The sequence below is a fragment of the Asterias amurensis genome, chromosome 8, assembly GCF_032118995.1.
Source record: "Asterias amurensis chromosome 8, ASM3211899v1".
NCBI classification, from domain to species: domain Eukaryota; kingdom Metazoa; phylum Echinodermata; class Asteroidea; order Forcipulatida; family Asteriidae; genus Asterias; species Asterias amurensis.
In genome coordinates this window covers 23,494,106-23,708,021 of record NC_092655.1, presented here as the reverse complement: position 1 = coordinate 23,708,021, position 213,916 = coordinate 23,494,106, and the positions used below count along the sequence as shown (strand labels likewise).

General features: G+C 38.2%; 6 protein-coding genes and 2 long non-coding RNA genes across 11 annotated transcripts; 4 read left to right on the top strand and 4 right to left on the bottom strand.

Moving 5' to 3' along the window:
• Window positions 1-263: 263 nt before the first annotated feature.
• LOC139940728 (phosphatidylinositide phosphatase SAC2-like) lies at window positions 264-47,769 on the bottom strand. The gene is made up of 19 exons (XM_071937095.1): window positions 47,251-47,769; window positions 44,976-45,056; window positions 27,207-27,343; window positions 22,907-23,029; window positions 21,369-21,441; window positions 18,699-18,832; window positions 16,019-16,196; window positions 15,599-15,778; window positions 14,891-15,024; window positions 14,144-14,202; window positions 11,687-11,764; window positions 10,819-10,939; window positions 10,036-10,282; window positions 9,073-9,280; window positions 8,163-8,237; window positions 7,926-7,999; window positions 7,091-7,219; window positions 6,533-6,620; window positions 264-6,315 (listed from the first exon to the last, which is right to left on the bottom strand). The coding sequence occupies exons 1-19, from the start codon at window positions 47,348-47,350 to the stop codon at window positions 4,905-4,907; spliced, it is 3,630 nt and encodes a 1,209-aa protein (XP_071793196.1). The 5' UTR covers window positions 47,351-47,769; the 3' UTR covers window positions 264-4,904.
• Window positions 47,770-47,976: 207 nt separating this feature from the next.
• On the top strand, window positions 47,977-54,536 carry LOC139940924 (uncharacterized). The gene is made up of 3 exons (XM_071937324.1): window positions 47,977-48,393; window positions 49,473-49,561; window positions 50,411-54,536. The coding sequence occupies exons 1-3, from the start codon at window positions 48,207-48,209 to the stop codon at window positions 50,465-50,467; spliced, it is 333 nt and encodes a 110-aa protein (XP_071793425.1). The 5' UTR covers window positions 47,977-48,206; the 3' UTR covers window positions 50,468-54,536.
• A 1,848-nt stretch (window positions 54,537-56,384) lies between these two features.
• Window positions 56,385-60,211, top strand: LOC139940775 (uncharacterized). 2 transcript variants are annotated; one of them, XM_071937156.1, is made up of 2 exons: window positions 56,385-56,955; window positions 57,630-60,211. In XM_071937156.1, the coding sequence occupies exons 1-2, from the start codon at window positions 56,617-56,619 to the stop codon at window positions 57,846-57,848; spliced, it is 558 nt and encodes a 185-aa protein (XP_071793257.1). In that variant the 5' UTR covers window positions 56,385-56,616; the 3' UTR covers window positions 57,849-60,211. The 2 variants fall into 2 exon arrangements, with proteins under 2 accessions (XP_071793257.1, XP_071793256.1); XM_071937155.1 differs by having other exon boundaries at window positions 57,627-60,211.
• Window positions 60,212-60,339: 128 nt separating this feature from the next.
• LOC139940774 (MSL complex subunit 3-like) lies at window positions 60,340-71,172 on the bottom strand. Its single transcript, XM_071937154.1, has 11 exons — window positions 71,044-71,172; window positions 68,977-69,062; window positions 68,721-68,816; window positions 67,808-67,878; window positions 66,702-66,757; window positions 66,236-66,340; window positions 65,398-65,561; window positions 64,769-64,918; window positions 63,693-64,339; window positions 63,174-63,258; window positions 60,340-62,664 (listed from the first exon to the last, which is right to left on the bottom strand). The coding sequence occupies exons 1-11, from the start codon at window positions 71,158-71,160 to the stop codon at window positions 62,571-62,573; spliced, it is 1,671 nt and encodes a 556-aa protein (XP_071793255.1). The 5' UTR covers window positions 71,161-71,172; the 3' UTR covers window positions 60,340-62,570.
• A 170-nt stretch (window positions 71,173-71,342) lies between these two features.
• LOC139940604 (RNA-binding protein 41-like) lies at window positions 71,343-126,559 on the top strand. 3 transcript variants are annotated; one of them, XM_071936941.1, is made up of 8 exons: window positions 71,343-71,361; window positions 75,352-75,502; window positions 76,226-76,433; window positions 78,027-78,261; window positions 81,029-81,675; window positions 84,082-84,229; window positions 85,134-85,275; window positions 95,970-98,132. In XM_071936941.1, exons 2-7 carry the CDS (start codon window positions 75,360-75,362, stop codon window positions 85,223-85,225), a joined length of 1,473 nt encoding a protein of 490 aa, XP_071793042.1. In that variant the 5' UTR covers window positions 71,343-71,361; window positions 75,352-75,359; the 3' UTR covers window positions 85,226-85,275; window positions 95,970-98,132. The 3 variants fall into 3 exon arrangements, with proteins under 3 accessions (XP_071793042.1, XP_071793044.1, XP_071793041.1); XM_071936943.1 differs by lacking the exon at window positions 95,970-98,132 and adding an exon at window positions 126,529-126,559 and having other exon boundaries at window positions 71,348-71,386; XM_071936940.1 differs by having other exon boundaries at window positions 71,348-71,386.
• A 17,120-nt stretch (window positions 126,560-143,679) lies between these two features.
• Window positions 143,680-144,990, bottom strand: LOC139940761 (histamine H2 receptor-like). Its single transcript, XM_071937138.1, has one exon. The coding sequence runs from the start codon at window positions 144,988-144,990 to the stop codon at window positions 143,731-143,733; it is 1,260 nt and encodes a 419-aa protein (XP_071793239.1). The 3' UTR covers window positions 143,680-143,730.
• Window positions 144,991-175,522: 30,532 nt separating this feature from the next.
• LOC139941167 (uncharacterized) lies at window positions 175,523-178,612 on the bottom strand. The gene is made up of 3 exons (XR_011786548.1): window positions 177,971-178,612; window positions 177,140-177,252; window positions 175,523-176,683 (listed from the first exon to the last, which is right to left on the bottom strand). It is a non-coding gene; the product is annotated as an uncharacterized lncRNA (long non-coding RNA).
• A 6,417-nt stretch (window positions 178,613-185,029) lies between these two features.
• Window positions 185,030-187,516, top strand: LOC139940707 (uncharacterized). The gene is made up of 3 exons (XR_011786494.1): window positions 185,030-185,171; window positions 185,917-186,002; window positions 186,375-187,516. It is a non-coding gene; the product is annotated as an uncharacterized lncRNA (long non-coding RNA).
• The last annotated feature ends 26,400 nt before the right edge of the window (window positions 187,517-213,916 follow it).

Below are 213,916 nucleotides of genomic sequence, written 5' to 3'. Positions count from 1 at the left end.
ATCATAATGCTGATGGTTAGAATCCCACCCAGCTTACCGCTGATTTCACAATGTCTAGCTAAACTGAAACACAACTTCTTGATTTGTACATTCCGTAATCATAGACCTTAAACCAATGTTTGTATGAGAGAGATTGACTGTTGCCAGCTTGGTGTTATATCCACTTGTGGGAGTTTGTCAAGTTCCCTTGATGGGAAGATCATCTAAACAAACAAACAGACAAACAAAAACACAGACTAAAATCTTCAATGCAAAATAAACAATGTGATTACAGTAGTATTTATTGATATGTTACAAGTAAAGATGCACTTTACATACATGTGTACACAAATAGACTTTAATATACAAACTGACCTACTGGTGAACTGCCACTATTGGAGATGAGGATATTATAAAAGCCTAAAATTGGCCAGTACATGTAAATTGCATCTACTCATTGTACTCCAAATATTGATGTATGATAAATTCAATACAAGATTCAGATTTCAGAACCTTTGGTTGCAGTAATTTCTTCTCTCAGTTCGTTCCCCCCCCCCTTCCACTCTCCCAATCAAAATGGGAAAGAGTATGAATACAATAAAATAAAAACCGAATTGTTTGATATATATTCATACTTCTTGAATGTTCTTCCTAAAACAGACTCAACCACCTTCCTTGTTCAAATCCAGTGCATGAAGTTTTTCACCGCTTGTAATAAGTGTTCAGAATACTGATGCCAGATTGTAAAGGGCACACAGGGACTTAAGAATTAAGAGCATGTTCCAGATGGGCAAAGATAAGAATAGATGGGTCGGTTTAAGCAACATTATTCTGTGCCTAGCGAGGTTTTATTTGCTTACACGCTCTATGAATTTGGGCCCCGTTCAGTTGCATTTTGTGTAGGCAGAGACAGATAGGTTCATGTTGAGGACATAAATGAACAGTCTCATAAAATCCAATCAATTATCCCTTATTGAAACAGGTAAAACCTGTGTACAACCAATAAAGCAAAGACAAAAGTTGGAAGTAGATCAGACTAACTTCTACCTTTGGGGTGAAATAGTGCTGCGATTGTAACACAGTACACAGGGAGCATTATGATTAAGTTATTGTTATAAGCTGAAAATTAAGTTTCTCTAAAAATAACATTTTTGATCAAGTGTATTTACAACAATAAAAAGACATCCCATTAAGTTGTGGAGGTATAATGGTAAGACACAGTATACAGTTATCACACACTCAAAATAATAGAATATATAATTTGTATAAGTTACAAAAAATGCCTCTATAACAAAAAGCATATGAAGTACACAGACCTGAGAGAACTTCCATAAAGTATCATAATGTGCTTTGTAATTGTATATCCGCTGTCAACTTAAGTTATTTCTCCTTACCCAACAATGAAAGAAAATTGTGGACTATGTACTCAATTTCAGTTTCCAATAAGTTGGATTACCAAGATCATCAGTTTTGACACAATTTCATAGCGCAGCTTCACGGTAAGCACATTTTTGACAAAATAATTGCTTAAATTCCTTCGACCATTGAAACAGATAGGTACTCTACTGTCATATGAATAAAGACAAGCCATTGCATGTTACGTAAGAGTAGATTGCCAACACCCATACACAATTTTAAATGAATGGTACTAAGGTTTGCTCATTTTAAGGCTGCTATACAAAAGCTTGCCCCTAAACTATTTGACAAAGCAACTGTCTCTACAGTCGTAGGAATTCGAGGAGTAACTTGTGACTATAAAGCAAGTCACTGTACTAGACTTTATTCAAATCTAACTTGTTAACGGTTTACCGTTGAGATAAAAACAATGAACTCCCAGAAAATAAAGGATACAAATATAGAGAACCTTCAAGGATTAAAGTAAAATGTAAATAATATAAACTAGTTTACTTTGCAATAGTATAACAACATAAAAAGCAAACCTGAAGATAAATCTTGTCTAAACCTTATAAGTTGCATAACAATATTAGTATATTATTTTGACTTGTGGGCGTGTATGTGAACCTTCCCTGCGAACAGTTTAAAACACAAACCTTTCAAGAACTTATAACTTAAAGTACATAAATTATTTTACCTTTGTATATACCAATCTACTTTAAGATAAGACTTGAGGATGCATGGTGGAAAATAGTAATCTTGATCTTGATGGAATAATTGAACAGCTCCTTTCGATAATAGAGAATATTAATTTTGGTTTTACCCATACACCGATGTGTGTTAGCACTGTATACTCAGTACTTTCCCGAGTCCTGTGAAAAAATATCACAGGCATATTACTCGGGTGGCAATTCTTGAGCGGTTTCTTACCAACTAGACTACCGAGGTTGCCCGGTAGCTAGAGGCAGTTTGAATCCTATGTTTTGGCAGCGGGTATCGCAACGATATAATAGATGTTAAATTTGCATCAGGGATAAAGAATATTAATTTTGTTTTTTACCCATTTCTAGGAACAACACTCAATGAAGTATAAGTAAGGTTTGCGGTGACACCATGTAAAATCTCTTTGCGAGTCTCTGGAAGAGTTATGTACGAGGGCTTTCCAGCATTACTGGGATGCCCTCAGCTATGGACATACAAGGCGCAGACTTTTTAATCGCATCATGCCGGTGTTATGTAAACTTGCGTTAATATCATCGGTCAGTGATACCCGTGTTGCTTGGCATATTTGCATCCCAGTAATGGCAGGAAACATTCATACAGGACATGGTCCAACGGATTGGTCTTTACTGAAAAGTATTGGCTACAGCATCTAAGGTCATGAAGGTTAACAGGTATGTAGACATCTCTGACATTTAAAACACAGTCTTCCATAACAGTTAATAAATATGTAGTAATGTTGAAGTAATACTCTAGCATATTACATCAGAATAAATTATGGCTGCTAGGTTTGGCGTAAATATTAAAAACAATTACTCCTATTCTTTTAAGTATAACTAATACCGGTACTCGAGTTACAAAAACAAACTGAAGGAAACATGAAGAATCTATGAGTGAACTAATGCCAGATTCTTTATGTAATAAATAATAATAATAACGGGTTCTAATATATAGCGCACATATCCTAGTAGCTAGAGTAAGATGCTTTAAAACATTATCATTCCTGGTTATCAGGCATATTAGTGTTCATAGGTTTTAAAACATTACTTTATTTAATTGTTTGGGGGGGGGGTGGAGGAAGAGAATAACCAACATGATTGTGCATTTTAACAAACACTATTTAAGTTACATATCTCCAAGTACATGTAAATATAAATGTGTTAAATATCACATTATCATAAAGAATATTGTTTCAATAGCTAATTTTTTAAGTGGTGGCAAGTTGATACACAAGACGGACAAATTGTGAACCAATTCAGGTGTAGCAGGAAAACGTTTTTAAGATGTGTGGGCAGTTGGACCTACGATCTTCTGCAAACTGGTAAACCAAGCAGTGTTTGCCATTAAATGTTTTATTTACTAGCCAGCAGGGCTGGTTAGTTTGTCTTGTCACTAGTCCGCCTCATTTTTCATCAATCCACATTTGTATGTTAAATAGTGATCTGTGAATTAGAAGGCTGGACCACTTGGAGAAAATTCAACTCGACTGTTCCTCAGGTGTTTAGGAAGCATTTGGCCAGAATGGAGAACGATGGGCAGTACCATATTAAATGCACATGCAAAAATGTCAACATGTTTCCCCCATGTGTTGGGACTGCTGCCATTCTGAGATTGAACTGAAACTAGCACACAACTTTTGCACTTACCCTCTTGTAAGCAGAATGTGACCATAAAAAAAAAAAATTGCCAGAGTTAGCAACGCTCGCTCATGGTCTAGAACTCGTTTTAGCTTTGGGTTGGGCTCTGTTGGCCTGTTTGATGCCCTGTGATGAAAGTGTCAACTTTCTAAATAACTACTGGAGCCTAAACCCAACCTCAAGCTCAAACCCAAGCTGTGGTTTCGATAACGGCCAACAATTCACATCCGAGCCACCTCAACACTCACTCCCTGCTCAAATCAGATCATGCTGAATACATATTTATTTAAAACTACACAAAGTGAATGGTGAAACTACCATCATTTGATGAGGTACGTGGATATGCTAGGCAGTAATACAAACTTTGCACTTTGTGAGATTTTGAATACAGACTCTGAAATTTCATACTTAAATGTTGTATTGTTTTAAATGTGGTGTCTTCACTCCAAAATACCATCCTTAATAAAGATATTGCACTGTAATCTAAAACAAGATTTAGTTTTGGTCTCAGACTAGGGATTCCAAACACTCCCAATCAACATGCAGATGTGAAGTGTTAATAATTCACAAAGATTTGTTTTAAAAAAAGTCCCTTTCTAGTGTGAAAAGGATTTATCTGCTTGGCGGATAAAAAGATTAAGAATTGATTTTGTTTAAGACACAATTTCTCTAAGATGCTAAAATACGTTAGAATTTGTCTCTGTAGAATGAAGTAAAGGGATTCACAAAAATCGAAGACCGCTATTTTTCAAAAGGCATCACTGCCATAAAAATAAATTAATTTGTTATAAATATAAAAACTCTACACAGAATATTACATAATTCACTGAGTGGAGACTTAAGGACTTGCCTGTCTCTAATGAACTAAACTTGATCAGTAAGTATACCTTATAATCAGCTGACTGTAGTAACCGGTTTCATCTAGTCTGCCACAAAAATTGTGTAAATATTCCAAATAGTGCCCAACCGGACTGGACTAGTTCAGTCCGTTGGGAACTTGTGACTGCTTTAGTATACCTTATAACAGCTGACTGTAACCGGTTTCATCTAGTTTGCCCAACCGGACTGGATCTTGTGATCGCTTGTGTGCTGGAAAAATACACACAACAACACTGCATTTAAACTGGTTTGATCCAGTTTAGAAAGATAAGTACTCCTAGCTAAGTGAAGTTTTTACAATTGGATAAACCTGCTTTGGCATTTCTGAGATCGCAACTGCATCTCGAGCATCATCTTGGCTTTACGTTGGCTCGCCCTCATGTTGTTCCCTCTTGAGAAGTTGAAATTTCTGAACGGGTTTTTGAACTTGCGGTTGTTCTGCTCCTCGTCCTTGGCTAGGGTTGTGCTATCGCCTTCCTCTATTTTTTCTTCCTCGACCGCCTTGCCAGCGAGTAGATCGGCAAGAGAGTTCTCACTGTGAGATTTCTGAGGGGATTTGAGGATTAGAGACCTGGGTCCTGTCTTAAGCTCCTTTTTGCCCACTGGGATGGTCTCAGGGATTGGGTTTACCGTAACCAAAACATCATCATCGTTAGTGAGATCTGAGATATGGAACTCAGGTTTGTTAGGATCAGATCTTGTCTCTGGATTGGTATCCTCAGACTTTTTTGTTTCATTGTCATTAAGATCTTCAGCTGGACTTTGAAAGTTGACTGGTACACCATTGGGCTCAGTGTCCGTTGGATTTGTATCAAGACCCTCTGGCAGTGTCTGCTTATCCAGTTTGAGATGGTCGCCAGAATCATCATGGGTCTCAAGTTCAAGTTCTTCAACACCACTCAAAGAGTCAGTGTCAAGCTCGCGATCTTTCGGTTGTGATAAAGTATCTCCATGATTTGCGACTATGTCATTTAATGCACATTGATTGTTGAGCTGTTCATCATTAAGTAGTGGCAAGATATCATCCTTGTCTGTCACTGCCTTGTTCTCCTTGGACTGCACACAAGGAGCAGCGATGCGATCATCATAAGCTCCATGACTCTTGGAGTGTTTACGGCGAGGTGTAATGTGCCGTCTAGAGAAGCTACGTTGATTCCTTTTGGGATCCGTGGCCAGCTCCCCGCAAGTGGGCAGTACAATATCTCCATCATTCAGCATGATAGGGTCATCAGGACTCTCTTGTGGGTAGTTGGGTAAATTGCCACTCAATATCTCTAAGCAGTCGCCGATGCTGAGAGCATCATAGGAGGTATCAGTCGAAGATGAGAAAGAGCTGTCATCAAACATATCGTCAGTGTCTTCATTCTCGACATCCTTATCGAAGCTGATCCGTACGCTGCTCGTCTCCTCCTCCTCGTCACTATTGCCCATGCTCTTCTGGTAGACCAGGGTAGTAGGGACGTTACTGGCATTATTCTTCTTGTTCCGTGCCTTCTGAATGAGATTGAGATTAGTCATCTTGTTGCCAACATTCTGCAGGTAGCGGCTGACGACTTGGGTGCGTGCGGGACGTCGTGTCTGATTGTTACGGGGCTCACTGTGCTTCTTGATGACCATCTCCGGGACAAACTTGTCTTGAAGCCACATTGTGAGACGCTTCTGAGATGTAAGTTTAATCAACTCCTGTGGGGCCTTCCGGGTTTTCCTTTAATAAAGAAGATAATAAAGATCATTAGTTTATCTTATTCCTGACAGAAGTTGGCTGCACTCCCAACAAACCTCACACTACCAAGGTACTTCTTCTTTTATTTATACATGTAAAAAGCATTTGGACTCAATTTAAGTGTTGATCTTCCTTAATATGTTAAAGCAAAGAACATGAAACCTGAAGGTTTACAGCAAATTGGTTTGTAATAACTCACCTGTCCATTTTATCTTCAAGTACTTTCAGACCAAGACTGTTTGAGGATCTGGCACTGGCAAATGCCTCAATGACATTGTGTAAAATACCTGCAAAAGTAACCAAAATAAAACACAGGAGTAATTTTCAAGTATGCGACTGGCTCATTTCCTGTTCGATTCTGTCATGAAGTATTTAAATAGCAACAATAGCTTTTTAACAAAATGTGCAAAAATTCTGTTAGAAAAACTTTCTGCCACCCTAAACCTTAAAAAACTCAAAACATTAAATCAATATGTGACTTCAAATTAGAATGCCATTATTTGTTTTTAAAAAAAGAGAGAGAAAACTGATATACACACACACACACTCATCATTTTAACAAATATACAGGTCTTCTCTATTCTCTCGTTTCTAGGTAATGAATACAGTATTACCATAATCAAATTATGTATAAGTGCTTGTAAACATTGTGTCATTTCTTAAAACAAAAATACAACTTAGGTTGGGCAAGAAAGCATCAGGAAAGATCTCCCCAGTGATAAACAACAACAAGAATTAGAGAAAAACAATAACTTACTATCAGACTCATTTTTATCTCGTCCTGGCAGTACTTTGAGAGTATGGAAATAATCATTCTCTCCACAGAACGTATGATAAACACGGATACATTTCTCTTTGGTGTTACTGAAAAATGCTGCAGCCGAACCTGTTGGGTTTCGAACCAAGAACAACATATTAGAAACTTTCACTTTCCTACTGGGTCCGCTTCCATAACACTTAGTCCCCTTAATGCATTAACCCCATATGCCAATAAGTATTGATAACTTAACAGTAGGCCTAACAATAATAAAAACACAAAATTTGTAAGCACCATCAATCTAAGACCAAAAGATACTAAGATTACCAAAGCATGCAGGGATGTAATTTAAGGTACATTTGAGGGATTTGAACACAAACAAAATCAAGTGAGTAAACACCATATATTAGAGTCAGTATAAGAAATGCAGAAAAAATGTGTTTTAAGCATGCTTTTGAATACGTCCAGAGATCAAAGTCTTACATAAAGTAAAGTAAAACAAGTATCGGCCAATTTGACTGCTGTGTTGTGTCTTTTGTTTGTGGTAAGAGGCACAGCAAATGGGAATGTCCGTATGCAAATAATAAAATGTCAGGTAATAACCACAAGGGAAACTGAAAGTAGTAGACCTCTGCCATCGCTGAAGTCAAACAATGAAAACATGTACGCATGTACACAAGTGACACCCACAACTCTCATCCAATTATATGCAGTCTCCATATTGAAATCTGACACACCAACCTAGTTAATCTGTACCGTCATCGGTGCTACAGTAGTTTATTTTGAGATAAAATAAATTGAAATCAAGGAGGGAAGGGGGGGGGGGGTGCCTTACCGATTCCAATGGCCTGCATATCCTCTATATTTACTCTCTCATACTGAGTTATCTTTTCAGCCTCGTCATCATAACTGGATAATAATGAAATAAATTATAGAGTCCAAGTATGAATACTGATCAATTCATTTTTTTTTTCGTGAAGTAATTAGCAACGAGTTAGATACGAGTTGGTATCCTGCTCATTTCTGCTTAGAATACAATTGTTAAGCAATATTTTTCAAGCTATTTCTTTACCTTGCAATGTAATAAGCCTTTTCTGTTATAAGTAAGATGACATCCCGATCATCGTCATCCAAATCCTCTGAATCCCTGGAAAGAAATATAAATCAGAATAATAATAATGAGGAAAAAGTTCAGTGTTGTAAACTGCTTGCCAATCAAAAGGTCATTATTATTATATTTTTCTCCACATGTTCAATACAATTACACCCATAAGAGAAAAGATAAGTAGAAGGAAAGACTAAGGAGGAACATGTAAATTGTCCTATAACCTAAAGGTTCAGTCTGCCGATAAACCCATTTCTAAAGGGTACAGATAAGCAAAATACATTTTCACACAGGGGAGAAGGGATACAAAATTACAAATATATACACAGTTAAAAACTTTGAGTTGTCTGGGTAGAATCAAGGAGGAACCTGTTGACATTCATGAACGGAAAATTAGGAGAAAATAGTTAATGGCATGATGTTTTGACCCTAGCAGAGTCTTTCTCTTCAGCCTTTGAGGAAGATTTTTGGAAGGGGATAAGCAAAAAGCAAAAAATAATCACAACAGGAAGTACAACAGGAACAAATACATCATAACAATTTGGAAAATTACACAGAAAACACCAATTACATTTGAAACAAATTAATAATAAATTCATTAAAATTTCATGGTTATGACGATACAGAAATGAATTGTCTCCAATTAGAGCAGAGAAGAGAAGATGATAAAGAAATTTCAGTTTTAGATGTTGGAGGAAAACCCCAGAGAATTATTCCAGGGAAAACCCACACAGTCAGGTAGGGACTGAAAACCCAATCTACAAAGTGAAACCTGGCGGGATTCGAACCGGAGTCCCAGAGGTGGAAGGTGAGGCAAGACACCACTACACCAACCTGAGCGGAAGGAAGGGGATGGATAGTCAATAAACAATCTTACATTGGATCACAGTTGATGAGCACCCATCCTCCAATGTAGTGTTTAACCTCATGTTTAGGTACGAGTAGTTTAAGACAATGCTGAGTGAGTTGAGCGATATTCTCCTCCTTGACGTTACTCCAGACCTCCTCAGCTGCCTCCTCATTCCCATCAGTCTCTGTGATGACAGAGAGGTCCTCAAGGACTGCCTCGTTACCAAGCATCACATCTAAGAAAGTCAAACCAGAAGGAGATTATGGCGGCAACTCTTATGTACAATACAATTCAAATATTAGAACATTTATTTCCACAGGTGTACATGGAGTCAATATCCTAACAGCCGAGGCTTGTGATGATGTGCCTGTTAAAACAATACAAGACAAAATATGATAAACAGCACCAAATTGTAGAACAAAGAAATAATAACTGTTGCGGTAAATAAGTATACAAAAGTCAAACAGAGTAGACGTTACAAACAATATAATTTAGAGATGACAATTAGGTACATGTGTCAGGTTAATAAAAGCAGGAAACCATTTAACAGAAAAGTAATGGTTAAACCAACTAACAAAATAAATACAAAACAGCTCATTGTTTAAAACATCTGACCATCAGTGAAATAATGTTGTGAGTCACCTCTTTATAATAATAAAGAAACTGATAAAGTTCAGTATGGTCAAGAATAATAATAATATAACAATAATTTAATTTATAATGCACCAATTCCAGACAACGCTGTTCAAAGGTGTATGAAAAAAATTGTATTACACATTAGAACAAAAAATACAGTACAAGGATTTTTTACTGAAGCTATGAAGTAGCACTAGAAATGTACATTTCAATGTTATATAATTCTGAGAACAACCAAGAAAATTAGAAATAGAGATTAAGAGCTCTAAAAAGTGAGGCAGGCAACATGTACATGAATTTAAACATTAAAAGAAAAGCTATTAGTTAAAAGGGTACATGTACACAAACTCTCACCTATTGTGACCTGTTTGTACGCATCCTTAAACTGATTCTGTAAGTACCGGTTGGCTGAATGGTAACCATCCTTCATCATTCCGCTAAACTTCCTCTCTCCAGTGCGGGTAAAATCTCCCTTTAATGCTGCCGTACCAGCGTACTGTCGGCTGATGATATCACCATTACTGGCCCATGTCTCCTGGTATATGATGCGTATACTTGGTGGTAGGTGCTGATCCGGTAATAGAATACCTAGCTTACGAAGCTGTCAGATAGAAACAAAGACCAGCATTGATATCTCATGGTTTTGGTTACCGTGGAATGTTGTGCTTAAGCAGCTTTATGAAAGTGGGCCCTGTATGCCACTTCCCAGGGCTGAGTTTCATAGAGCTGCTGAAACACACAGCTAAGCACAACAAAATGTGTGCTTTCCAGAACAAGATTACCAGCCAAACAACCATGTCACATGTATAATTTTGAGATTGGTATCCTGCTCATTTCTGCTAAGCAGATAATTGTTAAGCAATATTTTCTGTTGAAGCAGCTCTACGAAATTGGGCCTAAGTTGTATCAGAAACTTGGGTGTTATGGCAATTTCAAATGTGTCAAATTATTTTTGACTGGTGACCCCTAACATGATACTGACCGTTAAATAGGAAGTCACCACCATCGTATGTAGATAAAATCAGTTAGTAGAGCACTGGCATATTAATCTGGAGGTCACAGGTTCAAATCTATTCATTGTGTCTTTATTCACCGCTAAATTCAATTGTTTTGAATGGTCTTCTCCTTATTCCATACCTGCATGCTTAAGACAGCTCTAGCTAAAGCCGTTTGAACGACGTTTGTTCTGTCTAGGCAGTCCATGCAGTTAACTCTGAAGACACTGCGCTGTTCAAGTATCACTCCTTCTCGATCAATCCTAAAGTACAAATAAGAAAGGAGACATATTTACATGCCAAGCTTTCAATTATCAGTGAAAGCTGCTCACGAACCACATCTTAAGAGAAAGAACTCACTTAACGGCAAAAAAAATGGTGTTTAAAAACAGATGCTGCACTTTTACAAGAAGAGTGACCTTGTATTTCTATTTTTATAAATTCTTTTATAGCGTATTTCACAATAACTGTATCAATGCGCTTTACATTAGTGCCCTGGTCATTGGGCCAATAACATTCCTTTAATCTTTCTCAGCTCCCTGGGAAGTATACAGCCCAGAGCTGCCGTGGCGCTCTGAAGGCTTTTTCATACACAATATCAACCTCTATACCCTCGCAGGTACATGTACCCACTTATACCCCTTGGTAAAGAGAAGCAATTATACATGTAGTAATGTATCTTGCTCAAGGACACAAGTGTCATGACCGGGATTCAAATCCACACTCCGGTGACTTAGCCACCAGAACTTGAATTTGATGCTCATAACCACTGATTCCGCCATGACACTCTACCATGTTAGTACTCAATGAAAACCTGTTAGCAACTTAACAAGGATTAAGGTATGGATAATGGTGACTTAAACAGTGGACACTTGTGCATGGTGCTAGTTTATATTCAATTCAATTCAATTCAATAATACGTTTATTCCATACTCTTGTTGAAAAATGTTGTACGTTGTATTGATATGATTTTCAGAAAATAAACAACCACAAAAGTGTTGATATCTTACCAGCAGAACCGCATATCTTTAATTACATCACGTATGCTATCGACGAGGACCGACACATTCTCAAACTTCAAGCCCCGACTGTATGGAAAATCAATATCATTCAACGAGTTAGACATTAATGCGTCACACAATTATCACAATATCATTAATCCAGGGACCATGATCGAAATTGATTGTTTTATACAAATACATGAAGGGGAAACAAGAACCTAATGGCACGTAAAGACTACTTCACACAAGGAATTTACAGGTAACCAGTTCCAGGCAATCTCTGGAAGAAGGAAAACAAAGTTCTCAAATTCAGTTTTTCACATAATTCCTGTTGGGGTAAGCAATACACCATTAGGTAGGTATCTCTCTTGCCACTGAAGTGTTCTATTTGTTTACAGTGCAGGTGGTTGCCTCTAGGCTGCCGGTAATAAACTGCCTACATGTGTACAAGGCCCTGATTAAATATAGACCTTTCAAACCCCGCTGTTGGCATGCACAGCAAAATGTTAGCAAAACATTTTGTGACCTGATTCAACATTTCTGAAATTTTCAATTGTATATATTATATAATAATTTGGGGAGCTAATCCTCCTTCCTCGCAGCTACAAAATGTAAGAGCTGAATTGCGAAGGACACGGCTAAACGTGTTCGAGAAGCAGGCATGCAAGGGCGCCTTTGGCTGGCAGCCACATCCACCCATTAAGACCACAGCAAAATATCGAAAGTGTTTGAATTTTTCGAGGGAGGAAAACCGGATTGTCTGGAAAACCCTTGTGGCACAGCAGAGAAACAACGCGCATTCAACTCACATATGGCCCTGGCCGGGTATCAAACCGGGGTCACCTTGGTGATAGGCGAGTGCTTTATGCACAAGCCAACCATGCCACCAATTAGAAAGAACCAACAAATCAGAAAGAACCCAACATCCCCTGATTGGTTGCATTGTATCCAACAAATTCAGCATGAATTTGTAATATTTATGTAACATTTTCACAAACTTTATTTATCTGTTTTTGTTTCGCATTTAAGGCTTCTCATATAGTTTTCAAAACTAGGTCGGCAAAACCTTGGGCTCTGACAATGTAATAGAAACGTCTATATAAGGATACTTGAAATGGGTTTCACTGCTCCTCAAATGACCAAGTGTAAATACAAATGACTTGAGTCGTGTTTACTCATGTGGAACACTCTCCTGCATCAACATATGTCATAAAAACTCTTGCGGCAATAACTTAACAATGATCCTGGTGATAAAATGATAAAACTACTTCTTTCTATGACTTTGTTTAGATCACTTTACGAGAAATGAACCCACAGGACAGAAAGGAGAATAATTTTAATCATAATTTGCAGACAAATGATAAGAACGGCTACAATATTTGCTATGCAAATATAAGACTGTGTATCTCGCTGTAAATTAAAAACCCAAGTTACAGTTGGTTGATAAAAAAAAAAATCTGAAATGAACCAAATGATACAATGTCGTATGCTTTTTTGAACAAGAGGAAATCCATTCAAATCTTCCAGTTGTATTGCCAATATTTTAGGAGTGGCTACCTAAAATATACCTTCCCTTTAAGCTGTTTGTGAATGGGAAAAGCTCCAACAGCCCAGTTCTAATGGTTTAGTTAAGTTTTAAACCACCAACATGACCAACCCTATCACACAGCATGCAACAAATGTTTTGTTACACCATGGTCATAAATTGCAGGAGGGGAAAACAAACAGTGTAGGGTGAAATAAAGTGTAAAATGGTTTTATATTTCGTATACATAATGCTCAAAATGGTTAAACAGCTATTAAATATCCCTGTCCATAAACATGGATAGGGAGCCTGGTTCCCACTGCTCTATTACATGGGTCATATTTCAGAGCGGGATACCATTCAACAACGGCTCTTCCAATCTGATTCGCATATCTGTATTGAATGTACACACATGTAATAGTGCACTTTTATTGTTATGGTTGTAGTGCAACGGTTGGATGGAGATTTATCCTAGCTAGGGTTGGGAGGAGAGGGGTCCGGAGGTGGGGGAGGTGAGGGGAGGAGGAGGTGAGGGGGGGAAGTGTCTCTCATATAGAGATTCATTTTAGTTTTGTGGGAATGCATGCAATGTATGCCCCTTCCCACTAGAACTGCCCCTGGATCCACCTCTCTGCAAATATGTTTGGCTCAAATCATGGACAGAACAGAGAGTTCAGATTTATCCCTGGACAATTTAGAATTATACATTTTGAAGGTTTGTGGGTTTTTTTCTTTCTCCCTTCACAAAAAACTGGATTGTTTGCATAAATATTTTTGAATCAACCATTACACATGTGATTTTAAACATTGTAAGAAATGATGTACCTGTAAAACCCATCATTAGAGCCATGCACAAAATATGTAGAACCACATGTACATGTAGATGAACAAACTAACTTGTGCCTAAATATGGATGAAATGTTATAAATTAAACCACTCACCAGTAATCGTGAAAATCAAATGTGACATATGTGATCAATGGGTTGTCCAGCAGTAACACCTACCAATCAATGAGAAATCACCAAATTACCAAATTACAATAGAAAGAAAAACAAGAAATGGTGGAAAGTGTGAATCATGCTTAACTAAGGATGCAAATGCTGGGAACTCCAACCCTTCGTTCCATTCTCAGTTTGTTCAGTTTTGCAGATGTGCAAAAAAAGAGGAAATGGCCAACACACCAAACTTTGTAGTACTTTTCAGTTTCATATGGCACTATTATCAAAGAAAAAGCAGACATAAGTTCACTTAAGGCAGGGTATACCTTTGGAAAGTTTTCCAAATTTAATGACCATAAAAAACTTCCTAAGAGCATGTTGAAACTACAAAAACAATGTTAGAAATGACCCCCCTTTAAAATCAAGACGTTTTAAAGGGGAAAGAGGTAGTTTTTCACCCCAAAATTTTAATCTGAGACCCGAAGCCTTTCTCAGGTACATGTATCTGGAAACACAATCTACAACAAGGGTGATTTATTGCTCTTTCATTATTTTCTTGGAATTCCAATGACCGTTTGAGCCCAAAATGTTCACAGGCTTGTTATTTTATGCAAACATGTATGGGTAAGGGTAACATGTGAGGGTAACATGTCTTTGACAATTACCTAAAGTATGCACTGCCTTAAATGAAAAGCTGCATTTTCACAGGTTTGAATTATTTTATGCATACAAACAAGTTTTCAAACTGACCTGCTTCATGAAGGCTTGACCTATAATGTCTTCTCGTCCCACTTGTTCCACTAGATTGAGGATTACAACCCGTCTATAGAGAGTAGTCTGCTCATCAAAGTGGGCCTCACATGAGGGTCGGGTTTCCTCCTCTCCTGCAATTAATAAATAACAAGGAAAGAGAAGAATAAGATGTTGTGATATCACACAGGGTAACAAGAGAAAAGGGTGGAGAGATGAGCTGAGACAATATTGGGCGACAGTCAATTGGTATCAACAAGCACAAAATAGAGACATTTGGATACATCATGCCGAGGCCTTCTTCCTGCAGTGGATCGAAAAGGTCTAACAAATAAAACACAAAAATCAGTACACAGTGAAAATAGTCTCACAGTTTTTTATGAAATTGAGTCAGTGTGATTGTTGGTCGTTGTTCGAATTGAGTAATTGACCACATACGAGTATCATACACATACGAGTAGTTATATAACTAAGCATGATATTTGGTCTGGGAAAAAAAGTAGAACAATTTTATTGAGAATGAGAGCTGAACTAATTGTAATCATGGAGAAGATTGTACTGACTATTAAGTAAAAGAGTCTGCTGATATATCTGAAGGTATATACAATATCAGAAAACAGATCGAAGTAGGAAAAATATCATTTTTAGTTCTTTGTGAAACCGAGCCCCTTAAACCGAGATTAAAAGTTGAAAATAAAGGAGTATTACCCTTCTCAAGTCTCGGTGGAGGTTTATATTTGATACCCGGCTGCGTGAAGAAGACTGGCATTGAGCCTCGCACCTGGACAAATGAGACGGTGTGTTCCGATGTCTGGATAATCTGCTCGGTCTCGACATAATTAGCACAGGCTCCTGTTTCATCAATACCTCGACGTCTATAACGGGTCCCTAGGTGCCAAGAAACAAGTTAAAAAAAAAATTGAATGGTACATTCAATAAAGATGCTTTAAAAATGTGAATATTTCATGAAGTGAGGCAGTCATGTTCTTGACATAATTAGCACAGGCTCCAGTTTCAGCAGCTCTTCTATGAAACTCAGCTGAGAAAAGATTGCCACAGATTATGATGTACACGTACATGTCTGAAAAACCAAAAATTAAATTGAAATTCCCGCCCTTGATGACCTACCTGCTCGGTGCTTGCTTCTTCTTGAGATTACAATTAACTTGAACTCTGAGAGTTCATCCGGGGTCCAGCTAGAGTTTACTCCATTCTCCTCATCCTCCTCGCTGATCATTTTACAATCCTGGATGTTGACGTACCCTTGAATTATTGGCACTGCCCAGTAATTGGATAGCTCCTTGTCCTACAGTCAGGAAAAAATCAGACAGAATTCTTCATTCCAATTATAATTCCAAGAACAAAATGATAAGACAACTCCCACAAAAAGCAATTACTTTTAATAAGCTCCTTCTTCTGTCAAAAAGAAGCCTAACATTATTATAACACAAAGTAGTAAATGCAAGGCCATGTAGAACTAATAAACTTGTTCATGTTCCATAAAAGACTACTAAGTAAGCCAAATATTACTGAAATGAAATGAGTGCTTAGTAAGTTCTGACAGGCTTATGACATTGGCAAGACCCAATTTTAAGGAGCTGCTTAAAGGAACACATTGCCTTGGATCGGTCGAGTTGGTCTTTGAAAAGCGTTTGTAACTGTTTGTTATAAAATGCATTTGGGTAGAAAGATGTTGTAAAAGTAGAATACAATGATCCACACAAACATGCCTCGAAATTGCACGGGTTTCCTTTTACCTCGTCGACTAACACGGTCGGCCATTTATGGGAGTCAAATTTTTGACTCCCATAAATGGCCGATCGTGTTTGTCGACGAGGTAAAAGGAAAACCACAAAATTTCGAGTGATACTTGTGTGGATCATTATATTATACTTTTAAAATATCTTTCTAATCATATGCATTTTATAACAAATTCAAAGACCAACTCGACCGATCCAAGACAACTTGTTCCTTTAAGCAGACAATACTGCTTTACAATTTCCTGCTTGGGAGAAATTAATTAGATAGCAGTAACAAATCATACACGTGAAGATGACTAGAGCAAGCTAGTTGAAACGTTGAGACCAAGTCAAGAACTGACTGCAGTTATTTACGATCCTATAAGCTAAAGTAGTAGTGCCAGCCAATTTTCTGTACCCTCTACCCGAGTAGTAGTAGTTAAAAAGCAGGACAGTTCTTTTCAGAACTGAGAAGTCTCCCGAACAATCTGATAAATCTACTCCACGGTAGTAGAATAAAGAAAGACAGTTCTCTAAGAACAAACTCTGGCAAGTAGATACACACATGGTGTTACCGCCAACCAAATATTTATTGATATCTCACCATACAATGCCTCAAATCATACATCAATCATGACAGAGTATTTTAGCTGTTAACCTTATTCTGGTAAACATTTGTTGTGCTTAACTACTTTTGTGCTTAAGCAGGTCACAATACGCACAATGAAACAGTAAGGACACAGCTGATATGTATTCAAAAAATTCACATTCAATTCTGGTCACATCACCAGAAGTTATTTATTTATACACCAATGCAAATAATGTGCCGGCAAAAATTATGGATCGCTAACGATGAGTAAATTTGTCAGGGCAAATCTTCTGACAGTGTTTAGTCGCAGAGACAGAATTCTGAGTTAGCTAAATGGCTAGAAATTTGACATTTGTTGAACTCCAGGAAAACAGTACTCCTACAGTCACCAATTTAACCGAGCAAAACAAATGTCAAGATTCCCCCATCTAGAAAAAAATCTATACAATTTGAAATTTGTTGATTTCTAGGAAAACAAAACTCGTAGAGTGGTCAATTCAACCAGACATAAGAAATGCAAGATTCCCCAATCAGGAAAATAATCTATTCAATTTGATTTTTGTTGAGTGCATGAACCAGCTGACTCTCGGAAGTAAAATCCTTCATTCTAAAAGCCATCGCCCTTTGCAAAGGTCAAAATTTCAATCTGATTTAAAGGTCCATGTGATGCGCTATTTGCATCACAGATTGGTCATTACTACTGAGGTAGCTTTGTGCGTATGTAAAACTAGTCTCTTGCTAACCTTTAATCCAATTTCCAAGTAACTTGGTCGACGAGATGAGTGAGATGTTACTTATTAGGGAAAGGGGGGGGGGCAGCAATTTTGATCATGGAGGTAGAAATGAAGTAAATGTAGGTCACATCTTTCATTCATGTACATGCATGGCTAAGGGTGATGAAGGAATTTAAAGAGATGCAGAGTTGAATGATACTGGCTACAAAATCTACTCATGTTATGAGCATGCCTAAGTTACATAATGTTAACATCACCTTGCTGATTTTATACTTGGTGTTTACTGCATTTTTGTTTTTTTCTCAAAGTAAATGATGAATTTTGGCTGAGCTTTGCATTTCTCTTAAAAGGTGAAAATCACAGAGCAATGTTTTCAGGAGAAACGCTAAAATAATTTTTGTCTCACTAAGACTAAAATTGTTTTGTGAAATTTACTTACTAATTTCTCAAAACTAAAGCACCTCGACAAGTAATATTTTAAGGGAAGCTTTCTAACATCGTTATCTTTAAACCGTGTAAGTTTAATGTAAATCTGTGGACGCTTGTGTTTTGTGTCAGACAAAGTACGCAAACCCTTTAAAGTAAATCCAGAGGAAAGTTTTCTGCTCGACGCACAAAAACAAGGGTCTTAGAATGGGACTTATCCGTCTCAGTCTCAATTACACATAGCATTGATTTGAAGAGAAAAAAAAACAAGAGGTGACTGCACCATGAGAAGGTCTCTATAACCTTAATCACTTTCTTACCTTGCATGAAAAGATGTCTTGAAGCATGTACTGATTCCAAAAGAATCTCTCATCCCAGTCATGTCCCCCGTCTCCTGCATTCTGCCGCTGTAGGGTATTAGTTAAGTCCCCTGTTCGGGTGTAATAGAACCAATCTACAAAAGAGAGATAACAAGAATAAAGAAGAAAATCACTTTAAAGGCCATTGATGGTTTTTGTTATACTGCAAATGGGCACGCTTTGAATATCTGATGGGTAAGTAAAAGTAAAGAAGGCTATGTTTTTCCATGATCGGGTCACAATTTCTAAAAAAACTTGTTAGTTTTGTTAACAGTAATTGCTGAAAAGGGCAGACTTACAAATGTAACTATTAGTTTTGTCTTTTCTTTGTAATGCATAATGTACAGTACTGGTGTACTGGCCAAATAATTGGTTTGTTAAATGAAGCAGTTCTTTTAAATTAAAATGGCAAACCTATGAGAAAAATTTAAAATTTCATCAGAAGACAGGGGGAATGGCCAGGGTCACCGAAGCGATTGCCTCCAGGTCCAATGAAGCTGTGTGGTACCAGGCCTACATGCTCTGTATGAGGTAAAGCAATATTACTCAATCAATATTTTGCTTTGTAGCGATAACATCTCACCATCACCCAGCATTTCCCTAGAGGTTGACATAGTCCTGGAAGGGAAAAGGTGTTTTTCTTGCTTGATTAATTATCGCCTCCTTAAACAACCTCGTCAGCTTCCTAACGTTTCCTTTTGTACAGTCAACTCCGCAGGGGACGCTGTGATTTCTATTTTCCTAACATGGTTTATTGCAGTGCTAAACTGCACTATGTATACATCTACATGTAGGGTGATATTAAATGTGTGAACATATTTAAGGAACTTGAACTTTACATCTATGGTTAGTAAGCAATTAGCAGTAGACGCTCCTGTACAGCTTTGTGTAGAGCTTAATTGAGCGAGTCTCTTTGGAAACAAGGTGTGTCATTTAAAGATTTAGACAATTACAAACCCCTTAATAAACTATGGTAAAACTCTTTTTTTTTTATTTTTCAATTTGATGTCAAGGCCGAAATGAATTTCTCATCGGGGATAATAAAGTGAACTGAATTGAATTGAATTAAACAGCAAGAAAGCTTTAGAAGATACCTTAATCTTATCAGAGTTTTCTACTATAGTTGGCTAGAGCATTTATGACCCTGTTTTGCTTCTCAATCATTTCCTTATTTTATGAGAAAGAAAAAAACTTTTTGAAATATGTAGAAATTGCCTCCTGAATTGTACTCTTTCAAAAAAGGTGTAATCTTAGAGAAATTGAAACAATATTGTTCAAAAGAGAGCTCTAGAACAATTTGACTTTCATAACTGAAAGTGGCAAAGCTTCAGAAGAATTTACTTTGCTTTTGCAATTTGTATGAACCAGAGGCCAATTTCATAGAGCTAAGCACGAAAATAGCTTGCTTATTTTACACATGTTACTCGCCAATTTCATGCCATTAACATGTACATTGCTTGTGGCTGGTATTTAGCTGTTGTGTACTTAGCATAACAATTGAGTGGAGTCTTGGCCGGTAATCTGATTTTACTAAGCAAGGAATTTTTTGCTTAAGTAAAATTTTGTGCTTAAGCAGCTCTATGAAATTGGGCCCTGGCTTTAGAAATTTAACAACAGATGGGTTACACAAACAGATAGATTCACAAGCAGAGACACATTTTGTGTTTATACAATGTACAAGATAACAGGGAACAAAATCGGCACTAGAGTAGCCGACAAAATCAAGCTTTTCACAGGAAAGCAAGGAAATTGTGTTTAAGTGCATGTACGCATTTTACCTGTTACTAATCATTGTTCGCTCATGCAGACAGTACAGAAATTTTGCGCTTAACGGAGAATGAAGACTGTAAGCACAGAATTCCTCAGTAAGCCGTACTGTAAAATTGGCCCTTAAAGGCAGTGGACACAATTGGTAATTACTCAAAATAATTATTAGCATAAAACCTTACTTGGTAACAAGTAATGGGGAGAGGTTGGTAGTATAAAACATTGTGAGAAACGGCTCCCTTTGAAATGGAGTAGTTTTCGAGAAAGAAGTAATTTTCCACGAATTTGATTTTGAGACCTCAAGTTTAGAATTTGAGGTCTCAAAATCAAGCATCTGAAAGCACACAACTTCGTGTGACAAGGGTGTTTTTTTCTTTCATAGTTATCTCGCAACTCCAACGACCAATCAAGCTCAAATTTTCACAGGTTTGTTATTTTATGCATGTTGAGATACAGCAAGTGAGGAGACTGGTCTTTGACAATTACCAATAGTGCCCACTGGCTTTAATGCCAGATTACTGGCACTGGAATCAAACATTTCAAGTTCTAAACCAACACTGCTTAATTTTCCTGTTCAATACTTGATTCATTATGTATTCATACAGTCAATTTCCTTTCTGGTTTCCAATAACCAAATCCAAGACTGATTGATAAACACACACTAGATCTTGCCACTCGTCTTAACACTTGCGAATTATTAATGACTCTTTAATCATCTTCAAGCACTGTTATTCCAACAGCTTTCAATTTGAGCAAAAAAGCGCATACACTTTCATTTATATCATATGCTGCACGTATACCATTCTTTTTTTATCTCTGAAAAATGAGTATGACAAATAGCCGGGAGCAAGAAACCAGACCCACCTGAATCAGTGAACATCTTCCGTAGCTCCTCCATGATTCGCTTCTCATGTTTTTCTCTTTCTTTCACCTCCTTCTGTGAGACGAGAAGAAAAAGGGAAGAAGCTCAGTAAGACATTTTGCACACAGGGGAGGTTGCGATGGTTGCCTCATCTCAATGTTGTATTGTAAGAGCAAGATCGGTAATTATTTTATTAAGTAAAGATTGACTGAATAATTACCAATGACGGATCTTTGACAAGGTTGACATGGCATAATTGTGATGGATCAAGCAAAGAGAGTGGTTCATCGACCTAGGTCATTTTAAATTTGTTTAAAAAAAAAAAGCATTATCTATGTTTAAATACTGTAAAACCCTGTTGATATCGCCTTTGGTTAATAAGTAGAAAAACAAAGAGATGAGAGAGAATAAAACTGAGAAAAAAAGGGTTTAAAGTCAAGTTGTTTATTGAACATACATCGGCAGTACGGCACATTTTCTTTCATCATAATTTTAACCTCTTGTTAATGTTATTTATCAGGAAGGAAGTTGCCAACAAAAAAGGGAAAATAAATATATTTTAGCATTTTACTGAAAATTTCACCCTTATTAAACTGTTTTGTCTCGTTTTAACTTTTTCTCATTTTCTCTGAGTGGTATCTTTCACTACAACTTTCACTTCTGTGGACCCTACTTTGGACCAGGGTATTATTTACTGCTCGGCCATGACACGCCGCAATATAATAATAAGTAATAAATAAATAAACAACACCAATCCATATGTGACCCTTTTCACCATGGCAGCTCGTTAGTTTAGTAGTTTTTGAACCTGTCCTAGAATTGAAGAAATGATGGAGGAAGGTCATTGGTTCTAATCCTGCCTAAGGTGATAATTATAGACAGGTTTTTTTTTCTGTAGGACTCGGAAAGTAATTGACAACACTGTGCTTATATAATACAATGGTTTAAGGAAACACACAATCATACCAAACTTCATGTATTAATGTATTTCATTACACACCCAATAGGGCAAAAACAAGTTCTCAAATATGCAACCATATGGAGACATCTTTTGTTCTTGGACACGTTGTCCCTGTTTATAAGACTTTCCCAATTCCTTGTGGAGCACCCTGGGCCCAATTTCATGGCTCTGCTTACTGCCGAATTCTGCGCTTACGATCACGATTCCCCGCTTACGTGCAAGCGCCGAATTTCTGCGCTAGCCTTGTAAGCGTAGAATGCCTAGTAACGTGAAGTACGCACGCGCAGAAGCCAAAATTCGCTGCTAACCCATGAAATACGCTTGCCGTAAGCACAGAATTCCCTGCTTCTGTAAGCGCCGATTCTGTGCTTACGGTAAGCAGAGCCATGAAATTGGGCCCAGGTCTTTAGAATTTCCCTATGGAGTCCTTTTATTTTCCCTTTTTTGTTTTGTCCTTGGTCTCCAGAAACATGAGCACAGCATTCCCCAGAAGATGGTCAGAGCACACTCTTGAGCAGAACAACCACTACCCACAAAAGATGATTTTTCATGGTGTCACCTCAAACCTTACTGACTTACCTTCCTGACTTGTGTGACTGCCTTGATACTGTTCCATGTCTTGGTGAGGGCTTTCTGTTGAGCTGAAGCTGGCTTCATTATCATCTTGGTCTTCTTCATACCAAAGTGATGTTTAGCACATCTCTGTAGCCAATAAGGAAAGAGAGTACATTATAACAAGCCGTCCAATTTAGAGCATAAAGATCTACATCTTGAACATTTGAAAACTTTTACATTGATGGGCGGAACCACTTCACATTGGATGAGGTCATTTTCAGCCAAACTTTTTTCAAAATGAATTAAGGTTAATGTTGTGAATGCTCAGCCCCCGATTTCACGAAACTCATCGCAAGTAGCGACGCATCGTAGGGTTTGCGAACTCGTCGCCAGACCTATAAGACACGTTACGGCTGCGACGAGTTCGCAACTTACGACGTGTAATCGGTCGCAACTTGCACTTGCAACGCGACGCAGCGCTTCGTGAAATCGGGGGCAGATCAAGTTTAGAATGTCCTTTATTGGTTGGGGCCACATACTGGACTGGGTGATGAATAATAACCATCCTTATGTAGCGTGCACAGGCAGGCAGGCTCCAACAGTGCTACTACAATGTAAGTGCGATTCACTTCCCATATAGAAAGAGGGACAAAGGGTACTGGAATCCATGCTATGAACCTCCCTTTTTCTGAAGGTAATTGTGTAAAACCATCCTCCGTGGTAAAACCTGACTTTTACAATTTTGTTGTACAAGGATTATGCGAGATCCAAAGTTTTCACTGAACATTTAAGAATCTCCAGTTTATTTCCACATTTCTTGACAAAAAAACTTTATCAAGTTTAACTGCTCTTTAATACTGTAGGTTGAACTACAAGAAATGTATGCAAAAATTAAATTAAAATAAAAAGTTCAATCCCAAAGCACGCCCTGCAGCCAGCTAAAAACGGGTTGCAATTTGCATTCGTTTGGTATGCTGTCCTCACACACACATTAATCCTCATCACACACAAATTACGAGTGTACCATTTTATACTAGAGGGAGCCTAGTCAGGACTCAACGAGTTCAACGCATGCAGCATGAGTGGTTCATTTTCCAGCGTTTAATGTGCAACACCACAGGCAGGGTCACCTGAGTAAGAGCGCATTATATGTCCCTTGGGGTCCAGCTTCAAACCATCAAACCGAATCTTATTGCATTTAACATGGATTTAAGACTGTACTTTCCTCATCTCATGCTACACTACACTCTTTTTTTTTTAGGGTTTGGCTCCGGGCTTGGACTCGGCCGAGGGCTATAGGCTCCATCTGCCTGTTCGAAGCCCAGTACTGAAATCACACAATAACATACAGATCCTAAGCCAGGACTACAATTTAAAAAAAAAATCATTATTTATAATCTTGGAAATGTTTTTTAAATGGGCCCCTACAATCATCCCTGCTGCCATTCCTTGGCAGGCACACACTGTACGTATACATGTACTCCACTACACCAAGCATTGTATGTGAAGTATCACAAGCATCTTCAAGTTTCGACTGACTGACGCAACTACATTTATATAGCACCAGTGTGACGTGAGATGTAACATAAGACTACATAGGGTCTACTACATTCACATGGTACTATTTATTTCAATTCTGAACCAACAGGGCCCAATTTCATAGAGCTGCTAAAGCACAAAAGTTTGCTTAGTATGAAAATTTTACCTTGATAAAAACAGGATTACCAACCATAGCCTATTTCCATGTGATTTTCAGGATTTTTAAAGCAAACAACAGCTGAATACCAGTAACAAGCAATATGCAACAAATGGACATTTGGATGGTAATCCTATTTTTATCAAAAACAAATTTCATGCTAAGCAAATTTTTGTAAGTAACAGCTCTATGAAATTGGGCCCAGCACTATTTCATCATGTATGCAAATTATGTGATATGTACATACAATGTACAAGCATCAAATGAACATAAATAATTACTCAAATGTATAGAGGCAGGGGGCATATATGTACAGTGGTATGTGAAACTGTAAATTCATCTGATTTGTTAATTTTGACTGAAAACAACTGATACGAAAACAATTAACCAAAATAAACAAGAATCTTGAACTAAATTCCACCACACACAAATTGTGTTGAATTCCCTTCAATGTGCCTCCCTACAATCAACATGTTTATGTACTGTGTAGCTCGCTAACCTTGAACACTAAACAAGGTAAGACAATATGGAGACAATTTCTATACTTTCAACACCCCATGAAATGACCTTCTGTGTAGTCTGGTTTGCTCTACTAATGGGTCCACAAATCACTCTATCCTCTTTAACGAGAGACAGTTTAATCATCGGCAGATTTCTACATGATCGGGCTATTCCTGGGTTTCCTCTAGAGTGACGCCACAGTGTGAACTCAGAGACAGTTGAGCAATATGCAAATCTGGCTCACTGGCTTCGATAGTGACTGCTTCTTTTCTCTTTCACTTGGTTATTTAGCTGTAAATAATCTTCAATGTGCAGGAATAACCACATAGACCTTTTCGCAAATACCGGGGCGCGCGCGTAAAGCTTGGAATTAGGTGCATTGTGGTCTTGCTGGTATCCAAATTTGATCCATATATATCCCACAATGCACCTCATTCAACAGTCTGCGCTTGCGCATTGGTATTTGCGATAAGGTCTATGGCCATCATGCATGAATTCATTAAAGCATGGAGAAAGTATGGTTGAACAGACACGACATGCAGGATGTCACATCATTGTAAACAATAATAAACAACGCCATTTAAAAACATACAGCTTGTACGCAACTGAAAAACTCAATAACAACTATTTAATAATGGCATTCAGAGAAGAAAGTATTCTAAAAAATAACACAAATTGGGGATCTGCAAAAATGTGTTCAATGAAAGATTCTAATAGCAATACTATAGACGATGTGACCTGCGACATCACATGTTTACAAAAGAGCCACAGAACCTGGACTTCCTACAGGCACGATTTGTACACAGCATAACGGAAGAAATCATAAAATCTTATATTTTATGGAGATTGCACTGTCTCATTCCTATCACCTTTTGATAAGATGAAAGGGGGCGCGTCCCATAACTTGTCCAGCTTTTACTTTCATAACTCTTGGATTTATGTGGAAATTATGACACAAAATGTCAAGTTTCCCATATGACCAGTGTAGTATCTTGCCTGCCAGAATACGTGTACTTAAAGGTAAACAAAGTTCACATGGTCTATATGAACAGTTATCTCACAAAATGATCTAGATCAATTTTAGGGGTGTGGCCACTCCTGGGGTTTCTGGATTAAGGTCATAGCCTACAGCAGCTGCTTGATTGAAGAGAAATGTCTTGGGTTTGGCTACATGTAAGGCTCTGGCTCGCTCTATAAAGCAGATAAGCTGAAAGGTGGGTGACAACATTGATTGACCCACATTATGAATGCAGCATAAACGCAACAACATCTGCTGCACAATTTTTGTCTGCACTTTTTAGTGTAACATTAAAATAATTTTGTTCAACTATGTTTGACCATGATATGACCGATGTGGCACACAACTTCATCTGCACAATCCACACAATTGTCAGTATCAATAGTCTTTTAACCACAACAAACAAACGCACAAATGCACAATCACTTTGCAGCAATATGCAGTATTTCACGGCTCAGTGAATTCATACAAGCGCACCCTAAAGGCAGCAGTTCTCTGATATTATTGGAATACGCAGATGGGCCGACGATCCTTAACACCCAGGATTGAATCTTGGTGGATTTAATCTCTCAGAAGGCCAAGAGTTTGAGTGTGGCGTGTACACCAGGCACGATACCTTATCTGCATCTATGCCCCTAATCATTGCCTTGGTGCCCCTAGAGCATGATGATTTGCTGGAGTAACTCATTTAAATTTCTCTTTATTTTGTAGAGAAGCTGTTTACCAAGGAAAAACAACTGTCTTGCCTTACAAGAATGATCGTATCAGGCCTGTAACCTTGCTTACGTATAACATACTTTGTTAACCATCTTATGTGGATGACAGAAAAACAAACAATGTTTAAGATGGTCATTTCTAAGTCTACTCCTTTGTGCCTTTTCTCCTCATCTTTTTTTTTTTTTATTTTTAGCTTGAGCTCCAATTAGAACTTTGTGCTGAAACATTAGAGGTCCGACACAAGTTTACAGAGTTAAAATTATTCCATTATTATTCGCCTTCACCTTCTATTCAAGTGAGATATTATTCTTGAAGGAATTGATAAAAGTTACCTCTTGAGTAAAAGGTGGATTGCCCTTTCAAAAGGCGAAAGAAAAACATTTAAACATTACCTCAATATCGATGTCTGGATGTCCACTGTCGGACAAGGGCAGGATAGCAATCTTTGTAATGCAATATACATTATGGCCTCCTGGTAATGTGCCGACTAAACGCTGACCACTGATCAGTAAAAGTTGCCAACTGGAATCTAGACAGATAAAAACACAAAATTTACAACAAATGAAAAGTTCATCACAAAAAGATTTCACATTATTAGTAAAAACAAAATCAAATAGTGCAAAACAAACAGGGTACTTCATAATCCATACTCTTAACTGCTAATAGACCATAAGGATGCTGCCACTACATATATCTCAGCCATGTTTCCTGTATCTTTAAAAAAATAAAGAATTCTAATATTCATTGTACAAAAAGGAATCAGCCTATTTCTCCTTCCAGCCTCAGTATGGCTACATTAATTTGAATGGGAGAAAATCAAAATGGCCGCATCATAATAAAGGTCTACTGGGAATCGGGGAAAGTAATTGCACAATTAGCAAAAATATACAGATTTTTTGTTATAATCTACATTACTCCCTTATACACATTCACACCGGACCCTTTGGATGAGCTACCCATGAATTGTCTTCCATTTTGAGCTACCCATGATTTGTCTTCCATTTAACTCTCTGATTTCTGTTTGGATGCCTTCAGTCACATCCTTGTGTTTATATTCCACAGCCTCCAGCTGCGGTCACTGCTCAAGCCATGTTTATTTGCATCCTACTGCTGTGATTGCTTTCACAGTCATTAAGCTCCGGCCTCGTTTCAGCATCAGTTTGTCCTCAACCGTCATTTATCAGGATGTAATTCATTTATCGAATGGCCCGATGCACTAATATTACGCAGAGGTTTTCTGTGAGTGTGAGCAACTCCTGTAGCTGTTTTTCCTGCTCTTCATATGTATGTTTTATATCCTGACCAAGGGTCCTTCGCTTTACATGTTCCACATTGGATTTAAGGTTATGCCTTATCGCATATCTCATAGAATTAAAGCGAGACAATTGTTTTAAAAAGTTCGATTGCGTTTGGGATTTGGCTTTACACAAATTTAAATTCCTGAAAATGTTTTTCATTATCCTCTTGGTCAAAAGATTAAAAAGTCCCTGCATGTCAGGGGTGTTGTAGAGATGTATTTATACACCCATTATAAAAAACTTAAAACAAGAGATTTGGAAACAAGATATTGTCACAGATATTGAAGCCAAAAGAAGACCTCTAAAAAGAAAATTAAAAAAGTAATCAAGTAAAATTCTGACAGGCAGCCCTTTTCAATATATCACATAATGAGTGGTCACCTGCCCGATGCAATGTTTTGGTTACTTGTTCTACCCGGGGAGCTTCTTTACTATGGGAGTAAAGCACTGTATGCTCTGTATTTTCCCCAAGTTGTGGGTTCAAACCCCACACAAGTATAGGCCTAATGCCTGTGGATTTTGTTTTACAGGATTTGGGAAAGTACTGAGCCTAGTATACAGTGTACACACATCGGTCTTCGACGCCCTTGCTCCATGGTTTACTACATCCATGGTTTAACTACAAAATATTCCTCAACACTGCTGTGAGATCTGAGAGGAGTGAGAGTGTACATACCCTTTGACGGTCTGTAATCTGCACTCGTACATGCAGAATACAAAAGGGCTTTATAATCTGATCACTGTCAACTCTGGATGTATTTATTGATTCTCGTGGCCCGTCATAATACCATTTGAGTCTCAGAAAGGTGACGATCATACTGCATCTGCACGTACTCCCCGGCTGATGCTTAGAACATATTTAATCACTCGACTCCCAGAGTGTGCTTCAATCAATGGAACATCAATACATCGTACCTTACCGGTTTTAAAGAGAAGGTTCACCATTGATGAATACTATGCTTTACATTTGGCTTAACATGCCTTAATTAGAAGATTAAAAAGCACGGACAAATAATAGACAAGACATCTAATTAGCCGTTATTGGCTTGGAGTGTACGTAATATCTTTGAAGGCAGTGTCAGTAAACGATCTTCCTTGTATAGCATAGTAATGCTTACACAAAATTTATCATTTGCTACTCAAATTTCACCATTTGCTACTCAATATTAGCATTCTGTGGCAACACAAATTTCATTCTAAATATTTTGCTATGCAAAAATTGTGGTGAAATATTTCCCTAGGTGTATTGAGAAGTTGCAGTTCTGGTGTATGGTATCGTCTCTTAAAAACTAAGCATAAGAAAATTGAATTATGCGCTTTAAACAGAATGAAAAGTGAAGGGAGAAGAATAAATGATGGACATCCCTTTTAAGTCTGTCTGCTGGTTATGCCATAAAACGCCAAGCTGTACGCCTCAAATCACACAGACTAGACAAGATTTGAATATATTTAATGAAAAATCCCTTTGGATGGAATGATCTGTCCGGATTCTAACACCTACGATTATTATTTGACATCCAGCTTTCAGATGGGGAGTAAATTCATCTTTGATTTTTTTTTTTTTTTCAATGCTTGAAATAAATTTAGTCTGTCTACTTGTTATGATATGAAACGTCAAGCTGTACAACTGAAAACGCAGAGCCCTGAGAGTTTAAGACAGTAACAATGAAAGCTTGAGATTTGCAGGCCTGTATGCTTCGTTTCCGAAAGGGCAAGGGCACCAAGGCATTTTCTCCCTGGTAATGGGCACCCTATAAGGAAATTGTAAATTTACACTGGAGCATTTCAAGGGCACCAAGACAATGACCTGGGGGCATGGAGGCAATTGTTTTTTACACTAGAGCATTTTCAGGGCACCAAGGCACCTAGGAAGGGGCATGGAGGCAGTCGCATGCACCTTTGTTGCCTCCGTAAATTATCAGGCCTGGATTTGAAGAATGTGGAAATTCTCTAACTTGGGGCCACCCTGGGTTCCTGCCTTATTCTGAACCCAGAACCTACCCATGTAACACTTCAGGTTTACAAACTCTGCGTATTACCAGAATACAAAATTACAAGTTTTGACATGTGGACTGTATCTTTCTCCCTTTGGAGACTACTTTACTTCTTTAAGACATTTTTATAGCTCAGGGAGGTATTGACTTTGAGAAAAATTCTGAAATCAGGAAAACTCCCAATCCAAGATGTCCTTGATGGTTTCATCGAAACATGACATTGTGGTCAGGTGACAAATGTCTGCCAAAGGTTGTTGGTTCAAACCCCGCTCTGGTCACTTTATCTTTGTATCTTTGTTTTACCCTAAATCATTTAAACAAATTAAGTGGTTTATTAATTAATATCTAAAATATAAAAGTTGTATCCCCTTAAGGTGATCCCCTGCCGCTAACCAGGTTGTATTGTAAACTTGGGTGTGGCGTATGGCTTCTGACTGGTACCTCAAACAAAGATTTTGACAAACAGGGAGACCACCAACGAAGGGCTAGCTCTTTTGATAGAGCACCGGGTACGCTAATCTGGAGGTCGTTGGTTCAAATTCCGCTCCACTCAAATTTTCTTTGTTCAGAATTCCAAATAATTAGAACTTACATACATGTAATACATACATTTACTTTTACAATATAGGCCTACATCCATGTTGTCTCAATCCCACCCTAGGTGCATTCATTACTTGTCAATGGGTGATCCATAAATCAATTCACAAGCAGATGGACTTTGCTATTTTTGGAACTTTTCTTAGAATAAGTTGTACTCTTAAACAAAAAGTCAAAGGTAAGACATACAGTTACCATTATGCAAGGTAATGAGCGAGATTAGAAATTAAATAAAATATAATTCTTGCAAAGGGCACAGAACAGTAATTGTTTCAAGTTGTTTTATTCTTTCAAAATTGTGAACATTTTTTGCACTACTCTCAGTTCGTTTTATTGCAGAAATAACATTGTTTTATAGGAAAATAATTTTCAACATAAATGCTTTTTTAGAGGTAAAGCTGGAGTTTGCCTTTTATTTGTCACTATTTTCATAAAGAGTTAGGCATGTCAGATGTTGTGTTTTATGAGGGTTTGCAAAAATTGCACAACAAAGTTACACTATTGCACACTCCTTTGTCAGTGTGAAATTGCGCACACTTTAAAATGTGAATATCTCAGAACACTGTCAGCTCCCTTTGTTACATCAGGCCTAGAATGCCCCTGGTGCCGATCCCGTGTATTTGCCTTGGTGCCCTTAAAAAGGTCCCTATTGACTTTAAGATTTTCCATTGGAAGTGCCCTTTGCAAAACTAAAATGGCTGTACCCTGTAAAAAATAAAAGTCTCTCCACCCCCCCCCCCCCCCCCCTCTGTGACATGCCCATCTCCCTATGAAACCAGTGATGAATGCATCGTGTCTCCAGTCTCTATGTTTTCATGTTACATCATAGACTAGTGGCTCTGTACCCACCCTAACCCATCTGTATCGTGTTCAGATATTGACACATTGAGTTCCATTGTGCATTTGGAGCATGAACGAGCCCGTCCGACCATGAATGACTGAACGTGCGTAGTTCTTAATATATACAGCTAGCTTAATCTAATCAAAGGAGAGTTTAAACGAAGTGCAAGGTTAGCCAGTACCAGGAAGACCCAATGCAGTCACATCACACTACAGTTTAAGGCTGTGCCGGCAAATAATATCCAATGTCAATACGTGTTTATGAAGAGAATGCCCATATCAGAAATGAGCAGAATAAAAAATAGTAACAAAAATATAATTGTGCATTTAAGAAAAGTTGAGAATAAAACTTACAGCAAATACCTCCAAGTAAAAATTGACCCAGATCTATTGCTCCATGGTATGACACAACATTAACCACAACATCAGAGTTAGTTTTTAAAGGTAGGCCTACTGTATGTCATGTTCAAATCCTGGAATTACTGCAAGACCGCCACAGAGGTCATGACCTCTGTTGCCCTGGTCTTGGCCATGGTGCCCCTTCAAATATTTATCCAGGCCTGGAGCTGCCTGAACCACTCAACATGCTCTCCAGTTGGTCCAGCTGGCTATAGTTTACTTTTGAAAAGCATAAGCCTACCCGTTTAATATGACACTGGCTAGTCACCTTTTATTACATATAGGACCCCCAGTAATACAGGCATGTAAGGCAGGTATGTTGTTTCATATCGAATAACGAAAAACACCTGAAAAACTTTGATGTGCTTTACACAAGATAATAAATTGAATAATGTCTGCATTTTTCTGAAAAATTGGGTTTCTTGGTGCTTTATAAATGAGTACTTCCTGTGTCGGTTTTGCTTTACTTGGTTTGACCTACCAACCCATCTGTAATTTTTTTAAATTGAATGGCTTCCATAATCAAATCTAAACACTGAAAAAAAAAGTAATGCCTCAATTGAAGCTGATATTTTAGATCATTTATAAGGTCCCCAACATCAGTAGTGTTAAATGGCTTTACCTGGCTTGAAAACAAGCAACTAGTAGTGTAACCAGAAACAAAATTGCTGCTCTTGGCCATTTTCTTCTTCTTTTTTTAATTTGTTAATGTGTTATTTATACATTATTTATGAATTTTGATTTTCAGTGATTTTTTTTAACCAACCAAACCACCCACAATTTTGAAAGCGCCATCCACACAACATCCCCTGATCGCCAGGGTTAAATTTCATCACTTCCTTGGGGAACTCAGGTAAAATAGAAAATCCTGCAGCAAACATAAAACCTTGGAGCAGGTTTTAAAGCCAGTTTTATCTGATAGGGAACTTCTTTAGAGTGAGCTTAAATGTCCTTCATTATGCTGGAACACACTCCAGCGTCTTTTACTGCCAAATGTGACAGAAATGTAGTGTTAAATTTAGACTGCGCACTTGTGCAGTTCCGGTTCAAGGCTTGTGGCAGCATCAGTGAAGATTTTAAAAGAGTAAAATTTCTTCATGTCAAGTTTTTAGTACAACTTGAGAGTATAATAATATGATTTGAGAGTAAGAGTAACCCTTTATTAAGGGGTTATAAAACAATCTTAAGCTCACCTCTGCATGTAAACAGGTAAGCCTAGACTTGTGGACACGTCGTTAATGGTCCCACGCGGTGAGATAGTCAAGTTGTGGCGGTGCTCTCGTGAGATCAATGCTCCCGCGCAAACTGCTGGTTGACTTCTAATTGGACCATAGTCGTGGGAGCGATAGTCTCGCGGGTACAGCAGTCTCTCGAGAATACCGCGGGAATCGCGGGGAGAGTCGGAACGCTTTCACCGCGACAGGTATTTAACGACTTGTCCACAAGTCTAAGGTAAGCCATATATTTACTTTGGCAAATCATAAAGGATTAGGATTGGATTGGGATTAGAGTTTCATTTCTGCGTATTCAGCCACTTCCTCGAAAGAATAACACTATAGAAAACATTTCTGATAAAGACCCAAGGCTACGGCAACCAAGAACAAGGACTTTGAAGTATCCTTCTCTACCTAAAATGTACTTGATACCTACTGCAGGAAGTCCACTGAGTTTCCGATTCATTTCAAAAATGCCTACATGAACGAACAACACTCAAGCCCATTGTAAATTTTGACGTCATCACCTTTTGTCAGTAAGCTTTTTAAAAGTCAAGCTGTCAAGATTTCCATGGCAACGTATTGAAGTCTATTTTTGCATGTAACGCATCCTACATCTTTCATAATGATCCTTAAAGTGGAAGACGTATATAGTTCAGTAGTTTTAAAGCCATTATGAACTTTCGGAACAGAAAAAAAATGAAAGTTCACAGATTTATCAATAACTTACAGGGTTTACAGAAGGTAATGGTAAAAGACTTCTCTTGAAATGTTATTCCATGAAATGCTTTCCTTTTTTGAGAAAACATTAAAACAATTATAAATTCTCGATAACGAGAATTACGGATTTAGTTTAAACACATGTCATGACACAGCGAAACGTGCGGAAACAAGGTATGGGTTTTCCTGTTATTTTCTCCCGACTCCGATGACCGATTGAGCCTAAATTTTCACAGGTTTGTTATTTTATATAAGTTGTGATACACGAAGTGTGGGCCTCTGGACAATACTGTTTACCAAAAGTGTCCAATGGCTTTAAGGAGCAAGAAGAAACAGGAGTTTTTTGCATAAAATAAGTTTACCATCAAACTAAAATCAGGCTGTACTAACATGAAGAGACAAGTATGGCGAGAGAGCATTTGGGAATCAGTAGGTTGCACTCAGCTACATGTACATTGTCTACAAAATTATAGCAACAAACATGTCCGCCTAATTTTATAACTATAAGGAATAAGAAACTAAACAGTTTTACTTGAGATTGTGTGTCAACCGGTCAACAGGATTTTCAGAAAACAGAGAAAATCTACTGTTTAGATATTTCCAAATGTGTATGAAAAAAACACCCCAAAAAAACCCATTATGAATTCAAGTCTTGACTAATTTCCAATGCTACATACGGCGCACTTTACATTTTCTTGCCTGATCTCCTTCTCTGTGTGAGCACATACATTTCGCGAATTATGAAAAACCCTTGAAAACATCCCGTCTTCTGGGAGCCGGTATGCAGTCCCTGGCTGGTATCCATGGCAACGAATGTTTGCACAGACACATTTTCTGTTCCTAGCTATCTTCAGTTTTGGGTCAACATGATTAGCAAACCACGCCATCTGTCAAACAGCAAAAGTGGCAACGCTGAATATTGTTTTCATGGAGGCTGGCTGAGCGTCTTCCCAATTATTTACATCTGTATACAAATGTTTTGCTCTGAGCCAAAAGGCCAATATTCCAATAAATATTTATTTTTTATTAATATTAAATACATTTGTGGTAATCAAACCAATATATTAAACTTGCTCAACCTTATGGTTGGGGAGCGCCATTCTTTGATCTATGACGTGCATCCTTCCATAACACTATCAGTCAATCACAAATAAAAGGGATTTTATTTAACAGCCTGTCCGACCGTTTCAAATCCCATGGTTGTAATGCGTACTTCTAGTGTACATGTACGTGTCACGCATAACTGCTATTACACGACTGTACTTTACCTATGGTACAAGTTATAAAAGCATGGCATGTTATTCTACATACATCCCACTCTAGTCATTTCTTTGTTCAACCCTATTACACGACTGTACTTTACCTATGGTACAAGTTATAAAAGCATGGCATGTTATTCTACATACATCCCACTCTAGTCATTACTTTGTTCAACCCCAAAACTCATTTAAAAATTTACCCAGTCAGTTTACCTTGTGGTTTATAATGATATAATATAAAAAAACATAATTATACATTTTACCAAACTCCCACAAAAAAAACTAAAAGCCCTGCCAGTTTTTCTACAAAAGCCAGTTTTAAAAATTAATGTCTTATTGTTTTGTTTGTTTGTTATTTTTAAATGATTGGAGCAAAGGTTTACTCTACACTAGTACATTGTAGAGGCTTTTTTTAAAAGCCCAGCCAGTTTTTTTACAAAAGTAAAAAAGTAAAGCCCAGTTTTATATAAAAATGTGTCGGGCGGCCATTTTGGAGGAAAAAAATTAATAAAAACAGGACGCTAAACATGTTTTTTTATTTGTTTGGCCTAAAAGCAGCATTTCAATTCCATTTTTGTTAATTCCAGACACCTGTGTTACATGTATGACAACAGGTGCGCACTGAATGGTATCAAACAAGCTCTCATTGTGAAGTGTGTCTGGGAATTTTATGTCGACACATTTTAATGTAAAAAGGTCACACCCTTCAATAAAACAAAACAAAAGAGTAAACAGGGTGTTTGGAGTGTCTCTGTTTGGGTGTGTCTCTGATCTCAACGCAAGGGTGTACTTGGGTTTCACGTTTCACCACATACAAATGTAGATGTTCACCGTAAGAACTTGAGAATCCTCCTTACCAATTACCAATAAAACTAAAATAGTATGATTGTGTTGTTTAAGCACAAGCAATGTTACTCCATTTTTTATTATTGTACTACAAGTAAACAATGATCTGCTTAAATTGTTACTCATTTTCACAAGTTGGTTGATGGACGGTGTGTTAGGTTTATTGAAAGCTAGAGAATGTGACAGAATTCCCTTTCCAATTTTCACAAGTTGGTTGATGGTGTGTTTATTGAAAGCTGGAGAATGTGACAGGATTTTCTTTCCTGGAAATAAAACCCTTGAACTATTGGCTGATTTGAACTTGGCTTAAAAGAACACGTTGCCTTGGAACGGACGAGTTGGTCAAAACAAAAGCGTTTGTAACCGTTTTTTATATAATGCATATGGTTGGAAAGATGTTTTAAAAGTAGAATACAATGATCCACACAAGTTTGCCTCGAAATTGCGTGGTTTTTCTTCTACTGTGCAAACTAACACGGTCAGCCATTTATGGGAGTCAAAATTTTGACCCCCATAAATGGCCGACGTGTTAGTCGTCGAGGTAAAAAGAAAACCACGCAATTTCGAGGCATGTTTGTGTGGATCATTGTATTCTGCTTTTACAACATCTTTCTACCCATATGCATTTTATAAAAAACAGTTACAAACGCTTTTCAAAGACCAACTCGACCGATCCAAGGCAATGTGTCCCTTTAAAACCAATACAGTTTTTTTTAAACAACACTAACAAGCAGACATTTTCAGGAAGCTATCACACAATACATTGATCAGAACAATGCAAGTCAATTGAACAATTGTATCATGACCTCAACTTCAGAACAGGACGCTGACTATTCATCATACCTTATAGACAAATTGGGCACTTCCAATGAACGTCATCAAACAATGTGATCATTTGATAACATGAACGTCGGATCACATCATCAGCAGGGTTATGCCCCATACACAAGCTAACACATCGGGCTGATACATTTATGCACTATTTTCTTGCTAAAATGCGCAAATTTTGGCCGACACGCACAACTTAGAAAATATACAGCTAAAGTAATTTTGTAAAAACTTCAGGAGAAAATCATAGAATGCTCCAGGGCTTTTAAAACCAGGATAAACACCAAGAAGAAAACATTCAGAAGACTTTGGCTCCAGAGTGCCCCCACATTTTGGAGAAAAAACCTTGCGAAAACCCTGCTGATCAGGTACACGTATTCTACATGTATCTGGTTTACTTCATGATTCTGCTCTGTGATACCCTGGTCTAGCCGCTTCCCAGATAGTATCATAAGCTTGGGTGTGATCCAGGGCTATATTGCTGATACAGGTAGAATGGCACCCCCACACAAAGATGTTGACAAAATAGGGAGACCAGCACGTAAATAGGGCTACAAAGCTCAGGTTTTAGAGTGCCGATGTTTATCCGGATAATGATGGTTCAGATCTTGCTCAAGTAAATTTTTCATAGTTTAGGCCGAACCCCAAATTATTTAAAAACTAACTGTATCCTGATGTCATTTTCCCGTGTGGTTCGTTACTTGATTCAAACACCCTTCAATACTTCATGCAGCCAATTTCCTCTTGGGGAAAAACAACCTTGTCCTTAGAACTTGTTTAGTTTTAAACGATACTCCAACTTCGAAACTAACATGTGACTTATAGGCAGTGCAAACATTGAACAATCGATTTGCACAAACCATCCATGAACAATGATTAATTGTTCAATTTTTGAGTCAACAGAAAAACTTCCAGCACACAAGAGCAGCTAAACGGGGTTCACTGAACTCGTCCCGAGTGTTCAACTCCTCATTGTCAAGTCTCAACTTATCCCCAGACAGGTGTGCACAAAAGCTCAAAAATGTTTCTTGTTATAATCAAATCATTATTTTGCAATGCTGTCAATATTAGTCATTGAGGATTATTGAATGCTTACATTCAACTATAAACATTGACCTAAAGGTAGGGTCATCGTTTGTCAATGTAATGCTGACTTTGCTTATTGGCAAATTGGTTCAGGAAAAAATACAATAGAAGTCACCTGTGAAAGTATCAGCTGAATACAGTGTCCACTTGTTGAGAAAACAGCCAAAAAGGCTGGTACAGTACGTCACACCAACAAAGAATCAATCCTTGTTTTAAATGGTGACAGTTACCAAACGCCTCTAGCTGCAGCATTGCAAACGGACACCAGCTCTAACAAAAATCTGAGATTGAATTGCTTCTCAGATTCAAATGTTTTTATCGATATCTAATAAACGGAAGCATTTTCGTTGAAGTACTTTCGCAGGATGCTTTCTATGATCACCATAGACCAACGAGTGTTTTCCAATCGCCTCATGACAAAACAAAAATCCTGTTTAAGCCCTTTGCTTACAACTCAATACCGCAGCGGCTGTCCAAAGGACTTCACCAGTCGGCCCTTTCACACTTGGATCTCCTCAACCTCTGATTTTCCCCAGCAAATGGGCATACCCCGGGGAATTCGCAGTGCGAACATCTTCAATCACTTGAAGGCTACACTTACATGTATAAGGAAGAAGAATAGCAACGCACCCCTGCTCTGGAGAATGCGCAAGCGGTAAAACCCTCATAGTATTCTTGAAACATGCTTTCAGAACCCTGTGGAATACAAAACTACACAGGAGCAGTGTAAAAAAGCGCCGGGGTAACATCTCATGGGCCTTCCAAGGGCTTTATTTCACAGGGATAAGAGAGAACACAGTGTGAAAAGGGCTCAAAGACACTGGAAACTATTGGTAATTGTCAAAGACCAGTCTTCTCACTTGGTGTATCTCAACATATGCATAAAATAACAAAGCTGTGGAAATTTGAGCTCAATTGGTCAATCAAGTTTGGAGATAACTATGAAATAAAAAACACCCTTGTCACACGAAGTTGTGTGCTTTCAGATGGGTTTTCAGATGCTTGATTTCGAGACCTCAAATTCATGGAAAATTACTTCTTTCTCCAAAACTACATCACTTCAGAGGGAGCCGTTTCTCACAGTGTTTATACTATCAACCCCTCCCTATTACTCGTTACCAAGTAAGGTTTTATGCTAATAATTGTATTGAGTAATTACCAATAGGGTCCACTGCCTTTAATACATGAAACACCACAATACACTTCTTATTACATGCTGGTACACCACGTCAATATCAGGAGACATTATGACGTGTAACGTACTTGTCAGGTAAGATCCAATTATCTTTCCACAGGAACAAGAATCAATAAATATAAATAAAGTTTGACCTTGCCTTCACTGGCAGCTTGTCTGCTAGGCTTTTCTAAGGTGATAATCTCAACCACTTAAAAATATTTTTAGTCAGGTTGGATAGAGACTGGAATTAAAAGAGTTATTAAAATAAAGTTTTACCAATAACAATTGTATTATTATTTGTGATACTTTTGCTATGTTTTGCATTTATAACTTTGCATTTGTGTGCCTGTACTTTTGAAGAATACTCTTGATATTCTTATAGTTGGTATAGAGAGACTCACTATTATAATTACACTTATTAAAGGCAGTGGACACTATTGGTAATTACTCAAAATAATTATTACCATAAAACCTTACTTGGTAACCAGTAAACGAGTAATGGGGAGAGGTTGATATAGTATAAAACATTGTGAAAAACGACTCCCTCTCAAATAATGTAATTCTCGAGAAAGAAGTAATTTTCCACGAATTTGATATCAAGAACTCAGATTTAGAATTTGTCTCAAAATCAACCATCTAAACGCACACAACTTTGTGTGACAAGGGTGTACTCGCAATTTCGACAACCGATTGAGCTCAAATTTTCACAGGTTTGTTATTTTATGCATTTGTTGAGATTCACCAACTGTGAAGGCTAGTCTTTGACAATTACCAATAGTGTCCAGTGTCTTTAACTGACATTACGCATTGTGAATTCATTCACATGTAAGAAAACAATATTTTGTTCTGGACTGAAAACAATCTTTAGTAACCTAAGACTATAAGAGTAAACCATTAATACTAATGTGGAACAGGAGATCACCCACCGACTGACCATGGAGTGAGGAGCTGAAGAAATAAAGTATTGATCATCACCTTTGTGTTCATCTGTCCCATTATAACTTGAATACGTATCTCTGGCTCAACTGATAACCTACTTTCTCTTTGCAAGAAGTATTGTCTACCACTGGCATGATAAAGCCATCTTTACTAATACAATCACTACAAATTGCACAAATTGTAAAGTGTAAATTGAAGTTGACATTTTGTGACATTTAGATATGGTGACTGCTTTTGTAATCAAAGTCTTTTCAAAGAAAGATCACAAAAACTAATCAGGGGAAGGATAAATAATAGAGGAGTTTATAGATAGGAAAGTGAAAAGGAAATTCGAGTGGAAAAAAATACAATTATTTTAAAGTAAAATGATAGCAATACACATTTTCATAAAGTTTTTTTTCAGAATGATGATTATTTCAAATCATTCCTCAAAGACTTTTACAAAACATTCAAAACTTCATTTTCTCTTAGGTTTTAAATATCTAACTTGTTTTTTATGGATTTTTTTTTTTAAGCCATTGGACCCTTTCGGTACAGGAAAAAAAAAGGTTCACAGATTTACAAATAACTTACAGGGTTTACAGAAGGTAGTGGTGAAAGACTTCTCTTGAAATATTATTATATAAAATACTTCCCTTTTTGAGAAAACAGTAAAACAATATCAATTCTCGATATCGAGAATTACGGATTTATTTTAAACACATGTCATGACACGGTGAAACATGCGGAAACAAGAGTGGGTTTTCCCATTATTTTCTCCCAACTACGATGACTGATTGAGCCTAAATTTTCACAGGTTTGTTATTTTATATAGAAGTTGTGATACACGAAGTGTGGGACTTGGACAATACTGTTTACCGAAAGGGTCCAATGGCTTTAAAGCAGGACCATGTTTCACGGATGGACGTTTATTTATATTATTAATACAAGTGCATATAATGTTGTAGAACAAACATTACTGAAACATTATAACGTCACAATGTTTTTTTGAAAAGCACTCCAAACTCTACCCCTGACATTTACTACACTACGCGTTAATGGCCAGCTTTTAAAATAAAAACTGCCAATTGCTGTAGAGTCAGCTGGCACTAGCAGACAGAGAACTGTCATACATGTACTTTATATTTATTTGTCTTGTGACTGCAAGGTCACAATGAATTCAGACAGCCATGTCGACAGCTTTCCATTTTGCTAAACAATGTATCAGTCATTCATTCATCCATGGTTGAAAAATGTGCGGTTATTATAATCTTGAGCAATTCATTACAGATGAGGCTTGCAATAAGTCCGACCATGAGGTCCTTCGTTTCATGGTCGGATCCTTTCTCATGGTCTGATGAAACACATGTCTGAGTGAAGAACATTTGTCAAGGGTGTCAATATATGAATAATTGTCTAGGATCGAGATTAGCATTTGTGTAAAAGGAAATGTTCTATTTTTGCCAAAACTTCACCGTTAAATCTTTCCAAGCCTAACCAAGCTAACAACTCGGTTACGGTTTGGTCAAAACAGCTGCTTCACCGCAGTTGAACCGAACGTGCGAAAACACTTAACCATGTTTTAAACCAATGACCAAAGCTCAAATGTGTTTCTGGATGAGGCTGCCGAAACGTCCCCGATGACATCTGATTCTCAAAATATGAAAAACCTAGAATGACTTTCTTAAAAATCCTAAATTCAATTTCAGACTATGCTATATAAATATTGACTGCTTTGAGTGCTCTGGTTAAAACCTCAAATCCCAAGGTGATCACCAGAGCGTGATTCATCTTTCCTTGGCTTTGCCTCGGGAGGATGGAAAGATTCATCCAGGATCAACGAGGGAGTTTTAGCTTCAACCATAGCACCAATAAAAAGCAGTTTTATAACACCCCATGATGGGTATACCGAGAAGCTGCCGTTGCTTTAGTTTGTCGTGTTCTCAAAGATTTCTAGTAAGAATATCATGTGACAAACTCTAAACAGCAATCGCAGGAACAGAATCTATGCATAAGGGGTGATATATTAAAGTCACCTGGAATTAGAATTGTGTTTCTTCAAACATTAGAGTATATGTTTCTGAACAATAAAATAATTTTTTGAGTAATTGTTTTTAACGATTTATATGTAAAAAAAATAATAATAATTGTGTGGGGGGTGACTCCGCCTACCCATTTTGTGACGTCAATCGAGGCAGACTTTGCCTCGATCGAACACACGCACGTGCAAGTATATTCAAGTCCTAGGCGTGAGTATGTGCTTTCCGAAAAAGTTTTTTCCTTGCATTTTTCCGGCAATGTCGACCAGGTGTATTGCTGCTGGATGCAGCAAAACAACTAAATACGGCGTCAGTTTGCAAGTCTTTTCCAGCGCTGTGCAGCAAAAACTTTGAGCCGTCATGCTTCGAAAATCCGGAATACACTACACATTTTGACATGAAGAGAAAAGTTCTTTTCTAAAACATGACGCCATCCCAACAGTTTTTCCAGCTAGTGGGCAAGTCGAAGAAGGTACCTGAAAGACGTAACCAACCTAAAGGAGCATTTGCCTCTAACATGAAACAAATCAAGTATTGTTTCAACTTTGAGGGCATGTTTTTAGCTTGCGCCAAGCGTCACTATCTTGTGTTGGCACTGCATGCGTCTGATGGTGGTGGGGGGGTGGGGGGATACCAAGAAGCTGCTGGCGCTAACAAGTACAGTTTATGGCAACTACTCAGCTTTCAAAGAATGAGACATTCATGTAAACGAAAGTCTCTGTATTGTATGGGGTGATACTCTATAAAAAAATGTCTGTAGTGCATAATATTTGTGAACACTGTTGAGCTATGTGGTATCACCGTTGTGTAAAGTACTCTAGGCAGCCATCTGTGCTACATGTACCGATCCTTTACAGTTACATGTAAGGTTCACATTATAAATTTTAATAATATTTATAACAATTCTAGGGGTGTATCAAAGCGATCAGTATTTTTTTCCTGCAAGGTACGTGGGGCTAAGTTTTGAAGTATGACCTATTCCTTTAAAGCACCATGTTAATGATACAAGGTTTGGCTGTGCAAAATGCTGCCTATCAGACCATGAACAAATTTTAAAAAGTGCACAATTTGGTTCTTTTACACGCGTTTGGATTGCTGTATATTTTCCTGTTGTAAAATGTTATATTTTTATAATTATTTTGTTATGCGCTTGTGTACATTTTATGGAATGGGCGCAATATAAATGAATAAATTATTATTATTTATTATTACTCAACACATCACCTGCTTAATGTCTGATCCAAAGGATGAAGTGTCTTGCTTTAGGACACAAGTGTGATGACCGGGATTCAAACTCTCAACCCGCTCAGAAACACCAGAGCTTGAGTCCGGTGCTTTTATCTGCTCGGCCATGACATAGGTAGTAACCTGGCTAAGTAAGGGTAACGTAAGTCTGCAGATAATGTTTGGTGTTTACATTTTAAAGACTGAAATATTAGGGTTAATCACGATGCCATCCTCCCACTATCTAATTGTTCCAACATGACCTGTGACTGATTTGACTGATTTGTCTGATTTGAAAAGCATACTTCACGCAATAGCAGGCATGTGTTCATCAAAGACAAATTTTAACAAACTCTGTATATTTTCACCATTACTCACGAAGATTTCATATTACAAACAAAGAAAGTACAACAAAGTATTCTTCATACATATTGTTGTACTTTCATTGTGGCGTATCAGCCAAGTCGTCTTGTTCACTGCACCCAAGCTCTGGTGTAGTCATCAGCAGAGTGTGGGTTCGAATCCCGGTCATAATACTTGTGCCTTTGAGTGAGGCACTTCACCATAAGAGGGACCCATTACTTACAAGCTGTGCTTTTTTATGGGTTCCTCTACAGTTTCACTCCCTGTTTACATAATACTGTATAGTATTTGACTGTTATACTTGTGAATACTGTGAAAATAAATGAACTGAACTGAACTGAAAGAGATTCGATATTCTTTGTACAGTCTTACTTCTCAAGAGATCTGAACGCTCTTTCAACACATACATTCATTTTTTATCTTTCCTCTTTTCCATTTTTTGTTCACCATCAGTTTTAAAGATTTGTTCTTTCTGTTTCCAACAATAATTAAGCTTGGCTAGTGAGGTTCAATATTGCCAACCCTACATCATTTGTGATCAAGCTTGAGTGCTTTTCGTGTCATCTTAGATGACTAAAGTCGCCTATGGTAAGGGAGAGGGGGGGGGGGGTACGAGTGCAGTTGACTGAAGTCCCCTGTAGGAAAGGGATAATTAATTGGCTTTTCCTGTGGCAGCGAATAAAGACGACCGTGGATTTTTTTTACTCCCATTGCATTTGTTCTGTTCACTTGGTACGTCAGTTCCGATATATTTGCAAACCAAAAGATTTCTTTTAATGATAACAGTGGACAAACTGATGAAATGAACACTGAATAGTGAGTAATGATATAAATGTGTTCCTAGAATAAACTGGACAGTCACTAGGACAATCATGACAATGAATTAACAACCACAAGTTTGATATCAGGAACAATATAATACGACAGTTGCTAAACATTTCAATCTGCATGGCCATTCCCTGCAATGACCTCAAGGTAGCCATTGTTCAGCAGAGACCATAGTGAACAATAGATCATTAAGAACCTGAACTGTATTGATCACAGACCGACCTTTTGTTACTGGGTTCATTCACCTGTTTCTTGAAAGACTCTGCTAGTTATTCAAATATCAGGCCATTTATTATTTTGTGCATGCATATGGTACATATCCATCCGTTTGAGTGTAAGCAATTTGCAACTAACTCTATTTTCTTACTTTCTTGTTTAGTATTTGGATTGTCCCCTTCATACATCTGACAAAGTTGTTGTTGCTACGAAAGCTGCATTATTATTTTGTAATTAGTTAGTCTTTTAAAGTGAGCAGTTCTACCAGTGCTACCTGTTTACTACCTTCCTTGGTAATGCATACGTACAACTCACCAGAATGAACCTTGATCTTGCCAATAACTCCCTCTATAGTTCCGAGACAGACAGGGTTCCAAGCCGTCGCAAGTGCAGACCCTACATAGAAATAGTTGGTGCAAAAAAAAGAGTCAGTTCAATGCTTGCGTTTTTTACCATGTAATAGAGTTTTAGGAACGAAATGCAAAAAATTAATAATAAAGCTTGTTGGCCTACCTGTCAGAAAATTCAATATAATTATTAGGTATTTTTTATTATATGTTATTGGTTATCTAAATTTGTTAGGCCTATGTCTTACACAGAAAGGCACTGATCTTCATCAAAGCAAATTCCCTTGGATTGTAATGTTCCTGTGAACAAGGGGACATTAAGAACTTTTACACTTCAACTTTTTTTTTTAACAATCTCCATTGCCCAGGGCCCAATTTTATGGAGCTGCTTCTACGAGCAAAAACAGTTAGCCAACTAAACAAAATCTTGCTTACCAGATTAAGGTTACCAGCCAAAATACCTTTTAAGTACTAATCTGTAACTGGTACCCTGCTTATTTTCGCTTTGCTTAGCAGAAAACTGTTACGCCATAATTTCTACTGTTTATTTAAGCAGTGACATTTGGCCCAGGTCAGAGTTCAGATAGCCAGCTTGCAGAGGGAGCTGCATGGGGGAAGTGGTTTTAAAATTAAATAACTGAACATTCATTTACATATTCAACGCTATCCAGGTACTAGGGTCTACACAATGGTCCGCCAGCCAAACGCCAGTAAACTTGGGAGGTTTCACTCCTGGTCAAGCTTGCAAGTTTAATGTTGAAATGAAAAGCCTATTTAATAAGAAATATGGACCAGTGAAAAAACTGGTGAAATACATGTAGTGAAATGCGGCTAGGTCCTGCGGCTAGTTACTAAAAAAAATTAAAGGCAAACCCTACTACTTGACCTTTTTTCTAGTAATGGCAACGGAAGGTTTGATTATCACAATAATCACAGTCAGAACTGTGCTGTTTTTACATACCGGTAATACCATTCATAGACAATTCCCATGGTTTGTTATCAATGAGTTAGGTTGTTGAGTCATGACCTTGATCCAAAGATTATCACGATAATCGATAGCTGGAACTATATATTTTAAAACAGATTTTACACTCAGAGTTTGACCTTTAATTAAAGAGTGGGCTCTAAAGGTCAAACTCAGTCTTGTGCCACACTCCTTGTCCAATACGAAAATAAGTATTTAATTCAAGCCTGTGTGTTTCGTCTTTGAAAGGGCAAGGGCACCAAGGCATTTAAAGATGTAAATTTCTACTTGAGCATTTTAAGGGCACCAAGGGGTATGGAAGCAATTGCCTTTGTTGCCCTCGTGAAGGAGCACGCCTGTAATTACAGCATGCACTATATTTTCACACTCAACTCAGAGTAAACTACAGCACAATCAGCTGAAAAAGTTGTGCGAAGAGATCAAATCAAACACTGTGATCTCTAAAATCATGTGTCTGAATAAGCTAAGCTGTGTGCACTTGATGTGCCTGCAAATGTGGCTCTGGGGTACTGGTGACTGGCCAGTGTGTAAACACACATCAACTATTATTATTAATAAACCTGTCAAAGTCAAAAGCCCCTGCCTGTATTAATTCAATCCATCATCCATGAAGAGTCCAACAACCTGGGACCAATTTCAAATCACGGAGCTGCTAAAGGCGGAAAGCGCAAAAAGTAGCTAACCCCAATAAAATAATGCTTACCAGAAAAAGGTTCTCGCAACTATTATCGCAACTTTTATTTTTTTATTTTACTATTGTTGGTATCATCATGGCACAAAAAGGAAATAGCTCCATGGTATCATCTATGAGTAAAAACCGATGTTGAAAAGAAAGCCATCATCATCATACACAGCCTTAGCTTTAACAAGGTGGGCTAAGTTTTTTTTTAAGAAGCTCTACTAAGATGAATTACAGCTAAGCTTTAAGTACAGCAAGTCCATGCATTTAAAATAATAAGTAACTGAGAAAACACGCAACAACAAATACACTGACTGTGGTCGCACAATCTGTAACTGACACCAAGCTGCTAATTTGCTTTAGTATAGTAGTACTAGTATGTAGAAACATAGAGCAAGTAGAAACTTGTACTACTACAACCTAGATGATGTTGTTAATGTTACTGTTGTTTAGTTAGATCATGGAGGAATGGTTTAGATAGCATTTCATGATTTAACAGTTAACTCTCTGCTTTAAAAACAATTGGGTCAATCACAATATTAATGCAATGCAGTGATCACTCATTGATACCGTGCTTACCATGCTGAGGGATGAGTTTTCCGTCGGCCGATCTACTGCACCAAAGACTATGCTGTCCATCCTGAACGATGTAATGATCATCGGTTTGAAAAAGCTCCATTTTCCCCCATACAAAACTCACAAACTCGTACAGTTAATACACGGTACTCACAACCCATGCACTACACCGGGGTGCATGCAGTGGCGCTGGCACAGTGACAGTAGTACAGACAGACGGTCGTTTCACTCCATCGATGATAGGCTGTGAGGCCAGACAGAGACAGAAAATGGGCTCACATTAATCTGTAATTCCCTTGTCACCATTTAGATATGGCTGTGTAGGCACAGGACAGACAGGTGAACTTTGCTTTGATGCCTTTTGTTTTAATCCTACCACAACAAACTGGTCAGATAGCCGGTCGGTACACCACGTCCGTAAATCAACAAGCGCGCGGTTGTGTACTGTTTTTGCCTGTAACGTGTAGTGTGTGCACGGGCCACAACATCAACACATTACATGCATTGAGATGGCACCATCACACAAACCACACACGGTGTACAGAAAAAAACCTTCGAGAGGTGGCTTTGATCACGCCCTCTATTGACATTGGTATATATTTTTAAATACTACGATTGAGCAGGACCTATATGGTATAGCTTTTGCGTGTACGTAGTACCTAAAACAGCGTAGTAAGTCAAAAAAAATAGTTACAAACCATTTCCGGGAAAATCAATGCGTCATCATTCATTTACTCTAGATCGTTGGAATCCCACGGCCAGAAGTTCTGTGGGTGGCGAGAAAAGTTTGCCGAGTCGTTGTTTCTTTAGTTTCCTTCGGTTGGCAGTCTGTAAGGTCCTCAAAAGTTGAAGGGGTAAAGTTCAACGTGTTTTGTTTTCTCTGTGGATTTATTCAGCAACTGGTGTAATTTCTGTCGACATCCCTCCTCAAGATTGGAATACTTTTTGATTGATCAACAATGATTGAGACAAGAGCAAGACAAAGTAAGAAGAACTTCGGTTCAACCACCCATGAACTTGGCCGTATGTTACGGGTGGGTTTCTTTGTGATGGCCGCTGTTTGTTTGGTGGCAGTATGGTGTGTACACACAACAGAGGCAGTAAGTGCCGATTCTGAAACAGAAACACCTGTAAATCAACAGGCAGGTAAGTTGTCAAAACTATTCATCTGTGAAATAATTTACAGGCTTGTCATAATGTGTTTATTTATTGGATTTGGAATGATAAACATCATACATTAATGTGTCAACTCGAAAAGACGAAAGACATTTTATTGTTTCTATGACTTGCCGGGTGGGTGTCGGGGGGGGGGGGGGGCGGGGTTGAAAATTGTATTATTTATTTATACAAATTTTGTTCTCCTTTATTCTTTATTTGATATTTTGTTTATTTATTGTTATTATTTGTTGTTCTTTCTTTTTTTTTCCCTTTTTTTTGGGGGGGGGGGGGACACTTGCTCTGTAAAATCATAATCTTTGACAACTGCTTGTAATAATATGCCAAAAAACAAGTTGAATGGGAAATGTGGAAGTGGGAAAATGTTGTTTTCTGCACTCTCTAAATTATACACTTTAACCACAATCTGACGATGGAGATAACAAACTAGTCTAATTAAACCATCGTTGACCCTCTAAAAAAAGAAAACAAATTAAAAAGAAGTTCAAGTAAGAAGTTCAAGTCTTTGTATTTCGACTGATAGTGATACTATCATTTGAAGTGTTTCACTATGACTATGTGATAGTGAAACACTTCAAAATGGTACATTTGAATCATGTTTGAAATGTTTGGGAAAAATATCACATAATGTCATTGTGGGAAGATCCACAGTTTTATTCCACATCAGGGACCAATTTCATGAGCATAGATTACTGCTTGACAAACTTGTTTGCTATTAAGCAAACATTTATCGAGGGACCAGTCACAGCAATGCAAACTTGTTTGATAGCTAGTTTACCCTCGGTATTACATTGTTGTAGCTGGTAAACCTGTTTCTGTTTAGCAAACTAGGTTGTGCTTAGCAAGATATAGAAAAGTTGAAAATTACAAATAAATAGAGAACAAAATCAGAGTTGACATTAAGGGCACTATAATTTGCCAATGTTTGTATTTTGTGATCAGTTGAAATACTCATCATTCTGACTTAAACATTCTGTGATTTTTTGGTATTTGAAACAATCACAAGTTCATAATTTTTATTTAAATGTCATTTGTTTTGTTTTCTGCAGTTCCACCTTGTGTAACATGTGACAAACATGAACAACTTGTGAATAAACTGAACAATTTAAAGGAGTCAGCAAGAGGTTTAAACCACAGAGTAAGTTCAGTTGCCTCAAGTTTGAACATTTGAGAATGTTTATGAAGGTTGTTTATTATTGGTCTTCAAAAGAGTGTTCAATCAACGGTATTAGTGTACAATAAAAACCTTTCAAACTTAATTTACTTTAGTTTTATGGGTACAGAGGCAATAGGGTTTTTTGGTGCAGCTTCTTACATCTTTTAATAAATAAATGCTTTTTAATACATGTTTGTGGGACATAGTTTTCCTTTCAAAATGATAAATTTCATAGAACCAAGTAAAAAAACCTGTTGATTTCCATTAGCTTACTAGTGTACAAGCACTGGTCAATCCACCCATGAAGGTAGAACTACCTCCATGATCCACCTAAGTTGATGACACATCGGAATTTGCTGTCAAAAGTCGAGAAAATAGAAATGGAGACTCCTCGAAAAAGCTGCTTACATTGTATTTCGATAAAATAAAGCGGATATAATACCAAAACAATTTCTCTCCTTTTTGGCCAAAAAGTTACCATGGAATTTGAAGAAACTTTCACTGATTAGTTTGATCGTGGAGGTAGTTCTACCTCCTTGGTTTGATGTTGTGCTATTAAAAATAAACTAGATAGATGATTGAAAAAGGGGAATTTTAAGTTAATATAAATTAATGTATAAAACTATTAAAATAGTTTTATACATTAATTTATGTTAATTCCCATGTACATTTTACTGTAGGCTGTAAGTACAGAATTGACATAATATTTTCTCAACAGCTTTTCCATTTATTTGCATGAAGAAAGTAGTGTCTGTGTCTTGTTATGCTTGAACTTTCCTTTCCCAACTTTCCTTTCCCAACTTTCCTCTCCCTTTTCTTTTTTGGGATCAGGTGGAAAAAGTTGGAAGTAAACTGGACAACCTTGAGGATTGTAGCTGCACACAATAATGAATACCATCTGGACTGGGCCAGCAAGAAGTACATTATAGGACTGCTAGCATTAAAGGGGCTCACAACTAATGCCCTGATCCAACCCGCTTCTTCACTCCAAGACCACACAGTATTCCTATTTCAATCTACGCTGCTAAAATTTGTGTTTGCACTCACAAATAGACGATGTGACCTATGTTTACATTCAAACCTCCCCTCTGTTGACAAAACACTATACGTCATGTTTTGCCGGGCAAAAAAGACGCGTAGTCATGGTAAGATTTCATAAACTGGCTGCCGAAATACAAAGGTTTTACCCGGCGGTATGTGCGCGAATCATGTTATGGTTTTCGAGTGACGTCAGAGGTCACATCGTCTGTAGACCTGCCAGTCAAACAGACATTCTACATTGCCAATGTTTCTCGTTAGTAGGGAAATATAATTGGTCTTTAGTGTGAGTATTTAACAGTAGATTTGAATGAATGTACATGTACGATACTCATCCAAAACCCATTGATGCCTAGCTGTGTTCTCCACACAAGCAACCTTTAAGCATAAAGCATGGAGGAAGAATCGGTCCTTAGTGTGAGATGGTGTGAGTATTTAACAGTAGATTTGAATGAATATAAGATACTCATCCAAAACCCATTGATGCCTCTGTGTTCTACCTAGAAGCAACCTTCAAGCATAAAGCAAGGACTTGTTCCAAGCATGTTCCAAGCTGCTATGCAGTTATTTATACATGGATAGCTCCATGTTTATACAGGTACAGAGGGTATCCTAACCCCAATGTTCCTACTTCGTTGCTGTACGCTTGGTCTTTTCTCTTGGCCGATTTCCCTCCTGAACAGAAGTACCCCCCCCCCCCCTCTACAATACTCTAAAGAATTCAAGCATACAATGTAGACACAACAGGGGGTACCACCTGCCCCCCATATCCAGAATGAAACCCAATTGTGAGGTAGTTATTTGCTAGATGGATGGCCACTTTAATAACCCTGACCTGACAACCACAGTGCTCTGTGTGGTCACAATGGCTGGCAATAATTACATTTCCAGACCAGCAGGAAAGATGGATTGTTGGTAACCCATGGTAACCTGGGACTCCACACCACTAAACTATACCTCAAAATGCTCAAGCAAGGTCTAGTTCATACTTTGTTTGTTGGTTCTGCATTTTGCTTTAAGTGTCTGTACTTCAGGTTGTTTTCAGGATAGGATGCTTGCAATGATTCATCAGTTATTTTTGTCATCTTGTTTTTGTTGTACCACAAAAAGCTGTCTTTCCTTTACTCTGCCCACCTCCATGCTCTGCCAGACTACATACAATTATTTTGACCTTTGCACAAAGACAACATTCTCCTGTCAATCCCTATCAGGCCTGCAACTTTGTTGCCCTAGTTTTGGCCTTTGTGCCTCTTTAGAAGTTTCCCACAGAGCTTAAGGTTTTCAAAAAGATTTATGCTCTTAAATGAAAATGGCCTTTTCCTACCAAAAATGCAATTCCATGCCTGTAGGCCCTTACAAATAAAGGTTGTCATATTTTTTAGAAATTGTTGAGTTGAATGTCACACACCCATCTCCTCTTGTTTTTATTGATTTTCAAATTATCCTGTCTACCCAACGACAGACGCCAAATAAGATGTACACGTACAAGGTATTGGATGGACCTCACATTACAACTTTATTTACATCATTTCTGACATTCTCAGCGTTTGTTTTTCTTACTGAAGTTTATATACTTTATTTCTAAACCAACTTTTTTTTAGGCCTATCCTTTAACAAATGTTTTTTTGTTTTTGTTTTCCGTATTTTTACTTAATACTTACTTGGATTCTGAAGGTAAAATAATTTTTTAAACTAACTGTTTCTTGAAACTTCCTTAGAAATGCTGCGAAGAAAGGTGCTAGGACAGCTTAAGTCCACTTGTTGTAAACTAAAAGACTTATTATTTTACTTTGTCAGAATTGTTAGTGGTTATTTTATAGCTTACACAGACACTATTGTTCGGCAAACATCTCAGAGTTGTGCAGGAGGCAGACACGCAAATGCATAGGTCATGCCCATCCATTGATCTCCTTTAATACTGATCACATCATCAGCCCCATTCAAAAATGTGTGGCACCAACCCGTAGTTTTAAACTTTAAACGGAAGCGCACACAATGTGTAAGTTAAATATTTCAATTGAGGAGTGTGTTCATGCAGTGATTTCTGACCTTTCGTCTGCAAGATTCAGACAAAGCTCACAGAATACCACAATATTTTATGTCAAAGCCAGAGGGCCAAACACAAATTAAGAAGCAAAGTGTAATCTGCCATTTTATTGATTGTGAATACTATTTGAGTGTTTGATTTTGTATTTTTTTGCTCTATGCTGAAATAAAAACAGGATGCCCAATATTATCATATGTTTTTATGAGTCTAGCCTAGTGGGAACTTACACTTTCAGACTGACTGTGGTAAGGTGGTGCAGAAATCCTCCATTTGGATATGATGACTAAATGCAGGAAGTTATTGGCTGAATCAAAACTTAATCACAGATCATTGAAGCTGATTGTAAAACTTGTGTAGCTATGTGTCGGTCTGTGTTAAAATTTCACAGAGCTGCTACAAGTAGAAAATTTTGGTTAAAGGGTCACTTACACAGTTTGAAGATTATGATAGTAGAAAGCTTCCCTTGAAAATGTACTTACTGAGGTGCTGTAGTTTTTGAGAAATGAGTAAAACAAATAATTTTTGTCTCAGTTTTAGCATGTAAAAACGTATTAACCAGTTATGCTATTATTTTGTGACTCGTTTTACTCATTTCTCAAAAACTACACAACCTCAGTTAGTACTATTTGAAGGGAAGCTTTCCATTATCATTATCTTCAAACCCTGTAAGTTTAATGTATATCTGTGGCCATTTTGAAAAAGTACCTAAAAACAGATATAGTAGATTGATACAGATATATTTCTTCCTCCATTGTTTAACCATTTCCTGATCATCAAAAACGAGCAGGAAGCCAGTAGCATATGCTACACATGACATGCTGTTTCTTGTTAACCTAACTTATCATTAAAATTTATATTTTTGTACCCATTGACACTTGTGACAACTTGTTTTGTTTAATGAAAATTATATGCAAACTGTAAGCAAACATTTTTACATGAACACACATGTACATATATAGACCATGTTACCTGTTCATACATTTAATTCTAACATTTTATGGATTTTGCGCAAAATCATTTTTTATATGAAGAACTGGATGTGCACCTTTTTATTATTTTGTTGCCATTCACTTTACAATTCGGGACTTTTTTAATGTGGTAATTTTGAAACAAATTGTAGAAATTCTCATAAGACAATTATAGTTTCTTGCCTGCCAGTAAGTGCCCTGGAATGTACAAAGTCACTTTATTTGTGAATAAGGTGACATGGTCAGTGTGATCAGCTGTAAACTCTTTTTTGAATCTTGGCAACTAAACCGATTGGAATGAATGCTTTTTTTTTTAAAGTCTAATTCTTTACCAAGTTATTTTGGCATATTGATGTGTGGGGAGAAAAAAAAACTAACATTACCTTGAATTGTATTTTAGAAAAGGGAACTTTGTTCAAAGTTTGATGGATGAATTTATCCAAAAGACACCAAGTTGTGTTTTGAATTTCTGCTTTGCCAAATCTGTATTTTTATTAACTATAATTAAATCAGGCAGTTGTTCAAAACAAGTAACAGTATTATTTATTTTGTGTAATCTGCATTACCCCAATATTTCACACAACATCATTATGTTTCTAAGCAGTATTTTGTTCAGTGTTTATGAAAAGTGTATGCATACATTTTTTTTTTAAAGTAATATTAATAATTAATAAGCAACTCCTGTATTTTCCAAATACAATTTGTCATGTTTAAGTAACTTATTTTAACTGGACAATGTAAGTGCCAATTTTTGAACTAATGACTTTATAATTTAAAAGCAAATAAATATCTTTTAACATTAATACATAACCAGGACATTTGTAATCATTGGTATAGGGAACCATCTGATCAATTAAATCAGGCATCAGCATGCAAAGCTTGCCATGGGTTGATGTATTATACACTTTTCAGTTTCGCTGTATATGCATGTGATGGTTTGTTTGTTGGGTATAATTTTGTTTGTGTGTTTTTTGTGCATTTTTTCTGAATGCACACAGCCTGACACTTTGTAGATATTAGCTTCTGAAATCAGAGGCTGTTTGTTCATCAGGGTTAAATATAGGGGTCATTCAGAATAATCGATGTATTTTTATTTTGTTCACCAGGATTAAATATAGGGGTCATTCAGAATAATCGATGTATTTTTATTTTGTTCACCGGGATTAAATATAGGGGTCATTCAGAATAATCGATGTATTTTTATTTTGTTCACCAGGATTAAATATAGGGGTCATTCAGAATAATCGATGTATTTTTTTTACGAAACTCTGAGACTAGGTGGTAACTTTATGCATGGATCGGGGAAAAACTCTCTTTTGGGGATTTGGAGGAAATGATGTGATAAAGTTCAGGTTTGCTGACTTCCTAATAAAAAAAACACAGTGTTCATCTGAACGCAACATTGTGACGCAAGTACTTCTTCAGGGACAGTTGGCCCAGCACCGTTTTCACGTCGGCTTTGATCTTATGTCGCTTATCCAACATTGTGTAATGACTGGAAAATCAACCAGCAGTTATTTTATTCAATCCATGGACGATCCATGTGGGAAAAAACTCTTGCAAACTTCAGCTACAAATCTCGGTGTGCTCAATCTGCTGTAGCTGGTACTTCCAGTATACCAATTCAAAAATATATCCAGGCTTTTTCATTTCGGACAGAATAATAATCTTTGTTCGGAGCTTGGTATAATTACAGTGCGCCGTTTCGAAAACCCAGGCCCTTTCCCTTGAAATAACAGGATCTTAGCGAAACGCAAGTTCCCAGGCTTGGAAAGTCTAGGCCTTTGATTTATTCTGGTGTGACTTTTCGAATACCCAGGGTCTTCCTCTTTAGAAACGTGGATCTTCTAGCGTAATTCGGGTTGAGAAAACAACTAGTCATAGTGGATATCTTGCTGAAAAGTTCCAGTGTCGTTAATGTCACAGGCCTAACCTAAATCTTTCATACAAAACATGTTTTAGAAAATGATAATGTTTATCCTACATTGTATGCATCGTCTCAAGTTGGGATAGTTTAAACCATGAAGGTAGAACATGGTAAAAAAAGGGAATTTTAACTCCTATAACAATTGACGATGGCATAATAACTCAAATTTAGATTTCCCGCCCCTTTTCTTTCTTTTCTAGCGTGCACCAAACAACGGGCGGAGGGAGAGGGAGAGAAAGAGAGAAAAAAAAAAAAAAACACACACAGAGAAATTCGTATTTTAGAAAGCTTCGCCGGGCATTTCCCATAGTATACAATATTGCCGCAACATTTACAATACAATTGTACACTGCGTTTTGCCCACTTTTAAAAAGTAATTGTGTAGTTCTGAATCTGATTGAAAAAAAAAAAAAATCACACGTGCAGAAATGAGAAAGATTGATATCCTACTTAAAAAATCAGAACAAGGGTGATGAGATCCAAGGTACCGAGTTGCCGGTGTCAGATGCAATTGTGTCCGCCATGCTATACTGTCCGCTTCGGACACTTTTGCATATGCAATCGTGTCCGGGGCTATGCAAAATAATGTCCTCGGTATAGTATTGCACAAAGGACACCGGCGGAGTTTGCAGATGCTCGGTCTCAGATGCCGAAGTAAGCAGATACCCCCCCCCCCCCCCCCAATCCAAGTGTAGTTTATTGAAACAATCGTGTGCACCCATCCGTGCAATGACACTGGCTTTAAAGAATTCACACGTGTTGGATGCGCAACAGTGTTGTGGGTATGGTACCCGTCCGGCCGCGTGGTAATGTGTTCATCTCGCTTGCATAAAAAACACACACATTAACAGCACAGTGGTCACTCAAAGTTTGCCGTGTCATTTTTGGTTACTCATGCTCTTTTCAATTTTGGTTAATTCAATTTTGGATCCACAATAAAGTCTTTACTTTTACCAACATATGTCTGTACTCATCATCTGGGAAAACAACCGAGACCCAAGTGACATTGAGACCCTTATTTGTTCAAGGCTAAGTTTAGGAAAAGTTCTGAACGAAGATGTCACAATCCTACAGTTACAAGTGGCCTAGCAGGGACCCACGACAGCAGCAGCCGCAGCAGCAAGGGGCTACCGGCCAGCCAGCTCCGCAGTACGGCATCAACTGGGGACCGTCAGCACCTCGGCCACCGGTGAAAGGGATGCCTTTGTACCGCCCGGTCTCACCACCATCCTCCCCACCCCATGTACCGTCTTACCGTGTATCTCCACCACCGGGTTTTCTTGCAAAGGCACAGGAGGTCCCTGCGAGGAGACTGAGCCTCCCCGTCTCAGCCAACATCAGTCGCCCCCGAGTGGAGGTGACATCACCCCCTCCACTCTCAGTAGCCATGGCCAGGGTATGTAGCAACGACATAACTTGTTAATAGTGACGATAATGTTGACCCAATCGAATACTTTTTTTGTTCAATGTTTCTTGTTTTTTTGTTTTGTTTTGGAAAGAGCGACAAACCTTTTTTTATTTTTTTGAAGATTTAAAACAAGGAATTATATTTAAGCTTTTTTGTAGTTTATATATTATCTTATCCGTATAACTTGTTTAGTTTTTGTTTTTTTGAAAGGTTAACATATTAATGTGCAACTGGTTGCATGAGACTGAGAAAGAGAGTGATTAAATTTCTAAGGGAAAAAGTCCCAACATTCTTTTAAAAAAAGAAAGTGACGGCTAGTAATCGTTGAAAAGCAGAGGTCGGAAACAACATTTGTTTTTTTCTTTTGCGTTCAATTGTAAGTTTCCCAGAAGAAATGAAGTACTTTGATGGATTTATGCTTATATTTATATTTTGATTATTAAAAAATCGGCTACTAGCATTGTTATAACCAATTAATGACGTCTTTATAACAATCCCTTCTTAGTAGAATAGTAGTTTTTTGTTCAGGGTAACATGGAGAAGGAAGGCATTTCCTGCATGAAAGCAATCAGGGTCAAACATGACAGAGGACATTTTAGGCGTAAGGCTGGCCAAAAGGGTTTTAAACCATTTCTTTTCTCCATTTTTGTTTTAACCAGCAGGTATCCCAAACCAGGAGGTCTTCCCTCTCACCAAGAAATAGATGTATCTGCCAACGAGCCCAATGTAAGGTTTTATGCTCCATCTGCAAGCAGGCAAGCAGAGGACGAGTTCGTCTGCAGTGTCCTCAACATCCACACACTATTCACTTGATGGACTACGACTGTTGTCCGACATGTAAAGCAGTCAACTTGACCGAGGTTGAACTCAGACCCAACTAAAACAAAGGTCCCTCACCGTGAATCCCTTCCAAGGCAAAACATCCAACTCGAAAAATGACATTTTGAGAAAAGCAAGCAAAGAGAAGTTATTTTGCCTTAAAAACTGGCCAAGATAAGGTTTTATTTGAAATTTTGATAAGGGAAAAGCACCCTCAATTTTACCAAGTATGATCTAATGTATAACAAAAACCACATTCTTTCAAGTTTGGCTGTTTTGCTATAGAAGGGCCACGGGAATAGACATTTTATGAAAACAAAAGGGGAAGTTTTATAGGTAAAGGTGTGGGTGTGGTTGCAGGTTCACACAATGCTGTGGTTGCAGTTTGGGAAAAGTTTTAAAGAAGATTTCAACTATGGTTTAAAGTGATTCTGACAGTACAATCAAGCCAATATTGTGTAATATAAACTTTGCTTTGGTTTCCTACTGAGATTTTCAGTGACACTTTAGAAAAAAATAGAGGCCTGTTTTATGGCGATTTCTTTTTCACATCACAAGTAAAAATGGGGATACAGGCGCAGGCCTGTAGCTTCGTTTTTGAATCGGCAATGGCACCAAGGCATTTCACTTGGTAAAGGGCACCCTATGAGGAAATTGAAATTTCTACTCGAGCTTTTTTAAGACGATGACCAGGGGGCATGGAGGCAATCGCCTTCGTTGTCTCCATGAAGTATCAGGCCTGGGAATACAGTGATGATTTCCAAACCTTTGTAGCATTCTTTACACATATGCTGCACATGTACAATAGCTGTAAATATTTTCTGTTAACTTTTAAAAACATTTGCTGGTTCAGGGAAAGCAATGTATATTATTGTATGATGTTTGTTTCTTGTGGATAGTAAAGCAGGGGAGTTTGTATTTAGTTTCATTATTGCCGTCACAAAAGGTATTATACAGGCTTGGTAGGGAACAAAACATTGCTTCATTTTAGTGAAATGAAATCAACTCCCAGAAAATTTTGTCTGAAAACCTAAAAAAAATCAAAGCTGGTTTTGTTTTTTGTTTAAAACTTCCCAGAAACAAGATTATAGAGTCCGTGTTTGATGTTGGTCTTCACAATGTACTGGAGAGTGATTTATTAAGGGTTCAGTTATGCACATTTGTCTTTGCCAATCAATTAGAAATTGCCAAAAATACTTTATTTACTTCATATAAAGTTTATGTTTTTGATACTACTCAATTTATTTTCCTTATCTTTATTTTTTCATCAGTACTCATTGTTTTATATAAGTTTAGACAGAAGAAAAGATTTTGTTTGTTACATTTGTTTAAAAATATTGTGCCACAGAAAAAGTATACCCAAAAAGTTGTATTTGTTATCATAAAAAGGATTTTATGTTGATCATTAAATTAAGTGTTCATCAAATTATCAGAATAGTTCAGTGTTTGTTGATCGTTTATGATGTTGGTGTTTTAACTTGGAGTCGACCTGAAATGGCGTGACGTCTTGGTTTATATTTCATGGCAGTGTTTACCGCTGTGCTTACTGGGCCCCCTAAATCATGCATTTATGTTGGCTCTACAGTAATGAATGCCACGAACAGAGAGTTGCTGGAGAAGGCGCTAAAGAAATGTCTACTTTAGATGTGGGAGGAAAATCCCATCAGTAGGGACTGCAAACCCAAATCACAGGCAAAGCCCTGGTCCGGGGTTCGAACCAGGGTCCCCAGAGGTGAAAGGCAGGTCAGAAAATGCGGAGTCAACCTGAATGCCTTAAAGACAAAAACTTGTTTACGTCTAAATTATTGTGTAGTGCCCTTAATTCTAATAGATTCCTATGAAACTTATACTTTATGATCAAAACTGATTCAAACAAGGCGAGGCAGTGTTAAAATTAGTGACTGTGTGTGGCTTGGTTGACACATGAGCAAGCCTAGGATACCCATAGTAACACACTTACCAACAGCCACAGCCATCTAGTTTTGGGCACAGCCTAAGCTAAGCCAGGCAGCATATCAACGATAACAAGGCAAGACAGTGTTTAAATTAGTGACTGTGTGTGGCTGGATTCCCATAGTAACACACTTACCAACAGCCACAGCCATCTAGTTTTGGGCACAGCCTAAGCTAAGCCAAGCAGCATATGATCCAACGATAGCAAATAATGCCTGATGACGAATTTTGATTGATTTGGGTCATGTAGGGTGAATTCATGTAAATTTAATGCCATGTTTAAAAGAACACGTTGCCTTGGATCGGTTGAGTTGGTCTATACAAAGCATTTGAATATGAATATAGAAAGATATTTTAAAAGTAGAATAGGATGATCCACACAAATTTGCCTCGAAATTGCGTGGTTTTCCTTTTACTTTGCGAACTATCATGGTCGGCCAATGAATGGCGGACCGTGTTAGTCGACGAGGTAAAAGAAAAACCGTGCAATTTCAAGGCATGTTTGTGTGGATCATTGTATTCTACTTTTACAACATCTTTCTGCCCTTTTCTACCAAAAGTTTATAGTCAATAAGTCTTCAAGAAAACAAAACTATACCAATCCCTTTTTAAAAAACACCTTCTTTAATCTTTGCTCACTACTGTAGCTACTCAACACTAACAAAACTACAAAACAAATCACAATTTGGGATTGGTTAAATTGTCAGATGAATGCTCATGAACAAATCAATTAACATTATCTTTCATTAGTCTCACAACAACAATTAGCATTTCCCTGAAAACCAAAACTAATTTCTAGGCTCTCAGTAAAAAACAAAAACATCTACATTTACAGAAAAGTTGTGTATGGCAAACGTCTGCACAAAGCCATGATGACCAAGCTACAAAGTAACCTCGTAAAGGATGTGAAAAATCAAGAAGCTTTTGACAAAAATCTGAAGGGTAAAATTGTACATATGTTGGCCGAGCAAAATTTTCTATGGTATAAGCAAAAGAAGAATGCAATATCCAATAATTTGCATCCACTAAAACATGTGCAAAATAGTTCTGAATTTTCAGCTGCATTGTTTCAAGGCAGTGGACACTATTGGTAAATACTCAAAATAATTATTAGCATAAAACCTTACTTGCTCATGAGTAATGGGGAGAGGTTGATAGCATAAAACATTGTGGGAAAAAGCTCCCTCTGAAGTGACAGTTTCCAAGAAAGAAGTAATTTTCTGCTTATTTGATTTCGAGAACTCAGATTTAGAAGTTGAGGTCTCGAAATCAAGCATCTGAAAGCACACAACTTCGGTGACAATGGTGTTTTTTTCTTTCATTATTATCTTGCAACTTCGACGACCAATTGAGCTAAAACTTTCACAGGTTTGTTATTTTATGCATATGTTGAGATACACCAAGTGAGAAGACTGGTTTTTAACAATTACCAATAGTGTCAAGGGTCTTTAAGCAAAGAAGGTATGAACTTATTTGTAAATTTTGTGCAATATGATTTCATTTCATTTTATTTGTTCTGGTTGTGTAGTCAAGGAATCTCAGACGAGCAAACTTTATCACTAAACTAGCCAAGAACCCCATGAAGATAAGTTTTAGATGTAGGAGGAAAACCCAGGCCTTCAGGTAGGGATTCAAAACCCAATCCAGATAGTGCGCAATTATAAATTACACACACAAACATTCTAGTTCTTGTTGAACTAATAAAATCAGAACAAGTAAAACATTGGATATAAATCATTCACATTATGACATTTGTCAATCCGATGTTCATCAACAATTCTTTGCTTTAGTGTCAACTCATAATTAAAAACTCTCCAAATTACCCATATGTACACATCCTTACAAAAGCAACACATAGCAGCGGTCCCTGGACCTTACATGTGCATACAGTTTGCCCATACACAAGTTTGAATACATCTGCTGGTTCCATTCCACATCATTAAACATAATATTGTGCAGTACATGTAAAAACAACATGTCCGTGCAAATCCTCGTAGGTTCATACCTCATCCTTTGGTTTTTGTCAATCTACATGTAGTTCTGATTTATCGACAAAATTATCAAGACAGATTTTAACAACAATTTTAGGAGACATCGCCCAACCCAGAAGGCCTGCAAGCACTTCAAAATGAGGGCTACACTTAACTGTCACAAATGACACATTGCCACATGGCAACACACTTAGCAATAGCCGCAGCCGCCCAACCCAGCAGGACGCTGGAAGCAATTATAGTCTGGTCCCTTTGTGAATCTAAAGATCAATATGTTATGTCATACTTCCATACACAGTGAACCTAACAAACATGGTGACAGCATGACAAAGATTCATCATCTTCCGCAAGAGAGATATCACAAACTGGTGCACAAAGTGGATGTAAATCCACGTATCTAATAAAGGCACACACCACTAATGGCGGACTGTCATCTCTGCCTCCCCCCTCTCTCATCACACTACATTCTGCATCACATCTCCATAAGCTTTTTCGAGGTATGGTGGACACTATAGACCGTATTGAATAACCCCTTTGTTGCTATGAAAGTCGCCATCTTGAAGGGTAAACCGTATGCGCGTCTAAATGCGTACATCAAAGAAGCACGCAACGTGCAGCGTTCCCGGTATGATTTCTACGGCACATGCACGCGCACACACACGCTCACAGACGCCATGTAGTAGGGCAGATATTTGAGTAGTGACGTCATATTCAATACGGTCTATAGGGTATACTGTTTGGTTTGGGTGTACACCGACAAATTCACCCAAACCTGATAGTGCCATATGAATGAGTTCACCTTATCTCAAAATGGCTTATGCCGAGACTAACTATCTTATATCATGTACCGTTGGGTTTCTGTAATGCGGCGTGTGCGCTGACGTAACTACTTTCTGGGAAGAATTCATCAAGTCTCTCTGGATGTGCTAAATACCTGAAAGAAAAAAGCACAAGTTAGTGGTTTCCATTAGTAACCTGCATCACTAGTTTGAAACAGGGATAAGATTTGACAACTGTGACAAATCATGAAAAATAGCTTGGGGGCTGGGTTTCCTCTAAATGCTAGGGTTTAAACTTTTTTAGTGACAGGCCAATATTTTCACTGGTCAATGTTTCAAATGAAGTAGGGATGTTTTTCAACCATAAACTAGTGGTCCAGATTATTTGGAGAGATGTGTTTTAACTTGAAATAGGGAGAATGAGGAATGCTAGACCCAGAACCTCATAGGTGTTACAACAGGGACAACACATGAGTCATATTTTAAAAAGAATTGCATACAAAAAATAGAAACAAAGGATACGTCGAATGCCAACAAGTGTCACAAAGTTCACACAACTTTTGTTATTATTTGTTAACAGTAATTTGCACTTGTTTCAAACACTGTTATTAAACACAGGTGAGAATAAATCAAACCAATGATGGAAAGTCTATAAGAATCTTACTTGAGGAACAGTTCAATGTGTTTTAGTAGCGGTCTGAGTTTCTTTGGTGGTAGTTCCATCTTGCCAAGAAGTTCCGGAAGCTTAACTGCAGTGTTTTTAGAGAAGGAACAAAAATCATCTTAAACGCTTCACATTATTATCCCCTGGTCACTGGCCTTAAATCATTCCTTAAACCATTTCAGCTCCCTGGTGAATATACATGTACAGCCTGTGCAACAAATAATGTGCTACTCGGCTAAATCAATCACAACAACCATCTCTGCCCTGACAGGTACCCATTTACCCCTGGGTGGAGAGAAGCAATTATAGTTAAGTATCTTGCTCAAGGACACAAGTGTCACAACTGGGATTGGACCCACACTCTGCTGATCAAACACCAGAGCTTGAATTCGGCATAGTCTATCTATCACTGAAAACCATGTGGTTGATATTGAATGGCCAGACAGTAGCAGGATCAATTCACAAATGTTTTGCTTAATATTCCCCATAACTGGGCTTGATTGAATTTCCTCAACTCACCAAATAGCCGTATCAAATGTTGTGCTCCATATATCTTACATGGTGGCATCCTCCCATCATAATGGGCATTGTCCGCTAACAGTTTACACGATGGAAGCTTAATATCACACACATTGTCCCCAGAAATGATTCCTTTGGAATTCTTCCCGTTTTGGTGCGGCGTTTTGCCATTCGTTGAGGTAGACTGATTGGTTTGAGGTTGGGGCGTTTCTGACTGGGTTTGAGGAGTCTCTTGAGGAGGTTCTTCATAGACGATGTCCGCAGAGGGAGACGAGGCTATGCTGGATACCGAGGCAAGTCTCGTTGAGTGACGCACCCCTGGTTTCGGTAATACTCCATGACCACTTGCCGTGTCCTTGTTCTGAGTTGTGGTCGTATCCGCAGAGTGCCTCCTGGATCTATGTTGATGATCTTGCTCAGAGCAGCGCCTCTTCTTGGTGGGTGGTAGAGGCGCTACAAGGGTAACATGCTCACTTGTTGATAGCCTCCGAGTTACTCTCCTAGAAGGACTCTCTTGAGATTTGTCTTTATCACTTTCAGGAGATGGGACAGCCTTAATTGGTTCAGACTTTATTGGTTCAGACTTTATTGGTTCCTTGATCGGTGAAATACTGTGCTTTCTTGGTCTTCCTCTTTTCGCTGGTGATCTGTCAGGGGAAATTTTTAAAGAATATTTCAACTGTGGTTCGATGCGATTCTGACAGTATAACAAAATTAAAATTTGAACGACAATTTAAATTATTCCAACTATTTTAAACAAACAATCCAGTTTACTGCTGTGTGTTTCATCGACAAACCCCATTCTCAATTACTATCCAATCTCAAGTTGGATTTAAAACTTTGAATGGTTGGAGTATTATTAGGTGTGGTTTGCGGTAACACCTCATGTAAATCTCTTTTGAGTAGAGTTGGTTCTGAAGACGATCAGAGTATACTGATCGAAACGTTAAGTTGTCAACCAGCGGTTCTTTTCAAAACCAACATTACTCAAAAGAGAGATTTTCACAAGGTGTTGACGCAAACCTCACCTAATCCAATCTCAATTAGACTACAATCCGAGAGAATTTAAGTCTTACTTGCTCGGTACTTTGACATGGTCTTGAACGTAACTTGTTATGACTAATTTCTTGTATTGTTCTTTCTCAGGACCGTAAAGCAAATTGGTCGGCAGAAGGAAGTCAAACAATGTGCGAAGTCCGTCCATGACTTCTTTACACAGATCCACGCTGAAAATAAAGAGCAATTCACACAATGTTAGATTTCTGGCTTTACTCAGTTGGCATAAATATTTAACCGGTTTCAAGTACACTGGACCAAGTACTAACTTATATGACTGTTTTCATTATAAACAATGTTGAAGCTATGGTGCTGGGCGGGCCTGCCCAGGACTCACAATGTTTGCCCAGCACTCTGAGCAAAATACATTGTGCTGCCCAGCACAGAGTTCAAAATATTGTCCACTATGCATTGATCTAAGACACAGCTTATGATAAGGAATATCAAATGTCACAGAGAAAGAGCACAGTCTAAAGGCCACTCAACTTATTGCATGGCCCCATAACATGAACAGTTTGGAAACCTGGCCCCACTTCAACAGCAATAACGGCCCCATTTTTAAACATAAATAATTGTGTTGAACCGCTTGCCCTCGGCGGACTTTGAAAACATTGGATTTATTGGCCACTCAAGTTGGTTTGGTACTCACTTGTATTTTGGTAGCGGTGGTAAGACCATACCCTCCTTGGCCACAGTACTGATAACATTCACTGCTTGAGACTTCTTGTCATGGGTGTGAACATTGATTGCAAAATGTCTGACGTAGCCTTCCATGATCTCAAGTATGGTATGTTTGCAGGGTATTCTCACAAGCTGCCAACAAATAGGTCAAGAATTAAAAAAAAAACCTTCAAGATAGGTTCATGGACTGGTTTTTGTCAAGGTAATATTTTTAATAGGCATCTTTATACAGAAAGATGGACAAAAGTCACTTGTGAAAGTTTAATCACATCAAGCGAACTTGGGCATTTTTGACATCGGCTCTCCACTGGTCTTTTCGTTCCATGATTGCTGGGTAGGTCATGGCGATCAATGCCAGAGTCTCGCTCCAGGGTGTCCATGATTGCTGTTGCAGGAAGCCCTCGTGAAACTCCTGAGATATCATATTCCAGATGGACTAATGCAATGAATAAGCTGGGCCCAATGAGCAACTTCATGTTTCTGGTCGGTCCGGTCTTCGATCCTGCTGTGATAGTACCCTGCTGTCAGAACAAAGGTCCAAAAACACGAACACGGACAAAGCCTTCACAACTGCTGGCCCGAAACTGTGGAACAGTATACCATCTCGCATCAAACACTGGACACGATTTTGTCATTCAAAAACCACTTAAAAACCCACCTGTTCCCAGTTACTCTCTAATTGTATTTGTTTTTCACTGCCTGTTGTTGCTGAGCGCCATGATCTTGATGGAATGGCGCTACAGAAATCTGGTTATTAATATTATTAAACCCTGATAAACTTATGACTGATATCTTATCAAGCTCACCTGTTGCTTCCTCGTAATGAAGTAACAGTCATCTTCAAGTTTGATCTTTAGAGCATCAGGAAGTGGGATTGGAATCTCCAAGGCTTCTAACTCCTCACCGGAAGACTTAAAACACAAAATAAGGCAAAGATGGGACGGGGGAAAGATTTAGCAAAGGTGAACATGAAGAAAATTATACAATTTGTTTTTACCCTTAAACTGTTGTGGTGTATTGAGCTCTGTATTATCTTTACTATTCTCTAGTTTGGTGAAGAAAACAAATCCACAGGCAAGTCTCTCGGATGGGGTTTGAAACACCACACTCTTCAATACCATTAAAAAACTTGTACAAAATCTTTTCCAATATAAATTTGTCAAGCATTATGGAAGTACATGTAATTACATTGCAAAATCATGGATGAAACGCGACACCTTCCACCAGTCCATAAAGTTTGTGGGATTCATAAAAATATTGCAGAATACTCACATTGCCATCACTATCATCACTGTCGGCTGCTACACTGCTCATATCAGAATCAGACCCTAAAGACAAATATCAATTACAAAAAAGATCAAAAATAATGTAACAATGAACAGACGTTTGCCATCTATGAATTAGCGGCTATGTCTGATCACTCATGATAAAGAATAGATTTACTATTAGCAACATCTGTAGTCATAGCCACAGATGCAATTTGGGACAGTGTCAAACACACCATCAAAAGAGTAATTGAAAAACACATTAAACAAATTTCACTGTTTTTGCCGTATCACATCTAAGATGGTATTTTAAAAGGTCACATGCCACCTAACATTTGCAATAGGTGAGCTAATGTTATTATAATGTTTTAACAACTAAAAAGAACTATGTTTTCATAAAAAAAAAACTAAAAAAAACAGCAATATACATACTGCTTTACAATTTTAAGCAAGTTAGAATACAAAGATATACTTGAGACAATAAATACTAGACCAGCTGACAAAGAAATATTCAAGCTCAAGAAAATGTGGGCTTGAAAAAAACTCGAAGAAAGATCCCCAGCATGTAACACGTACAAGATAACATTGTAAAAGTACACAAAACATTACACAAGACGATCATGAAATGTTACAATCAATACATTCAACAAACAAGATTTAAATAAAACTTCTTGGCAGATAAAATGAAATGAAACTTCTTGGCAGATAAAATGAAATGAAAATACTTTTAAAAAATAATAATACCAATAAACTAAATCGAACTGAAACACACCAGTAATGATTTAAAACAAAAGGCCCGCTGTATACAATGTTAAACAAAGTTAATACAACTTTGACGAGGTACACCTGTCTAAAAAAGAAGATACAACAAGAAACATGTATACAACAGATACTATTCAAAACTTTGAAAAGAAACTTAGAAGATCAGCAAATGTTACACACAATTTCAATTCTGCAAATATCAACGGCAATTGGTTTCCATCAAGGCACTTGAATTAATTGCACTATTTATAAGAGTTTTAGTGAACTTAACACATTTACATAAGTTCCGCAATTCTGCATGGACATGCTGGATGCTAATGTGAGAGGACTAAAAGTAATATTAGCCTATACCTTTGCCAGCTTGCCTCCTCTTTGCCAGTTCAACAAGTTCTGCTATTGTCTTCTTTTTCTTCTTTTTGCCCCTGAAACAAAAATTGAAAGACAATATGATTTAATTATATTTTGAGATTTAACCTTTGACTATGCGGGACCCTGAAATGATATCATGTGGTAAATGCATTTAAGTACAACATCACAAAGTCAACCCTCCTACTGTTATGCTCACAGTTTGTACCATTTGTACCAATTGGTTTGTTTTAGAATTCCTTTTATCCATGTTATTGATAACTTCTCTATTAAAGGAACACGTTGCCTTGGATCGGTCGAGTTGATCTTTGAAAAGCGTTTGTAACCGTTTTTTATAAAATGCATATGGGTAGAAAGATGTTGTAAAAGTAGAATACAATGATCCACACAAACATGCCTCCAAATTGTGTGGTTTTCCTTTTACCTCGTCGACTAACACGTCGACCATTTATGGGGGTCAAAATTTTGACTCCCATAAATGGCCGACCGTGTTAGTTCGCACAGTAGCAGGAAAACCACGCAATTTCGAGGCAAACTTGTGTGGATCATTGTATTCTACTTTTAAAATATCTTTCCCACCATATATGCATTATATAAAAAACGGTTACAAACGCTTTTGTTTTGACCAACTCGTCCGATCCAAGGCAACGTGTTCCTTTAAGTCTGCTCCATCAGTGGATATGTTTAAGAAGGTTCTTAAAACATACCTCTTTCCTAGTAATTGATTTTTGTTGTTGTTTTGTTTGTATAATGTTTAATATTATTGCTCTTTCTATTGTAAATGCTGTGATATAGTTTTACTATGAATAGCATACCTCAATGAATACAAATAGTAATAAATAGTAATAATAATAATAATAGTTGCCGTAACACATTAATTGCTTCATTGACCACTCACATTTTGGCCAGCGCCTGCCGGTGGAGTTTGCCTTTTAGCTCCAGGTTTTCGTCTGTGTATCGTAAAATGAAGTTTGCAGGAGCCCAGCGATCCCAGCTAGAAGGAAAGAGAAATCAAACAATGTTTAATTACTAATAGTTAATTAATTTTAAAAACTTGTCAACTACCTTTCTTGATCCATTACTCGTTCACTTCTGTCGTCGCACAATCCAAACAAACTTTCTCAGTACAAATGTGACTTATATTGCAGCCTTACCTGCTGTTCCAACCACTAAAATGAACGAGATATTCAGGAACTCTGCGATTAGTATTCTCCTCTTTGGTCCACTCCAATTCTAAAATCTGCAACAAACAACAACATCAGACTTTAAAGACCCTTCTAAAATGAGGTCAATATTTATGTAGTGACTGTGTAGTAGTAATCATAATGCAATTGCAAAGATAGAGCATGCAACGACTACCCTGTATCTTAGTTGCAAAAACATCTACAGCGTTTTTAAGGGAATATCTAATGATTTTCGAGAGAAAACTTTTCAAAACATCGATCTCATCTTGGCATCTTGTCAGGAGTCGTACACACACGTTCTCATAAACACGTTCAAAGGTTTGTTTTCAACGTTTACGTATGACGGGATCGAGCACCTGGATTACTTGCACCATGTGTTTTTTCTTGTGCGCATGCATGGTAGCTCCAGCTACACAAGGGTCCTTCGAGTAACGCGAGCAATGTTCATTTACACGGCACGCACGGACGTTCGTGGTATAATTTAAAAAACGTTGTGTTTTTAAGACGGGGGTCTCGACCGTGGTCTTGAAAGGAGCAGGGACCCGTGCCTATTTAAGCAGAGGTTCGTTTCACACGATGTGGATTAAACAACGTTGTGTTCTTAAGACCAAGGACCCCCTGTTTATTTTCCTCGTGTGAAACTTGTCCTCGTGTTGAATCACACCCTCGTGGACACTTTATAAGAAGTGGTTTTGTGTATGTTTTAGTAGAATCATTTTAGCGAACACATACAAATCTAGCAAATAAAACAACTTGGGGAATTTGTAACATTAGAGATGGTGTTGGGAGACTTGTAAACAATGGTCATCGTGGTCCAGTGGTCAGACTACAGGACTGGACTGCAGGACTTGCAATCACAAGGTTGTGGACTCGAATCTGTACCAAGCTAACCACTGATTCCACAAAATTGACTTTAATAAATAAGTACAGTTACTGCGCAACTCATAAATAGATGTCAAAGAAATGTGCTTGTATGAGACAGATTGGCCGTTATTCCCTTTGAGTTTGCAGAGTTCCCTTGACAGCAATTAAACAAAGAAACAAACTCAGGGGGATGGTGTATGGGGATTTGTAACATAAGGGGAATGTGTTTGGGATTTTTAACAAAACATGAGAGGATGGCTACTTATTTCCTCCATTATCATGATGGGTACATGTAAGAGTAATAAGAGAAAGCTACAGTGGAGTTTGGTATTGCTTGTGGAGGTTGAGACAACTACACTGTCAGTATTCCTTCATTCAGTAGAAATGAATCAAAACTAGACCATACAGGGCCATAGCATACCATGGTATATTCAACTACGTGAACAGCCCTTGTTGTAGAATTAATAGTTAGCAACCTTTCCTGATTAATACTCAAGTTCAAATGCATTCAATATTATTAATCATACAGCCAGCCATTCAAGTTAAATATTTAACAATCAATCAAAATGACAACAAAAAATACACTATCCCAACATTTGACACACAAAATATCCTGAAAATTTACATACCCTTAGTGTTTCATCAATAAGTTGTTTCACTTTGGCCATGAATACACATGTAATAACGGTCCTTTTACCAATACAAAGAATTGAACATAAACTCAGTGTGGCTTTGTTCAGTGCCCCGGGCAGGTGCAGTCTACATTATAAAGGCCAAAAGATCAACTTGTTTACATTGTCAGGAAACGTCAACAGAGGGCGCTAGAGCACCCCACCGTAAATATTCACAAACTCGCACGGCATCACGCTGAAATTACAACTGCAGCAGATCGCCTTGCATTCATAATTTTGATTTTTTTCGAAGCCCTTCTTTAGTATATCAGTACGATCGAATAGCATATGAAATGTAAGATGTTGAACCTAAATATATTTGCAGTCATACCATGTTAAATGTGCTAAAATCATGCACAAAGGAGGTGAATTCTGACCAATTTAAGTTGTTATTTTGTACCACTGATGAGATCTATTTGGGGCTAACCTCGTTCTCAACCTTGCCATTTTCAAGTTCAATAAACATCACCTACTTGGTACTTGAATAACTGAAATAGCTTACCTTGGAATCATAAAGAACCCTCGCTTTGGTAGGATCGGGTTCGAAGCATAAAACATGTTCACCTACAGTAAATTCTGCGGGTTTTAGGCCCCTCGTCGCAATCACAGACGTCGCCATACTGGTCTTTAAAAAAATATATTATTTATATGTATGGCACCCAGAACACTGCTATCATGATTATAACAAACATTGAGTAGGCACCAGACTAACAGAAGCACGCTGAAAAAATCAATCAATAACTAAACAGAAGAGGGCGCTGTTTCAAACGAGTTGCCGCAAGTTTTATGAGAGAAAGGTTCCTGAGCAGACGACAGTGTGGTGAGATTTTTTATTTTTTTCAAATGTAAGTAGGCACTCCAAATGCAATATTTTTGAACATTTTTTGCGCATAAATTCGTAAACACCGATATCGAGAATGTTTTTGTAAAGTTTTAGCTTTGGTAGTTGTGCTAAAATTAGTAAATTCCAGACATTTGTTTTGCAGACGACATCTTCCAAAATTGGAAGGAGAGGAAGCAAAAGTTACACATGTGTACAACTACATGGATGGTACAAGTACATATAAAAGACAGTTTATATTTCATAATTCAAGACTACACCAGTGTGACCGGTACCGGATACTACAGACATGATCGTGGTGGTGGCAGAGACAGACAGACAGACAGCGTGCGCACCAACCTCACATTGACAGTGCGTTATCTTCAAAATGGACTTAGTTTAGTGGTCTGCACTAAACCACTATATATCAGATATAAGCCAATTCGCAATGTAGCTGCGCATGTCTCTTAGTTAGTGTTACTGGTGACAACGCAATTTGTATATCTCCCATGACCTTTTGACAATACCAGGAGGTATTGTCAAAAGGTCACGGAAGAGAAACAAATGGCATTGTCAGCAGCAACGGACATGCGCAGCTGCAATTGCAAATAGGCTTATTGAATTGAATACTTTTTGCAATCTTGGATTGGAAGAAGAAGACAGTCCAATAGAGAAGTCATACTGCTGATACTGGGTAATTTTCCGCACCTGACCACAAACTTATCCGCCCTAAATTTACTCCAGGTCCACTGAATTGTTTTCTTAGCTTATATTAGAAGAAGGGTGACTGCATACATCCAGAGAAAGAAGGGAAAAATAGCGTAACAGTTGAAAAAATCGTCCAAATTTGCCCGGTTTTTACCAGTTCTCTAATTTGGCCACATAGATGGGGCTAGTGACGGTCATGAGTCAGTAGCCACTGAGTGACATTTGGATTTGGAATATTCTTAACGCTCTTATATTAGAGCCAATTGAGAAGAGAGAAGACAATAAAGAAATTTCAGTTTTAGATGTGGGAGGAAAACCCTTGAGAATTATACTAAGGAAAACCCACGCAGTCAATTGGGACTGAATTCTGAAAACCCAATCCACATAGTGTCCCCGTTTGAATTCGAACTAGGGTCCCAGAGGTAGAAAGCGAGGTACACGTAAGGCACCACTACACCAACCTGACCACCGACATTACAGTGACAGTCAGGAGTCGCTTAAGTGTCTTGACTGTAGGTAGTGTTTCAACTGCAAACTCAAACCACAAGGGGATATAAATGCCAATTGCGGACAAACAATACGACAAAATTATATCCGACTGCCATTTGATAAGGAATTTTTTAGATTTTTAAATAAATGCAAACTTGCTTTTTTCAAAAAAAGTTAGGCCTAAACTGAGTAACTGACTGGGTCAAATTTCAAAACTTTCATCCCCTAAGTTGATCCTTTGGTTGGCTGCCTCTTCCAAGTATGGTAAACTTGGCTGTGATCCCTGTCTACACGGCGGAGGCTGTATGAATTTTGACTGACGCCCCCAAGCAAATAATAAACCAAAAATAAATAAAAAATGCAAAAAGTGTACTGTAATAGTTGTCAAGCTGGGCATAGGTGAGAATTCCTCTCGACTACTACATCCTTGCCCTTTCATTCAGCAATCTCATGATCTGACATTGCTCTTTAATATTTGTGAAGTTGAATAACCTCAGGCTGCCAAGTCCCATTAAGCTGTGGTTTTCATTTGAACAGAGCGTTGTTCTGCAGCATTCAGTTTCCTCACCTCCTCTCCTCCCAAATTGTTGAACATGCCCCGCCTCCCTACTCCTAGAGCTGGGAGGCTCGTTCCACTCTTGTCTCCACTAAACGAACCTCATAGTTCTAGGGGGACCCCCCCCCCCAACCCCCATTGATTGCGTAGGTAGGACTTGCATTTTGGTCTTCTAACAAAGGAATTACTTTTAAATGTACACTACGCATGTTATCAAAATTGCATTGTTCACACGCTTAGGGGGTTAGGGTTAATTTCTCAAAAGGTGCATCAAACTTGTTCTTAGTTGAAATCTATTCTCACATTAAACTTTTAACCTTTCAAATCACAATTCATATGGAATGCTCGAGTGAACACACAATCACTGAAATACTGAATAACCATTTGCATTTATTTATTTATGGTTTATTAAGTCTGCACGCTGTCTCAGAAGTACAGATTGCCTCTCAAGTTACATGTTTACAGACAGAGTCAGAGCGATAGTCTAGCAAAGTACATACCATGACAGTGATTGTACGTTGTAGGGATACAAGTCCTTATTGGACTTCATATTTAATCTTATGTTGTATCAATAGAGCTCTCTCAATAATATAATTTTTTTACTAAATTCAGCCAGAAAACATTTGTACCTAGTCACCAAGTCAGTGACTATTGTCATTCTTTTTCGATAATGGAAGAAAAGAAACACTCATCTGAAAACTTTAGCTGTTTTTTTTACATAATGCAAAACATAGCATTGTAGTAATGATGCTCTACATGTATGTCAGTCTACATGTTGTTTATTAGGTGAAGTTATCACTTTTGTTTTACCCATGTAGGTGAAATGGTGATACGTGTAAGCAGCTTTTTTAAAAGGACATTTTTACAGGCAAACAATAGGGGCAATTAGTTTTTGGATCAACACAATGAATGAGGGGGTTTTCCCTAGAATAATTCTCTGGGGTTTTCCTCCCACATCTTATACTGAAATTTCTTCAGCATCTTCTCTTCTCCTTTGGCTCTAATTAGAGCGTTGAGAATATTTATCCCGATCCAGGCACCTCAGTGAGGACATTGTAAATTTATATTTGAACATCTCTAGGGGCACCAATGTACTGACCAGGGGCAAGGACGAAGGCAATTGCCTCTTTTGCCTTTGTATGCAGACGGATGCTTTGCTTTTGATACAGGGCAAGAGCAGCCAAGGCGTTTCCTCATTGGCAAAGTGCACCTCTGTGAGAACATTGTAGATTTATGTTTGAACATTTTTAACGACACCCATGTGATGACCAAGGGCAAGGCAAATGCAATTGCCTCTGTTGCCTTTGTATGCAGAAGGATGCTTTGCTTTTGATACAGGGCAAGAGCAGCCAAGGCGTTTCCTCATTGGCAAAGGGCACCTCTGTGAGAACACCGAGATGTTGGAACATCTCTAGGGGGCATCAAGGTGATGACTAAGGGCAAGGATGGAGGTACAGTGATGTAACCTGTGAATTACAGGCCGGTATTAATCTCTCAGTTGAAGATGTTATCTTGGAAGAGACCACGATTACATCAGTACTTGAGCTATTGCATAAAAATAACTGACGTTAAATTACATGTAGCTCTATGTAGCTCTCTGAGAGACAGGTTTGGATGGAAGTTGGATAAGGGCGTTTTTTTTGTTTTTTTTTGCTTTTAGACACTCTGTGACTGTAATATAATGCAACCCCATTTTGGTAATATTACAGTCTAGACAATACTTTTAAATGTAGCGCATATTTTTTTGCCTGAGCGTCTTTTAATTAGCTAAGCATAAAAACAATTAATATGCTTAATAGACAAACATGCTAGAATGGTTTCTCCAAAAAAATAAAATAAAATGTCTTTTATCATTTATGACTGCATGGTATCCTGCTCATTTTTGCTCTCAGATTTTTTTTTTTTAAGCGATTGCCTTTTTCTGCAAGCTAAAGTTTACCTATCCACAGATTGCTGATTTATAGTCTTTTAAAAAACAAATATTTTGAGGAAGCTTATTCCAAGGCATGGACCAACATTAGAGAATGAACGATCCCCCAGGTATTGTGAGTGAGAGAGACAACAAGCAAGGAAATAAATGTCTTGAAATGAAATGAAAGGAAAGGACAAATCTGAAGATCTCTTGAAGGAGGGAGAACATGGATAGGGTAGACAAACCAAAACTGAGAGGTGATTTATATTTCCAAAGAGTGTGTTCATAATGTGATGTGACATAAGTTTGTGATTTTTGACATTAGCTTCAGAGATGGATAATGAGCTGTATGATGATGACAGCAATGGGCCTCCAGAGGATGACGTTGTCCTTCAATCTAACACTCAATCTGAAGCACAGCTCTGCGTTCAGAGGATGCTTGGACAGCAGTTAGACACGGACATATCCCTAGAGCAGTATGTTAATTTTACACTTCTTCTTTACAATTATGGTTGTATCTAACATTAAAATGTAAGATCAAAATTACTCTTCCTTGTAGTTATTGCAAATGCCAAGCAGGATGTCAATTGAACTTTTTGAAATGTATTGGAAATGATAGTCCTTACACAACTACCCTCTAAACACTATAATCAAGAAATTAAAAATGTTTACCCTCTCCCACACACAAACAAATAAATAAAATAATGATCAGGCCAAGTAATTGCAATAAAGGGCAGGAGAGGTCTCCAACCTTCAACAATTTTTTACACAAATGCTTTGCAACAGTTGTGCAGGTCACATCCATTATTTTACATTTTGTAATTAAAATCATTCCAAAAGGAGGGCACTTGTTTTGTCTTGTGTACTTTCTTTTTAAGCAATTCCTTTCAGAAGGAACTCCCATGGATCAAAAACACAAAAACTGCCCTAGTTCGCCCCTGTTAAACAAGCATTAAATTCTTCATATTCTAGTTTCTGCATTGTTTTGGGGGTGGTTTAGCCTCAGAAAATCAGTACAATAATTATCAAATAGCCTTTAAAAGCCCAATCCGAACAAACACTACATCTAAGTAAGCCCTTCTACTCAATTAGATATGCTTTTGTTTCCAGGGTCAAATATCATACTTCCGTAGACGCCTCCCCGCCTCAGCCTACAATGTTTTCTCATCTCATATATCTTAATCTTCTCCATCTCCCAGATATGCAGTCAAGCATAAGTCATTCACTCCAGCCGTAACCTTCAGATCTTTTATAGAGCAGGCCAGCGGAAAATTATCGCTTGAACAGTTTGAGGTACTTGAGAAGGAGCACCGGAGTTTGGACGAGCTGAGAGCATGCGGCCTCTCGGACCAGGAAATTGCCCTTAAATTAGAAAATGAGGGCGGTCACCTGTCCAGTCTACTACCTGTAAGTTAGATTTGGTTTTTAAAGGGGTTGTGTGTGCACTGTGATTCCTCCTGAAGTGATGGAAGATTAATTTTATGAGTTAAGCTGGTTCATACACAAATACTTCCTGTGAATGCAGTCAAGCATAAGTCATTCACTCCGGCCGTAACCTTCAGATCTTTTATAGATCTACCTGTAAGTTAGATTTGGTTTTTAAAGGGGTTGTGTGTGCACTGTGATTCCTCCTGAAGCTATGTGATGGAAGATTAATTTTATGAGTTAAGCTGGTTCATACACAAATACTTCCTGTGAATGCGAAGCAAACTTTGACGTCATAGGGTTGTTTTTTTCCGCTGAGAATGTTTCACATGGGCTGAAGTGTTGAGTACAAGTCAATCGCATCTGCTTTTGCAGGGGGGGGGGGGGAGAACTGTCTTTTACATCTAAGTAATTTTGTGTGAACCTACAGGTTTGCGTTCTCTGTCTCTTTGTTAGTCAGGTGCTTCCCCCCTTGTTTGTAGTCAGGACACTTGTTTGTAGGCGGGTGCTTGTTAATACTTTTATTAAGTTGAATTTGAAAATAATTTTGTGTGTGTAACTTCAGATGTATTTATGAAAAGTTGTAACCCCATCCTGTTACTGTTAGCTTATCGTTGTTGGTTGGCGATAACATTTTCAAACAAAAACAACAATTTATCTACCCTGCTTGACTCCAAGGACTCCACAAAGAAAACCTGATGCATCAAGCCATGAATAAAATATATACTCTTCTTTGTAATAATCAATCAACTGTTGAAGGATTTGTTTTTTTGTTGAATGATGCTCACGGTGATCACCAAAAGAAATTACAATATCAAAAGCATGCCGGCGACACATGATGTATTTGGCACAAGGTCCAACCACTCCAACAGTACAGTAAAAAGAAAAGAGCATAGTGCATGATTTTCCGAGTAAAATGTCAACATCATTTTAATAATCTCATTTCCTGGCCCAGGAAGACCTGATGGTTGCCAGAGGGATGGTGAAATAAACCAATAATAATAATGAAATATGGGTATAAAAAATAACCATGGTTGTAGAAATTGTCATTTCAGGGCAAATTCAATTTTGCACGGAACTTTTGGAGTCAGTCTAGATTGCTTCTGTTAGAAGATTCAGCATATTTGAAGATGTATGTTTTTTGTGTTTGTTTAACCTTTGCAGAGAAAGACTCTGCCTGCCTAGGGTCAAAATGTCAGATCGTTTACTTTTTTTGCATTTATACCATAGGGCCTTTTTGTTTGTAGGCAGTTTGCCACAGATTTAAATTTTCTCGTTAAATATACGTGGAGTTTCTTAGTACTCCTACATCTATTCTTCCTATAACATTTGAAAACAAAATTAGCTGTTGCAAACTGGTAGTTATTTCAAAATCAAAGTTAATGGCCTGACGTTTCAACCCATGCAAATTTTTTCTCAAAGGCTAAAAAAATGAATTATTAAACTTACTTCACCGCCTAAGATCTGTTTGAATTTGTCTAAATTGATTTATTGGTGTATCATTTACCTGTCTGGGTTTGTGCTTTCACATATTTGCTTATCCTCTGTCTCTTCTTTGCTTCTTAATTATTTTAGCCATCCAAGCGTAGCAGTTACCTTGCCGATCCCATCGCCAGAAAAAAGCGTCTCATAGAAGTGGAAGGGAAAATCCATCAAAGGCAAAAAAACCTTGGCCTGACCTTAGAGGAGCACCCCACGGATAATAAGGAAGAGTTGAAGGAGGAATCTAAGGATGGGACAGGTAGGGAACATTCTGGAGAAAGTCACCCTACCTCCTCAAGACTTCTTGTCAGGCATCCCACCACTTTAGGTGAGTAAACTAATAAGAGAAAATAACAAAAGAGACTCAGCGATTCGAGCTGGCACTTGAGGTGACTAGCCTCTGCAGGTTATTGCTTTTTTGAAATGTAAAAGTTATTCTTCCACAGAGGTAACCTTTAAAGGGAGAGTGTACATTGGTTTTGGAACAGTTCCATAGTTTTAATCCTATGTAAACATAAAACTATCGTGTGAGAATGTCATTTCAAAAGGTGGTCACTTTTTTGAGATATTGCTAAAAATCCGGAGTGAATATCCACGCAGGAAGAATAACCCTTAATAGGAATATACAACCTGAGAAGGGTTACTGACACTAAGGATTTTGAAGTTATTGCACAGAACTACATCTTTGGTGTAACACACAATTTCATTGACTCTCAAAATGGCACAACCTAGTCAAGGTGATGTAATAATGAGGTCAGGTGAATTGTGTCAATAAGCAATTCCTATATTTTGTCGAGAGAATATGACTTGATAATCAGATGTAAAAATATTATCACAAGTCAAGAATCTAAAGAGGAATTCAAGGAATAATGGCGCCTCGATAATCATTATGACACCCTCATCTTCACCTGGGTAAATTTGTAACCTTCAACAGGTGTCTAACAACCCTGTCATTATAGTAGACTCTAAGAACTATAACCACACTACAGCTGAGTCCCACTCTCATTGCTAACCTTATGAGTATTCTGATTCTGGGTCAACGGGCGGTCAAGGTACTTGCGGTTCGCTGCTCAGGGGCTTACAAACACCATGTCAGATGCAAGAAACATAACTATAATTACTTAAACCAGCCAGGAGTAAAACATGTGACTGATTTCTGTCTAGTGATTAATTAGCAGTTTGAGCACCTCGGCAGCTCAGGGGTATACTCCCAAGTGTCTTAAGGGAAGGTTTGTGTTTGTTAATCACTCTTAAAATTAATGGCAATAAGAATTATTGGTTAGAAGCCTTTCGATAGTATTTTGAGAAACATTTCACTTTAAAGTAATATGATTATTTACAAATATATAAGTTTTACTGCCCCCAAACTTGATTATGAGAATTCCTAATCCAGATCTTGCAACTTCGACGACCGATTGAGCGCAAATTTTCACAGGTTTGTTATTTTATGCATATGTTGAGATACATTAACTGTAAAGGCTAGTCTTTGATAATTACCAATAGTGTCCACTGCCTTTAAGCAAAGTTACATCAAAACTAGAAGATTTGATTTAATGAACCCCACAAGTAAAAGTGTTCATAAAATACCATACTGTGACAACATTCTCAAATGCTACACCCTCAATTTAAAGTACATGTTTGTTGCCTGCTTTTACAAATTTGCCTTAGTTGTAAAATGTTAACCTTAAAGGAACACGTTGCCTTGGATCGGTCGAGTTGGTCTTTGAAAAGCGTTTGTAATCGTTTTTTATAAAATGCATATGGGTAGAAAGATGTTGTAAAAGTAGAATACAATGATTCACACAAACATGCCTCGAAATTGCGTGGTTTTCCTTATACCTCGTCGACTAACACAGTCGGCCATTTATGGGGGTCAAAATTTTGACTCCCATAAATGGCCGACCATGTTAGTTCGCACAGTAGAAGGAAAACCACGCAATTTCGAGGCAAACTTGTGTGGATCATTGTATTCTACTTTTAAAACATCTTTCCAACCATATGCATTTTATAAAAAACGGTTACAAACGCTTTTGTTTTGACCAACTCGTACGATCCAAGGCAACGTGTTCCTTTAAAGCCATTGAACCCTTTTGGTTCAGAAAAAACAAAAAAGTTCACAGATTTACAAATAACTTACAGGGTTTACAGAAGGCAATGGTGAAAGACTTCTCTTGAAATATTATTCCATGAAATGGCTTTAAAGGAACACTTTACCTTGGTCGAGTTGGTCTTTGAAAAGCGTTCTGTAACCATTTGTTATAAAATGCATAGGGTAGAAAGATGTTGTAAAAGTAGAATACAATGATCTACACAAATATGCCTCGAAATTGTGTGAGTTTCTTTTTACCTCGTTGACTAACACGGTCTGCCATTTATGGGAGTCAAATTTTTGACTCCCATAAATGGCCGATCGTGTTAGTTTGCGACGTAAAAGGAAAACCGAGTGATACTTGTGTGGATCATTGTATTCTACTTTTAAAACATCTTTCTAACCATATGCATTTCATAACAAACGGTTTCAAACGCTTTTTATAGACCAACTCGACCAATCCAAGGCAACGTGTTCTTTTAAAAACAATCAAACAAAGATTTGGAACATACAGCTTTTGTAAGGCTTTAGTAGATTTAATGACAGGTTACAAAAGTAACGTGTATCTAACATCGACCTAATCAATGAGTTCAGATGTTGCCATGGCTATGGTTGGAGTGGCTAAAAGGCCCATTCGTCAACATTGTCATGGCAGCCAATAGCCATTAGCTTACATTGACTTTAAAAAATAGGTTAGATTAGGGAGAGCAGTGTACAATTTCTGGCAATGCTTACCACAAGCAAAAAATCTGTACTTAACCGGAAAAATTAGCACTTAACTTTGAAGCATTGAATGATTTGTTCTTACAAGTTCATATAAACTATATAATGATAGGCATTCTTTGCTTACAAAACTAGCCCAGAAACTTGGCGTTTATCCTGTATGCAAAGAATGTTGACAGTGAGCATATAATTTCATGTTAAGCAGAGCTGTGTCATTGGACCCATGTCTAAAATGATTAGTTTTTTCAATGTTAATATTGTGGTTCTGAATTACTTTGTTCAGGTCTTGCTTACATTCACCCTGATGATCCCATCAACCACCTAGATGATATTGCTGCCAGCTTGTTTGGGAAGAACAAAGATAAACAAAATGAAGATGTTTCTGCAAGTACAGAAAATGCCACGTCCCCTGGGTGTGGGGCCAACAGAGAGCTGAGTACAGGTTGCTGTGGTGATAAATGGCGCTCAGGAGAGATGGTTTGGACTGAGAGTAAGGGTTTCCTTAAAGAGACATTAGAAGATGCAGATCATGGGGGATTAAGCCAAGGATGTTCGTCAATGTCTGAGGGGAAATCACAGAGGCAGGACTCTGTCCTCACGAGTTTAACCGAAACCGATTCACACGGCAGAAGCGAGATCAGAAATCTCGCTAATACCCCTCATGTGGGATCATCCCCCGAGGCGGACTCCAAAACTAAGATTTCAAATCATGCCATTGGGGATTGCGGTACGGGACTAGAATCACAGTCAGCCGACCCCAGAGTGCCAGGAACATGCGGCAGTGTGCAGGTTACGGATAATGAGCCTCGCAGACTGGCTGGCGTGGTCAGACCTTTGTCACGAGAGGAACTCCTGAAGCACAGACTAACGACGGATGACATTTGCAAGATGGATAGATTCAGGGACTATTCAATGGGCCAACCCAGCAAGGTAGTCACTGTTTAACAGAACCTGATGGTCTATAAGCTCCTTAAGATTATCTGATTCCCTTAATTGCCATCTAAACTTTAATAATGTACTAAATGATACCTAAAAGACTTCTGTAAAATTAATTTGCTTCATTGTAAGTAAGAGGGTTATCTTTCTACAAGTATCCTCCATCTATTCTTCAGCACCAAGTATTGCCAGTCCATATTTTGATTAGGCAATGCCAAAATATGCAACTGTCTTAAAAACTTAACAAACTGAAAGCAAATCTAAGCAATGAGGCTCTGAGCTAGGAAAAAAACACATCTAGAGTTAAAAATAGAATGGATGACATTTTACATTAAAAGTATGATACATCACAGCTAAGTATAATACCAAAATAATACAAACAATTGCAATGTTAATTTTGGGCCTGGAATGTTGTCTTTGATAGCAAGGCAATTTCTGTTTTGAAAAGGGCACTTCTATTGGGAAACTGTTATATATGGGGCACTAAGGCCAAGACCAGGGGCCAAGACCAGGGAAAATTAGTAGATCAGTGTCTTCCATGTAATTCTAGGCCTGAATCTATCCAATATAAATTTGATGCCAGAATCAATTGAATTGGAAAATAATGCTGTCACAAAATCTCTCATTGTGTACAAAATAACCACCTATATTTAATTTCCCCCTAAATAACATAACAAGCAGATTATTTTCATGAAGAAATTTTTTAAAAAGGACCTAGGGCCTTTTTCAAACCACGGCTTGGGCTCCGGCTCTAGCTTGGGCTGCGGCTCTGGCTTGGGCTGCGGCTCTGGCTTGGGCTGCGGCTCTGGCTTTGGCTTGGGCTCTGGCTTGGGCTCTGGCTTGGGCTCCAGCTCTGGCTTGAGGTCCGGCTCTGGCTTAGACTCTGTCATTAATATTGGAGCAGTGTACATTTTGTTTTGTGTTTCCATTATCAAATAGAGCCTGGAGCCAAGCCGAGGATTTGGAAAAAGCCACAATCATTCTTTTTGTTTTCATGAAAACTTGACGACCCAAGTTTATGAGATTTTTTATGCAGGCTGGTTGTTATGTGTTTTGGTCTTGTGTGCTGCTTTAAATTGAGCTATGGCTGAGACATTCATGAATTACAAATCTAGAAATCAAAGATTTTCACCTTAATTTATTGCTTTCGTGATGAAATGTAAAAAGAAATTGTTGTACCTTTAACCATGTTAACAGGTTTTACAGCAAGATTTGGAGACAATATAAATTGGTTACTATCGATTTAGTTTTCAGAAAGTGCAAACAATATATGTGACCAACCTAAGAGTAATCAAGCAAGAGACAATCACAATCCACCCAGAAACTTCAGTCTGACTATTAAGATAAGATTTTGAAATTGAGAAAAACCCTTACTCTAATTTTCATGGAAAGAAACATGAAAATCAATGCAGGATGCAGCAGTAATGTAGCAACGAATGACTTTTAGGTGTGTTCAGTTTGTCATGAACAAAACAAATCCATGTTTTCTCAGTTGTAGAATTGGTACAAAGTGTGGTAAGCTGTGCTCGGTAACTCCAGTTTCTGTGACCGGTGCATTATATTGATCTAATCTTTCACAGTGGATGATAACGTCTCTGTGAACCGAAGCAGAAATGAAAATAGTCTTATTTTCACAGCACCTTCTCTGCTGAAACCTCTGCGCAATTATTGGCATTGAGGATTCAGGAATTGAGCACTGTAGCCAGAGGGTATGGAGTCGTGGGATTGCGTATAAAGATGGTTTAATGTATCAGTGACTGACAAAATATTGACGTTGAGTTTCCATGGAACTTTTATACGTTCTCGTTGGCAATTTTGATAGCTGCTCTTCAGTGGCTTGTTGTTGAGGAGTAAATAGCTGTACGAAGAGAGATTGATTGAATTCAAATAATAGGTTTATTTGTTACACCATTCTCAAAGTTGTACAATGCCTGAGTTTCATTTGTATAGAGTACAGTGCTGGCTTTAAACAACAGAACTACAAAACATTAAAAAAACACAGTGAAAATGAGTGTGCATAATTGCCAAGATTAAAACAATAAGTGTTCACAGATTTGCATATAACTTACATAGTATGAAGATGGTCAGGGAGGAAAAGTTCCCTTAAAATATGTTTGCCTAAAATGCTTTATCTAGCATTAAACAATGAGCAAAACAATTATCTTCGATCTCTTAAGACCAAAACTTGTTCTTCAAAAACTATTTCAATAATTCCTCCTGACTCAAACAACCGATTGATCCTTACTTTTCACAGGTTCATTAATAGATGTAATTGATGGGTCACATAAATTGAAGATACTGGTCTTTGAAAATCACCGATGTTGTGTACTTTAAATATTTTAAATGTCAAAATTTACAAGAATAATAATGATTACTATGTCTTAATGCGTTTGATTGAAGGTACTGTTTCTAAAGAACCTATCAGCTAAAGTGACTGAAGAGGACTTAGCGTCTGTATTCATGAGCTTCCAGCATCAGGACAAACCAAAGATTGTCTTTAAACTACTGAAGGGAAGAATGAAGGGGCAGGCTTTTGTGACCTTTGCAGGTAATGCTTTAAGTGTTATTTTGATTGCCAGATTCAACCCAATGGACCGATCCGGCCTATCAATCAAACTGTGCGCGTTCACCCATTTGACCAATCACAGCAATGATTGGGGTCGGACAAACTCAGTCATGCGTGCGCGTATGTTTGGCACGTGCGGCAGAACCGTGCAGAATGTCATTGGGAGTGTTCGTACACGTGTCTTGCTCACGTGCGCGGTGGGCGGAGCTTAGTGGAAAGCCGGAACGGTCCATTGGCCTATGTAATGCTTTTAGTTTTGTATAGTTTTACTTTGAGAAGTGCTTATGAAAGGGGTAGACAAATATATTTTATAATTGAACATTTTTATGTGATTGGACCTTGAAATAAAATGCTTTATTGGTAAATGTCTTATGGAAATAATTTATATTGATTGACTGAAATTAAACACAGGTTGCTGTATATGTATATAATTTTTGTTTTACTCATACACCAATGTAAAGCACTGTACATACATGTAAACTCAGTACTTTCCGAAGACCTGTGGAAAAAACCCACCAACAGGCATGAGGCATATTACTTGGGGGGGATTTCAAACCAACGACCTTTGCTACTCTAAAGCAGATGTCTTACCACTATATACCACTGAGGTTGCACAGTAGCTGGAGGCATCTTATCATTTTAACTGAAAATTTTCCTGATATGAGTGAAAAGGCGGTGGGTGAGTGGTTTGTGGGGTGGGGGTTGGGGGTGGGGATATGTGGGATTTGAACCCCCAACCTTTGCATTGCTAGAGCAGATGTCTTATCGCTAAACTACTAAGCTAGCCCTAAGGATGAGATTAGATGTACTGATGTTTTATTTAAAGTTTGTTTAAATCATCAGTATTTTTTTACCACTAACACCTTGGATTTTTATTTTTGTACAGATTCAGAAACAGCGGGTGAAGCGCAATCTCATGTCAATGGTTATCCATTGAGAGGGAAGCCAGTGATCATACAGTATGGAAAGCAAAGGTGATTGAGAAGGGAACCGGCTGATTCAACTCGTAAGACATCTAAAAAGAAAAGGTACTTCTAAATTTTTGTGGTTTGAACAAAGAGAATTTGACTGGAGGGGGACTTGAATGACCTCTGGGTTAATGTATCAGCACTCTACTAACTGAGCTATTCAGCCCTATGTTGTTGGTCTCTGTATTAGTCAATTTCTTTGTTCAGGTTGCTGGTCAAAATCCATATACATGTAACCATTAACTGCCGTTTAGCCAGAGATCACACCCTCACACCTCTGCACGTTCTTTTCACTGCACTTTCTCTGGCTTGGGTTTTATATTAGTTCCTGTACATGTATGCTCTTTGTTTTGTAACAGTTTTATGGCAGGAAGATTACATGCATTGTTATGGTGATGTACCATTACCCTTGTACTCTGGGTTGTAAACCTAAGCTGATTACTCAGCATGGTTTCTAAGGACAGAAGAGATAATATCAAAGTCTTATATAGCGCACGTATCTACCAAACAAGGTACTCAAGACGCTGAGTATATACAAACTCTCAGAAAGATAGGTAATATTCACTGATAGAGATTCACTGATGCAAACCGTTGCTCAAGATGTGTCAAGCACCTCCCATAACTGTAATTTAGACGCTATTTGCCATCAATTCCCAGAAATATGCCATTGAGATGGATTGTCCATTTCTGCAGTTTGCCACCATGAAATTGAGACTTGAGAGTCAGTATCACAAGGAAGGATAAATCTGTTATCGTTTACTTTAATTGAAGGTCTACTAGAAATTATTTAGAGGGAGGTCACACTTAACAGTTTCAGTAATGAAACGCCTCCGTCGTTAACTTTCAAGCAATATTCAGTTTCTAATAGTCTTTGTAACATTCATTAAGATGCCATCCAATCTGTAACCTTATCTTTTGAAACACATTTATGAAATTTTTGAGGTGATTAGCTCCATAAGAAATGAAAGTTGTGTTTTTAACATGCGAATCGAGTAAATCTATTTTGTATATTGGCGTAACGAAACTCACAATCCTATACTTTTTTGACCAAGTAATAAATCATGTCATCGCTGTACCCTGATAGTGGCAATTTGGCGTCCTTGTAATCAGCCAAGCGTGAATAATTGCACTCCGATAACGAGATTTATGTAAGAAAACAGCCTCCCCTTGGACCATTAGTTGCGCACATTTTAATGGATGAAGTCTTAAGGTGTGTGCATGTAGAGCGGTGGGTATGAATAAACCGGATACCCACCGCAGCAAGTGGCCTTTGACAATCACCCCTACTTGAATTGTCTCTTGTCACTACCTGAAGAGTTGCAGACCAGCTATTTGAGTCTCGGATATTCATCAGCGCTAAAATGGAACTTCACCATGAGACTGTAGAGAGGCTTGTATCATTGGGGGAGGGTGGGGGAGGAGCCATAATGCAAGCAATTCACCATAGTAGACAGTATGTGCAGTAGTAAATGGCAATATGGGTATTGAAGCAAGGATTTCCCCGAGGCTTGTAGAAATTTTCTAACAAAATGATGAAAGAAATAGGAAAGGGTCAATGGGTATTGTAGAGGTATAATTGTATTTTACCTATCTTGCAGAAATTTGTTGCAAATTGTGAAAGCAGGAAAGGGTCAATAGGTATTGTAAAGGCAAGATAGTTCCCCAGCCTTTCATTTTTAGCAAATGATGAAAGAAATAGGAAAGGGTTGTTCTTAGGATGGGGAAGAAGCAATATTGCAAGCAGTTTACCATGTACGTACTTAGTAAATGGTAAATGGGGTTTTGTAGAGGTAAGTATTTCCCCCAACCCAGTTGAAATGTGTAGCAATTGTTAAAAGAAATGGAAATGGGTTTTTCTTACCTCCCCATCCACCCCAATAAAATTGCTCCATTGGCAGTTAACCCCATAATCCCAGAGTAAGAGATGTGTATGTAGTGGGAGGTATAGGAGATGGTATGTGTTGTAGTAATGGACTTTACTGATTCCTTAACCAAACTCAATTGAGATGTCAGATGGTTTGAAATTATATAAGCGCTGCAGTGTAAGACAAATAGAGCTCAGCTGGGATGTCTTTGCTCATCCTGCAAAACATCTGAGATGCACAGCCGAGTTGTGTGTTTTCTTTACATTGCCTTAGCATAAAACATTCAAGGTCACATAAAATTAATGGGTTTCTAAAATTCATCAAAATGCACGATAGATGCATTTAGACAAAGATTGTATCACACATTGCTAAACAATTTAAACGATTTTTCCCACATTGTATATGCTTGGCGATTTTTAAAGATAATATCTATATCCTAGGAAAAATATTTGAGTGCATAGGAAATGTATGCGTGTGTTTTAGAACCCCTCTGATGACACAGGTTCTTGTAGCCAGAGTGATTACATTATGCTGGACAGTGAACAATCTTGGACAGTGGTAAGTCTTGACCTGTCCAATCTTCTTCACAGTCATCCGAGACATAATCTATTCATCAGATTGTAATCAATCATAATGTCCATCTTCTATGTATTAAGGAGAGTGCTCTGAGATTTCAAAGTGTGGCTATTACGCCTTGTCCTTCTAGAAGGATGTCTACTGACCTAAGATAAACATGAGATGGGATGTTAGCCTGTGGCGAGTCAAGCCATGATGACAAGTAAGACGCATCGGGTTTGCTCGACTGACCAGAGGTGTCTTTTTGGAATAATTGGCCGGATTGGGTTGCTTTTGACCGAAGACAAAAGTACCCTCTTGTCAGCTTTCTCCACGAGAGATGAGTGGATCGCAATCGCTACTGACTTGTACAATCATTACTGTTAATTTGACTTTTGTGTAAAATTACTACTTGTGTAATAACATTTTTAATATGTGTCTTTTTGGAATAATTTGACGGATTGGGTTGTGGTTTTGACCGCAGACAAAAGTGCTCCCCTCTGGGCTTTGACCATCAAAGACAGTTTGAGAGATGAGTGGATCTCAATCGCTACTGACTTGTACAGTCATTACTGTTAATTTGACCTTTGTGTGAAATTACTACGTAGGTGTGATAACATCTTTAACCATCTTTTTTGAATACTTTTTGGCCCGACTTTGTTGCGTTTGACCGTAGACAAATGTCCTCTCTCTATGCTTTGACCACCAAATTAAGGATGAGTGTATCTAAATGACTACTGACTAGTACAGTCACACTGTAAGACTTTTGTGTGAAATAATATCATCTGTGATCAAATTTTTAACAGACTGTTCAAAATTGAGCATCACCCTAGATTTACTTTGCATGACTTTTATTTGCTAAGCAGAATTTATGAGGGAGCTAGTCATACTGTATACATCCCATGACATTTTGGTGGGTTACCTGTTCCTGCTATAAGTACACTTTTTCAAAGCTTATGAAGCAGCACCTGTATTGAAGTACTATACTCTAAGTTCATGGCTGCAGCAATAAACACCTTTGATTACTAGATTGATATTCACTATAGCTGCCTAAAAGATTGCATACTAATGTACCCAGGGAATTGAAAAAGAACAAGGAATGGTTCAAGTAAGCCAAGTGACCATGGATAAGAACATGGGGAAGATGTTGAGATCTCATGATAACTAACCCATAGCACTTCTTGAGCTTTGAAAGCAGTAAGCAAATAGCCAACAATGATAATTTGTTTTTTCTGTGGCTGTAAATATTTCTTTTACAAAGCAGGAGATTTCCATGCTGCGTAGTTTGATGGTTGTTTTGTTTGTTTATTTTGTTTGTTGTTGTTGATGTGTTGTATAACTTTCAAGTTATGACTTTCAATAAGAATTTTCATACATCTATTTTGTATGGTAAGATTGGCAATTTTGGCTGACAAATTACCCTTTCCCCCGCCCTTGTGTAATTAATCTCTGCACTTTCTCCCTCCCTCTTGGTCTAATTAATCACTGTTCCCATTGAGTATCTGGGTCATCCCTATCTTGTGTTTTTTGCCCTTTCAGTTAAGCAAGACAAATCCGATGGTTGATGGGAAGGAGTTATCTTCCTTCAACTTTGTTTTTATATGTGGCATTATTCACGAGAATAAGTGTTAACACACCCACGCTGTATTTCAACACACTGAGATGAATTTTTTTTTGCTGAAAGGGTTTCAGCCAAATTGAACCTATAATCATAAACTGCTTAAATTTTGTGTGACTTTTGACATTTAAAACTTGTCTCAACTACTTAAATATCTCTTTTTTTCTTATCAGCCAAAGGGGATTAAGATTAGTATTACATAACACCAGAAGACCATTTTAACATCACGTGTTTACTAAAGAGCCAGATCGTGGACTTCCTACAGTCATGATTTGTACACAGCTCAAAATTTAATCTGATATTGCCATAAAATATAATGTTTATTCACTTATGAAGATTACACTGTTTGATTTTCAAACTGTTGAGGTGAAGAAAGTTGGCACATCTCAAAACTTGTACAGCTCTTGAATTAATGTGGAAATGGTAACACAAAGTGTGAATTTGCCAATTTTGACTCTGTAGTATCTTGTCTGGCAGGAAGGCACTTAAGTGTAAATTGGCACTACTTTTGTAAATTAATTGCTATACTAATCCTAGACAAGTAGACCCGATGGTCGTTTTTGTCTTAACCTTTAAATGTGTACACTCTTAAATCTTAACCCACATTTGCTCAGATGTTGTAACCCCAAATAAACATATTCACAGCCAAAAGAAGAAGAAGATGAAAAGGTTGCATTGATATTGAATTGTCTTTAGGCAGTATCACATTTTCTCTTGTAGTATCCGTAGAAGGTGGGGGATGTTGCCTCGTACTTTTAGCTCGACCCCTCAATATTGAATTTATTCAATAACAGTGATTTTAATTGGGGACGATGGAACATCGTCACGTTTCTGCCTTGAGTAGTAAGATCAGTGGCTCTGAGCGCCATGAAAAAGAAAACACAATACAGGGAAAGATAAACATTTGGTTTAGGGGATGAGGGGGGTCCATTTTTGGAACCCGTCGGCAGTGCTTGATGCTATACCTTAAACGGATTTGTCATTTCCCCTTCAAAACCAATTATGCAAATGACGTGACCTTGAGATTTAGGGTTTGAATTATGTAACTTAATGAAAATTCATCGAATCGAGTTGGCCATAACACAACAAAATTCCCCTGTTCGGCAAAATTGTGGCTAGACTTCTGCATCTCAATCAATTGGTCGGTGGTTGGAATCTGAGATGTCTTGTTGCTTTTGGTTGTTATCCCTGTCACACATTGCTACCATCTGGATTATTTGGCCTTCATGATGATGGATGGTGTTCCTGAGTTAAGGTGCTAATTACAACGTTCATTTTGAGGCTTGTTTTCTTTTCTTTCTTGAAACAAACTCTGATTTCAGATAGTGTTTTTTTTTCTTTTTCTGAGGGTACGTTTGAAGTGGTTGTTCTTGGATAGCCCGTTTGCCTTTTTTATAAACTGACAGATTTAATAAAGGTCTTCTCACCCACGTAATTCCAGCAGTTATCTAAGATAGCCATGTCAGCATCTTAATTTATCATCACTGAAAAGAGGGTCCCTGTGGGTTATAGAAAGTATCACGGGGAGCCTTGTTTCCAGAAGACCCTATGGGGACACACCAGTAATGCTTCAAGTCTACCAACTTCATTCAGATCAGTTCAATTTAAATCAACATTTATATCCACATTAGTGAAAATAGGAGAATAAAACAAAAGCAAATTTACAACAATAATATAAGTCAAAGACAATCAATTAATTGAGAAAAAGAATTAATGAAAACAAAAATAGATTTTAAATGAAAATAAAGCAAACCAATGGGGCATTTACAAAAGCCAAATAAGCTTGTTTTAAAATGCCCACTGACAAATACAAAAGAAACAAATTACAGCAAAAACAAAAGCACAAATAAATAATTAAATAATAATAATGGTTTAAACATGCCTGTATGCCAGTTTTTTGAAGGGCGAGGGCACCAAGGCATTTTCTCCTTGGGAAAAAAGGTGGTGCCTTTCATTAGGATATTGAAAATTTATACTGGAGCATTTCAAGGCAATGACCAGGGGCCAATTTCAAAGAGCTGCTTAAGCAAAACATTTGCTTAAGCACGAAAATAGCTTGCTTATTTTACACATGTTACTGGGAAAAAAATTCATGACATATACATTGCTTGTGACTGGTGGTTAGCTGTTGTTTACTTAGCATAACAATTGAGTGGAGTCCTGGCCGGTAATCTGATTTTACTAAGCAAGGATTTTGTTTGCTTAAGCATAATTTTGTGCTTAAGCAGCTCTATGAAATTGGGCCCAGTAGGCATGGAGGCAACCGCCTCGTTGCCTCCCTGGAGTACCAGGCACGATTTAACTCAATGTGTAGTACATTGAACGACAATCAAACCAAAATGAAGGTGGCATAATAACAACAACGACTAGAAGCAGTTTTGAAGAGGGTGACAGATAGAGATCCATTGACTTCTTATTATTTTTATTTATGATATGTGGAAATTGTAAAATATCCTAACGAACATAACTCTATCAATCAGATGCCAAGAAAATTTACTTCAGTTGCTTTGATATCTCCATGGCCTGCGGTATCGTATTCTCAGTGCTCCAGTCATTCACTGTCTAAATAAAAACTCCCTCCGGACGCACTGTTTCATCGCCAGGTATTACTTGATGTGTTGTCATAAATTGTTCATTTGCTGACATTTTAATTTTTCATCAAAGTGCACAATTTCAATGTCCAGTATGCAATAATTCGTTTGATACACCTTGGCGTAAAGGTATCCCACAATGGCTACGAGGGTCATACTTTTCAGCGTCATGGACACCATTTGACAGGAAACTTGTCTGTGTGTATATGATGGTGTGCGATGGTGTCGCACTACACAATATCGATTATTTATTCTCAGATATCATTTTGTGTTTAGATAAACTTACAGCATTCAATATTTTTATTTTGGTAAAAGATTTCCGATGCGTCCATGCTGATTTAATCAGTATTCAACTGGTATCGGGTTCCTATAAAAATATGCTGGACTAAAGTGTGGTTTCCTGCATAAATATATTCTGGACTACTTGATAAATTATTCAGTAATTTAGGAAACACTATACCTCGACCACAAGCCGAGTTTTATCTATTCTAACAGGATAATTATTAAACTAAGAATGGAAGAGTTAAATGGAGATGGAGCATTTTTGTCTGGATATTTTACGAATTTATAGAGGACTATGTATGGCCAGTTAATCAGGAAGTTCTAAGCATCTTGGACGTCGGTGTTTAAAAGAAATTCGAGGCATTTGATATTTTGCTATTTACTACAAAAGTAAGTGTGGTGTAACATGTGCACATCGTGCACCGCATGATATATGTGCTGCGTTCACATGATGAGGTTGTTAGTTTCGGAGTAAATATAGTTAAAGTTGTTCCGTGTGTCTCGTGATCTTTTTCAGCTGCCAGGTGTACGCGTTTGTTTAAGACTGGTCTCCTGTTTTAAACCATCAAAATGTCTACGACACCTAGCAACACGTGAATGTCAATTGATGACTATTTGGCTGTGTTCCTATTGGCTGATACGACTATGGCTTGCCACTGCGTCACTGCGACAGCAATTACCGACAACCGTACATGCTATAGAACACAATCTCAGTTGCAGATTAGTTGATCTGGCGTCATTCACGTCATGATGACGTCAGTGGTGACACATTGTTGTATGTAAGCAAGTTAATTTGATGAGTTGTTCTGATTGTATAACACCCCTCGTGTGACCTTGTTATTAGCTATCTTTATCTGCCCTATACGCAAATGTGCCCCTGCAGTTTTGATTCGATTTGAAATTATGACGAAGGCTTCTTTAAACTGTGTTACAGTTACCTGTAACAGGGTTGACATTATTTAAAATGATCTACGTGCATGCGGTTCGTTATTGTATTACTTGGAAAATAGTATTAGCTGTTTCAAACTGGTCATACCAACCATAAGTACAAATGCCTACTACTTTAAAATGATCCAGTAGAAATTTACAAATTCTTTAGGGGGTGCCCTTCACCAAAGAAAAACTGCATCGGTGCCCCTGTCCTTTCAAAAACGAAACACACAGGCCTGGTGACCAACTGGTGTTTTATTTTTAATCTAGCAGAGAAAACAGACTCTGTACTGCTAGAGGTACAAACGTCAGGACACTAACTATTTGTATTATGTTGTATAACTTTAATGATACGAAAATGACCATCACTCTACTCGTTGTCATAGTTTCTGCAGTTTGATTAACAAGTCATCCACAGCATGACCACTCAGCACAAACCACCCAAGGGTAACCATGAAAAACAAGTGTGTATTAAAAGTGTATTGAGACACTGAGACGGACAGAGAGAAAGAGAGACAAGAAAAGACTTCTTGTTTTTTGCCTTCTAAATGATATTATGCTTCGGTCATCCAGGCCTGTTTAGACAGCTGAAAATGTGCGGAAGCTTAGAGAAAGGTCCCCTCGGAGCACCTGCCGAGTTCCCCGGCTATTGCGTTGCCATTTACTCCTGCTTCTTGTTCCTTGATTTCACTTCTGGAATGAGAAGAATGGTGCCCCGTCACTTGGTTGATGCGCCATAGTTGTTGTCCATGTTTCCTTTTTACGTGTGTCTTATAACTGTCTGAATTGTTAAGTCGGGATACCGTCATCCCGCGCACTCTTAGATCTGTAGTTTATCTCCGTAAATAATGTTCGCGGTGGTTGTTTTTGACAGATTGAATGCGTAGCTGTGACGTATTTCTGGTCTTTATTGATTATCACGATTGTTCTGTTGTAATTGGTTCAATACCTAACATCAGTCTTGTGTAAGATCCATTCTAAATCTATGTACAATAATGGTAATCTGTAAACGTTTGTTATTAAAGGTTATTCTGAAACTTTATATTTATGGAGTGAAGACGATGAACTGAAAACTTTGTTGTTTTTGAGATGCGTGGGATGGGATGCATGCATACCAAACTTACTCGTAAATAGATAACTGTTGGAGGACACCTTTTCATATTTCATTGACACGCCCACAAAGAGACAACAACTGTACAATAACCCACAATAAACTTGATCACGCGTATCCTATTTTGTTTTTAAAGCAATGCAATTGAAAGCTTGGAGAACACTTATAATATTTCCTTAACACAACCTCAAAGAGGCAACAACATGAAACAACACATAACAATATTTGTATCTTCGGACTATTTCCCCGTTTTCATAATTTCTTTTTTTTTAAACCATGGCAAAGGTTAATTTCATCGGGACAAATTTGGAAAAATCCCCCATGTCTATTTCACTCCGTACACGCGACGCTCTTCTCTCGCACGGGGCCAATAGCGTAAAGTCCATTTTGACACACTGTTAAATATCTCAAGGGACTATCTTAAGTGTGCATTAAGACAGGGTCAATCACTTCAAGTGCCAAGAACAACATCCTCCTTCCCCATCATCAGACATCTCTGGATCCCTGTCAAAGGTGTGTCCGGGGCTAAATTAAAGTTTGAACAGTAAAGGCTGCTTCCAGAAAATCTAAGCAAATATCCTTTAGATTCACCTGTGTTTATGTTGGGCTCAATGTAACATGGGATGTTGAACTCCTTATTTTCATTGTCAAGGAAGTAATACGTACATTATTGTTGAAGCAGTGCACACTCTTTCGATAAGATCTTGTTGTTGACCGAGGAGTCCTAAAGGCTGGCAAACTAGAGTCATTTGTGGGGATCAAGACACGTCACAAGTCATTTGGGGTAAAGGTGTAGAAGTAATTGGTCGTGGTGTTTGACATAACGATTGCCCTTTTTTAGAAGTTGACAGACGAGGTGGCGAGGTGGTTGTCAAAACATGGAGGAGGCCTAGATACGTGCTAAGTATAGTCTGAGTTAACTAAACACACTGTAGGTGTTTCCCTCTTCTGAGGTATGACACCTTAAGCCTGACGTACGTGTCAGCGATTACTTCTGATTCTAAGAAGTTATCTCTCTTGACAATACTATCATGTCATCTTTTTGATCAATTGGCAAGTCCAGCAACCACTGTCAGTTAATCTCAGGTGTCTCTTTAGACATCAATTTTTTATGTGACGTTGCTGTCCAATTTGCTCCAGCCTTTCTATCTGTCATTGTACTCTCTCTGACTCTTTTTCTATTGCTGGAAGTTGACGTCTTTTCGTTTCATTTTGAGTGATTTTGGGTTGTGTTTTTTCTAAAAGTTGCAATGGGTTGTTATTTTCAAAGGCAGTGGACACTATTGGTAATTACTCAAAATAATTATTAGCATAAAACTTTACTTGGTAACAAGTAATATGGAGAGGTGGATGGTATAAAACAATGTGAGAAACGGCTCCCTCCAATGTGAGCTAGGTTCCGAGAAAGAAGTAATTTTCCACAAATTTTATTTCGAGACCTCAGATTTCGTTGAAAATTACTTCTTTCTCGAAAACTATGTCACTTCAAAAGGAACCATTTCTCACAATGTTTTATACTAGCAACCTCTCTCCATTGCTTGTTACTATAAAGTAAGGTTGTATGCTGATAATTATTTTGAGTAGTTACCAATAGTGTCCACTGCCTTTGAGTTCAACTAAGAAAGGTTTGCGTTAACACCATGCGGATATCTCTTTTGAGATAGTGTTCTTTTCAGAAGAGATATTCACATGGTCTTACAGCAAACCTCTCTTTGGTTGACAGATTCTATTGCATGCATGAGACAGATTTTTAGATTTTTTTTTTTTTATCAGTGTTCTTTTGTTATTGTTTTTTTTTTTAGGGCATCGCGCATTTTGGATTCTGGCTCTAGGACTTTTGGCTCCCCATGGACCATGGATACGCCCTCTAGGGCGAACTTCCTACAACATGAAGTAATATCCTTCAGAGATGAGTGAACTTACATCTCCACAATCAGCGGGGAGAAACTACACATTCATGTTTTTCAAAACAATAAGCGAGTATTTCCATAGGTGCTTCACGTCCAAACAGACATTAAGTGCAACTGGTGCAACACTGTCATCCACTATCAACATCAATGCTGCATATGACTCGAATGTACTTTTACCCAATAACAAAAATGTCACCCTAAAAAGAAACCTCGAAACACTCTCTTCTCTTCAGAGTGGTGCTCCTGCTATAACAACCCCCTTGTCCCTCCGGATGTGCCGTATCCTGTCATAATAAAGGGCGATGTCATCTCTTGGGTCTTGTTCAAGCGCCCTCAACCTTCCTTGAGTTTCCTGCAGTTTACCTAGGATCATACCGTTGACTGGTTGTGTCAAATCAACGGTCGTAGTTTTCTCAATCGATCTCCTGCTCTATTGGACTAGATGAAGTTGTTATTGAAGACTTGATGCCATTGTTGACCCAGTGTCATCTCTCAATCTCTTGCTCAGACGATTGATAACTTCACATCTTTTTAGCGGGGAATGTGATCGGCTTGACATTATAGTTGTTATTCTGTTGTAGGTTATTTTCAGAATCAGTGATGTGTGTGTCTTTTCAACCTACATCGATTCACCTCAGAGCCCCCCTTCCCCTTCTCTTAAATGGATACTCCGAAAGGGTCATTCTTTGTTGGATGGTCTTTTTCTGTTTTGTTCTCGGTTTCCATAAGGTACCATTAGTGAATCAGAAATCACCAATTCTAAGGCCGTGTCCGAATAGACTGTGCAAGTCTCGCGCAGATTTGAACTTCCGGGACCATTGTGGTCCCAACCTTATGGAGTTTTACGTTGGGGAGATTTTGTTTCGTCCATTACTTTAGTTTAATATAGTTTATGACCATAAAAATGACATATGTTGTTAAAAAAGTAATACTAACTAACAACATATATAAAAGTAAAAATAAAGTCAACATAATAACGAAGAAAACCGATATTTAAACTTGACCTCTGGTCAGGTTACTTGTAAAAAACTAAGAATTTGTGCCCATCTCCGATCACGAAACTTACGCAGACGCTTGTTTTGGCCGCGCCGGGTGGAAAGCCTTTTCATTGGTCGCTTAGGCGTCGGCTTCCTCTTTAAAATGCGTCACGCGTTTATCTAACGCCATTGCGACCATCGTGCGTCCGCGTATAAACCAGCTTTCAGTAGTTTCACATTCGGGCGTAGATTTACAAAAGGGGTTTTAAAACATTTTAGATCAAACAAACATCCTTGTCCCAGAGTTTTACTTTTGTCTATACATAGACTTTAACCGATAATTGTGTATTTGGTTAAAAAGCTAAACTAATTTAAACAAGCTCTTATGGGTATTTTTGTTGTTCAGATTCGGCATTAAGAAAAAATTAAAGCAAAGATTTGATTCATAAAAAAATTAAGTTCTTCAGTTGTCGTGTTTTCTCGCTCCGGTGCGCGCGAGACTTGCACAGTCTATTGGCGACTTCGGCTACAGCTACGGTTAGGGCGCGCGCGTCTGGCTATCCTTCAACACTGACAGACGCGCTGATCTAGCCGTAGCTGTAGCCGAAGTCCAATTCGGACACGGCCTAAGTCCAAAACCTGACGTGACTATCCTGTTAGCTCCGATTGCATGTCCAAACTGTAGACGATTGAAAATTGGTATGCTTAGGTCATTTCGGAATTACTTTTTAAGTCATCTTAAAGGTGATGACTTTTGCTAAAATAAATGTATGTATTAAATGAGATAGAAAAACCGAAACGGATAGATAGTGGCGTTGTGAAATTGGAGCTGTTTTTAATAAAAGAGTAAGCATATATCCCATCCTCAGTCGTTTATTAAAAAAGAAATAAATACAGGAAATCCAACATATCTTTTGCTCTGAGCTTCTCAATGATTCTTCATATGATATTTACTATGATCTGATATTAATTACATTTTCTCGAGTTGGGTTTAATGCTGAAATAGAGGATTAATAGCAAGATCCATTTTTTTTCCGGGATGAGGAAAAGTTTGTTCAAAGAGCAGCAAGATGTTGAATAAAATTCCGTTCACGATGTTTGAATGAAAATTAAATTGACTGAGTTGATTGATGAATATATGTAGGCCTTTGTATTTTTTTTAAAGTTTTTTTTTAAATCTATGTTTTTTGTGTGAGTTGGCTTCAAAATGTGATAGGAACTTTTCCGTAGAGGAATAGTACTGGTATAAAGTTCACAATCAGTCAGCTTTCTGGACTTGTCCTCAACTTTGACCCCTTGCACTGACGTCACACTCGGTTACGATCTACCCATGGTCCTCCATTTATTGAGTCACAATGCTGGTAAAGTTGATGGTGCACGTCTAATCATAGCGCGCACAATAAATGTGCCTTGCACGCAAGTGTCATGCGAAACTTACTCCTCAATTTGAGAATTTAGAACGCTAGGTGGCAGCAGACTTACAAGGTAGATGTTCATTGTTTACGTAGTTCTGAGTACGTTCACATTACCGAACACAACGGATTTACCTGGTAAATTTGCTGGCACCTAAATGGCGCAACCAAGATTTATTGTTGTGATGACGTCAAATGAGCAATCTCCTTTTGCTTCGGTGAGGGTGCTGTTTGAGAGTGTGACGTCATACTCAAGGGGTCTATTTGGTAAACAGTGGTTTCACATGAAATGGTTTGGTAGTGAATACTATCCATTTGGCTGAACCTGGATTTTTTTGTAAAGGATATACAATAGTCCTTTACGAACATCCTACAACACAATCTCCCAATGCGTCAGTGATTAGCTTTACGTGATTGGTGAGCAAAGCAACAGTGTCTCCTATACGAGTCCGCTCTGTATGAGTCGGAAACAACTCACCTGTAGTGTTTCAGAGTTGTATATCCCTTTTAGGTCCTACTCCAGAGTGACTGTAATCAACGTGTACCTGGAAGCCACTCTGACTGACCTCATAGGAGCTCTCCAACCACCCCATCGTACTCCATATTCCCGGTGAAGAATAAAGTAGGTTATTGCCCCCACTGACATGACGTCTTTCACTGTCGTTCCTTGTTCTGACCATGTAGAATGACTGGAGACGACCGTGATTCTTTGACAAGACGGCCGTTAAGAGCCGTGGTGGTAACTTGTGGTGAAATAAGTGTCCGCAGAGTAGAGGGATCCACATTTCAGTGCAATCAAGCAGTTGATATTGTCGGTGGAAACAAACGAGTTATGGTTTAGCGTTCTGTGAATTTGCGTTGAATAATGATAATAATATTAGGTCATTATGGGCGTTTAAAAGCGTTCAGTATTTTTCCGAACGTATAGTATGTGGACCTAAATATTTTGAAGTAAGAGACCTAATCCTTATAACATACCATGTAATGGTTCACAATGTGCTGTGGGGCATTGTGCTGCCGAACAAACTAGGAACACCGGGGACGAACCACTTATTTTTACGATAAGTACACTGGTTTTTTTACGTGCATTACACAACACACGGGACCAACGGCTTTACGTCCCATTTGCTTTTTCAATAGAAAGGTCTATGCACTGTGACCTGAAGCCTTGAGGTCAACTCGTTGTGTATTCACACAAAAAAAGACGCTGACAATTTTAAAGTAGCGTCTATTATTCTCTTTCCCCATGCTCATCCCATGCCACCCTTTGTCCTCGCTCCGAGCCATCTAATTTAGAAAATTATTCTTCGACGAAAATATTTTCGTGTGACTGTTCTATGAATCTCATGCACTATTCGATCCCGTGTCTGCAATTCAGAGACGTGACTGCTGCGTTACCATGACAACCAGGACAAGATGTCTGTCTTAGTTCTTCGATTGACACTCAGGTTCAACTTGACCTGTTATTTAATTCCTACCTTTTTTTCCTTCTTCTTCTTGGTTCTTTCTTCTTTTTGATGATTTGTCTGCTTCGCTGCGTTGTTACCGTCCTATATACCCCGGACTTACCCTAAAGCCATGTATAACGGGAATGTACGGTGTCCCCATGGAAACACGAATACCTTCCCGAAATAGGCCGAATTGCCGTTAGACACAATGGCATAGTTCAAGCATGTAGCTATAAGGAGAAATAAATTGCCTCTCAAAAAAAACCGTCAATTTATATTTATTGCAGTATTGTAAAATTCTCAGTAAAATTGTAAAGAGTTTTGTTTCTAAGTGATACCACTGGACTGAAACCAAGCCTGACCGAGCCAACAAGTCGGTGTTTCGGTCGGAACAGCCGTGTCACCTTTAAACCAATGAACAAAACCAATTAATTGTGGCTTCTGTAAATAAGCGCCACAATAATGCATATAAAAGGTAAACGCGCACACTCGCAGTCAAATCCTCTCGATCGTTTATGCAAAACAATTTTGCTTACGTATGTCTTGTTCACTTGAGTAAGCGCAATAATGTGCTTATCTGTAAGCATCTTTATGAAATTGGGCCCGATGGGTAATTGGAGGGCCGCAAATCTATCCTGACGTAAAATCACTTGACCAGAAAATCTTTAAACAAATATTCGGATCAAGCATCACTCATCAAGTGTTAATACATTGCCATCTCGTCCCCAGTTTGGCGTGGAATAAACCCCAAAAGTAAATGAAGACAGCAGAGTATGGGTTTGAATGTTGATTAATTCCAAGCAAGTATTTTACAAGTACTTCTGCTTCTCCTGCTTGATCCTCTGCAAACATCAGTTTGATGATAAACGCACATGGTTCGTAGTACATCACTGAACGCCCGTTCAGTTTGTTAACTTATAATTCATAAGATCGTGCTGGTAAAGTTGTATACATTATGCCATAATATTTGTGTTGTCCTGAAGGCTTTATACATAAAGGAGGTGTTATATGGAAATACAGCAATTCAAGTTGTTAAAGGCAGTGGACACTATTGGTAATTGTCAAAGACCAGTCTTCTGACTTGGTGTATCTCAACATATGCATAAAATAACAAACCTATGAAAATTTGAGCTCGGTTGGTCGTTGAAGTTGCGAGATAATAATGAAAGAAAAAACACCCTTGTCATACGAAGTTGTGGGCGTTAAGATGGTTGATTTCGAGACCTCAAGTTCTAAATATGAGGTCTCGAAATCAAATTCGTGGAAAATTACTTCTTTCTCGAAAACTATGGCACTTCAGAGGGAGCCGTTTCTCACTATGATTTATACCATCAACATCTCCCCATTACTCGTCACCGAGTAAGGTTTTATGTTAATAATTATTTTGAGTAATTACCAATAGTGTCCACTGCCTTTAAGTATAACTTATGTACTGTATGTGAATGTTTGGTATAATTAATTGATGCTGATGTTTTTGTGAAAGCAAATTACAAGTTGTTCTTGTTTGTAATGTCTTTAACTTCATATTAAACGGGCCTATGTGTTAATTGTCTCATCAACAAATTATATAGACCCACTGCGTTCAGAAACAAGAACCTCTTTCAGTTAACTTGGTATAGGAATTCTAGAAACAAAATACATATGTACAAAGTGAGAATCTTAGATATCTCACTCTCAAGGAGGGAAGATAAGTTGTCTTTTTGAAACTAAGCTGCCCAAAGGAACATTACAGAATTGGTTTTGCTAGCAAAAAAAAACTTGCTGGCAGTGTAAGCACTTTATGTAATCCACCATATACATAAACTGACAAACCTGTAGAAGTTTGAGATCGATCGGTCATCTAGGTCACGAGAGAATAGTGAAACACCGGTTACAAATTTTGCTTTGCAAAAATGAATAAAACGCCCACTGAGAGATAAACTCCAAACGCAAAATTAGATTATTTATTTCTCATCAAATATGAAATTTCCGACAGAAATATTTCAAGCAATGTTTTCTACTATCATCATGATAAGACCGTATAATTTTTTAGTAAATCTGTGATCCTCACGATTTTTTTTCTCTTACCAATTCTGTAACGTTCCTTTAAAAAATAAAAATAAATCCGTGGAAAATTATGATATTTTGATTTGAATGTGGTACCTCTGGGAAAACCTAATATATTTCCCTTGTTTCCTGTTGATAACCTTACTCGTCTTAAAAGGAGGTGCTGCCAGCACTACCCGTACGTGACATGTCACTGAATGTGCTGTGGTAGTCATCATCTGTCGTGTTTTCATCTTCAATTTATGACAGATCTGTGGAATGTATTGCCCATGGCTTTTTTATTTTCCTTTAATAAATGCAGGTCACCAAAGGTATTATTTCAAAATACCATGGTAAGGTTACACCTGAAGACACACTTAGAAGTATGCAGCAGGCATAGTTACATGGGAGATATCAAGTTAATAAACGTAAATCGAATGTAAATAACTGCATCAGGCAACAACTTGGTCGTGTTCCTTGCATGCAACAACTAGAGTGAAGTACTGATTCGGGCTTCACAAAGAAGGGGTAGACTGATTGTCCTTGCGGCAGAGAAGGTTGTGTTATAGTTCTTAAGCCGACAGTGGCATCAAGTTTTCCTTTTAAAAAGGCTGTAACTCTTCAGAGAAGAAATTATCGTGGAGTGTCAGTTTTCAGTTTCAGATTCTTAATACTTAATGTATTACACAAAGAACTAAAAGCACATAATTTTATCAAAACAAAAGAGAATTGAGAAAAATACAAGGAAAGGAAAATAGCTTCGTTACATGCAACAACATGCAAGATTGATATAAAAATACATAATTATGCAATAACAAACAAACAAATAAACAAACAAACAACAGGAAAATTTAAAATGTATTCTTAGACAGTTTGTGACCTAGTTAAGAAAATTATTTTTGACAGTCTTGTGAAACATCACCAACTGCGCGTTTCACACCTTAAATAACTTCCCTGATACAACATTAATGAACACTCAATATTCTGTAACCCCAGGACTATCCCAAATAGCGGTAGGTATTTCCAATGAAAGATCTATTTCCGGCGACTTTGTCAGGGATAGGCAATTCAATAATTGTGAGAAGGCCAACCGATTTCCCTGGATTTCCTAGAAAATTCTCAATATTTTTGAATCCTATCATGTAGATTTCAAACATTGTTGAGATATCACCGAACATCCAGAGCTATGCCAACGCAGGAAGAATAATCCGTAATTGGAGTACATAATCTTAAAAACGTTATGACAGTAACTTTTCTCAGATTCAAATTTGGGGGAATAAAATGATGTACTTTTCCAAAACCACATACTCGGATGTTCAATTATTCTCAAAACACATATATTAGTGGCAAAAGCTTTATTTTGAAAAAATACCACTTCCAGGTGACTTGAGCTGCTGTAAGTATTTTTTATTGTCATTAATTTTAAGAGTGATTACCGAACGTGTACCTCCCCATTAATACCACCTTTAGTTAAAAAATACACATGATTGTACATCGCACTTAAAAGCAGTGACATTATTCGAGGAAGTAGCGTTGCTTGAGCTGCCTCTTATAATTTCTTTTTCGATTACCGCACTTTTATGAATAAAAATGTGAATATTTTTATTCATATTGATTGCCATGTCTTGACATGTCAAATAACGACGACGAATATGTCACGTATTGTTTAAGCTTGGATAGATCACATAGCTATACATTTTAAAGGACCTTGACACGTTTGGTAACTGTCAAAGACCAGTATTCTGGTCGGTGTATCCCAACGAAATGCACAAAGAAACAAACCTGTGAAAATTTGGGCTGAAATGGTCATCGAATTTTCAGGAGATTAATGCAAGAACAAAACTTTTGGGTGCTTTCAGGTGCACAATAAAAAGCTTCAGCTGAAGTATTTTATTGAGAGACTATGTTACTTCAGAGGGAGTTGTTCCAAGTAATTTTCTATGCGAAAACAATTGTTTCGAGTAATAACAAATAGTGTCCAGTGCCTTTAAAGGCCGAAATATGGATGTAATCATCTCGTTAATAAAACAATATATATAACATGATTGCTTTTTGTTTTGTTTTTCCCAAGACGTTATGAATCTGTTACAAGATGTATTTATTTGTAAAATGAGGAAAAACGATAAGATTAAAAATGCGGGATTTCCTCTTTATCAGATTGGCCAGTCTAAAACAAGCACTTACTCAACTGCATAGTTAAAGTGATGGGCATCGCCATGAAGCTATGTTCTTGTGAGATTTCAGCGATACTAAAAAAAAACGGAGATTAAAGAAATAACAGAAAGTGATGCTATCTGGATCAGAGATTATGCAAATTATTGTGGGGAGAGGAGTGGGATGGTGTGATTTACAATCATGCGTTAATTTCCATCTTGCTTATTTGACACCGTATCTAATTATGTGTTATGTTTTTATTGGCGTTTTAAGTGTTGAGGTTGAATTGGTTATATTCTCGGTTGTTTTTATTTTATTCTGATTATTTTAACGGCTGTGGTTCGGATTGTAATGCGCTTATAAACAAGCTTAGGGTGAAATGTGCACAAAACTTTAATTTCAGTAATTATTAAAATTTTAATGGCCCGACGTTTTGACCATAGCAGGGTCTTTCTCGAAGGCTCACAATAGAAACTTTGTGAATAAGGACGCCTGCTGTGAACAGAAACATCTTCTCTCATAACGGAAGTCTCATTTCCAATTACCACCAAGATGTTGACATTCCATACAACAAACATGTGTTGACAAAAATATCTGTTTGTCTGAAGTCATTATGTCACTGAAGAATTTTCAATTACTAAAAAGGTAGTTATTCCCGTGATGATACATCGTTCCGTGTGGCTCTCCCATCCAACTTATCTGTCCTACTTATCACTTCCAGCCATTTTCAAAAACTCCAATCCACTCTCTGGCACCCCACGTTACTTGACAGTTTTCATTAAAGGCAGTGGACACTATTGGTAATTACTCAAAATAATTATTAGCACAAAACCTTCCTTGGTAACGAGTAATGGGGCGAGGTTGATGGTATAAAACATTGTGAGAAACGGCTCCCTCTGAAGTGCCATAGTTTTCGAGAAAGAAGTAGTTTTCCGCGTATTTGATTTCAAGACCTCAAGTTTTGAACTTGAGGTCACGAAATCAACCATCTAAACGCACACAACTTCGTGTGACAAGGGTGTTTTTTCTTTCATTATTATCTCGCAAGTTCGACGACCAGTTGAGCTCAATTTTTCACAGGTTTGTTATTTGATGCATATGTTGAGATACACTAACTGTGAAGGCTAGTCTTTGACAATTACCAATAGTGTCCACTGCCTTTAAGTGTCCCCTTCTCCTTCTCAAAGCTAATATGTACACTGGTGTTACAGTGCTTTCTGATTAGTAGATGCACTCCGTAATAGACTGCTCGCCAGTCTCATGGCTTCAGTATAACGGTGATTCCACAAAACGAACATGTCAAGACTGCCATTGAAGTTTCCCATCAAAAACAGGTATAGATTATGATGCTGTCGCCATCTTTGTATTGTTCCTTGTATCCAATTAAAGTGATAAATGCAAATGTTCTTGTACAAAAGGGAACCAGACTATTCTGCTTGCAACTCCGGTTTGTTTGTGTAAACTTTTCTCTTGTTCTGAAAAAACAGGTACTTGTAGGCATGGACGGCCGAATGTTGGCAAAACATTCAGTCGTGTTAACAATAACAGACAGTTTGTAGAGTTAGGACTCGTCTTATCGCGAGTCTGACTCCAGATAAAACGAGTCCTAACTCTGGAAATCGACCCCTGCTCTTTCATCGTGTATAGACCTTTCTTTTGTTGATAAACAAACCGCCTTGGTTGGCATGGTCGGCCGAATGTTAGTATAACACTCAATCGTAAAAACAGATGTTTCAACAAAATTCAACATTTTCTGCAAACTTTCAATTAAATAAAATACCTCTCATAATTAGTTGTTTTGTTTTTGAACAAAATTAACAAATTTTGTAACATTGTTATAAAAAATAGCGATCTTTTCTTGATTTGCACTTATGGCTTTCCATAGTTTTCCAATCTGGGTTGGCAAAAACTCGGGCTGTGACGGTGCAAAAGAAAGGTCTATATGTATTGTGTTCTCTGTAAAAATTTCTCGCGTTCAATTTGGTACACGCAACGTCTGATGGGATGACAGTCATGGCTTGTCTAATATTAATATTGAACACTTTGTTGATATCTTCCATTGAACAATGCGGGTTTCGATAATCATTGAAAACATGTACATGACACCATCATTTACCATTACATTAATTTCATTTATTGAACTAAGCCTTGCAAACATATTTAATATTCGAATTTCGTCGGTCGCACCACGAACTGACCTAACTGACACAAAATCACACATTTTCGCAAATTTGTTTTAAAACAAATTATTGACAAAGGCAATGCTGTTAACATTATCAGCAAGTTTCAGTGCCTAATATGTAATAGTTTGGTAATTACACTAATTAGTATAAACGACGCATCGCTGGACTTGCCATTTTGTCATTTCACAAAGTGACCTATCTAGATACGTCGCTTTACCAATGGTTAAACTATGCGCTACAGCGCGCGCGATTATGGCGCGCGTGCAAATTTTCGCACCACGAAGTGACCTAACTGGGGAGCGTAGTAATTTCACAAAGTGTTCTCTATTACGCATTGGTTTGTACACAGCGCGCTGCAGGCAAAAATGAAATTTTCAATTTCACAAAGTGACCTATCTGTTTAGGAATTAATTACTTATTAAAATAGTTTTAGGGATTAAAACACATTGATAGTTCTGTATAAATAAAGTATTCAGCTTTGTTTTCGTCAACAAATAATACAATAAAGTTGGTAAGCAGACTCCGAAACAGCAATTTCAAAAGTAGTGCAACTTCAATCGTGATTTTCTCTGAACACGTTTTTTAAAACAGTGAACGAGTTAGGTCAGTTCGTGGTGCGACCGACGATTTCTAAAAGTAAACGTTGACAGAAGAAAAAACAGGTATCAAGATGTATAAATGTCTCATATATCCCCATGAAACACCGAACGGGACATTTTGCTGGTTGTTTCTAAATACCATTTTATATTTTCTCGAGAAAGTATATAGAACATGTAACATGTGGACCTAAATTTATTGCTTTTAGCATTTTAAATGCTTGGTTTTTACCACACATGCAGAGTAATTTTCAAATGGTTTCACGGTTTTGTACGTCTGTTTTTGCACCGAAGTACTGTTGGTAATATTCATTATAACTAAAATTTTACAGGGCCAGTCTGGATGCAGTATTTAAAAGTACTCGCACTGAGGGTGTACGCTAGCGTAACATAAACTAAATGGACAGATATTTAACCACCTTTCAGTCAATGACATGTAAATAAATCGTGGAGATCAGCTGGGACGATTGAATAACGTAACGAATAAGAAACCTTACGAATGTTCCCGTTAATCCCAAACCCGACGTCTCCTCACGTAACGCGGGACAATGTCCCCGTCTAAAACAGAAGCACCATCCCGAGACCCAAGCTCGTCGCCTGAGAATAAACAGTAATCCACGGCAGCAATTTCGCCCCTGTAGTCCTCATGTAACTCATCCGGGGATGCCAGGAAGTGAATCAAACCATATCCATGTCTGCTTAGAAGGCATGTAACCACTGTTCCTCTAACTAAAAGAACAAAATCCAAATCACGTACCTGCGTCTTACAGATAACTCTTGTAATGGCCATTTCGATTTGTATCCATTTCATAGTTTCTATTTAATGGGCACAAATTGATCGATGAAGGAGTGTAAGCGAGCGTTGCTTGCTCGCCCAGGCGGTACTCAGAAGACGTATCTCCTACTAGCCCCTCGGGCACACTCGCTCTTTTCTCTGGACAACGTTTTCCCTGCCATTTTATTTTTGTGTGCTGCCCTTAAACGAATTTATCAATAATTCGTCATAATGGAAAGGTTTTACAGATCTCTCTTTTCTTGAAGTGTCGTTTGGTCTGAGTGAGGTGTTTTATGATTTCTTGACAGATCTATCAAGGGATTCACTCAGCTTTCGAAGACATTCTCTCACGCAGTCAAACCATTCAAGATGAAACTTGAAGTACACATTTGTAATCTTGTATTATGTCTCAGTCTGTAACTAAGTATTTTATGAGCAGGTATTGCCACTACAGTAGCCAATGTGGGAAAGAGAGAGCCAGTATCAGAACGAAAATCTGTTCGTTAAATTTCTGTTTGTGGTGGCCCCATTAGCACATAAATAATAATATTATTATTTATACTGAATTTTGTAAAGCGCCTTTTCATACGTGATGGTCGAATTTAAATCGCTCAATATTGTTTTCCTGTATATGGTATGCAGAGGCACGTTTTTGGAGTTTGAGACCTAGGTTATTTCTTTACAAAGCACCGAATATATGGTTTACAAGGTGCTTTGCCGTATTATACTGTCCGGCGATCAAAGCCGGAACACCGGAGCGAACTACAATTTCTCTTTAAAGACACTGGACACTATTAATAATTGTCAAAGACCAGTGACACTATTAGTAATTGTCAAAAACCAGTCTTCCCACTTGGTGTATCTCAACTTATGCATAAAATAACATGGGTCGATTTCACAAAGAGTTAGGACTCGTCTTATCTCAAGTTAGGACGAGTAACTCTTCCTAACTTAGGATTAGTCTTAAGGTCTGCATGCTACAGTGCAGGTTTGGAACTCGTCTTAAGTCCTAAGATTAGTCTTATGTTAGGAAGAGTTTTGTGAAATCGACGGCAGACCTGTGACAATTTGTGCTCAATTGGTCGTCAAAGTTGCGAGATGTGAATGAAATAATATTGCCACCACACGAAGTTGTGTGCTTCCAGATGCTTGATTTTTAGACTTGTATTTGTCATAAGGGCTCTATAGAAAATGAGTTGGTCACAAAACTAAACTTTGACATTGGTGCCTCTCTTTAAGACGTTTTTTGGTATTTGCTGTATCTGGTTTCCAATTCCATGATAATCTTGGAGCTAGGAAACTTGATTTGGAGAGTCATCTTTTTTTCCTGGTAACGAAAACCCGAAAAGACATTTCAGCTGTCGAAACAATTTTACGTCTTCCTACTAAAATTTATATCTCAGTAACATGGACACGTAGGTAGTTACTGTATAAGCTTGGCGCGTGTCAAAGACAGTTTTGATAATGCAAATTTATCATATTATATACAACGCTGACTGTCGAGACGGGCCTTAAATTCATTATAGAAATGACTCTTTCGAACACGATTATACCTTCAATTTTCATCATCCGTAGATTTTATTAAGAAATATGATCTAGCCATCTACATGCATTCTATGAGCTCTTTTTGGAATTATGGATCCATAAGTGCAGCGGAAACTGATGGAGAATACTCTCATATTACAATATTAATTTCTTTTCGTGTTAACGCCACTTTACTACCCCTAACCTTGAAACGCTGTAATTCCTCGTCAATTCGTTTTGTGGGCGTGCATATTGTATTGATATTTCAGTTTGTTTGTTCCACAGCGAATGCATTGATGTATTTTGCAGTCAAACTGTGTTCAAACGGAACGAAACAAATCCCTTGTAATGTCAATGTGCGTGTGGCGAACGTGCACTTTCTCTTTCATTTTGGGGGGATACCAGACTGAAAAGTGCCCTGTTTCCCGACTCGTTTACTGATTTATAATGCGTCTATAACTTGTTTGTTTAATAGCAATGTTTATATAGAATCGAGAATGTTATACACCTTCGTGTTTCGATATTGAACGAAGAAAGAACCAGGCCATGCCACTTCACTGTGTATGTCAACTTACATCTTGTTTAGTTCTTAAATCAAGTTTGCAAAAGATAAATTGGTTAAAGCGTGTCAGCCTCTCTGCTTACTATTGCATTATCTTTACAAAACATTTCAGAACGCTGCTATGACGCTGTATAATTTGCAAACTACACCATTACAATAAAAAGGAACTGGGTTAATACAGTCTCATGTGTAAAGTAACGATCAACAATTTAAAAAACGAAAGGAAAAAAAAACGCGATACAACCGAAAGCATTTGCCATAAATGGCCAGGAGGTTTGGAACCTCGATCCGAGGTTTTATTCGATCGCCACTCTGATCTTTGCACCTTCCTTGATATCCATTGCTCTTTAACAAAGATGAATCACGAACAGTTTTTATCGGACAATAACATTCTCAACTCATCGTTTATATGGATGTTGCTCCTCTCATACCAAAGGCACTGGGGTATAATATCCTCTAGTACGTGCTGTCGCAAAGGCTGTGTTTTGTTGCTGTGTTGCAATTTTTCATCCGGGAGGCCCAAAAAATGCATTTCGCTTCAAGACGGTAAAAATAAAAATAACGTTTTCGCTGAAGGGTTTTGACTATCGAGCGTTCTGGTGAGGAATATATGAAAAACTAGCCTGGGATCCATCCTTACTAGTTGGTTTCATGCCAAAGTTAGTCGTAGAGCATGCGTGATCAATTAGGCGTAAGGGTCTGCACCGAAAGCTATCCCGAAGTCTTTATAAATTCTAAATATGCTACTCCGCTTGGATTTGCCATTGGGCGCAGCTGCACTGCCTGAACACGTAATCTTGACGGTGCGCACAATAAAATAACTATCACAGCCTTAAGTAACTGGATTATTGCAAATCTTAAAGTTGCACTATCATTACTTTCCGACTGAGCCACAATGCAGTCTTTGAATTTGGAAACTAAAATTATGCCAAACATGTTTTCACAGATGATGAAAATGTATCTCCTTGGGGTGAAACGATAAACTATCATTAAGTTATTAGCAATGCCTCTGTAAGATGAATCTTAATGCTTGTCATAAGTCAGAAACCTGGGTGAAATGTTTATACAAAGTATTAAGAACATCTTACGTAATTTGGTTGGTTTCTTTAAGTGATCTTCTGGTTTACAGTGTTAGTAAGAATAGTATTTGGTTATTATATAGCGCTTTATCACATATCCCTATATATAGGGGCTTATCAAAGCCCTCAGTATTTGAGACGAGTCCTTTAGCGCAATATGCTGCCGATCAGACCAGAGGAATACCGGAACAAATCCAAAACATTCTCCTAACCATAAGTGCACTGGGGATTAGGTAAACTTGTTAGATTGATGTTTTTACCTTTACTGCAGTTTAATGCTTTGCCAACAGGTTTTTTTTTCATATTGTGGACTGATTTTCGTTTGAAAAGATAATTAATATTATACTTTAAATCTAAAAGAAAATAGGCGTAAACAAAAGTCGAAAAAGTACGGGGTGTCTGCTTTTTCTGTTTGTGGAAACGGACATTAAATGATTATGTTGCCTGGAGGCGGGACATCCGATGGCGTCTCCAATCCTTTGTATCCTCGATGCAGGCAGACAGCTTTGGGTCTGGGTACCAGCATCACCCCTGAGGACACCGACTCATAGCTCTCCCTCTGTCTGCCCCTCAAGCATCACCCCATGAGTTGGTTCCCACAGAACCAGTCGGCTTGTCAGCAGTTATGGATGTCTGTATAGCAGTATCTCGCCATAATCATCCGTCTGATATGCAATCCTTAGTGAGATCCGATCGTAACATGGATTGATTGGACACATGATATCTACAGTTGTTTTGAGCGCCATTCTTAACCACATCCTTGACGTACTTTAATGGCATTGTTTACTTTTGGTTTGTGGAACCATTAGATTGTTTAAATGCATCATAAATGTAAACTGTTTACAATGATATGAACCTTAGAAATATCATTTTCAGAGGTGTTCACGTTTTTGCAATATCGCTGACCACACAATCTGAGAAATGCTACCGCGCGCGGCAATCTTCTTTATAATATTCAATATGTTGGTGATAAAAAGTATTATTTTGTTTTCTATAACGGCAATAAATACTTCGAGGTGATATGTTTCTCAAAATGCATCTTCCAAATCTGCTGTACTTCTTACCACGTACGTTTGTATAGCCATTAATTTTCAGATTCATTACCAAACATGTATAGACTATTTAGTTCGAATCAATATTGGAGTTGTGGCACGCAGAGGGAAGAGAGGCGAGGGATGGACGGACTAATGTAGCCCCAAGATTGACTTTATTAACCTTTTTTCATCCACCAACCCAGTTTGGTCAACAAACATTCGGTTTATCCCTGGACCAGGAAAGGTTGATGCAAGTTAAGACACGTAAACACGATCTGGAAGTCATGTCCATTTGCAATGTCATCAAAAGATCTATGTCCTATATAGGCTGGTGCTTGTGATAAGATCATCCACTTTATAGTGCTCTGCTGCAATCATGCCTTCAAGGTACTATACAGTGTCCTTAAAATATACTTTCGATATTCCCCAGTGTGTTTCAGTTCTAAAAACTTCAATATCCCATCGTCATGATGCTCGCCTTTAGCTCGCTACCCACAATTACAATTCGTGTATCAAAACACGTCGGTGGTATTCCTTTTCTTGTTTTTAGTTATTTAATTCAACTGTATGTCCCCTGAATCATTTCACTGTGATTTGTTAACCCCCCACAGGGTAGAATTACAACACAGCTTGCGTTTTCCATCCCTATTATAACTCATGAGTTGTAACAACATCACATCGCCACGCAAGCCGGTAGAGCTCTCCCGGTTGTGAAGCTACTGCACTGTGGAGAGAGAGTTACTCTATAGGCAACACTAGTGGCGTGTTGATACTGGTTTAGAAGGGATAAGCCTTCCATTAACTACCATGCCATCTTCCACTAAACCTTTATCTCCGTGACAAGTTACACGTTGGGATACAGCATCCATCCCCGAGCCTGATTAGTGCATGCTTGGACGGCAGGATAGTTTTTCTTCCTTATAACCGAAGGCCTTTTTTTATCCTCAGCCACCGTGAAAGTTCCCCGTTGAACGCGGTCACTAACGGAGATTCACCCCGTGTGTTACTGGTATTGGTCTGACGTGTGGTTTTGCTTCAACTGCCAGGAATAATTTGCATAAGCTTTGAATTTTGAATACCGCCTCCACAGCACGTGGTGGGACTGCGAGACGAGGCAAGCCATCCGTATCAAATCTGCAAAACGTTTCAATTTAATAAGAAGGGTTTGTGTTGTCAAATCGTGACGGGGTTGTGGAGTTTATCATCATTTCTTTGCACCGAATCAACTCTTGTGCAAACCTTGCCACCGGTCGGTGAACATGTCGTGACAGTGTGTTATTGATTCAAACACCAGATATTGAAAATTATCTGTCGTTCGTAAATAATCTAGAAGCCGATTTCAAATTTTGGAGGACTGTTTTTATTGGGGTAGCTTTTTATAGAATGCATACAAAAAACTAATAAAAAACACCCAAACATTTAATGATAAAGGGAGGTTATTGAATTTGTATGTTTGTTGTCATAATCCTATAACTTGTGTGAACAAACTGGAAGGATGGTTCACATTAGTGGTATCTTCAGGCGTAACTGGCAGCTAGTTGAAAAAAATTGATATCTGATAATATGTATCTAGCCAGACATTCGTCTGCAAGGAACACCGAATTTGAAAGATAAAAGCCACAACGTCTGCGGATTATTACAAAGAAAATAGTGTGGGTCTTCGTTGTTTCTACTCATGTGTAGTAATTAGTCTCTTGCCTTTCGCCTCTTTCGAACCAGGTTCGAGTTCCGTTTCGGACCAGGGCATTGCTCCAAAGTGCATGGAGAAACTTTGGAACGCTTGGGTTACTATGGACTTTACCAGCTGACGAGTCTGCTGTAGTTTAGCTTATATTTGGTAACTTTTAAGGGGGGTACACTTTTGGTAATTCCTCCAAAAAGTAGTGGCTTTTGGACTAAAATGTGTCTCATCAGCTCAATATAGCCCTGATAGATATTTTGTTTCCAAACTTTCGTGTTCGAATCCATGATCTTGAGGCCATATTTTGATATCCAGACACGTAAGGGATGCATCTTTTATTGAAACTGCTGTACTTAAACTAGCCATCGGGCAATGCCAGAGGTTACGTACTCCGATGTAGGGATATCGTTGTGCAATTAAACTCACCAATTGTCTGGTTTTGGTAAATCACCCTTCCATCTGAGATGGTATCACAACCTGGCAGTCTATGACCCAAATCCAAACGGCTCCCGCATTATCACTGTTGAAAGTCTCGAATAACCGATGTTTCGCCACAAATGTGCAATATATTTTCAGCCGCCAGCGGGATGGCGCCTTCCGTCCTGCCCCCTGAAGCTCAGAGCCGTCAGCTCGCTTCCGCAAAACGAGCAGTGTTTCGGCTCGTTCGTGATTTAAACCGAGATGGTTTCGTGCTCATGTGGCACGTCCGACAGATTTATACTTATTTTACGAAACGATCATACCTAGGAGGTTCCGGAGAGGTAAATGGCCTCCTCCCACCCAACCCTTCAGTCCTTATCAGTATTCTACACTAACTACCGGAAAACCCTCAGCTGAAGACTTCCGGAACGTATGGATCTTTTGGAACCAACGACCAGTTTTATTTCTAATTTAATTGCACTGCAGAGGTCTTGCTTTTATGAAATTAAAGCAAACACTGAAACTGCATGTTCCACGTTGTACAAGTGACAAGTGAGAAGTGAGAAAGTGATAAAAGAACCGATAAGTCGATAGTATAGATGGTCATTATGTGTAAGGCAGACCGACTGCAGTTTTTCAGCTCATCGGGAACTGTTTTCAAGTTAGTGGGTATCAGCGAGGTTTTCTTACCCATTACTCGCCTCGGCACCAGGCAGCAACTGTGGCATTACTCCTGTGATGAGCTTGACACACGTCCACCATCGCACCCACACTAACTATGCTGTAGGATTAATCATACCAGATTCTTCACTCCCTCAACATTTATGTGGCTATTTTGTTGTAGTCTTTTCTTGTCTTATGTATCAATGTCCGTACCTCCTCGTCCCTACCTTCCATTAGTGACATTACAGTTCAAGCCACAAGCATAATCATTCTTTGTATAGCTGGATGTTCACGTTTCATTGGAACAACCTTGGGAAAACCTTAATTTCCCCAACATTACATGGTATCCATTTACTCTCTTTTGTCCCTTTTCCCCATCCTCCCTTTTTGACAAACTCTTTTCATTTCTCCACCTTTCCCGGCCTCCTCCTACGCTTTACACAAACTGACCTGTTTCTCTTTGTTGTTTCACGTCGTGATAATCGTGAGCTTCTCCCCACTATTATCAAGGTCACTGAAGCGGCATAATACCGGTTTCCCCTACCGTGTTTGCGCGCCAAAATTACTTGTTTCGTGTACAACCCTGTGTATAATTGGTAACGCTATAACCCAATTCACACCGAAGCGCGGCAATTTTCCCGCGACATAATACCCAATCAGTGGCTGCCGAAAGGTGATCCAGACATATGAGTGACGCCAGCACGACGCCTGCAAAGGCAATTCCTTCGTATAAAGCACAACTTTCTGGACCGTATGATCCTCAAAGACTTAATTTTACTCCTCGGTAATTTTTTATTTAGACATTCTTTTGAGATGTAAATATCTCGGTTCACTTGATGTAAAACCATTTTAAGGTAAATGCATGAAGAACAAAAATTAGTTTACGCGACTTTTGGCCGGATTCTTTCGAGATCTCATTTGATGTCATGGGTGTATAATAGGATTGCAACTGATACAACCCTTGACTCAAAACCTGCGTGCCTCTCTCTCTCCAAAAATTCTCAGTTAAATTTCTTAAACAGATAACATACTCAAGCGAACGTGAGTGTTGGTTTAATTCAATAGAAAAGGTAAAGTAATATGGTAACGTAACATTGATTTATATTTTGGCGTCAAAAGCTGCCCCCACCAGTTGCAATACAACAATATTCTACTTTCTATTACATTGCAGGGATAATTCTTAGATATCCTGACCCATTTAAGTTTCTTCTTGTCCCTCTGCTGCTCAAGAGAGCTCCGCTTGCAACATTAAAGCCCTTTCGAAAACACAGCTTGGTTTACAGGCTCCGACTTGTGAAAATGCACACTCCTTGTACGCTTCGAGCATGTGGAAGGTTGGCAAGCCGGAGCCTAAGACGAGTAATTGGTTTCAAAATTGCCTTTAAAAAAAAAAAATCAAAGTTTTATACAAATAAAAGTTATATTGTTTACAACCAGGTCATTTTCACAGCTGTGGCTCGTACACAATTAAACTTATTTTAATTATGTTAACAAACTGTTCATCTAAAAGTACTTGCAGTTCTATATTTCGTTCCATAATCAGGGTGTGATTTCTCATGATCTCCCTTGATTTCAGGACTGTTTCTTTGCGCCTTTAAGTTTTCTTGAAAGAAGTAAAGCTAATTTAAAAACCAGAGATAAATAGTTTTATCTTAACAGTGATTGACAAAGTCTGTAAACCCACTTAATTTTGAAATACTAACAGTTCTGCTTGGTGCAGAATAGGGGAACCTAAACGCCTGCCAGCCATTTTTTGAGGGAATCTCGCCCCCGTTTCATGTAGCGTTGAAATGCTTGTCCGGGCTGGTTATCACCTTGATCCACTTCGTCCCCGATTATGACACCCAATTATCGCACGGCAATTTCAGATAACTCCCACTTTGATTGTACTTTCGTAAAACAAGAAATTCTGAGATTTCAGACTTGTACTGAGTGGGAAAGAAAACAGCGCAATAACAGAAAATCTCTTCGTATCAAATCCCCTGATGAGCCGAATGGAATTGCAGATTTACTGCGTGCCTAAATGGAGGTTTAATTTTGAACTGACTTTGGTTTACTGATGTTACTGTTTAGGTATTGGAAGCTTGAGTCTGTCAATGGTTGGGAAAACAGGTTTGCTGATGTACGGTAACTTTGTTGAGCAGATTATAAAGCGGTAAACCAACTTGCTTTGCGGGTCTTTTTTCCAGGAATGGTTAGCCTCTTGTTTACGTCAATACACTAAAACTGTTTTTGTGAAAACATGGGATGAATGAAATTACGAAGGTTTGCATGTCCAATAAAATGCAAAAAAAAAAAAAGTAATGAGTTAAAAATGAAAAGAATTAATAAATTAAAGCTAATAGTACAAGGAACCTATTAAATAAGCTAATTTGTTTCGCAGTTTCAAACTTGTAATGTTATGAATCTACCATTAACTGGCTAACGACCGGAATATTTCAAAGAAGGACGCGAACACTAAAAATGAGGGGTGGGCGTCTTAAAGGATTTTGGTACTTTTTCAAAATGTCCATAGATTTACGTTAAACTTACAGGGTTTGAAAATAATGATAGTGGAAAGCTTCCCTTCAAATCTTACTTACTGAGGTGCTGTAGTTTTTGAGAAATGAGTAAAACAATGTCATGAAAATCCGTTTGTAAATGATTAAAATAATGTTCGTCTCATGAGGCGAAAATTATTTTCATGACACTGTTTTACTCTTTTCCCAAAAATTACAGCACCTCAGCACGTAGTATTTTCAGGGAAGCTTTCTTCTATCATTATCTTCAAACTGTGTAAGTTTAGTGTAAATCTGTGGACATTGTGTTTTTTGTCCTACAAAAGTTACATAGACCCTTTAAATGGCCGTTTTATATTAAATAAACTAAAATAGTCCAAATATCTTCGTTCAATTAAAAACTGATAAACACTGAAGGACATGTATATATTTCAAGAACCGAACTATATCTATAAATAACTCATCTGGTATTTGAATGGCAGGTGCTAGAACCAGGCTATATAGTCCTTGACGACGTATCGCCGTGCCTGATTTCACTTTCATGAAATGGCCCTCAAAGACTCAGAGTCCGCTCAAGAAGCTCACAGCACGCCGGCCAGCCTGATGACATACTTGAGAATATTTCTCTCTGCGGCAACATTAATGTGATATTTTGTGCGGGTGGATCGGGCTGTCTGTCATTCTATTCGGGCCACTCAGTGTCCTACTACGGCGTCCTACTACGGTGCCCGTAGGAGGTGCCCACAGGGGGCAAGGAAGTACCGAACACGGCTCTCGTTGAGATTACAAAGCGCGCTTATCGTCGTACCTCGCTACACGTTATATGTTGCTGCCCTGGGAGATTCCACCACTATAAATCAAACTCAAGTTGAGCAATCTTAGCTGTACTGTGAAACACAGTTTAATGTAGAAAAAACCCTCAAATGTCTGTACAGCCAAAGTCGCTTGGTAGCCGCAGCCAAAGGCCTTGGAAGCCGCAGCCACAAGCCTTTATAGCCGCAGCCAAAATTGCTTGAAACGGACACAGCTTCTGTTGACTGCCATATTGTTTCCCCCTGCTCATCAAAAGTCTTCCTTTTTTCGATAATTTCCAGCTTCAATCAATGTGGCGTGTCGTTCATCGAACCCAACCTCTGTTGTTGTCAACAGCAGGGTGTGGGTTCGGATCCCGTTCATGATATTAGTGTATCATTGAGTAGAAGCAAGGCACTTAAAGGATTCGGGTACTTTTTCAAAATGTCCACAGATTTACAGTCAACTTACAGGGTTTAAAGATAATGATAGTGGAAAGCTTCCCTTGAAATATTACTAACAAGGTTGTGTTAACATCTCTTATTAAGAATGTGTAGTTTTTGAGAAATGAGTACCAAACTTAATAGCATAACTTGTTAATACGTTTTTACATGCTTAAACTAAGACGAAAATTATTACTTTTACTCATTTCTCAAAAACTACAGCACCCCAGTAAGTCAAATTTCAAGGGAAGCTTTCTACTATCATAATCTTCAAACTGTGTAAGTTTAATGTAAATCTGTGGACATTGTGTGATTTGTTAGGGAAAAGTACCATAATTGCTTTGTAAAAGGATGGAAAAAATATATCGTGCTCTATATCTGCCATGCTTGTTTATAGTGGATGATTCAATTCAATTCAAAACTCACATGTGTTTCCATACTTCTTGAAAACTGTTCAAAGCCATCACAATAATTTATAAAGAAGTAACCAATAAACAAAGCTCTTTTGCATGGCAGAAAATATATAAATAAAGAACAGAGGCATCATAGAAGCCGATGCTTGTTGTGTGATGCCTGGCGGACAAACATAACACAAACATCATGGAAAGGTTTGCGTTAACACCATGTATAACTCTAATGAGTTGGGGTGGTTCTGAAAAGAACCGTTGGTTTCAACTCGACGTTCCGATCAGATATGCTCCGATCGTCTTTTAGAGAAAGCATAAACATAACATAAACAGGAACAAGATTGTACTATTATTATTATTATTATTTATTCGGCCATTACATCAATAACAACAACAATACATGTACATTTAATTGCAAATAAGAAAATAGTAAAAGGAAAACAAAATTAAGAAATATGTTGAACAGAGCTACATAGGCATACATGCTAAATAATGGCAACTAAAGCACTGGTCCTGAATGAAGAAGACTGACATAAAGGTTTAGATTCAACCAAGCTCAATTCCCATGTTGATATCTATGCCTATCCCAACGGACTGTGAAGGGGGTAATGGTTGATTTGAGTCGACAACACAAATCGGTTAAGTGTAGCCGTCACCTTGAACTGGCTGTACGGATTATAGACGATCTCTCATAAAAATACATATGAATATTTCGTCTCTAAAGTGATAAAGTTCACAATGCGTTGTGGTCATTTTGAAAGATTTTTAAACTTGCCAGGTTTGTTTATTTGGACAATATCAAGCTAAATCAATGACTACAAGGGTTAATGGAAACATGTCTCAATCAGTTATGTAAATATTGTGTGACCGGGAAGTAAATTGTGCCTGACGTCTAGGCGCCGAGGTCGCAATCACAATTTCACCGTGACGCAATCTAAAAATTAATTAACCCATACAGTGTGCCATCAGTTTTAATGAACGGTTAAGTATGCTGTTAGAATTCACTATATCATAAGTCAATCGGGTTGTCCGTAGGATTTATGGCGTCTGTTTAGATCGTCCCCAAACGTGACTTACTGACTTGGTATTATTTGAAAGTGTTGTCATTATTATAATAATATCACACTTATAATGGTATATTGGGTTTGCCCACTAACTTGCTGATAAAAAAATCCAGTGGTTTATGGCGGGTAATTTAAATTTGAACGGTGGGGGCGTGGACAAGGCAGCTAAATATATGACTTTTGAAAACGTATTATGATAAATGGTAAATCTGGATTCGTGATTAGTTAACAATTGCTAAGGTGTCTTCGTCAATTGCATGAATCATGTGTACGTTTCAAGATACTTCAATGGTTTAGTGGTTTATCAGTCAACACAGCAAATATTCCCTATAGCCTGTGTACACCAGGTAGGGGTCACCAGCGATATCAAGTGCGCTGTGTCCTTGGCATGGGATGTTGTTATCTGAAATCGTAATCTTTAAGAAATAGACCCTTATAGGTTTATGTATATAATGGGACTAAAAAGGAGCGTTGTTTCTCTGTATTGTAGTAAAAGATGATTGAATTCAGATGAGGATGAACATTTTGTCAGTGATTCTACTATTCAGCTCAATCGCAGCAGACTGGTTTTTCTATTGCGTCAATTTATGCATTGAGGATTTAGAGCATCAACCAAAATGTCTTAAAGGAACACGTTGCCTTTGATCGGTCGCGTTGGTCTTTGTAAACTGTTTGTAATCGGTTAAAAATGCATAGTGTTAGAAAGATGTTTTAAAGTAGAATACAATGATCCACACAAGTATAACTCGAAATTGCGTGGTTTTCCTTTTACTTTGTGAAATAACACGGTCGGCCATTTATGGGAGTCATAAATGGCCGTGTTTGTCGACGAGGTAAAACGGTTACAAACGCTTTTCGAAGACAAACTCGACGATCAAATGCAACGTGTTCCTTTAATCTGGGGCATGAAGCTCTTCACGAGAACTTATCAACTTGCATTTTACGATATCTCATCGTTAATTATTCAATGTATTAATAATTAAAAGTGAAACGAGCAACTGATGGTGGAGTTATACACATACGTCATCAGTGACACGTCATCAGTACCAGTTTTATAGCGGAAGTAGCAAACGCCTTAGTAAGCTCAAGCAATGCCATCAGTGTGACGTATAATAGAGGGGATCTGGTTCAAAAGTTGTTTACTTTAGCAAAGCTACCGTCACTACTTTTGAAAAATATCAAAAAAACATGTTCTTCTACACATTGTGGACCACATTTTGTTCGCAGGTCCTCACTTTGTATATTTTGGTCACTTCTGGAGCTGCGTATGATTTTGTTGTTGTTATTGTAACATCATTTATTCATACTGCTGGGTGACGTGGGTTTGGTTCCCCGCCCACACAAATAAAACGCAACTTTTCTTCACAGTTTTCACCTTATAAGAGGGTTCCTTCGCATGATGTCTGTGATTAATCGATAAAACCTGTATAACACCTGATTAAAAGTTTGAATAATGTTTAAGTTAGATCAAGTCATGAATATTAATGAGGTCGAATATGAATACGCCACGAGATATGTGACGTTTATATAATGCTCATGTTTATTCATAACCTGCATGGTATCGAAAAAGTCGCAACACATTTTGAACAAACTACAACACAAAAACGTCTACAGGGCGTTTGTATAACTTAACGATTTAAAACCATTGATGTTCCATGACTGCATCAAGGATAAGTCTATCACCTTTAGAAGGCCCCCATCCATGAAAACCAATATGGAAGCCATTTGTTACACAGTGTTGTCACGTGATATCACGCATTTAGGAAACATCATTCACTCTTGAAAGGTCGATACACTGTATGCGTGTTGGAGAAAGTCGCAATGGTTTAAATATCTATAGTGTATCAGTTTCTTTAAAGCAAAGGTTCGGGGTTTCAGGGAAATTGCTACCAGATTGATTTTTCTTTAAATTATTTATTCATAAAATGAATTATTCATTCCTGATATGAATTATTCTTTTTCTGAAATTAATTGTTAATTATTACAATATCAAGGTTACTATATAAAATTAATTACGCTAGTTTTTCTTATCTAAAATTTATATTGAAGCTGGCATTTTGTTCGTGTTTATTGTTTAGTGCATTTCTCGTCAATATAAGGGAAAACATATTCATAATTATTACAACAATTAAAAAGACTTCCTCTTAATTCAAACTAACATGTATTCATCTCATTTTTGCCAACATCAGAGGACCATGTTGGACTGGTATAGCTTACCCTGCATACTACCTCAGTGGACCCTGGTTCGAATCCCTCCTCGACGATTAGGTTTCATTCCCTACCTGCATTTGTAGAGTTTCCCTGATGGGGTTTTCCTCCCATATCTAAAACTGCATATTTCTTGACCACCTTCTCTGGACGAGTCTTTGGGAACGCGTGGGGATTTGGTACAATTGTTTCTTTGAGGGTCAATTGCATGAAATACATTAATTTGTATATAATGCATGGTAACCCAAGCAGTGCCACGAGATGCATACGAATATAGTGTTATTGTATGTATTTATTGCTTTACTGCATACTGCATCTTTAAACATCAACTCAACTTGACATATGCTGACGTCACGGCTTACTGGTGTGTAATGACGAATGTGCATCGTAGGAGGTACTCTTTAACATCTTAAAGCCATAGTTTGGCAGATTGACTAATGAAAAGAAAGAAAAAAACATCGTGTGGAATGTTTAGCCACATGCTGACTGTTCCTAATTAGCTAAATTACTGTAATTAGATTATATTACTAATAATTATACATTGAGAAAACCTGCTGGGATCTGCGGTTTCGTTTTTGTTAAGCTACGAATTAGTCACCTCTATTGCGCTGAATTCTCGAGCACCCGAAAACATACCTCAATGAAATGTTCACCTGTTAAATTAAAGGCACATCCCCTTAAAATGCACCGTTAACAAGGGGGCAGTTAGGTTTATTTTTAAATATCTGTTGATGTAGTTTTTGCAACAGTTCCATCGGATGCAAATATTGTTTGCTTAGATGATCTTCTCGTCAAGGGAACTCGGCAAATTCCCTCTAAATTGTCAAGCTGGCTACGTAACTCTCTCATACAACAAGTGGTTAAGTGTGATCAATATAAATTGCGAAAATCAAGATATCGTGATTCAGTTACTAGACGACGATACATAGTCATCGTAAAATCAGCCAGTTATCTTTGTAGGTTCGAACCACAACCTTGTGATTGCAAGTCCTGCAGTCTAATCGGGTAACAATACCCGGCAGCCGTTTGCGTCACATCACCTTCGTACCCATACACGGTGCTATACTAATCATGTATAGCTTCGTCTCAGAACTCCAAAAACATGTTGCATAGAACATTATCTCGTTTCCTATGGCAATTTGCCGCTTTATGCATCCTGCTGCCATTGTCTTCGTGTTACTCACAACGTTAGATTGAAAACATTACAGTAATAGAGAAACGTCGTCATGCCTTGTAGATGAATGGACAAGCTGATTGCTCTGGCACTGGGCAAGTTCATTGACAACTATCAAAAGAAGAATGTGTATGCATTATCAAATTACATCGTGTAGGCATCATGTAACAATGTCGGTCAATGGCTTCAATGTTTACATACCTGGTTATAGCTTCCAATTTCAAATGGTTGGAGTGTATACGATGGCTGTCATCATTGCAAGCATTAAAATGGTATTATTATATAAATTAAATATTTTAAATATTTAATTTATATTAGATAGATTTGTTTTTATTGTAAAAAAATATATATATGAAATTAGTTATATTATCACTCGCGTCTGATTCTAGGTTTAGTTTGCTTTGCAAATCGTAATATCATTTCCATTAAACGATTTTTTCCAGATGTTAACCGTGATATTAAGGTTAGAGAAGCAACTTGTGACCAAATTGCTTTCAGGTTCCATATTATAATGTGTTGGGGAAAACACAAATCGTATTAATAGAAAAACCTTCTCGAGCCTGAGTACTCCCAGGTTCCGGGGAAAAGAAACCTTTGGTTTGGAAACCGGGATCAGAAGCCTTTTTGATGACCTGACCTACAAAGCAGGAGGACGAGTTCTTTATATCACCACTACCCTTTGAAAGGAATTGGCCTTTGTAAGCTGAGTCTAATATTGAGGTATTACATTTCCTGAAAATAGCAATTTGTTCGAATGCAATAAACTTCCGATCTGGAACGAAATAAATATTCTCCAGGAACAAAAACACTACAAGAGAACAAATTAGTATTTTTGAAGTGACCATTTTCGAGGGAACCAACTAGAAATTCGATTGAACACAAGGAATTTCCCATGCAGGGACAATAAAGTCGTATTGTATTGTATTGTATTGTATTGTATTGGATTGCATTGCATTGCATTGCATTGCATGGCATGGCATGGCATGGCATGGCATGGCATGGCATGGCATGGCATGGCATGGCATGGCATGGCATGGCATGGCATGGCATGGCATGGCATGGCATGGCATGGCATGGCATGGCATGGCATGGCATGGCATGGCATGGCATGGCATGGCATGGCATGGCATGGCATGGCATGGCATGGCATGGCATGGCATGGCATGGCATTGCATTGCTTCGCATTGCATTGCATTGCATTGCATTGCATGGCATTCCATTGCATGGCATGGAATTGCATTGCATTGCATTGCATTGCATTGCATTGCATTGTATAGTATTGTATTGTATTGTATTGTATTGTTTTGTATTGTTTTGTATTGTATTGTATTGTATTGTATTGTTTTGTATTGTTTTGTATTGTATTGTATTGTATTGTATTGTTTTGTATTGTTTTGTATTGTAGTGTATTGTTTAATGTTTATTTAATTGCATTGCATTGCATTGCATTGCATTGCATTGTATAGTATTGTATTGTATTGTATAGTATTGTATTGTATTGTATTGTTTTGTATTGTTTTGTATTGTAGTGTATTGTTTAATGTTTATTTATATTGTTAAAGGCAGTGGACACTGGTAATTACTCAAAACAATTTTCAGCATACAACCTCACACGGTAACGAGTAATGGGGGAATTATGGGGGGGGGGAATTAAAATCCCAAATTTACCCGTCGCTACATGAGTTTGTATGTTTAACAGTAGATATGATACCACTGCTGTTGCGTCGTGTACCCCGACTACGAGTGGATGTACTCAGTACACGTCAGAACAGTAAACTGACCACTCTGTCTCTTTGTAAGGAAACAAGCTTCAAAGAGTCGACTCTATTTAAGCCGTTTTGAGTTAGCGTGGACACACTACTGTATTTATATTTGTTTAAATATTTGTATTTGTTTATTTCATTAAAAAGGAATGAGCAGTATGACAACCGATGGGTAGAATTGCACTGGAACATGTACAATATAGAAAGTTATAAAAAAAGTAGCTTCAAGATTAGTTGAACACACAATAGTTTTAGATTTTTGTCAATTTGTTTCTAAACACCCAAACCAAACGCTGTACTCATATAGTGTCCACCATTTCTCAAAAGGGCTCAATGTGAACAGCGCTTACGGTTACATCATATTTATATGATGTTTTTGTACACATGATGTCTGAAATGGACATCCTTGTGTGGAGCATGCACCATATCAACTTTTAGCCTGTGTAACAGTACGTTTTACTCTATCATTTTCCATTTCTTTTTAAAGCGACTTGATATCACGGTACCCTATACACAACGTCTTCCCGTGCAGTGCGTGACTTTCCCCTTGATCTGCCCATTTAAGTGGTAACCGGAAAACCATCAGCAAAATGGTCCACTGTTCCTTCACAAAAGCATCAATAATCTATGAAGATCTTTTTTAATACCCATTTAGTTATTACAGTACAGATCGCTAGGCCAGTCCAAGGCCCTGGGTCCACAATGACGCAGGAACGGCCGTCAGAAATTGGTTTTTCCTTTCATTGTGTTCGGGCTATACATGGTCCAGGCAATATATTGACAATTTGTTATGTGAGTGAAGATGGGGCCATGCATTGCCCGGTACATTTAACGCATCGTGTAACTTCACATAGAGACGAAACTCATCCCCCGTGAACCATCTGCTTTTATAAATCCATCCATAAACAATAAATCGCTGTCTTCCCGTCCAGCTAACATCTTAAGAACAGAAGACTAACCAAAATGAGAAAAAAGAAGGGAATATTAAAGGCACTGGATGCTATTGGTTATTACTCAAAATAATTGTTAACATAAAATTTCTTTTGGTAACGAGCAATGGAAAGCTGTTTGTAGTACAAAACTTTGTGAAAAAAAACGACTCCCTCCTTGTTTGCGAGAAAGAGGTAATTTCTCACTCAAGGGTCAGTTGAAGCCTTTTATTGTGCATCTGAAAGCTCACAAAGTGATGCAATAAAAGTTGTTTGTTTCAGTATTCGATAACAAATTAAACCCAATTGTTCACAGATTTGTGGTGTTATGCATTTGCTGGGATACACCAAGTGGTTCTGCTGGTCTTTGACGACAATTACCGAAATGTGTCCAGTGCCTTTAAAAAAAGAAGCGAATTCATCCAATCATATCCCCTTCTTTATCTGTAGCGGAATGACGAGTACGGGAGATCGACAGCTGTGTAATCACTACTCACTGGTTGAGATTAAGTTTCTATCAGTCAACGATTCATTTGTCAATTTCAATTGTAAATTTGACTTCGTGGGCCAAGGGAATATTAACTGCTACATGATTTTATACATATATTCCTTAGGTCTATTTTTACTTTCTTTCTTGCAGTCGTGCGGATTTTTGAAGTAGCTTTTTGACGGGACAGGAAAGATAAGAGAACTCGCCGACTCAGATTCACGGAAATTGAGGTAACTAAATTAAAATTTGATACACTAATCGACTTTTTACAATTGCAAATATGACTTCTTGGCGATAAGGTGACCCATGAGTCACATGTTAACAAAATAGCCCGCTGTGCATAGTTTTCAAATAGATTTTTTGGCGGGAAGTCTAATATTGTAGAACAAGAGAACACGTCTGTTCTTACGTACCATTTCGTCCTACATGGACCATAATGTCCGACTTAGTTTTTGAACCATTGTGTTCGCCCCATTGTGTCATATCAATCATAATGTCAACCCCATCGTGTCCAGATTTTAAAACGGCAAGCATGACTTTGTGACGTCACATTTTTTACAAAGAGCCCGCTAGTTATAACAGGTGGTGAGTTTTCGCTGGTAAACGACATCACGTAGTGCGTAGACATTCTGGTAATGTTTTATGTGATGACTCATCTCAAATAATTATGTTACTAGGTTGTTTAATGATTACGATAATTCTTGGTGACAAGTGAACCTTTTGCAATTTTGTGCACTGTTTTCACGAAGAGACGCTTTATTAGCTCATGCAGCAAAACTTTCATGCAAAGAGAAAACCGCGTTTAAAACTATACACTAGTTTTAGAGCTACGTACAGCAATGGAGGACCAACGTGTTTGGAGGGCCATCATCCGATGCTCCGCATCGACTGAATGAATGAAAGTCATTGTTTCGGAGACTGTTTTGCATTTTGAACTTTGACTAAGTCTTGTAATGAGCTTCCATCGGTCTTTGTTGGATTTTGTTAATTACTTTTATGTCTCTTCGTTCCCCACCTGGATTCTTCATTTACATCGTATGGCTGTTAAGCCACATTGCACCGTTTAGCCTAATAATGTGCTGCAAAGACACTATTTAACTTTAAACTGAATGCTCAATGATTTGCGCAAGTTAATTTGAGCTAGGTTTTGTTGTTGTCTTATAGAGTCAGATCTAAATCCTTAGATCTCTGTTAAAGTTTCTTAACTTTACCTTCATATCAGAAAAAAGTATGGAAAGTACTATTGCTCCGCCATTTTGTGAATCTCGTATGTATAGTCCTCGGTTGAATGTTTCTCGTGCAATAACATAACATTTTATCTTCATCTGGCGTTGCCAGAAGCTCTAGTACAAAGTTATATCCCCTGCTCCCTCTACAAAATCCCATGGAGTTGCAGTGCCAACACCACTTATAGTGTCAGACCGAAACTAATACATTTTCCCTCTCTCATTCTAGCGTCAACATTTTTTCTATGTTCCTGTGTCAATGCGTCTGTGCAAATTCCCCAACTCGACAATGTTTCCCCATCGTCCAATTATGCAACGTTCTTGGTTCACCACTTATGCATGGACATGTAATGCCACATGCAGCCGGGGCTCTTGGTAAACATTGTTGCTCTAACTCTAACATTATCCCTGCAGTTTGCCACCGTCTTTCCATCCATTTGACATCCATTGGGATTTACAAATACAACTGTTTCTGCTCGTCACCTCATGTGTGTCATCGTGTAATCCTACTCCGGAATTTGTTTGCAGTATGCTCTAAAAACTCACCGGTCAAAATGCATCCGGATTCCGGGTCCCAGGGGGACAGACCAACTTCTGGAACATACTGACCCGGAACTTGGTAATCAAAAGATGGTTTTGACCCGGATTATGCGCAATCTGACATATTTCTTGGTCTTTTTGGACACAGATTCCTGATCAAACTAACCCATGTTGTTGTCAGTTTCAACGGGATCCGGATTTGGGGCCAACTCTTACCTATGAGTTCTTAAAGTGAACCTGACACAGATGCAGATACACATTACCCTTCTTTCGCTATTACGTTAACAGTGGTCTGATTGCCAAACCACACCCATGATCCTCCCTTCTCCATTGTTCTTTCTCAATTTACCACCGTGTCCTACTGATCTAAGTCTGATCAACTGAATCGGATCAAGCCGCTTGGTTTTAAGTAAAGTCAGTAAACATTTCGAACAATTAGTCAGTAGTGGCAGAGAGGCGGCTACAAAGGCAGTGGACACTATTGGTAATTGCCAAAGACTTAGTCTTCACAGATGGTGTATCTCAACATATGCATAAAATAACAAACCTGTGAAAATTTGAGCTTAATTGGTGGTCGAAGTTGCGAGATATTAATGAAAGAAAAATACACCCTTGTCGCACCATGGTCACACACGAAGTTGTAATGCTTTCAGATGCTTGATTTCGAGATCTTAAACTCTAAATCTGAGGTCTCGAAATCGAATCCGTGGAAAATTACATCTTTCTCGAAAACGACGTCCCTTCTAACCTTGTAATCAAGAAAGGTTTTATGATAATTATTTTGAGAAATTACCAAAAGTGTCCACTGCCTGTAAGAGCATCCATCGATTGATGATCCATCGAAGTTTTGACCCATCGAAGTTTTGAAGTCAGTTATTGTCGTAGCATACCTGGTTCTCTTGCCGTTTGATAAGAAACCTTCTCTATGGTGGACATCAAGTTTCTTGCTGCAACATAAGGACACAAAGCACATGCCCCCCCCCCCCCCGTGACCAGTCGGAATATTGATCTCCGTCTTCATCAAAGGCGGTTTTGAAAGTGGACATCTGCTCATTTACTAAAGAGCAGGCCAGATGTCCACTTCTCGGTTTCCATATCTTTCAGAAAGACCGAAGAATTAGTGTCCTCCTCGAAGAACGACCTGTAACTCAATTACATCGCATTTGCGTAGGTATGCAATCGGTAAGAGCCAAGTGTTTATAATACAGAAACTTCGTCCTTGAGTGTCCCTCTTGGACTTTCTGATTTGAAAACCTTCATCTCAAAACCGAAGCCAGAAGTAGAACGTAATCTGGTCTCTTGTATCCCAGCCATAAATAAGCCTGAAGAAATTTCTCTCAGTTTCTTGTTGTTTTGCGTTTGGGCAAAGAATATTGAAAGTCAATAAATCAATAAATAGGTTTACCAATAATCAATCAACTAAATATTTTGCAATCAATCAATTGATCAACTAATTAAACAGTCAATCAATCCATCAATTAATCACACGATACGTCAATCATTGAAATAATCAATCGATTAATAAACCAAATAACAAATCAGTCATGCATCAATCAATAGCGTAGCTCAAAAAAAGGAAGCTAAAAGAATAACAGAAATACAGTCGCGTTGATTTCATGTCGGCTGGTAAAATATTTGTAACGTTGATAAAGATTTAGAATAAATGAATACTCTTTGAAAATGTCAATTTGCCAGACGCCTTTAATAAATTTACCATAAAGGTGAGACATGACCTATTTTGACATTGCTTTCGGGGTTTTATGATGAAATTTTCATCGGCCATTGGAGTTGAAGTAGAGTGTCTTGAATTGGAATGTGTATTTGATTGTGTATTGGAAGGTATTTTAAAGACATAGGCCTATGGCAGAAAGTTTTGTTCAATCTAAACAACAAAAATTTATTATTAAACTGGAAATTGCGGGTTTGAATACAGCTGTAAATACCATTCGGGTATACTTGACAATCATTGACTTCAAAATAGCAGAGCGCTGTGCGCAATTTCATTGAAAGCACAAAAACCTACTAAAGCGCAGAAAATTATTGCTAAACAGAGAAATGCTAATAGAAGTTGACATTGTTGTGACTGGTGCCTCACTTTGCTTAGTGAACAATTTTTTTTCAGGCATTTTTTCTGTTTAACAGTTTTATGAAATCGGGCCATGGTTCGAGTCCCACTTACGTCAACCTTAGCAAACTTGGGCTGTGTGGTGTCCAAGTACGGCTGTAAAAACACCATCCTTATGGAAAGCATGCACAAGTAAGAAACAATGCATTTGATTATAAATACAGTGTATTGATTGGTTAGGTGTTACTGCCAAAGCTAATGCAAGTCTGGCCGCTGCCTCTTCCACTTCAATTCCTGACTAATTCATTCGATGCTGCGATTCTAATTGTCGCCTAGCCACGCTTGGATCACACCGTGCATTGCAATCATGCATCTTCAAACCTGTCCAACTTATGACACTGACAGCTTAATATTATTGCAAGTTTCATCAGAAAAACTTGCTGATTTTCTGACGCGTGATGGGCTCAACCGGGCGTACATCACGCTTATATTATAAGGCGTCCTCAGTCGCTTCTTAGCTTTGAAGCACCTCGCCTTATTACAAACTATAATGTGTATTTCATATGTTCTCTCCCGGACCCCCCAAGCCTATGTCGGCAATCTAAGAATAGAATTATCTCCCCTTTATATACGAAAAACATCTCTCTCACAGAGGAATGGGGTGGAAATTATATTTTGGGTGCATCGCTCCTATTAATGTGCCCTTCGGTGGGCCGTGTACTGTAGCTTTCCAACCCGGAGTTTCTTGGGTTGGCTGGGGCCATCACCTGCCTGGAGCTACCCGAGGCGTTTTACCGGTCAGCGCCCGCGGGAAGTGAGAGCGAGAATGCCTGGGAACGGATGATCAGCAACCGAAATTCAATTTCCAATATTCTCGCATGGCGGGATTGGCCGTGCCTAAATGAATTAATCTTTGCAAGTGCCACTGATACATTGGGGCTTGGTGGCTCTGGCATGTTGTTTGCCGCAGACAAGAAAACCTCCGAAGATGAATGCTCTATCGTTTTCAGTCAATTGATGAATTATCGCGAGAAGATAGCCCCCGCATGATATCACGTTTTCTCTCGAGAGTTTATTCGTATGGCATTCCATAAATAAACTCAAGCCAGTTTACAGATAGACTCAATCTCGACATCAGAGTAAACTCAAATATAACAAACCCGTAGTTTTTGATTAATTTTCAGCTAAAAATTGTCTTGACAAAACTGCTGTGTGTGTGCTTCGTGTGTGTCGCATTGACTGACAAGTTTCAATGTTAAATTGGCAAACTTTTCCTTTTCCTGTTTGAATTAAAACGGAAATTGGAAAAAGATAATTCGCCGAAGTGCCATTGAAATATAAAATCATTCATTCAACGAGATTATCTGCGCTTAGCTTCTAATGTTAAAGACACCAGACAACTTTGGTAAGTGTCAAAGACCAATATTATTCTCACTTGGTTTGTCCCAATATGCATCAAATAAAATGTGAACATTTGGACTTAATTGGTCATAGAAGTTACAGGAGAATATTGAAAGAAAAATACAAGCTTATTTTAGCTTGTTGCTAACATTTGTGTGCTTTCAGAAGGCTTATAAAAGGCTTCAAGCCCGAAGCCTTTTATTATTTGAATGAGAAATTACCTCTTTCCCAAAAACTACAAAACTTCAGAGGGAGCCGTTTCTCCAATGTTTTATGCTATCAACATTTCCCCACCGCTTGTAACCAATTAATTTGTTATGCTTAAAATCATATTGAGTATTAAATTACCAATAGTGTCTAGTGCATTTAAAGCTGGTCATTTTCCCTGAAATGTCATGCACCTCGTCCATCGCGAAGACAGGCGAATCTCATCACCTCTTTATCCCGAAGTTAATCAATCTATCTTGATTTTCATTATTCAAATGTTTATTTTATTCTTGAAGTTTATTTTTAAACGTGTAATCTTTACTCTGCCCTACATACGGGTTAGATAGCTGAAAGCGTCCCCAATGCGAGTCTTGTTCTTCTGAGGCAATTAGTTGTTCGCGGGCCTTATGCGGATTCTAGCCCTCAAAGTGCTTCTCATGTATTATGATTGATAACGTTTTCTTCATTAGATATAACAAATACGTCTGAATAAACGATTCGAAATTCAATCAGAGGCCTAAATACGTGTTAAAAACCATCGCGAAATGTCTTTGAATAAATTCAGATGCTACCCGCATTTTATTTCTTCATCTAACAATTTGTTTTTTGGAAAGCACACTTCATCTCCGGGTATTAACTCAGCATCATGTTGGCTAAGCCTCATCGGCAGTACTTATAGGCAGCAACATCACACTGCAATCTCCTGAAGACGGTCAGAGCAAACTGATAGTAAACTTCGCGTTTTATATCCACCGGTTCTTTTTTCTTTCTTCAGAAAAACCACATCTCAGAAACAGTTTTTTGTGCATGGTGTCTCTGGATAAACGTTACTCGTCGGGTTTCTCAGTTTTACCGTTGTTTTTCTTTCAAGACGATTTAGCATGAGTCTTGGGGACAGAGTTCACCCGTTCAAAAATACTGGTCAGTTTTTTGTCAGATTTCAGTTTGAAAAGTATAAACGTTTCACTTTATCTAGGTGAGAGCCAACCCACAAATCTTGACCAAACCTACACACACAACTTCAAATATTGTAACAACTGTCAGTTATCTTGTTTCGATAAGATGTTGTTGGTAACTAATTTTGTTTAAAGGGTCTATGTAACTTTTGTAGGACAAAAAACCACAATGTCCACAGATTTACATTAAACTTACACAGTTTAAAGATGATGATAATAGAAAGCTTCCCTGAAAATATTACGTGCTGAGGTGCTGTAGTTTTTGAAAAATGAGTAAAACAATGTCATGAAAACAATTTTCGTCTCGTGAGACGAACACTATTTTAATCATTTACAAACGTATTTTGATGACATTGTTTTACTAATTTCTCAAAAACTACAGCACCTCAGTAAGTAATATTTGAAGGGAAGCTTTCTACTTTCATTATCTTCAAACCCTGTAAGTTTAATGTAAATCTGTTGACATTTTGAAAAGGTACCCAAATCCTTTAACAGTGTTTTTTTCTTCAAAAATGTCCATGGCTTGTTCTTATATAGTTTTTATTATTAATTTGCACTGACGGCTACCAAAATAATTGGTTCACCAAAGCAAACAAAACGATATCTTTTGTGTGTGTCATATTTGTTTTCGTTTCATAAGTAAGTTCTCACAATTTAACTCAGAAAGTACTCAGATTTCGCTTTTGCATGATAATCGGAATGTTCAAAGTCTTTATCGAACCATGAAGGAAGAACACGATTGAACTGAGATCGTTGAAGGGTAGTCGGTCTGTAATAAAGTCTCGACTATTTATTATTTATAAATTTACCTTCCATTGTCTGAGATTGTAGACCTCAATAGAAAATCACTCGCCCTCATTCGAATTATTGACGTTCCTTTAAGTAATACAACGATATGTTTGATTTATAAAGGTTTGACCCCAACGCTTCAAGTGGAGCCATTAGTAATACTCAAAATAATATTAGTCAAGGGAGAGGCGGCCTGAGATAAAGAGTAATCCAGTAATTCTGTCCTCGATTTTCATAAATGAAATAATGTCGTGTCAAGTCTATACATCAATAATAAAGAGCGTAAAAATGTTTTCCCATCATCGTGAGTGGCTGCACTATTTTCGCAAATGAATAATAGCTTTACTGCGTTTATTTTTACACTGCTGCGGTTAATCATTCCTGTCCCTACTAGTGCAGCTAAGCATTCGCAGGAAAGATTAATGTCTTGCGATATGAATAAGAAAACGGTGCTGAGAATCGATCAGTCTGTCGTCATAATATACATTGATCCTGACGGAAATGACTTTTGCTCGTGTCGTAATTTGCCATGCACGTGTGATTCACATGAAGCTGCTCTCAACCAACTCAAGTGTATTAAATTCAAAACACTGCGGTAGCAGCAAAATCAAAATTATGAAAAGTGAGCATACGTTATTGTCAAAACAGGATATTTCTAAATTGTATAAGGCGAGAGCCTTGATAAACGCCCACTTTTCTAAGAGCTTGTGTGTATTGCTAATGGTTATCTGCGCTAGGGAGGACGTACCAATATTGGTGATCGTGTTCACTGTTTGCGATGATGCGTGTCTGCTCTTAATGGTGTTTTATAATTAATTGGGCTTAAGCATATCGACATGGGACTCTGACTTAATTGGGACTAGTGGGATCCATACGGTATGTCATTGTGTCCTTCGTGGGGATTAAGTCGTTGGAATGCTTGTTCTCGAACCGGCATACCGATGCAGTATCGCCCAAGAGGTTGCAAGGTCCCGATTATGAATGATCCCGGATTATTTCCTAGAATTCCCGTGATCCCATATGTTTTAGAGCCTACGTATTCAAATCAGCATGCAACACCCAAAGTAAATCCTTGTTATTTGATTGGATGATTATTGGTCACGTGGAATTAATAACTCAAACCAAAATGTGACCTACGTTTATACCATGCATTTTGATCCTTTAGCGTGCTTTTTGATACCTTTAAACGTGCATTTTAATACTTTTAGGCGTGCATTTTCACGACTCGTCGTAGATGCCAGAACTCAACCTGGTACACATTGTTGATGGCGTGCTTCCCTCCACTCCAAACGACACAGAGGTGGATGTTAATTGAAAACAATAATGAATGCTTCGCATTTGTCAGCAGAGATTTTCATTCATTGTGAATGTTCCAATTTTACACGGCTTCGCCTCGTTGAATGGAACTTCCATCACTCTTGAACTTGTACTTTACACACATAAACATTCATTGTTATTACAGCCTACTATTGAAGACACTGTATTGACACCTTTGGTAATTGTCAAAGACAAATATTCTCAATTAGTGTATCCCAACATTTGCATACAAAAATCTGTGATAATATTGACTCATTGAAGTCATTGAAGTTGCAAAAGAATTGCAACAGAAAAAACACTTTGTTGGACGAATTGGTGTGCGCTTTTAGATGCCTTAAAAAGACTTCAGTCTGGAGTCTTTGAGTGAGAAATTACCTCTTTCTCAAAAACTACGATACTTATAGGGAGCCGCTTACCGTGTTTTATATCAACAGCTCTCCGTTGCTTGTTACCAAGTAAGTTTTTATGCTAACAACTATTTTGAGTAATAACCAATAGTGTCAATTGGTTTAAACGACACAAATGGTCCCTCTATTAGTGACTTTCTTTGGGGGAACTGTTCCATATCCCATGATAGGCTGTTGAGACTGTGAGTCCCCCATTCTCAATTTGGCGTATGCTCCAGCCAGACATAGCCATGAAACATCAGCTGTACTCGTTGGAGTAGTGAGTGAAATCGTAATGTAAACAAAATATGATTGTTTACCACTATCTCAAAGACAATATATTTGTATAAAATAGGTTCAATTGAATCTCAATACAGACCTTGGTACTGAATGTATGTAAATCATACTATATTTAGCTCCTTCATGCCAGAAATAATCATTATCAAAAACGTAATATTTGTAAATGGCCTGAAAAACATTGCAAGAAATAGTTTCTGTAAATGTATACGCGTTATCTTTAGTCATACAGTAAATACATTTACTTAAAATAGATTGAACTTACATCTGGGCATTATTTATAGAGAAAGGATGACAAAACCTGTCGTTATGGTCGATAAAGACACGGTTTGAAGATAATGATGGTAGAAACCTTCCCTCCAAAGAAATACTTTCTGAGGTGCTGTAGTTTTGGAGAAATGAGTAAAACAATGTCACGGGAAAAAAATTGCCTCAGTAATATAGACGACAGTTGTTTTATCATGTATAACGTATTTACCAGTTCTGGTATTTACGCGCCTCTCCTGAAAACATCGCTCAGTGATTGGTGATTTTCACTTTGTACATAAAAAAGTTGACGACTTATAAAGCTGAAACTGTTTATATCGAACTTTTGATGTTATATTTGTTTCATACACTGCAAACATCTGGGGTGTTAAATTGCTTCTTCCTGGTATCTGTATGTGACAACACCAACATGGTGTTATTTATCCCCATACTGTATCGTTGGTGAAATTAACAACGTGTCGGTGTTGTCACATTATATACCAAGAGAATAAATTTAACACCCAAGTTTTTGCAGTTTATAAGCAAATATTTTATGCACGGTTTTATATTTAAACGAACACCAGACTGCGTTTCTAATAAGCATCCGACGTGATTAACATTGATTTAAAAGCTAGACGTAATCAATGGCACTAACAGCTTGCTCAAATATCTCTCACATCGTAGACTCCACTGTAGTGCTCAAAGTTAGCAAATTAAATCCAAAATATCAATGAATACAAAAAATGCATTCGTAAAGACTTTGCTTTGAGAGAAACTGGAAACCTCACCTAACAGGCAAATTAGACTCTTCTGCTTATCAAATTATACTGTTTTCACCAACAGTAATTGTAAAAACAGGAATGAAAGTAAATGCGCCTTGCAACATAGCTAATCATAATATTCCACCCTAAAGAAGTGGGCGTTAGTTGCAAGATAGGTTGCGATACAATAGCCGTGCTCTGGTTTAATCACACATAGAAACATAGAACCATCTTTTGTGTTTCGTAGGAATAGTTCATTGCAAACATTATTTGTTTGTTTGTAGCAATCATTCTGTTGGAACGTTTAAGACACTGGACACTTTTGGTAATTGTCAAAGACCAGTCTTCACACTTGGTGTATCTCAACATATGTATAAAATAACAAACCTGTGGAAATTTGAGCGTCAAAGCTGCGATATAATAATAAAAGAAAAAAAAACTTGTCTCACGAAGTATTGTGCGTTTAGATGGTTATTTTCAAATTCTAAATCTTAGGTCGTGAAATCAAATTCGTTAAAAATAACTTCTTTCTCGAAAACTATGTCACTTCAGAGGGAGCCGTTTCTCACAATGTTTTAAACCATCAACACCTCTCCATTACTCGTCACCAAGAAAGGTTTTATGCTCATAATTATTTTGAGTAATTACCAATAGTGTCCACTGCCTTTAATGGTTGTTTTCATCGAAGCAGTTTATTATATGCCGATGATACTGAATGTTATTCAGGGTGGCGAGATACAGCAGGCTGTTTTGCATTCCGTCTGCCGGTTGAAGCAACTTTGAATATAATCATTGTTTCAGCAAACGACGTACTTAATGGAAATAGAACATTCCCTAAAATGTATAGCTAACATCCAAAGTCAAGCAAAGTAAAAAAGAAGAAGAAAAAATAGCATATGGTGACACCTGCATCGTTTTTAGAGCATAAAATCGAACGGTTGTGGTTTCCTCGAATTGATAAAAATGCAAGGTTATTACAGCTACGGCCAGTGGCTACTTCGTATGCAACGCTTTATTAGGGACAGCATTTGCTTTGCGGTGCCCTATAAGGCATGCGATTTGATGGGCATAATTCCGTTCTATAAGCAACGCTGTGATTGGTCCCTTGCCGTAGCCGCCTCCAAAGCCAACAAATCAGACGCGGTCTTACTTGAACCTGGTAGATGACTGTACTGAAAAACAATACCCTCTAGCGCTGTATGCTAAAAATATGGTAATAATACTGACACGTAGAATACATAATATTTGAGACAATGTCCGTAAAAAGAAGACGCTTGTTGTGAGAGGAAAGTTTCTTCATTTTCGGTATGTTTTTTATTTTCGTTATTCACTTTTTTTGTGTAGAAAACAGCGATAGTTTTAATCAAAAGACGAGCAATAGATCTGTTCAAATAACTCAATTCCATGGGGAACATCTAAACTCCCAAATGTCAATACAGAACTAATGAAATAGTTTTCAAAGCATCCATTATGTATTGCAATCTCTACTGAAGCCATGGCAACTGTAGCTGATGTATGTCGGTTTTGTGCGCTTTATATTCTGCAAAAAACATTCAGACCTTAACATTAGATTTAAACTTGTTCAGAGCTGCTAAGGGAGAGATATTTTAACACGGTTATTGGAACTTCTTGTTTTCAACCACGGAAGCTGTCGCATCCGTATACTCTAAAAAGAACCCCTTTTACATGAAAGCTTTCACAACCGTTCACATGAAAGCTTTCACAACCGTTCACATGAAAGCTTTGTCACAAAATTAAACATGAAAACTTTCACAGCCTTTCACATAAAAGTTCACAACCATTCACATGGAAGCTTTCTAAACCTTTCACATGAAATATTTCACAACTTTCCTCATGAAATATTCATCAACCTTTCTTATTATAGGTTTCACAACCTTCTACATGAAAGCTTTCACAACCGTTCACATGAAAGCTTTCATGACCGTTCACATAAAAGCTTCGAACACAACCTTTAACATGAAAGCTTTTACAACCTTTCACATGAAAACTTGTACAACCTTTCACAACCTTTTACATGAAAGCTTTCACAAGTGATGTTTTCTCTCTGAAAGATTTGACATTGAAACGTAACCCTTAAAAAAGAGCAAGACAAGAGACCATGTTTGATTTCTTTGACTTTTAGAGTTTATTCAAACTAAAGTTGGGAAGCTTCACGGAAGCAAGCGGTTGCATAATCTTATTTTACAGAAAGCATTAATTAAAACGGAAACATGGTTAAAGGCAAAGAATATCTGTAATTTCTGGAACCGTTCAATTGTTATAAATACATTACAACTAACCTGTGGAAATCTGGAGCGGTGCACGCAGGAAGAATAGTCCGTTAATGGAATAAACAATCTGTGAAATGTTTTATGTAGAAACGTTTCTTAGATTGACAATCTTTTTAATATCTTTCTCTTAAACCACATTATTTACTGGAGGGAATTTTTTCCTCGAAAAGATATACATTATCAACAGCTGCAGTGTTTCTACGACGGTTAGTTTATATTGTCATTAGTTTTTACGTAATTACTAAAGGCAACCTTCCCTTTAAGACTTTCAGCATTGCCCACTTGAGGTTGGGTAGGACTGCCACTTCCATTTTTTTACAAATGAAAATAATATCTAAGTAAACACCCGAAGCCATAAATCTGGAAACATTGTGACAATGGAACGCAACGACCGCATACCTTGTGCTTTCACTGTCAAAATGTGTTTATCAGTCCAGCTTATAATAGCATGAGGCGGTGTGCTATGTCGCCTACGTTAATTGGCTCAAGTTTGTATTTTAACAGGAGAAATTCCCCTCTTTGGCCAAACAGAAAATGTGAATGAAGTAAAAATGATATGTAGTAATGTATGCAGAGGTCCAATGGAAATCTGTTTCTGCTGTCTGGGTTAAACCTGAGTAAAGAAATTATAAATTCATAAATACATAGTTCATAAATAGATAAATACATGAATAACGCGATAAAGAAAGAGAGAGCACCATATTAATAATATGGGCTCATAAATAAACAAATAAATAAATAAATACAAACAAAACCCAATAAAAGGCCCAGTTGCCTTTGCTTTTTATTATGTTAATCAAAAATATCCCCTAGCTTATTTGCCACTCGGCAAAACAAAACAAAACTATATGGAAGTTGTTGGTTATTTAATAGATTATTGTCAACGAACGTTAATAATTACACACACAGACAGAAAACGATTATTTTGGGAAACGCTGAATACGGTGCATGTACGTTCAATTATAATTAACTATAGAACTAATTAAAAAGTAAATTAGAAAAACAAAACCAGCCGACCGAGACTCTTTGATTAGCATAAAGTGATTGCACAGATTGTAATGTTTCTTGAATACACGAAGCTTTAAAGAGGGGTCATAGAAAATCCTTCAAATTTCTGCATTAAAACGCCGAGTGTGGACTGTTCTATGCGGTCGTCACCTTAAAGGCAGTGGACACTATTGATGATTACTCAAAATAATTATCAGCATAAAACCTCACTTGGTAAAGAGTAATGGAGAGAGGTTGATAGTATAAAACATTGTGAGAAACGGCTCCCTCTGAAGTGGCCTAGTTTTCGAGAAAGAAGTAATTTTCCACGAATTTGGTTTCGAGACTTCAAGTTTAGAATTTTAGGTCTCGAAATCAAGCGTCTGAAAGCACAAAACTTTGTGTGACAAGGATGTGTTTTTTCTTTCATAGTTATCTCGCAACTCCGACGACCAATCGAGGTCAAATTTTCACAGGTTTTTTTATTTTATGCATATGTTGAGATACACCAAGTGAAAAGACTGGTCTTTGACAATTGCCAATAGTGTCCAGTGTTTTTAACCCTGTAGTCCCTGCACCGCCCGAGTTTACTGAAAACTAATATATCAAGATTCTTGCAGTAATTACTGGAATCGTAGCTCAATTTTTAAAAGATAGCCACAGCTTGACTTTTATGCACAATTTGAACCTTGATATTTGTATAAAAGTACAAGTAACGGCTACGGTAATTTTTATGGCAAATATTTGTTTGTAAGGATAAATGAACACAATAGCTTTTCAAGGCTTTTATCTGACTCAATTATTATACTGATTAAATGCGAAGGCATACAGTTTCCTTTGTGTTTACTAATGGGCGTTTTGTTGGGGTAAGAGTTAAATTATTTCATCATCATTAGCTTCATTAGCTTAATAATGACTATCGAGGATTTTTTGACGTTCCTTTTTTTCTACAAACACAAGCTAGCAAGGTTTCCTCCTACCACATACAGTATATCGATAGGCGGCTGGGCGATCCAGTGGCTAAATGGTTAAAGGCACTGGAAACCTTTGATAATTTTCAACGACCAGTATTCTGTCTGATCTGTGAAAGTTTGGACTCAATTGGTCATCGAAGATGCAGAGAATAATGAAAGAAAACACCCTTGGTGCACAAATGTGTGTGCTTTCGAATGCTTTAAAAGGGCCTTAGGCCTATCAAGGCCATTTGAATTTGAGTTAGAAGATACCTCTTTCTCAAAAGCTACGTTACAGAGGGAGCAGTTTGTTATACCTATCAACAGCTCTCCATTGCTCGCGAGTAAACACCAATAGTGTCCAGTGCTTTTAAACAAATAGCATTGGTAAAATACAACATCTTGTAATTAGGCCCTATGTTACATATTGAACTTACTCGTAGTACTGTAACTAAATAGGCAATTGACCTATGGGCTTTACGCGAACTATCAGTTTCACTTACACATGGTTTTCACTCATAATTTGAAACCAGTTGCAACCTTTTCTCTTCCATACTTTGATGATAGGTCTATAAATAAATATAGTAAAGTGGATCTAGATTTAACCTTTTGATAGCTATAACTGTGATATGAAATAAAGTGTCAATGATTCACCATAGGTTTCCAGATAGTATAACAATAATGCAGTATAGTACATTGTAATCATTACTGTAACTATGTACAATAAATACATATACAATTCATATTGTCTTTATTCTGAACTGACTATTCTTTGCGAATGTTCGTACTTCCTCATTGTGACATGATTGCTATCTGCTTCATACAATTTAAGAGCAACAGATTTAACAGTGCAATGAGAATATACCAAACTATTAGAGTCTAGATCTATGAATAAATCATATTTTAGGTACCTCATTGAAATATTAGAGTTGGATAAATTCTTAGATATGCAAGGCCATTTGCTGAGCAAATCCTTTTTGGTCATTGCTTTCATTTTATTGGCGCAGGATCCTGATTTCACGGCGCCCTGGGTTTCATCTTACATTGATGCGAGTTCGAGGGAAAGATCTGTGGAAAGCTATCACATTTTCTTCTTGTTTTTTATTAGCAACTAAGACTTATTGCGTTGGCTACAACACATCAAAAAGGAACCCAATAATTCAGTGTATACATTAAGTGATTTACCATCAGGTCTGGAACACACATTTTATTATTATTGTTGACAGAGTAAGTAGTTTTTTTAAAGCATTTACAGTCAATAGATGGACCTTGCAAGGCTCTTGTGTACTAATTGGAGAACAAATTTGGTTTTAACTTTGTGAAGGTAACAACATACGGATTTTATCGAAACCCAAAGTCCAACTACACGTAAGCATTCCACGGTCAATATTTAAGAAAGATGGGTCATGACGCAAAGTCATAAAAAGGTCGCTCTTATTTTCTTAAAAGTAAAATGACATGTTTATTCATTTTCAAGGTAGAAATCAGCTGGACACCGGTTAGTTAAGTAGACAACATAGGTGATAGGAAAACAATTAAGAAAATGCAACATTTGTGCTTAGCTTAAAGGCAGTGGACACTTTTGGTAAAAAATAGATAGTAGCACAAAACCTTACTTGGTAGCGAGTAATGGGGAGAGGTTGATAGTAAATAAACATTGTGCGAAGCGGCTCCCTCTGAAGTGACGTAGTTTTCGAGAAAGAAGTAATTTTCAGATTCAGGTTTTGAAGTCTCGAAACCAAGCATCTGAAAGCACACAACTTCGTGTGACACGGTGTTTTTTCTTTCTCATTATTATCTTACAACTTCGTCGACAATATAAACTCAAATTTTCACAGGTTTGTTACACGTTATGCATATGTTGAGATACACCAACTGTGAAGGCAAGTCTTTGAGACAATTACCAAAAGTGTCCAGTGTCTTTAACTATTTGTTCCATCTAGTTTGCATTCTGTGAAATAACTAAACAGTGCTATGGTGGTTCTGAATCGTCTGCATGATAAATCTTAACTCTGATGATAACAATCACGTACGAAATATGTCAACATTCTGAAGTTATATACTACGAAATAATTTGTGTGTGAATGTGTTGTTTTTGGGAAAATACGAATTGGTGTTGCAACTCGTTTGCTCAGAACTTTAAGGTCCTTAGTGCATATTGTATAGATTTTATAAAATTATTGCGCTTGCATATTTTGGAGCTCCTGGTGAATAGGGTGTATTGATCAAGAGTCGTCTTCAAAGTATTTGTTTGGCAAAAAGTAACATTCGATTTCTAAGTAGAACATTCATTTTTTATTTGGATTTATTTTGTTCAAATGTATACGCATATTTTACTTGATGACCTTTTGATCATTACGTATACGAAATTGTCATTAATGACCTCATAGTTCTGAGCATGCAGGCGAACTACAATTTTGTTCATGTGGTGTTCAGTCGGGTAGTTTACAAGGCCCCTGGATACAGCTAGTTTGTGTGGAGCTTTTAACATAGAATACAATTAAGTGGATGGAAGGGCACAGTATACTTTCGTAATCAACAGAACAATAGGCTTCTTAACTCCATAGTCTTAAACTGGTACTAAACTTATCAATATAAACCACAAGGATATAACTGGGTTCACTTTTTTTTTTTTTTGGGGGGGGGTTAACAAAGAATTGACTGGTGGACTGGGATTCGAAACAACGACCTCTGGATTGACGTGCCGCGCTCTACCAACTGAGCTATAGTATCTAGCCCTATTTTACTAAAAATTTATGCAAAGTACTTATTATAGCGCTTCTGTCACATCTCATCTTAATAAGTTATATATTATACTAGATGTATAGTACAGTTTTACATTAGGTAGTTTCCCGCTTTAATGTCAATGGGCATCCAGAACATTGCAACATTTAGTTTATTACTAATCAACTTTCAACCTACTTAACAATTTAGTAGTCCCTTTCAACTTCGGATCCCTGTTCGATGATATCCGGAGCATGCACCTCGACAAACATGGACGGGACAGAACCATTCTTCGCTGTGTCTGTCGTACCTTGCCTAGGTGTGGCTGTTGTCGATAGTTCCAACTGGTTCATATTACTTTCCACTCTGAACGCGGGTATCTTCGTCATCCGTAGTAGTTTACGGAACGCTTTCTTGAATTCACTATTGAGTGCCGCATATAGCACCGGGTTTAGCATGCTGTTAACATAGCCTAGCCACAACACTACCATTTGAAGCTGTTCTGGCACCAGGTTTTGCGTGTCGTCAAACAGCTTAATGAAAGTGAAAATGGTGAAGTATGGCACCCAGCAGATAATGAAGCACCCCATTATAGAGGCAAGCATCTTGGTTGCTTTATGCTCATCGACGACGGCTCGATTCCGTGAGGATATATCACCGGCTCGTGAGGAATGGCCGCGTGAGGAACACTCCCCGCGTGACCCGAGTCCGTTCTCTTTTCTTCGGGATGGATGGAATGAAGATGTCTGGGCATTTATTATTCTAGCTTGCCGCCTGGCTATCGTCAGGATTCTAAGATACAAACCGGTCATAATCCCAAGTGGAAGGAAGAAGAGTGTTACCCCATCTATGAGACTGTACCACTTATTGGACTCGAGGGAGCACTGGGTGGTGTTGTAGTTCTGCACCGAGCCGTCTCCGGTATTCCAGCCGAGGTGCAGGGGAAGGAACGAGATAAAAACAGACACAACCCACATCAGGTTGATAATAAGCAGTGCCTTACCCCGTGTTAGTCTCTGGTGGTACGCCATGGGATCCGTTATAGCCACGTACCTATCTATACTGATCGCAAACAAATTCAAAATGGACGCTGTGCAAAACATGACGTCACACGATACGTACAGATTGCATAGGATAGGTCCAAACGGCCAGTACCGCCAGATCTCAAGGAACGCGCTGAACGGTAAGACGATTATACCAAGCAGCAAATCCGCCACGGCTAGAGATACGATGAAGAGCCCAGTTACATTCCGAAGACGTCGATTCACGGAAGGCGCCAAAATGACAAAGATATTCCCAATAATTGTCATTAGAATGATAATGAACAGAATGACGCCTATAAATATTAGCACAGGCAATGAGCGGTTGTTGAATAGGCCAGGTTCGGTTGGCTCTTCAGATGCGGGCCAGGTAAAGTTGAATACAGAAGATGGGTCCAATGTCGATTCTTCCTTATATTTTGCCATGCTGTGGAAGAGACGTTGCGTCTACCGGCCTTACATTCAAGCAAGAAGTATTGAAGCAACTTAGCAGAAGTCCGCAACGAGTAGCAATGTATTTGCCGACTTCTCTCCAATGTAACACACACTGCGTTGGAGACGAATATTCATCATCAGCTTAAAATGGTTAACTCGGTAGACTGACTTCTGAATATTATTGTCTAAGCACAATACACATTGGTGTCGGAACAGGAAGATGTAGAAGTCCACCCTGCCTACATCAATGGACATAGACAGATTGATTTAGAGCAATCCATTAGCACAACACTTTCACCACACCGCACGAATAATAAAGAAAATGATTTTGCTTTCTAGTGTAAGTGATTTGCAATCAGCACACGTGTAGACCTTAAGACCTTGGTTAGTTCACAGTGTCTGCATCCGGGCGAAATGAGCAGTCCATTTTACAGTCCGTCACCTTATATCGTGGCATACCAACGTGACTACACTCATGGGTGATGTTCAGCGTACAGACAATCAGCGAGTGTGTGCGTTGTCTCTCTGTGCATCTCACTACACCGTCATCCACTTAGAATCCCCGCATCACCGCTGACCACTGAAGTCACTTACACAGAGTTATCCAAACTGACGCATTACTCTTAATGGTGTAGTATTACTCTGAATGGTGTAGTCCACACTCAATGCGGCAACCCGTAGCCCTGTGATTAAAAAGAAAAAGAAGAAAAAAGAAACCAATCGGAAAGTGTTTCTAAATATACACAACTCAAAATAAAGCATTTTGAAATTAGTGAGTGTTGAATATTTCAATCTGTGACTGATATACTGTGAAATTCACCACAAGCTGGTGAGGGAATGCCGTTGTGAGTGTTACAACGGCCATGAAGAAGCGTTAGCGTGCGTAGCATACCAATCACTGCTAGGGCTCTGAAACTGATACCATTGGTTTGAGTTTGGGTTCGCAGTAGCGATGGGCACCCGTTGAGACGTACGCCCAATCCAAGTCAGCGAGCTGCGAGTTGATTACTAAAGAGTCTACATGTCTGCAACAATGGGACGTCCTAGCTACGTAATAAAAGTTCCCCATCCTCCAAAGTTCATCGTTGGTCAATGGTAAACGGGGTCATTGGCAGACCAACACGGTATTCGCCGTCTGCCATCGCGTTGATTCCTCGTTCTAATTCCCACCATCCTCGCACAGTTTATTACTTGTTATTTATACATTATATAGGTCTATATGTCAACAAATCTACATTATTGCCAATAACCACCAAAGGGTAGTGATGGCACTACCGTATATCTGCGCCAAGCAACGGGGGAAACTAAATGTGCCCGACCGCAATACAGCACTAATTTGAAGATGTTGTGCTCCGCGTTGCAGGTGCTTGGACCTGCTCTTCTAGGCCTGTAGGACATAAACCCAACCAGATTTGAAAAGCCAGTATCATTATACGAGATACCTTAATACTAATATGATTTTTTCTTCTCCCTCGACAAACCTTTGTGACCCCTAAGGGTAACGATTCAAACTGACGGAACTATGCAAGTTGCCGAGGTCTGCTTTCTAAAAGGTGAGGGAATTTAAAGCCGGCACAAAATGCAAAGGATCAATATAATTGGAATAAGAAAAACAAAACGCAAACTTATTATAGGTCATACTAATCTTACAAGACGTCACTCTAGGCTAACGGTGATATTTTCAGGAATAAAAATTTTGCGTTGTATAACCTTTCATGCCGTGTGCATAACGCTCAATTTGCCCAAAGTCTAAATTGCGAAGTTTGAACTTTCGTCAACGTTTAATCTGGCGGAAAACTGTGGCCTTAAAAAACATGTTTCGTGTCTGAGGCCCCTTCTTATAATGCAATTGTCGTTAACTTCAAATATTAAATCCACATTGGAAAAAAGGTAAAGGTTTGTGACGCACTTATTGTCAAATTGTGATAGAGTCCTTGTGAAAGTCTCTATTGTAACATTGTGAATTACAATTAGTATGTGATACCTTTCAGAGTGACATTTGAAACATGACGTCATTGTATGTCAAAATCAAAAATCGATGAAAATTATCATTCCACGCAGTAACTTTTCATTTGTCAAAAATATGACAAAATCAATACCGTTCTGATATAATACCGTGGAAACTAAGGAATGAACTTAAAATCCCCCCCCCCCCCCCCCTCAAATGCACAACTCAAAATATTTGAAATGTGGCGCCAGTGGATGTTTCGAACTGGTTAGGTATCAAACACAATTAGCATTTATGACACAGTTTCACCGTGAGGTTTGGAGATTTATAATTGTTTCCAATTTCTGGAGGACTGTGTCTATTAGAAAATAAGTACGTGATGTGAATGCACTCATTTGAAGGGCGCCTGTGCAGTAACAATCAGTGTCCACGCCTTGAAGTACAGCCGGGTGAATATTGAAATTGTTGAATTTGGAATTTGCTGTTGATGATTTGTTAAGGGCTCTCATCGTGTAACATAAGGTATACTTGACCATATTGTTCCCCTTAAAAATAAAAGTATCGTGGATTTGTTGTTTTTGTTTTCAATGAAACTAATTTTCTTGCGTCCCTGATGCTAATTTGAACATCTTTTCGCCTTAATACCAACCGTTTGTCATTCATATTAAACTTAAGAGTTCCGATTTTGAAATAATGTTATGTCTGAATTTTGCGACCACTTTGCGCACAATAACGGGTACGAATGTTTCAAAACGCGCGATGTTTGTACAGTCTCTTCAAAGTGGTGTTACTTTCATTTATTACAATGTTGATCTAATGTTGATCTCGTGTTGACTTTTGAACCGACTTGTCCTCAATTTTAATACATCTATTGTTACATAAATACCTCTGCTCTATGTAATGTTTTACAACATTTTAAAAGAAATTTACAGCTTCATCATCTGGATGTTATAAAACTCGAAGAACCTTCATCTAATTCCAGATCTGCAAAAATCATCGGTTTCCTCTACCGATCCTCAGTTTTTGTTTTGACTTGGTAATTTTGTCGTCTTGCGACTTTAAAGTGCCCAACGGGGCCTTGAACCGGAACTGGATTTAGAGTGAAAATCAGGTATTTAAGTTTCGATCTTGAAGACCCAACAGGGAACCTTGTGGCCCCTCACGGTTACAGAAAGTTACCTTCTATCGTGGAACGTGACCATTAGCTGATTTGAGGACGCAATTGTAAGCCTATACTGAATATTTGATCTAGGTAAATTAGGCGTTTTGCCTCCAATGGTCGCATCTGGAAGGGGACTGATATGCAATTAAGGTGTTTTCCACAGAGACTTAAATGACTATTGGTGACGCAATGATCAACAAGGGCAAAGTGAATCAATGATTTAAAGAGACCATCCAATTTACACCACTATTGCTTTAAGGTCAATGCGTCAGACCAGTCACGTACCCGCGGTGTCGATATTTAAATTTCATACGACGTAACAGCTAAAGCTTTTTTTTTTTTTAACAAGACGCGCACGATTTCACATGGCGAAACTCTGGGAACGTGGAAACACAATGCCGCTAAATTTTAACAAAAGAATAACAACAATAATTCAAGTGTTACTTCATAAAACTTCTTGTTGGCAGAAAACAATGTTTAGCAAAGGGTAAAAGCCGCTATGAACTTGAGCGTGTAGTCACAATGACCGTGACTCGCACCCAGAAGCAGGTTACCAGACGAAACACAACGCTTGTTGCGACTGGTGCCAAGCTTTTTATTTGCTTTGATCGAATACATTCACTGAGTAATACATTCTTTGACGGCTCGATAAAATAAACGGTGGTCTTTGATGGTGATTCTGCTCAGCAAAATAGTGTGTGTGTTTAATTCAAGTTTCCACCAACACCGGGATTAGCACATCCTTCGGAGAATCTTCCAAACAAAAAGCAAAATTATTCACCATCCGAAGAGCGACCTGTTGGTCTAAGATAAATCAATCATTTGGTTGTGGCCCGATCGCAAAGTAAAAATGACTTTTAGCACTTTTAGCGCGGTGACTGTCAACGGTGGCATTCTCCTTGTAATTTGTTGTTAAGTCTGAACTGCGTTGGAGGGGAGGGTTCAACATAGGCCAGGATTCCTCTCTCATACACTGAAATTCTTCCCAACTTTAGTGCTCCAATTTCTATCAATGTCTTCCGATTTCTCTAATTCACTTTGTCGGAGTGAATGTTGCGTTGTCTATTGTCGTCTTAAAGTCTAAGTAACCAACCTCCTTTACATGATCCTCACGCGTTTGCAGACAGATTTATATAAAAATCCTTTTATTGAATATCCAGACCCAAACAATGCCGGTAACTTGATTATCACCCATCCGCATCGGCGCCGCCTGTAAAGTTGATTCCAAGAATCGTCAATTCTCCAATCGTAGTTGTCAAATTCATCCTCTGAAGTACAGACTAAATTTGGTGATTTTTTAATAAATTTATCTCGACTCTTCACGGCGTTGTTGTTTGGACCCTTTTACTCATCCTATTCTACCTTGTATACTAAAAACATAAATTTCTTTTTGTAAACAATGTTGTATCAGCCACTTGGGTTGCAGCAAACCATTTATTTGTCTTTAATTATTATTCTTAAAAGAATAGATATATATATATATAAGATACATAATACACAACTTGTCAGAAACGGTTTAAAATGGCCTGAGGGTGATCTTCACATTCTTTACGTGACACAACATCACTGTTTTGTAACACCTCTATCTGGCCTTGCCGAACTTGTTTCCTTTACCCCGCTATACGTGGCATTTTAGGCAGTTTGTTTATTGTCGTCAGTGCGTAACGAACTTTAACTTTGTTAAAGACATCTACAAACAACCTTCAATCAGCTCAGACAGCTGATGTCGTTGTATAACTTTTACTTCCAATCAACCCTTCTACTTTTAACTTTTACTTCTACTTTCCTTTACGTCTGCTTATAAATAAGATAAAGTTGCTTCTTATATTGCGCTGATATCCGTCACTCAGTGACGCACAAGCCGCTTCAACATTCAGTTTCTTTCTGCGAGGCATTGTGGAGCTACGTTTTGAAGTATGATACAAAATCCTTGAAATAGCACAATGGATTGGTTTGCAAGGTGCTATGGTGCAATATGCAGCCAATCAAATCAGGAACACCGGGTCGCTAATTTTTTTCCTCAAACAACATTGCAATGATTTGGTAAAAGAGCAGGCCAATTTCATTATGAGTGCGTAATTTTGACGGAAAGAGCCAATTTTGACGGAAAGGGAAAACAAATATTGCAATGTCGTTTGGGGAAAAAAAAATCGCCACCGGGTCGAACCCCATCGACAATTGCACTTGGGTATTTCACGCGCATTACACAACACACGGAACCAACGGCTTCGCGTCCCATCCCGAAGGACGCAGCAATAATGGTTAAGTGTCTTGCTTAAGTGTCAGCACTGCACCCACAGTTTTATTTAGTCAAACATAGTGATAAGTTCGTCAAACTGGGCGAAAATGATTAGTAATGCGAGTTATTAGTAAGTTGACTATTTCTTTGAGGGAATGACAAATTACAATTAGTGCACTACGAATCGTTTAAAGTGTTTGACTAATTAATATAAGTTAAAGACTACTTTGAATAATGGACTAATTTGAAGGGTGGGCTAATTTGTCAATTGACAAATAAGTATCGTCACGAAACAAGAGACGACGAAGTATAATTTTTCATGACAATCCAACTGACTAACTTTTTGCGTTAAGACTAATTAAGCGCGTGATCCCGCCAATTTTGTTTGGGTGGCAATATGACATTTGACTTATTTTTTGATGACTTTTGATTGTGCCGGGTTTCCCAAAAGCCCTCTTGGGGGCGTGGCACAGAATCGGATGATTGTCATATCGCGTTGTTGTTTTGAGATGGGGCATGACAGCTCAAGTTGACTGGTGAAGGTGGGCATTAATCATTGGAATAATTATATGATACTTGCCAGAAAAGAATAGAGTCTGTAGCCTGCGATCATAGCAATTCCATTATAATAAACAATGATGTGTAACGGTAAACATTGCACCGTGGAAAAGTTTGTGTTGTTTGACAAAACGTTAGTGTTGGGTATTACGTTTAATGTCTTCAATTGCAGCATACTGGCGACGTTTATCAAGTAAAATAAATTTAAACTTCTCCGAATTTCAACCTGTAATTTATACTAGTAGAATAAGAATTTAATGTAGAATATTGTGGTGTATAGTTTGAATATTTTAAAGATAAAACGACAGCAAAAGAAAGAGTAACAAAAGCTTGTTGAGCTAGTTTAGCTGCGTGTATACAATGTACGTGTACGGACGCAATCACAAAAACAATAGGCATTATAGCTGCATGATGTTAGTACGAAAGGCCTTTCGTTTGTGTGCAGTGCACACATAATGTGTTAATGTCCAAACTGTATCTAGTCAAACGACTAACAATTAGTCATGCACACTCTTATTTTACTTGTTAAAAGAGTCATGCCTAGGTAGTTTTGACTTATGTGAGGGGAATTAGTTTGTAATCCTGACTAACTTTAACAGTCGCGTGACTGATTAATATTCGTGCAATACTTATTAATTTTCTTGCATTACCAATTAATTTCGTGCGTTACTAATTAATTTAATAATTACACTGTAAAAAAATTGGGTAAAAAAATGCCAAACTTTTTACCCATTTAAGGGCGAATAGTGAACTCCTCCATCTTTTGGGCAAAGTATTACCCATCAAAGTTGGGCGCTCTGATTGCCAAATAATTGGGTAATATTTCATCATCAATAGTTGGGTATATTTTCGTAACCAATAGTTGGGTAATTTTTTGTTTACCCATTTTCTGGGTATTTAATAATTCTCAATTACCCACTTATTGGGCGATGATTTTATTCAAGATCTAGTTAAAATGTTTAACCATTTTCGGTGTTATCCAACAAATGGTGAATGTGTTTAACCCTTTGATTTACAGTTTCTCCTGTGATACGTCATACAACCAGGCATATAAAATATATTTTCCACGATGGCAAACGGTGGTGAGTTGTGACCTTGGCATCTCTCTCAAAATCGTGAGGGTGCTCAGTGGTTTGTAGATGCTTTGAAAGGTTAGTTTTTAACTAAATAAAGTGTGTTTCCTGTTCAGTTGTTGTACACGGTCGTGACAGTTGCAGCGCAAGCAATGCAGTGATAGTTCCATGCATGTATTTCATACACAAAGCAACACAACAACCACGCATACATGCCACAACCTGCGTTGCACATAATGGCATGATAAAACTGAAACTATCACAGTAGTGTCAATGTGTTGCTCGCTCTGCAATTGTCACGACTATATGTACGACTGAATAGAAAACACAACTTCATATTTAGTTAAAAACTCACCTTCAAATTGGATCTATATCCACTGGACAACCCCGCTCGTCACAGCCACTCCTCCACTCGCCATGTTGGAAAATATCTTTGTTCTACTGTTTAATGCCCAACTTTTTGGCAACTCTTTAATCGTAGTGCGCATGATCGGACGATTTTGACCAACTAATGTGCATAATTTTAACCAACAATCGAGATTAATTAAAATTACCAAAAAGTTGCCCAATAAATAAGCAAAAGTGTAACCAAAAGTTATGATGAATTCAGATTACGAAATATTTTCCCAACACTTGCTCAACTTTTGTTCCGCTTTTTAAACAAAGAATGGGCAAACAAAATGTTTGCCCAACAAGACCAATTATTTGTTTTGTTGGGCAACTATCGACCAATAATTGTTGAAGTTACTTTGCCCAACAAATGATTTGACCAACGTTTTTGCAGTGTAGTCAAATAAGACACTTTTTCATGACTAATTATAATTAGTCAAAACTACCTATGCATGACTATCTTTTGATTAGTAAAATAAGACAGGGTGCATGACTAATTTTTATTAGTCAATTGACAAGAGAAAGTTTTCAGTGTGGGGCGCCCAGGCTTGAGTCCATTGATCTAAAGCGATATACGCGCAGTACCTCTGTAACAATTGTGTTTACAAATTGCATCGATAAATTTAGACCTCGAATTAAACCTAGCTACTGTCTCAAAAGAATGTTTCTTTTAGTTTTGATGTATTGGAACATCACTTCATTCCGCTCCGCCCGGAATGTGATACATTGGAATGCACTGTGATACAGAAAGAACAAACACACCAAGGACAGTTTCTGGTCAGAACTCGGGGACCTTGGGGCTCAAAATAGACTCTGAGTGAGCGAAGTGGATACAAACAAACAGCAACATAGCTTTACGTTAAGGCTGCCAAAACACTACTGTTACAGGAAAAAGAAGGTTGTTTGTTTTTGCATTCTTCGATTTGTTTCGTTCAATTTGGTGTGTATTTATTTATTTTCCTTTCCTTCTGGTGTGAGTGCCGAAATGACCTCGTGTGACCCTCACTTTATAAAAACACCATCTAACTGCAATATCGGCCAAAATGTTTGGGCCACCCTTTCGCTTCAGGACAATAAGCATTCTTTCCCCGCATGGCTCAATGTTGATGGCAGCGCATACTGCGCAATGATAGCCAACATTGATGCAGCGCAGACCGCGCAATGATAGCCAACATTGATGGCATCGCAGACCGCGCAATGATAGCCAACATTGATGCAGCGCAGACCGCGCAATGATAGCCAACATTGATGCAGCGCAGACCGCGCAATGATAGCCAACATTGATGGCATCGCAGACCGCGCAATGATAGCCAACATTGATGCAGCGCAGACCGCGCAATGATAGGCCGTGTCCAAAACGGCGACTTCGGCTACAGCTACGGCTAGATCGCGCGCGTCTGCTATTCTTCAACACTGGTAGACGCGCTGATCTAGACGTAGCTGTAGCCGAAGCCGTCGTTTCGGACACGGCCATAGCCAACATTGATGCAGCGCAGACCGCGCAATGAGAGCCAACATTGATGGCAGCGCAGACCGCGCAATGATAGCCAACATTGATGCAGCGCAGACCGCGCAATGAGAGCCAACATTGATGGCAGCGCAGACCGCGCAATGATAGCCAACATTGATGCAGCGCAGACCGCGCAATGAGAGCCAACATTGATGGCAGCGCAGACTGCCCAATGATAGCCAACATGGATGGCAGCGCAGACCGCGCAATGATAGCCAACATGGATGGCAGCGCAGACCGCGCAATGATAGCCAACATTGATAGCGGGCACGGGGCCTGCAGGGTTGATTTCACAAAGAGTGAGGACTAGTCTTGTTACGAGTTACTCGTCCTAACTTAGGACAACCCATGCATTTTTTTATTATCTCCTAGGACTAGTGCTAAGTAAGGACTAGTCTTAACCCTTTGTGTAATCGACCACTTTGGTGCGGGGGCCCAACGAGATTTTGCTGGGATTGAAGCTGGTAGAGATCAATGCCCGGAGTGAAATTGTTAGTTCAGTGTTCAACCAAACGGGACTTGTAAGTCTTGGTCTCGATTTCACAAAGCAACCGAAGATTCCTCCCAAGATGAATTAAGATGCCTTCTGAGAAAAATCCATTAGCACATTGTTCAATGACACATAGCATTCCTAGTAACCCATTCAAAAACCCATTCAAAAACCCTTTCAACATGTCCAAATGTCCGGTTTCTTTAGGAATTTGTTAACATTGTGAAAGAGTTATCGTCTTGGCTGTAAGGCATAATGGTATCTCTTCTCCTGAAGAATAAGAGTGACATCTTAGCCGTAGGACTTCAGACATTTAGCCGACGATAAAGACATTCTTTTGTTTATTATATCAAACCTTATGTTATAGACTTTGCATACTTATCAAACAAACGAAATCTTTTTGAGAAAAGAGAACAATTTGAGAGTATTTGCATACTCATAAAACAAACGATTTGTTTTTTAAAATGAAAAAAATTTGAGAGTGTCTCGTTGAGATAACATATGCTCGCCGTCTCACCGTGATGACCCCGAGAGGGGGAGGGAGGAGACGTGCGTGGATTCCTTGAGAAATTCCGCCAGGCCTCGTCCATAAAGAAAGAATTATCAATCAAGTAAATGGAAACTGGCTTCCAAAAGAAAGAACGAAAGGAGAAATTCCCTTCTGATTCAAAGCGGTACTGACAAGCATGGGATAATGACTAGACGGTCATTGCACTGAAACGGTATACCCTTTTCATTAAATTGATTTTTAAATTATTGGTTACTTATAACTGAGACATATTGATATATTGCAATAAGAATATCATGTGTGTGTTTCTCGTTTTACCCTATCCCGCATTGCCGATTAGGACGTGAATACTTCTTGAATAAACTAATCACAACATGCTAGATGGGTTAGTGAAATTGTATACTTCAGTACAACAATACATTAATGAACCGTTTTGTCACAGAAATACCGAGATGTGCTGCTAAAGATTAACATGTATATAAGTGTGTCTTGTTTTTCTTTATACCTCATTGCCGACTAAGGACTTCAATATTGATTCAATCAGGATATGTGACATGTTAGTGGCTGATTAGATTAGTTTTGGTTAGACATGTTGAATAAACTAATTACAAAATATTAGATGGGTTTGAAACTTGATACTTCTCCCTTTAACAATGTCGAACCATTTGGTAAGAGAATGAGAAATATTTATATATGATGCTAAAAATAACATGTGTGTCTTGTTCTTGCGCTCCCTCGTTGCCGATTAGAGACTTAGTTATTGCTTTGATCAGGACATTGGACATGTTAGTGGCAGATAAGAAAAGTTTTAATTACAAATATTGAATAAACTAATCACAACCATGTTAGATGATTTTGAAATCTGATACTTTCTCCCTTTTACTTTGATGAACCATTTTGTCAATGGTGTCTACATGCTTGTCATTGTGCCATGCTGATAGTTCGCCCAGCCATTCAAAGAAGTATGTATTTATCAATGGTATAATTAATCCATCATAAACAAATACACGATATGAAATTTGTCTATTTAAAATGAAATGCTATGAAAACTACGGTAACAAGCAGGTTATGTAAAATGAAATGCTATGAAAACTACGGTAACAAGCCGGTTATGTTTAAAGGCGGTGGACACTATTGGTAATTACTCAAAATAATTATCTGCATAAAACCTTTCTTGGTAACGAGTAACGGGGAGAGGTTGATTGTATTAAACCATAGAGCTGGTCCAAGCTCTTTGATTAAACATTGTGAGAAACGGCTCCCTCTGACGTGACGTTTTCGAGAAAGAAGTAATTTTTCACGAATTTCATTTCGAGACCTTAAGGTTTAGAATTTGAGGTCTCGAAATCAAGCATCTGAAAGCACACAACTTCGTGTTACAAAGGTGTTTTTTCTTTCATAGTTACCTTGCAACTCCGACGACCAATCGAGCTCAAATTTTCACAGGTTTGTTATTTTATGCATATGTTGAGATACACCAAGTGAGGAGATTGGTCTTTGACGTTTACCAATAGTGTCCATTGTCATTTAATACACTTATTTAATAAACGGCAAATAAATTAAACTAAGGTCGACTATCACAATTGTTAAAAATTGTTGTTAATGTTTTCTTTGTTTTATTAGTTTGGGCATTTGTTGTGATAAAGATTTCGTGAATAAGTTAAAGTGGACGAGCATTTAGCTTTTTTTTTTAACCTTATGATCAGTAAGTTATCATATTGGAACACACGGCAAATGTCGTAGGTTCGAAGCCCTCCTTGTAACTGTTGTATGTGTCATGGCCGGCGGTTAAAGGGCACCGGGCTTTTCTGATCAGCATGGTATGGGATCGGGTTCCAGTCATACCAGTTGAGCAGAATCTTAATCATAAAATAGGTGGGACCTTAAGGCGTATGGTTCCGTGTTCTGGTACCCCAGTGTTTCTGGTTCACGCATGCACCTTTGTTGTATACAGTATATAAAACCATGCAAACATTTACTGGCATTAATCACATTGCACTACAAAGGGGTGCAAAACCATTGCATTACATGATACACCACTCTCTGACTCCCACATGGCCTCACATCACCTTCAAGCGTAGCCGGCCGTTTCTTTTTCAAATTGCAATATCAAAAATCAAACTTCAATCGATCATTTTTCACGTCAAAAGGTTCCCAATTTGTTTCCTTTTTAATAGCAAAACTGTCCAAATGGAAAAAATACCGCAGGGAGATCCCTTTGAAGACGCTATATCCTTTTCACCCACGCGATCTTGGCGCAAATATTCTGGTGATTTCCTTTTCCGTGTGCCCTTCTGGTCTTTCGCTATGTTTGACACCGTCTGAGACGAATCTCAACTTTGGGCGATGTATAAACAGATTTCAGGTATTAAAATGGATGACTTGAGATGAATCAAATGTGAGAGAGAGAGGGTGTCAGAACGTTGGCTTTGTCACTTCTAGCTGTTTAGAGTGCTTCGTCATTCAGGAAAGATTTTCATTTCAGTCTTTATGCTGTAAGCAGTCGCCCAGAGGAATATTATGTGCTGTCACTTTTGCTGTGACCTTTCGAACCATTTTTGTTGAGAAGCATCGATCTGGAGATTTATTTAATTTTGCATCTTTATTTAGTCTGTAGGTTGCCTTAAAACACAACAGATTGACATAAATGATAAGAACAATTAGAAATGTATAACTACCTAAACTAAACATGCAAGATATGACTTTATTTTTTTGAACTGATGGTAAATCTTCACTTTGTGACTCTTTAGGTGGGAGTTTTCATGCTTTTACAATTATTCTTGAGGCCTTTGCAACTCAACTTCAAATTATGGTCTGAGCCTGTCAAACAATTTTTGTTTGAGTATGAAGGTGACTAGCTCAGTGTTGCATGCACTCTGTGGACATTCATTGGTTCCGTGCACTTAAACAATAATCCTCAGTACTGAAAAACACTCTGTGTGGACTTGTGTACGTCCACATAGTATTTCGAGTCCATCCATCGTACTTACCTATTTTGTTCTCAGCTCAATACTTCATAAGTAACACTTAACATGAAAGTGCTATATGGGCCTTAGACTCCAACCGTTCATAATGAAAAGTAAGCAATATCTTTTTGCATACATCAGATTAGCAGCGAAAGAAGAGACTATGGTTGGAATATTGTTCTGGGCGGCGTTAAGATTAAAGGAACACGTTGCCTTGGATCGGTCGAGTTGGTCCTAGAAAAGCATTTGTAACCGTTTGTTATAAAATGCATATGGGTAGAAAGGTGTTTTAAAAGTAGGATACAATGATCCACACACATTTGCCTCGAAAGTGCGTGGTTTTCCTTTTACTCTGCGAACTAACACGGTCGGCCATTTATGGGAGTCAAAAGTTTGACTCCCATAAATGGCCGACCGTGTTTGTCAACGAGGTAACAGGAAAACCACGCAATTTCGAGTGATACTTGTGTAGATCATTATATTCTACTTTTAAAATATCTTTCTAATCATTTGCATTTTATAACAAACGGTTACGGACGCTTTTCAAAGACTAACTCGACCGATCCAAGGCAACGTGTTCCTTTAAGCTCCCCATGCTCATTTTATACACGCATGACTATATGACCACCGTTTTATAATGTCTGGTATAATAAGGTTCGCACCTTTTGAGCTTCATGAGAGGAAAATCCCGCCAAAAATCTTACTTGATATCACGAAGTCCTTGTATTAGGTATCATCATGCAGCTATAAGGTATCAGCCCCCCCCCCCTCCACAAAAGCTACCATGTGAACGAGTCGGGTATCTCGACATCAGTAAACACGTTAATTATCTGTAAAGTTTTGTTAATTATTTCACAGGCTACACTTTGATAAGACAATAATTCTAGTCGATGTCTTCTCACTATCTAATTAGTTTCTTCTCACTTTCTAATACGTTTACGTGGCGTGGTGATTGATAGGGCCGCTGAGAAGACAACGCGCGCTGTTTGTTTGTAATTTAATACTTGAGTTTTTTACAAACAGAACTTTGTATAATTCGTTCGTATGGCGGTTTGTGTTGGTGGTGTAACGTGTAGTGTCAACTTAAAGGAACACGTTGCCTTGAATCGGACGAGTTGGTCCATGAAAAGCGTTTGAAACCGTTTGTTATGAAATGCATATGGTTAGAAAGATGTTTTAAAAGTAGAATATAATGATCCACACAAGTATCACTCAAAATTGCACGGTTTTCATTTTACGTTGCGAACAAACACGGTCGGCCATTTATGGGAGTCAAAACTTTGACTCCCATAAATGGCCGACCGTGTTTGTCGACGAGGTAAAACGAAAACCACGCAATTTTGATGCATATTTGTGTAGATCATTGTATTCTACTTTTACAACATCTATGTAACCATAACGATTTTATAACAAACGGTTTTAAAAGACCAACTCGACCGATCCAAGGCAACGTGTTCCTTTAAGCCTCATGCACCGTTCGTCGCAGAACACAAATTAAATTCTTACATTAAAGTGATCCATCAACAAGCTTTGTTCTTTATGTGTACACATACTATGTCCACGACCTTTGTTTAAAAAAAAACTTATCTTTATGGGGGATACACTTTGATTAATTTCAGACAGAAAGTTCGAAAAACAAATCTGTTTTTCTTAGAAGATGTTGTGAGCAATATGGTGCAATATACATCATTACAAATTGCACTTTTTGGGATGGTCGTCACCAATGGCAATGCAAGGACACCACATTTAAGCGCCATATACGTAGTGTGGACCTTGTAACATAATAGGTCCACAAAGTGTAGGGAAAATAAACACTATGTGTACTTACTTGCCCACATAGTATTGTTTACACAGTGTAGATGAATATGTTTTTACTGAAGTGCTCAAAACAAAGTAATGTCCACAGAGTAACCAAACAATAGGCTGTGTGCTCCGCGTTGTGTGTGTTTGATAAGAGTTTTGTAATCGTTAGCTAGTCAATCTTAAAAGGACTTGATATGGGTGTGGCCCTCCGTTAAGGGATCAAGTATAAAATGGAATTTCGTATCCATTGTCATTAACAGGTTGGGCAAAATAATTAGGTGCATTTTACGCATACATTAGCAGAAACAAGGAGTTCACAAAGATCTTTAATCATTCCAAATTGTGATTAACACTAATGACACACATACATCATTTACTATTCGATGTACTTTGTGTGATTTGCTCTCAACATTTGAATTCCTGTAACCTCTTCCGATGTTGAAAAAAAATAATAAAAATAGCATCTTCAGTTTGCCGAGACTGTCTGATAAGATGGTCCCACCGTGAGTACTGCTGTGTCATTATTCACGCACGTCTTCACCCAAGAGCCAAGTCGAATTATCGTAGACTGTGGATCATAACTTGATTGCCGTTCCTGGCCCGACAGTTTGAGATGCACTCGGGTGTGTCAAGAAGAAATCGTCTCAATTTGACAGAGTCTTGACGGCCCTTAAACGTGTTATACAGGTGTACGCCCATGTACTGCGCTAAGGGAATGGCTGCGAAGATTCAGTGAGATTTGTGCAAAATTCAATATTTTTTAGTAAGACCTTTAAAGGCAAAGTGTACAATCATTTGGTTTTTGAAACAGTTCTATTGTTTTTATTCCTATACAAATGTTTACAAGAAACTAATGCGTGAAAGTTTCGTTTCAAATTGTGGAAGCTTTTTGAGGTATCACTGACAAGAAAATTGAGTGGTTATTTCAACGCTTCGAGAATGATCTGTGATTGGAAAAAAAAACAATCTGAGAAACGATTTATGCCGAATTGTTTTCAAGTTGAAATCTCTCTCTCCAAAACCACACTCCATAGGAGGGAATCGTTTCTCAAATTAAAAAAATTATCAACAGCAGTGCTTCTGGCCAAGTAAGTTTTACGGTTATTATTTTTTTCTGAGTAATTTAATACCAAAGGTTAACCTTACCCTTTCTGGAATGACGCACAGTAACACAAAAAGTTATTTCATCAAAACTTTTACTTTCAATTCAAACATAAAAATAACTTCACATCGATTCTGAAATTACTCATTAATTTGTGTAAAGCGCTTTTGGATTGTTGTGTGAAGCGTTAATAAGTGCCGTTCAAGATTATTTTATTGTTTTAAACCTGTTTATTGTATGCATACTCGGCACGACCACTTGAGTCGGGACAACATACTGTCTGCAACCTGACTTTTTGAAGAAGTTTAAGGTTGCTGACAGTTTTTTTCTGGCTTTAAAGAATGATCGCAGTAGACGGAGGCCTTGATTGAAGTCAAGGCGTGACATACTTCCTAGGATGTGAAGGTTGTTAAAGACGGGTACTATTGTAAGGCATGTTGATATTGCGATGTTATAAATATCATTAAGAACATCTATATATCATACATTTGCATACGTAAGTTTCACAAGTGCTTCAACTGTACTCATCAAATAATTATTAAATATTTTCTAAAAAGATTAGATGGGAAACTGAAAACAAAAAATTTCGTTTAACAATGAACAGTCACTTTCGAATAAACGTTCAGCGCATTAATTTGATTGTAACGTTTTACTCATATGTTTAATTTATTAATTTTAAAATTACTGTTCTCCTCCCTATAGGAGTGTACAGTACTTCTCCCTCTCAGTTTTTCTGTGTAAGATTTAGGCAATTTTAAATAGTAATGTAAGGTTGTACTCCAAATTTTGAACTATGTAACTGTTCATGTAATTCTGCTGCTGGCAGCGAATTGAATAGATTTTCAATAAACCATTGAATAAATAAATAAAAATAAAGTAAAACTTACTTCTTGTTTAAGATTAGTCAAGTCGTGGTCTTAAATCAAGTCGTGCAAGGATAAATACTTGACACAGATTTGGGTCAACTTAATCTGATTGTGTAAATGTCCATTCCGCTCGATCGAACAATCTGAAGTAAGTTTAGTAAGTTATTATGGGTTAGGGTCAGGGTCACGTGTTATTATGGGTTGTTGCTATGTCGTAATGATAAATGCACTGGACACTATTCGTAATTGTCAAAGACCAGTCTTCTCACTTGGTGTATCTCAACAAATGCATAAAATAACAAACCTGTGAAAATTTGAGCTCGATTGGTCGTCGGAGTTGCGAGATAACTATTTAGATGCGTGTGCGTTTAGATGCTTGATTTCGAGACCTCAAATTTTAAACTTGAGGTCTCGAAATCAAATTCGTGGAAAATTACTTCTTTCTCGAAAACTACGTCACTGTAGAGGGAGCCCTTTCTCACAGTGCTTTATACTATCAACCTCTCCCCATTACTCGTTACCATGTGAGGTTTTAAGGTAATAATTATTTTGAGTAACTACCAATAGTGTCCACTGCCTTTAACCATCAAAATAATTGCTAGCATAAACTCTTACTTGGTAGCGAGAAATGGAGAGCTGTTGTTGGCACAAAATATTGTGAGAAACGGCTCCCTCTGAAGTAACGTAGTTATTGAGAAAGAGGTAATTTCTCACTCAGACAATAACACACTTTAGGCCTGAGTTCTGTTAGTGTGCATCTGAAAGCACACATCTGAAATTTATAAACTTCGATGAACAACTGATTCCAAAAGTTCACAAGTTTGTTATTGTATGCATATGTTGATATACACAAAGTGGGAATGTCTTTGACAATTACCAGTAGTGTCCAGTGTCTTCAAAGAATATTCATACATAAATAACTGCGGCCCTAGCTCTAACTCACACCGCGACCCAGTTATAAACCAGCCCCAGTCAGTTCTCTATCCAGTAATGTTTAAATCGCACTAAACATCACAGTGCACTAAACAGAAAAAGGTTGTTCGTATCAATGCCAATTTACATGTCCATCAATTTCTAATTCGCTAAACCGAATACCCACCATGTCTAGTAAATCGATGATCACAATCATTGCTAATTGCGCGGGTTGTTAACTCATTGTCTCTACCTAAAGAATCATGGCCTCTCACACATCTTAGCCAATTTTCCCTTTCGGCTGGTACGCCTTGCTCCTTAATTGATATCCGACAAATTGGATTTGATTATTCGGCTCTCCATGAAATGTTGCACTATCACGATGTAAGCCCGTGTCTTTAATTAAAACAAATTGAAAGATCTACTTTCACGCGAGTGAGCCGCTTTGCCTACACACTGTATCTCTAATCGAAAATGACAGTACCTTGGTGAAGAGAAAGAGCTTTCTTTATAGCTGTATTAAACTTACCCAGTGTGATCAAGTTTATGTGCATAAACATGTGTCCCTTCAACTGTGTAAAATATGTCTGGTGTAACTGTACTTCCTCTCGGACAATCCTCTTAACATAAGAGTGTAGCGGCACCGCCAGCAACCTTTCCGATGCCGCAAGACAACACCGACCTTAGCCTTCCTTATGACACGAGATTTATTCCCCCGAAAAATCAAGTTATTCCCTAACCGCGACTCGGACTTTTCCACCCGTCGTCATATACTAATTTTGGTTATGACCCATACACATCATATGTTATGAAAGGGAAAGGTATTAAACTTTGGCACTGTGAAAGGTTAAGGCCTCACTGTATGGTGTAACGGGAATGCCTGATCAAACAATCATAATACAGTTACCGCCCTTCAATAGTCGACAATAGATTGAACAATAATGTTCGTTACTATTTCCTATTGTCATCGGGAGAAATGGGATATCATAATACATGTTGGGTAATAACAAGTGTCAAAACAGTCCAGCTCAGGTGAAAATGCATGTAACTATACACCACCGATATTATTTATGGCTATGGTTGTGATAACGAAGCTTTTATTGCATGAATCGAAAAGTTGAGGAAACCAAAAGAACTGAAACCTTTTTTTGTTCATTATGTTTATTCTTTAAACAAAAAAATCCATGGCGACCAAGGTTTGACTTACTGGCAAATATACAGAGCTCTCACAATTCAAAAAGAAGAAAAAGATTACACAATGTTTAAAAAAAAGTGACAAGTTGGATTTAGGTTTGGATTTGGATATACTCGCAACGCTTTTATTAGAGCCAAGATGTACGTTTAAGACGTGTGAGGAAGACCCCAAGGGAATAATTCCATGGACAACCCACGCAGTCAAGTAGGGATTGAAAACCCAATCCACATAGTGCCCCCGATGGGATTCGAACCTGGGTCCCAGAGGTTGTAAGCGAGGCAAAACACCACCAATCTGATCGCCATGGGCATTTCAAATTGCTCGTCATAATCACCAGGTTGCTAATATGCAATGATCGTTTATCGCTGAAGGACGTACGAGTCGTTTGTTAGTCGTTTGTACTTCAGACAGCATATGGAGTACAATTTATGATTTTAAACTGCTTTAACCTCGTATTTATGTATATTGTCTGCATGTCTGTCGTTATTAATGATATTGATACCCATTCAGTCTATTTATCATAATGTAAATTGATAATTTCCCTCGTAAATTACATCTGCTTCTATTACTCCTGTGTGGCTCCACTTTACACAAAACCATTAACATGTCTACGGAAACGAATTGCGATTTAGGAAGGACTAAATACATTGTCAACCAGTTAGGCCTATGGCAAATGAGTTTTTGGAAATATAGATGTAGGCCTACACAATTAAACTATCATCAGAAAATTTCATTTCGAAAGGTGGTTGCTTTTTTGGAGATCTCGGTGAAAATCCGGAAAGTGAATATTCTGTACCTGCAACTGAGAAGCGCTACGCGGTAACGCGTCACAGATGCAATTTTTCGGGAATCAAATTTTTTATCTTTTTACTTTGAAGTAACATGTTTCACAACATGCTTTAGACTATCAAACGTTGCTGTACATGCTTCTATAAACAAAACAATTGTTATTTCCATTATTTTTAAGAGTTGATTATCAAACGTATATCTTCCCTTTAAAGGCAGTGGACACTATTTTACTCAAAATAAATTATTAGCACAAAACCTTCCTTGGTAACGAGTAATGGGAAGCTGTTGATAGTATAAAACATTGTGAGATACAGCTCACTCTGAAGTGACGTAGTTTTCAACAAAGAAGTAATTTTCCACGAATTTCATTTCAAGAGCTCAGATTTAGAAGTTGAGGTCTCGAAATCAACCATCTAAAAGCACACAACTTCGACAACCATTTGAACCAAAACTTTCACAGGTTTGTTATTTTATGCATATGTTGAGATACACCAAGTGAGAAGACTGGTCTTTGATAATTACCAACAGTGTCCACTGCCTTTAAAGACACTGGATTTTGTCGGTAATTGTCAAAGACCAGTCGTCTCACTTATTGTATCTCAACATATGCATGAAAAAAGCACTGTGAAAATTTGAACTCATTGTTCGTCAAAGTTGCGAGAAAATAATGGAGGAAAAAACACAATTGTCACACAAAGTTGTGTGCTTTCAGATGCTTGGTTTTCGGGCCTCAAAATCCAATTCTGAGGTCTCAAAATCAAATTGAAATATTTAAGTGGAAAATTACTTCATTCTCGAAAACAACGTTACTTCGGAGGGAGCTGTTTTACAATGTTTTCTCCTATTAACAACTCCCTATTGCTCGTTACCAAGTAAGTTTTTATGGTAAAAAGTATTTTGATTAATTACTGATAGTGTTAAGTGTCTTTAAAAGAAGCTTGAAGTTAAAACTCAGTTTTGTGTTGCACTCACTGCCGACATACAGAGACAATATAAAACTGGAACAAATAACAAGTCTCTAACCTCACAACAGACAAGTGTTCAATGCCATTGTGTTTTATGCCCTTCCTGTGCCAATTTTGTCACCTAAAACACTCAGTGACGTCACAAATGTGGGTCTGTACATTTTGTTTCTTTCATTAATTTTTCGTTATTTTTTTCATTCTTGAAATTTGATCAGACTGGCGCACAAGTTCATGTTTTAAACTTCGCTCTGAAAGAGTATGGCATGATTTAACACTTTTATTTACGTGAGATAATTTGTTTCCCCACTTTCTTAAAGGACTATATTTACTGAAAAGTGAGTGCTTTATACAACCTAATTTGACCTTGGGGACGGAAACTCTCTCTGACTCACACGGCTCCACCAATCTATGGTTGTATACAAAACATGGGCATTTGTTTCCAAAGGCTTGCGTCGCGCCATTGACAGAAGACATGCAGTATCACACAATCGCTTATCCTACAGAAAACCCATACCTTTTCATTGGCGTACTTTTTTTAAAACTGTTTCTGTGTAATTTTCTTAAGGCTTTTTAACGGTTAGAATGTACCCTCAAACAGGCTGGTCCTGGAGAGACCGCATTATAAATTCGATAAATTGTTATTATTTTTCATCCATGTGATCTAGATTCACGCCAAATTCCTCAAAAACATACAGTGCAGCTCAAAATGAAAGCAAACACGTTTCGCAGTTACGAAACAGACGCCTGTTAATCCCCATTTACTTGTATACTCAACTTTAACAAACCAATCGGCATCCGAAACCATATCATCAGGTAGCCTTACACTAGCCCGGGGACTTTTACACATATGACGCGCATCCTACGTGTTCTTGTGCACACATAACTATCATCTTAAAGTGTTTCTTTTTGTTTCGGCGCCTTGAGCACCTTCTTGGTGGATACGTGCGCCACATAATACTCGTTTTTTATTATCTGTAGTTTAGACACGTACACAATTTCTTAGTAAGTCAAAGCATGCTACAAAATGCATTGGAAAACAGTTCTTCACACGTGTCTTCATGATGTAACAAAAATCTGAAGTAACCCGTTAAACCATCCCCCTACATGTGAGACATTCCACGCGCGTACACTAAGAACGATTTCTACTGCTTTGATGAGCCGTGGAGACAGGTTTCTCCAAGTAACCTTGGATTAGGCTAGGTATTCTTTCTCTATCGTCAGGCGACTCCAAGCATCCTTAATTGATCCAACGTGGATTCTGCCTTGCATAATAAAGCTTTTAAATTGGCAATCTTTTTTTGTATGACCCCTCAGTCTCAAGGTCACGATTTTCCAACAATCCTCGTACTCTCTACAAATCAGGTTTACAATTACGTCACAACCTTGCATGTCCGTAATGAATTTGTTAAAGTCATGTTCTACGCGTGTTTTTATCAAGTAGACACGACTAGTGCCGAAATACTTTCCAGGCTAACTAGTTATATGACCTCTAGTTATATGACCTCTAGTTATATGACCTGTATAGTTATATGACCTGTAGTTATATGACCTCTAGTTATATGACCTCTAGTTATATGACCTCTGATCAAGTCTTTCACGTTCACATTACGTAACTACCGATATAGGTTTGTTTGAAGGAAACGGGAAAACCTTGACCACAATTTTGACAAAAGTAAAAAACAGAAAAATAAATTTATTTTAACAATTATTGTTTTACACAATTGTAATGTGCTTTGGCCCATTGACCACAAAATTTGAATGTTAAATTATAAACTATGGTAATACAAACAGTAATATTCATAATGACAGTATAACAAACGAGCAACACTGGCCAATTGTTGTATTTTCTTCTGAAATCCTTATTTTCAGTTCGGATGGTTTTAAAACATAGGGATAGTGCAACATGAGTGAACTCAATTACCCCTTGCTGCATTTCTGCAATGCCGTTATCTAATAATGCCCGATACAATTATACATTTTAGTAAAACATAATGAAATTCTACTACGCAAAAGTCACTGAGAATAAATATAGTGCATAGTAAATGGAATCTCACTGACGATTCTCCTGTTCTTGTTGATGATTCAATTATTTTGAATTTTATAAGAGAAATTAAACTAATTTAACCTTGACTCTCAGTTGTATACAGATTACAGAGGGCGACTGATTGCATATAAGATTGCAATCTAAAAAATGCAATACAGCCAGCAATATCTGACAATCTCCAAAACGGTTGCATGTTAAGTTTGAAGATGCACCCTAGACATTGACAAAACACAAAATTTAGAACGGACATTGCCATGGTAACATACGGTCAATAATTGTGGAAGTATTCTCCCGCTTGATTGAACAATCATATTCTGACGTTTTGAACCACAGTTCCGCACTAAAAAAAGACATCCGGAGGCCTGTGTAGTTGTTTGTATGAATATATATTTTGGGAACATTAGAATTAGCTGTTGCAAACTGCTTACAACTAACATGACCTATGCTTTTGCTGTATGCTTTCCGACTCTATCTCTCGCTCTATTCATGTATGTACACTTGACTGCTTCATTACCTGTTCATGTGTGTTTTGTTGCCATTTAGCCTTCGAAACAAACTCTGCAAGGTTAGAAACGTCAGGCCATAAACTATTTTTTGAATATATATTTTGTTATACACAATGTGGCTGAAATCGTCTAAACTGTTCATTTTGTCCACCTTCTGCATCTACTGTCTGTCTACTCCTCCTTTCCTTTCACTCCCGTTCCACCTGAGTACACCTTTGTGACACTAATCATACTTGAATGGGTGTGTTGTGACGTCATCTACCCTCAGAGAAAAGACTCTGGTGCTCGGGTCAACATGTCAGACCATTAGCAATATATGTCTACTTTCTTTGAATGAAAACATATGGAAAGACACGTAGGGTCAGGCAATTATCAATTTATGTCCATTTTATGTGCATAAAAATACATGAACAGACTCTGGTGGGGTCAGCATGGGGTCAGGCCATGTCTATTTTCATTGCATGAATGTAAACTGAAATCGAAAAATGATAAACTTATCTTAACACTGCATTTAAGAAGATGGAACCTGACTGTTTTGTTTCATTACCGTCAACCTACCCAACTCTTACTTTATTGCGAGGGCATTCATAACGAGCCTTAATTTTTTTAATAAAAAAAATACTAGTTATACACTGTTCGAAATAACTCAGAAATTACCCGAATTCTGGGCCCTAATGGACACCATCCATTTATGGGTATAAAAATGACCCAGATATGTGTCAAAACTGACGCAGATCCCATGTGGAAATCTAAAAATAAAATCAAAAATCAAAACCGGTTTCCTGGTCAGCTTGACTCGGAATGGGTCAGGCTCTACCTGGGCACAAACTTCGCGTCAACTGACCCTGGTGTCGCGTAAAACTACACAGACAGGTGTATATTGTTACTTGATATAATTTCAACCTGTACATCACACCTTTAACAGTGCTGTTGAATTTCGAGACGTTTAATCGTGGCAATTGCTGTATGGTGTTCCATTTCTCGCCCCTGTTCATCTACTTTGTTTTCGTCTTTGCGACGACAACATTTGCATACGGTTGGAGGAATGTATACCCTTTAAAGGAACACGTTGCCTTGGATCGGTCGAGTTGGTCTTTGAAAAGCGTTTGTAACCGTTTTTTATAAAATGCATATGGGTAGAAAGATGTTGTAAAAGTAGAATACAATGATCCACACAAACATGCCTCGAAATTGCGTGGTTTTCCTTTTACCTCGTCGACTAACACGTCGGCCATTTATGGGGGTCAAAATTTGACTCCCATAAATGGCCGACCATGTTAGTTCGCACAGTAGAAGGAAAACCACGCAATTTCGAGGCAAACTTGTGTGGATCATTGTATTCTACTTTTATAACATCTTTCCAACCATATGCATTTTATAAAAAACGGTTACAAACGCTTTTGTTTTGACCAACTCGTCCGATCCAAGGCAACGTGTTCCTTTAAGCAGCTTTACTGTAAAAACATAAACACAAAGTGGTGCGTGGGAAAAGTAATTTCTCCTCCTGTAGATCAGTAATTTAACACCAGAGTACGTTTATTTTAGGAAAGCGCTTTTAAAACACCATGTAATAAACCTCAACGGGTTAAAGGTACTGGACACGTTTACGAGCACCGAAGAGCTATATAGCATAAAACATTGTGAGAAACGGCTCCCTCTTAACGTAGTTTTTGAGACAGAAGTAATTTCGCACATTTAAATGTGAGGAAGACTTGAGGCCTAAAGCCTTCCTCGGACATTTTAAAGCACACACATCTGTGCAACAGGGGTGTCATTACTTTCTTGCATATTCGATGACCAATTTAAAAAAAATGTTCGCTTAAAAGCGAACATTTTTTCAGGTTTGTTATTTTATGCGTTGGATACACCAAGTGAAAGTACTGGTCTTTGACAATTTCCAAAGGTGTCCATTGCCTTTAATGTATAGAACCAATATTGGACAACAGCTAGAATCACCAGTTTGTTTGCAGTGCAAGTCTGAGAGTTTTTGAAAGTGACACAAATTTGTCGAAAGTCTACTTCACCCCTTTAAAAATACGTCAGTCGGATCACGTCTGGGGACTGATTAGACCTCGCACAAAGCCTAGCATTAATTGATTTGTTTTAATTTAGTTCACAAGATTAGTTTGCGTAAGGCTGAATCAAGGCTCGTCTTACCAATTAACCCAGTCCTAAAAAAACTGCCAAATCCCAAATCCAAGCGGATTGCAGTAAAAGCTGTGCAAATAGAATTGTAAGGTTGGATCTTATTGAAGTTGTAGATCCATGATCTTGTTAAAGGAGAAAGGGCAGGTTTCTTGACGTCATTTAATACAAGATTTACTGAATTCAGTAATCACAAGCTTACTATATACAAATAGAATTACCAATAACCTTAACAACAATCACCTTATTACGAGCTCGCGTTGGAATGATCTTAGTTATCTAACAATGTTTGTTTTTTTCATTTTGTGACGGACGTAGAAGAAACGTACATTTTATGTACACATTCAGTTCTGATTATAATAATCTTGATGGCATATCTAAAAATATATATTCTTTTTCTTTTTAAGAAGGGTGTATTAAAACATGGTACAAAATGTTACGACAGACTCATCTACGCAAGGCGTGTGACGCGTACGTTTCAGCCATCTATAAGTGTTGCTTCGGATCGGTCGAGCTGTTCTTTGAAAAGCGTTTGAAACCGTTTGTTATAAAATGCACATGATTGGAAAGATGTTTAAAAGTAGAATATAATGATCCACACAAACATGCCTCGAACTTGTATGCTTTTCCGTATACGTCTTGAACTAACACGGTCGGCCATTTTATCGGGGGAAAAATTGAGTCGCGACGTAAAAGGAAACCGTACAATTTCAAGGGATGTTTGTGTAGATCATTCTATTCTACTTTCAAATTATCTATCTAACCATGCGCATTTAATAACAAACGGTTTTCAAACGCTTTTCAACGACCAACTCGACCGATCCAAGGTGACGTGTTATTTTAACTACATGCACGGTTCACACACACGTCTAGCCAACGCAAGAGGGATCCCATCTTGCAGATTGCAACAATACAACTGATGCAGAAACTTCCGCGCAATGAAAACGTGTCTATATGCACGGAGCCCGACACAAGGCAATTAACAGGCAACAAGTTCCAGGCAATCTCCACTTTAGAAAACTTATTCATATTTCAGTGTTCTCATGATGTTCCTGTGGATAGTAAGTTGCAGCTTAAATAATGTCCCTTGTGCTACCGAAGTGTTCCCTTTTTGCATGCTGTGCAGTTGGTTGCCCATAAAGTTGCCTGAAAACATTGCCCTGCCTGACATGGCCTTATAATGCCCTGTTTATTTGCCCATTGCATGCACAACCTGAAAGCAAATGCAAATAATGTAATGTACTCGATGCAAAAAAAAAATTGTGACACAATAGTCTGTTTTTGCAATTCACATGAAGTGTGAACCGAGTTTGAAAGAGGCTTTTGCTCAGCACAAGGATGACATGGGCAGATGCTATGACAATGATAATGATGACGAACCGTGCGCTTAAGACTTTAAATATGACGAAAGCTAAACTTATGTGTTTATTACCGTAGAATGACTACGGGCGTAACAGGTGGACGACTGCGCAAACCAACATGTAGAGTTAAACCAGATTCATACTTACTGCGAATGCGATACGAATTATAACGTCACAAATTCGCAACGAATAATTCGCAACTTTGTGCTCACCTCCTACGAAACAGTCGCTGCGAAAATATCTTTGTGAACGTCAAAATTCGCTTTTCGCTTTCGCATGAAGTATGAACCGGGGCTTTATGATTATATTCTATCCCCTGCGCAGTAGCGTGAGCAAAGATCAAAATTCATATGATACGCTTTTAGATAAAAGATCTCCATTCATATCAGTAACTTGAAACCATAATTCTTCTGCTGAATTAAATTTGTTTGTACAAATAAATCATAAAGTAACCTGACCCCCATCCCCATATACAGGTATTGTTTTCATGGGCAAATAACTTAAAGAGGGGGGGGGGGGGGAGGTGTACACCGTACTTTTGGTAAATACTCTAAATTGTTGGGGACCAAGAAGCCTGAGAATTTCAGTTCGGCGTGAGATTCATCTTAGGTCTCTCCCAAACTATCTCAGCATAATAAAAAAAAAGTATAACAACAAAGTAAAACAACAAGCGCACTAATTTGTTAATTAATAAACAGAACCAATCTTTGTATGAGAGAGATTGGTTGATGCCAGCTTGGTGTTTATATACCCTTGTGGTTCTCTTGAAGGGAAAATCCTCTAAAAACAAACCCGACAGTTCTTCCTTTAAATGTTGTTCTGACTACATTTAATTGACTGGCAATGCACTATGATGAAGTACTACACTGATGCGACGAGACATTACTTGGTCCCCTAATGGAGCTCTGTTCCTTAAAGGAACGAGCTTTGATTAACCGACTTTTTAACCTATAAAATGAATCACCGATCTTTCATCTCGCCAGTTCGCACAATATTCACTCTAGATTCATCTATACGAGTGTCAAGATAACAAATTCATACTAATTGCGCTCGTTCGCTCTGCTATGATAAAATAAAGCACCTTTAGGTGTCGCTGTTTCTCAGAAAATTTGATACCATCGATTGGGCAATAGAATGTGAATAATAATTTGTTGCAAGGGACCAATTCTCTACTTCGGAATAAATTAAACGCTGGGTCTTAAAATCTGATATTAACGTCTCAGCCTCAGCCTGATCTGATAAGCAGTCTGGGCCACGTAGACGTCTGGGATCTAATCCAGATATTCTGGGGGATTTATATCTCCGAATGCAATTATCAAGGAATCAAAATAAGAAAATCGTCTGGTACCAACAGGAAGTGCCTGAACGCTATCAGCAGATCGGTGCTGATTGACGAATAAACAAGTTAGAGAACCGAAGATTCTATCTTGGGCAAAGTTGCCATGAAGAACGGTTGAAACTTGTTAAGAAGAGTGCCCGAGGAAAAGCTTTGCCGCGTGGGATGAGAGGCTCTACGTATAAGATCTGATGGGAGTATGGGAACTCAAAGAAAATAAACCTGTAAAGGTTTCCCGTAATTCATTTCCTAGTGAATTTTTAGAACTTATAATTGATTGCTCAGAGGCACAACACCTGTATTGGGGCAGACTTTGTTGAGCTGACAAAAAATGAGCTTTTATTTATTTATTTTGAACTCGTTTTTTTAATTGAGTGATAGTTAGATGTAAGCTTTTATATCATACGTGCAATCCATCATCGCTTAGGAGTGGTTGATTAGAAAGAAAAAAAAATAACTGTGACACCATTTTTGTCAGCATATCGACTTATACCCTGCATCGTACTTTTTTGTTTAGTTTCGTTTCCAAACAAATGTCATGTTTCAACGATCTACATTGATGTTGTTTGTTTACTCGTCTCTGCGAAAAGACACAGAGCAATGCTAGTAATCGAAGACAAATCTCAAACTTGTGAAGTGGTTCGCCAATAAAATACTCAGATAGGAACAGCCTATAGTTGAAGCCTGCGAGACCATTAAATCGGACACTATATCAACTTGTTATTCAGTCATCAGATAGGTTGGGTGAAACATATATCAAGAGAAAATGTTTCGTCAGATGTGTTATTGATTTTCCTGAAGACTTTATAGCATAAACCATCAATATTAGAACCTTCGGAGAGCCCCTTCCCAGCGTGCGAACAACTTTATTACAATTTTCTGCCTTTTAAGATCAGTGCAGGGAAATAAATGCATTTTGAGAGTGGGAGTTTACGTCCATCTTTTTAAAACAAATTAAAGATGGACTATAACAGATTATTGATATAGCCAATACTACTATTTTTGTACAAGAAATGTAAAATAAGGACTGATATTTTAGTAGTATTCAATAAAACCTTTACCGTCATGCAAAAAAAAACACAAATTCGCGCGGCGTACTCCGACCCAGAAAACTCAGTTTCGGCAAAAGCCGGTGACCCACGAACCATTCATACACAGTGTGTGACGTCACACCACGTACCGAAGCTCTGTACACAGTGTGTCAGGTTGATCGTGTGCGTGCATTTTACATGTACATTGAATGTGGAATAACATCGGACACTATAGGCTGCATTTTTTTGACACAAAAAAACAGCGAAATTGTCCGATGGCAGCGGGTCTTGGGAAAACCACAGTATAGATGAGGAAAAGGCATTTCAGGGAGGCACTTCAGAGGAAAGTGAGGGCTCTAGCGATAAGGGGAGCTCACCGGACGAGAGAGAAGCCGAAGACGTGTTATGAGTACATGTAGTTAACCAGCCCGGGGACGATGATCGTCAGGCCGAAGACGATGAGCCAAACCCTGATGATCGACGGCTAAAGACAGACTGGTAAGGCCACAAAACGTTTCATGAATTACACTGAATGATGCTTCGTTTGATCAGTTTATTTCTGCTCCCAAAAATAGTTGAAGGCTATCCTTGACTAAATTAAAACATGAACGAACATGATGGACAAGGTTTATTGTTTACCTCCATTCACGTTATAATACATGTATGTGAACAACACATGCACCGACTTAGGCAGTAGAAATGTGAGGGGAGGGGTAATTTTTGTCTTGCGTTTTATACTTTGTTGGCAAAATTCATACATTATCAATTTAAACTGATATTGTAGATAACCTATGTTGTTGTTTTTCTCCACCAAGTAACTGCGTGGTGGTTGACACATGTGCATCTACACAAATATCTCATGTACATGTATGTAACTGCTACTTTGGATTATGATTGCCTTCTGGCATGGGTATAGTTTTAAAGCAATTCAGGTACACACATATGCAATATTAACACTTCACCATGCAAACCACAAATCTGTTGTTAATAATTTTGTATGAATTCTTTTGTTAATAATTTTGTATGAATTCTTTTGTTTTGTTTTACAGAAAACACTGCAATGATGATTATCAGCAAGTGGTGAGCTTAGGACTATCTTGTCCGTTCAACCGCTGCCACTGACATCATGTTTGATGGCAGCAACACGAAGGACGTTTCCAAACCCTCGTGTACAGTACAGTGGAAGGATTTTCGTATCCACCAACGGATTAGGCAGCTTTGCTTTGGTTTATTTGTCTTCAGTCGTAACAATTTTCCAAGTTATAATGATCCGGAGGGAGTGAGAAATAATTTGATAAGCCATAATAATTTACGTATAAATGTATATGTATATTATTTCATTTTGTTTCTTTCAGATGGGTGGGTGGTTCAAATTGATTAATTTAATTTGAACCACCCACCCCTCGAAAGACACAAAATGTAAATTACTATGGCTTATAAAATTAGGTGTGTGGTTCAAATTGATTAATTTAGCACTTATGTGCAATAAACTTGTCCCCTGTTGTCAACAATACACTATGATTAACATGGTAACAACATTCAACTGGGTTAGCAGAAATATAAAAACAAAACAAAAAACAGAAGCCATGTACACCTCCATAATAACGACAACACTAAAACTGTATGTATTTGCAATCGACAAGAGTTTATTTTTGAGTTTAAAATATCAAAATTGAAAAAAGGTTGCCTAGTGATAGCGAAATCATCTGAACATTCCGTCATCAAAAAAAGTTAACTATACAACCCTGTCAACGCCCCTCCCCCCAAAAAAAGAAAACCTAAGCCATGTTATGTACCTAGTTAGCTGTGGTTCTCTTTATAAATTGTAAATTAAGTTGTACATTAAAAGAATATAATAAAATAATTGTGTACAGACCATGTCATTCTGTTTTTAAACAAAGTTGATTGTACTACCCTGGTTACCCCCCCCCCCAAAAAAAATATATATATAAAAAATAAAATAAAAACCCACATCAATGTGTACAAGCTAGGGCCCAATTTCATGGATCTGCTTACTGTAAACAAAGAATCGACACTTGCGGAAGCAGAAAATTCTGTGCTTACGTCAAGCGTGTTTCACAGGTTACCAGCAAATTTTGGCTTTTGCGGGTCATGGGTGCATACTTGGTTTATACCAGGCATTCTACGCTTACAAAGTAAGTGCAGAAATTTAGCCTTGGCTGTAAGCAGAGAACCATGACCATAGCGCACATTTTGGTGGTGAACAGATCCATGAAATTGGGCACAGGTCATTCTTTCTTTAAACAAGGTTGATTCTACTACCATGGACCCCCCCCCTACCAAAAAAAAGCTAGGGCCCAGTTTCATGGATCTGTATACTGTAAACAAAGAATCGGCACTTGCGGAAGCAGGGAATTCTGTGCTTACATCAAGCGCGTTTCACAGGTTACCAGCGAATTTTGGCTTTTGCCGGTCATGGGTGCATAGTTGGTTTAGAATACCAGGCATTCTACGCTTACAAAGTAAGCTCAGAAATTTAGCGTTTGGACGTAAGCAGAGAACGGTGATCATAAGCGCAGAATTTGGTGATGAACAGATCCATGAAACTGGACACAGGTCATTCTTTCTTCAAACAAAGTTGACCCCACTACCTTTGAACCCCCACCCCCCCCCCCCAAAAAAAAGCTGTTGCATCCTTTTCCGGCTGGTGAAGGTTGATGTCAATGACACGGGGGTTACACATCAGCTGCGGATGGAGTTGTTTTCATGTCTTGTCACCCTGCTGACAATGAACAAGTGCATTGTGCATGCATTCTATGCGTATCTGTTTAATGAAAAATAAAAAACAAAACCAAATAATCGTTATGTGGGATTTCTTGAAAATTTACAAGGCAGAAATACAATCTCGGAAGGTTTGACGTAACACCATGTACTGACAATCTCTCTTTGAGTTGGCGTAGTTTTGAAAAGAACCTTACATGAGTTAACGCAAAACCAGTACAAAAGGAGTCCACATGCAACAAAAACAAGGGGGCAGGTTTTCTTTATGTCTGATAGAAAACATGACCTCCAACCACCCCCCTCCCCCAGATCTACACCTAGTACAAAACTGTTCAGGTACAGATCGGGGTGGGGGGGGTTCTTGCGATTCAACACCCCATCCCCTCCCCCCCCCCCCCCCCCCCCACCGTGAACAGTTTTCAAAGGGGCAGCTGAAAAACTAAAAATGAAGAAATCATCTGATCCTCTAAAAATTTGCATGCATAGGCCTACTACTTACCTAAAGTGCTATTGAGAATCTTAGGTCTCCATTTCTAGTTCTGGCTAGCATGTCTCCGTACTGCATTGTCTTCGTCCTGCATTCTCATTGTTGTGTAGAGCTGCGAGTTATTTCTGTACAAAAAAATATAAAAACAAAAAATAAATAAATAAAAAAACTAGTGCTGAAAAAGAACTGGCCTTATTTTACAAATGCAAATATAGTAAACACTCCATAATTAACCGTGCCAAGCCAATAAACACAGCTATAGGAAAACTTCAGACTAAACTTCTCTGGAATTGGTAATTCCTGAATTAGGAGAGAAAAATTCTGAATGACCATGGATGGGCAATTATATGGATGGGAGTTTGAACATATTTTTGAGCTGTGCCTTAAAAAAAAAAAGCGAACAATTCTTAGGCAGCTTTGGCAAAAACAACGCCAGCAATCCAGTATAGACCAATATAAATACATGTCAGCAAGGCCAATAAACTGTTAACTGTAACAATCAACTTTTTAAATGGATTAATATAGTGTTCACACATGGTTGAGCATGAACATGCCAGAAAGTGTAAACCAGGGCATAAACATGTCTAAAGCACTTGGGTGGCTACATGGATTCATCACTCAACAGAGTCAATACACTATGTAGCTATTTTATGGTAGTCGGGTCAGATTCAGAGCATGCACATCGTGTCATTTGACAACAAGATGATTGTTCCTTGCATGAAAAGGGTAGAGATTGTTTACTATTTTTCTTATTACAATTACATGTACATGTATTGGGCCTGAATTAATAATGGAGATAGTTTCTCAGTAGTAGATTTTTAAAAATTATTAACAAGTACTTACCAGGCTTTTCTCCCTCTCTTTTCTGTAATGCCACTTGATTCTTTTGATGTTCCACGGCCACTTGCGACCAGGGCCACGGCAGAGGGACCCCGCCGACGTTGTAGCATGCACAAGCAGCACTGGCTGGTGCCTGGTGGTAGAAGATCCCCCTGAATTCTCTCGATGCTTAGAGGTTTAAATTTCGGAATCGATCCAGGCTTCTTACACAAACTTTGAAACTTCTAGTGCATCCACAAACAACCAAATAGTCGGCAGTATTTATAACTGATACATTAGAAACAAAAAGCTTCGTAGCACACACGCACGCCTACAGTGTGGATGAAAACGCATACACAACACACGGAGTAACATGGCGTAATCTTTGTTTACTCTCGTTGCTTCATGGGTATGACATCACCATTTTTTGACCGCGTTCATGACGTCCGCTGGTTTACAAATCCGCTTGGATTTCAGTGTTGGTTTAATAGCCGGGAACCAGTACAGGGCGGGAAATTTCAAAATCGAAGAATCGAGGTCAAATTTTTTCGGTCAAATTGTAGCAAAATTATTTGGAGAAAAACATGACCACAACAATGAATTGATAGCTGAACACAACATAAACAAGTTCTGATAGTGATTTTAATGTAGGAGTACCGTTATAGTCCATCTTTAAGTTGTTTTTACTCTGTGTGTAAATTACTGGGTAGCTAGAGGACAGATTAGAACCGGAACATACTTGAAAATCAACCAGAATTCATTCGGCAGCAATTTGGATATTCAATGACTTCAAACTTAAAATGACATCAAATGTACTAGAACATGTTCACGCTTCCGCGCACCAAGTAACAGACTGCCAAAAACAAAAATGTGTGTTGTAGTAGAACTGCAGATAACCTGACGCAGTGAAATATTCCCGCTCTTGATTTGTGCAATTCACAATCACTGGGGCCCGACAGGTTATCCTTGAAGGAGGGTGCATGAAGTCATAGTGTGGAGATTCACTGAACTTGACTATACAAACTCGGCACATGCAATTCAGAAAGTAAAAGCTGAAACTTGAACAGGTCCTATGTATACTTAACGCAGGGGGTGCATGTTACAACATATCGAGTTAGGTTGTAAAGCCACTTTAAATGGAGCACCTTTAAGCCACTACTCATATTTACCTCTAGAAGGTTGCTATTTATTCTATCTTATAAGCTGCCCTTCTTTACATTATTAACGGGTGGGGAGAAATGTCAAGTAAGTCATCCCAGAGATTGAGGATGTGAGGAAGTCAGTGTTGCGAAACGCACGGAGAGCAACAGCTCAAGAGAATATTATAATGTGTTTCATAATCATCGTCTAAGTTGTGCATGTCTTGCACTTGGGTCCGTTCCCTGCGATCGGGTGTTCCTCAGTGGGACTCGAACCACGACCATCTACGATTAATGATTTCCCTTATACACTATTCGTATCCGACAAGAGAGGCCATTTTGAATGAAAAAAAAATGTTCTGCCTTTTTTTACAGCATCCGTTTTGGAAGACGGCTTGTCAATGTTCTTGTTTAATAGAACTTCAAAGAGTATTAATTTGGGGTTGAACAAAGAATAACTGACTCGAGCAGGAATCTAACCTGCGATCTCTTGATTGACGTGCCGGCGCTCCAGCAACTGAGCTATCTTGCCTAATGTTGGCGGTCTCCCTACTTTGCCATATTATTTGTTCGGGAGTGCCATCAGTCAGAAGACCTTTAAAGAGAATAGACGAAGTTCTGAGAGAACATTATTGCACAAGGTCGATCTTCGAACCTTGTTTGTGTTGTAACGAAGTGCAATTACATCAGTGACGATGTGAACTGTTTCCATGTCAAGACCTTGCTCTATAAGAGAAAGTACAGTTTGCGCATTAATGGAAACGCGATCTGTTGATTGCTCTCTGAGAAGAGTTCGCAAATGGAATATAAAGTCAACAACAAAGAAGAGTTTAAAGTCACCTGGAAGTGGTATTTTTTTAAAATAAAGCTTTTGTCACTAAAATATGTGTTTTTATGAGAGGAATGTGAATAAAAAGTTAACTAAGGTTTAAAAATCTTAGTTTTGATTGTATTTACAAATTTACGAGTAGGCCCCGACCCGAGAGGGCGCTGTTCGTGACGTATTTCAAGGCGCGATATTTGGAGAGAAAATTTGTAGTCGGGCCCCCGTACATTACGTCTGGGAACATGGCACATCAAAACAAATTTAGGCCGTGTCCGAAACGACGACTTCGGCTACAGCTACGTCTAGATCAGCGCGTCTACCAGTGTTGAAGAATAGCAGACGCGCGCGATCTAGCCGTAGCTGTAGCCGAAGTCTTCGTTTCGGACACGGCCTCAGACACGATTTTACACACATACGTACATTGAAACTTGAACATGTTGAACGCCTAGTGGTTTTTACAAAAGCTATTGCTGCTATTTTTATTTAACTATGCGACTTTTTAGTGACCAAATGGGTTGTAAGATGTACGTATTATTATAGAAATACGGCCACGGAGCAGACTGCACGCACGCACTATGGCTGCTGTATAATGGGCGGACGGTCACATAGGACCTGCACGCACGGTGAATCGCATGCGGTACCAACAAAAAATCGTGTCACTTGGCAAAAGCTAAAAACATACCCTCAAACCATGGAGGAATAAATTTATTCCTCCATGCTCAAACTTACCCGGATTTTTCCACGTTTAGCAAATGCTCCTCTGAGTTCGTCACGTCTTTCAGATACCTTCTTCGACACCCCACTAGCTAGAAAAATTGTTGGGACGGCGTCGTGTTTAAGAATGGCTCATCTCGTCATGTCAATGAGTTGTGTATCCCGGATTCGAAGCACGACGGCTCCAAGTGTTCGCTGCAGCGCTGAAAAAGACGTCGGACCGGACCAGTTTGCTCTAGTTAATCTGACTTTCGCAGCCCACAACCGCCTATACTTGGGATCTGCAGGAAACAGATGAAGACTGACCCCATCTTTAGTTGTGTTGCTGCATCCAGCAGCAATACACCTGGTCGGCATTGCCGGAAAAATGCCAGAAAAAAACCTTTTTCGCAGCGTACAAACTCACGTCTTAGAATTATATGTACTTTTGCACGTGTGTTTATCTACGCATCGAGGGGGGGTCTATGTTTGATCGAGGCAAAGTCTTCCTTTTCCTACGTCACAAAAGGGGTAGGCGGAGTCAACCCCCCCAAGCACTTGATTAATTTTTTTAACATATAAATCGTGACAAACAATTACTCAAAAAATTGTTCTATTGTTACTCAACATATACTCTTATGTTTAAAAGAAAAAAAATCCTATTTCCAGGTGCCTTTAACTGAGAGTAATTTATTAATGGCGCCGACGAAAAGGACAATACAATTTTGTTGTCTTCAGCGATGTATGAAGATGAAGATTAAATCGCACTTACTGAAGTTCATTCATGACTTCTCTATAATTGATATCACGTGCCAGGAGCAGAACAATGAAAGTGTGTTATAAAGGTTTTATACTGAGGTGTTATACAAAGGTGTCGCTATATATTTTGTATATGCTTTTTGTTACATCTAATGCGCGTTCACATGTTCTTAAATACGCAACCCTGTGGAAACATCTTTTGTTCTTTCCCCTGTCACTGTTCTTAAGATTTCCCCAAGACTTTGTACACCAAATTCCTTGTGGAGCGCCCTGTCTTAAGACAATTTCCCCGTGGATACCTTTTTATTTTCCCTTTTTGTTTTGTTCTTCGTCTCCAGAAGTTTAACCGACTACGAGAGCATTTTCTCTCGTTGGTGGGACACATGCATTCTGAGTTCTACTACTTGAATTATTCAAATTAAATGCAGTCCATTATAAAGGGGCGTGGTTATGTGCTCTAGATATGAGGAGGGAATTCTACACCCACAGTTCCTCTCAAATAAAGTGTTGTTTGAAAACAGACAGGTTGTGGAGAAAGTACTCTAAAAAAGAAATCCCGGGTCGGAATTCACCTGGATTCTAGGTCAGGGGCGTGACCCATTTCTATGTCAGCCTGGTCCGGAGTGTGATTAAAACTTGGATTTCAACTCGAAATCTGCGTCAATTTGAACAATTTATATTTAGTAATAATATGTATTTTTGACACAGGTTCCCGTTCACATTGACACTAACATTGGTCAGATCCCACATAACCCAGATCTGGTGTGTGGCTTTATAAAATGAAAATGGTGAAATCTACTGGAAAATTCTAGAAAGTTTTGTATCCTTCTGATCTAACCTGCTCTGTGATGAGTGATTGCTCGTGGCCGGTGTTTCATTATCCGAGTTTATACTTAACCTGATTGGTAAAATATTAGGGGATGGTTGGGGGGGGGGGGGGTCTCTGATTACGATCGGCACGTGACTTATAATCATAAAATACGAAGAGTTCCGAAGTTGCTTAAGGTAATACTAAGATTGCAAATTGTGATTTCTTCCCATCGGCTGAAGGAGAGTAATTAAAATCGATACGGAGAAAATTAGTCATTGGGTATTGGTTTGACTAACAAACAAAAATGAAAGAGGAAACAAAAAGTCATTATTTTGAGACACTGGTGGATTGGATCTAAAGACCAGCTCGTTGTTTAGTTGAGTTTTGACGTCCGTGACCACTTTATAAAAGACATAGTCTGCTTTTGGTAATTGTCAAAGACCAGTATCCTGACTTTGTGTATCCCAACATATTCATAAAACAATCAAATCAATTGGTCATCGAAATTGCAAGAAAATAATGAAAGAAAAAAATTGTGTGCTTTCAGATGCATGCCGAAGCCTTCCTCCGATTCAAATATATTGGTTAAAAAGCACCTCTTTCTCTTAATCAACACATTTAAATTTGATTCTCACAATGTTTTATAATCAACAGCTCTCTAGTGCTATTTGCCAAGGAAGAATAATATAAACAAAATGTACCCTCCCTTTAAATTTACCAGAGGTACCCTCCCTTTAAGTGTTTCAATTCTTATACAGTAAATATCATAAAGCACTCGCTGAAGCGCATTATGCGGTAAATACCCAGCGTTATTTTATAACATTGTTAGTAAAGCCAGGTGGTTGACGAAGTAAGATTTTCTTCGTGTATCATTTTACATAACCCCGTCATAGAAATAAGGCTTATACTCGAGCAATCTCATGCCCTTTTCTAACCATTGTTATGATGTGAAAATTCTCTTATAGTTTCTACAGCTGGTTTTGCCTATGGACATTAAAAGTAATGAAATTTACGCAGCCCAAAACATGTATAATGTGTCAAAATAAACTGTGCATAACAAAATGGCGTCCAAGTTGCTTAAATGAACACATAGGGTTTCTATTCCAAACTAAAGTTAATAAATCCACTGTGCCATCAATTTATCATTTGGTTTACCCTGGAAGGATGTACAATTTTACAAATTCATGATAACCCTGTCGTATTATATGCAATAAAGGACTTCGTAAAAGCCCCACGGAAAATTGACACATGGGGTGAAGGGGTGTACGGCTGCCAATCTCAAAGACCCAAGAGAGTGACGAGACTCTTCAACAATCTCGGAGTGCAGTACTTCCCCGGAGTTCGGGGATAAGACTTTATTAAATTATCAATCCTAATTAGTTTACAGATTGCTAGCAGTGTATGGTGAATCACAGAATGTGTTAAATTGCATGTCAATCTTAGAACTAAGTGGATTGCTAACCATAATTAAGGAGAGGAATGTACTTTTTATGGGATTGTCGCATTTCACAACAACCATTGGTACAATATAAATGTTTGCATAAACATCTGTTGATTATCTTCCATTTAGGTGTGAGTGTGTGATGATCTTCCACGATGAACAATAAGCAGCGCATTTCCTTCTGAATAGTTGGTAAGTAGTCGTTTTTATTTTGTTATTTATATTTTGTCACGATCGGCTTAATCTCTTTCGTAACATGATCTTCAGAACTGTTAAGCATGAATTGGTATGCCTTGCATAAGTAAGTAAATACCCTAGACATAAATGGCGGACATAAATGTTACTCGTGCAGTTAAAGTACGCTTGTGATTTTCCTAACCTCTTTTAGTAGGACACATTCTATTGGATTAGTAGGACATATTCAATTGGATCTGAAATAAGTAGGACAATGTATTGCCAATGTATAAATAAACCACACTTTTTATGTGTGAAAACACCCTTAAGCAGGTCGACAGCCACTGACAGTAGAATGGCTGCAGCAAAAGATACAAACGACACCATTCAGCCGAACGTAAACGTTTACAACCCCCTTAAACCAACCCAGCAAACACGTAACGTCATCGTAACGTTACTGTGAAGTTGTATTTTGGTAATGTTGCTTCCCAACTAAAACACAACTAACCTACAACGTTGCCAAAAGGTTGCAGTTTGGTCTTGTTACACAATGACATAAATACAACGTTATAAAAACGTTATGTTTTAACATCGTATAAAAACGTCCTGTGAATATTGTTATGCAACGTTGTCAGAAGGTTTTGGTTTCGTCACGTTACTCCATAACTTAGATACAACTTTTGTCTAACGTTTTTTAAACGTCATATACAAACGTTATGTGAATGTTCTGTGCAAAACGTTATCTGAGAGTTGTGGCTTTGTGTTTTCACAACGTTTTAATAAAGTCACTTTAGCTTTGTTTGTCAACGTTGCTTGAATGTTGTACCTTCGTCAGGTTATTTGGCAACGTACAACTAACTTTGCAACGACGTAGTTTTCATCGTCTGATAATGGGACGTTGTGGAAACTTGTTTTAACAAAGTTACCGAACAGTGTTTTGACAGTTCACTGGCATGTGTCGCACGACGTGTATCCTCGGGGCACGTGGGCAACGTACAGATATAACGTTGTATCAACGTTGTACCACGAGGCAGATGACCGCGGTCATGCAGAGATCTTCTACAAAACGTTTTCAATAAAAAATAATATTTTTTTATTATAATATTATTTTATGGTAATATTTTATAAATAAAAAAAAATAAAGACACTCATATAGGTGTTAGTAAAGAACAAAAAGATTAATAATAAAAAACTTCATACAATTATTAAAAAAGTAAATTCTCATATAAAGTACGAGGCTACAATCCGCGCGGAGGATTGTGGGGGATTGTTCAAATGTTATGCTGCACTTCCGCCGTTCAACCGTCGTATTCTTCTCCTAGCCTGTACGTTACGCCGACCAAATTTACATCGGTTGTTAAGTTGTCATCTTCTCGACAATGGTAAGTATTCTACATACAAAAACTCACTTTATCTTGTTGTGTTTTCCGTAAAAAACAAGTATTTTCTTTGGTTATCACGATTGTCTGTATATGTCATCATTCATGTACGTCGTGTGTACATCTCCAGACAACAATACAATGAGACATTTTTACACATACAATGGCAGAGGTAGCTAGAATACGGCCAACCAATCTTCGTGTTTGGTCTTCCTCCGTGCTCTTTGACACCAGTTTACTCTGTATCCTTTGTCCCAGAGTAGAATAATTGTGAACCACAGATTTTTGAGGAAAATTGACTGCTTTTCGACGCCATGATGTTTAATTTAATATATTATTATGCTTACTTATGAGGGCACCAATTTGTGTGTGTTACTATTATTGTGCTTTCCACAAATCAGCTACGGTAAAAGGAAAAGTATTTCATCAATTTATATATATAATTAATATTGTTGAAGGAGTAATTAAGGGGTAACTGAAAGGAACCAACATTTTTTTTTTTCAGAAAGCATATATGGAATAGTGAAGCATGATTGATGCTTTTTTAATGTTGATTGATTTACCTTTTTTTAATGAAACGGCAGCATTTAAAAAAAGGTTTGTTGATCAATTACAGTTAATTTTGTTAGCTGAGACAAACAATATGTGGGTACTGGGTAGAAGGAATGAAAATGCTTAGTTTTACCATTAGAATGACCACCCCAATTACTTTATGTTTTTCTTAAAAATGTTTTTATTTTACTTTTAGGAGCTTGCTGAAAAAGTTAGAGGAGGCCATCTCATCTTCTTGACACCTAAAAATTTCCCCACAACAAAAGTTGAGCCCAAGTACAGGTGAGTGAATTACATGTGCATGATGTAGCTTTGTTTGTGAAATACTCTCAATGGAAATGTTGGCAACGCCTATTATATTGTAAAAAAAAACTAGATAGCTTGAAGACAAAAGGTATTCACTATCCTATACAAAGATTAATGGAACATGTTTTCAGTCCATAGACATTTTGATATTGTGCAGGTACATATGGACAGTTATGTTTCACGATGTATACATTAGAAAATAACAATGTCAAACTCGTTCTTGTTGACCCGACATGGATGAACCGATATACATGTGTACATTGATAAAGGAAATACAAGTACACATTTTGTGGGAAAGGTCAAAATGACTCAATTTTCTCTTTGTTTCACATTTTCTTTTACATTTAGGAACCTTGTTGAGGAATACCTACCTTTTCGGATGTGGTGACCCTTGGTGATTCTGACTAATCCATCGACAATTTTGCCGTGTACCACTTGCTGCCTGCTATCCTTTTTTCCCCAAACCCTTTTTAACATTTTATCTCAAAGCTGAGCTTTTGTTACTGATTTAAAAACGTAGATGCACTAAATGAAGAAATTTAAACAAGAACAGTATTTAACATTATTCAATATGTTCAAAAAAGTTCTAAATTCAACATTCCTCCTCAACAACTTTGCCATTCACACTGGATTTTGCTCCATCCAAATGTAAAAAAACAAAAACAATTTGTGTGGGTATTCATGAAAATGGCACTGTATTTTTACTTTTGAAATCTGAAGACAATTGGAACTGTGTTTAAAGTTAACTTTAAAAACGTTTGTTTTCAAAGGGTTGTTTATACATTTGGCAATAAAATTACCTGGTAAGAAACATTTTGAGAAACAGTTCACTTTGAAGTAATGTGGTTTTGGAAAAACGTTTTGAAGCTGATGAGTGTTTCTGCCAGAAACGCTTCTCAGATTGGGTGTTCAAATTGCTGACTATATATTCTTCCCACATGAATTTTCACAGGTTAGTTTTATGGTACGATGTATCTACAACTAGATTTGAACAAGCAGTGAGTTTCAGTAACAATGGTATGGAACTTACTGTATGTGTATATAATATAATATATACATGTAGATAAATACAATAAAACTAACCCTCTGTGAATATTTCACTTCAAAAGATGTTTGTGTTTTGGAGATTTCACCGGGAAAAAACGGGGCGATTATTTCCACACAGGAAGAATATTTCTTAGATCTAAATTTTGGGGAATAAAAAGTGATCTGTTTTTTCTATAACCGGAGAACTTCGAAGTTAAACGTTTCTCAAAATGCATTACACTACCTACAGCTGCTGAACTTCTGACAATACAGTTGTTTTTTATTGCCTTGAATTTGTAGAGTCATTGCCAAACGTATACAGACCATTTAACTGTAAATCTCCATCTTTGCCATTTTTATTATACAACGCATTTTGAGTTATATTTAACCATGCTTTAAAGTTTTGCTGTCTTTTCTATGAAATGATTTGTATGCAATTAAAGATGTTAAGAGAGCCAAAAGCACTTTTGGTATGCATGTGTCTTGATTTGTTGTGATAAATTTACATTTATTTAAAGCATTTAATAACGTTTTTATAACGTTGGGTTTTTCCTGTTGATGACGTTATATAAATACGTCACAATCACGTTCAGAAATAACTTTATCAAAACGTGAAGATTTAACGTTTTCACAACGTTATTATATTACGTCATGACGCGACGTTATCTAGACGTTGACAAAACTCCACACTTATCCGTCCGTACAACGTTAAATAAAAACGTTCTCCCAACATTCAAATAACGTCGTAGCGACGTTCAGGGCACGTTATTATGTTTGCTGGGAAATCTAGTTGAAGTTTAAAGGACGGTGGTTCAATATAGCATCACCTTTACCCCAAAAACATTGACTTTCCTCTGTCACACTCTACTCAGTAGGCCAACACAGGCCAACAGCAAACCATCAATCCTCAGTAAGCCAACAACAAACCAACATTCCGCAGGGGTCTTTTTGTATGAATAACATCCTGTGGTGTTTTAAGGGATGGATACATTCACAGTCTCAAGGATTTAGATGTATCAGCGAAGGATAGCCCCCAGCAGTACGTAAAGCCTTATAAATATTCACCCCTCAAATGTACATCGACACGATATCAGCAAAAGTGCACAGGTTTGAACGTAGGGTTGTTCTGATCATGTCTTGACAAACCTTCAGCGTGTGGCTAAGTGGTGACTTACTGTCAGTACAGTGGTTTGTTCACTCGCCTAATGTAGTCATGTTAATGACAACCATAATTAAGTTTTATATTTAGCGAGATGATGTATTAGTTTAAAGGCACTGTGCACCGTTGGTAATTGTCAAATACCAGTATTTTAACTTGGTGTATCCCAACATAATATCCGTAGAATAACAAATCTGTGAAAATATGGTATTAATTGTTCATCGAATTTTCAAGAGAGTAATGCAAGAAAAACACGCCATTGTTGCACAAATTTGTATGCTTCCATATGCCGAAAAAAGGCTTCGGGCCTATAGTCTTGTAATTTTTTGATTGAGAAATTACCTCTTTCTTAAAAACTACGTTATAAAATACTTCAGAGGGAGTCACTGCTCTAAAGGGTGTGATTCACCCAAAACATAATAGCCATTTTCTACGCAAACATAGCAACTTTTACAACTTGTGTGGAAAATTCAAGAGCTATCATGTGGCTTTGTTAGTAATCATCTGGCTTCGTCCCAGTGACGTTTTAAGAGGAGTCATTCGTGAAATGCTTGAAGAAGGAATTCCCCGGTAGCAGAAACAGGATTCCAATTCGATCGTTTCAGCTCATCATGACCACGGGTCCATAATCTGGCCATCGCTCGACCAGTCACGTAGGTAAACGTGCAACAACGGCCTGATATCAATACAGAGAAATGGCCCTCACATTTTGGTATGACGGCCACGGATAGTCTATGCAGTCTCTGAACAGTTTACTCATACCATAATAGCAGAGCATGTGAATTAGATCAACCCACAAAAGAGCACATCTCCAAACACGAGCGTTGAGGCTGTTAAAGAGTACCCCTGGAATATACACACATAAGCCCTTTTCACACTACAGAGCCATTTCCCGGGAAATAAACTCCCGGGAAAATCCCGGAAGTTTTTAACCCCACCGCCACCCCAGCAACCGTTCTCACTATCCCAATTTGGTAACTCCCGGGAGTACTATTTCCCAGGAATATGCACGGTCGTTTCACACTTACGATCAAACCCCAGGAAATGTGGTAAACAGGTCAGCCCATGCGGAAGTTACAATGTTTGTGGACGGAAGTCCGTTCCCATAATGCCACGCGGCCGGCTGCAAAATCCTTGCCACATGCGACCCAAAATGGCTGCACATAAATTGTGTATTTGCGTGTTGTTATACCAATATATTGTGTGGTTAGGGCGGAGAAGAAGTCTTGCAGTTCGGGGAAGACGTCGCTGACGTCTTGTCAGGAGAAGACGATTGCTGTGACAGTGTTTTAAAGACATGCGGTATAACAATCGGATGGAATTTGTCGTGCGATTGACGGGTTTCATGGCACTTGCTGAAGTATTGGTCAAAGGTCAATCTGGTCTACCATGAAGAGCGGCCACTGGTGGTGGGAGCAAGTTGCTATTAGAAAAAGCGAAAGGGAGCTTTCTACTCTGCGACAATTTTTTTCTTTCTTTTGAGAACTGTAATTGAATGGACTTTTGTGTCCGTGTTTTACCCAGAGGTTTTGTGTTGGCGTTCATCTCAATTGTTGCCTGTTCACACTATAGTTATTTCCCGGGAAATTCCCGGGAACTTTTGGTTGATCTGTTCACACTACAAAAATACTCCCGGGAATTTCCCGGGAAATGATGTTTTCCCAGGAAAAAATTCACCCTGCTCAGGGGCAGGGTTAAGGGAATCAACCCTGGGGTAAGGCCTAGAAATTTTCTGAATGGCATTTTCGAAGGATTGCATAATAATGTCCATGATGTTACGGCCAAGATAATTAAAGGTTTTATAGAAAAAACACCGCATGGTCGATTTTGCACAATCTGACAATAGCAGTAGAAAGCAGAAGAAGCAATCTTCCCTTCCAACATCAACAGTGCTGTTTTCCCATCGTGCAAAGAAAGAACACTGAATAGGCTTTAACCCTATATTGGCCAGCATTTTTTTCATGGCTTCATAACGACTTTTAAATGTGTGTTTCTTCTAAAAAGAAATGTTTGCAAGAGAACACTTATGCAATAGAAAATATTTAGGCCTTGAAAAACAAAACTAGTATCCTACAGACCTAAAGTCTTTTTTACCCAAGGTTTTCAGTTTTTTTGCAATGGGCAGGGGTCCGTTCATACCCAGCACCACGCAGGCAGTCAGCCAATTTTGAGAAAACTTTCCCGTGTCTTGTAGGCCTATGCCCATCTAGCTGTTTTTGGACTGCATCGTCGGCCCAAAATGCAACTAGTTTCAAAATTTCATCATCACTCCATCGGTCACTTCTACCCATCGTAAGAAATTGAGCAACAAATTGAGCTAAAATATTTACTGTCAGGTTGTAGACAGCAATGTCGATCGATGAACTCAAATCTGACTCTGGACAACACAAGTCCACCAACGGCCAAGTACATGTAAAAATACGAAATACCATACACACATGGCGTGTGTACGAGAAGGAAGCTTGTTCACGCCAACTATTTATTCTATTCCTATTCCATTCACGTGGTCAATTTTTTTAATTCATATATTTATTTGTAAATTACAGATGTTATTCACTTTTATTTTCGTACCTAAACGTAAACACTTTCAGAAGGAGAAAACAAAAAAGGGCTATTGTTACCACGCGAATTATTTGGCGCGCTATTTTTGACGTCTGTGACCTTTCGAGATTAATGACGTCTCAACACAGTGGAAGCAAAAGGTGGGGTAAGTTAGACCCGCTTTCGTTCTCACTAGCTGCTTTTCCCGGGAAAAACGTTTTTCCCCGGGGTTAACGCCTTTAACCCTACCCCTTAACTGGGTAAATTATTTCCCGGGAAAATGTTATTTCCCGGGAATTTTTTTGTAGTGTGAACAGATCGACTAACATTTATTTCCCGGGAAATACCTGTAGTGTGAAAAGGGCTATAGTGAACAAGGGACGTAATGATAGTAACCTCGAGCCCACATCGACCCACACCCACCATCAGTCATTGTCATTGGCAAAACTACCGGCGTAATGTTTGCAAAACTACAAGCGAGGAACTTGACCAGCGCATCATCACGTTGTCAATTGTTTACCCGTCGTCTGGCCATCTCGTTTTGTTGTTTTCCTCTCTCGCATTACACCACTTAACTGCAAATATAGTTTCTGACTTTTCCTTCACTCGCCCTCGAGAAAAAAAACAGTGACTTACTGAGGGAAAATATAAATGGCTGTGCATCTTGAATTTCCACTTCCTGTTTTGATTGTATTGGTCAACGATGCCTCAAATTGATGCTGCCTCGTCTCTCAACCGATGGTGAACGTGCTTGAAATGTTGACCTTAAGCAGAGAAATGATGAAATTCAACTAGGAGCTATTTCATATTTGCTAACTGAAGCGGAAACCATCCATAACACTTTAAAGGAACACGTTGCCTTGGATCGGACGAGTTGGTCAAAACAAAAGCGTTTGTAACCGTTTTTTATAAAATGCATATGGTTGGAAAGATGTTTTAAAAGTAGAATACAATGATCCACACAAGTTTGCCTCGAAATTGCGTGGTTTTCCTTCTACTGTGCGAACTAACATGGTCGGCCATTTATGGGAGTCAAAATTTTGACCCCCATAAATGGCCGACGTGTTAGTCGACAAGGTAAAAGGAAAACCACGCAATTTCGAGGCATGTTTGTGTGGATCATTGTATTCTACTTTTACAACATCTTTCTACCCATATGCATTTTATAAAAAAACGGTTACAAACGCTTTTCAAAGACCAACTCGACCGATCCAAGGCAACGTGTTCCTTTAAAGGGTATACATTCCTCCAACCGTATGCAAATGTTGTCGTCGCAAAGACGAAAACAAAGTAGATGAACAGGGGCGAGAAATGGAACACCATACAGCAATTGCCACGATTAAACGTCTCGAAATTCAACAGCACTGTTAAAGGTGTGATGTACAGGTTGAAATTATATCGAGTAACCATATACACCTGTCTTTTCGAAGACCAACTCGACCGATCCAAGGCAAGGTGTTCCTTTAAATCGCATGATATTTCGTTTGGTACTCCTGCTCTGCTTGCTCTTTTTGACATGCTATCAATCCCTTAAAGACATAAGTGCTACTACAGGGACTCGAACCCCTGATCAGAAACACAAATGAGAGAAATGAAGGTGGTGAAAGCAACCAAACTAATTTCAATGGGAGACGTTGGAACGCTGGGTGGCAGCAAACTTACCAGGTCAATTTACATTGGGTGCGTTCGTTTAGCTTCCCTGGACGAACGTGTGCAGATAATTATCCACGTTCGTCCTGGAAGAAAAAACCGCCACACACCGGGGTCGACCCAGGGAAGCTAAACGAACGCACCCAATGTTTACGTAGTTCTGAGAAATCGCACCTAGCGAGAACACGTGGTTTTATCTGGCCTTTCTGCTGCCACCTAGCGCCAAAAGGTCCCCATTTGAATCTGTTTCACCCGCGATGACAACTTCACCCCAGGAGGACTTCAGTGGTTTGCAGTCCAATGATTTTTGTGAAAACAACCAAACTAGCCCAATTGGGGATAGTATCCCAATTGAAATGAGGTCACCTGATCAAGAAACGCAAAGGGTTGACAATCGAGAATCCTGGATAATCACTTTACGCTTTATACGTTGGTTACCATAGCAATAAGTGGAGTGTCCTTTGATTCATGAATGGGTCTGAAATCTGAAACCAAAAAAAACTTCAACGGCATTAGATTTCGTGAACACATGAATTTGTTTAATTTCCTCAGGCAGAACTTGTTGGATCAAGGATTAAGGTTGCGAGGGGGGCTGGTCGATCCAGGGGGAGTCGAGTACCTGGTTAAACGGGGGTGTGTGATGTGGGTCAAGCAAGCCCTATAAGCCAGCCGCCACAATCACCCATTCAAACCTCTACCTTGATGTCTCACTTCCCCGTTCTAGCCCCCCCCCCTATATACAGCAATGGCATGAGAAGGATAATAGATGCAACCCTTCAACCAGTATACATCCACACTTACTTCCCCCACTCCCTGACTCGTACGAGAAGAGTACACCATAGTTTCCTCTGAATTTATTCACTTAAAGCTGTACGGAACTGAGAGGCGTGAACTGTTAGCCAGTTGAGGCGCTTGTCTTTTAACCGGCTCATCAATTTACTGAAGTGTTGCGCGTCTGAATTACAAGCAAGTCTATGGGGGCAACACACACAACATACACCCAATCAAGCAGTCGGTGTATGATCGTCACCTAATGGCGGGGATGGATCCCATGTTCTGATTCAATTAAAATGATCCGACGACACACTTGCGCCTGGGGAACCGAAATAGTTGACCGACTAAAGCTAACTCTAAACCCGGTCCCCAGCACCATCGAGAGCACCAAACCCCCAGTCGTGAACAGACAAATCACGGGTCAATGGGTTGATCTAAATGCGTCAACGTACTTTCGCTTCCTTTTATGGTGTACTTTTACCCCTCAAAGTCTGGATACTGAGGGATTTTCTCGTTGTATAAAACTGTAATCCAATGTAATGAAGTAGTGTTAAGCTAGGTGCATTGGAGCATGTGAATTTTGTAGTTGAAAGACTTTTGGGTTACTCTACGACAGCCCAGTGTGTGGAGTGACTTTTGACAAGTGGAGTGAGATCTAAACGCCTTATAAACAGCCATGGTCAGATTCGGTCATTATTCCGGCTTGAGTGCCCTTTCGTTTTGAAAATCACTCAGGCATACCTTTTTGGGGTACGCTTAGGTTTATGGGTCACGATTCCCGTGTGAGGGAACAACGTATATGACAAAATAGCTCATTTTGCATTATTAACCTCATTTTATACGGGAATTAGTTACTGCTTTTTAAACTAAACCCATGTTACCAAATTTGTATTAACCACGCAAATATTGCCCTACTCAATTGATCCACTTATTTAACTTTATTTTAGTACAAATTTCAATAACTTCATCGGGAAATCCACACAACGACCCTATCAAGTAATTACAGTTAGCATTGTGAGTATACCGCAGACGATACAAATGTAGGAATTCGTTATTGCACTTTGAACAAAATATCACTATTGTTCATTATCTTTGGCTCTTTATTCATTTTAATTTGTTTGTTTAAAAAGAGATCAAATTTAGCCCTACTGACTAGTGGCTATGACTTTTGTTTTAAATAAAAATAAGAAATATCATGTAAACAACCCTAATGCAAACTGAAACTCAACATAGTAAATAATTCATGGCACTAGAAAGAGAAATCAAATCTATATGAGGTACAGCCTTTCAAGCTCATTCATACTGAAACATATAGTCTGAAAATGCTGTTCTTGATAAATCAAATACTGGTAGATTATTGTTTCGTTTGTCGTTAAATCTTCCCCTGATTATGTTTTCCTTTCGTATGATAAAATGTAACAAATGGGGCAAAATTATAGTGTTTTGCTGAATGAATCTTGCATGAGTTCGGAGTGGAACTGTTCACTTGGTCCGCTTGCCAACCAACCCTCCGATGGACGCTTGCATGTAAAGGCATGCAGCCTCGTCTGGAGGCGGCACTTCTCTCGGATATTATTAGCTTAATAAACTCTCGCCATCGGTCTTTTACCCAGTCTCCGACAGCTTTCCCTTTCATACACTGGCCTCGTTTATATGGTTTTCACCAACTGTTATCTCTATAAATATTATGAGTAGGATATTTAATATGGGCCGTTTACAAACTCAGTGAATAACTTTCATTATGGTGGCCAAGACGCCCATACAATCGATCTGCTAATAAACAAATCTCGACTTTCAACTCCAAGACTGTCTGTCACCCACAATTGATTATTTTCATTGCCTCTAAACTCAATCGCATCAGGTTTGGTCTGGCAAAATACAAACAACACACGCTCCATAACATGCACCGCTCTACTTACAGCAGAGAGTACACTTACTACATAAAGTTCATTTTGAAAAACTACTATGCCCAAACTTTTCTGTGTCCCGTTTCCAATCGCAAATGTTATTCCATGATCACATCACAGAGTCAACATCCCAATCCAAGTGGTCCTCTACTGGGGCTTGAAGTAGGACGCCCTCCGGGCCGAATCACCCGTCGAAAGGGAACCGACAGCACCGCTGCGACCCAGGGACTCCTCGGGTCGATTCTCACCGAATCTCCCATGACTTCTAGGGAGGGACGAGGGAGGGAAAGAGATCGCCGACGGGGAGAGAGTCCCTTCTCTCTACTCTAGAGGCTGAATATTTGGGGCAAGTGGTGATGAATATGTGCAAGTGTAGTATCATTACAAGTACATACGAGCCAGTCACAAGATTACACCTTGAATCAGCGAGGTTAGATTCAATCTAGAACGACTGCTGCAGTACGTCCCTCAACCTAACGTAGAGACACGAGTGCACACAGTCCCTCATGAGTGTGGTGAGCGTCGGTAATGAATATTCCTTCATCATTGCTTGACCTAAAACCCCAAACCAATCCGGAATCATTACTTGATTTAAGAGTTCATGAGCTGCTTATCTTCGTCTTTTTTACTCTCTCAAGGTAAATCCCCATCAAGTCATCGGTTAAGACCCTACGGAGCGGTCTAGCTTCATAATTAATCAGATATTAGGGGGAAGTTCCCGACAGATGACATAAGCTCCCAGATCAACCGGATTAGGGACATTATGCGTGCCAAAGATTGTCTCTATAGTTTATCCAATGTGTGGTTAAACCATTACCTGAATATTTGGTCTCATTTTCCCTTTTCTTACTACATCTCAGTTGTCTTAAAGATGATTCCCTCTCGTTCTTACTGTTGTCTTGTAGGATACTAAGTCATCAGTTCACCATGGTCCAAACAAAATAATAAAATCCTTTTACCGTTTTAAATTCTTTTTTCCCGAAGAGAAAGGAAAGATAACACGAACAAAAGCAATATTGATCATGAATGTGTTTTGCAGCATTTTGGCCCCAAATGACTGACCAGTTAAGGCTAATGCTATTCGTACAAATTAAACATATTTAATTGTGATGACAAATCCTCTTGCATACAACACTTTTGTGTCGCCCATCCATTGTACACCTTGCAACAACTGTGGTGTCACTATAGCCTAATTCTGGACATGAAATACAACAACAGTGACAAGTTTTGGAAAACATGAGTGTACCCACTTGTTTTGAACAAAAACATTACAGCATTTTATATAGAGATACAAATATGCAGGTAAAAATACTGAAGTACAAATATTATACATACCAAGAGTTGCTTTGTTTTCCAATATTGCATTTATTTCTGGATGTCCAGGAGGAAATTGGCAGAAATGACAGTGAGAGAGCAGACAAATTGAATAAAACCTCCCCTCGTCAGCAGAAGTCAGTCCTGTGTGTTGGACTCTTGTCTCCCTAGAGATACCCTCTCTGTCTTTTGAATGTTGATAAAATAAACACGAACTCAGTGCCAGTGTTTGCCCTGGGATGGTCTCTACCCACTGGGGACGGTACGTTATTGCCGACTCGTTGTGACTCTACGCTTTGCGAGCTGGCATGGATGCTCGCGTGAATAAATATGAATATAAGAAATTATGATCGCCTGACCTACCAAAGGAACATACAAATAAACGGTGTACAATTAACAGTATTATTGTGTTTAACGTGTGTAGTGGAAGACTACAACGATTAATAGTATTCATAATTAAAAAATTATTGTTGGTGTGTGGCATCTTGTGACGTCACCTCACGGCGTGAAGGGCGCCCCTCTCGGTCATATAGTGTAAGGTGCTTGTTGTGCTGTAATAAATGCTGTTGTGTTTCACCTAATGATATAGATTGGCATCTAAATTGATTCAAACTTACAGTTACTCAGCTTGAACAAACAAGTTATAAACATCATGTGATATTGACGCGTGACGTCACTCCGTAAAGAGTGCCCTCATTGATGCAATAATTGTTTTATGATTTGCGGTCAGACACCGCCGACTAGTGACTCATATTCTGAAATACGTCACAGTGTCGTATGGCTAGTTCATTAGGAACATAGCGCTAAGATTGATATTGTATCACTCGTTATTGCTAAGTAAACAGTGATTTCACAGAACACTTTTTGACATTTTGACAACTCATCTTAAGATGAATCTTTAAGTGCGTTTGAAATCAAGCCCTCGCCATGTTGGATACGATAATCTAATTTGATGTCCCAAATCTAATTTCATTTATCTTGCCTTGAAACACAAACAAGCGTTCTGGAATTGGAGACAAGACATAAGAAAAGGTTGTTGTCTTTTCTCTTTTTAAGTTTAAAGGGGAAATTTACCTTTGGTTTTGTTAACCGGTTTTTTGTTCATTCTAATTAAATGTAGATAAATACCTTATACTGATCGCATTTGTGAGGTATCGCAGAACATCCGAAGCGATTTTATGTGTACGGCACGGAGGGACGAGTATTCCGTAATTGAATACACAATCTGAGATAACGCTAAACTCTAGATTCAAATTTTCGGCCATACAAAAAGATGTTTCTCAAAATGCTTTATACCATCGGAAGCTGATGCAGGGTTTTAACCAAAAGTTTGTCTCGCCATTAATTTGAAGAATGACTACCCAACGTATAACTTCCCTTTAAATCTAGAGGACAGAACTCAAACTCACATTTTGAAATACAAAACAACAAAAACAAACACATTGAAATCCCCCAGGGAGTGAAGTGACTTCTTTTGGTACATTCAGCAACCCCGGGTCCGTGCAGGCAGGTGTGATTTCATTCATTACAAAAAACCCTCCAAGGAGTTTACCACGTGGGCGTTTTCAAATGCTGATCATCAACCGTTTTTACAATCGTGCAGTGTTTGGGAAGAGTGCAGGAGATTGTCAGTGATTTCCGACGCATAAGAGATTACTGAGACCAAATCAATGCGGGAAGTGCGGGAAAACCGTAATGAAAAACGGGTTAATTTTTGAACCAGCACAAAGACTCAACATGGAAGTGCATTTAAATTGAAGTGCATTTACCGCAAATTTTACACAATATTGCTCAGAGTTTAATGGGTAGTTACAGGCTTTGAAACCTTTTGCATGTTGATACGGTTGGATAAGAGGTCACTTAGATTTGAAAAGGGAGTAAACAAGTTTGAACCGTTTGATTGTTTTAATCCTATGTAAATACACCTTTGTACAAAATAGAAATACATATATTAACACTAACCTGTGAAAGTTTAATTTGATCACAGTTTTTAGATATCGCCGAAAATCCAGTGCAAATATTTCAACGCAGGAAGAACAATCCGTTAATGGAAAACACTCATCTGAGAAACGTTTCTGAAATTGAATTGTGTTGAGTTTCTCTACTAAAACCATATTCCTTTCAGGGAATCGTTTCTCAAAGTATCCTACATCATCAACAGCTACAGTGCTTCTTGCAGTAAGTTTTTATGGTCATCTATGTTTGGAGTAGGGATATATCCTTCCTTTAAAGGTACCACCACCCATAGAGAAAGGACCTCTCTGCACCAACTTAAAGGAACACGTTGCCTTGGATCGGACGAGTTGGTCTATAAAAAGCGTTTGAAACCGTTTGTTATGAAATGCATATGGTCAGAAAGATGTTTACAAAGTAGAATATAATGATCCACACAAGTATCACTCAAAATTGCACGGTTTTCTTTATACGTCGCGAACTAACATGGTCGGCCATTTATGGGAGTCAAAAATTTGACTCTCATAAATGGCCGACCGTGTTACTGGACGAGGTAAAAAGAAAACCATGCACGCAATTTCGAGGGATATTTGTGTAGATCATTGTATTCTACTTTTACAACATCTTTCTTACCATACCGATTTTATAAAAAACTGTTACAGGACGCTTTTCAAGGACCAAGTCGACCGATCCAAGGCAACGTGTTCCTTTAACTTTAACTCTCCATGCAAAACCGTGAAATGCGCTTCTGCACGCGTAATCATTTTTTGGTTATTCAACTCACGCCCCTCAATGATAAGAGTAAGTTTGACTTTGTTTGAGTTCAAGTTTAAACGGATCAAAATTACTCCTCCTCTGCAACTAAATAAAGATCGTAAGGGTTGCTGAACAACGTTCTGCACATACGGTCACTCAAAGGCTTGCTGATTCGGTTGCGTTTTAGTTATGCGGGACAGGTCTTTCTCTGACTAAACTGAACTTAACTGTATTTACCTTCAAGTGAAACCAGTAAAAACTACTGATCTTCACATTAAACTGCATGGATAGACAACTGTTGTACTCACAGGAACCTTATTGGATTTTGTGCACTCCAGGGTGTGGGTTAGAGGTTATAGTAATACTCCAAGAGGATCCAAAAGCAATGAAAGTCAGTGTGCCGTGGGAGGTTTCAATTATATAAGAGGCTCCTTGTTTTTGATTCGTTTCACTCTAAACTTCCTTGGGTTTTATCGGATCGATTAGGACTGACTGTAAATACAATGAGGACGTTGGGTTCGTAAGGCTAAACGGCTATCCTTAAACCATGGAGGAAGGTCAGAGCTCTCTTTGCTCAAATAAATAGGATATACCCTCTCAATGGAATTATAAAACGCGCCACGAAATCGCGTTTAATAACAAACGGGGAAAGTGGATTCCCGGTATGTATAATAGCTTAATTACACCAGGTAGACATCAATGACCGGGCGTTAGGCCCCCTTCATCGACCCAAGAAGGGCGAGGGACTCAGCTTTGGTTAAACATACATCCAGTCCACCACAAAGTCCGGATGGCGGTTTGGTCCATGCAAACATATTATAAGACTGCTGGGAGGCTGGTACAAACATCTTTTAAGATGTAAAATATTGAAAGGTAAAACATGTACAACTTCCTTAGAGAGAACGAGGGATGTATATACGGCTACAGCCCTGCAGCCATATCCAAATCGATAGCCAAAGTCGCTCAGTTCGGATAAGGCCTTCAGATATGCAAGAATTTCCGCGAAAACATAATAGACCTTAGATTGAACCAGCGACGGCTCTAGTATTTATCTTGATGGGGGGGGGGGGGGGGGCAGCAAGCTTCAATTTAAGGGAAAACAACCAAATTTCAAATGTAATTCCGGACAGCTGAAAATGCAATGAGTTACACAATGGCGGACTTACACTTAGTTATTCTTGAGCTTGGGGTAACGCGAACTTAATTGCCTTAATATGGGTAAACAATGGTTTTCCACCGTTCGGGAAAAGTACGAGGTGGGAATAGGGGTGCAATAAGGAGGGAGGGGCTAAGAACGGGCTTTAGCCCAGCCCCTCACCTTCCCCTTCCCCATCAGGCAACTGTCGTGCTGCTGCTGCTGGACTGGCTAAACATTTCCCTGACTGAGTTTGCACCTTTAAGGATTTCTGGGATTCATTCCATTTTTTTGGACAATGCAGTACCAATTTATTTAAACAAAAATGTTCCAGGTCAAGGCCGAGGTTCATTCAATACATGGCATGCATTTACTGCAACTAACTGTTTTTATCAATATCCTCCTGTCTCCGGGTTCGGGCACGTTTGGACTAGGAGGAAGACAATGGTTCAAGTTGGTCCATATACATTGGAAGGGATTAGACAGATTTGTAATAACATTTCAAAACTAGCCCAGAAACACGAACAGAGGCATACCTCACGCTGCTCATGCGTTTTCAGCAAAAATGCATGGAGTCTTTGAAGAAGAAATAGGTTTTTAAACATATTTATTTTCTAGTGAAGATAAAAACATGGTTCGGCAATGAGAATATTTTGCTTCAAGTTAACTTGCTCATTTAAATGGTGCTGAAGTTTATTTCGCCTAAAATTTTCGAGAAAATTGCGAGCGACCTTTAGAGACATTTCCTGTCTGATATTTTTTTTTAATAAAAGAAAATTGTGGATATTAAGTTTTGTAAATATAGTGTTTAATTTGTAAGAACGATTAAAAAATTGAACATTGATAATTTGAAGGTAAAGGTGTATGTCCGCCAACAACCGCTTATAATAAAAGGGAGACCGTGGATATGATATGCATTGTAAATTTCATTTATAAAGAATTGGACCGATTTTGGGTAGGTGTCACCATGGAAATTGCCGTTTTACCAAATGCTACGTGCTAGAAGAGTAGATGCCCTTCTGTACAAAATTAACACCTGTAGATTTCGTTTAGAGGTTTACATTTTCCCTTGAATACCAATAAGAGATAGGTATCTGAGCTATTTCAGGAGTCGTGGAATATTCATCGGACTCCCTTCGGCTGGGAAAGAGAGAGGAGGGGGGGGGGCTTCTTGCCCCCGGCAAGGTCATAACTTAGGGTAGACAGGCTGCTTGTAATCAATGTCAAAACAATATGCAAATCAAATTGTCAAATAATACAATACAGATGAAAATAGTGCATGACGCCTCGAATTCAATATAAAACCACGCCAGGTGTGGATCTATAGTTAATACGTTTTGTGAATTTGATTTTATCTGGATTTATAATCGTGGTAATGGGCAGGAGATTTGTATCTGCAATGGCTGTCAAGATTGTTGCTAAATTAGATATGCAATCTGTGTGTACACCGAACGGTTAACAATGAAACACTCAGAGTCAATAAATAGAAGACGTAACAAATCTGTGATTCACACAAACCTATGTTTACTGACAGTGGTCTACAAACCTTTATCACGGTGTGGCCATTTTGGTTTTACTCCATTGCAACTCATAGTAACCAAACTGAGGCTGATTGAAATAATAGTCTGGTGCCACATTTCCGCCGTTAATGTTAGCATTCATTACTGTTATTGAAAACAGGGAACATGACCAAGATGGATGCAGCGTGATAAAGGTCTATTGCATCTCGTGATAAACTTGACCAGAGAGTCTTCACTCAACTTGAAAGTCAAGCTCCGTTCGGCTGTTACTTCCGTCAGTAAATGGCCGTTGCTAAAACAAAGCATAACATCTGGTATGGTGGCTATTTCTGTCAGCATTTGCGATGCAGCCTTACCTATTCCTTTAAGGGCACTGGACGTTTGGAAATTACTCAAAATAATTGTTAGCATAACCAACTTACTCGGAGCAATGGAGAGGTGTTAATATAGTATAAACCATTGTGAGAAACGACTCCCTCTAAATCTGAAGTTACGTAGTTTGTGAGAAAGATAATTTCTCACTCAAATACATGTATTCAAATACTTCAGACCTTTTATTTGGCCTTAAAGCCACACAATTTCTCTTGCACCTTCGATGACCGATTGAGTCAAAATTGTCTAATATTTGTTATTGTGTGCATATTTTTTGATCCAGTGCCTTATAATTCAGAAGTCGATTTGTTCGGGGTAATGGAACCTCTTCGAACCCTTTTTATCACCTCCAGAGGCACCCCTCGCAACAATATCTGCCGATTCCTTCAAGTCATTTTGCTCAAGCATTAGACCTATGGCAGTAAGGTAATGACAGAGTATTAGATTGTCTGCAGGTTCCCAAATATAGCTGATTGGGTAGAAGACGAAGAGAGCGATTTGTGGATAAAACGCAGGTGGCTTTTTCCCGCCCAATTCTCCCGCCATTTCAACATGAAGTTATTGAGCTGTTTTATCGAATGATCTAAGCAATGCGAGCGGGCAACTGGGTTGTGTTTGATACGTCTCGAAGTCAATGTAAGGATTGCATGTACGCTTCGTTTGAGGCTGCTCTAGTACAAATAATTCGTGGGGTTTCTCTCTTTCCCTTTTTTTCGCCAAAGCAAAGGATACCCTGAACCTTTCAGGAAAAAGTTCAGTCATAGAGGAATGGCAGCTGAAGTCATTGTTTAACAGGAATGATAAATGAGCTATACTTGGTCGGTTAAGGTAGTGTGCAGCAATGTTGAAGACGTTCAGTCAAATCTGTTTAGAACCCATTGGTAATAAAAAATGATTAGGCTGACACTTGCTAATACGCAGAGCGGTTCAGGCACTCAGTTGTCTGAACTAAAACTGATGGTATACTCACATTTTTTAATAAAACTATGTTTAAATGATACTGGCCTATAAACAATACAGAATGTATGTCAACGTCTTCAAGAGAGCTGGAACACAACCTATCTTATTTGAACTTCGCAGTTTCTTATCTTGTGCTGCGTTAAAGACGGACAAAACGGTCACGGAAAAAAGGCAAACAAATAAAACTAGAACTCGAGTCTTTGTCACCTGACAAACAAACTCTAAGTGTACGGAAACGCATTAGCATCAAGTTTCACTATAAGAAACTTGTTCCTTTTACAACGGCACCTTTACTCTAAAACTTTTAGACGCATTTGGCAACTCCAATTACGGCTTGCTGTGTATTGACCGGGTCTCAGATTAAAGCAACTCGCATAGTGGTTACTGAAAAGGGCACCAGATCAGATATCGAGCGGGTACCAGCTTGGAGGGAATCGATGGTTTATGGAAGCATGAGCACATGGAAGTGTCTTTAGGTATTTTGTAGTCTTCACTAAGGACAGTTTTCCGCTGCCTCTCTTCGATTTGAATGTGACTGTACTCTGCTGTTAGCACTTAAACGTCTTGTTGAAACGTCTATAAATAGCGCCCAATGTAAGGTCTGGATACACACTTGATGGGAATATGTTCAAAGTCAGTAGATAACGGTTTATCTATTTACATCACCGGTGTGCATCTGACACCTCACAGACGATCTTCATGAAGTCAGATCTTTCTTTGGGCACGGGACAAATTTATTTATTTATTTTCTACAGTGTGCATTGTGCGTACAACTTTAATTAAGTTTGCGCGGTGACTTCACGAAGTCCACTTGAACTGCCGAAGTCCACCGAACTCTTTTGCACAATGAGTTTTACTTCTGTGTATAGTTTTAACTTTAACGTTCAAAAGGGACCCGTCGATAGCGACAACCCGTGCTGGGGGTTTGCTGTGAGTATCAGCAGGAATTGTACCGAGCAATTGAAATCATGTTAGCCCAAGCATGTACAAATTGACCAAAGGAAAAAACCTGCTTGCTGTGGATCGCATGGGTTCTCACCAGATGTATTGGATATGAGCCTGGTTTGATTAAACGATGGGGGAGGTATATCCCTTTAAAATGAAATTGCTTAGCTTGGATTACATAAGCTATACAGGTGACCAGGACGTGATCGATACAAACCGCCAGAGGAGAGCTTCCGTTTTGGTCCGCGATACTATTTTTCTAAGGCTGATTGATCCACGTGTACGTGTCGGCTTCAACTCCCTCTAGCTAGTCATCTCTGATTCTTCAATCTTTCACTATCTCTGTTCCAATGACCTACGGATTACCTTTATATCCCTCCTCTAGATTGGAAGATCTTCCTGCCTTTATTGAAATCTTATATAGTTCTTGAGGTGTTTGTGATTCACGTATTACCCTTTGGCAAGTGCTTTTAGATAATGTTTTCTGCGGTATTTTTCATCTTATCAATGACAACTAAAGGGTGGGTTGTTTTCTTTGCGTGGGTGAAACGCGTGTTTTACATTTTTCATAGACAGCAGGTGAAGCTGCGAACGTCAAATTTGTCTTAGATTTTCTCAGACGTTTTTGTCAGGATATTGCTTCAATCAGACATCACCTTTTCATGTTTTCTCTCAATATTTACCTTAGGTCGGCCTAAATCGCATTTTAACACTCCACTCTTTGCATCGACACGTTTTGCAAACTTTCTTAACCTTATTAACACGGATGCTGTGCGGTTCTGATTTTAAACACTTCATGAAAACAAACACCACTTTGACTTTTTTCGGCGTAAAGTAAAGACCAAAAACTCTCCTTCTAGGTGGGCGTTCTGCTACGCTCTAAAAAACTTACGGGTCTGACCAGCTTCGGAATCTTTGTCGAAATGACACAGAAAATTGTCAAAATTGCACAGAATCAGACTACATATACCATTTTGTAACCAGTTTTCGGTTTAGCCTGACCCGAAATAATACGTCAGGCCCCTGATAACTGTAATCCGGGTCAATTCTGAACCAGTTTTTTAGAGCTCATGATGCACAAAACCAAAAGGTGTTCGACTCATCTCAGTATTTGATTATTTCTTTTCACTAAATTTGATTCATTAGACAACAATTTTTGTTATATCCAAAACATTGCCTCTAATATAAAGAATAACAAATTGAAAAGGAGAGACAATTATGTGCGTTTAAAATTTAGTATGAAGAAGGTTCACGTTCCCATGTTTGAATACAATATTTCCTATGACTTCCATAGTTATGCTCACCAGTCTCCTGACGATGACTAGAGCAAGCTAGTCGAAACCAATTTAAGAACTGACTCCCTGGTAGTGCAGTTAATCACGATCCTATAAGCTAAAGTAGAAGTCCCAGCCTATTTTCTATACCATCCGCCCGAATAATAGTTAAAAAGCAAGACAGTTCTTTTCAGAACTGAGAAGTCTCCCGAACCCTGGAACCAAAGTTTATAGAGCGCCGCAAGGCGCAAGATGCGGTACTCGGGCTGAAATGTGAAATCCCACTGGATGCCATTTCGGCAAGTAACTCTTTTGATACAACAATAGATCAGTGCAGATCAGTGCAGACAGTGACCATTCCTATCAATGGGAAACAAAACATTCACTTGCTGAAATGGCGCCCATGCGTATTTTCACGTTCCAACAATAGATAAAGCTTCAGTTCCGCATCTTGCGCCTTGCGGCGCTCTATAATCTTTGCCTGGAACATCTACTCCGCGGTAGTAGAATAAAACAAGACAGTTCTCTAAGAACAAACTCTACATGGCAAGTAGATACGCACATTGTGTTACCGCAAACCAAGTATACATTGATACTTCAATGCCTCAAATCCTATTATATGTTCACCTTTGTTTGCACACTGTGATTTGAATTCATTAGTCGTCTGCCCTTACATTAAACAGCAATACGCTGTTGTTGTATTGATTGGACATGTAAAAATGGAAATGTTTACGGTGTGTCGAAAGATTTCTGTAGTATACTGTAAGTAAGCCCACATAACATGTCATTATGTATCGTGGTAGTGCAAAATATCATATGAAAATCAACGTATAAATACGAAATAATAAGAAAAATATTCAAAAAATATGAAGGGATGACCGTAATTAAAGTAACGTATTGGGCGGTTGGGTTAGTGTAGTAGTATCTGTTATCGCCTTCCACATCTAGGACCATGGTTCGGGTCCCACTGTGGACACTACGTAGGTTGGGTGTTCACTCCCTACCTGAGTGCGTGGGTTTTCCCTGCCATAATTCTCGAGGGTTTTCCTCCCTTATCTAATATTGAAACTTTCTTTGATATCTCTCCATTTTGTTATTGGCTAGACAGTGATTATAATTGCTTTTCATCGAGTCCTTGGCTTCATCACAATCAGAATAAATAACATGAAATTTGCATGGCATGGAAGACCAAACCCCATATTCACATACGCGATGTAATTGGTTAAGTACCCTTACCTCATTGTTTTATTGTTTTATTGATTATTTATTGAACCCCAGAGCATTGTTTTATTGAAGCAGACTGATTTTAATATTGATCAGGACCCGTAAATGTGCAAGGACTTCCGGCACCACACTATGCTTAAAAAAGGTTGCACAACATTGAAAGTGCATTCTCCATGATTAAACAGGCTTAACATTCTACAATAACACTGCAGCAGTGCAACCAGTAATAATACGCCTCTCTTAATATTTATGCATGAGGTACGTCACAATGCTAACTCAAGACGAGGCAATGGGCACAGCCACTGCAAGTGATGGGGGCACGTGCGCCCATAGCCTCATTTTGGTAAGAAATATGACGCCATGCATAAATATTAAGAGAGGCGTATTGTACAGAAGGAGTCACGTTGGTTAAATATGTAAATCAGGTGCAATAAATGCATTTGTAAGTAAACGAAAAAAACATCATGGTACCCACTTAAGTTACATTGCAAATAGTGTCCTTACATATCTGGTAACCGTTCTGTTTCAATGGGAACCGTGTACAAACAACGTAACGCACCAGTGCTATTACTACGTAATAATCAGACTCGCGTTGTATGTGATTGTAATAGCCTGCTACACGTGGAAGGTTGTTTTAGGGTCGTCTGGCCGTTACTCTATTGTTAATACCGTGTGAGGAGATCGTGATTTGAAATGTATAAATTCATTTGACGCCGTATGACATGTGTTTCAATTGTAGTGAAGGCTAAAGACAATCAATAGACTCAATCATATAATACTTACAGGCAGGTGCAGACTTTGCTTTTTATTCTGTCTCCATTGAAAAGAGAACTGCCTTCTCTGCATTGTTAACAATGCATCGGGGCTAATTTCATAAAGCTGTGAGAAGACACAGAAGTGCTCAGCACATAGCAGAAACAAGTTAACAGCTTAAAAAACTTGCAAAATTATATCGTTTGTGACTGGTTAATGACTAATTTCTGCTCAGCATAGTGAAAACAATCATAGGATAAGGACCAAATTGAGCCTACAAAATGTGTTAAATATGTTGATTAGAATTCTGGAGTTCGTTTCTAAATTGAAACTCAGAGGTTAAAGTTATTTGGAACTGACTATGGTGGAGTTAAACACAAGGGATACTTAATTGACCTGAATAAATAGCACTCCCAGGTCTGAATTGGCCGGCTTCCTGGTCCAAAGGGGCCTGACCCATATCTGGCTCAGGCTGACCCGCTAACTGGTTTTGAATAGGGACATTGACACTGATTCTGCTAGTCTGACACAATGTTGGGCCATTTTGACTCCGACGACGTGTTAGTTAGACAAGATGTTGACACAAATTATGGGTCACTGAACCACAAGTGGGCCATGCCCCCCTGGTATCAGAATATTCTGACCCTGAAGTCCCCCGTTACCTCCCTTTTGGGCAAAGTGACGTAAATTCAAACATAACTAAATGTATCACTCAGTCAGGGTAATCGATGTTAATACCAACTTATATAAAATACATTTCTCATCAATCAACAATTATTTCCCCACGGCCTTTCCAATGTCATTACTATTTCAATCACATGAATTTCTTTTGCGGGAACAACCAAGAATTGAAAAGTTCACAAAGACTCACTCTCTTCTAAATTTACATTCCCGACATCCAACCTTGCTCCCTGGTGGTTTTCTTGTCTGTGGCTAAAAACTTAAACAAATCATCTTAGGATTATTGGCGCTTTGCTCTTGAGAGACAGAGGAAAAACATTTAAATTATGAGACGTTTCCTTCCCTTCGTGTTATATTCAAATGTCACTTTTGTAATATCTCGGGACTTCAGGCAGCTTTATCTAATGCATTATTAATGACGCAACGGGAGGTGTTATGCCAGGTTTATGCTGTGATATTTCTCCGCATGACGAATGAAGTGTTTTATGATCTTTGCACTTAAACACTAAAAGTTCTTTATGTGGGTGTCATTTCATTTAAGGACTCAATACATTTCCTTGCAGTGGAGTTATGAATATGCAACGCGTTCGTATCATTGTTGAAAGAATGTCACCCTTTGTATAAATAAAATATATTATACGGTGGTAGATTAAACATTTAGCAAGATATCCTTTTCTGAAGACTGTACGAATCCCACTATGAATTATACACGAGGCAAACTGACCAAACACATAGCATGCTCAAAACAACCACTTTATACAACCCTAAAGAGATGAATTGCGATCCCTTCATTGCTCAATTACAACGGAGAAGATAACTGCTGAAGGAGACACCGGAAGTAAAGAGGAAGTGACGATACCGATCAGGGGAAAAGGGCATCATTTACACACAAAATGTTTCTTCATTAAACTCGCCAGTTCTAAAAGCAGCAACTCATTCATGCAATTTCTGAAATAGACCATGTGATCTGTGACGTTGCATGTTTACAAAAGAAACACAGAGCTTTGACTGTCTTCTCAGGTACGATTTGTACACTGTTGAATGGAGGAAAACATTTAACATAACATGTTACTTTTTTCGAGTGTTATCAATGTTTGAAAATGAAGAAGGGAGGCTAATCTGAAAGGTCGATAAGCTGTTATTTTTTATAACCTTTGAATGTATGTGGAAATTGTGACACAGAAAGCCCCTCTTGGAATAAACACGGTCACTCTTTTTAAAACTTATAACAGTCAATAACGGTCGTAGATTAAACACATATTCTAACCTCACATATTCTAACCCCACCACACGAGGCAAACTGACCCAAAACAACCTGCTAAAAACAACCACTATATACACAATCCGAAAAGGTATCAGAAAAAAAATTGAATCCCGATCCCTTCGGATCGCCTGAAAGGCCAAGGGTCTTGGAAAGCAATCGCCCACAAATTTTAGAGATTGCTGGTTGGATTATAGGATTAAAGGATGATCCCTGAATCATGATATCCCTATGAGGGGATTACAAGTGGCAGGAATCTGCGTAGGGGCGACTGATTAACCGTGGGCCAAATTTGGTAATTTTGTTATTTTTGTGCAGCTTGTTTTTTCCATCTGGTTTAGGCTTTTGTGTCGATGATCATGATCTGTTACTGAACTACCGTTGACCAGTTCACCACTTTGATACTGACATTATGAGAGCCAACTCTTTCAAACAATAAACAGGGAGTCTTTGATAATAAATACAAGTTTATTATGCGGTGTATATTACAGGTGGTGAGCAAAGACAATTTTGCTTAGACTACATGTGCACTGTATTATTGTGATGGTAATCAAAACAAATCTGTTTTCAAACAAACTGTATATTATAAAGCAACGCCCCGGACACAAACAATACTGTTCTTAATTGGATGTTAATGTTGAGTAATTAGGTAGTTATTGAAGCACTTGTGAGTTTAAATTAAATTGAACGATGGTAATAAATTTTAATAGGGATTCAAAAAGGCCGTTCCAGTATGAGCCACCTCAAAGCACTGGCAGATAAACAGTGTGGTTATAATAAGACATTAAAGCAGTAATAATATGATGAGACATTTTTATAACACATAATGTAGGAGCCAAATGCGCGCTCAAATTGTTTTTTGGCCATTAGAAAGTGAAACCATTAAACATTGTAAACGAACAGCATGGAAAAAAAGTTAAAAAACGCAATGTACAATAAATACTTAATAATGATATTCCCTGTGTGGTGTATTAACATGATATGTAAATAACACCATAAAACCTTTCGATTTGTGTATCATAATAATTAGCATGCATGTACGAAGTGACATTATGAATTGCACTGTGTCAACATATTTTCGACCTGACCGGTTTCCCATGGTTTATTACATGTAAATCACACCGAGTATACATTCGATTTTTATTTCATTATAAATTTATATGCGAATACGAAGAGACATTTTGAATTATTCTGTGTAGTAATAATTTCGACTCGACCAAAGACAAACGGTGTCTTCATATCTGTGTAATGGTGTGAAATATACTTTGGAAATAATCAGCATCGTTCACACCATGCACCAGTTTCACACATAGCTGTTAAGCTCACACAATTTATAACGAGACACAAATTGTTCCTTCGTGAACACATTTATTCACCTAGTCACAAATGCCATATCATTTTAGTAGTAACTGGCTCACTGCTATTTTTCATTTATCATTGAACAGATTTTTGCTAATTTGGAGATGAGCACAGACAAACTGACAAGAGTGGGATTTGAACCACCTGTTGTATGCCGGTCCTCTACCTCCCATCAAGCCATCTGTTCCTATGTTGGGGGTTCTTCTATTATGTCAGTCATTTTTTTGGGGTGCCAGAAGTTGTTACTACTTATCTGTAAAAACAGTTCTTTGGAAATAGATGTGAGACCTTCCACATTCGGTTCAACGAGTCAATTTAAAATAATAAAAACAACTTAAGAACTACAAATAGTCTAAAAACGGTCTATAACCAAGTTGTATTTTTTCATTTTGTTCTAAGTTAAAAAAAAAAAAAAAAAAAAAAAAAAGACATTTTCCACGAAACATTCAAACTGACAGGTGCATTTTAAATGGAAAACGATTTCAAATATTGTTGAGTTTGTTTAGTAACTGCACGGAATAAACATGATGACCGCCACACAAATTAAAATAAAACAGCCTGGCAGGCTCGGCTGTTGTTGATTTGCCGAGAAGGAATACACATTCAAAACAAATAAATTACAGCACTGGTCGTGCCCGAGGTTTCTATTAATAGCATTGAATTACAGTTAGTTAAAAAGACAGATGATCGTTTAATTTCGGGTTCATGTTGAGGCGATGCTGATAAGTATTGGCTCAATGAAACGGTCAGGTTCTCCATTCTGTAAGTGGGATTAAGCCCTTTGACTTTACCAGCACCCTTCGCCCATTCTGACCCTCCCGTGTACCTTATTCGTGCCCATTCCAATATCAAAGTGGACTCAGAAATCAGTCTTGGGTGACATTAATTAATCATTTGAGGGTCCAAAATAACAAAAACGCCTTCAACATCTTACTGCTTGAAAATTAACTGTTCTCTTTCAAGGTATGACGTCCTCTCGTTGTCAAATTTAAATTTCCAGTGAAATATCTATACTAATGATTATGAAGCTTTATCATGGTACGGCCATCCTGGGTTTCTTCAATTTATCTGAACGTCTTCAAACCGAGCCATAAGGGAAAACTAGTATGTTAACTAGTACATCTAGTACATATATACATCTGATGGGAAATAGGTCGATCCCGAACCAGCGGCTGTGGCTGTTGCTATCGGGGCAACCTGTTCTTCAACGCATGCTGAGATGGTGATGCAATTGAAGCCGTAGCCGTTATAACCGACATTCGTACACAAAAAGGGCTACTCTTGGCACGGGTCGAGCAGACAAATGTACTCATTAAAACAGACAAAAATTGAATCGATTGTGTTGTGTTTTGTTTTGTTTTAATACAAAAGTCGCATCCCCTAAAGGGTGGTTTCAGGTTGTTTCGAAAACGTTGGTGTGATTCCTGGCTACACGGCATGCCAACAGTTATGGCTTCTGACTGGAACCCCGAACGAAGATATTGAGTTAGGAAAACCGCCAACATATAGCTAGATATCTCAGTTGGTAGAGCGCTTGAACGTTATTCCGAAGGGTCGTTGGTTCAAGTCCCGCTCCAGATATTTCGTCTTTTTACAAACCAATTTGTGTTTTAAACTTACCCAGTAGGTTTCCCTTGAAGTTTGTTGCTTGATCTCCAGTTACTTTTTGTAACCAAGTGTGCTCAACGAATAAGTAGGGTTTGGAGTCGAATCGCTGGCAGTATGTGGACATCATCATCTATGGCATACTAGTTTTGTGTCAAACTGGGTCTATGTTATTTATATAAAGTCGAGCAAAGGTGTTCTTCTTACCCAGGGCCCAATTTCATACAGAGATGAACACAACAAGTAGCTAAACACAATAAAACTGTGCTTACCAGATTAAGGTTACCAGCAAAACTGCAAGGTCACACGTATAAATTGTTACAGGTATCCTGCTCTTTTATGCTCAGCAGACAATTGTTAAGCAATAGTTTTCTGCTTTATGTAATTATTGGGGCCTGGTTATAAGTCCGGCCTTGTTAAAGATTAGAGTGAATATTTTTCAACCCTCTCACCATTCTAACGCCAAATGAAAACCTAATTATATTCATAGTGTATGACTTGTGAATTTGACACATTGTACGCAACGAAGTGTGCACTTTTAGCGGTCTTTTCAGCGTCGAACATAATTATTTATAATCCAGAATTAATGCAGGACAAGTTACCGCATGTGTTAATCTTCTAATGGGATTTAATTCGTCTAGAATTCACAGAGTCTGAGATTTACATCTTCGAGACTTCGTAGAGTAGCAATAATTAGCTGCTGTTGCTGGCTTAACGTATAACACAGAAGGTGAGGTTGTCACATGCATAAGACAATTGGCGAGAGATTTTTCTTAATAATCCTTTACTCACATCGAGAAGAGTTAGACATTTGCTTTAGTTTCTTTCCAACATAATAAAAGAAGACTACTTATCCATGGTATTTATAGTAATTTGTTTTGTAAGCATTGTAGTATATTGTTCTGGGCCAAGTAGTCTATAGTGCACCAATCTTAAGTTTTGGGCCAAGCTTCTTAGAGCTACATGCTTACTCAAAAAGTAGCTAAGCACAACGGAATTATGCTTAGCAGGATAAGGTTACCAGGCAAATACAGGATAAGAGAGTGTACCGCATTTTCAACCCTAAAGTTTAATCGTGGTGCAAGAATAATACCAACAAAAACTCGTATAGCACATTATATTCTCCGTCGTTTTTGCTTTATGCGCACGGTCGTTTGTGTGCTCGAGCCGCTCATGTGACTGTTCTCGAGTGCCCCTCAACGACTCAAGACGACCGAGACCCGTGACCGTAGCAACTTACAACTTACAAAGCTTACAACTTTCTAGATTAATTGTAAAACTTATCCACAGGTGTATGTCAAGTCTTCCGAATAAAGCAAGGTCTTTTAAAGGGACACTTTTTTAATCACATTGCATGACATCAGGCGTAACCCACACACGGGCTATTCCTCGTTTATCTTATTAAAAACGACGTTTAATAACTCCGTAGACGGACACAAATTGCTTTCTGTCCAACTTCTTGCCAGTGGAAACAGAATTTTATTGAGTACAATCGATCCCGTATTGAAAACTTTCACTTAAGTTAGAGTTTCCCACAATCTACCCCAGCTGTGTCTCTAAGCTATATTGTAACTATAATACAATAAACCTCATGGCTGTATCATTATGAAATTAAAGCTATCGGTGTAAGACCATATCAGTTTTCGTTCTTCTTCGTATAATGGGTGTGTTGCATGCTCTTCTTAAAGGCAATGGACACTATTGGTAATTGTTAAAAACTA

Coding starts and splice junctions, on each gene's coding strand:
- LOC139940924 (XM_071937324.1), top strand. CDS start 48,207: ATGATTGAGACAAGAGCAAGACAAAGTAAGAAGAACTTCGGTTCAACC. Junction 48,394..49,472: donor ACCTGTAAATCAACAGGCAG/GTAAGTTGTCAA, acceptor TGTTTTCTGCAG/TTCCACCTTGTGTAACATGT. Junction 49,562..50,410: donor CAAGAGGTTTAAACCACAGA/GTAAGTTCAGTT, acceptor TTTTGGGATCAG/GTGGAAAAAGTTGGAAGTAA.
- LOC139940604 (XM_071936943.1), top strand. CDS start 75,360: ATGGATAATGAGCTGTATGATGATGACAGCAATGGGCCTCCAGAGGAT. Junction 81,676..84,081: donor CAATGGGCCAACCCAGCAAG/GTAGTCACTGTT, acceptor GTTTGATTGAAG/GTACTGTTTCTAAAGAACCT. Junction 84,230..85,133: donor GGCTTTTGTGACCTTTGCAG/GTAATGCTTTAA, acceptor ATTTTTGTACAG/ATTCAGAAACAGCGGGTGAA.
- LOC139940761 (XM_071937138.1), bottom strand. CDS start 144,990: ATGGCAAAATATAAGGAAGAATCGACATTGGACCCATCTTCTGTATTC.
- LOC139940774 (XM_071937154.1), bottom strand. CDS start 71,160: ATGGCGACGTCTGTGATTGCGACGAGGGGCCTAAAACCCGCAGAATTT. Junction 66,758..67,807: donor GAGGAGGCAAGCTGGCAAAG/GTATAGGCTAAT, acceptor ATTTGTCTTTAG/GGTCTGATTCTGATATGAGC. Junction 65,562..66,235: donor TCATTACGAGGAAGCAACAG/GTGAGCTTGATA, acceptor ATTTGTTGGCAG/CTTGTGAGAATACCCTGCAA.
- LOC139940728 (XM_071937095.1), bottom strand. CDS start 47,350: ATGGAGCTTTTTCAAACCGATGATCATTACATCGTTCAGGATGGACAG. Junction 18,833..21,368: donor GAAGATGTTCACTGATTCAG/GTGGGTCTGGTT, acceptor TCTCTTTTGTAG/ATTGGTTCTATTACACCCGA. Junction 10,283..10,818: donor GAGCTGTCTTAAGCATGCAG/GTATGGAATAAG, acceptor TCTATCTGACAG/CTTCGTAAGCTAGGTATTCT.
- LOC139940775 (XM_071937155.1), top strand. CDS start 56,617: ATGTCACAATCCTACAGTTACAAGTGGCCTAGCAGGGACCCACGACAG. Junction 56,956..57,626: donor TCTCAGTAGCCATGGCCAGG/GTATGTAGCAAC, acceptor TGTTTTAACCAG/CAGGTATCCCAAACCAGGAG.